The sequence below is a fragment of the Catharus ustulatus genome, chromosome 8, assembly GCF_009819885.2.
Source record: "Catharus ustulatus isolate bCatUst1 chromosome 8, bCatUst1.pri.v2, whole genome shotgun sequence".
NCBI classification, from domain to species: Eukaryota; Metazoa; Chordata; class Aves; order Passeriformes; family Turdidae; genus Catharus; species Catharus ustulatus.
In genome coordinates this window covers 20,749,718-20,964,452 of record NC_046228.1, presented here as the reverse complement: position 1 = coordinate 20,964,452, position 214,735 = coordinate 20,749,718, and the positions used below count along the sequence as shown (strand labels likewise).

At 42.2% G+C, this 214,735-nt stretch overlaps 2 protein-coding genes across 11 annotated transcripts; both read left to right on the top strand.

The window, feature by feature from the left end:
* The first annotated feature begins 31,240 nt into the window (after positions 1 to 31,240).
* On the top strand, positions 31,241 to 79,476 carry CAMK2G (calcium/calmodulin dependent protein kinase II gamma). Of its 2 annotated transcripts, XM_033065618.2 has the most exons (17): positions 31,241 to 31,276; positions 34,476 to 34,578; positions 35,414 to 35,497; positions 36,370 to 36,464; positions 39,028 to 39,150; positions 41,406 to 41,489; positions 42,118 to 42,160; positions 50,954 to 50,994; positions 59,379 to 59,411; positions 64,979 to 65,023; positions 65,660 to 65,708; positions 67,714 to 67,827; positions 69,657 to 69,782; positions 72,242 to 72,317; positions 72,800 to 72,894; positions 73,971 to 74,216; positions 76,767 to 79,476. In XM_033065618.2, the coding sequence occupies exons 5-16, from the start codon at positions 39,085 to 39,087 to the stop codon at positions 74,201 to 74,203; spliced, it is 1,005 nt and encodes a 334-aa protein (XP_032921509.1). In that variant the 5' UTR covers positions 31,241 to 31,276; positions 34,476 to 34,578; positions 35,414 to 35,497; positions 36,370 to 36,464; positions 39,028 to 39,084; the 3' UTR covers positions 74,204 to 74,216; positions 76,767 to 79,476. The 2 variants fall into 2 exon arrangements, with proteins under 2 accessions (XP_032921509.1, XP_032921510.1); XM_033065619.2 differs by lacking the exon at positions 64,979 to 65,023.
* Positions 79,477 to 84,763: 5,287 nt separating this feature from the next.
* NDST2 (N-deacetylase and N-sulfotransferase 2) lies at positions 84,764 to 212,665 on the top strand. 9 transcript variants are annotated; one of them, XM_033066577.2, is made up of 18 exons: positions 84,764 to 84,856; positions 112,024 to 112,100; positions 130,796 to 130,868; positions 160,978 to 161,037; positions 170,780 to 171,044; positions 187,429 to 188,830; positions 195,751 to 195,838; positions 196,001 to 196,155; positions 197,654 to 197,839; positions 198,235 to 198,363; positions 203,279 to 203,461; positions 204,264 to 204,360; positions 205,581 to 205,704; positions 207,167 to 207,341; positions 207,570 to 207,740; positions 209,087 to 209,196; positions 210,641 to 210,743; positions 210,901 to 212,665. In XM_033066577.2, exons 6-18 carry the CDS (start codon positions 187,838 to 187,840, stop codon positions 211,024 to 211,026), a joined length of 2,640 nt encoding a protein of 879 aa, XP_032922468.1. In that variant the 5' UTR covers positions 84,764 to 84,856; positions 112,024 to 112,100; positions 130,796 to 130,868; positions 160,978 to 161,037; positions 170,780 to 171,044; positions 187,429 to 187,837; the 3' UTR covers positions 211,027 to 212,665. The 9 variants fall into 9 exon arrangements, with proteins under 9 accessions (XP_032922468.1, XP_032922469.1, XP_032922464.1 ...); XM_033066578.2 differs by lacking the exon at positions 130,796 to 130,868; XM_033066573.2 differs by lacking the exon at positions 170,780 to 171,044.
* The last annotated feature ends 2,070 nt before the right edge of the window (positions 212,666 to 214,735 follow it).

Sequence of the window (214,735 nt, the reverse complement as noted above, 5' to 3'; positions counted from 1 at the left end):
CTAGGTAAAGATAGCAAAAAAAAAGTCAGCATAAGGACACATTTTTTTACTGTGATGTCTCCTGTGAATGGTGCCTGTTCAGGAGCTTCTTCTGCCAGGGACTGCTGCAGTCTGCAGCCCACCTTTGTGCTCCATGGAGCTCATACTGGACTGTAAAGGCTCCTTAAGCCCTGGCCATAGGCGAGACCATGTTCTGCTGTCCTTTTTGGATTTGAAAGTCAACCTCTTTGTTGAAATAGCATTTGTAGGGCAGAAGTGTTCATTTTAGGTCAAAGCTGAGGCTGCCTGGTGGGTAGTGTGGAGAAGTTTTTTCTACCACATTTTCTTCTCATTTATGTGTTCTGTAGACAAGGGAGGGTTTAGTCTTCAGACATGTTGGCTCGACATCTTAACCGCCACCTCATTAAAACTGAATCTCAGCAGAGAAAGTTCCTTGTAGTGTTAGTGCTTTAATAACTGTTTCACTGCATTTTCTTTCTCCATCTGACACACCACCCTTTCCCCTCTCATTTTTTGCCTTAGGCAGCAATTTACAGAACTATGTGCTCTGAGATGAGGGCTACAGTTTCAATCCTTCATCCTCAGTCTGTCTTTGTGGCAGGGTGGACTTCATCAGTGAGAATGTTCTGGGTGTGCTGTCTGTTAATCAGCAAATTTGACCATCTCTCTTGAGATTCACTAAGTGTCTGTTGACTTGATATGGTGCTGTGCAATTCAATGCCAAAATGTACCACATAATTTAGATCCAAATCACAGCAGAAGACTTGGTGGGGAGGAGCTGTAGATGACCTTATATTAGTATTACAGTAATGCAGCAGCATTAAATGCCTCCAGGCAAACAAGATCTAAACTGATCCAGCCAGGAGCATTAAACATTGATCAAAACAAGAAATTAACTTAGCCAGAGAATAAATCAAAACTGTAGCATAACAGCTGCTTTTTTGGTAAAATGTGCAAGTCAGGTGTCTCATTCCCAGAGAATCTGAAAGCAAGCATGGTAATGGAACAGGGTGACCACTTTAAAGCTGTTGTACGCACCAGACTGTCCAAATCTGGAGCTTTCATGTGAAGGAAGCTATTTTCAGGCTGTGTTCTCGTCAAGTGCAATGCAGTCTTTGTTGGGTGGCAGTTCCCAAAGAGACTAAATGTGGCTTTTTTTTAAAAGAAAAATATTTTTTTCCAATTCTGAACACCAGACCTCATAATAAAAATTCCTTAGGTCGTAGCATGCCATTGAAGTTGGATTTCATGCTTCCCAGAGTGAGACATGATGAGGTATCACAGCAGTACTAATGCTACCCCTATCAATTTTTGCTTTGAGTATTCAAAATCCATTAGATTTGAACTGCATTGTTTCTATCTTCATTTCTCTTTCTGCAGAGGGATGAAAAACAGAGTAGTGAAAGGCTCAGATTCCAAAGATCTGAGTTTGTTTACATACTTGTCACTGACATGTTATCTGATTTCAGTACCTCTACTTTTCTCCAGCTCTTTAAAGGTAGGGAAAGAAACCTTGTGCTTCAAGGGTTTTCAGGCCTTATAGTAAATATTTGCTAGACACCTAGAGATTCTCCAAAAAAAGATACTATGGAAGTAGTTGTTCATTTATGAGCATATTTTGTTTTCTAACATATTTTTTCCAACATTTAATTATCTGTCTTTTAGAAATTTGCCCGAATTAATATTTTCCCAAATCTCTGCTTGTGCGGAATACATCTAGAGGCAATTCAAGAGAGGTCTCCAAAGGGAACCTAAGGAAACGCATTATTGTACAGCTCTGTGTGAGCTCAGAGATGCTGCCATACATGTTATCCTGTCCATCTCATTGCAGAAAGCATATGGGACCTATCTAAAATTTAGGCTGTGTATTTTTTTAAAAAATCACTTTCTCCCTCCCCATGTGTCTGTGAGAGCTCTTTAAGCATGCATCCTACAGCCAGCCTCTTGGATCTGAAACATTCCCCCTCAACTTTCTAACCAAAATATTGTGGTGTGTTTGTGTAAGTTAGCATTGTTACTGCAGCCTCCTGCCAGCATCTCCAAACCCACAACTTATCCCTTGCTCTGTGTGGGAGCCATGGCCTTTGGAGGAGGGATGAGCCCCTTGAATGTATGCCTTCTGCTGGGATGCAAAGCTGGTGTCCCACCTCTTTTTGGACTTGATTCTTAGCTGTAGGCATGTGAGTTGTCAGATTCTCCTGGTTTGCATTTACTCTGCACCTCTGCTGTGAGAGTATCTGGAGGAAGGGGCTTTGCTGAAAGAGGGGTGTGGGTGGAGGATCTGCTCTTGCTCTCAGTGAAGTTTCTGGTAAGCTGAAACAAAAAATACATCAGCTCCCTTCCCCCATACACCGGAGTGTTTCTTGGCTCCGCACCCAAACTAGCAGCTGAGCACGTGATTTACTTGTAAAATGCAGTTTGAAAAAAAATGGTGCCCTTGCAGATGGGAAACTAGGGATGGGAGAGTTGGACTGGGGCTGCCCTGCGTGCAGCTGGGGCTGTGTTGAAGGGAAGGAGGATGTCTCGCTTCTGAGCTGCTGAAACTGGGAGGATGTGGGGCTGCAGAGGGAAGCGCAAACTGCGGAGGCAAAATGGAGAACGTGCTGAACCACAGCCTTAGCGGGAAAAGGAGGTGGGTGCACTGCATGTGGGGCAGGGACAAGCAAAAGGAGGGCTCTGTTGCACGTGGTGTGGGGGGCTGTGCTTTCAGAGTTGGGCTACACAAGTTGTCTGAGCTGAGGGTCTTCTTGCAAGAGACACGGTCTGAAATGACCGTGACAGAGTTGCAGTCATGTTTGCTCTGGTTTGGTGCAAGGGGAAGTTATTTCACCATTCACAGCTGAGGAGCTCAGCATCTTCTCTTTTGAAAACTTCATTCATTTTTCTAGTTGCGTTTGTACTCCACAGTTCTTTTCTCTGGGATGTAGGCTTTCCAAAGCTTTTTAAATTACACTGAGCTAATATGCCCAAGAAGAGCTAAAATAAGCTGTTAGACTCAGCACACACTTAGTGGGAGCCTTCAAGCAAATGCCCCCAGCGTGCCAGGCTGACCAGCAGCGCAATCACACCATTCTTAGGGTGTGTGCAGTTGCACCACATCTCTTCCTGTGTCAGGGCTGTCATGGATGTCTCCTGACCACAGCAGATAAAAGAATTCCTGCCCTTTGCTGTGCTTCTGTTGATCTGACAGCATTTGTGGTTGATCTCCATTGCTTCAGATTAGGAGGAAGGTGGCTGCGTTTTTGTTCTTGTCAGCTGGAGGATGTATTCCTTCAGAGGGGAGCTACAATCTGCTGCTGAAGGAATGGTTGCCAGTACCTCCCACTGCAGCACTGATTTTCCTTGTATTCCATCCTGCTCTGAGCAAGAAGTGGGACAAGAAGTGGCATTCTTTGCAGTAGCCAATGGAACAGGTGCAGTTGGTGAAAAGTGGGTAATTTTAATGGTCAGTCTGTAGAATTCTTAATTATTGCAGTAGGTATCAACTGTAGGTGTTAATCTAGCACACAGCTTTGCAGGCACCCTCTGAGGTGAAACATTTCCTTCCCACCCATTCATCACCAAATCTGGTAGGGTACCTCCTTCTGTGACTAGTCTCCATCATGGTGGCATGAAATAAACTGATGGTTAGCAGGGAAAAAGAGGGGGAACGAAATTCAAGTCAGAAGCTCTTGGAAATTCTTTGTTGGTTTTTAGCAACTAAAGTAAATATTTGATGGGAAAAGCAGATAATAATAAAGCAGAATAAAGCAGAGTTGGCACAGGCCTTGTATATCCCACTTTTGTGGGAAAGATGACTGGGGAGATGGAGAGATGTTTATCTTGCCAGCAAGAGGGACTGATATGCCCTGGGAAATGTGGACCACAAACAGGGTTCACACATGAGATGGCACGTATGTCATGTCAGATTTTAGTGAAGACTCTTAACTGGGGCCTCAGTGGTGCTTCATCCTCTGTTAGCTGTTCTGTAGGCAGGTATCCTCCACTCTGCTAAGGCAGTCGTACTCCTGGCTCTTTGACACCAGGGCCTCCAGCTGAGTCCACTGGGCTCTACCTGGCTGACTGCACTTTGCTGAGTTAGACTTGGAACAGTAAAGCTTTTAAAACAGCCTGAAGAGCAGGGGATGCAGGAGCTTGTGGCTCGTGGGGAGGGGACAGTGTATGTTGTGGAGGGATATCTCATGAAGAGGTTTACAAAATGCTTCTCTGGATGTTGTAGCAAGGTCAGAAGGAGCTCCCTTGTCCAGATGCTGAGTTTATCTCAAGTTTGAAGCCAGGGTCTATGTCTGCAGCAGATGGCTCAGGTGCTTGCTCCTTCCCCTTCCTGAATGCCCATGCAGTTGTATTTCATGTTGGTTTGCAGTGCTGGCTTTGGTCAAACTGTGGGATCTTCCACAGGCAAGAACCTAAGCAAATGGTTACCATTCTCTCTGAGACAGTGAAAACACACCATATGGCTTTATCTGTGCCTTTGTAGGCAAAGAAGGGCATGTTAGGCTTGAGCATGGTCAGTCTGCTCACATCATTAATTGTGACAGAGATCACTCTCACCTATAGCAGCGAGCCTGTGCTGATTCACTCATTTGACCTCCTGTGACTCGAAGTTCCTGGAAAGCTGCTGATGGCTGTGAGAGCCCAAGCTCCCCACTTCCTCTTAACGTGCACATCAATGTGCTGCTGGTTTGCCTTGGAAGGTGTACAGCAGGTAATACTCAGGGTATGTGTATCTGTTGAAAGCAGGTGGATAGGAATTATCTTTCTCTTAGCAGGCCCACCTGCTGGATAATTCAAAGAAAAAATTTGGACAGGTTGTTAGCTGATAAACTGAAAAATATACATGTGAATAGAAAAGGCAGCTTTGAGTGACACGAAGTGTAGAAAGTGCAATGTCAAAGGTGCACACTATGACTTTTTAAAAAAGATTCCTCTCTTCTAGGTATTTTTAATAGCTTTTTTGCTTTTGCTACTGTTGTATACATATTAATATCTGCCTTCAGTTAGATTATCTTTGCAAGGTAAGTACAAGGTAATGAAATGCAGGAAAAGAGAATAAATTGCCTTGGCCCACTCTTCAGGGTGCTCATTTGAGATACAAATAGAATTACTTAAACAGTCTTGACTTCTACTCTGTGGTGTTCAAAGTCTAATTTCTGTGTTACTTGAACAGAAAAGTGGAGACTGTGCTAAGTTTATGTAGGTTATTCCTTTTAATTTGTTTGTTTTGGTTTTCCAGTTCAGTAATACCAAGGGGTTCAGGGACACTAGAGTGTGTAAACAGAGCTTGTGACCAACTGTGTGGACTTTAGGTTGTCTTTAAGATCTGTGTGTATGCGTACTGTTAGGGGTCATATTACACTTTTACACATGGAGTTGTTTGTTTCCTGGAAGTTGTGAGAGCATGGGAAAAGGCTGTTACAAGGTGCTAATGTTAGTGGTTTTGCTGGAGGAAAGGCTTTCAAAAAACATGTTTGCCGGCATTTCTTGAAAGAACTCTTATATTTGTTTATTGTGTCATGTTGGCATTTGAACCTCCTTCTTCTGTCTGTAGCTGAAGGCAAGTGATTAGGATTTTGCCGCTCTGTTGTTTCTCTAGCTTTCACTGGCTGAGAAAAGTGGAACTTGGCTCTTTCATCTTCACGTGCTATCTCCAGACATGTCTTCCCCTTGGTGACTTTGTGAGTTTTGCACAGTTGCTACAGCAGAGATGCTGGAGGTGCTGTTTGGGTGTGAGAGCCCCTCTGCCCTTGCACTTGGGCTGTTGTGGCACTGGGATCATTCTGCACTGAGAGACTGGAAAACAGACTCTGGCTTTCAGAAATGTCACCTGCAATGGCAGTAGTATGCTGCTACAGATTTACTCATTTTAGCTGGTCTTTGAAATGGCAATGAAATGGCATACTGAAATGGAAATGAGGGAGGGAGGGGTCATTATATGCTTATTTTCTTTGCATTTTTCCTTAGGCACCTGCTCTTAGCTCTTGTCCGAAAGGATATACTGAATCAGTGGGGGCCTCTCGTAATTTCTAAGGCCTAGGATGATTTTTTGTGTTTGTTTCTCCTAATTCTGCAGATGGGGAACTGGTGTCAGTCTGAGACTTGCTGGTATCCCTGTTGAAGGTGGTGGTGTGGTATGGCATATTGTCCTCTGCTACCCTGTTGTGGATGCTGAGACATGTCAGTTGTTCTCTAGTACAGTCTTGCTGGAAAAAATAAGAGAATATAGGGAAAAGTCTGTCTTGAAGTGCAGGATGAGAGAACTAACTCTCTTTTGCTGGGAATGTTTCAAAGAGGAAGTTTAAATTTAAACAAGCATGAAGGAACCTGAAGGTTCAGACTAGTCTCGCACTACAAAATGCATTTGATGTAAATTCGATTTCTGTCTTGAAGCAACTCAAATGATATCTTAGCAGCTGGCACCAATTGACTGTCTCCCGGAATTGGCATGATGACAGCAATCAAACTGAATTTATTGCTTAGAGTTTGATTCTTCTTCCGGACTCTTCCCATTCTCAGAAATGTAATCTAGAATGTGTTCCCACAGGAATGATAGTTGCAATCCTCCTTTAACAGCAAGGACAGAGCATGGTCCTAATGCAGGATGAAGACAGGTGATACTGCAGTGTTGGTCAGACAGGTTGTATGTTCCAGTTGAGAATAGGAAGATTATGTGTTTGTAAAGGGAGGAACACTGCTTTTTACTTCATGGCATTCTCATCACAGAGCTGATTCACATCTAAGTGTTAGTTTTCTTGATGCTTCTTTTTACTGCTTTAGGAAAGAATCTGCCTTTTCACTGAAGTGGCTAAAATTTAGGTTGCTAAAAGTTATCTCCCCGCTCCTTTTTCCTTTTTTAAGGCAGGTGTACTAAATAAAGAGGGAACTTTAGGCACAAGACCTCAGTATAACTGCAGTTTGGTAAAGTAAGCCAGTAAATGCTGCAGTAGATGTAGTCCTTTGCACAGGGAACCATTTTGAAACTGTGGTGTTTCCAATGCTTGTTGAACAAAGTGTGTTAGAATTAAGTTTTTACACCTTGCTTTCTGGTAGGTGTGAAATTAATCACTTTTACAGATAAGTCTTTGTTTATGTCAATAATTGTTTTATCCTCTATTTCAATAAGTTTTTTATGCTGTCTTCTATTTCCTCTTGCCAGTAGAGGGAATAACCTGAAATAGGTGTGCTTTTGCTCACATTTGTTCCTAGAGCAATAAATTTAAATGTTCATTGGGCAGATGGAGGGGATGGGATTCACAAAGGGCACTTCTCTTTCAGTCTCCCTGGCCAGTGAGCCTTTGTAGAGCTAGTGACAAAGCTGTGGCTGGAGAGCATGTTCATATGGCAGCTGCCCACAGCTGCTGCAGAGCCCCTCTGTGCATCTCTTGGGAACAGGAGTCACTCAGGGCATCACAGCTCTGTCTGAAGTGCTGTGCTGCCAGTGCAGGGTGGCAGTGTTGGCACCTGACACCCAACCAGCTTCTCCTGCTCTCTGGCTCGGGTTTGGCCCTCACCCTGCCTACTTGGGACTGATCTCCTTTTTGGGTTTGTGGCAGGTGTTGTTCTCCAGGCTCTTCCTCTCACAAGTATAGCTCAGCTCCATGCAGACAGGTCTCCCTGTGCTTCCCTGGCAGACCATTCTCATACAGCTTCCTAACAGGCTGATTAGGCCCAGTGAACTTTTTCTTCATCTTTTTGTTGTTGTTGTTATGTAAATGTTCTCACTTGGCAGCTCTAGACTACTGGGATTTATATATATATATATCTTCTACCCTGTCTGTGTCTGAAAATGTTCTACAGGTCTCAGGTACCCTTGGAGGAGAAAGACCTGGTGGGGATGAACCTCTTGCAAAGCAGCCATGCATTTAGTGGCTAGAGTAGAAAACTGGGAACTATTTCCCTGGGGAAAAATGGAACCCAGAAATTTGTCTCATGTTATTCTTCCATTTCTGCCACTGCATCCTTATTTCAGGATATCAGACAGAACTGGTCAGATAATAAAACTATTTTCCTAGCAAAGAGTAAGAAATGTGCATCAGTATAATACCAGTTATATTCCACACTCTGCTGGGGATTGACAGGTGTTTGTGCTTCTATAATTTTATTTCTGATGGGTACCTGTTTCTTTAGCATCAAGTTATCCTGAGTATCTGCTGAAGTTTGATGCATTGTGGAAAATCAGTACAATCTATGATTGTTTTGGTCTGCTATCTCCTGTACTCAGGCAGGTATGCTGTTCTAACCTTCCCAGTTAGAGTTCCTTACAGCAGTGACTTCACTGATAGTGCACAACCATTCCTATCCATCCATTGAGCGTGAAGAGCCCTGCCTCAGTGAAGGGACTGCATGTTTGTATAAAATGGAGCAGTTTCATTTTTTTAGGTCCTTAACTCTTACAAATTATGCTAAAACAGCCATTCTTGTTTTCTATTTGAGTAAATCCCTAGCCAAATCAAAACCCATCCCAAAGAAATCCCGGTTCTTTTAAAAGGCATTTTCTCATCAGGTATGTTCTAAAGAAACCCAGCAGTAACATCACTAGAGCGACATTGCTATGTTTGCAGAGCAATAAGAATGTTAAAGGTACTTGAGTTAAATGTAGGTTTACAGGCTAAACAGAGATACAGAAATAATATCATATGAAGGGCTGATAAATAGATATTCACAGCTTAGTTTGTGTATTAAACACGAGTAAGTTTTCTCTTGTTTTTAAGCACCATCTTCTTAAGCATTTACATTCTAAGTTTTGCTACAAAAGAGATACATAGGCTACACTTTCCTGTCTGTGTAGATACTCATTGCTTCAGACTGCAGATAGAATAATTTCCCAAATAGCAAGATTCCTTTTTTTTGGCTGGAAAACAGTAAATGAATATTGGATGAGTGTTTGTAATATCCTGTACTTAAGTTTTAAGCATCAGCTATTGTTCAGGGCTAGACAGCTCTGTAACGTAGCAGGAAAAGAGCTTAATGAAATCCAATATTTGGAAGCAGGAGGTAGATGAATTCAGACTTGAACAGCAGGGCCAAATTTTAACAGGAAGGATAGCTAATATTTGGAGTAATTTCTGTGGGTTTATGACTTTATTTATCAGTTGAAGTCTTGAATATGAGCCCTTATGTTTTCTAAAGGATATACAGTAATTTCACGACTATAAGGCGCACCCTTTTGACTAAAATTTTGGCCCGAACCTGGAAGTGCGCTTTATAGTCCGGTGCGCCTTATACATGGACAAAGTTCGGAAATTTGCCTACCCGGAAGTGCGAGCCAGGAGCCGGCAGGGCCGCGGCTGCCAGGTGGAGGCGGGGCCTCGGCCAGCAACTGCGTGGGGGGAGCCGGTGGCGGATCCTCGCTGCAAAAAAAAAAAAGTGCGCCTTATAGTCTGGTGCACCTTATATATCGGCAAAAGTTCGGAAATTTACCGACACCCGGAAGTGCGTCTTATAATCCGGTGCGCCTTATAGTCATGAAATTACTGTACTTTGTTTTAGGCAAATTATCGAAATTACTGGTTAAATTTCACAGGTTTGTGAAAGGTGGGAAACAGACCTAATGTCCCAGCCCTAGAATCCTCTAAGGTAGGTCAGATATGTTGTTGTGCTCCTGTTAGCTATGAGGTATAGTTCCACTGTGCGTTAGGAATAAACACCTCCACTCCCCAAATGACTTGCAGAAATAAGTTTTATCTTTAGCGCAGAGGGAGGAGAAATTATTTCTTTGCAAGCCCTTGGTAAGTAAGGGATCTTTTCATTGTTATTTTAATATCGTTAAGACTACTTTGCATTTAAAAGTTCAGAGAGAAAAGTGTTAAAGCCAACCTATTCACTGCTCTGTTGGACTCAAAAAATTTTTGAATATTTCATCTCCTACTCGGCATAAACCTTTGTTAGACCAGAGTAAGGTAGAAAATTGAGGTTCTGTTTTTATTCCTTATGCATTTAGGTACCGAGTTGTTCCCCTTAAGTACCAAATTTACTCTGGTGCTGATTTGATAAGAGTCAGATGTTTACACTGTGCCAAAGGCCGCTGGGTGATGAAGACCTTTGGGGACGGTGTGGGGGAGCGATTATCAGGTCACTGTTTGGGCTGTGTGCTGGTGCTGCCTGAACAGGACGAGTGATCCTGCAGGAACAGGAGCTGTGATCCTGGAGGCTTCGCGGCAGGAAACCTGCCCAGCCTGACCTTTTGCTGCTCTCGGTTGTGGCGGCTGGCTGCTGCGGGCTGCTGCTCGCGGCGCTGCAGTGTGCTTTTTCTCTGGGAGTTGTGCTTGAGTTGGCCTGTTTTGTTGCCCTGGAGACAGAAGAGTGTGGTATGCTTTCCCCCCGACCAGAAATAGTTTCCTGTACCTTGTGACCGGAGTGCTGTACTCCTCCTCTGGTCTCCAGCCAGGCTGTGTGGTGCTGGAGGGATGGGGTGTGGGGTGGTGACCTCTTGTCACAAGTTCTGGTGTGGCTGCTGCCCATGAACACTAGCTGCCCTGCCAGCTCCCCTCCCTCTGCACGATGGTGTAGGATTTCAGGGGAGCAATTGCTCTTGATTTACATCTCCCATGGCATTTTGATGGTTATGTCATTTTGTTTGAGCCTTGCTCCTGTCAGCTGTCTGTCCTGACTGTCAGGACTTGGTAGCTGAGTAGCACGTGGTGATCTCTTGCCTCTTCTTCCCTCTTTGCTCAGCTGTTTTTGCTGTCTGCTTCTCTGTGTCCTTGTACTTGGGAACAGATTCTCAGCAAGTATAGCTGTGCACGAGGGCAACGTGATCCGGGTGGATGAAGGATCCCCTTCTGTAGGAGTTCCAAGTAGAGCTGGGAGGGAAAGTGGGGAATTTGCAAGGCCAAAGCACGCGAGCAGGCTGGGGACAGTTTATCTTAAATTGTTGTCCTGCTGTGAGAATCTGTCCTGAGTGTGCAGCACTGTCTGGTACTTTGCAACTGTTTTTTGCAAAATTTCATTTGTGAGAGATGCTGCTAAAAGGGAAGCAAAGATACCCCCACCCCTTCCCAACCAAGGCAGGTGAGGAAGTGCTTGCACTGCACCAAGGCCTCAGGAGCATGGAAGCTTTCCTGGCTTTCTTGCTGCCTGATGTTTTATTGGAGAGTGGTTCTGGCTCAGAACTCTAAAATACATGTAACAACAACAACAATAATTTCCAGGACTGAGAAGGAAGGAGAGATGAAAGGAGTAATTTACCTTCCCCCATCCCTGAACAATAGCAAATGAGGATGTAAGCACATCTCGGCTCTATAAAGTATTAATTGGGACATTTTCTATAGTTCAGCAGTGGAAAAGAAGACAGGAATCGTGCAATGCCCTGAGCTTCTATTCCCAGCCTGGGAGAGAAAAGTGTTCTGTGCTGAGATTTGGCTCAGTCTCTATCTTCTGCTCAGAGAACAATTGCCAAAAGCCTCCTTTTCAGACAGAAGGGAAGATGATGCAGAGACCAAGGAGCTGAACAGGCAATTTCCAGGCAGACTAGTGCAGTGCAACTTTGTTGAAGTGGGTCTCCAGTGGGGTTCTTATAAATCAAAGGATGCTGCATTTCTACCAGTGATCTGCTGAGTAGTCCAACCAGCCAAGGGTCCTGCTTACTCCTGTGAAGGTCTGTGTGTCACAGGGATGCAGAGTCACAGCTGTGCTGAAGATCTGCTAGAGAGGAAATGTCAAGAGTGGGCAGGGACTGCTACTTCCATTTGCTATGTTCTTTAGATGGCTGGAATGAGGAGTCCAAGGACTGGATGTTCTTGTCTTGTTCTAGGTATCTACATCCAGAAAAGTCTGGATTTTAGCAGCTGCCAGGGCTGCCTAAAAGATTTTGTCTCCCTCAGTTACTTTCAGTCAATCCATGCTTGTCCAGTGTGAGCATTTCACAGGAGAAGATGGGGTTGTTGTAGTGTAAATTCAGGAGGCGACCACTGCTGTAGTGGAAAGAGTCCATGGCTAAAAAGCCCCCTGCTTCTTGGCAGGGAAAGACAGACTTCTCCTTTCCTTGAACTCACACATGGGAAGAAAAACCATTTTTTACTCTCCTTGATATTTTTCTTTAATCCAGATGAATGTCGTGCTTGAACTGATGTTGCCTTTGGGCTGGAATAAGCATACTTAGCATTTGAGCAGAACTTCTTGCCTGGAGATTTCTAAGTGCGTGATCAGCATTTCACCAGCGAGTTTGTCCATGGGTATTGAAGTATGGTTACCTTTACAGTTCACTGAAGCTGGCAGAGTTCCCTACTTCATGTGATGGCTGAGCACTAGCAGGAGCTGTGTATTTCTCCCTCCTACACTGCCCTTCTTTTGCAGTGTTTCTTTGGAGTGGAAGCAGTTCCTTTCCTGTTTCATGTGTGTTATTTCTTCTGGGACTTTTCCTCCAACTCCCCAGCCTTGGAGAAAGGATACCTCCCAGAAGGGGTCTCACTGGAAGTGGCTTTGCATATTTGAGAAGCTGATGGAAGAGCTGTGCCTTTCATTCTGCAGCTACTCACTTTGAATCAAAGGATGCAATACCAGTTTAGTGCTGGCTCTGTAGTGGGAGCAGCAGTCCTTGTGCAGTCTCAGCCCTCACCTGGAATGAATGCCTGTGAAGTTTTGGGAGACAGACATGTTCCAGCAGTTCCCAGCCTTTGGGATGTCTACTGGGTCACTGTGTTCCTCTCTCTGTTGAACATGAGCAAGAGCTTAATTCAGAGTTGTGATGCCTAACACCTTGTTTTTTATTCTCTTTCAGATCACCAGAAACTGGAACGTGAAGCTCGAATTTGCCGACTTCTAAAGCATCCAAATATTGGTAAACTTCCTTGGGCTCAGAGGGATGGGGGTGAGACAGGAGTAGCAATGTGTCTCAGCTAGCATGCTGTAAGAGAACAGATGTATTCTCAGTGTTCACAACAGCTTATCAAAGTTGCCTGTTGAAACCACCACAATAGTTTATCTCACTGACAAATTCTTCATTCAACCCTGTCCCATTCCTTAGCATCCCAACCCAAAGAGTTCACCAAAGAGTGCCATGTTCCCTCCTGCTCACCCCTGTAGAGCTGTCCCTGCTCTTTGGGTGATGCATGGCTCTTGTCTGCTCATCTGACATTCTGCAATGGGAGTGAGGTGTTGTGTTTGTTTTCCCCACATCCATCTTCTGTTTGTTCTCCTTGGCCTTTAGAGACATGTCAGTTTAAATGCTGTATTCAGAGACGTGCCCAAAGTTAAAGGGGGGTGGGCTAGTTCTTCAGCTCCTCTCATTGCAGTAGCCACTTACTCTGAGAACAAGAGACCAAAACCAAATTGCCCATATTGAAGGGGGGGAAAAAAGACTACCAGAGCAAAGGGAATAGTTTGTCTAAAAATGCAGAGAAAGGAAAAACAAGGCACAACATAAAAAAAAACCTTACTGTATTTACTGAAATGTAGAGAGAGGGGATGGATTTTTATCTCGTTCCAAAGCACCGTGGAAGCTTGAACCATTAATAATCCCCATTTTAGCATTTTAAAATAAATAAAACCTCTGGGATCCTAGCTACAATCTGATTTGAGCTAATTTATTTAAGAAAACATTAAGAAATACCAAACTGCCACTTTTAACCAAACTGCAGTTAAATATCCTTTCCTGGGCAGACTATGATGTATTACTTTGCATTACTTTTGCATAACTCAGTCAGTAGAGATAATACTTTAAGGGCATCTCTTTGGTCTTCTGACTTTCAGCTTTGTAATTATTTGCTCCTGTTCTTTGAAGGCCTGGGAGAAGAAAGGTGCCTTAGATCCCATGGACTGGCATGTGTACTCTATTCCATGTGTGATGAACAAGCAATTTCCACAAAGCTCAGGACCTCACATAAGGCAAAGTTCCTTAGCAGCAGCTTTTGATCAGAAAGAGCTTTCTTCCTCTGGGTGTAGTTGTGGTGTAGGTATGGCTTGGGAGGACCAGAGGCCACCTTCTGCAGTAATTTGCACTGATGAAAATATTAGCCAGTAAATTTATTGCTCAGCAGTATTCAGGCTGACTAAAACTCTAGTTATTGCATTTCATTTGCCCTGTAAGGCTTGCTATACTTAGTTTAGAAGGTGATGTCACTTTATATTTTGACCTTAACTTCATTTCCATCATCTCTTCCTTTTTGTAATTTCTCATATCATTTCTTTCCAAACCTCTCACAGAGTTAATCTCATACACAAAAGGGAAACCACTCTTACAAGTAAACAGCATGCAGAGAGAAATGTATGACATTCCTGGTTCAATTCTACAATTGCAATTCATGGCAGTGCTTGTCTTCTGTTATGCTGTGATTTGGAAAAGACATTTGGGGGAATGTCAGTGGGCCTTGCATTTTCTACAGAGAATTTCTTGTCTTCCTAGAAAGAACAATTTGTCTTTTAAGAAAAGGAGCTAATTTTTGTAAACTCAGTGAGTGCTTACAAATAAAAATAAGGGAATTAATTTTTATGCTTACAACAGGAATCAAAGTGCATTGAATAAGACCTCAAGAAGTTGTATGGTTCTTTCAGGAGTCCTGTGAAAATCTTTTATACCTGGCTGGTTCCAGGCATGTTTGTACTTAAAAACCTTTAATCCTTTCACAGCCCCTGGTGGCAGTCTTTCAAATGTTTCATTTTTCTGTCAGTTAAACATTAAAAACATAATTTGCCTTCCTCTTAGCTTGTTTCTAGTTCTATCTGGAGTGTATGTGGAGAGTAGTTTTTTCCTTTCTTGTAACAATCTTTTACATATTTGAAGACTGTTATCATGTCTCTTTTTAGTCTTTTTCTTCAGACTAAACAAACCCAGTTCTTTCAATCTTTTCTCATATGTCATGTTTTCTAGACCTTCAGTTCTTTTTTTCTCTTTTCCCCCTCCTTCTCTGGACTCTCTCCAGTTGCTTCATATCTCTCTAGAAATGTGATGCCCAAAACTGGGCATGACTGAGGTCATGCCAGTGTTGCCCAGAGCGGAAAGAATTGCTTCACCTGTCTCACCAAAGATGTTTGTTTTGTACATCAACCTTTGAAACTTTTCACTTAAATATATTGTTGATTCGCATTTGTTTTTTGATATGTTATTGGTCCAGGCTATTTTCTGCACAATTTCTGGCAAGCAAATAATTTTTCCATCTTGTATAAATGAGGGTCCCTATTGAACTGTATATTACCCTTGTCTTTATTAAAAGAGACACGAAGAAATCCAGTCTATGGGTTGCCCCCTCCACGTTTGTCAAAACCATTTTGATTTACCTTCTGATAGTGTAAAAGAGTTGAAGCTCCCACAGTAACGTGGTCTTTAATAACAATGCCATATATTGAATTATGTAGATAGTTAATAACAGTTTAATACTGTTGGACTCCAGTCGAACTCTTGAAGATTTCACTTTATACATTGTTCCAGTTTGACAATGATCAATTTTGAGTATTTTTGCAATGAGTTGTATACACAGTTGTCAGCTAGTTTTGAATACACGTTTTTTCTGAATTGCTTGTGGAAAGAGCATGTAAGATGCTGTCAGAAGCCTTACTGAAGTCCAGATGCTACATGCATTGCTGCTTCCATGTTCCTTGGACTTGTTATGTTGTCATAGAAGAGAAACATGTTGTTTTGATATAGTGGGTTTTTTTCCTCGAAATGAGTATTAGCACTTAGTAATCACCTAGTTACTGGCATTCCATATTGTAAACTCTCTTGGGTGAGTATTTGGTTTGTTGCCTCAGTGTGGACTATGTGAGTAACACTGCACAAGCCATGAAGAATTCTGCAGCTTTTGCACTTGCTTTCAATTTTAAGTCTTGTCCCTGTTTTTGTTGCAAACTGTGTGGCAACCCAATTGCCTTCTTCTAGAGGGACCTGAACCTGTAGTGAGTCTGGGGCAGAAGTATGAAAGTTAGAACTCTGTGTGGCAGACTGCTTTTGTCTCTTACCTGTTCACAGAATATAAATCATGTCTGTTGAATTTGTGTTCTTGTGCATTTACTGCAGGACAGTTGATTCTGGACTGCAGTGCACTGACCATAACACTGCTACTCTGATAAAATAAAGATTTCTCTAGATACAAAGTAGTTAGTGATATTTCCATTTCCATTTGCTTTTTCTTTTTTATTCTTTTTAAATTTTTTTTAATGGCTGCTTTCTGAGTTATCCTAACATGCCTTCATCAAATATCAGAATATCAGCTCTAATTACAGGCTTTCTCTGTGTCTGGGTGTTTGGCCTGTCTTTAGATGCACATTATGGCCAAGGTAATAAGAGTGGAGTAATCTTTCTAAAAGCTTGGTGTTGCAATAAGGGTTTTTTTGGTCTGGACAAAATTGAGGCAATTTTTCTCTGGTTTCCAACTTATAGTATGCATGATATGGAATGTGTCATTATAGCTGGTCAGACTTCAGTAGAGGAAAGACTTCTTCCCCTAAATTTCAGTTTGTTCTTTCTCCTGCTGACGACTTCTAGAGAACTTTGCATTCTGGCCCAGAGAGACATTTGCCAGCCGTGGTCATCAAATACTACAGAACTGGACAGACATCAGTGATCTGTTCTTTTCAAAAAAAAGGTATCCATTACTGAGGATATGAGTGTGTAAAAGAGGCAGAAGACAACATCATTAAAATCACACTGTCCATAAAGAGATATAGTGCCTGTGGAAGTTGGCAAGAGTTCTGGTTCTGTGGGACATTCCACTTCTAGAACAACTTAGTGTTCCAGTGATTCACTCATATATAGATCTTGTGACATTAGACATTGATGTATTTGTGAACATGAAGAAGAGAATGATACAGCTGCTTCTCCTTTAATCCCTGTTTTGCTGGAAAGGGACAGATTTCTAGAAGAACATTCATAGCCCTGACCCTTCATTTGCAGATGCTTTGCTGGTTATGCCACTGAAACTTGTGCAATTGCTAAGATCAGAGCTAAACTTCCAATGTCTTGAATATCAACTCCTGATTGCAGGAACAGCTCTTTTGGTCTTCTGCTTAGTTGAAAACTAGTCAGTCTGAAAATCTGAATTTTATTTTTAAGTCCTGTAGTTCATCCACTACAGATACTGTCTTGTGAAAGATTCTTTTTTTTCCTCATGCTTCCTGCTACTCATCAAATGTTTAAAGCAGTGACAGAGCTGAGAACTGTAGAATCTTCCTGCAGGTTTATTCAGTGCAGATATGAAGTTCAGAAAAGTGTTAAACATGACCTTTCCTGTCATAGGACTTCCAAAGCAATAATGATGCAAAATTCAATCAAAATCATCGTTCATATCTTGAAAAGTCTTTTCTAGCATTCTCCTACAAAGATTTGTTCCTCAGTGTACACAGTAGAAGTCTGCTCTGTGTGTGGATTTTGTCCACTGTGTTGTTAGGTTTTGCCCTTCTCCTAATTTTTTTTTGTTATGGCAGTCTAAATATGTGCCTTTTCTCTGGATTTGTCACCTCTTCATCTGTACTCTTTCTTAGGTATTTTTAATCCAACTCTACAATAGTAGTTCTTTAATATCTTTTGTGCATAGCTGGAACTGAGCACTTCTGGTTGGTCATTGTGCCCCAGTTCATGGCAGCCCATTGCAGTGAGTAACTACATGCACTTAGGTCTAGAATAATAAAAACACATATTTTAAGAGAGGTTGGTAGTAGCCCAAGAGCCAGAGCCAAATTCTTTTTCTGATTTCTGCCTTTGTATCCTCTGCTGAACTGCTTCAGAGTTAATTTCTTTGAGGGAATTTATAGCAGTGGTGAAATGCTGTCCTCAGCATCTATCAGAATTATTGCTTTTTCAGGTTTTTCCTACTTCAGACTTCTCCAGAATTTGCTTGCACCTGAATTCTTCTTATTTTAACTTCTATCCATTGGCTTTTCTCAGCATAAAACCACAATTTTGGACATGTCCTTATTTAAAATGGGAGAAAATGGTATAAAAATCTCATGTGAATTAGAAGAATTTCTTTTGATCCAGTTGAGTTTTATTTCCTTTGTCAAGTGGTCTGCCTTCCTAGTACCTCTGAGTTGTGGGAGTGATTCTGATGGATATGTATAAGAAAAGGGCTCCAGTTTGTGTGCCCTTAAATGCTGGTTACAGTTGAAGTGTGAAGTGGGGCAAAGACAGAAGGAAGGATACTGTGCTTCTGTGTACAGCCCAGCTGGAGAATCCCATAATGCTCATAACAAACCTTTGTGGGAAACAGGGTGCATGGATCACATCTGCAGACTTAATACTGGATTTGCTGTCTTGGTGGTATCAGCCACAACTTCAGGTTCACTCACTCCTCATTTTAAGATACTAGTCTTGATAACAAAGCCTTCAGTATTTCCGCACTGCTGCCATTTGGAATGTTTTCTTATCACCTTTTCCTTAACAAGAGATTTGAATTGCTTCCTTAGTGAACAAGAAAAAAATCCGTAGGCTGTGTTTTGCTGTAAACAGCAGATTTCCTTGTTTTCATTTAGCTGCAGGCATCCAGACTGCCTTTGCAGTTGGGACAGAAAGGATGTGATGTACAAAGAATAGTTAAAATACTGGGCATTCTCCAGTGTTTTGGCCGTGATTGCTGCCCTATGGACACTCAGTTGTATCCAAGTGGAATGGTCCCATGCATGGCTGTCGGTTTAAATCTGCTGCCCTGCGATTTCTGTTGCTGAGGGACTACTTCTGATGCAGAAGAGATGGTATGGGGAAGGTAGAGTAGGGGGAAAAGAGACCTTGTAGTAGGAGTTATGCTTTGGGACTTGCTCAGTTACTGAGCAGCTTTTCCTTGGAAGTGTCATGGGGCTGTCTGAGAGGACAGCAAGTTGCTGAGCTTCCTAAGAGGTCAAATAATAATATTCTTGGGCTTAGGCCTTTAACCTGCTCTCCTCCTATGTTGCCAAAAGAAAAAAATGCCACTAACAAACACTCAAAACAGACTATCTGTGAAGTGAATTCCTGCTAGAAAGTTTGAGCCTTTGAGCTGCAAGTTGCCATTTGCTGTTTCCAGTCCCTGCACTGTTAAAAATTTAGGTGAGTGCCCATGCATATTTGCCTGATGGAATGCTCCCCAAAACCCCAGGAAATTCACCTTTTCACTTCTTGTTCTGATTTTCACAGTTAATTCTTTCACTATTATTTACCTCTGCATGTTTTATTCTTTTGCTACCACCCCTTCCTATAGCTTTTCCTGTAGTTTTAAGAAAACCATTTCTCCATAATCCATCTCAATTTGGGAATGGAGTAATAATTGCATTTTTTTCCTTGCCAGGGGATATATTTATTCTGTACATCTCTCTGGTCGGTGCTAGACACATATTTGGATTCCATTATTCATCTATTTAGCTGTGAAATTTATCTGTATGCAAGCAATCCCTTAAAAAAGTAAATAGTGGGATGAGGGCCAGATTCTGCACTGAAAGGTACTGCAAAAACCAGAAGAGGATTCCCCTACTTCCTCCCTTCCCCCCACACTGAAGAGTGGAGGGAGCCTCCTGTGGGTTTGGAGCAAGGGGTGGCTGCACTCTGGTGAAATCCTGCAGGTGACTGCCAGCCTTTGGAGCACAGCCCACGTCTGTGCCAAGGGCTCACGGCTGTTCTGGGCAACACAAGGCATGAGCTGACAACATCAGGGTCACACAGCAAGGTTTGGGGATGGTAGGCAGAGCACCTGCCTGCATGGATTCATCCTTGATGGCAGAAATGCCAAGATGCAGAGCATTGTATCAGAGAGCTAAAATTTGACATGACCACTATCTGTATTTTATTAATTTTAATAAAGTGGGTGTTCTCTCTGTATTTTACTTGAGACAGCAGTGAAGTTGACTTGTTATTATTTTGGGTGTTTTTAGAAAAAGCTCTCATATAATACTAGTGGTTATCAGAAGTACTCTGCTTATCTGCTATGTGGCTAATAGGAAATTATTAATAACAATTCTGGATGGTTGTGATTGCACTGTTATCAGGAGAGCAGGAAATATTCCTGTGAATGCACTCTTTTGGCTCATCTAGTGTTTAAGTAGGGCATTCTAAATGTTATGTATCATGTGCTGAACTTCAGCTTTTCAATACAGACATTATAAAATCAAAGGAAAAATAACATTTACTTGGCACTGAAATGTTTTTTTTTTTTTTTTCTTTTTATTTTTGCTTTTTATGTCTGCAGAAAGACAGGTTTCCTAACAGGAAAGGTACTGTTCTCCCTGCAGCTCCTTTCTAGGCTGTGAATTCCCTACTGGACACTGCCTTAGTCTCATCTTTCGGGGCTGGAGAGTTAAAAAGGTTACAGTGACAGCAGTAGTGAAGGGGACAGGAAACTCACCTCTGTGCTTGTGGGTCTTTTCAAAGCTCCTTATCACTGTTCAGTGCCTTTCTTTGCAGAGTCTGCAGCAGCTTGGTTCTGCCTGAACTGAGCAGACCATCAACTAATCCTCTGTCTCTTCCATTTTCCAAAGCTTTGGAATGCAGTTGGTGTGAAATGCTGTGTGTTTGGGGAGTCTACAGCAAGCTGCTATATGTCCAGCATACCATGACCTCTCTGTGTCAGATTTGGGAGAGGAGGGAAGGAGAGCACGTTTCACTATGTCCTGTTAGCTAACTGTCCTGCTGCTGCTGGTTACTGCTCTGACAAAGCTGGTCATTAGCTGCTGGGACAGATGATTTCTAGAGGATTATTTGCATTACACAATTTAATGCTTTTTAATAGCAAATTTTTAATTAAAAGGCGAGTCCTTTTGGAAGCAGCCTGAGCAGCTGCAGCTGAGTTCTGCGTGTTTAATGTAATTAGAGAAACAGCTGGGGTGGGAGCTGAGCACCCAGCTCACAGGCAGTCACAGGTTGGTGGTGGCTCCTCATGGGACAGACATCCTGAGTGATGTGAAGCGTGCAGGAAGTGTCCTGGCACACTGCCAGGCTGGGAGATAGTGGGACAGTTCCCATCTTGGCTGCCCAGGCTGCTGAGCAGCTGGGGAAGCAGAGACTGTGGGTGGTAGCCATCTGCGTCAGTTCACTTGTCACTGGTGCTGCCATGGACCATAGTGCTCAGTTTGCAGTCTGTCAGGCCATGTGTGTTTGTAATAGTTTCAGCACCTCCTGGCACTTTGCAGAGTATCATTGAAAGAGGACATCAGGTAGGTTTTGCCCTCCAGTTTTATTCTGCTCCTTCTGGTATGCAGAGTCTCTTGAAATGAACCCTTGCAGCATCACTTACTTCCTCATTTCTCCATGATACAGGCAAATGTCTGATGTCTGGTTGAAAGTTTTCTGAAAAGCGAAGTTGTGGTTGTTCCTAATGAGCTGTTTAAAAGATCCCAGAGAACTTTTGAGTTTGCATTACTAAGGCTGCATGGAAGAGTTCCTATGTTGCAATTACCATGACCCAGGAGACAACCATAAACCTCTGCATTGTCTTGTATTGGCTCTGCAACACTGGCAACTTAATTTGTGTAAATATTGCATAAACACAGCACTCAATGTGTGTTGATGCAGAGGTAGTTGGCTGATACTGTCCTTTATGTCCCCATAGTGTCAAAATGCTTGGCACTTAGGAGCACCAGTGAACCTAGATTTAGCAGACAAGATCACCTGTAGCTTGGATGCTTTCCCTAAGGACAGGCATAGACCACTGATATGTAGGAGAAAGCGGATTTCAGCCCATGTTACCTTTTCCTAAGCAGAGATGAGTGATTGCTGCATGAAGATGCTGGGAATTGTCCTGTGAAATTCTGCTCCTGTACTTGCTTTTTCTTGCAACTTTGGAAACTTGTTTGCTTTAAGATATTTATTTGCAGCAGGTTGCCAGAAATCACCCGGTGTTAACAAGAGCCTGCCTGCCCCAGCCATGAGCTAAGCCCCTGTACAGCTCTGCTGTGCTATTTCCTGTGGATATGGGATGCATGGAATGCTCATCCTGGGGCTTATGTGGCAGGCATAAATGCTCCTGACCTGTTGTGCTTGATATAAGAGTAAAAAGATAATAATATTCAGCACACTGGACAGAGTGAAAGGGAGATGTGGGTCGAAGCTAGGCTAGGCATATTCTGTGTTTGTGATCCCAATACCAATTAGCTTTTTAGATATGACCTTTTAAAAATGAGATTCCTGTTGGTTTTCAATGTCTTATGTTCTTGTAGTTCAGGTGGATTTTTATAAAATTTGATAGTTCTTTTCTGACTTCTTCATGATTCACTTCAACTTTTGCATTCACAGAGCCTTGCTTTGCGTGACTCAGCAGCAATTTGCATTTGTTGTTAGGCTGCTCTAGTTTGTTATGAAGGAGATTTTTCCTCTTATGTTCTGTTGGTTTATATCACACTCATGCATCAGAGAGCTGAGGTTGTCTGTACAGGGTCACTTTATTCAGGCATGGAATGCAAGCCATATGGCATTACTGTTACTACATTGCTGTTTTTTGCTAAAATGCCTAATTTTCTCTCGTTAATATAATACCTTATCAGTATTATTTCTTTCTAAAATAAAGAATGTAAATGCACACAGATTTTGAAACACTTTGAAGTAGCAGCTTGAAGTTCTGTTCTTGAGGCAAGATTTCCAGTGAGACTCTGAAGACAGCAGGCAGGGAAAAGTAATGTTCACAGCAGATGTTCTTAGAAAGTGCTTGAACTCCTGGTACACAGCTGCTGTTAGATTCAGTAACCGCAGCACGTCCCCTTGAGCCACTCAGTGTGGTATCAGGCTCTTTGCAAATGCTCTGGATTGTGTTAGAGCCTCGGACCTTACACACACTCCCATACAAGACAGGAAAGACTTGGCCTAACTTGCGTCAGCATGTGCTGAAGATCTGAGTTTTTGGGGAAAGGAAGACATTTGATATCGCTGTTTGTCTGTTGTTAGTTGCTTTTCCAAAAGATCAACGTTGTAGGAGATGCTCCCTGTACAGGTAAAATCACTTTATGTAGGATAAGGCTGGAGAGAAGACAAAGATACTTAAAACAGTTAGCTAGGTTGGGTCTTGTGTGTTTTTATGGCTCACAGCTCTTCAACAGTGCAGTTACATGTGTGCATTTAAAATTGGAGGGACAACTTTGAGTAGCAGACTCTCCGCACCCTTGATGGAGTACCACTGCAGTACCAGATTCAGGAGATACATTAAAAACGAAAATTGGGCTTTCTTTGTGGCTTACTGAAAACATTGTTTCATGAAGATGCTGTATTGAAACCGCTGCTTATTCCTCCCAGAATTTATGTGCTTCTTGGAGATATCATCCAAGTGGTGATACACAGTTTCTGCTGACTGAGCAGCTGATTTTATTGGAAAGGTTTCTACCTACCAGTCTGTAATTGATGCTGCTCCTTTGGACAGCATTTGTTCTGGCAGTGCTTACTAGTACTCAGGGGGTTTTTAGGTATTATTTTGAAAGTTATCTGTGAGTCTTGTCAGTCTTAGAAAATTAGATATGTTTGTGAACTTTACAAAAATCTCTTTTTTTATGTGTGAATGGAACCTTTTTTTTCCTGAATAAAACTTTGGGTGAAGTCTTTCACCATATCCTGTAATTGATTTAGTGCCTTGTTGTCTGATTTGCTTCTGTTTTCTTTCTTACTCCCCTCTCTATTCTTGTGAATCTAAGCATTGTAGTACATCCATCAGAGATCTTTGAATGGGAAGTCACCAGGTGACTCCAGCTGTGAGTGCTGTTGGCAGGGTCTAATTTCCTACATCTGTAAGAATCCCTGTATTAAAAGTGTTTGGCTAGTAAGGAAATACGGTTTGAATTGCTGCTTCTGGTAACAGAATCAGCTAACAGAAATAATCCACCTCATCTTCTGGTGAATAGAGTGAGATGAACTTCCTTGGCAAGCACTGATCTCTTTAGTTTGGTCATATTTTGAAAGACACTGTTAATGTTGTGCAACTTCCCTCTTGCTGCGACTTGAGACTCTTTTTGTGATGTGTGCATTTGTCTAGCCGGCTGTGCTAGACACATGCATCACTGGTCCCCTGACGAGAGAGAAAAAAAACAGTACTGTAGTGTTTTTGAAGAAAATTTTAACTGGATGAATACTTTTGTTTTTATTTCTCTGTTTTTCTTATGGATAATCAGGTTTCAGGAGTACTTTCCCCTCCAGTGTCTCCATATAATTATATTTTTCACTCTCTCGTAACCTCTGTCAACAGATTATACAGATATAAGCAGCTTTTGTGGGCTCTGCTCAACCACTGTGTTAAAGCTGAACTTGTGGTAATAAAGGAGCTGTTAGACAGTGTGCCAGGACCAGCAGCCTGTGGAAGAAATGGGATCCTCTTTTCATGGGAAGATGTTTGAAACAGAGGACAACCCAGTACTTGAGTTTTGCTCTTGGAACTGGCCATTCAGGAACCTGTGTTCTTCCTTCAGGTGGAGGACATTTGCACAGGTTATCTTTAAGCAGAGAAGGCTCTATACTGTCTGGATAGTGAAGGTATCACGTATTTTCTGATGTTTGTGTATCTTCATGGTGAATGTGGTGAATCACACAATGTGGATCATATTTGTGAGCCACCAAAGTGGAGAGGAGGCGCATAAACTTTTTAAATGTTTTTTATCATTCACTTACCTCTGCAAATTTGCCATTTCAGGGACTAGTTGAATAGTTTTGGAAAAGGCAAGTCATATTTTTAAGCTAATCATCTCTTAGTTAGGGATGTTAGCACTGTAGTAGAAAACAGGGTGTTTTAACTTTGCATGTCAGCAAAGTGAACCATGGCCTCGGAGCTGCCCGTTGCAGTCTCTTTGCTAGTCAGGAAAGCTCTTGTGGCTCTGCAGGAGGGTGGAAAGACACTAGGTTTTATTTCTGTTCTGCTACTGGGTATTGCTTTTGTTTCTTTGCATCAGTATTAAGTTAGGGCTGGAATTGAGAGTCACAACAGTTTTGGTATATTCAGACTTTTTTTTTTATCCTTTATGACTCCCTCATTGCTGTCCTCCTCCACACTTAAAGCCCACTATTCTGAGCTGTCACTAAGGTGGTGGTGCCCAGTGTAATTTTTCCTACAGCTTTTCTGGATTTTGCTATTCTACCATTACTCACTGAACTTTGTTACCTCATCAGATGAAATCCCAGGCAGATTTTGTTCCAGCATCATTGTGGGCTGTTGTGAGGAGGCAGCTCCCTTGTTAAGTTAATGACCTGTATCCTGCCTTCAAGGCCTTCTTTTGCCCTAGGGTGGTGCACAACGTCAGTAGTTATGAACTGTCTCTGTCATCCTGTCATGGTTCCTCACCTAAGGATGCACGCAGTGTTTTACTGTCCTTGAAGGCTCTTTCTGCTGCCTCTGCTGGTCTCTGCCAGCTGAGTTGCTGCTTCCTTCCCTTTTAATAAGGTAGCTGACTAAATTGCTTTCCTTGGGACAAAGGAATACACCAATCAGTTCATTTGTGTTTTCTTTTCTGGTGTAATTTTCTGCCCAAATATTTGCATCAAAGTTTATTGTTCCTTGTTTCTCACTTCTGCCTGCTGACATGCTTGCACGTCTTTTTCAAGGCCACTGTTCTCAGCATGCTGGTGGCTGTAATCCTCCATCATGATATGACTCATGCCACTCTCCTCTCTGATTGGTGTTTCTGGCAGTGCTTTGGTGACCATTCAGGTGCCAATCAAAGGATAATGCTTTTTCATGACCACTGAGCATCACCAAACATGGCCTTGTTAGTACATTGAGCTTTCTTTGAAGTTACTCCATCTGTTCATAAGGTCCCTCTGCAGACTTTTGCTTGTGTTCTGGGCTTCAGCTCTTGTTGATGTGTTTTTGTCTTGTTTTTACCTCAAGCAGTCTTCACTGGAGTGAAAACTGCCCTGCTCTGGAAATCCAAGTGTCTTTTTCAACTGCTTTCCATCCTTTTTCCAATCTTCAATGGAAGTTTTCTCTCCTAGGAAACACCTTTCTTCTTATTTGTATTTTTGTAATGCCACCTCTGCTGGTTTCTGCCAAGTGCTCAGGAGGCAAATTTTCTTGTAAACACAAATTTGTGTTCCAATAAAGTTATTACAAACCCAACTAAAGCTGCTTGCTTGGAAGAACTGTTTGCAGCAAGTGACTTACAGGACATAGTTCATCAGAGTGATGTGTCTGTTCTCACACATTAGGAACTGCATATTGCACCTGAATGCTCTACTGGCTTGTTTGCAGCATTTTGCTGGATGGAGTGCTCCTCCCAAACCCCTGCAGTTACATATGCAGTAGAAATGCTAAGGAAAGGAAACTGGCCAAGGGATCAGGTCAGAGAACTTGTAGATAAAGGGAGGAAAAATATGGGACTCAACAGGCAAAAAGAACAAGGAAATAATTAAATCCTCTGAGGGAAGGGTAGTGGCAGTGGTCTCTGCACATCTGTGCTACTCTCTCTTCTGGGTTTGAGTGTGTTTGCATGCATGTGGAAGGGTGCCTTAACAAAGGAGAGTTGCAAGGAGGAGTAGAGAAGAGCACTGACAACATGTGCAAAAGCTGTTCTATATGTACCAAGTGCTAGTTTGAAACGTTCCCGAGACAGTGATGACGTCATGCACTGATACAAGGTGCAAACTGACCTCTTGATACTCACAGAAAGAAAATCATGATGCTGGGAAAATCAAGGCAGATCACCCGCGTTGTATGTGGCAGAGAATGGAAGACAGGCAAGAGAGGCGAAAGTACCATTGAAGTGACAGAGCAGGATAATGAGATTTTTCTTGTGATGATGAGAACGGTCGGCGCTACTTTGGTCAATACTCAATTACAAGGTGTTAAAGTGACTGAGAACCCGTCTCGTCTCAGCTAGTTGCTTTACTTGGGTGAATCAATAGGCAAAAACTATAGATGGTCATGTGAAGAAGACATCTTGTTCTAGTCAGGATGGGAAGGTTTAGGAATTGAGTCAAAGAGAATTGCTAACTTGTGACTGATTGGCAGGGAAAGGAGTGCAGTTCTGCAGCAGAGGAAAAAAAGCAAAAAGTAGGGTTTATATAGCTATACTGTTTCTCCTCTTGGGTTACAATAGTGCCTAGGTATCCAAGAAATGGGTATTTTGGTTCAGACAAGAGGAAATGGCATCGTCCTGAATGCATAGATACAGTAGGTATTGCCTGTGTATAACATGGGGAAAGGAGAACAGAACCTCAGAGATCCCAAAATATCAGGGGATAGTGGCCTGTCATGGGCCTGAGACATGGAATGGTCAAAGATGAGAGTTAATTTAGGTAATAGGAACAAAATAAAGAAGGGATAGCTGAAGGTGGATGAAATTTTGAGGAGCAGAATATGATCAAATATGGCTTTGGAAACAAGCAGGTCAAAAAAATGAGGCAAAAAACTGGTTCTGAATTTTGGGTAAGGATTTGCAGTGTAAGTCAATATGAAGTGGTGAAAAAGAAGTAACAGAAGAGAACATTGTTGAGCCTTACACATAAATGGCAGAAAGGAGACCAATGGTACTGACACGCAGGTAGGGTCAGAAATCAATTTATGAATAGAGGGCTTGTTTTGGGACTCGGAAAAAGGTTTGTTTTAGGAAATAATGCATTGGGAGAGATGCCAAAATATGAGAATGTAGGAAAAAGTTGGCAGATGCAAAAGGAGTGTACTGAAATATTAGGAAGAATGAACAGGAGGTCAAAGATACTCAGAGCTTGTTTTGAGGCTGGCAAGGGGTGAATGTGTGTGCAGGACACCCATCTGTTCCTTTGAGATAACGGAAGGAAATAGTTCACTAAGGGAGCACACAGAGTAAAGGGCAAGGGGAATTAATAGACTGAGTGGGTTGAGGGAGAACTTGGTTGTTTGTGAGTTTGATTTGTGAAGTGTCATATTTGCTGCGTGCTCTGTAAATCTCCAATTCTTGGTTATGTTTTTGCAGTTCGACTCCATGACAGTATTTCAGAAGAAGGTTTCCATTACCTCGTCTTTGATCTGTAAGTGTCTGTCTCTGATGCTTCAGGCACGTTGGTTGTTGACTAAGAGTGGAATAAGAAGTGCCTTTCTCTTTTGAGACCTGTAAATACCTTTGACCTATTTGATAAAAATCCGTTGACTGTGTGGTGGGGACAGACCAGGAAAACTCCTGGCACCAGGTGTAAGTGTGGGATGGCACAGAATGTCTGTCCTACGTATGGAGACTGTTTGATGTTTGACAGAGGAGGACTATCCTTCCCAAGCTCAGCATGCACTAAGCAGAGGTGTGTGGGCAATTTGTGCACAATATGTCAACATGTCCTGTACACAGCTGGTGGAAAGGCAGTCTAAGGGCAGTCATGTGGATATACCAGTGCCATGGTGTGGAGCTCTGCCCTGGCTCCTCTGTAACTCAGTATCCCACACAGGCTGTGGCAAAGGACCCGGGTTGGGAGTGACCATGTGCATCCTGTGCAGCCTTTAACTGCACAGCCATGGGCTCTGTAACATCCTTTGTTCTTTTGCACTCCAGGGTTACTGGTGGGGAGCTCTTTGAGGATATTGTTGCTAGAGAATACTACAGTGAAGCAGATGCCAGGTAAGACTGTTTCCAGACCCTTCCATGCATGTTCCATGTACATGTACGAGTGGAATGAGTTCCCTGGCTGCTGATCTGCATGTGGCTTTGTTCTAACACTCTTGCCCCTTGTCTGGATAAAACAAATCCTCTTTCTGCTATTAGCGTGAACTTACTGTCACCAGACAGTCTGACTCAGTACAGCTCTAGCCCTTGCCCACTTGCAGACATTGCTGTCTCTGCCACTTGCAGATGCTGTGCTCTTTGCTGGGATAGCCACTGCTAACAGCTTTGTCTACGTGGCCTTTTTGGTGGGTGGAAAGGACAATGTGTCCTTACTGAGCAAATACGAAGTAGAGCTGTGACGGTGCTGCCTGCTTTGCCTTCTTCTGGCAAGGGTTTCAGTGATGTGCCGCTGCTGTTGGGCAGATCCATTCAGTTTGCCTTGTCTAGGTAATGGTTTACAGGGGAGTGAGGAGAGGGGGCTTTGGAGGCTGTTTTCCTGTGGAAGCCCTCTCTGACTGTCAGCTGGTCAGTGCAGTGATGGAAGGCACAATATGACAGAGCAACCTTCATATTTTAATGTCAAAAAGATTTGGAGTTATGCCCTTCTGTTCCTGATTATGTCCCCTCTCTCCCACGTGTGAGTTTCCTGAAGCAGCATGTGTTTGTCCCTGTTTATACAGTGTGGGTGTTATGTGCAGCAGTGGCTGAGGGTGTTGTCTGACCCATCCATCTGTGGACATGCAGCATCTGGAATTAAAGCTGGGATTAGGCCACTCCTGTTCTGCTTTTGTATGACTTGGGAGTGGCCCATTGGTGACATTTCACCCTGCTTATACTGCAGTCATTCTCATCCCATACTAACCCTTGCTGAAGCAGAAATCAGGGGAGCCATGGGAAGAGAGGAGCAAGAAGGAAGTAGTGGGTACTGTGGCAGGTTGAGCTTGGTAGTCAGTACTTTAAGGATGATGATACTGAGTGCAGGGAAGGAAAGAGAGTGTAGCCTGGGGTGTTGGTGTAGGTACTGCTAATGGAGTCTGCAGGCACTTATTTCCTTTCCCCAAGGCTCACTTATAGCCTCTCTCTTCTGCAGGCTTTCAAATGAGGCACTGCAGGCTTTCAAATGAGGCACTGCCCTGCATGTTCTGCAGGAGCCATCTGGTGATTGGGAAGGCCAGTGAACTCATCAGCTCTGCTGGAGCTCCTGGCAGAGAGGTCTGAGAGCCCCATAGATGTTTTCAGTGGGGTGTACAGATCTTGTAGGCACAGCATCTCAGATGGATACACAGTCAATTATGCTGCTCTGCCTTGAAGTTGGGAAGTTTTGAGGTTATCAATCATAATCCTTCCCCTGTTCCTCTTGCCAGTGCCTGTTCCCTGAAGTGCTCAAAAGCTGTCAGTGACTGACACTGCTCAGGAAAATTATGGCAGGGTTAGGAGAAAAGGAGGACTGTCTGTTGCTCTGTGAGCCCTCCTTAGGGTGCTCAGCCCTCTGACTGTCAGCTGGTCAGGTCTCCAAATGCCCACAAGATGACAGAGTGAAACTCCTCCCTTTCTCTCCCCATGCTGTGCTGAATTCCAGAGCAGTCTGAGAGAGCGAGGGAGTGAGGTCTGTGCCAATCTGCCGTGTTTGGCTCGCCTGGGACACCTCACACTTTTGCCATTTTTGGCCAGAAAATCTCTCTCGCTCAGACTCAGCTCTGTTCTAATTATACATTTTTGTTTTGGGAGCAGGGAGATTTTCATGGATTCTGACCCTGAGGATCATACTGCCAGCTCCAGAGGGATGGGGGTAGCAAATACACAGTGCTGCACCTTCTCTCCTCTTCCTCTGCTCACCCTCTTACCTTCTTTTCCTGTAGCCTTTTTTCCTTCCCTTGAATACTTCACTCATTTCAAATTTGTTCCTCTGAGAATTGTAGAAGTCAGTGAAGGGTCTGAGAGATGCTACAGTGAGGACATAGACCTCTCTGAAGTTGCCCACATCTGCATGCTTACTGCACAGCCGTGGTTGTCAAAATCCCTATTCCATTCCACATTCACACTTGGGTGTCAAGTAATTATTTAGTGGAAGAGAAGGTTCCAACCTGGAATCTCACCCATGGGTGGCTTGTGCTGTCATTGTGCAACAGGTGTAAATAGCATCTTGGTTTTGTCCCTGTGGTTTACAGCAGTGGGAATGGCAGAGACAGGGTTTTCTGTGAGCTGGGGGAGTGCAGCACACTGCACTTAACGGAATGAGTCTGCTTTTCAGATTACTAACCCCTTAAGTGGGATCTGTACTTAAAAGGCACCCAGCAAGCGGGTGTGTGCGCACATTGTGTATATAAAGTGCTTGAGATGCTGCTCTGAAAGCTTTGCAAACTGGCAGGCACCCAGGCGTTGTCATCCTGAATTTGCTGGGGGAGGCTACTGCTCTCCCAAAGTTTATTCTTTGCTCGGGACTAGCAGTGGAATGTTTCCTGGAGCAATTTGGTCTTGCTTGCACAATTTCAGCTGCTGTTTGAAGATACTCGCGCGCCTTGGTTGTTCTCTGTGGGGTGGGCACTGCTGGCTGAGGGAACAAGTGAGAGGCTTAGTGTGATGGGAAGGGAAGGAAGGAAATTATGGGAGGAAAGAGGCTTTGTGGTCCTGCTACAGAAAGAATGTTTGGCATCCTGTTGCTGTAGGTCTGGGGATGTTCAGCTGTGATGGTGCTGAGCTATAGCATCCAGTGGTCATGAAGACATGAGATCTTGAATGCCCTCTAATACAAATATAATAGTTAGGGAAGTAGTCCTGGGATGGGATGAGATGTTAAATGTGTGTGCGTAACTTTGTGTGTGTCTCCCTTTTATCTTGCAGCCACTGTATTCATCAGATACTGGAGAGTGTGAATCACATTCACCAGCATGATATTGTGCACAGGGACTTGAAGGTAATGTTTCCTCTGTGCTGTAGTCTGAGGAAAGCAGCCAGGGGATCATTGGAAGAGGCAAGACAGGAATATTGTGTTGCCAGCTGGCAGGGATTTTTGTGTGGGTTTTTTGGGGCATTGGTTTTTTGGGGTTTTTTGGGGGGTTTTTTTGGCTGGTTGGTTGGTTTGGGGTTTTTTGTTTGTTTGTTTGTTTTTTTGTTTTGTTTTTTTAACTTGAACAGGGTTCAAGGGCTCCTGAAGCACGAATTTGCTTCTTCAGAATTTTCTAGAGGGCTAGAGGGTGTGCTGAACTCCCAAGGAAGCTTTCAGTCTTTGTGAACCTTGCCAGCTCTCAGCCTCTCTGAGGCAGCTCCAGGATGGAGTAGTTGTGAATCTTGGAGAGAAGTATGCTTCCAGAGAAACTTGGGTAGGATTCATTATAATGAAGGACACTTTCTAGTTTGTGATTGAAGAGATCTCTAGGGACCTGGAGCAATCTTTGTTCAATCTGCCAGGATGAGTTTGTCTGCACAGAGCATGTATATTTTTATTCTGCAGTGTTGCCAAACACATGCCTCTGCGCGAGGGCAGAGATGTTCAACAAGAATTTTTTGTGTTATTTCTTTCTTCTCTCATCAGTAGAAGCACTTTTAATATAAAACCCAAACTGCTGGCCAGTTAAAGACTGCGTGAATCAATCATTTGACGCATTGTAACACATTTATAGCCCCTAAACCTCTGCAGTGGAGTCACCTAAACTCCCCATGCTGGCCAGCTGTGCTGGGAGCTGGGCAGGCTCCAGAATGAAGAGATTTGTGCGGGAAAGTCTGTGTGCCCTGGAGCTTTCTCTGTCTAAAGTAGGAATGGTGATGGTCACCAGCAGTCCAGTTAAATTAATGCAGGATGACACCTGCTACTCGTGTTGATTTGGGCTTGTTAAACAATGTATGGGGGAAAGTAGAAAAATATTTTGCAGAGAACAAGGTAAAAGCACGTTGCAAGCTTGGTGGCAGTTTTCCTCTGGTGTTTTGATCTAGTGGAGAACCCTTTGTGTTCCTGACAAACTCCCATGCGACAATTTTGACCTGATGCACTACATTGTGAAAAAATGCAAGTGGTCTACTGTGGACTGTGGCTGTTTTTGATTAGACCCAGCATCAGCCCCTGAGAAAGCAATATCCAAAAGGCACTGCTGCCCAAAATTAGGGAGTCTATGAAAATCTATGATGTTTTCCAGTACAGAAGAAGTTTTCCTTGTGTTCAAATATAATCTGGGTTCCTTCCAAAAATTTTGTTTGTAGGAAAGCTAGCAACTTGTTCAAAACTTATCAGCTGCTAGAAACTCCCTGCTGTAGTTAATGTTTCTTCTGTTGCTTAGTCTGATTGACTGAAACTATCCAGGCCTGAGGAATAACCATTCCTTTTAGCAATGAAAGTTCCTATGCTTTTTATTTAATATTTAGCTCCTTTCCAAAAGCTTGGTCTTCAGGGTCAGTGTGTAATAACTGCAGAGCCTACTTCAAGTAAAGTTTTGTCTTTTGCACCTTTCATAAGCCTGTGTCTTGGCTGACATGCTATTAAAGAATGTCAAATGTTGAGCTGCCCATAGAGACTATAAAAAATTAGGGAGTGCATTCACATCCTCACCAAAAAGTATGTGAAATCTGAGACAGCCCATATGTTGGCAAACATGCACATGGATAAGCACCATTAGCCTTAAGGTGTTGCTTCTAAAATAGAGCTACAAAGTGCTTAACTAGCACAAGTCTGTCTCAAATGTTCCTCTTTCTTAGCCAAGCTAAGTCAAGGTGTGATCTAGAGTTGGGAGGGATTTTCAGAAGATTTCATTGATCTTCTGCTTTAGGGTCTTGTTTATAGCAGTGAATTTTCATTAGTGTAGCTTGTTCACTGCAATCTTTTCTTCTTGCCATGTAGTGAAGAGCCAGTGGCATCCAAATGTATTGAGACCCCGTTGCCCTTCCTTCCATGCTGTTTGTGGCAAGGACTGTGTTGAGGAAGGCTTTTCTCCTTCCATTCAAGGCACATGCCCAGTACTTTAAGACAAATGAGTGAGCGAAGCATCTTGTGCCTGTCAGGAAGAACATGGGTAAAGAGTTCCTATAGGGTGAAAACAGTGAGCAGGCTGCAAAAAAGACCTTTATCAGATTTGTGAAACTGAGATCAGCTCCTGTTTCTGGATTTCCAGGCTTCCATCCTGATCACTTAAAAAATCAACTTGATGCAAATTGCACAAAATATGAGAAGGGGATAGGATGAGAAACCACGTTTGACCTGCCTATCTTCAATTCCTGCAAAGCCATAATAGCCATCACCTTAAAGGCTTTGGGGGTTCAAGGGGTCCCATGTAACTAGCTGCTCTGGTGCTTCAGAGGAAGCTGCCAAGTCTCAGTCCAGTTTCTGGAGTTTGTGAAGCCTGCTGCTGGAACACAACAGAATTATGGTTTGAGTGAGATTCGTTCGAGGTGGAAATGTGAGGGTCAAAAGTCTGTCTCCCCTTCCTGGCACATGGAAAAAGTTACATGGCTGCTTCTTGTATAGGTGATGGCAGCAGTAGCAAGACAGGATATTTTATGATGCTGTAAATGTGTAGCATGAAAAAATTGCTTACAAGAATACTCACTGCTGTGCTGCTTATGCCAGTTTGAGGCTGAGGCTTTTTGTGTAAGGGATGAAAACTACTGCCAGCCAGATGATGCCTTCCCACATTACAGCAGTGTGTTTGGCAGCCCTTATTAGCATCATATTTACTTTTTCAGTGCCTTGGGGACTATCTGATGTTCAAGGGGAAAAACATCACTGCAGATTGTATCTCCTGCATTGTCCCTCCCTTCTTCCCCCCCTCCCCTTTCCCCTCCCCCCAGTTATCCTCTTTGAGGAGGGTAGAATCGAATTTTGGCTTAAGTGCTGCAGGAACTGTACTGCCAGTGCCCTCTGGTGTCAGCATGTAATGTATGGGCTAGGTTGGAAGAGGCTCTGGCTCCCACAGAGAAGCCAGAGGATTTATTTTAGACTTGACAATTTTTTGCCACTCTAGGTCAAGGCCATTCATTGCTGTTGCTGTGTCTTCACCTGAACGGGTTTAGTACTGCATACTAAATGCAGTCAGCAGGTGCAATTTAGTGATGTGAATACCAGCTGAGAGGTTTTAACAAGGATGTCAGTCTTTCATTCTTACTCTTTTTTTCTTTCCTCTCCTCAGCCTGAGAATTTACTACTAGCGAGTAAATGTAAGGGTGCTGCTGTGAAACTGGCTGACTTCGGATTGGCTATAGAAGTCCAGGGAGAGCAGCAGGCCTGGTTTGGTAAGACTGTTTGAGATTTCCCAGCTTTGCTTCCCTGTTTTCTGGTGGCTGGCTCAGTTGCATGCTCCTGAGTATTTTCTCTCAGCTCTTCCAGCACACTTCTCTGTATTTGGCTGTTTGTTTTTCAGGCAGGACAGCCTTTGGGTCTTAGGCACAAGCCTAGGTGCAATAGAGGAAAAACTGATATGTAAAGACAGAAAAAATGGCTATGTGTTTCTTTATTTTTCTTCTCAGTTTAAGTAGATGCTAGTGTCAGAGATGAATGCAGCTGCTAAGTTTAGACTCTGATCTGAACTTTCCTACTGCTCAGAATCTGGAATTTTGTTTGTCACTTTACAGAAATGCATTTGACCTGGCCTTCCTCAGGCACATTTGGATCTGACCTTATCTTTGTTTAGCTAAAACATAATTAGAAATGAGACCTTTTCAGGCTAAAATTCAGCCCTGAGACTCTGCAATCCTGATCTCCCCATGCCACTTGGCAATTGGATGTGTCCCATCTATGTCTTGTGTTTTCAAACTCTAAGCCATTATGTGTAACAATGATGTAAGGCCTGGCATACAAGTTTGTGCCCAGCTGGTTGACATGGTTGCTCTTACCTTCTGTTTTTCTTGCAATACATAGGCACTGGATCCCATCTGATTTTATGTTTTATTTTGGGGGTTTTTGCCTCTTTTTGTTGGTTTAGAAAGAGACAGCTCAAACAAATATGAGGTGAAGGGTGGGAGAGACAGGTTTTGGAATTTGTTAGTTACCACTAGTGGATTTTGTGATATGGCAAGATCTCTTCTGCTTGGGTACTGTACATACTTCACGTCATCCATTTTCTGGCAGGGTTTGCTGGTACTCCAGGCTACCTCTCCCCTGAAGTCTTAAGAAAAGATCCTTATGGAAAACCAGTGGATATATGGGCATGTGGTAAGATTCTGACAAAATGTTTTACACTTGAATTACGTCATTCCATGTAAAAGAGTGATTCCTTGTAGCCTGTTGCTGGGAGGGTGCTCCTTTCTTACTGGGTGGAAATATGAAGGCATAATTGAGGATAAGCACCTTGATAGAATGAATACTGGAGCCTGAACTCATTTGATTCTGGCTCCTAATCTTTTCCTCAGGCCATCTATCAGATGTTTGAGACTCAAGAGATAGGACCTATCTGTGCTTTGCAGAGTCAGTTTAGATAACTGTAGTAATTTCCTATTACCCTAACTATGTAGAAGATGAAATACTGAAGAGGGATGATTTTTTTAAAAGAAAAGAAGTAAGTGTAAATGTATCTGGGACTGATAAGTTTAAAGATTTATGATATCTGTGTTGCCTGACATGGACTAAATGGTTCTCTGCATGCCAGGAGTGTCAGCTTTGTCAGTGTCATTTTTGTCCCAACGCCATGCACAGTTAGCACCTAAAAACAAAGTCCTTCCTCAAACATCCCTTGCTGCCCCGGAACCCTAGGTGATGTGGCCTCATCAGAGTGATCATGCTCACTCTGAGAGCAGCTGGGAGTTGTGGCTCGCCAGCCATGGTAGCCAGAGGAGGGTAGAAGGACATCGTGCAGCTTGTTCTAGCTCCTGGCACTGGTGTTAAGAGCTGAGCATGAAGTGCCAGGGTGAGATTCAGCAGATGACAGATTTGTACTTGGTTTGCTATCTCAGAAGGCTAAATATGATGGCAAATGAAGATATGGAGCAATCATTGCTTTGGGGACTGTCAAGAGGGAAGGAAGAGGGGCTCAAGGAATAAATGGCATATTAGCCTAACCATAGTGTATCTGTGTCTCTCCCTCCCAGGAGTGATTCTGTACATATTACTAGTGGGGTACCCTCCCTTTTGGGATGAAGATCAGCACAAACTCTATCAGCAGATCAAAGCCGGAGCCTATGACGTAAGGGCACTTTCTTGCTGAGTACCTGCATGGGTGTAGAAGCCATCCAAAACATGGCATTATTTTACCTGGCGTCCAGCAGCAGGCCCCAAGCTTCTGTGCAAAGTGACGTTTGATGTGCTCATACACCTCGTTGTCTTCACTGCCTGGGATACAGTCCTGTCTGGGGCTGCTGAAGGGGTCTGTGGAAAGCATCTCAGTGGGCACTAGAACGTTGACACTTGTTAGGGAAATGCAGAGGGTGGGAAATGGTGTCTTCCAGTAATGCTAATGTTTTCAGTGGAGCAGAGGGAAGATGGGATGAAGGTGCTTGTCTTTGTCAAGGCCGAATAATGTAGATGGGGATGTAGAATAATAGCCTAAATTATGGTCTTTTACTCCTCTGTGCTGTAGTCCATGGAAAGCACGAAGGCCAGTGAGAAGACTGAATGGTGGGGACCATTGGAGGGGTGGCTTTGTGGTGGGGATCAGCATGGTGGATTGTGTTGGAGGCTCTGGTAAAAAGCCAAGCAGATCATGGAACATTTATTTAGAGCATGGCAAAACTAAGGTGTAAAAAGTGCCTGAAAGAGGAATAGCAAGGAAGTTAGTACTGAGGGAAGCAAAGGTGGTATAAAATGTAGTTTGGGTATCACAGCTTTTGTTTGACATAAATTCTTCCATGTAAAGAGAGTCTTGAGAGGAAAGAAGGAACTCCTGGAAATCCTAGCTCAAAGCCTGTGGGCATGAATATCAAGAGCAAGTTGCGGGGGGTGTCATTTTTAGGCTGTCTTGTGGTTTGTATTAAAAATAAAACCCCAAAAAGTTCTGCTGGACTCTTTTTGCCGGTTACCTCCCAGTTTCTGTGTTTGAGACCATGAGAGCAGCTGTACTGGTGAGAACAAAGGTCTGCCTATGTCCTGGCTCAGTGGCTTCCTGAGTGAAAGCAAAGTGATGTCTTTGTATTTGATGGCCTTAAATGGACTTGTGTTCTTCTCTAGTTTTTGTGTTGTTTGTTCTTATTTGAAGTGGTTTTGCACTAAATATATCAATGGGGATTTTCACAGCACTTCAGGGACTAAATACCTCTTTTTGTAAGTCACAAAGAGTGAAGTACCTGATCCCTCCTTATTTATCTATTGTTTTTGTATTCTTACATTTCAGTATATTCTTCCCTCATTCTGCCTGATAGAAAACTGCTGCGTTTTACTGCCCCTGGTGTCCTTACCCATCACCAAGGGGCATGTATGCACAGGACCAGTCTATAGTTTTCCCTTGACCAGAGAGAAAGTAGAAATAGTGAAAACAGTGAATTTTTTTTTTTTTTTTTTTTTTTTTTTACTTCGTGCTGTTGGGTAAGGGTTTTGCAAGACATTACCATGAATACTTCAGAGTTCTGTTCAGGTGTGGGGAAAGTGTCCTTGCTTGAGACTTCAGTATCATGATTTTTGAGTATCCTCTTGCAATGTTTGCAGAACAAATTGTATAATGCCTTAGTGATGCCTGCAAATGCAGAAATGAGATTATATGCAAATCTAATACAGCAGGTATATTGTTATGACCCAACTGAGAAAAGTGATAAAAAAGCATGAGAAAAAAAGATGGAATAAACCTTTTCTAAATTATGTAATACCGTAAGGAAATGTTTTCAGCATGAATCCATTTTTTTTTTCTCCCACTTAAAGACAGGGAATTTTACCCCAACAGCATATTTGTGTTCTGAAGTTCACCTGTATTTGTGCAGTAGATTCATAGGATTTAATCTCAGCATGCTGTCATCCATCCCACATGCAAGCCTCTACAGGATGGTGTAAAATCTCATCTTTATCATTACTGGAATTATAACAGAAAGCAGTTACCCCTCATGGATGATCAGCAGCTGAAATAATTAAAATTCTTTTCTTTGTTTTCATACTTCTGTATTCCCATGCACTGTTACATCTCTCTTGCCCCCCAAGCAATGATCTTGGTGTGGTAGGTGGTTGCTAACATCTTGCTGGTGGGTTGGTACACCTAAGTGACTGGTATTGTTCCAGGATATTGTGTTTTATGGTGGGAAGGGTGTACCTTTGGTGTACCTGATGGCATGTTCTCTGTTAGTGGGTTCTGCTTTCGTGCAGTTTTGCTGTAGTTAACTGTTTGTGATTTTCCATAAGCTGTCAGAGCTTTTAGCATGCTCGAGAAAGAGACAGGTGGGGTGAAAAAAGATAGTGCCTGTGTTTTTCATGTAAGAACTGAGTTTAAAAGATCTTTACTTTTTGGCTTTACTTTTTTGACTGTTGAGTGTAAATGCAATTCAAAGGTCTGTGTCATTCCTAAAAAGCTTTTAGACTCTTAATCTTCTTGCTTATGTCTGGTGAATTGTACAGGTGTGTCCTGCTGTCTGGTACCATTCATTTGCTGGATTCTGGATGATTTTTGTTCAGTATGGGTTTTCACAAAAATTGGTGGACTTTGCAAATGTGTTAGCCCTGGTATCAAAAGAGCAAAGTCTGGAACTTAGCTGTGTAGCAGGGGAGAATCTTTTCTGTTAGTAAAAGATACTTCTATTCAGTTCATTATCTGTTCCTTCTTCCTCTTTTAGTTCCCATCACCTGAGTGGGACACTGTGACTCCTGAAGCCAAGAATTTGATCAACCAGATGCTGACGATAAACCCAGCAAAGCGCATCACAGCTGACCAGGCTCTCAAGCACCCATGGGTTTGTGTAAGTGTTCTCCTTATTACAGCTTGATTTGTGGTTTACCTTGAATGGACATGCCAGGAAGATTTGAAGAACCCAGCATATTTCAAATATTTCAAATTACGGGGTTTTTTTGGATACTGACCTTCAAAACCAACTTTGTCATGCTGTGGTGCTTTTATTGCCACAGTAATAGAAAAAAATCCCTTATTATTTTAGAATTTTGTCAGTGTCCAGAGTTTCTGATTTTTTTCCCATATCTTTTTCAATCCATAGCATCCTAAAATGCCAAATGGAGTTCGGCATCAGACGAAAATTTCAAGACCATTTTGTTCTTCATCTGTGCTTCAGTTTATGGCATAGCATCTTTGCAATATTTGGGACATTTCTGCTATGCTGCAGCTTAACTGGCTGTAAACTTGAAATCAGCAAAAAATCTTTTGCTGTCCTGTGTATGTAGTTTCTGCCTTGCCACACCTCACACATAAGTATTTTTCATCTTTTGCAAAGCTGGCAAGGCAATTCCAGAACACAGCTGGGTGTGGGTGTAAGGGAGGGCAGCAGTGATCACTTTTATCTCTGCAGGATGAAATAGTTTCACCTGAGTCTAACCAGATGCTCTGGTAATACCACAGCATACTTCTGGCATGGGTCTAGTGTGTTCCTTTGCTCATTTGTTCTTGAGAAACTGTGGTGGTGGTGGTGTCCTTATACCACAAATCAACAGATAGCAATTTAAAGTTACTTATGTGAACATCTGTCTAACAGGAGTGTCAGCTGTAAAATGATGCAAGTTTCTTGGAAGTCAAAACTTCACACTAGCTGAGACTGCATACATTTTTCTCTTTTTCTTTCTCCTTGCATGCTTGTTGCAGTTCATGTGCATTAAACTTTTCTCCCAATTGCTGTAGCCAAAGTTGTATTAAGATAGCCCACTCCCTGTGGCAACTTTCCTTCTCTGAGCTAGGGAGAGTCTGATTTCACTTCCCAGCCATGTCAGCTATCACTGAAACTGCCTCCTGTCGAGCCTGTTGTTTCCCTTTCCGTTGCAGGCCTTGCATGCACAACATATGTTTCCTTTCTGGATATGGATGGCTCCTCAAAGTAAATGTTGTAGGAAATCTAAAAAAGTTTAAAAGTTTATCTGAGACACTGAGTGTCTTAGCATCACTGAACTTCTGAAGTTTGTGTCCTGATTCTTGTAAGTGCACGTTGAGCAACTGGACATCACTGTCTCTCCTGAAGAGGCTGGAGGAACAGTGACCACCAGAGTTGTTTGAGGACACTTTGGCTGCATTCTCCCCACGTGCTGCTATGTGTGTTGCAGTAGGTGACCAGCTGTGACAGTAGGATCAAAGCAGAGACTTCCCATGAAACTAGCTGAATATACACACAGTTTACAGTTCTTTTGGGTATTGCAGAATTTTTTCCAGGCAAGAGAAAGTTAGTGGAGACTTTGTTCACACTTATCTGCCAGGTTAGAAATTCACCTGCTATCCTTGTAAAGGGAATTCAGGCTTGTAGTTCTATGCAAGAGCAACAGCTACTTTGGCAGTAGTCACTGGCCTCCTCATGTACTCTAAATGCTTGGCAGTATCAGTCTCTGATTTCCTCTTGTGCTCTTAATGGCTGCAACGCTTCTGGGAAGTTATCTTTTTGCAGCTGATGGGATCCCAGTCTGCTGTGGGTGACATATGCATCACTGGACAGAGATTGTACTCATTTTTTGCATTGGTACAATAGAAATATGTGACCTTTTCTCTTATATGCTGAGAATCTGTTTCTGCAGTACTGATGCAAAGATGCCAAGGTCTCCACTAGTCAACCTCTTACATTCAGAGGGGTTGCCATGTCCAGGAAGGCTGCTGCTCACAAGTATTCCCTTACTGCTTGAAGTTTCCCTTTCAAGCCGTAACTAATGCAGCCCAGGTCTTTTCTGTAGTGCCTCTAACTCAGTTCTCCATGGGTATTCTTGTTCATTTGGCTTTGTCTTCATACTATCTTAAATCTTGTGTGTGCCTGAAAGGCAGGGAGCACTGATTCTCACCTGTACCTCAGTCAAATTTCTTGGATGCAGTCTTGTCATAGCCCACCTTGATTTAATGTGTCTTTATGGAAATTCTCAGGTTATGAACCCATTGCAGTTTTTTGCAGCCAAGCAGTGGTGAGAGGCTTGGCCACGTCAGCCTGAATGTCTTGGTTGTGTGCAAGTGGAGTGAACTTCCCTGGCTGATTTGATATGAGTATGTTCTTGATCTTCTGCTGTTCCTGTTTTTCAGCAACGATCCACTGTCGCATCAATGATGCACAGGCAGGAGACTGTGGAATGCTTGAGAAAGTTCAATGCCAGAAGGAAGCTAAAGGTAAGTACATCTTAATTTGCCTTAAGTTTTTAATTCTCTGAACTTGAGGTTAGTGCCTTCCTATCAACAGTGCTTTTTTTCATGATGAGTACAGTGTTAGAGAAGTACCTTATATGATCCTCCAATACAGGGCACTGAGGTAGTGTACTCAGGAGCTGGGTAGTTTTTTTCTCCAAGCTCTAAGTTTCCCATGCCTCTTCTGCTACATAGTCACCCCTCCCACTTTCTGCCAGTGAATTGAAATAGAGCAGCTAGTTCTGGGACTTGTAGTTGTGAACATTCTGCACCTTCCAGTACTAGTGTTACCATTGCCTGCAACTGGGGCAAAGCCTCTGCCTGTGCACAAAGCAGCTCTCTGCCGTGTGACATCTAGGAAGCAGATATGTGTTTAATTCTTAGTGCCATTCCAGATTTCCTAGGCTATCCTGCCTGGCATGTAGCTGCTGCTCTAGAGAGGCAGCCCTGCAAGTGGTCCCATGTCAGGACCACACGAGGGAATCCTGAATACAGTAGGGTTCTTCAGGGTACCAGTGGTACAGTTCTGCATTGCTAACTGATGCCTTGTGTTCTCTGTGGGTCAGCCCAGCCCGTGGCACTTTCTATGATCCCTGCTTTGTCTTCCCCACAGGGTGCAATCCTCACAACGATGCTTGTGTCTCGAAATTTTTCAGGTAAGTCTTCAGTGTTCCCATCCCTTCCTTGGTTTTGTTTTGTGTGAATGAGCTGGAGAATATTTTAACCATTTTGGGGTCAACTAGGAGAGGAGGAAACATGCTTTCAGCTCATCACGATGTAATGGTGATCACTTTGCCTCAGCTGGTGACCAGTGTGAAATAGGAAATTATTTGTTTGGAGAGGAGCACATGGTATTGTAGTCTGGTACAAAACACAAGTAAAGTCAGCTTCCATAAACATCTCATGGTATTTTGTTAGCAAATTACTTGTGAGAAATTCTAGCTGGTATCATTACCTTTCACATCATAAACCAGGAGTGAAGAGTTCTTATTAGGTAGGAGTGTTTCCTTTAGACCCAAGACAGGAACAGGGAGTTAATGTTGGTGAGAATAGAGACAGGAGCTATTTGGGTATTGTATTACTTTGACTCATCAGAAATGATTCTGAAGTGTCTAGCTATTAGTTTACCTTCTTGGAGTCTCAGAAGTGGTTTTCTTCCTTTTAAATTTAATAGCTGGTAGTCTGGCTCCCACCCAATCGCATTACGTAGTGCATTTACTGAAAATGCAAATCTCAACATGTAAATCCATGCTTTTTGGAAGATTATTATCTTGGCTCAGCACACCTAGGTGACGGAGTATTAACTATGTTCATTTTAATTTGAGTGGAAAACCTCTATTTCTAAGTGCTTTTGGTTTATGGGATCTTTGTTTTCTTTACCCTCTTTGTAATTTTGTCTCTCTTTTAAAAGAGCAATCATAAATGCATGAGTCAGATTTTTATTGCACCTGACTACAGCTGCTTTCAAGTGAAGTCTGCTGTATGGATTATGCGAAGATGGAAGTGTATTAATTTCATCTGGCCATTTACTAATGGTGGATACCAATACTTACATTCTGGATGTTGTTGCAATAACTTGTAATTGGAATGAAAACCTCTGTGAAATTATCATGCCAGCATTCAAAGTGCACATTCATGCATACATTCTTCTGTGAAATCAAGGCAGAGTTTTTAACCTTCTATACAGTGATAGTAAAAAAAAAAAAAAAAGGGAAACCATGCTACAATTAAGGGCCAACCCTCAACAACATCCAAACATTCTTTTCTTGGTTCTTTCAGGTGAACCTGTGCCAATATGTCAGCATTACTTGTGGCTACAGCAATTTCTTTTTACTGTATTTCTCATAGTTTTGTCTTAAAGGGAAACAGTAATTTTATCCATTCATGTGTCCCACAATTGTGCTATTACAGGATTTAAAAATTCTATGCTGTTTTCTGAGATTGATTCTGAAATACAGTAATTTCACGATTATAAGCCGCACCATTTTGACTAAAATTTTGGTCCGAACCCAAAGTGCGGCTTATAATCAGGTGCGGCTTATACATGGACAAAAAACGAAAAGTTGCTGTTTTAGTTTGGAGGACAGGTGTCTGCTGAGAAAGGCAGGAACTTCTCTTTGAAATGGAGAAATGTAAATCCCCTCTCTCCAAATTATTATAATTTGGAAATCAAGGGGCTTTCAGGCAAAAATATGGAAATTAGGAACAACAGTTCTTTTCTAGGGAAATCAAAATAGAAATACAGTGCTACAAAGAAACAAACTCCAAACCCTGACAAAGTCAGAGTACAGCCTGACACCCCGTCAGGCAGGGTGTTGGTAGCAGTCCCATTAAATGGTGGCTGCATCCTCCTGCAGTGACAGATGTGGCTCAGTTGGAGCAGTGCTCCTGTACAAGGTGCAGTTTCCCTCTGGAGGTCCAGTTGTGATGTGGAGAAATCCGGTTTTCCTCTGGAGTCCAGTGGAGAAAGGGGCTACCTTAGTGTCCCAAAGCCTCTCTTTTTATCTTGGTAAGAAATGTTGGGCTCTTCCCCCTGGCTGGAGCAACATTCAATGGGATGCAGTAATTTTATCAGTCCCACAGTGGGACTCAATGGCCATTAGCAGAAAATGACTCTCTGGAGGAAGGATGGGTTGTGAAAAGATAAAGAACAATGCCCCGCCTGGTTTCAATGGATGGCCCATTAGCAGAATATCTGCCACGGAGATAAGGATCACTGCCCCCACCCTCAACAGATGATGATAGAACAGATACCTTTTATCACACTCTGTATTGTAATGTGCAGCTTATAATCAGGTGCGGCTTATGTATGGACAAAAAACCAAAAAGTTGCTGAAACCCAGAAGTGCGGCTTATACTCAGTGCGGCTTATAATCGTGAAATTACTGTAACTTCTTGAGGAGCTATGGCACAATGACAGGACTTCCGCAGGCCTGTACAGAGCTAAACATTTTCTTGGGCTTTCTGCTGGTGTGAACTGGTTTTGTTCTATTTACACAGCTTGTTTTTATTTCACTTAATTGATGATTCTGAAATAGGAGTTTTATTATTTTTTCAATAAACAGAAGTTTTAGATTAATTTTTAGTCTGCAAGTGTTATCACATCTAATGATGCTGCAGAAGTGCTTGGGTAAGAAAACCTCTTACAGCTAAGATTGTGAGTACATGAAATGCCAGAGAGAAGGGTTCTCCTTAATGGTGTGTGACCTATACATCCACTTAATCTCTGAGCTAGTACTGAGGAGAAAAAAGCTTGCTCTACTCACTTTTCTCTGTGTCACGGGCTGAAGCTGCTGGATCCACTTCAGTTAACAGCTGAAGAAAAGGAAATCCTAGGTGGCCCACAGTGAGTGCAGGGTTTGCAGTGTCACTGAGTTCTGCTTTGAATATAAACTGTGACTCCAAGGATAAGACACTCAGAAAAACTGTCCAGAGAGAGATGTTGTGAATTTAGATGCAAAGCCACTGTTGGGAGTAGCAATTCCTTACATTCTTACTTGTTTTTAGAGGGGTAAGATCATCTAATCCTGTTTTCTTTGCAGAACTGTGTGTAATATGAGCTTGACCTTTTTTAATTGTAGTTGTTTTTTACTTGTTGAATTGTAATTATTTTTTACAACTGTTGGCTGCAGTTGAAGTAGATACATCTGCTGGAATTAAAGAATAAATGCATGCTAACTGAAAGTTAAAAAGTGTGTGGGAACGTTGGGTAGAGCTCAGACTTTTCTTACCATGAGAGGCATCTAACTGCCCTTGAAGGGTTCTGAAAGATTTGTTTCTTTCCCTAAAGCCCTTAAGGGGTTTTTATTTTCTCTAATTGGGTGACACTGTTTTGTGGGTTTTTAAAAGTCCCATTCCCAGCAGACAGGGAACTAGATTTATGAAGAGAGAAGCTTCTTCCTGCCTGGGGATGAAATCTCCTAAAAGCTTCTTTCACAGATGTTTTGAACAAAGAGTAAAATGAAGGCTCGTGTGACCACAGTATCAATTAATTAGGCACGATCATACTATCTGCAGGAAATATGAGAAGTCTCCTCAAATCTTGTTGTCATTACTATCTCCTGTGTTGTAATACGGAGTTGCTTCACTGTCTAGGCCTGAGACTAACTGTATTCCTAAAGAATCTGTAGCAGTACTCTCTCTTTTTAGCTCCTCAGAAGTTCTTGCTTTTTACAAAGAAAAAAAAAAAACAAACCACATGTTTCTGTTCTTTTGTAATTTGTTACTTGCTCTGTGCCTTTTGCCCCAGACCTGTTAAGTTATAGGATATCCTGTTCCTTTCCCCAGTTATGATATATTCAGCCATGTAATATTGGCTGTTTGTGGTTTTTTTCAGAAGATTGCATCTCAGGCCAGCAGTAGGCTATTTGCTAAAAGCAGGTACAGTTGCACACCTTTCAGCATAAGTCAGGAAGTTGAATCCTGGTTACAGTAAGGGATTTGTAGCTTCTCTTCACGCTCTGGTAGGTGTTAATTCAGCTGCAAAAGAGAACAATGCAATCTAAGTCTTGCTGTAGGATTGTCAGGGTCACACCAGGGTACACGCAGGATTACTTGGGTGTTCACTTGAGGCTTTGGATGTTCAGATGATCCAAGCAAACACTAATCTGATCTGCATTCACTTACAGAATACAGAAGTGCAGTCGGGTGCATCAACTGATTAGATCATTTGCAAGAAACTCCTAAATCATCTTCTGAGAAGTGAATGTAAATTTATTACTAGAAGAGAGTTGGCAAGGTTTTTAGAGATTGCTGCAATATTTAAGGGTGCCTGGACTCATTTATGTAGATAAAACTCTGTAAATAAGCTTACTATAAATTGAGTGAAGGGATGGAAAAAAACTGCTCTTAGGAGCAGCCATCTTCACAAAATGCTGACAAGTGTCTTTTCTCCATCAGCTAATTTTTACACACAATTTACAAGTGGCCTATGTGAAATTCTTAGTACTGTTTTCCCAAGTGGATTGCAACTGTTAATTTGGGGAACTGTTCAACAAATGTGCGCACTGTGAAATTCACTTCTACCGCATGGTTCAGCACAAGTCCTGTATTCAAAATAGATTCTAAGGCACACATTGCAGGTAATTAAGCCTGATGCCTGAAATCTCTATTTTTAACTGATGCTGAGCTTTTTTCTGGGTTATTGTCACTGCTTGCTCAAGTCAGTTTTGTGAAGGAGCTATTGTGGCAGAGTGTGACAATAACTGGAATTTGTTAAATGTCTCTACAGATCCTTATTAACACTCCAACATGCAGCTTTGGGTTTTTGCTAGATAGATGAGGTTGAGAGAGGCTGGAAACAGATTCAAGGAGCAGAGTTCTTTCTAACTAAGTAAAGAAGGCCCTAATATGCCTGTGCATATTTAGTGTAACCTGTACAGAGACAATTTTTTAGCTGACTGAAGAGCAAGAAGGAGGAAATAATGCAAATACTGAAGTGGTACTGAAATATTTTACTGACTTGTTATACTTCCCTTCCAGAAGCGTGAAACTGAATTTTTGCTATTTTGTGTGTGTATGTGTGTGTGTGTGCATATACATATATATTTATACTCAGGCTGAATTTTAAGTTCTTTAACTGAAATGAGCAATATATGTGAAGTTTCTACGGTATTGTTAGGTAGATATTGATTCAGGACCAGAAATTTGTATCTCCTGGTAGCAATCCAAAGGTATGAAAATATGGAGGGGGGGAAATTATTAAGGTATTTGCAGAGCTTTGACTAAATAAATGTAACATCACTGGAAACCACATTTCCCAAGCAGAAGATGAAGTCACATTTAATGAAAAATTAAGTTGTTTTAAAGTGTTTTCTCTGTATCTACTAAATCTCTTAAGAAACAGTAAGGGTTTTAGTGAATGGTGGTCGGCTGCAACAGTGTGGACCTGCAAAGTAGTGGATTTCACTTAGCACCTTCCTAGAGTGATATGGATTTCACTACTGCATTTAAGCATTTATCACTATAGCTAGAGAGTCTTAATTTGGCATCAAAAGTGCATGTAAATTAATAGAATAATTTTTTCTACTTCTATGTTCCTCTCTCTGAAGTTCAGGAAAACTCTGTGAATACTTTTTATTGTGGTGTTTGTCTTTAATAAATAGATATTACACTGCATTCATGGGCATTGTGTGTGATGGTAGCCAGAAGTGCCTCTTGTGGCTGCACTCTGACTGTTGGGTCCTTTGTGGTGACCCCAGAAGTGACATCGAGTTGAGAAATAGTTAATATGACTTGGAATTGAGAATATGAGAATGACTAGCTGCAACTCTGTGTCATTGGAAAATCTGTGTTGGTATGATACAATTTTTATTTTACCAACTCTGAGTAAAGTCCAGAATTCTTTGGGTATAAATGCTTGTGTTTAGTAACCAGAACTTGTTAGACTAGCATCATAAGGTAATCAGACTTACTAAAAGCAGCCTCAGTGTTCTTTGTACATCCCAAAAAAGAACTCTCTGGAACCTTAAGTGAGAAATGTAACTGAGATTTGGCAGCTGAGGACAGGGCAACCCCAGGGACAGGCTGGATGAAGGGTTGCTCTCTCTGGAAGAGGAGGAGTGGGGCTGGCAGTGGGGAAGGCAGTGCGCCTGTCCTTGGAGTATTTCCTCTTTCCAAGTCCCCCCTTGGGTCTGCTATATCCAGAGTGTCTGTTTACTGCTAATGAGTTCAGCTTCAGGGATTTGTGCTTCTGCCAGGAGCATGGTCCAGAGCCCAGGCTGTTTACTATGGAGGCCAGACCTGAGAAATGTGGGAAGAGGGAGGGTATGTGCAGGAGAGGCCTTTTGTGCTTCTCCTCAGAGATTAATTGAAGAGTGTCTTGTTAGGCCAGGAACACAATTGTGTTTTTAAGTTACTGGGTTAGCAGCATGTGTTTCTTTATTCTAGAAGAACTCTTAACCTCTAGAAGTTAAGAGAAGAGAGATTTAATCCCTTTAACATGTAGAGGAGATGGGAAAGATAGAAAAAAATAATATTAGCATCTCATGCCTGGAAAACCGTGGAGCATTGGTACAAGACCATTTCAGGAACAGTAAAGAATCTGCTGCATGTGTCTTTGGATTTTTCCCCTCCTGTTGCCTCTTTGCTAATCTGCCTGTCTTCTTAAAGGATTATTGTTACAGAAAGTCCTGTCTGTTTCTTGTGCAGAAATTCCTCTTGCATTCCCTTTTATTATTTCTGTCTTGTAACTTGTACAAGTTGATCTATGGGTAGGAGCTGCATGCCTCCCTGGTGTCTGAGGTGTCTTGGGTCATCTTTGTGTGTAAATGCATTTCATGGGCTCTCCAGCTGTCTTTATAAACCACAGTGTTTGTAAACCACATATACCAAATACACCACAGATGAAGGTTCTTTCTACAGTACTGGGATGCTGTCAGGCCTGTGGGAGAGCAGTGTGTGCCATGCAGAGCTACAATCAGGGAAGGAGGCAGGATGGGCAGGCTGCACCAGAGAACATGGATCAACATTACATAGTGCTAGGCTGCATAGAGGGACTCTCAGCTGAATTTGCTTTAAAGTTGTAGAACATGATTTTAGCTGTCTTCTGTCCTTAAAGACAAATGTGAGGTTGTGGGAAAACTGCAAAAAGTGTGAAAAACATTGCTTCCCTGCTTGTCTCTGGGATGTTCCCAGAACATATGGTGGTACTATTTTGTTTCTCTTACGGCAGTTTTGGTATTTTTTTTTCCACTTTGAGGATGTCCCATTTGGCATATTTGTTAAGTTGCAAAATCCTTTACTCTTTCTGAAGTGTTGTAAGTTCATAGCAGTTTCTTGTTTTTGGCAGTTGTTGTGTGAGATGCCTTTATGCATGTGTGGTATAAATGCTGGACCCCTTTTGACCCTACAGTCACATTGTTCTTCTTCTCATTTGCATGTGGAATCAAGCTACCCTTTTCCATGCCTTGAAGGTGGCAAGAACTTACTTGTCTTGCAGTCTTGCAATGCTTTAATGTGTGTACACTCAGAAAAGAGACTGTTGCAGGGCAGATGAGTTGCTTTGCCCACCTTCATGTGTACACATTGGAACACTGTGTTTTGACACATCATATTCAGAAAACCTCTGCCTGAGGTTCTTCCAATGTTCTTGGTTTCTTAGAGCTGTTACGAAATCAAATTTGTAAGCTTTATACTTGCATTAGACAATAGAATTAGGAAACCAATTCAACTATTCTAGTAAGCTTATATGGGGTGCCACCTCTTTGTTGGGAGGAGATACTGTAGTTATTTGCATCAACTCAGCTAATATTGTGTAGTTAATCCATGTTTGTAGGGTCTTGTAGGGAAGGCAGGGTGGAAAATATGGTTGACGTAAAATTGGAATAGTTGCTTAGGTATTACAAAAAACCTCTTTTGCCTAACGCTGCTTCTAGAGAGACTGAGCCCTCTGTGCTAGTTGGTCGGTATGTGTTTGGGAATGGAACCTTCCAACATTTCAACAGTCATGTGAGCGTTGTCTTAGGACTTGCCTTTTCTCTGGCCTCATCTTTGCTGCACCTAAAATCCAGCTGCCCAGACCCATAAGCCTCCCAGCAGCTGCTTAGGAGAGCCACAGCATGTGTGGGTACAGTAGTTGTCTTGCATGCTGTTTACAGAAGTTGATAGAACTGATTAGATTCTTCATAAGTAGACAAGGAATGGTTTATATCTGTTGGAGTTGTAGATGGGGTCTTGCTGTTGACAGTGATTGTTAATGTACCACTTTGCTGCAATAAATGGAGCAGCTCCTCCATCACTCCCAAGTGTGCCTTCTGCCAGGCATTTGTTGTGGGCTCTCTGTGCTTACCATTCTCGTCCTTTCATTAGTAATGCCACTAGTTCAAGTTGAGCACAGCACAGCATCTTCATCTTTCAACAAAAAAATTCAGCCTAGTTCCCTGTCTCTTTTGCCATTCTTCCTTTTTTTAACAGTTTTCAGATGCTACCTTTTGCACTTTTTCGGTCTCTTAGCTCTCCAGCTATCCCCAGAGAAACTGTAAATAACAGTAATTAGAAGGCTTTTGTGTTATCAGCATCCCCTTTATAAACAACATAAATGGCTGCACTTACAGTTGCAGCCTTTATCCTGTTGCAAAAATCGGACAGGTTTCTTAAGTTTTCTCCCTGTAAATGCTGACACTCCTGGATGGGGTTGCAGTGTGTGAGTGGAGGATTGACAGAGAAGCTCTAAATTACTATTTGGGGCTTGGTCTTCTTGAGGTGGTGAAGGTGGTAGTATTTTGCCTGAATAGGTGAACAATAGATAGGATAGATGACCCTCTGCTATCAGGATGAATTTGATGAGTGACTTGTCTTGTTTTCCAGGTCTCTTGCTGCTAGAGAGGAATTAGCAGGATGGTTGTCCTTCTGAAGTTTTGTGAATTTTTGAGGGAAGTGGGGGGGAGAGGGAGTGAGAGAGAAGTTAGTCTTGAAACCAAAATCTGACCCCCTTCTGCTTCTCTCCACAGCTGCCAAAAGCCTGCTGAACAAGAAGTCAGATGGAGTGAAGGTAAGTTGTTGCTTTGCCATTTCACTGTCTCTCCCACCATCTCAACAGAAGGCAGCCACTCTCTCTGGTGCCTGTCCCCTTCCAGGGTAAAACCACAGCCCTGTCCTGTGGCTGGGATTGCTATAATCAGTGTCCTGTTATGGAACCCTGGGTGGGATCTTAGTGCTCCTTACATGCATAACTAGCTAAGTGCACTGTTGTAGCAACAGGAATTCCTTTCCCCCTTTGTGATGTACGGAGAACTGGTCAACACTGAATTAGAAAGACCAAGGACTTGCTTAGTTGTAACACATGCCTCTAATTAGTCTGTTCAGTGCTTCTGACTGTGAAAATTGCACAGAGCAATTGTGAGTGATGATATACCCAGCAGACCCAAGTTTCTTGATCTGCTCAATTGGACAGATGCTGAAGGCTGAGCTGGAAAGAAGGGTGGGGAAGGAGGAGCTTCCAAATGTCCATGTTTGGACAGAATGAAAACTGAGGATTGTGTAAAAGTTCAGTTCATGTGCCTGAAGTTGAGGCACTCTGCTGTTCCCTTTGGAAGGGAATTATTTTTTCCTCACTTCAATGTCACTCTTCGTGTTGCATGGTCTTCATTTACTACTGGAGGTCACACAGTCCCTTGCCAAGGCTCTGTTGTTGCAGGCAGCAGCCCTTTACCATCTGATACTGGAGAGAGACAATTACAGGCTAGAGCATGGTCTCCCCTAAGTGTTCTGAAGGATAATTGTCGTTCACATGGAAAAGAAGAGTTGGGTTTATTTGCTTGCATTTTCCTTTGAAGTCCAAACCTTTCTCCACAACTCTGAGGTGAAATAGTTAATCTCCTGGTTTAGCACTGTGGGCAGTCTTCATTCTCCCATGCTGGGGGGCTGACATTCACACTGTAGGACCAGCATACTTGTTCTCTCTTGCTCTCTGAGCCCTTTTCCATTTTAATGAGTCTTTGTTCCCAGAGGGCTCACAGTACAAGCAGGCTGCTGGAAAAAGAGGTGTTTTCAGAATAGTTGTGTTTGTTTTGGGGACTGGTCTAATAAAATATGCATTCTCACAGTTTTGCAGTATTCTGCCCTATTGACATTCAGTTTTTGGAGTTTATTTTTTTGACCAAAACACTCTGTGAAAATGCTGTTCCTGCCCTAGGATTCTTGTCTTTGAAATGTGCCTGCAAGGGAGTGAGCTTTTGGCTATTGCACTAGCCTACTTCTTATATAGAAATGCATTGAACATATGAAGACTACTACAGCAAGTGTTTTAAAGTTGTTGCATCTGTTGATATTTAAAACATTACAGTGGAATTCCATTGGAATAAGAATGGATTATTCCAAATGTTGTGAAATGAAAACCAACAGGTGATTGCTTCAAAATCCCAATGAGGCAGAGGAGAAGTAATTGGAAAAACAGCAGGTATCAACATGTCCACATAGTTTTGTTACCTATCTAGAGAAAAAAATGGCTTTCTTCTTGGGATTCTTGATTTCTAACAAGCCTTCTGGAGTGTCACATCTTGGGTTAAAATATTTTAAAAATGGACGAAGGAGGTACACATAAATCTTGATGCACAGCTTCCTGGTAACGTAGTTACCTGGAGACCCCGTATGTTAGAACCTTCCAGCTCTATAGAAAGCTTGTGGTATTTGGTTCATGGAGTACACAATGTCTTCCTCTGCGAGAAGGATAATTCTGGATTTACTTTTCTTCAGCCCTTTGCCATATATGTTGTTTCTGGTATGTGTACTTGAATACTTTGATAAAGTGGAAGATACATTAGGGAGCATGGCATTCTTGTTCGTGGTGAATGAGATTGTCCTCTGGAAACCACTGCTTCTGCAGGACACTGGAGACCTGCAGTCAAGAGTCTGCATGCAACTTCCCTCCTCCAAAGTGTTACAGCAGTCTGGCTTTGCAGTGTGAATCCCAGTGTTGTCCATCAGGTGCATTGTTCATGTTCATGGGCTGAGGGCCCCCAGAAGAGGTATTTAAGTTTCCCAATTTCCCTAAATGATGTCTACCTTCAGGTATGAATTTTGAGTCCTCATTTCTGTAACTGTTAAAACTCAGAAATAAATCATGTATTTCTTATTAAAGCTCCTGTTTTGAGTTACTCTTCTACTCAGTAATACAGACTTTTAAAAGTAAAAGTTGTTTTCCCCTATTGCTAAGCTTGGGCAAGACAGAGTGTGTGTTTGTAGGACATCCTTAACACTTCTGTTGTAGGATTGCTGTGTCTACATGCTTATCTCTTTCTTTGCCCTACTGTAAAGGGTGCTGCATTCCATGAGAAGTGTAGACTTTTACCATGTCTATTTGCTTGTTTGTGCAGTACTGGCCCAGTGGCTGCTGGGACAGTTGTTGTGCTGGTCACTGTCTGGTTGGTGGCTTCACCATTGTGACCAGCACACTTGTCATGCATTGTTCCTTATGCAGGAAACTTGTAATTTTAGCTCCACTCGCTTTGTCACCCTGTACAGCTCTGACAAACAACTTGTGCCAGTGTCTAGTTGAGGTAAGAGCTTCTGGTCTTACTTGTGGCAAACGATGATTTTCTGCCCATTGTGCAGTAGTGCAGAGCACGAATACCGTGGCTTGAACACCAGCCAATTTTCAGCTTTGTGGTATCCTTTTCACTCCCACTTCCTATTTAAATTATTCTACATCAGATGCAGGTTTAGAATAAGCACTGCATGCTGTAGTTTTAACTGTAGTCTGCTGCTGACCACATGCAATCTGGTTAGGCTGTTTCTCATGTTTCCTCCAGATAAGAAGACTGGTTTGTTTGATTGTTGAGTTTTCTGTTTGTCTCCTATAATCTTCTTGGAAATCAGCTCTTTATGGAGGTTTGAGAGAAAATGCTTCAGTATCTTCATTGGTTTTATCTGGTCTGGGTGACTATGCACCATAAGACTGTTTCACAGATATCCTCAAAGTAGATAAGAATGGAAAGTGTATTTCTTCCACAAATAGATTATTACACTAGTGTAAAACTTCATGGCTTTAAAGACATTGAGAAAAAAGCAACACCAGTTTGAGTTATTTTACTTTCTGTTCAAGGTAAATTCCCCCTTTTTTTGGCTGGTATTCAGAGCTGTCTGTGCTAGAATTCCACATTCTTTGACAAAGATAGTAGGAATTTCTATTACAAGCTTGAGTGAGACATATGCATCTTTCTCATGCATTATTCCCAATAACCCCATGAAAATGTGAATTTCTGGTGCAAGGTACAGTATGTACTTGCTGACTTAGCATAAATGAGAGAGGAATGATTTAATAGTCATACGTGCTGATATGAGCATCTAGTGTGAGTTGTGTTGAGCTAATACATTTAAAAAAAGACACAATTTTTGTTTCTCTAGCAGTAGGGTCAAATCCTTTGGTGAAGAAAGTTTAGCACTAAGGCAATGGGGATACATTTATTTTACTTGTATCAGACCATTTTGGAATGCAGGGGAGAAGTTTAAATCAGGAGGGGAGGACCGGAAAGAAACTTTTTTTTTTAATTGCAATACTAGTTCATCCACACTGGGGTGGTTTTGATAGATTTCCATGGATGTGACCTTCCCCTCTAGCAAATTCCTTTCAAAATTTTATTTGAAGCATTCCTGGTTTTAATTTTGCAGTGTTGCTTCTATTTCAAGTACTAATTCTGCTAATTGGTAGATATTTCATCAGCTTGGCACTTGAGAACTTTTCCATTATCTTAAATAATGAATGATTTAAACTGCCTTGAATCTTAAATTCTGCCTGCTCACCAAACAGTAGTGCTGCACTCATTTTCTTCAAGCAGAATTTGGATCCAAGCTGTTGGAGTAGCAGCAGGAAGGCCCAAGTTTTATCCCCAAGGAATATGGTTTTCTGCTTTCAAATCCAGGAAGTGAGGCTAGAAGATACTGAGTGAGGAGTTGCAGAGCCCCTGTAACATACCACATATCTTGTGGTCATCACTGTAGGTCCCAGGTATTTTTTTGAGATTTTAAATTTATGAGCAACATTGTGCATCTACCATTTAAAATTTTATTTTAGATAGTTTCAAATCAAATTTATTTGCTTTCTTGTTCCCTTTTCTGACTGTAATCTGGAGTTGCCATCTACTGCAAGGTGAGAGAGGGGTTAAAGAGTGGGCTGGGGCAAACACCTGGATGAAGATTATTGACACTTTATGCTGAGTGTCCTTCTTCTAAGCTTGTCAGGGTCTGGGCTCCCTGTAGTTATTGTTACAGTCCTACTGCTGATTATTTTTGTCTCTGGGTAGCACTTCAAAGAGTCATGTTCCCTTTTTTCCAAAGGGTATTTCACTTCCTGCTGGTGTGAGAGAGTGTGTGTTTCCAGTTCTAGCAGGGCCTGTAAGACTCATTTCTATAATCAGAACTTTTTAATGCACAAAGTCTTATTTCCAGTTAAGCATGTAATTGTAGTTATTTTTAAATTGGTCCTTCTCTAAACTCTTTGCCAGTTTCTTTTTCTCTTTCTTTTTTACTTCTGACCACTTGGATTTGTGACTGGGATGTACAAAAATATATCAATAATGTTCCTCGGGCCCACTGTAACATTCTAAGTAGGTAGTAAATTGTGGAGTATGTTGTGGGATGCAGCATTCACTTGCAATACTCTGCCAAGTCTGTTGATTTTCTGCCTTGCCGTTCTGTCACGTGAACTCTGTTTTCTTCCCCTGTAAAACCTGAATAGTACAGCTGAAAGGGGAACTCAACTGAAAGAAGAAAAATCCATTTATTTGGTTTAACAAAGTTAATGTTCTAAAATCTGCCCTATGTATTACATAGCTGCAAAGAGGTACCAACTACCAATTGTTCTGCTGTTTGTAAGGAATATTGCAGTAAGTGGGCATTTTATGCCTGATATGTACCAGCTTTCCATGCCCTTTACCCACAAAAGAGTATGTGGGGAAGGAAGGATGCTCTGTAAACTGGCATGGCTACTGGGAAGCAGTTGGTGAAAGTAGAAGGCACAGTAGCGAGGTGAAGCAACCTATAAAATCTGCAAGGGTCAAGTAACATTCGCACAGTGACCAACAGGAGTTAATGCTCCTATGTCTGTATCTGGACTTGTTATAATCTTAAAGCCATATTATTTAAAGATTATTTATGGTGAAGCTAAACAGAGAGAACCCAAGTTCATCTGAGCAGCAGAGTTTTGTGCTGAACTGTGTTATGCTAGACACCTGGAGAGTGCTTCAGATCTGTTAAGTGATGACATCCAGTAGCACATTATATCCACCTTTGATGCATTCAGTTTTTTCACTGCATTGTTGTAATGCCTAGAAACACCAACAGAGATCAAGGGTCCAGTGTGCTTAGCTAGTGATGGCTAAGCAGAAAATCCATGCCTCTTAGCTTACAATTTAAATAGACAAGCTGACAAAAGGGCAAGAGAGGAGGTGGATTGACAAAGATTAATTTATTTGCTCAGCATCACACAAAAGGGCTAAAGCAGAAGTAGAAATAGGAACTCAAATTTGCTGGTTCAAGATGACTCTCACTATGATAATCTGCTTTTAGTTCAACATTTTTTTCCTACCTTTAATTCTGAAATTACTATACTCTCCATAGGAATATGAGTTGCTGCAAGCATGATATTTTAACATAAATACTGTCAGTATCAGTCTGGGGAAGAGCTGCATGTACAAGGTGGAAACACAGAAAGCTGTCATTAAAAAAAAATAGCCATGTGAAGTTCCCAGGACTGTGAATGGGACTTGCTTGGAAACACTCTAGTACTAATACTATGTTTTGGTATGTGCTGTGGAATGATACTAGAAATGCTCACTAGTATTGCTGCCATGCTGAAGAGAAAGTGATTCTTCAGATTATCTTCTGTCACCTGCTGATTTCTGTTGATTGTTACCTAAAGTAAGACTCATCCTCAAGTTTCACTGTAGAGAATCTTCTCCTCTTTTGAGATAAGCACCTAAAATTCACACACATAATAAAAATAGAACTGTGTCTGCCTTTAACTATTTTTTTTATTCCCTGGGACATCTCTGCCTTGCCTAGTAGTTCTTAGAGATGTGTCTGTGTTAAGGAAGGGAAAGAGAACTCCATAATTAAACCTCTGTTCTCTTATTTACTTTGCTGAGTTAGTCACATTACAAGAAGAACAAAAAGCTTTGCTCACTCAGCTAGTCACCTTGGGAAGGTAACAGTAGATGGTTCTGATGTAGCTGTTAAGATGTATTGGGAGATTGATCTGGTTTCAGTAACTTCCTTGTATATTATTTGACTTAATAAATTTTGATGCTTTAGCACTTACTGCCAGTGCCTCATGTTGGCATTATCTAACCTGTCTTGGGTTTTAGTAGTACTTTCATGCTCTGGTTATAATACAGACCTCACTCCCTTCCCTTTTCATACTGCCAACCTAGCTTTTCTTCCCTGTGTTATTTTAGTAGCCAGTAAAAATGTACTTTCTGGGATTTCTGTACTACATCATGCCCTGTAATAGACTAACACTGTTTTAAATTTAGTTTGTACTCTAATTAAGTTCTGATCTGCAGAGGATTCCGTGTCCTCCTGTGTCAGTGTTACTTGTGCCTCTGTGTAGGCAGGTGTTTGTTTTCTGCGTGGCTTGGTTGATTCTTTTCATATTGAACCTTTTGTTTGTATCTTAACATTTTCTGTCTCTATTTTCTTTTATAACTTACTGGAAGTCTGTATGAATTTCAAATGAGAGTGTCTTTCTTAGAGACAGGTTTACCTCAGTATCCATATAGTCTCTTTTTGTCTGCTGCAACTTACAGGATATGTTAAAAGTAAAAAATGAAGTTTTTCATTGGTATGAATTCCTGTTTTCCCCAGTTTAAAATTCCCTGTTGTGATGGGGCACAAGGATTTCTCTGTTGATGGCAGTCTAAGCATTATATTCATGCACTGGTAGTACATGCTGTTTTAGTTATAGCTTGAGGAAAAGCCTGTGGAGAAACTAAATTGCCCTGAAAGAAATGAGAGGAAACACAAAGTTGTAAACCATATAATGGCAAACCCTGTGTTGTGCCTCCATGAAGTGGAAGATTAGTGAGCCAAATGCTGAACAGATCAGTGTCTGTACTGGAATTAAAGATCAGATGAGGCAGAAGTTGTGCTAGTTTGAGTCTGTTCATGCAGTAGCTATGTAATGTGGACTCTATGGAATGTGCTTCTGGGCATGAGATGAACCTGGGCACTTCTGCTTTCAAAGACATGCCAGTCTGTGTGTGCTTGGGCTGTGATGTGATAGCAGGGATGAAGGCAATATTCAAGGTAAGAGCTTTGAAGGCTCAGTAAGTGTATGAAGTGGGGAGCTACAATTCCCTGGCCTATTGTGTGTTCTCAGGCTGCTCCAGGAGTTGCTGTGGTAGTGTGCAGAAGTTCAGAGCTGCAGGACTGAGCCCACACCATGGGTTTGGACTGATGTGAGGTGTGCTGTTCTATGACCACTCTGTGGGCTAGAGTGCAGTAAACAGCAGAGAAATAGCCTAGATAGTACTGAATGAGAAGGGCAGATGGAAAATGCAAGTGGAAACAGCAAGGTGAAGGTGCAGTACTGTAGTGCTGAAAGACCTGCTAGGCTCAGCTTGAAGTGGATGACGCTAAGAGTTTAATGAAAGACTAGGGAAGTGCATGCTGAGCCTTGTTTACTGGAGTGTGCAGTTTGGTGTGAAAGTGTCTTTGAAGATGACTGAAGATGCTATTGAACAAGTGTAGAGTCCAAGAAGTCTGAGTAATGTTTGTTCTTCTCCCAATATCTGAGAGTGCAAAGTGTTCTGGCATTTGAGTGCCTCTGTCGTTCTTGTTTGAGCATTAGTGCTCCTTACCTCTCCAATCAGCCCCAAATTCTGTGTGAGGGAGCCTTTCTCCTCCCCATGCTATGTACACAAGTTCCCTCTTCTTTAGCCCCTGTGTGTGCCTTTCCATTGTGGCCTCCTCCCTATCCTCTAATTTGAGTTGCAAACACACCTCTGCATCCTCCAGATGTGAACACACAGGGGGTTTCTGCCTACCTCTTCAGTTTGGCTGGGGAAACTGCCCCATTTTCTGAGGTGGGAGAGCACAGAGAGACACCCCCTTGAATCCCTTGTATCTTGTGCATATATACTGCTCTCTCTTCTTTCCTTATATCAGTGTGTGGGGCACCTATTCTCCCTCAGTGCTGAGGGGAGGGGGGTGTTCAGCCCTGCCCGTGCCCCTGGTGTGTAGTTGTGTGCTTTAATGGTGATTTCTCTCTCTGTTCCTTTTTTCTGTGTCTGTGCATTCCTGCTGCTGCTTATACCTGCCTCAGGGGAGCATTATTGGCAGGGGGGCCCTTGCTGGCACACTAATGTGTGAATAGTTTCTGTGCTTTTCTTCTCATCTCCTCTCTTCCCTTCTCTTTCCCTCTCTCAATGATGTGTCCAGAAAAGGAAGTCGAGCTCCAGTGTGCATTTGATGGTGAGCACCTCCCGTAAGCTGCCTGCGATTCGTGCCTCCGCCATTTCCATGCCATGCACGCTCGGCTTGTGCTCATCACCCTACATAGCATGTCCGTGCAGGGGGGTGGCAGGGGGGATCAGTGTGCACTCAAGGGTCCATGTCCTCACAGAAAGGGCTCTGTGATCCTCTGACCACATACAGCTCCCATTTTGTGCAGAAAATCCAACTGCTGGCAACGCAGTTTGACTTTGCCTGCTCTGAGTGTGAAACAAAAAAAGGCAATGGTTCTCCTGGGTTCAGCGGAGCAGGTGTGTGCCTTGCCTGGACACAAGGCTTTGTCATTCTGTTGCAGAGGTGCCAAAAACAGGAACAGGTGCTTTGCCTGGTGTTGGTGCTGTCATCCTTGATAGGAGCCTTGCAGTGTAGAACAAACTGGGAGTCACTCCAAATGTGGCAGAGACTGATGGGGCTCCACTGTTCTGATGAAATGTGTGGGCACAGCACCACTGGGCAGCTCGGAGCTGCCAGTCACTTCTTTTTTTAGCATACTTACTGAAAAGGTTTGTCAGAGCCTTTATAATGCAAAACTTCCTTTTGTCCTGATGTTGTTTATGTATCCCAGCATTACCAGATGCCCACTGACTGCCTCCTGTCCTGTTCATTTCCTTTTTCATCCATCAAGGTGTTTGACATTTACAGAATTTGTCAAAAAGTTGTCAAATCCACTCTCAAGGGTCCAAAGAGGAAATTGGCCAGTGTCATATTGTCAGAAGTCATACACAGCCCAGTGGCACATTTTGACACCAAGACATAAACAGTAACTAAAGTACAAAAATTAATTATTATATTATCTCCTATGCACAGAAGAATGACAGAAAATGTTTCTCCCCTGTTTCAGATAGAAGTGGGAATGTTACAGTACGAAGAAAGCAGAATAATTGTTTTTGCATTACTATCTGGAGGATACGTCTCCTCTTCCTCCTTCAATGGCACCTTAAAACTGTGTAAAAAGCCCCACAAGAAAAGTAATCCCAAAGTACTGCATTGAAAAACCTGGAGTGACTGACTAACTTTTCACAGCCCTGCCTTTATGCAGGGCAGAAAGTTCACTGTGCCTTTCTTGCCCTTCTTTTTTGCCCACTGCCAGCAGTATTTAAATTCCCTTTGCCTATTGTTTTAAAGCAGCTGGGATATGTAAACCATGTAAGCATCAGCCACTGAAAACGTGAAAGTGGCTGAATAACCAGAGACAGCCCATGTGTTGGTAGTTACTTTCTTTAGGGCTACGTGTGTGTGTCCCTACAATACGAGCACTGGCCTGTTTTCTTTCTCTTGCACCCTCTGTGTTGTTCGTGCCTGTCTGTCTGCCTCTTGTCGAGCTCAGGAAATGTTGCCAACTTCTGTGCCAAAACTAATCGTGTTACAGACGTTAAGAAGGGCCTAGTACCTTTTTTAGGTAAATTGGCCTCTTTTAACATGAGTTGTACAGAATTACCAAGGATTGTACCCTAGCCAGTGACTGATGTTGGCTGGCAGCAGAGGGGAAAGGAGGGTAAGAGTTGGCTGTGCTGGCTGCACTTCTGGGAGGGGAAGGCTAGTTTTTTCCAGGGAAGTGCAGTTGGTTAGGTGGCCACAGGATGTAAGTGTGTGCCGGAAGCTCAATATGTCAGATGCCTTCCTTCACCTGAGAAAGAGCTGTGAAATATGTGTAGACTAAGCTGCCTCTAATTTCATTGGGACACTATCCTGTTATAAAATGCTGTCCAACTCTGGACTAGCAAACATGATGCTTGATCTTCTTCAGCCCACTGGCTGGGGAAGAATACCATGGGTGAGCTGGGTGTTCAGTGCAGACTGGAGGGCAGGCTGTGTGCTTTGGCTGTGTGGGGGTTTGCACTTTAGAAGGCAACATAACACTCCTAACAGGCTGTTGTCAACATTTTTTTGGAACAGTGGCTGCCTGGATGTTTGTTTAGATTTTGGTTGGTTTTGATTTGTGGGGTTTTTTTGTTGGTGTTGTTGGGTTTTTTGGGGGATTTTTTTTTTGGGGGGATTTTTTTTTGGTTGTTTTGTTGTGGTTTGGTTTTGGGGATTTATTCCCCTCATTTGGCCTTAGCTATAAAGACTTCGAAAACACTGGAATTATTTTTGTATAGCTTCTTTCATGCTAATTTTATCTTCTTATCCCAGTGGACTAAGAAAAATGGGTTACATTTGTCTCACTGGAAGAGGTTTGGAAGATAGATCTCTGCATTAGGATCGCTCTTTCTGAAAAAGTACAAGAGCCTCAGTGCAGTGTGGAGGGTGGACCATTGTCAGGAGTTTGGTTGTGTTTGTGCCACAAAATAGCTTGGGATTAATTTTTTCAGGTTGATCTGCTCCTTTTTGACATCCACAGTGACCTGTCATCTCTTCTGCCATCAGGCTGGAAATACATGCATAAAACAAAACTCTTAGAAGGCCAGAGTCTTAGGACAATGCAGGGATTTATAGAAAGAGACAGCAAACCGTAATTTCTGTGGTATTTATCCTTTCTTAGGTTGAAATTTGAGTGTATGTGTTCTTTATTTCCCCATGGACTTCTAGAGAGTTCATTCCTGCCTCTCTCTTCTGCTTCCTTTCCCCTCCACCTGACCCATCTTCCTCTTTTGTTTCTCCTCTCTCCCTCTCCAAAAGGGATATTAAGCCAAGACATGTTGCTTGTGAAGAAAAAACAAATTGTTACCAGGTGTTTAAGACACTGGTTGACATAATTATACCTCTGGCAGATGTTTTCCAGCTTAGCATTTGACTTCACCATTCTTTGTGGTGTTTGTGGTGTGGTGATGAGGGCCTGATGTTTTGCAGTATGTGCAGTCCCTGAGTGGGATAGAGAGGCACTGCAACGGGGGCACACTATGGTGAGCTCCCATCAGGTGCCCTGATCTGTAAGCTACAGAGTGTGAGCAAGGCTCCTGCAGTGCCAATTTTGACCTTGCTGCTGGCATCTAGCAGCAAGAGACATAGCCTCATGTGGGGGTTACACATGGGCTGGATTTGTGGGCTAGGAACTCCATACTTATGGACACTGGTTTGGCTTCCTGCAAACACAGACTTGGCTCATTCCTCGTGTACACGACTCAGTGGGATGATTCTTTTCAGCAAGCTGGTGATGGCCTCACTGTTGTGCTGTATGAATGCAGGAAACAGAGATTTTATTCTTCTACCACAGCTACAGGAGAGTCTGAAGAGGGGAAAAATGAAAAGCTCTGGGCACCATCCAGAGAACTTCCTACTTATGGAACTATATGGCCTTTTCCTTATGTCCCAATCCCATTCCTTTCAATATTTTGGTCCTGAAGTCTCTTTGTTCAGATCACAGCAAGGAAACAACATATCATACATTACCTTTGCTCTACCTTTTCTAGGGCTGACCACACTTCTACTTGCATCAATAGATTCCCTGGAACTCTCAGCATTGTCACATACCTAGAACTGTTTCCGTATACTTTGGGACACCTCGGACTTGAATCCCATTTGTGCTCTGTTTGAGACCATGACTATTGTGTGTCTCTCACTTTTGTAGTCTCTTTTTCTCTGGACAGAAGACATCTTTAATTTTCCTTCACCAGATATTTTTGTTAGTGCTCATTGCAGGATTCTCCCCACCCCTTTGGGCTACTGCCTTTTTGCCTTCTGTTTTCCTTCCTTATAGCTCCAGCAGTCTATTCACATTTGGACTTTGGTACATCCCTTACAACTTTTGTTGCCTCTGGGGGAAGGATGATGTCCAGCAACCCAACTCCTCCTTCCTCCCTCTTCTTGGTGACTGAGCCTGTGGGGAGGGTCGGGTCTGAGGAGATGGTTGGGGTTGAAGCAATGCTGTAATTTTCTTGCTGCCTCTGCTGTCCAGCAGGGGAACTAAAACCATGTTTTTCTGTCTCAGCCACAGAGCAACAACAAAACCAGTATAGTAAGCACTGCAAAAGAAACACCCCCAGTGCAGACGTCCATGGTATCTTCCCCAACCACTATTTTTTTTTACTGTTTGGTTTAATTTTGATTTTGTCCTCTCCCCTTCTCCTAAGTCCCTTCCTGAGTGCTGCTTGTGCCACTCTGTTTCAGCTTATGTTTTGGCTTCGTTCTGTCTGTGTCCCTGTGCTGCTGTGGGGCCTGATCACAGCCTCGCAGGCTTTGGGATGGGGGTGCTGAGCAGAGCTGTGGTTGGATGTGGGGATCGCAGCTTGCCTGGACTTCCCCGTGTGCCACCCCTGTATAGTTCTGTGTGTCCCGTTCGACTGTTCCTGCTGGCTTTGGGGAGGATGGTTTTGAAGAAGAGAGTGTTAAGCTCCATCCACTCTCCAACACTCAGGAAATGGAGGATGGACTTCAGGACAACAGAGAAGAAAGGGCCGACAAAGGGTTTTTAGAAGAATCCTTTGCTGGCCTATTTGGCCTGCTCAGTTGAGTGGCCGATCTCCTGCCGCTCACTGGCTGAGCTGGCATTTTCTGTTTGGCCTGTGTACAAGCTCTACAGTGCCAGTACAGTGCCTGTGCCAAGTACATTGAACAGCACAGCTTGGGTGTGTGGCCTGCCTCAGTGTCCCTGGAGGATCAGGCAGCAGTGCAGGAGGTGGCAGAGGCAGAGGGGTGAAGTGTACAGCTCTGCCCAGCACTGTCCCCAGTGCCCTTGCTGAGCCACCCAGCACGAACAGCAGTGGGAGGAGATGATGCAGGATCCCGAAGTCTTGTCCTGGTAATGAAGGGATGAGTGCAGGAGCTAGTTAGCACCCCTAGGCCTGGTAGCTGCTCTTTGTTGTCTGTCTCTAGAGAGTTGGATTTGGCATTTTTGGGGCATGGGAGGGTGGGATTTGCTGCTGGTTTTTTTTGTTGTAGGATAAAGGATTCTTGGGACACTTCATAATTTTCCGCTTTTCTTTCACTAGCTTTGTTCATAATGTTTTTTATATTGAGAGAGTGTTTCTAAATTATTAAATATGGTTATTATTGAAATTGGAGCTCATTTCAGAGGCTTCTAGAAAAATGTTCCTTTTTTTGCAGTTCCTTAGCATTGCCTCTCTGAGAGGCATTGAGGTGGTCTGGCTCATCCTTTTTTTTACTATGGAAATTATGAATGTCCCTTTTTTAGGGTAAAATACCCAGCAACCTTTCCAAAAAACTGGGAGACAAAGGCCCCAGCCCAGTATTATCCTTTCTTCCCCCTCTCCTCTTCTGAAGCATTTTCCAGTGAGGATGCTGCTGAGGGGTCATTACTTCATGCAGAGGGTGCAGACTGGCTGCTTGGTTGCTCCCTGGTGTCTGTGCCAGCCTGGTTCTCTGAGAGCGAATTGGGAATTACAGGCAGTTGCAGGGAAGCTGGGGGCTTTGTCTCCTTGTGGCTGTAGCTTTTAGTGCAGCCTCTCTCTTAATGAAACCTGTGCAGGAAGTGTGTGCGCACGCACTCAGGCACACGTGTGCTGTTTGGAGTTTGTGATTTGATTTGATTTTTTTAATGTCAGTCACCTTTTCTCCACTTGCTGGGGAGTGAAAGTAAATGAGAGAATGCTTTGGAGATAGAGTTTAATGATTCTTCCATCCTTTCCTAGGAGCCTCAAACAACTGTTGTCCATAATGCTACAGATGGCATAAAGGTAAGGGATGGGAGTGTTGCCAGAGAAACCTCTGCTTCTCTCTTGTTCTTGTCTTCGTGTGTCTTAATTCAGTTTCTACCTTTCCAATGTCTGGTTTGTAGCATGCTCCTGAATACTGCTGAGAATAGACTAGGAGGGTTGTGTTATATGGCAGTGGATCTCTGAAAGAGGCCAAGTAAAGACAACTGTTCAGATATTAACACATCTTTCCTATCGTGGTGTAGAACCACCACTCTGTTTCACATGTGGGAAGAGGAACAGGAGATACAGGCACTTTTTTCTTCCGCAAATGGGCACTTCCTCTGAGAAAACTTAGGAGCCCTTCTTTAGCTTCTTGTGGCAATTCTTCCAAGCAGAAGCAACTCTCATTAGATTTCATTTGACAGAGTTTGGTAACTTCCACACTTGTAAAAGCTCTGGGTCAACGGCTCGAACATGCAAAAGCTGAGCAGAGATGCTGTTATGTTATGCTTTGTATTTGGCCTGCTTACATCCAAATCTTCCTTGTATCATCCTCTCCCTTCCATCCCTGCCAACGATTTTGTGCTTTTCCCCATCTTTCTTCACAAAGAAATCAAACTATTTGCTCATGCTCCCGACTACTGATGCCTGGTAATGCTCTGTTCTACCATGCAGGGTTCCACAGAGAGCTGTAACACCACAACTGAAGATGAGGATCTGAAAGGTAGGTATTTTCACTGTAACTTCTAATACAGTTAAGTGTAGGCAAGGAATTCTAGAGATTGTCATTGCCCTGAACTAGCTTCCCAGGTTTCTGTATCTGGCTGAGTTCATAAATTCGCCATGATGCTGTCATTCCTGTCACAGTGGGACCGTGCATTGGGGAACCGTCTGACTCGGCCTCTGTGGTGTATGAACACTCAACTAATTTGTTTTTGTCTCAGAGTTGGAATTACTTTCTTGCATATACCATAATCTGTTCATCTCCAGTCCATTTCTAGGTGTGGAAAATCCCTACCGGTCCCTTGAGATTTTGACTCTGCTTGTGCTTTTGTGCTTCCCTATAGATTATAGGGAGCTGAAACCTCTCTGTTACTACTCAGTCTCCCTTTTCACCCCTTTCTGGGAATGTCTTTTGTAATATGCAAAGACTTCCCTTGTTATTTTTTTTCTCTTTGGGTCTATTTTTTTTCTAAGACGAAGATCATTCTCAGCCTGTTGTCCTTGACTGAGATATCAGCAGAGGGAGAGGCTGAGAAGAAATTTCATGCCTTTCAGTGACCATATCATAAATATTCTGTGCTTGTAAAACTCCTTAAATTAAGGAGCTCTAAGTTCCATATCTGCTCATGTTGTTTCAGCAGCTATCTTTTTTCTAAACTCCCTAACAAAGGACGAGCAGAAATTTTCCTGAATAAGCAAGTTTGGGATGGGTGAAGGTAGTTTGCATTCTGAGATAAAAGTGTTAACAACTTGCATTTTGAGGCAGAGGTATTCTCATTCTTCTTGTAGTTCATCATATCCAGGGAAAAATCAGTGCAGACCCTGTGATGTAGCAGCAATGTCGCCTGTGTCAGTGGGGTAGTTCCTAATGCTTTTCCCATGGCTTGTCACAACTGAGGAATCACAGGGAGCAGAAACACTTGCCAGTGAGTGAATAAGCTCTGCAACACAGATTGTTTCAGATAAGACCTGGCCTCATTACAGGACGGTGTTTTAGCTGCCACCTTTTTGCCAAAGAGTAATCCATGGTTTAAGAACCTAGCTTTGAGGGATGGGAACTGGATGGGTTTTATAGTGTGGTAATGAATTTGATTTATCATCTCTACTGGATAGCCACCCAGAACAGGTATTTGTCCAGAACCTTGTCTCCTGTGGCACTTTTTATTATAGAGAGGTCCCATGGTTGAGCTAGCTGAGCCAATGGGTGTTTTAAGTCAGGAATACAAATGCTATGAGGAAAGGAAGTCTAGGACTGGAACAGAAGGTGGGGAGGAAGGAAAGCAGCTGGTCAGTGTATAGAGTTGTATAGGGATATATTGCTACAGATCAAAACTATGTTTTGGGTTTTTTGGCAGAGGTTAGAAAATTTTGTTATGATTTTAATAGAAGGGAGCATTTGAATGGTGATTGGGAGGGAAAGAGTTTGCATAGTAGTGGTTTGTGCTGTGGCCAGCTCTGGTAGTTTTAGTCCTCCAGTTTTAAGTGTAGCTGTGTTTACCAGTGTTCCTTTTTCATTCCTGCCCTTCCACATTTTACGATAAGCAAGCATTTGAGCAAAACAAAGTAGACCAAAAGGTTTGGGAGTTTTGGAGTGCTCACTGTTCTGCATAGCTCTTGAAAAAGGGAAGTGCTGGTGCAGTTCCTCTGCTAACTTCTTGTTTTAAATTGACACCAGGATGCACAGATCAGCTCTGCTGTGTTGTAGGAGACATTGTCTTTATCCATCAGTGACAGTGCCTCAGGGATATGTTGTTTCCACTGTGGTGGGGCTAAAGGCAGTGTTTGTCGTTGTTCTTCCTCCACCCCCTTGCCCTTGTGTCATTCTAAATTGCACAGTAGGTTCATGTTGTAGAGCTGTCTACTTGGCTTGCCCTGGAGGATACTCCTGCATGTTTTGTGCCCAGCATTGTGGTTTTTTTAATGTTCTCCTATTTCCTTTCTCTTTTTTTATTTACTGAACTTGCGTGTTTTGTTTGTGTTTGTGTTTTAATTCCCTGCCATGCTAGCTCCCCCTCTCTCCACCGGGGACGGCAGCTCAGTGCTTGAAGGACGGAGGCACAGTGAGAGCAAAACACAGACTGAGTCCATGCAGTCCCAGCTTTCTCTCTGTTTCTCAGCCAGTAAGTCCAGGGGTGCAGTGCTTCACAGCATCTTTTTCCCACCCCTTCCTTCACCCTTCCCATTTCTCCTTACCTGAGATTTTTCCTTTCCTCAACTTCCTTCCAAAATGTTGATTTTTCATTTCCAGTACTCCAGAATAAAAAGAAATCATCTCCCTTCCTGCAAAATACCCTCCTTTGCACACTGAAATTTTCCAAACATTTCCTTCCCTTTCTGAAAAAAAACAGAACCTCATCCTAGCTAATTTCGTTCCCTTGTTTTCATCTGGGTGAGATGTGGAGCTCTCTGCAGAGACACTGCCTTTTGGGTTTCCTCGGGCAAGTCACTGCATCTCTTAGTTTTCCTTGTGGTAAATGGGGTCAGTGGTGCAGGTCTGTTTGTGGAAGGGATGCATGAGACTGAGTTCAGTCTCACTTGTCAGAACTCCTGAGGACCTCAGACAAGGATGGTACTCAGAAATACCAAATGAACAAAACCACTTTTTCCAGACTGCTTTAAGGTGTTTTGAAAGGGAGGCTGTGGCTTCTGAAAGACCCCAAAGCATTTTTTAATCCATTATCAGGTGCTTTGAGTGCAAATCCTGGGATAATGTTGGCTTTGAAGAGCATTTGTCTGTCCTGAGCTTTACCTTGTGTGTTTGTCTTGCTAGCTCAGTTAGCTGCTACCATGGTTAGTAGGGTTTTGTAGTGCAGTAATGAATTTGGTTTATCATCTCTGCTGGATAGCCATCCAGAACAGGTATTTGTCCAGAACCTTGTCTCCTGTGGCACTTTTTATTCTGGAGAGGTCCCATGGTTGAGCTAGCTGAGTGTTGTAAGTCAGGAATACAAATGCTGTGAGGGAAAGAAGTCTAGGACTGGAACTATGAGTTATGGTCTATGACTTATGGTAAGTTCTGCCTGATATCTCCTGAACTCCTGCTAAACTCTGTAGAGGAGCCTGTGACTGAAAAACTCTAAAAATGCATATAAAAAGAGTATTAGGTTGGAGAAAATCTAGGTGAAATTCACAGCATTTTCTCCTACACAGACATATTTAACTAGCTGCTAGACTATTTAAAGTGACAGTAGAAGGATCCTTAGTGTGAGCTGGGAACATCTGGACTATTTGATTCTGTTCAAGTCAGTCTAGGAAGGAAGAACCAGGTGTGCCCTCTTCCATCTCTTCCTGTCATGTTTCCCTGGTTTTCTACACATAGCACCAGTATGTCATACAATGCAGCAGTTGGAGCATCTCTGTTACTTGCTTTTGAAGTAGCTCAAAGGTTGTCAGACTGCTGGTTTGTAGGGTGCAATGGGAAAGGTGTTTTGCCTAGCCAGAATGGAAGGGAAATGATCTCTTCTCAAGTCCTTTTTGCTGTGAGCTGTCCATCACTGCTCTTGTTAATTCCTTCCTCTTGCTCATAGCAAGGCCCTGCTTGGTACACTGAGGAGTGCGGAATCACTTCTCTGCCAAGTGGGCCAATGTTCTCCCACTTTGCTTCCCTGCAAGTTGAGATTTGCAGTGATTTGGATATCCCTACTTTATTTAACCCCATCTTGTATTTGCCCTCTTGCTGTTCTGTCACTACTCCGACCATTGTTTTAGGTCGCCCTCAAACTTCCACCAGCACTAGTGTAATTCCTGCTGTGCTTTTTGCACCAGTGCCCAGGTGGCCCCTGCCAAGCAGTGTCTGGCCCAAGGGATGTGACAGAGGCAGGAGAGCAGGTAGAAGTTACTGGGGTGTGCTGTGGGCTGGGGCTGTGTGTGTCTGTACTTCTTTGTTGTTTTTATTTTACTTTCTAATTTTTGTTTGTTTATCATTTTAATGCTTACATTTGTTTTGCAGCTACACAGTCTTGTGAAGAGAAGCTCCATGCCTGGGACAGCCCAGGGCAGACATTGGAGTTAGAGCGTGCTCGGTCGGAGCCGTTGCTAACTCCGGTAGTTCCCTTTGTACTTAACCGAGCACCGTGTAAGTTAGCAGCTGGGTAGCAGTAGTGGAGTAGTGAACTCGTGCTAGTTTCCCTAGATGTAAAGCTCCCTCCTCTCTCCTCCCCTGCCCCTCACCCCGTCCGTGCGAGCCGGGCCGGGGCCGAGCGCTCCGGGCTGGCGCCGTGGGTCCCGGCGGGGGCGCGGCCGCAGGGGCCGGCTGCGGGGAGCGGCGGGGCCGCCGGGGGGCGCCACGCGCAGGGGCGGGGAGCGGGGCCGCCCTCAGCCCGTCCCGCCCTCAGCCCGTCCCGCCCGCGGCCGCCGCCGCTCGCCGCCCCGTCCTGTGGGGGAGACAGAGCCCGCTCTAAACTCTGCCCCGGCCTGGAACGGTCTCCGGCCCGCTCCACGGCCGGCGGCGTAGCTGCTGCGGCGGGGCTGCCTCCTGGGCTCGCACAAAGCCGGGTGTAGCCGCCGCTGGCCATGCTCGGTGTCCGTGCTGGTGCACGTCGCCTCCCGCTTGTGCCTCTACCGTGCCGGTTTGGAGGCCCCGCGGATTCATCGGGAGCGGCAGGCGCGAATGCCGTCCCCTGACACCTTCCCGTGTGCCGGCTGTAGCTCGGGATATGTAGCGAAAGGCAGAAGAGAGTCTGGTGGGATGGACTAGTGTTGAAGGACAGACCTGATGCCACTGCATTAAGGGACCTTGGAACAGGATGAAAATTTCCTTAGGATGAGCCCGCACACTTTGACTGTGGTCTGCAGACTCCCTCACTCATCCCAAATGCAGCCTTTCCAATGGACTCTGTCGTGTGGACATTGGTGATGCATGGTTTGGAGGTCCAACAAGTATCCCTTCTTTGTATGAAAGTAATCCCAGACAGCTTGCTTCTAAGGACGTTTTTCACAACAGACACAGCCCACTGTGTCGTTTTGACCCATTCCCTGTCTACATCTTTTCACATGTGGAAGTGTATACAGCCTGCATGGCAAAGCCAGCCACCTTCTTGTTATGAGCCAAATGTCTCCTATTTGAGGGGTTTCTGAGTCTGGCTCAGTAATAAAATTCTCTGAATGGATTTCCAGAGCGGTACAGACATCTTTCATAGCCAGTGAGATTATGATCTTGTTGCTCTTTGGCTGCACTTCCCAGTGGTGGGATGAGATGCACATGTGGATGAAAGCTTACGGGTGAGGGGGGAAGCAGAGTAGCATCTTCTGGCATTTAGAATGGAATTCAGTGTCCCTGACTTGAACATGTGAAGATGGTAGGTTGGATTTAAACACCATCCCCCTAATAATAGGCATCTAAGATGCCACGTGAGACTTCCAGAAGCTGCAATTTCTTTCAGGGCCCAAAGGGGACTGGTTCCATTTCAGACATCTGTATTTTACATGCTGAAGGGCACAAGAATGACACTTCCAGTGGTAGGAATTGTATATTATCTGGTAACATTGAAAAGAATGCTGGAGAACCTCTTAAATGCCTGTATAATGCGCAGAAGAGTCTACCTACAGGTGTGGGGAAGACTGAAGTGATGTGAGGTTGTACATATAGGCTTAGGCATAGGTATGGTGCACATAGTAGTCACAGAATGGAATTGCATTGTTTAGCAGACCTGATTTCAACTTTGTAAATGTTATGAACTCTTAAGACCAGCATGGATGATGGAACACTGCAGAGGGGATGGGGCCTGGGAAAATCTGCTGTGGAGAGCCAAGAGGGGAGAGTACAGAGGTGCTGGCCAGATGGGGGCCGAACAACAGTAAACAGACAGCCCCTGTCTTCATTCATCTTGAAGTCTAGCGTGCTGGGCTGGGTTAATGGCAACATTGTCAGCGTGCTGTAAAGAATTGTGCCATAGGGATTGGCAGAAGCTAACTGCCTGAGGAGCAGTGTGCACACTCAGACATAGCTAGGACCTGCTCACCCAGCCCATCCATCCTGCTGCAGCTGTCTTTCTAGCTTGCAGAAGCCATCCCTACATGTCTCAGTTGCTTGTTTGCAGCATTCACAGTAGCTGAGGTATTGATGGTGATAAGCAAGTTGCTGGGAGACCCTTTCCAATTGGCTTGATCTGTGTGGTGGCCATTTGTATATGGCTACTGTGGTGAAGGTTTTCCACATCTTAAGCTGCCAGACAAGTACTTCACATGGGCAGAGTCACTGGCATTCATTGGTCAGACTCCCCAGAAGCAGCTCAGGCTGTCATTCAGGAGATACGTCTAGTGCCTTAGACCTTTCTAGAAGAAAAAAATTGAATATGGTCTCTTGATTTCCTTTCTCCCTGCATTATGGGATCACCATTTCATTTTCATACCACTGCCCCCCTACTCTCATGTGGATGACTGTCTTTACTGCTTATCTCCAGAATGCAGGGAGCAGCATTCTATGAGATCTAGACTAATGGTGCTCTACAAATTGCTTGTAGGAAGCACCCACTAGCCTCATATTTCTACTGAACTCTTCAGCACAGCTAAATTGCTCTTTCTTCTTGTTCACAGTGCGTAAGCAAGAGATCATTAAGATAACAGAGCAGCTGATAGAAGCCATCAACAATGGAGATTTTGAGGCATATACGTAAGTAGGGATGCTTTCTGACAGGTTGTTTGTCAGTTTGTGTGCAAGTGATGCTCTGGCTCCTGGGTATGAGGAGCTGTCACACAGTCGGGGATGGTAAAAGGTTTTATCCTTCTTAGCCTACATCAATTAGGAGTAAGAGATAGAGTAGGAGAGCTCTAAAGGAATATCAAGTCAGGTATCAAACAGCAACAGTAGGAAAATGTCCTGGGTTTGTAAGAAAAGTACAGGGGAGGGGAACAAGAAGAGCAGTAAGAGAATAAAAGGAAAGTCAGAAACCTAAAGGTTTATTTCATGTGAAATGCCATCTAGTTGGCTCCTTGAGTCACAGTAGGGTTGAGTCTTCAGGAGCTTACTTCTTGGAGTAGGGAGATGTAGTTAGGTGGACACAGTATGAGTCAAATGGTATACCAGCATTTCACTGTGTGAATAGCTCTTGGGCTCAAATGCAAACTGTAAGCCTGTGCTGCTTTTCTTTGCAGAAAAATCTGTGATCCTGGCTTGACCTCATTTGAACCTGAAGCACTGGGGAATCTGGTTGAAGGAATGGATTTCCATAAGTTTTATTTCGAAAACTGTGAGTGGGTAGATTTGGTAACTCCAACACCTTTCTCTCTACTCTTCCTTTATGTCACATTTGGGAGGGAAAGTTGGCTTTGTTTTTACTGGTTATCAGAATAAGCAGGAACTTGACTGTGCTTGGGTTATGATGCATTCATAAAAGCCAGCAGCCTGTCTGTCAAAGAGCCTGTTCAGCAACAATTTCAATTCTAACCCCCACATCCCTTCACTCTAGTCATACAATCTGCCAGGTGGAAATGTTTTGTACCTGGCATGGACTGCAGGAGCTTTAAAAGTTTGAGGCACTGGACTTCTTCCTGATATGAAAATGGGAAAAAAGGATCCGATTTTGGTGAAATCAGCATGTATCTTTGGGGTAGACATACTGAATGGTCAGGCATAAAGATGCTTTCACTTTGAGTTTTTCCTGGACGGTTTCAGATCTCTAACGAACCTTTTACATAGATATAAGGGTCACCTTGTCAGTCTGGGGCAGGAAAGAGTTGGGAGAAATGCTATCATTTATACTATGGGATTTGTCTCCCTTCCTGGATGTCTCCACAGGGTGAGATAATTGAAATTTAAATCCTGAGCTATTCAATCTGTTTTATTTTGGTGGTTAGGTCAAGGTCCTTAGTATGGGCAATATATAGTTCTCTAAGTATGCAGAGACTTTGTCTCTCTCAACAGCCTATTATGGAGTGATTTTAACACTTCTCTGAAGTTTGTTCATATTTAATGCTGTCCTAGCTTAAAGATCTCCTGATTACTGACTCCTTTGCAATTACATTTTGTAAGTGAACTGAAGACACAGCAGCACTGATGTTGAAAAAGTGGCGAGTATACTTTGCAGAGGAAGTGGGAGCAAAGGGCCAGGGGATTCCTGGTAGTAAGTGTGCGGTTCCTAAGGAAAACAACAGGTGATAGGGGAAAGAATTGCTTGGCTTTTGCCTGAAAAATTGCAGGAGCAATTTTTGTGGCATTACAAAATCCAGTGGAAGGTGAGTCGAATATATAAGAGGTTAGAGAATGTGGGACGCTGTTCCTTCTTTAGTCATCAAATGAATCTGATGGTTTTGCATGTCCTGCCAGTACTGTCGAAGAACAGCAAGCCAATCCACACGACCATCCTGAACCCCCACGTCCACGTCATCGGGGAGGACGCCGCGTGCATCGCGTACATCCGCCTGACGCAGTACATCGACGGCCAGGGCCGGCCCCGCACCACGCAGTCGGAGGAGACCCGTGTCTGGCACCGCCGAGATGGCAAGTGGCTCAATGTCCACTACCACTGCTCTGGAGCTCCTGCAGCACCTCTCCAGTGAGGATCACATACGGGTATGGACACTCAGGGGAGGAGTACATCACACACACAGCCGTACGTAGGGATTCAGCAATCAATGTTTAGCTGGCTGTGAGAGAACCTGATTTAGTTGTCTATAGGCTGAAAACTTCAGCTTGTAGATGGTGTTTCTTTAAGTCCTGTCCTTTTGACTCAGTTGAGTTATCTGCCACTCCTGGCAAATGAGAGTCATGTGCCAGACAGGTGTTCCTGGGCATAGGCAGGTACCCTTGTAGCAGATGTGCTTCCACCCAGGTGCTCAGGTCTGTGCTTGGGCAAACTGCTAATCTGGAGCAGAGAGGAAGGGTATCTCATGCTGTGTACAGGTTGGCCCTTTCACATCTATCTCTCCATGCTGGGGGTCATTTTGATAATTATGTCAACTTCTAGAAAGGATATTGTAGAATCCATACAGAACAATTTCTATGCCATAAGGGGTAAGGGTTTCATATTAATTCATATAAATTTTATCACTGATTTTCTGATAAGCAAAAGCTATTTAATGTACCATGTTGAAAAAAAATGAGAGAGGCAAAGAATCTAAACTAATAATACCAGAGGATTTAAAATATCTCCCAAGTAACTTGCCACAATTCAGCATTGGAAGAAACTTTGACTCAAAAATATGTAATGAAGAAATAATTGTTGCTTGCTCCTGAAGGACATCTGTTTACTTCTTCAGCATTAAGGCATACTGGTTTATTGCCTTAATGGTTTCTTTTAATTAGATGTACAAAGCCTTTCTGCATCCTTTTGTTTTCTACTGAAATATACGTCACGTTCATTTTATAGCCCAAAGTTTCCTAATCTTAGGACCTTTTTACTAAATATTTTCTATTTAAGGGCAAACACAACAAATATCTACAGCTGAGAGGCAATCTTTTTTCAGTGTGGTCATTTAAGGATGAACCACTCAAGTGTAGTTGCTACTTGAGTCCTAGTTCTGTGAACAACTTGGGACTAAGCCAAGAGCAGTTTGTATTCATGTGTTGTGAGGTATTCAACCCTACTGAAGGCAGTGGGAAGGAATGTGAACTATCACAAGCAAGTTGCAGAGGTCACAGATGGAATTTGAAAAGCAAAAGCCAATTGGGGGCACTAAAAGCAGGGAAGCTTTCAAGAGGACTGGAAAATCAGCTGAATTTCCAGGAAGTAAGGAAGTGAGAAGGATAAAGCCTTTGCAAAAAAACAAAACCTGCATCAGATTTCATCACAGAAATAGTGAGGGAGATGTTTGTCCTGGATTTGGATATCTGTCCAAAAAAAGATGCAGAAGATATTATTAAATTAAAGATCACTGTGGCTCAGTGGCTATGCTTAGGAGTTCTGAGGAAATTTAGGAATGGAAAGTGTGCTGCAAAAGAGGTATGTTTCTTGGCTGTGGAAATGATGAAGCTCTCCAAAAGTATGTGCTGGAGGGTTTCTGAAAACGGCAGAGCAGAAGCTATTTCCAAACCACAAAATGTTGGTTAAAACAATATTTAAAAATACCCTGTAAACTAATAGAAGTTGAAGTATTTGCATGCATTTCTGGGTTATGAGGGAGGTGTACCCACAAGCAATTACAAATAGGGTCAGTGTGGGCAGCCCCCATCTGAATGCACTGAATCATTTTGGAGCAGTGTTATCCCATGTGCAGTGAAAGCTAAGGATGAAGAATGAATGAGGTGAGTAAGAATGCTTAAATAGAAATTAGTGGTTTCTTCTCACCTGGAAGGCAGAGTTCAGTTCTGGGTAAATCATCTCAAAAGGAAACTGCAGCCAGAAAAGAAGTTTGATGTTAATCAGGGGATTTCTGTGTGAGGAGAGAGTGGGAACCACGAAGGGAGAAGAGTAATAGGGGAGATTCTACAAAAATTTGCAAACTAGGAAATGGTAGAAAGAAGTGTTTGGCTGTACTTTCATGACAGCATAATGCTAAACAGACATGAAAAAAAACCCCAAACTTAAAACTGATCAAAATAAATCAAGTAATTTGGCACATGAAGGTTAACTAGGAAGCGCCTTTGCTAAAAGCGGTCACTAGGGCTGTAATTTCACAAAACTGCAGAAAAACTCATGCATTGGTTTAAATATTAATAAAGTTCAGAGACAAAATTACTGAAGATTTGAAAAATAAAAACCCTAAGAAAAATAAAATTACCTTTCAGTTCAAGGCAAAAGCCAATGGAAAGTGAGGCAGAAAATGTTCCTTAGGAACATTTGAGCACCCCTTAGGAAACTTCTTCAGCTTCTGGGTCATGGCTATGAGGGAGTGGGGCCAGGGCTGCTCCAAAGCTGCACGTAATACATTTTAGCAATTAGTTAATGTTCATTGGCGCACTCAGCCACCTGGAAGGGGAAGTGAATGCCTCTTATCTTTAGAGCTCTACTCGTGAGCCCCAGTTTGTCTTGTGTTAGGGGTTTCTGCCTACACCAAGTAATTAGTCTGTAGAAAACTTATTTTTTAAATTGTGTACAGCTAATGTGTGGCTTTATTTCCTTCCATTTTCCATCCTGTTCTCCCCTCTCCTTTCTGGGTGGACATTACCTCTTCCTGACTGCAGCAACTTGTGGAGATACTCAGCTGGAGGGCAATATCTTCTTAGCAAGCAGCTCTGGAGTGCCTGAGTGACAGCAACGGTCATGTCTGTTTTGACGTTAAAAAAATAAATACAAATTACAAACAGGCAGCAGCCAAATGCACGAAACCCTGCATGCATCTGATGCTCCGGGCACTGCCTTTCTGTTGTTTTCCATGGATCCATCGTGTCTGTTTCTGCTGTACGAAGGTGTTTTTAAATCTAAAAAAAAAAGACATGTTGTTTGTATAAAATAAAGAAAAACAGGAATAATGCTAAATAAATGACAGATTATCCAACATGCCCCCTCCCCCAGGGCTAAGAAAGTGGCAGCAGCTGGAACATCTTTCAGAAATGAAGTAAGGGGGAAAGCAAAAGTGAAGGAGAGAGAGAGAGCAAGAAAGGAGGCGGCTTGAACAGCGGATGGCTGAACTGTGCTCCGCAAAGCGATGGTGGAAGTTAATACCACATTCGGGCTGTGCTGCAGCTGCAGTCGGTAAGAGGTGGCAAGGAGACCCCAGAGGAGCCAGTGTGAAGACTGGGGTTGGAGAGAGGAGGTGCTTCTCTTCCTGTTGCCCAGCAGTCTGACTTCAGCCTGTTTCTTCTTCGATTTCTGCACAGCAAGAATGCTATGGAAGCCTGGTTGCTCGGCTGCTGGATCCCAAAACAGACTTTATTTTTTTTCTTTGTTTTTTCTTTTTTTTTTAAGAACTAAAGCAAAATGGAATGTTGATTTAAAACTAAAGATGGAAGTAGGGATTTAAAAATGGGTTTAAGTGAATATAACTTGAATAGAAGCTCACTCTTTAGTTTTAGAAACAGCCACTACCTGGACGAACATGGAGTTTTGAAGCCAGTGTATTTAATTTAATAAAACAAAAAAGCATTTCATTAAGAGCAGAGATTTTAGAGGAAGAGGGTATGGGATCGTTTGTATGGGATTTTCTATTTTTTTTTTCCTTTTTAGTAGCTTAGTTTGGGATCCACAGTGCTGCAGAATACGTGTTCCTTAGGAAGCAGACAAAAAACTTAGTGTTATGTTCTTCATGAAAACTTGCACATACACTCCTATATGAGGCATAAATAGTGTGTGTTTTTTATACTGAAATATATGCACCCGTAGAATTAAAGGGGTTACCTGGCCTCCTGTTTGATTTGTTGGTCTCCAGTAAAATAGCAGTGGGAGCCAGCAGCCCCAGCCAGGTGCTTCTCCCCATCACTAACCCATCTGATGTTTGTAAGTGTCATGTTTCCTAGTGTTTATTTGGGTAATTTTTCTATTTTTTACAGTGATGTTGTAACACAGAAAACTATCAGATCAGAACCTCAAAAGCTGTAGCTGAAGGAATCCAGGCCACCCCCACCCCGTGTTGCCTCTGGGTGTTACAGGATACCTCATGAAGCAGAGGGGAAAGGGAATGAGCACATGATCTGATATTCATCCTTTGGGCCAATTCATCTTCCTTTCTTTTCTTTGCTGCAAAAGGAGTTCAGTTCCTTTATTCATTGGGTGGGGCATGTGGAAGTGTTTTGTTGACCTTACCGAGGAGGGAGCCTAGCCCCAAGAAGAAAATGGCCTTTCGGGCAGATCTGATGGGATTTGTCTTGACCAAGGGAAGGCATCACTTGCAGAAGTTGGAGTGGGCTTTAACCTAAATATATCTACCCCTAACCATTTTTTGGATCTCTAGAGGGAGTTAAAAGGATTGCCTTGACAGCATACTAAGTGTGTGGCAATCTTTTAGCAGACTGTAGAAGACAAGAAAGACCATTTGGAATTTTAATCCTTATTCAATAAAATGCAGAAAATAAAAGCGTTTGCACAAAGTGGAGCTGTCACTTTGCAGCAGATAGCGCTCTGCTCCCTTTGTTGGAGAGGTGCTATCCCACACCAGGATTAGATCAGCTAACCACTGATGAGGGAAAAGACCATCCACACTTCCCAGGTTTGTTTGAGCAAACACCTTTTTCTTCCTCCCTCTGCTATCCCAGGGGAGGAGTGAGGAGGGGATTGAACCCATGGTGGGGGGGGGGCAAACACTAGATTTTATTATTTCAAAACATTTTTAAGACAGCACTAAGCCAGTGAGTGAAGTGGAAAAGCAAAAGCCTTGATATTTCATTCAGAAATTTTTTAAGCCACAAAGAGAGCAAACAGATTACTATTATGCCATTTAAAAAAGATTAATACAAAACATTATGCATGCCTTCTTTCGGTCTGATCTTCCTTGTCTCTTTACCTGATGATTATTAATAGTTAAAAAAGAGAACCCTCTGTATTAAGTATATGCATCTTTCAGAGAAAATTTTAAAAGAACAGAACTGTTGGGTTTTTTGTTTTTGCACAGTCTTGGAGACAAACTCCTTTGGATTTTTTTGTTTGTTTTGTTTCCTTTTAAGTTAATGAGAACCTTAGCTTGGTATGGCCATTATCAAACACAGCTGTACACCTTTAGCATTCTTAATGTTCTCTTATGGGGCTAATGTAAGCATCTATATAATATATATTATAAATATCACATTTTAAACAGGAAATGGAAGGCATTTGATGCAGAATTTTTGCATGATATAGAAATAATTAAAGTTAGCTAGTGTTTGTTTGTTTGGTCTGAATGTTGGTAGAACCTTCATAGCTTTGTTACAATGAAACCTTGAACTGAAGATATTTAATAAAATAACATTTAAACAGTGTAAAGTTTGAAGTGTCACATTATTTTCCTAAGCCATGGAACAAGATGAAGTTGCTTTTTCTTGGATAAGAATAAATTGACAGAGAAGGTTTTTTTCCTGTGTTATTTAAAAATGTTTAAAAAGTTATCATACCTGCAAGGGGGGAGGGGAGACTACTGGCATTAAAAACAAAAGGATGACAGAGTCTTTTAAAATTACCTTTATGGCATTTCCCTGACAGACAGGGATAATAAGGAAATTCTGCTTTTTTTTTTTTTCCCCCCCCAATAGCCTGATCCTTAACAAATCTATGCTGTTACTTCCTTTCCTGGTCTTTGCTTTCCTCATCAATATTTGATTCCTTGTGGGAGGAGCTATCTTGCTATTTGGTTTGTCTGACTGAGTTAACGGTCAGTAGGGTATTTGTGTCCTTGCTGGGATGCTCCTGCAGAGGCACTGTACTTGTCAGGTCCAGCAGTGTAATCAGCATTTCCTAAGAAGTTAAAAGTCAGTTGGATTTAACTTGTTTTTATACTTCCTCTTGTTAGCATGTCGTGTCTTGGTATGAGCATTTCATGTATGCCCCGTTAAGTAGGCTTTGTCCCGCTCAGGCCTTTGCTGCTTTGCCATTTCTGCGTTAGGTCCCCCCTTGCAGATGGCGCCTGCTCTCGGGGCAGGTGGCTGAGCCGTGAGGCTGCAGCAGGTGCTGCCCGCGCCCTCTGCCGAGCCCTGCCCAGCGCGGCTGTGCGGGACAGAGATGCGCAGGGGCTTCTCCGCGTCCGTGCTCCCCAGCGGCCTCGTGTCTGGCACAGCTACTGCTGGCATTGCACGGGGGACACTCGTCTCATTTTGGCACTGGCTGCAGCGAAGGCTAAGGGGCTCTAGCCAGCGTGTGACCCCCGCATTTGGCAGGCCTGGCTGGCCAACGCGCCCCTGAGTTCTTCCCAGGCGTGTCTGGGAAGCGCAGCAAAAGAGGAGGGGGTGGCTTTGCCTTATCACTGAAAGGAAGTTCATTGTGCTTAATCCCCTTTAACTGCAGCAATTACCCAGTAAATAGGTGTCAGCTGTTGCTGCTTAAAGAGATGATTACTTTTGCTGCCTGATGAAACAGGAGGAAAATATTGTCCTTACTGTTTAAAGGGAGAAGGTAAGAGTTTTACAGTCCGTTTTACTGGGACTGACGGCAATCTGTTTGTGCCTAGAAGAAATGGCTCCTGCTATTTCCGGAGCAAGGAGACGTTCTGCTCTCATTTCTGACATATGAGGCAGGAGCATTCATCAGCTAAGGTTTCTCCTGAAGCAGTTAATCCTGTCTTAATGATCTTTGAAGAAATGTTGCAGTATGAGCTGATAAGCACTAGGAAGGTACTCATAAAATTTGTGATGATCTCCCATGTTTTTAGTAGCTCTTTTAACCAGCATAAGAATAATTTAAACACTTAGTGAAAACAAAATAGTCAGACTAACACTCAGGTCAGGAATATCTATTGTAGCATATATATGGGGCCTGTTTTATGTCTTACGTTTTAGCTGACAGCTGGGATTGGGAATAGTACTTTCCTGCATTGTAATAGCTCCAGTATTGAGCTATCAAACAGGGATACTCCTAGAACCCTACTTCCCAGTGTGCTGGTTAAATTCTGTTCATCCTATTAGATGTTTTGACATCTTCTTACCAAAGACGAGTGTCTGAGCATGGTTTTTTAAGTTCTCTCCCAATTTATGCGCGTGCATGATTGTATACATAGGTGGATTACTCTATGGGAGACCTGTAATTGATGGTAGATTTTATTTATACCCAAGTAGATTTCCTTTTTAAGTAGGATTGCTCTGCTCTCACTTGCTGGGCTAGTGGCACACAGGCCTGGCAGAATGTTCTTATGCTTATAGGATCTATGAGATGTGGGGAGAAGCATGAGCAGAAGTGGACCCTGAATGTCAATATCTTTTCCATTTATTATGAAAATTGTTACTTCTTACTTATGTGTAATTGATAGAGCATTTGACTAATGATTGGATTTGTGATCTGGTTTTGTCTTGCTGTGGCTTTGCAGGGTGACTGCAAATAAGCCAGCTGTGTGCTCTGTGCTTTGTGCTTCAGCTTTCCCATTTGTCCACGCAGGTGATAAACCTGACCTCTGTAGAAACCACTGTAAGACTGATGAACAGTGCTGCAGAGCAGCTAGGTGGTATTGCTGCTATATATCACAGATGATTTTTTTTTCCTGAGAATTTGAAAGGTTTGAGACTGCAGATTAATGCACCTGGGATGCTTGTTTATTTGGGTTTGGTATACATTTATTTAAGATACAGAAATGTGATCCTTCGGGGGCACTTCAAGTGGCTTGAGTGGAGGATTATGAATTTTTTCCTTGAGATCCTTAGTGTCTGAGAACTCCTCACCTGCCAGAATGTCCTCTTTGCCTGCTGGTAAGGAATAGGAATTTACTGGTTGGCATGTGGTATTCTGAAGAATTTTAAGCCAATTTCTTATGTGCTTAACAAGTATTAGGAAACAAAAATGCATAGGTTCGTGGTTTTTAAGGCAGACTGGCTACAAGGGAAGGATGGATATGATAAAGTTAATAAAATCACATTCTGAAGGTGTTTTGTGCTACAGGAATATCCTCTACAGCACACTGGTGGATGGGGGAGAGAAAAGGTGGTTATGCCTAATCTGTGGCAATTTATATACTTTTATCATAATTAACCATTAATGGATAGGTAGGTGACATTTATTCACAGAAAACCATTTTGTTAATGCATCATATGACTGCATGTTGGCAGACTTGGGATTTGGCCAGTATTTGCAATGAAATACTGTCTCATCATGGTTTATTTCTCCTTCATGCTTCTGTGGGAAAGAGTAGTGCTCATACCAACAGAAGCCAGCCTGGAAAAATGGCACCAGGGCTCTGCTTCAGAGGCTTGTTTACATTGGAACATGCTATAGGTTACATCAGAAGTCAGAGCAGTGCTACTGCCGTATGGTAGTTCCTGTTCCAGAAAGTGATTGTTTGTTTGTTTCTTACTACTTGTCTAGGAGTTCAAAATAAACTGAAAAAATTACTTCTACAAAAAAGATATGTTCTGCTAAAGTAACATTTGAAATTCATTGCTTTAGATTTAGCATATTTTTCTTGGATAAAAAAGGCCCAAACTTGGCATAGATAGTCTTAAATGTTTTTAAGACTTGTAAACAGATTTCAGGCTTGTACATTCCAAAACAGTATTAATGCTGAAATAGTTTTATCTATGGTAAGTTAGCAAGTTTTAACATCTTCTAATATTTTACAATATCAGTTAAAATCTTCCATACCTATTACAAAGAATATATTGAGCCTCAACAGAAACAGCAAAACATTTAGTCTCCTACTTTGACTTTCCTTTTAGGAAGAAACAGGCCTGAGCCATTAAATGGAATATCCAGGGAAAGATGGTTTATGTAACCTTCAGCAAGAGAAATTGCTTCAGCGAAGTGCAATGTTACCAGGGATAGCACATGCTAAGTGAGGTAGGCACAGAGCAGTACGATAACCTGGAACATGGGAGTCATAAAGCCAAGCACTCAGAGTGGTTTGGAGTGTGGGGAAGAGGGGGAGATGCAAGATGGAGTTGAAGGTATCTTGCAAGTGAGTCGAGGAAGGTATATATGAGGTAGCTAGAAAGGCAGTGAGATGGAGAGTTGTTTTGTGGTGAAATGAGAAGGAAAGCAGGTGAATTCTGTGCTGGTTTGAGGAGCAGTTTGGAGAGATGGGCCTATTTTGGGGTAATTTTTTCCATGGCATGTTTAAATGGAGTTTTAAGCTGATACCCTTGCACCTGTATGGCAAACTATAATGTACAACATACCCTGCTGTCACTGATTTCCCTCCCTCACTGTAACTGAGATAGGTTGGACTGAGGAAGAGATGGGAATGACCAAAAAATACTTTTTTTTTTACCAGAATATCAAATTGTACTTTGAAATAGTGAATCCTATTTCACAGAATGTAGTACTGGATGATAAATGCTACAAGCACATGACACGAAGTGCTGAGCTGCCATATAGTCCCTCTGTTGGCTCAGATTTGATCAGCTGTTTTGGAAAGTGCAATGTCTGTGGTAGACTGGGCATCACCTGTTGCTGCCACGCTAGCTTTGGGATGGCTGCAGGCAGGGGGACGATATTAATCTGATGTGAGCACTATGGCATGTGTTTGGATTAACTCAACAGAAATGCAATCACGTGTTAAAATATGTGCTGCTGGGTATTTTGGCAGCACGGACCTGTGCAATGCGACTGCAGGTGCTGGGAGCAGCTGCCTCATCAGCCTCTGCTGAGGGGGGGATGCTGTCAGCCAGAGGCAGAACAGGGCTTTTGAAGCACACTAAGATATGATTGCTCATAGCTTTGTCTGCTTTTCTTCAGTTATTTGATTCACCTGCTAACATGAGCTTAACAGGCTTGCAGAAGCCTGGTCAGTGCTTCAGGTGCAAATTGATTAGTTGAAGATTAAAGGCCCTATAAATGTGTCCGTAAACCATAACATTTTAGCTTTTTAAAGTTTTCGACAGGGGAGCAGGTTCCTGTACAGCACATCTAAATATTGCATTGCTTTTTTGAGGGTTTTCTGAGAATTACTCACAAGGTGCCAGCAATCCTCTGACGGCAGGATGGGAGGCAGTACATTGCCAACATGAGGCCTCATTCCCTGAACACCTGCTTTCCCTTTGCTTGCTCCTGTCGCTTTTGACTGCTCCGGATCTCAGTCGTGCTAACCTGACCCAAATGTTTGCAGTCTGCAGCACGGTGGGTTCCTTCTCCACAGCAGATCCGAAAGCAGGACCGTGTAATAGCATTCACAGGCTACTGTCCACTCCTCCAGCCTCCCCTGAGAATGTTTCTGTGATGTGGCTTCACATCCCATTCTGGCTTCCTACTACAATTTTCTCTACCTCTTTAACGTAGTAAATTGCACCGTGCGTGTTTGTGTTTCTCGGGCGGCTGCTGCCGGCGATGTCACAGCAGTGTCAATCCCTACCGACTCCTTTCCTGGGCATCCCACGCCTTCCGCGCTGCCGGGAGCGCGGCGGCTTGGCCGTGCCGGGAGCACGGGGGCCGCGGGGAAGCCCCCGGCCCGTGTTTGGGAGCGGGGCGCGGCCGGGCTGCGGGTCCCCGGGCCGAGCCCTCCCCGGCGGGCGGGGCCCCGCGCCCCTCCCTCGCCCGTCCCGCCCTCCCCGCGGAAGATGGCGGCCGGGCGGCGCGGCGGACGCGGCTCCCCCAGCGGCCGGACGGACGCGCAGCGCCCCGGAGCCGGCGGGCCGCGACCGGCCTGAGCGCTGCTGGCGGCGCCGGGGGACGCCCGTCCGCTCTCCCTCCGGGACCCATGCCCTGCCCGCTCGGCGGGGCCTCCTTGCGGCAGGTGAGGTGGAGGAGGAGGGCAGTGCGGTGGTAGCGGCCCGGCCCGGCCCGGTCCGGCTCGGAGGGCGGCGGGGCAGAGCGAGCGGCACTGGTGGGGCCGGGGGGAAGTTGTGCCGGCCGGGGGCGATGGTCACGGGTGGGGGCGGTCTGTGAGGGGCCGGGGCGGGGGCGGAGGCGGGGGGGTCGGGCCGGGGCGGGCGGTGCGGAGGGCGCTGCCCCCCGCCCGGAGCCACCTGTGCGGCCGGGGGTCCTCGCCGGGAGCCCGCTCGGGGGGCCCGTGCCCCTGCACGGTGCTCCGTGCCGGCCGTACCCGGGGCCGAAGGTTTCGCAGCCCTGCCCGGCTGCTTTTGTCGGACGCCGGGCCCCCGACACGCGGCTGAGAGCGGCAGCCCCTGCCCCACCGCGGCTGCCGCCCCTCGGAGCCCCCTGAGCTCCGGCCGCGGCGGGGAGCGGGGTCCTCGGCCGGAGCTGCGCTCCCGGCCCCGCTCCAGCTTTGTTTACCCCACGGCGCCGTGTTCCGGGCGGCGAGGTTGCTGAGCACGGCGGGACTGGCGCCGGAGTAGTCGGCGAGCACCGGGGCAGGGGATGCTCCTGTCCCCGTGGCGAGGCTGCGGCTGCACCGCCCGTGCTACACACGCCGCTGCCTGGGGGCTGCACTTAGAGCAGGCCAACCGTCGGTACAGCTGTGCTACTATAAAGACAACAAAAATTGCGTAGAGAAAGCTGATGGAATGTGAGGAATAATTCCTGTAGTATTTCCCATCTTATTTTAGTTGTTAAAACATTTTTTTGCAGAAGTAAAGTGATAAATGAAAACATGAGACATCCCTGTTTGCTTATACAAGAGTGAGTAAACTGTGTTGCCTGAATTAGAAGTGAGCAAATGTCACACATCTGAATTCAGCCACAAGTTATGCTACTCCACACTAAGATCCTTTGTGACCAATTTTGCCAATGAGGTATTCAGAGTTGTTAGTTGTATGTGCATTTCTCATTAGGAAATGTAACTTTGTCCTTTGTGGCAGAGGTAAACTAGAAACTTCTGACGAATTGTTCAGGTTATGTGCAATTATCTGTGATAATGGGGCTGGGAAATTTTGGATCATGGCAGTAAGGAGGGACATGTCATGGACAGGAATACCCGGAGAACCAGGAAGAGTTAGAAGCTTAGCATCAGCCCCAAAAGTTTCTTGGCCTGGGTGCCCACACGTGCTTGATGCCCATGTGAGCTGGCTCTGCACCCTACAGCGATCCCAAAGCCCAGCCCTGCAGAGCTGCTGCACAGACACCTGAGGCGCTCTGTCCACAGTGGCTTTGTGCAGTGTTCTTGCATTGGACTTCTCAATGCAGCTGTTTTCATGGCACCGAGGTCGCTGGTCTGCTGACAGAATGGACACAGAAAGGCATTTTAGTTTGTTCTTCACCCGGCACAAAAGTGCTTGTGGTGTGTTGAGATTGTTGGTTCCAGAAACAGCCTGAATCCAGTAGACCAGTTTTGAGCCAGTGGAAAATCTCTGGCAATCAGCATAGAATGGTCTAAAAACTTTCTGTTCTCAGCAGCTGTGAACAAGTACATGTCTGTTACAGTTATTATCTTGTCCAGTTGCTGCTTTCTTCTTAAATTTTTCTTCTTTATCCCAAATTGCTCTTTTTGTTTGTTCTTCCCTTTTAGTTTCTGTTCTCCCCTAAGCACATGGTACTGTTTTCCTTGTTGCTTCTTGATCGTGGTTTCCTAAAGGTTCTTCTCTTCCTTTGTTTCAGTATTTCTTCAGTCTTTGTAAAACGACTTTTTTGCATGTAGATATGAGCTATGAAGAACTGGAATTTTCAAAAAAAAGTGCAGCTCAGAATGAACTGAGAGCAAGGACACACAGCAGGAGTAGTGGTATATCTGTCCATGTCAAATTTTTTACTCCAGTTGCAGAAATGACTTTTACTTGTGGGTATGGGTTCTTAGACTGGGTGTCAGAATGGGGGCCAATCTGGCGGCAAAATGAGATTGTGATATGGAAAAACTGAGAGCAGTGTTTTAGGGTATGGTATAATGTGTGATTGTTTATCAGGAAACGAGCTTGTGCCCGAGCAAGCTGTGTCTCCCAGCAGCATCTAGTGGTGCGGTGATGGTGGGATCTGCTGCGTGAATTTTGCATAAAGCATGTTTCACTGTTGTGCCTAACCTTCAGTCTGATCTGCATCAGAATTCTTGTAGGGACCTGGTAAAAATAGCTTGAGCCTACTTTCATATTTACATTTATAATTCCATGTTTGTTTGGGTTTTTTTAAATGGGGGAAGGGAAAATAACCAAATGGAGCTGAGATTTCAATGTGTCCTGAACCACAGCCTATCTCCCCATCACTGAGCCTTGTTTCAGAGGATTGAATGGCTGTCTCAGATCCCTCTGTGGTATATCTGGAATATATGATGATTCTCTGAGCAGAGCTGCACAGATAAGATAATCCATTTCGTTTTAATTGGCGGAGTTGTTTACACATGATCTCTTGCTCATTTTCCTCTTTTAAAGGAATGCATATCTATCCCTGATTACAGCTCAGGTCAAAATCCCTCAGCACTTGTAGCAAATCTCCTTTAATTGGTCTCATTTAGCTCTCATAAGGTTGTGCTTTAATTCTCGCTCTTCCGAATCCTTTTCCCCAATCTGTAATGTAATTTATTACAGGATATTTTATAGACAAGGGAGCAGCCTCTGGCTGTCAGCAACCTTTGCAGTGTATCAAATTTCCAGCTCAACAGGCAGCTGCAGAGGAGTCTGTGGGTGTAAGGCAGTGATGCTGCAGCAGCAACACGCAGGCAGTCAGCGGTGGCGGCACTGGGCATGAGTGAAGGGTTTGTCCTGGATTCTGGAGATAATTGGGGTGAATACTCCTGTTTGCACTCTCTGCTTCTCTAGCCTTATTCTCGGTTTGCTGATGCAGGGGTCTTTGAGTTCAATTTTTTTCCTGTCTAGCTGTCTTTCCAATCCCTTTGTTTCAAGGCAGAGATACACCCAAGTTGCTGCTGTTGTCTGATGACAGGCTTTGAGCAGCACAGGAGTGGTGGAAGGCAAGTCCTGGGAGCACATTTCTAGAAGGCCCAAAGCAGCATTAGCTGTCTTGAGAAAATTCCCTGTGACTTTGGTGGACACGTTGCTTTGGTTAATTGAACATAATGCAAAGAGGTGAAACGCTGCATTTCATTATGCCTGTGCTGAGGCACTTCACCTCTGGCCTGTAACAGCAGTCTGCAGGCACCATGGGCCAGTGCAGCTCCTGCCTGATCTCTGGGTGTTCTGACATCAGCTCTGAAAGTCTCCAAGTCTGGGTTTTGTTTTTCTTTTTTTCATGCTTTGCCCTCTGCCTTTACACTGGCAATTTTCCCACTACAGTAAAATCAGAAGGGACCATGTGCCTCTGCTTCAGCTGCTGGAGATGGCAGGCTGTGTGGTGAAGCAGTGAAGGTAAAGACAGACCTTTTGCTTTGCTGATCCTGCTCTGGAAACAGGAATCTCCAGTAGAGCTATGGAGCACAGTTGTGTCTTAAATCACCACTGAAAGGTTTAGTCGAGTATACAGATGACAGCCCTACCTGCTCTTCCTGCATGGTGTTGTATGAAGGTCTTTGTCCTCTGGCAGTTACTGTTTGGGGTCTGGTTTTCAATATAGACCCATATCTTGAAAGGAAATTATATAGATCTCTAGACTCAATCCATATGTGCTCTGTTAAAAGTGCAGAACTCTCTAGACATGAGTGATGAATTAATCTTCTGCACCAGGAAGATAGTCTCCATCACGTTCTTGCCTGCTCTAGAATTTTTTAGTAAGCTAACTGATTTAGTAGTGAATGTGAGGGTTTTGGTTTGTAAGTGCAGTTTGGACCTTCTCAAAATACTTGTGGCTAATGCTAGGCAGTATAACAAGATATGTTTTCACAGAAGTGGGATTTGCTGTTTGCTTGTTTTTTAAAGCTGCCCAGACTCTTCAAACAAGGAGAGGGATGGGCACATGCTCTCTCTCTGTAGACTCAGCCTACTTTTAAATTTGTCAAGTAAAATGAATAGTGCAAAATAAGAAGGGACAGCTTCATGCAACACTTGCTTATGTACTAGCAACATCAAGAAGGTGTTTGGAAATACCTGTCTCTTCCAAATGTTTTTGTAGCTGTGTGTAACTGCAGCTGTTCTTCTTGATGGGGTTGCAGATGTGGAATATCAACAGTACTTGCAACTCCTCTCAGACTGAAATGTTACCACCTTAACTTAGTCTATGATTATGCCATTTTTCCATTAAGTGAATTTTATATTTGTCATTAAATACAAATTATGAAGTTATGCATTAAAAGTAACAGTAATCAGATACCAGTGTTCATATTTTTCTCTCCAAAATCAATGGAGCTTGAAGAAGAAGAGATGTATTTTGTCCTTTGCTCATGTACAGGGCTTGTACAGGTCCTAGTGCTGGTGGTCCCTGTGCTTTGGGTGTCTCACACTGCACTTAACATCTGCAACATTTTGTCACATGTTTTGAGTGTGGAATGGAAGCTAGGGAGTGTGGGATACTGTTGTACTGCACTATACTGGTCTGTTTTTTCTCAACACTGCAGTGCATTATTCTGAATAATTTTTTTCCCCTTTAAAAACATCTCCATTAGTAAAAAGATTGTCCAGGGCATTCTCTGTAAAGCAAGAGACTGCAGAGTCTGTCCCCTCCACTCCTACTTTTCCATCCCAGTACAGTAGCTCACAAGAGGAGGATGCCTCCTCAGGGAGGGTTTCCACAGTGGGGGAGAGTCAGTCATAAAGCTGCATGTGTTAGATGGCACACCAACAAGTCATAGCCCTCTCCAGAGTCAGGGGTCGCTGCTGATTTTATTTACTGATGTATGTTTTTTGTTTGTATTCAGTTGTTGGATTGGGAGCTGGGTTGGCACAACTGATGCAAGAGGGAAGGAGGAAAAAGGGACAGCAAAATGACAATTTTATCCCTTCTTAATCTCTTTTTGCAGTTCTGGTCTGCCATCTGGTCAGTCTCTTTGAAAGCATACAACCCCAACACCCTGTCCTTATTCTTCTCTTTGTTTCTCCAGTCTCCTACATCCTTCAGTTCTGTGTTAAGAACTCTCCAAGAATATTACACTCCCCTGAGTGGTTTGTTTTGGGAGGCTCCTGTGTCAGGACCATTAGATTAGGCGATGGAGCAACTTGTTTTCCTTTGATTGTGTTTAATATTACAGTTTCAGATGATTCCATTAACCTAATATTTTATTGGTCTTTAAGCTTGTCTCTAATTAATGCTAATTTGCTTGGCAGTACTTCTGAAGTAAAATCAGAGCTTGCACGTGGGTTTTTAGAGCTCTTCAACAGATCTTAACTCTTACATTTTCAATCACTTTGGTATTAATTCCTCAAAGGAAACAGTGGAATGATAGACCTTAGCTGTGCTACATTGTGAGTAATAGAGCTCAATTTAGAAAAGCAGAGAAACTTGAGATTTACTTCAGAAAGGTTAGAAGAACCACAGAACATTTACAAATGTCTATTTTTGTTTTAAGAACCTCTTATTGAATGACTTTGCATTAGCTCTCTAGCCCTTACTGCTGCTTTAGAGTGAATGGAAAATTTTGTGTCACAAAAGGCTTTTAAAACAGTCAGATCTGGCTTCTCTGGGATGATGAGAGTTGGGCTCATCTGAGTGCATGTGACTATGTAATATGCAAATACAGCTCAAGTGTCCACATCTGAGCTGAGCAATTTAAATTCCTTTATGCTAAGGGTATGTTAGGTCACTGTTCATTTCTAAACCTACCCTAAAGTAAATGTCCAAATTTGTTGAGGTGAATCACTTGCTGGAAGTTCTTTTTTGTTTTTCCGCTAAATATATTAAAAACTGAGAACGTCACTCCAGATGTAGAGGATGTCAGCAGGATAAGTATCTGAGCAGAAACTGCATTGAACACCTTCCAGAGTGACAGCTAACTTGCTCCTAATCCCGGACTGCTTTTCAGTGTAGCATTTTTAGTATCTTCACTATTATTATATAATTTTGTTTCTTCTGATCTTAGCTACCTTTCCAGTATTTAGGATGCTTTTTCTGTACATTTTTCTTTTTAAGCTAATGCTGATGTGGGGATTCTGTGCCACTCACACTTTATTCTGAAAGCTTTTGCAAGTGCTGACTGTTACGGTGTGTTCTGCAGCTGTTGATTGTCTTTGCCCTTCCCTCTGTGGTTGAGTTGTTCAACAACCAGGGTTCCACTGTAAGTACTAACCAGGACCTTACTGTACTGGATGGCCATGCCTGTCCCAGAGAAGTCAGACCAAATCATGGGTAGATCTTTGATTCAAAATCTAGCTGCAGAGATTGTAGTTGACTCTAAGCAGGGAGAATGTCAAAATGTCAAGTACTGGCCTATGATTTCTTTCTGTAGAGAGACTGGTTTCTTTCCTGCACAATCTCTGGGTTTTGCACTGCTGGAAGCTTAACTTTGAACAAGTGGTGAGGTCAGGTTTGGAGTGGCCCAACACAGTGGCACATTGCATGACTGAGATGAATAGTGTAATTTCACAGCAAGTTGAATACCTCTTAATATTTAATGGCTCAAGATGAACAAGGAGCACAGCAAAACTGGGAACTCTTGTGCAATCTAATAAAAGGCAGAAATTTCAGTGGAGAAAAGTTTGGTGTTTTGTCTGACCCCTTAAAATGTCATCCTTTTGAATCTGTCATCACCCATGTTTTGTTTGTGTTTCTTTTCTGGACATCACCTGTGTTTAGGTCATTTTCAAGTATAGAGATATCTTTGAAGTGGCATCCTTTGTCTCAGCAGTGGAGCTACAGAACTGAAATCAGCATCACCTAACTGTTGGGAAACTGCTTGTCCTACAGTTACTGACGGCTGCAGAGGTATTAAAAAGAGCAGACAGAAACCAGTATAGACATTACATTGATCAACACAAAGTGTCTGTGTGTGAGGACTACTGCAGCTCCCTGTTTCATCAGCTGTGTGAATCCACTTTCAGGAGAATGATATGAGCTACTGCAGTGTTAAACCTACTTTTTCAGTGGGATAAAGTGAATTCCAGGCCCAGACCAGCAGTTGTGAAGAGGCAGATTCATTTCAACACTGAAGCCTGACATAAATTGCTAGTCTCCATGTCTGATCTATTGTCCAGAACAACTCTGAAACATTCAGCTTTTCCCTGCCCCCCATTTTGGTTACAAGTAATGTATTTCATTTGTTACTTGTATTTTCATTGTTTTTATTTTTAATTAAATGCTTTGGAGTCAGTCAGTGATACTGAAGCTCAAAATGCCTGTGCTTTACGTATGGCTGAGTCATAATCATCTTCCTCGTAAGCAGAGATCTGTCACTGTCGCCTGATTTAGTTTTGTCTGGAGACTTCCATCCATATCCTTCCTTTATGTTCCTTTTTCTCATCTGGTCACTTGTATCAAAGCATGATGTGAATAAGGCTACTTTCCTGAGTCAAGGCTACCATGAAAACGTGCTGTTATCATGTGCTCGCATCTATAATTCAGTATCCTGTAACTGTGGATGGAACAGGGTGTGTTTCCATGGCCCACGTCCACATAAGCGTATAAACACAAAGCTTTCTGCAGGAAAACTTGCTTTGCCTCGAACAAAATATTGATGTTTGGCTTTCCCAGCATTATTTGTAAATACAAATTCCTCGCTAACCACACGTGATACTGCAGTGCCTGTGGCAGCAGGCAGAGCTTGAAAGTTCTTTCTGGTCTTGTGTTATGTATGTGGGCAGGTTAAGAGCAAACTGGTGTTCAGGGATTGTCATAATTGCAGTTGGTGTTGAACATAATGTTTCTCTGAGGTTGTTAACTTGTAGTAGAGCTATGGTATAATTATTTTTAGTTAGTCCTAGCATTTTCCTTTTGCTAAATGCATACAGGGTGAAGATGCCCTTTGAACATACTCCTCTTGGTTTGTATTTAAACTGATACTCTTGCTGAGGAAAGCAATCTGTAGTGTCCTATAGTGTTGCTTCTCTGTATTGGTGCAAGGACTCAGCAAGGAGGATCAGGAAATTCATGTGGAAATTAAAATAACAGGACCAAACAAATATCCTTGCTTGCTCTTTTACCCTTTTCCAGAAGGGAAAATGTTACTTCTCAGTAAGAAACCCAGTCAGGCTCAGATGCTTTTGTAGTGGCACACCACAGAGTACCTTGAGGATAAGATGAACTGCTGGCATGCCAGGGCAGCTGTCTTTGGAGGAGAGGAGTGACCACATAAAGACATGCCAGATGGTCACTCAGTACAGTTTCACATGGTGTAAGCTGAAGAGGAGTCTTGTGCTACTTCTGTCTGCATCAGTCCTGCAAAGTTTTTAAATCTAGGTTAGCCTCAACTAGCAGTGATCATGAGAAACTCTGAAACAAGCAGCGTAAGAGCCAAGCTGCATGTCCAGCAGACTGAGAGCCAGTAACTGCAGTCCTTCATTGCTGCCTATTCTTTTCCACTTCTAACTGGACACCGGATTAATTTTTATATTGCTGATTTCTTGTAAGGGATAAGATTGAAGAAGTAATAGCAATAGTAGTTTCTGAAGAAAATGGGTCCTGGGGAAGAGCAAAGTAGTCATTTTGGTGAAGGTGCAGACCAGTCCTGAGTTTACGGGTTCTGCACTTCTTTTTTTTTTTTTTTTTTTTTTTTTTTGCATCTACTCCAGGACTTCCCAGCTTCTCTGACGAGAAATGCTGCATTATCTTCATGGTCCTGTGCAATTTACCAGAAAGCCATGGCATGTTAGGTCAGAAAACTAGTTATATTTCTATGGAATTGTTCTTAGGCTTGGTTTTTTCCATATTTTGTTAAAAAAAACACCTCAAAAATCCAAAATTAAACCCCAACCAAACAAAAGCAGTATTTCTGTGTTTTCCTCCACGATTTTTCCTAGCAGTCTTGCACAAAGAGTCTATCCCATGATACTGTTCTGGACAGTCTGGACAGATCTTTGAGAACTGAAATGGTTGGGAGTGCTCAGGCCCCTTCCCCTTCCTGCAATTATATCTTCCTGAAATGCATCCTGTGCAAGGGTGAAGATCAGCTCCAGGCAGGGCTGGGAGACAGGGCAGTGGAAATTGATGCAGTGTCTGGACTCGAAGCAGGGCTGTTCTTGAAGGGTTATGTCTGAAAATGCTTTGACCTTAAACTATACTGAGTACTTATTAAAATGAACCAGCTTAAGGAAGAGTGAAAATACAGCCAAGCACATCTTCATACAGCTCTAGGGTGTAAGCCACAAATGCAAGATTCTGGTTTTCCCTGTAATTAGGCTTTATCTGGAGAGAGCGTTTGGTGGGGATACAGATGTTGTTTGGTCTTCATGGGTTAGTGATTTAGAAACCTCATGCTTGACCTGCTGGGGTAAGATGCTAACACCAAGTTTGAAAATGAATGTTGAGAGCTCTGCTCATTCTGTCTTGCAGCTCTTTGACACTGGTGTTACGCAGTCTCTGCTAGCTGCTCTCTGTTGGGATACTGTAACTTTTCCTGGAGCTCTATGGAGTTCCATCCTCATTTGCAGTCATGATCTTTTAGCAGGGGTGTCTTCCGGTGTAGCTATGAGACTGGCAGAGCTGGGAAGTGGTTGCAGAGCTTGTGAGCACAAATGCCAGGACTTTCATGATAGCCAAAATAATGTGAGGAGGCTCTCAGTCAAATGAAATAGGAATGACCTTGCATACACAGACATTAGGATGTAACACTCAAGTCTTAAAATTTAAATTCCCTAAAATTAATTATCCTTAGGTAATACTTTTTAGAGTCTTACCTAGCTTGATTTCTTCTGTCTTGGAGGAACAGAAAGGAGATGCAGGAAGAAATGTGGATTGGGGTTGTTTTTTCATGTGAAGTTATGGGAGCAAGCTGGCTACTGCAGTGAAATTCATCGTGTGAATGTGAGGAGACTTCTTATGCCTTTTTTCTGCTTGTAAGGCTGTCTTCACTGAAACTGCAGGAATCAGTATGGAATACAAGAAAAAAGTAGAAATTAGTTTTGACTAATACTGGTCATAATTTTGGTGCAGAAGATTCTTCGTCCTATCACTGTCACCCAAGATCATCTTAAACAGTGATGAGAAAGTGTTGCACAAAAATTCCTAGAAATGTTGGTTAATTATTATTGGGTTTGGAAGTGACAAATTCTAGGAATTTGTACTTGGGAGAAGTGAGTGCAATACTTTTTCCCGTGTTACAGTTGCTCAGATGTATTGTCTCTCTGCTGAGGAGCAAGTCATACAATGCATTTTTTTGGCTTGGCAAGCTTCTTGCACGAGGTCAGCATTGCCATTACACTGCTAGCACAGCATAGTCATACTTTAAATGTACTAGCTGCAGAGGTGGTACACGACTACTGACTTTTTTACCTGGTACAATATTAAGTGTTCAGCTTGAGGCCTTCTATTAAAGTGGACTTATTGGCAGAGCCAAATGCTGTAAAAATTCTGTGCCTATTTAATGTAGTTGATATTTGGCATAACTAATCACTGCTAGGGTTTAAAACCTTTGGTGTATAATGCATCTGGGAGCACATAGCTATAAGACTCGGCAGAGGAATCCCCTTTCTTTTCCTTCAGTAAAAGCTCTTTCTTAATATCAAGGTCCAGTTGCTGCTATTTCTTGTGTAGCATGCAAAGCACAGCAGTATGTGGGCAGCAAACTAATGTGAAGTGTTCTCCTGTCTAGTGTTTCATTGTTCTTTCTGCCTGAGGCTTTGCAACCTTGGTCTTTTTTAGTTAAAATCTTTAAACAATGGATTATCTGTTTTCTCAGGCTTTAGAGGATTTGAAATAGCAGTCACCCTTAGGCATTTGGCTCGAGATTACAGCAATAAATACGTTCATCAGAGAGCCCCCTGGCCCTTCCAGGAGCCAGGCAGTCATAAGATTACCTCTACCATATTAGTCTGCTTCTAACTCCAGTGAAGTGTGTCGCCCTGTTAAGAATTTGAGGTAAGCCCTGTTCTTCCTGAGCATTTGCACTCAGATGGTTTGTAAGGAAAGGGAGGGCTGTGTGTGGTGGGGTTGAGAGCACCTGCCATAGGCAGTCTTCATTCTTGCTGTGATGTTGGCTTTTGTAGCATTACCGACTTGTATTTTCCAGGAGATCAGAAACCTTTTTGGAAAGCCAGCTTTGCTTCTTTTCCCCCAAGGTCCAGCAGTCTGAAAATTTCATATCGCTTTAAAATTTTGACAATCAATATTGACATTTCTGATCTTTGTGTGCCAGCTGCTATTTTTCTGAATGGTTCTGGGACTTGGAGGGCCCTGTGCCAGAGATTACAAACTAGTTACCACCCAGATGTGATACCTGACGTGGCAATTTCTGTAGGAGTGCTTCCTGATTGCACTGTTTAAAGAGTCGGGTATAATGTTTTTCTTCTGTTACTCTGAGATCTAAGGTAGTTTACAGATATTGGACATTCTGCTGTGTTGCTTTGGAGAAAAATGTCAGCTCTCAGAAGGAGATCCAAAAATCATTTTCAGTAAAAAGCTACACTTTCTAAAGGAGTTTATTTCTGGGTAGAAGAGCTGTTTGTTGTGTGACTTTGCAGGGGCAGTGCTTTGCACAGTGGGACTTACCTCTTCTAAAGAGAAGCTTTATCTCAAGCAAGTTCATTGCATAGCAAGATCTGTGATGTCTGTATATCTGAAGATTCTGCTCTTAACAGCTTCTATTGATTTTCACCAAGTGCAATTTCCCAGCCTTCTGAGCTGTTATCACACCACATCACGTTGCTCATCACAATTAAATAATTTGGGCTGGTTGGCCACTGGCTTTTTCAAAAGACTCTCCCAACTCAGGTATGCAAATTGGAAAAAGAGAAAATGAGATTCTCTTTGGCTTCTGTACTTTGCTTTGTCTCATTTCTTCTTCCCAGCAGCAAGTGATGATAAACATTTATTAAACTACACTGTGTGTTTTCAAAGTATATAACACACATTACCTTTGCCTTGGAAAACTCCGAGCTTACTTTTCAGCAAAAGGTAACAGTATTTAAGGTGTTTGTAAATAGAGCAAGTCAGCTTCAGCACTTTGTCACATAAATTTTTATCAGAAGATGGTAGAAGCATGGGGTGTTTTTTGGGGGCTAGTACTAGCAATGTTTGCAGCATTTCTTTACTGTAGTTTTAGTCATTGCCACCATTCCTTAATTCTCTTTCCAGGGAAAAAGTAGTCTCACTTTTTTTTTTTACTAGGTGGATAAGAATTGGTAACTTAACTGAGCAGTGTAGCAGGTTTGTCATTGCTGTAGAGACTCTTGGTATGGAGGGTGGGGTCTTTTTTTAATATAGATAGTGAATATAAACTATAGTGAACATGAATATCTGTCACTATGGTTTTGACTATCAGAAAGAATAGAAATATATATACAAAGTAGATGGAGTGTGTGGTTATTTTAGGTGTCATGGGCATTACACCTAGAATAGTCTTTTGTGTTCCCCTGAGAATTAACCTAGACATGCAATGTCAAGAGAATAGCTGTATCTCTAGCACGCTTAAGACTTTGTGGGGCTGGTTAGAAATGCTGAAGATGCCAGCACCACTGGGCTGTGTGAGCCTGGGTCTGATGTCTGCCCTGGATTGCTGGTCCATGCCTGTTGGATATGGTCAGCACTGGAGCTGTGCCAGGATGAGAAACTGTCCTGTAGCCTGGACTCTGCAGTTTCTTTGGAGAGGGGAGAGGAGGGAGCTCCTGTACTGGGACATTGCAGAGTTGTGAGCTGGAACAGGCCAGCCTATACACTGAGGGTTAAAGGAGATGGAAGCTGAAGCTTCTAGGTTATGGGAACTATGGCTGTTGAAAAAGGGTCACAGAACCACAAAATACTGAGTTGGAAGGGACCCACAAGGATCATTGCATCCAACTCTAAAGTGAATGGCCTGTACTGGGGTCACAGCCTTGTTGTTATTAGAGTGTCATGCTCCAACCAACTGAGCTAATCTCAGTTGGAGTTGAGGATATTAATAGGGTTCATGGAAATGGCAGATGTACTGAGGTGCTGCTAGGTTTTTGGGTGCTAATGAAATGGAAAGTACTGTGTCAGGAGGGTATTGCATCTGTCAGCTTGTGTTGCCAGAAGAGAAATGTTAGCCAGGGAATCGACAGATGACCAGCAAGGACAGCAAGTGTGGCATGAGGAATGTGAGAAGGTTGGATGGAAAAGATGGGATTTGGAGGAGAAAGGAAGATGAAATGGCTAAGATACAAATAGCAGAAGTAGATACAAAGCTTTGTAACATCTTCCTGTGCCTTGGATGGAATGTAGGTCTCTGAATCTGAAGACCTGACTGTCAGAGAATACCTAAAACCTTTCAGCAATGCTGCTTCAGTTCTGTAGTTCTTCCACCCTGAGAACAACCACCTGTGGTTGCTGTAACTTATACTTAGCTCAGGGTGCCCCTGTGGCTTATCAGCCCATGTGATCCCAATGGGATGTTTGTGTAGTGGAATTTGTCATTCAGGATTTTGCTTTAACGTGGGAGTTGTAGGCAGGAGGAGGGACACACATGGAGCCATGTGTATGGATATACACTACCACATTCAGAAGATGATGAGGACAAACACTCATAAGATAGAACATATCAGAATTAATTTAGTTTTAGCAACTTTGATATGTCCCTCTTAAACAAAACAAGTTCTAATTTGCACAAATCATAAAAATACAGTGGAAAAATCTAATTTTTCAAAACTTTTTCATTTAATTCTACCATCTATATGTGCTTTATTGTAACTGCTGTAAAGAAGAAAGCATACTGCAGATTGAGGATTCTTTTCTATCTCCTGGTATTAATTGACCTTTTGGAACCCAACAGTGTGAGTAGGCATTGTTTATATATTACTTCTTGCTGGTGTTTAAGAGTGTGTGTGCAGCTTTGAATACTCAGTCTTGGGAGCTGAGCTTGCTGAGGCTTTTTTCTCTGTCTTTGGGGAATAATGAGTTGGGTGAAAAATTGTACCTTGAATTACTTCCTATATTTTTTCCTTTGGTCTTCTCTTCTGTGACAACAGCATTAGTGTTTTGGCCTAAATGATAGTGAGGCTTTTCTAGGATATGGGGAGAAAATAAAGTAAGAATTTTTAGGGAAAAAGGAAGTGGAGTGGTTGAGGGTGGATGATTCTGTGAAGCACTTAATATAGAGCTATGAGTCAGCAATTTCCTTTTGCAGTCATCTTGTCCAGATGGGATATTTCCTTTTACCTTATCAAGCCAGCCTCTTTTTCTATCCTGTTTCTTTAGGGAAAAAAGCCTGCAAGAATAACATACAGTGGCACTGGTGGTTCCTTTAGGCCATGGAACTCAGAGCCAGGTGACAGGCAAGAATTCACTGTGGGAGACCAGATCACACAGGTGATAGGATAAGTGATGGTTGGATCCCTCTCCTGATCTGTCTCCATTTCCTAACAGCCCAAATCTCTGAGCATCTTGCATTTGTGTTACCTGTGAAGAAGTGTGAAGCTCCAAAATATATTCTAACATAATAACTAACATGCAAAGTCTTTAGACAAAACAAGTTATTGTGAGTGAATGAGAAGAAATCCTTTTAGATCCAAGACTGAAGCAGTTGCTCAGAGAGATACGTATGGCTCCCTTTTCATCCTAGTGCCATTTCCTGGTTACACTGTTTAAAGTTTCCTTTAGAGGGGAAAAAAACTGTCACTTTATTATTGTTTTCTACATCAAGAATTCAACGTTATTTTCCAGGGGAATTGCTTCATTTGTAATTTATGTCTGTCGATATTTAAATCTGGGTGCTCTTAGAGGAGTTACTGTGTTTTCTGTAGACTTGAGTATCTGCTTACATTAGTCCCATTTGTTTTGCACTTTATGTAGCTGAGCAATCCTATGTGCTGGTACTTCAGTCTTAAGCAGTTCTGAACAAAAGAAGCTGTGTGATCAGTGGTTCTAGGTACTATAACTAAAGCAGACCCATTTTTCCATATTACCTAGTTAAAATCCACATCTTCACGTTGAAGAGACTAAAGAAGTTTGTTTATTTGGTGTAGTCAGCCTACAGATTGAACAAGAAGTATTGGATGCAGCAAACACTGGTGTTACTGCCTACTTACCTGTGGTTGGTGTGGTTTTCATTTCTAAGGGCTTTGCAGGGCTGGTTGTGAGCCCCCTGCCCTTAGGGATGGAAGGAGGGCTGGTAGTGGAGTGGACATTAAATCTCCCAGAGCAGAAAGTTGGGGCAGGAGACAATCACAGACTTTGCTGATGGATTTAAAATTGAGCAATAAGTCAGTCACCTTCCTCTACCTCTTCAGCAGCACTCAAAGTGAAAAAAGTTGCTGCCTACATTTTTCTGTGCTAGACAAAGTCCCTGTGCAAGGTGTTGAGGATTGGAAGAGAAACTTAGACCAAAGAGGGAAAATAATTGCAGAAAAGTACTTTAAAAAGTTTTTTAAATGACATCTTGATTTGAGATTTACTTTTTCATTTTGCACTCAGTGTTGAATTCAGATGTTTTGAAGTTCTAGTAATAATAGTTTGTCTGTGCTAGAAATAATTATTTGGGATCAAGTGACAAGTGGCATTTGCTCAAGGACTTTTTGTGTAGTGCTCTTGCCTTTTACTTCATCTGCATAACATACATTTGTGAAAGGTGCCTGTGTCTATTACCCTGCTCCTTGACTCCTTAATTTGCAAGGAAGTATTTTTATTTATTTGTCAGTACTATTTCAAGGAAAGGTATTAACAGGTGATTTCTCTGAAAATAGTTAAACTGGGTTTCCTGTGATAGAAGGAGAGGAACAGTAGAGTGGTAGCTTATCTGCACAAGAGATATTTGTCCATTCAGTATTTGTGGGTAGATTGTTATTGCTGTTTGCTTTTCCACAAGACTTGCTAAGATGATGGTTCCCCAAGTAAGTGTGTCTGGATTGTGTCACAGATTCACTGGAGGCATGTGTGCACTTAGAAGAGTAGCATAGATGCAGCGTCTGTGTCTGCTGCATCAGAGAGGGAATAGTCAAACATCTTTACTTACAGCCTGTGTTGACAAGGAGGAACTCAGTGAATATCTATCAGATTTAGCTTCTGAGCATTAGATAAACATGCCAAAAATGCTGTTTCAGTGACATTTTGTTGTATGAACATTTTGAATGTCTCTGGCTCATCCAGACCGAACACTCTTTGTCATAACCTCTCTCTAAAGTGCCAAGAGACCTTCTTTTGTATATCTAAAAAGCATAATGTCATTTCTACTTGGTTATTGCCAGCATCAAATGACCTGAAACCATTGCATAAGCTTTTGTCATTTCAGAATTAGTGGTGATCTCATCATTAGGACTATCAAAGACATCCTTTAATATTTTGAAAACTGTTGAATCATCTGGAATTGTTCTTCTAATAAATGGAGAGATTATTTGACCCAAGTAAAGCCCTGATGACTAACATCAGGGAGATAATACTAGATCTCTTTAGCAGTACTTAGATATCCATCCATGTTTTCTAATTCTCAATAAAAGAAAAGCTGAAATCAAGTAAGACTACCTTTGAAGATGGATAGCAAGGTATTTAAGCTATTTCAGGGACACCATTAATTGCAAGAGATGAATTAATGGCTGTGTGAGGCTTTTTAACAGGGGGAAAGGTCACATAGTTCCTGTCCAGGTTTTCAGATGATGGGGAGGAAACCAGTCAGCACACTGATAAGGTTTGGCTTTTGCTGCTCTAAGTAGTTCTGGCCAGATCAGGACAGAATATCCAGTTCATGACAGTGAAAAGTATAAGAAAATGCTTTACTCAGCTGTTCTAACTGTTTGTGGTGGATGAAGAGATGGAATTACTGTATTGGCATTTCAAGTGGGTTGTTCATTGTATTTCTTTCTTTCTGTCAATTAGTTGAGTAATCTCAATTTTTATGTATTGTTTGGCTGATTTTTGTATGTGCTACTTCCAATTTCTGTAAAATGGCAGCATGAGGACGCCAGCTGCTTCAAACTTGACATTCTGCAGGTAGGAATCATATATAAATGCAAGTTGAAAAGAACAGCACTCCAGTGAATGGCTAATTCATACAGTTGTTCCAACCATCAAGGGAGGCATGAATCTTTCTTGGTATACCACTGCTGTGCTGTCGTGCTGAGAAAGCTTTGTATTCATCATGATTCCTTGTGATAATGGTATTGCTGTCCTGTTGTTCCTAGGCCTGGGTGTTGAGCTGTGAGGAAGGTGCTCTGAGCTCTGCCCTTCGAGCCTTAGTGCAGGGGCACATAAAGGGTAATTCTGCTGCTGAGAACAGGCAGAGAATGTGCAGTGCATGCATTGTCAGTGTCTTTCATACTGATTGCAGCATCTTTATGAATTACTGTGATTGCAGAGACATTTCTATTTGTGAAATTGTTTCTCTATAAAAAAGATCTTGTAAAGGGGATTTTGAGGATTTTTTTGTTTGAAGTAGGGCTTAGTTAGAGATACCTTGCTGTCATCAGGAAGGGAAACTGTCAATGATACTGGAAAGTAACAAATTCAGTTCTGGCCAAAGGAAATATATTTCACTCAGTACACACATTAGTGTGGAATGTATTGCTACAGTACATCACTGAGGTTAAAAATGTGTAGGGTCAAAAGTAATCTGATATTTATGTATCAGTTATATAGACAAACCCTGCAAATAAAAACAAAGTTTTAAGGTCTTCTGGACAGCTTCCTTGACTCAAGGTATCCATCAGTGTAAACAGTAATAAGATGGACTATTTTTCCTTATTCCTGTTTTGCAAATTTGCCTTCAAGGCTTTCTTCTGCTAGTCTTTGAAATATCTGGAGCTGGGCAGTACAGATTATAGGAAATGATGTGAATGAGTTTTAGGCCAAATTCAGAATGAGTTTCTTATGTCCTGTACTTTTGAAGTGTTTTAAATAGCTATGATTCTTGTCAGGTCACAAAGCAATTGCAAATATCCCATTAAAAACAAGGTGTTACATTCACGTCATTATACTTGTGATAAAATATTTGGTAGAAATACATTCTGCATTGCAGATTAACAGTAAAAATAAATGCAGAGTTTTGATAGGATTGAGGAAAAATGTGGTTCAAGGTGGAACAGTTTCCCCCCTTTTTTTGTGATATGCTCAAGAACTGTAACAGGGAGTAGACCTAGTTGTTATTTGGATGGATCAGGCAATAGCACATCTTCATCTTGTTCTCCCACCATGTTCAATTTGAACCAAATCCAGTGTTTGCTCATTTTGGACAGAACTGTGTGTGCTGTTGTGTTTGTCTAAACCTTTGTCCTTGTTGAGAAACTGAGGAGGTTACAGGCCTGTGCCAGTGCTCAACCCTTGCTCCACAGGAGTGTGACTTGTGAGTGAGCAGTTTCTGTGCTGGTCACAAACACAAAAGGGTTTCCAAAGCAGTTGCTACCTCTTCTAAATGTTTAGGCTTCTCTTTGGTTTGGTTTTGTTTTGGTTTGGTTTTTTGTTTGGTTGGTTTTTTGTTGTTTTTTTGGGGGGTGTGAAAAGGTAATATTCAGATCCTTACTGTTTTATTAGTCACAGTTTTTAAAAAATTCATTTGCTTCATGTATTTGGAAACTGCAGTTTATGAAGAGAAGGTCACAAATGTAGTTGAAGGTCAAATTACTGATACTGTATATGGGAGTTGTTTGCTATCCATTCAGCCATCAAGTGCCAGTAAATTAATGACACCAGAGTACCACTGCTATAGCATGTTATCTTTTGGCTATGTGAAAACAGGAAGACTTGTCAGCAATAGAAAATCTGAAAAGTTGTTTAAAACAATACAGGCATTATAATTTGGGGCATATTTTTGCATTTTTATGTCTGGCTTATGCTTTTCCACCTATATGCTGGTGTTTCTTGCCTTGAGCTCTGTGCCCTTTTTTATTGTGGTATCAGATACTGGACTCAGACAGGCATGAGTGACCTGATGTGCTATCACAGTTTATAAATAGCCCTAGAAAATTAGGGTGTACTTCCAGTTAGGGCTGAGCTCTGTATGTTGGAATTGCAGTGGTGGATCAGGAGTGGCAAGGGAAGGGGTGCTCCCAGAACCTGAGCTGTGTTGGGAGGGCATCATGGTCTCAGGGTTGGAATAGTAGATAAGGGAAGGGGAAGGTATAAAGTGGGATGAGTGCATTTAAACTGGTTTTTAATGTATAACAAGATTTTTGTATACAGAATGCAGGAAGTACAAAGTGCAGAGAGGGAAAAGAAAAGACTTTTCATAGAAGGGTCCAAACAGAATACATTTAGATGCCAAAGGCACCTTTGTGTAATAGCTGTTACTTAAGAATGACGTTTTTTATTATAATCCAGTGAAGAGAAACTAATGCTATTGAAAAATTACTATTTTGTATAGATATGTGATATTTTTATGTCTCTCCTCTTTTAGCATATGGTCATTCTGCACAGTGCTTTATTGCCATCTGTATGTCTTCTTCTCCCACTATTTTCCTTCATATCCTGTTTTTCCTTCTCAGTGCTGAAATCAAAACGTATACTTTTTTTTTGTATCTTGGAGAATAAATTTGTGGTTGGAATTGTTTTCACCAAAGCTGAAATTCTTTCTGCTTTCCTGCAATTTCTTGGATACTAAAGTTGAAAGGGTGTTGGCCATGTATTAGTGCATATGTGGCTGGAAAGGATATGTGGAAGTGAAAGTCAAAAGCTGGTATTTTCTTTCCTTCTGTTTTTTAAGACAGAAACTAAATACAGTGAATGTTAAACAGATGGCTATGTTGTCGCATAATAAATATTTGAAGAAAATTAAATTATGTCCTGACTGTTCACTGACAGTTCCAGCCCCCATAGTAACAGCAGTAATAATAATAATAATAGGAGGATTTACAGTGTATTTATTTTTTAATTCTCAAAGTGAACTACCTAACCAGGTCATTTAAGGAGATATTTTGTAATGTGGGAAAGATAAGTGATACACTTGAGGTCATCCAGCATGTCAGAGTCTCTTGAAAGAGCATGCAGGGTCCCCTTGACTTCCAGACAGTATGTTTCCATTTCAAACCATGCTGACTTGCAAATACTTACTCCAGTACTTCCTACAGAATTTTGGGCTTTGATGTGGTTTATTTTCCTTAATTCCAACATAATTTTTCATAAATGTTAAGTTGCATAAAAACCCCTGCACTGCAGGTCGTCCTGTGAAGAGATGGTGGTGGATGCCAGAGACATGATGAAGACTTAGCTGAAATGAGGGGTTTTATTTATACAGCTGAGTTTCATCTTGTGATATTAATAGCATACAGGCATTTCTTTTGGAGAGAGGGGATGGATACTGTATTTAGCAGAGGTTGGTGTGCTACTCTTTCTGCCATGAACCAGAAAATCCCATTGCCTTTAACTGTTTGCATGCATTACCAATCTTTACTGGGAGGGGTCTTCTGTAAATCATTCTGATGTTGCAAGTCTGAAAGCTCTGTAAGATGAGGACAAGAACTGTAATATTTTACTTAAAGGTGAGAAGGCTGCACAGCAGATCAGGTTCATAGCAGCAACAAAGTTCATCTGGCTCATGATTCTACTCCTTTTCTCAGGATTCAGCAGATGTGCTGAAGAGCAGGCTGAGGAGTTTATGAATTGTCTCAATTACCCATTTCCTGCTAACTTTTCTTGATACTTTTCCATCCTCTGCATGTAATTATATCACATAATAGGAGTGGAACTGGTGCTTATTGCATAATAATTTGCATGATAGGAGTAGTTTGCTGCTATATTGCAACAGAGCATATAATCTGGGGGTGAGTGGGATGGGTTTTGGGTTTGGGAGCAGGTTTTTTCCAGTTGGTGGGGAAACAAGGCCTGGAATTCTTCACTGCCTCTGTAAAAAATTTGTCATCTGCCCCAGCTTAAAGATATATTAATAGTATCGTGATCTCTTACATGCATGGTTGGTCCTGTTGCCTGGATACAAACATAAAGTGATTAGAAAGATATCATTAATATGAAGTGAACAAAATAGGTCATAAAAGTACCCAGTTATGTTTTTCCTATGTGCCCTCCATGGATATTGCTGCTTGACTCTTGCTTGCTGCAGATTGTGCTTTGCTGTAATGCTGCATTAAGCTTTTCACGAAGCTGTAAGTGTAACCTGTGATATTTTCTGCCAGCTCTTTCTCTGTGGTTTCTTCCCTGTTCTTTGAAATATACCCTTATCAGTTTTTCTCACATCATTTGTACCCTTCTGTGGTCTGTTACTTTTGTGTGTCTGATCAAATGCTGTTGTGTCTCCTGAACTTTTTTCAGTATATAATTGTATTTTTAGTTTCTGCATACTGCATTACTCTTCTTCGTAAATATATGCACTGTGCCACATAAAGGAGTGTTAAAAATGCTACAAAAGACTCTTGTTTTTTAACATCTCCCGAGGGTCTTGTGATGGATTTGTTAGGGCTCTGGGGAGATGTCCCTTTCTAACCTAGCTTCTGGTTTAGCTCTTTGCTTTTCCATCGTTTCCTGCAGCATTTCCGATTTTCTTTGTAAAAACATGCACTCACTTCTGATACCACTCTTAGCTGTTTTTGTGTGCTTTTTCTCAAGTGTAGATGAAAATTTCTGTGGCTAGCTTGTTTTTTTTTTTTTTTTTTCAGTTACTCCTTTAAATCTTGAAGTCTGTACTTAAGGTGTGATTTTTTTATCTTTCCATCTGTTCTAGTGTAGCACTACATCACACTGTAGTTTTAAGAGTGAAGAAACTAAAGCAATTTTTTTAGTTCTTCTGATTTAACAACAAGCTGCTGGAGGTGGGCTGCAGTGACAGAGTTCCTAGTTTCCTTCGGTTGTGAAATGAGCTGTTTGTGTGGGCATTTGGTATGAACTGGCATGAACTTAGGAGAAGAAGAATCAAAATAGTGATATTGGCTTCCTAAATGCAGGATGGTAAAGAAAGAAAATATTTCCTGCTTTCTTTTGGAGAATTGTTGCATGTTGTTCAAGCACCACCGTTGCTGTGAGTGAGCATTAGGTGCAGGCATCATACGTGCGTATTTGGTGATAAGGGAAAGGACAAAAGGATTGGTTTGTGGTTAATGAGCTGTAACTGCTGTTAGAAAATTGGATCTAGGCCTCCTGTTCTGCTTTTCATGTGAACTTTTGTAGCTCGCTTCCTTGCTGTCTCAGTTCTGTTTGTGTAAAATTTGGATAATACTTCTGTTCTACTTGTTTGCTGTATCCATTTCTTTTGAAAAGGATGTGCTACAACATCTGTCTTTTGTTAGGCATGAGAAATCTGATTACATATAGATACTGTTAGACTCCTAGAATGGTTTTGGTTGGAATAGATCTTATCTAGTTACAAACTCTCCTGCTGTGACCAGGGACACTTTTCCCCCAGCCCAGGTTCCTCAATGCCAATCCAACCTGGCTCGAACACTTCAGGATAGGGCATCTGCAGCTTCTCTGGATGATGTGTTACTCTACCCCACCAACCTCAGAGCAAAGAATTTCTTTCTAAATGAAACCTGCCCTCTTTGAGTTTAAAGCCATTTCTCCAAGTCCTATTATTACATGCCCTTGTAAAAAGGGCAGCTCTGTGTTTGGGTAGATACATACTATGCAACAATCCTAACCTTGGCTGAAGCCTTTTGGTGTGTGCTGTAATGGAAATAGAAGTGAGAATACAGTGGAAACAAATGATACGATGTTTTCTCAATAATTTAGTCACAAAATACTGTTTCCTGTTTTTTACAGTAGATGACATTTTTAAGTGTGATTTTAAGTGATGGCTTTCAGATGGCATATATCCATGCACAAATACATTAAAGAAAGATAGCTGTCATTTCATTACTTTGTTTGTTTGATACCATTATTTTTTTTATTTTAACAGCCAGTCTCCTTTCTGGCTTACTTTGAGACATAGAATACACTGATGAGAAATAGAAAAGAAGAAGAGAATGCTGTATCCAATCATAGAAGTGACATGTGTAAAACAGAGTGCTGTTCTTAGTATCTAATCAGCTGTTTGGAGGAAGTGACAGAATCTTTATATTTTGTATTATGGAAAATTGATCAATGGAAGAAACCGACCTGGATTGCTCCAGTCTGAACTCAGATCATGTAGGACTGTTGTAGTCTTTCTCTCTACTGTGTTCTGAACAATGGACTGCTGCAGATATTTTTGCACATTGTATTTGAGGAAAGATGAGGACCAACTGAAAGTAGCTCAGGAGAAAGTAATAGCAAAGGAAACATTACCTACCAGGAGAGAATGGAACTGTCAAGATTATTCAGGCTGGAGAAGATACAATAATTTAAAAATTTTTAAGTGTGCTGCAAAGAGGGAAAAAAAATTCTCTTCTGTGTTCACACAGCCCAGTGTAAATTGTATAATTAGAATTCAGGAAAAGCTGTCCAACAGTGCAAGCAGTTGAGCAGTAGACTGGATTGCCTAGAAACCAGGCATACTCTGTCCTGGAGGATACTAGCAGAGGTAACAGGCTAATATGTTGGAAATGCTTTAAGGGTCACTGATTCCCAAGCCTGTTGCCTATGTTTTCAAGAGTACTGAAATTGTTTCTGTATAGTTTCCTTTCAATTTTAGGTGTATTCTTTGACCTGATAATTTTCATTGAATTTTCTTGAGGATTTTTCTTTCTGCTAAATATTGCTTCAATCAAGCTGGACTTAAATACCTTAAAGGTGAAGGTATAGGTTTAGAAAGTGTATGCTAGAAAATGCTAATATATATAATGGTTTTGATTTTTTCCTAAACATCTTGTTTACTTTTTTTACAGTGCTGATCACATGACTGTTTTCACTGACCAACAACATAAATTCTTACAGAGTAATGACAGGAAATTCGTAGCTCATAACTCAAGACCTCTCTTTCTGGTTTTTATTTCTTCCTCATTTTGTGTGTTTCTATGGTCCCAGGCTGCCCAAGAGTTCTCTCTGTTAGAGTTTCCTTAAATAATACCCATTATTCTGTGTATTTAACCACCTCACTCAAACTTGTGTCCAGATGAAATTTTTATTTCGGTTTTTGCTTTCTTTTGCAATTATGTAATAACAACCTGAAAAAAATAGGTGCTGGTCTTTGAGAACTCTACAAGTGCCCTTCTTCCACGCTCAAAACTGATCAGTGATTCTTGCTTCATTTCTTTTTGCCAGTTTCCCCCTTGTGACAGTACTTTGTTCTTCTTGCCTGCACAGTGACTTGAGTAGCCCTTTGTGAAGGACTCAACCAAATCTTTTGAGAAAGTTCCAATAAACAATGTGTTCTTGTATTCCTTTACTCCATCAAGTTTTTTTCTAATCCTTGAAAGAATTCAGCTCCTTAACAGATCTACCTTGTGTTCAATTCATCTTGTCCCCTCAGCTATGCAGAAATCTTCAGTGTTTGTTAACATGACCTTAAGGATTCTCCTTCTGTTTGTCTGTGACAAGTCTTTGGGTTTTTGCAGACTTTCCAGTTACAGGATTTCAAGCTTACTTTCTGATTCTAAGGTGATGCTTACAAGTGGGAATTCAGTACAGGACCCGACTGGTGTTTGCCGTGGTGTAAGTTCTCGCACATCCCACTCTTCTGTCCCTGCACAATCTGTGCACAGTGCCATTACAAGTATTTGTGCAGATGCACCGTGCACTGAATCTAAAATAGAAAAATAGCCTGGCTCAGTGCAGGGCAGTGATGGCACGACAAAGGCAATAATTTAGCTGGTTAATGTGTGGAGAAGGGAAGAGAAGGGATACAGCTGCTGCCCTCTAACAGCACCACTGCCCTAAGTGTGTGCTTAAGAGCACACACACGACTGCTGAAGAGACATCAGATTGTGTGTTTTGGTCTTTTGCATTAGATAATTCAGACTGAGAGTAGGAAATTCTCAACAGGAAGTCATTGAAATGTTAACGTATTAGTGATGAAAAATACTCTATTTAGCCATGTGGAGTCTTTGTATTGTTGTATTTCACAAAAAAATGTGTGGTTTTACACCTTTATTAGAGGCTGGGGTCTTTCTAAACTTGTAAGATGTTGAATGTTGGAAGTGAATTAACTGTAAAGACTATCAGAAGAACTAGAGATAATAGAGCTAATGAGAGAATATCAAAATTAAATACTTCCCACTTGTGGGGAGGCACTGGGGAGAATTCAGTTAAAAAGGTTTAACCAGAAATGTATCTCTGTGTGCTCCAGAGGAGTGAAACTGGAAAAAACACTAGTGTTTTCCAGCACCAGAAACATTGGGAGGGAATAGCAGCACAGCAGATAAATCAGTTTACAGCTGTGTCCTGGCAGCAAGAGGTAAATTAATATGGTTTTGAGTTATAAAGAGAAGTCCCTTCTTGAACAACTGTTAGAATTAACTTGCAAGTTGTACTAGGCCCAAACTTCTTGGTTATATATGTATAAATGAACTGAAGAGATTGGAGGGACCAGTGGCAAAGGAGTACAGACCAAGGGACCCACAAGCACACATGCCTTCTTGGGCTATGTGATAACCAGAAGTGTAGCTGAGAGATGTGATAAGAGTCTACAAATATTTGAAAGGCTCATACTTGAAAGATAGAAACTAATTAAATAGTACAGTGAGAAGGGGCATAACTAGAAACAAGGGAATGAGGTTATAAAATATATTAAAGTATGGAATAGTCTGCCCAAAGGAAAGACTGGAAGAACAAATATATAAAAAACAAATATATAATACAGAAGACTAGTAGAAATACTCAGGAAATAGTTTCACATCAAAGAGTCAGTTTTCTAATGAAAATAGATTAAATAATTTGGAAATCTCTGTACCCGTTTAATTTATGTTTGCTTTTGAGGTATTAGGGAAAGTTGGCAGCCTCTCTTAACTCTTTAATATTGCCTCCCTAATGCTTCCTGCTGATTCAAATCTACATTATTGCATACCAATCTTAGATACTGCCTTTCTTCAGAAAAAAAGTGTTTTAAAAAGGAACAGTTGGGCTAACAGTATGAAAAGGTATGAGGGGAGAAGAAAGGTGAGTAAGTTTCAGGAAAGATTTTTCAAGAATGGTATATGGCTACATTCTGCTTAAAAGCTGTAGCTGCAGATAAGTGGAAGCAAACTCATACCAGATATAGAGGTCTAGTTGCACTGGTTTGTTCCTGTTTGCATCTAGTGGGGAAGGTTCAGGGAGCTCCCAAACTGTGGATTACTACTTGTGGTACATGTGTGGCTAGCCTGCACATGATGGGATGTTGTGAACAAGATTGAAACCTGTGTTCAGGTTCACTACTCCCCTCAGTAACTTCTGCGGAGAGGTGCCAGGTGCCTACTGGGCTCTGGTGTGGTGGAGATGGACAATGAGGAGTCATCACATGGAGCCTCTGCCCCAGACCCCAACTTGGAGCAGAAAGGACTTGCCTGTGCTTGGCATTTCCTTTGTGATTCCTGTAGGCTGGAAGGCAGCCCTGGAACTAATTTGAGGAGATGATTTAAAGAATTTTGAAAGTGTCTGGGAGATATCTCTTTGCAAAACAAAATCCCCTGAATCTTCATTTTCAAGCACAACTATGAGACAGCAATTTATATTGCTGCATTTAATTTCTATACATGGTCTCTACCTATCCCAAAGATCAGCTGTTGGTCAGAGCATGGTGCTGATAATACCAAGGCTGAGGTTTTGATCCCTATACAGACCATTCACTTAAGAGTTGGACTCGACCATCCTTGTGGGTCTCTTCCAACTCACAATATTCTGGGATTCTGCTGTTACGCAGTCTGCACAAGAATTTCAGTTGCTGTTGGAGCTCTGGCCTTGAGGACTTCCTATGGGGGCATGTTTTGACTTCCTCATTACAAAGAAATGTGTTTATGTGAAATTTAAAGCCAAGTTCTCTGGCAGTTATACTCAGGAAAGTTAGAACTCTCTTGCCTGGTGGACTGTCAACTCTTAAAACAAACCAAGGGGTTTTTAGCATATTCTTTCTCCTTCTGCTTTTTCTTCTATTTACTTGGGGATTGGTTTCAGTGATTGAGAAATACTGCATTTGCTTTGATTTGACATCTTTTTGGGAGATACAATAGTGTGTGCACTGTGTTGTTGAATATTTTCTGTTTGGAACAAACCAGTTGGTTGCACAACCTGTGTTCAGCACTCCTCATTATGTGTATAAAATAAAGTACTCTTTGATCTTTCTTTCCTGTGTATCTCTAATCTAGACGCATTCTGGTTTTTTTTCCCCAGCTGGAGGGCGTGCTCGGGAGCCAGGGATTGTTGACTTTGCTCTGTGTTGGCTTCTGAACAAAGGCACTGCTGAAAAGGTGAGTGCTTAACTTCCATCCTCTTTGATGCAGGTTTATGTTCAGAGGAACTGATAAATTCAGGCTTGCCAAACCTGTCACCTTAAACTATATCTAGGTTTGCAATGAAGAAAGTCTAAATCTACCAGCTCATAGAATTGTAAGCGTCAGTCATCAAAATGCTGAGAGTGTAAATTGGTTTAGTGTAAATTGCGTGGCATTCTGCAGTGCTGGAGACCAGAGAAGCTGAACGGTAGCAATGTTTCATCTCTTGAACAGATCTGAACTTGGAGCTAGAGAAATCTCTGAGACCCTGAAAATGAATGATAAAAATACAATACCCAGCCTGTAATCTACCCAGGAAGGGATGGCTGAGGGCCATGCATGACTGCATGTTTCCTACATAGTTGTGTGCATTTCTCATAAAATTCTGTTTGCCACATCAACTGTTTTCTGAAGGTAGCTGAGGTACCTGAGCATTAACTGAATGGGCTTTTGTCAAATCTACAAGACCGTTCATAAGATGGGGAATAAATGTAATGGCATTGCTCTGCTGTGAGTACTTAGCAGGAGTTTTTCAAAACCTTCCCCTTCAGTCAGTGAAGTAACTGAGTGTACCACTGTAAAAGTGCAGTGACTAAGGGGAATGTCAAACTTAGTGTATAGGAAATAAACAAAACTTGGTTTATAGAAAGTTATTAGTACTCTAAAGAAGGGTAGATGAAAGTAAATATGTGGTATTATAATGCCAAAGTCGTCTGTTTTCCATGGAGATTGCTTTAATCATCAACCTGCTAGATTTCAGGCTGTATCTTTGAAACTGTGAAAGGCAAGGCAAGATTCTCCTCCTCATTTTGTGCATAGATAAATTTGTCTGATCTTGTTCTGTGATGCTTTTGCTCTGATTTCAATGAGAAGAACTTGTCTGACCAAGGGCTATTACAGTCTTTTAACTGAAGGACACTCAAGTCAGTAGTCTACTGCATACAGCTCCAGAAGTAGTTCTGTGTGTCAGAAATGTGTCCCTGGCTGACATTAGACACAACAGTATCCATTGAATTTAAAATTCCGTTTGGTTTGGCATGTTTCCTCTATCAGGAAATGATGAGGTGCAGTCATGAGGAATACAATATAAAGAAGGATTAGCAAGCAAGCAAGTAATAAGTTTAATTTAAGAGGTGGCAGGTAGATGTAAGGATCCATCCTGGAAGAAGTTACGGTTATGAAATTGTAATTTTATTAAATAATCATAAAGAATAATTCTCTGTACCTGGGGGGTTTTACAGAATAATCGTTTCTAATAAGGTTGAGTTCAGCAATTACCATGGTACTCTTGAGACTAAGCATTTTTGGTCTTTCTACCATTAGTGGCTAAGTCATGTGAGACTTAGTGATACAACTGAGCTGAGTTGGAAATAACATTGTGGATTTTTTCTTCTAAAGCTTGCTGTTGAAGACAAGGCCCTAAAAGCAAGTAAATCTTATATATTAAAAACTGTAAGGGTAGTTACTGACAAGCCATGTGTTTATGTGCCTGTCCTCTAGAAAACATGTATTCCTTAAAAAGAGGCAAACCTCCCCCCATCCCAGACCTATTTCCCAATGTGATGCTTTTATAAAATATGTAGTCTAAGGTCTGTTCTAAGTCTGCATCAAGTTACTTTTTTCCCTCTTGTCATTTCTCTCGCTCTTCTAAACGAGTTACACTTTGCCCTCTGCCATATCCATGTAACTGGCTGAACTGTAGATGTGCAGTGACCTTGTGCAGCTACAAAAGCAGTATGTAATGCACAAGCCAGGTTTTTTAATCAAACAGCCTGATGAGACCAGAGATACAAGCGTTGCTGGATTCAGCAATGTAGTTTTGGATATCGAAAGAAGCTGATTGCTCATCCCTCCTGTGCAGAGGTATCTGTTTCTTTGTGCTTTGATTCGTGATGCAGGAAGGCTTGAATATCTCTTTTGAACACATAGAATCTGTAGAGGGATCGTTGGAGTCCTTAATTAGCATACTGCATTTTCACTTCCTTTTCCATACCAAGAGAACTGATGATTTGGAAGTGATTTAAGTGCATAGGTTTACTGCAGGAAAACTTTCTAAGATCCCTTCTGAGATGCACCTGAAATTCAGATGCAGGACAAAGTTTTGGACCTCTGTGTTGGAAACACCAGATTGGAACATGGAGTTCTGTTCTGCTGGGAGTTTTGGGCATGTAGGATTGTATTATCAGCAACTGTCTGAAGCAGACCCTTCCTGCTGAGGAAATTTTTTTTAACCAAACATCTCCCTCTCCAGTAAGCAGTAGTATCCTTGTGATTCCTTTCAGATGTGCTGGCTGTTGTGGACTCGAGTGTATGAGGGTGTATATTGCACTGAATTTGGTGTCTCTCCCAAGTTGGCAGGATTGTTCCCAGCTGTCAGTGACTCACAGTAGCCGAGTTGCTGTCTCAGAGTTCAAGTTAATGGAATCTGCAGTTCAGTTTCCCTTGATTTGTTTGGCAGAGATGAAATTTCCCATGAAACTAGCAGGAGGGAGATTCCACAAAGTAGTTGCTTTGAATATGTATTGGGTCTGAAAAATTGCTAAGTGCTGTCCTTACTTCCTCAGCTCTTCCTTGAGAATAACTCCTTGCCAACAGTCATGCTTTCAGGTGTTTCCTTTTGTTTTGTCTAGCTTCTTACACTGTACTGATTGCCAACAATTACCAGTTTCCAGAACTGCATTAAACATCTGATAAATGTATGCCACATGATTGTCATCCTATTCTTTCTCTGAATGATAGCAAACTTCATTTGGATTTAGAGGGCCTGTTTTCTCAGCAGGGCAACTACTTTATTTATGCCAAAAAAAGGGCACAAATATCATCAATGCAATTAATTCACAGAATTATTTTATTTACAGAATGAAAAGTTACATTTTTATCCTTTTTTTGCCACTCTTATGGTAATATGGAAGGATATTTGAAATAACTGGGGTATACCACATGCAACGGGACCTGGTTTTACATGTTGGTTTTGACAATTGTTGTGGTACTGTGTGATTCCTTTAGAGGGGCTGCTGGACTCTGATAGAGCTGTGTTTGCTTATAGGCAGTATTAAGTACTGACTCCTGAACAGCACTGATTCTTCCAGAATCCATAGGAACCTTTGAATTTTGTTTATTTTCTTTGAAGACAGGTGTTAACTGACAGTGATTCTCGGTCACCTTCAAAATAAATAGGTCTTCTGAAGCTTATTTTCCTTCTTACGGGTCTGTTACAGAGTATCGGAATATTGGAAGCAAGTTCAGTCTGAGCACTTGTAGTTGGATTGTACTGCATGTGAACCTTGGGCATGTGTATGAGGTGTATTTTCTAGTTCAGGATGCTGTTAGAAAATGCATGAAAGTCCAAGAAAACAACAGATGTTTGCTGTTCAGTGTTGTAGCTTTTCTATTGTCATTAATGTACTAGAAAGAAGCTCAAAGAACCCAGAGCAACATGATGATATTCAGTTCACTAATCAATAAGCAAAGAAGGGAAGACGTAATAGATACAGTTTTATTTTCTGGTTATACTAAGCAAGAACAGCCCAAGAAGATTGTGTGTATGTATTTCAGACTTCAGGTACATTTTTTAATTAAGCAAGATTGCCTTTTTTCCAGCTCTGTATTTGCTTCCTTTGTCTGCATTTCATAAGCAATAATCCTGTTTTATTCAATGGAATCACAGATAGTGAAACTCCTCTGTTTCTATGAAGTAGAGGTTTGCCATATCAAGTTTATAGGGCATGGTATTTGTAATGAGGTTAAGGACCCTTTTGGGGTACTTTACACCATTAATACAAAGTATTTGTGTTACTGTCTGGTAAAAACAGTTTTTATTTTGGTTACATCCATCATCAGAGGGAAATATTTTTGCTGCCCCAGATTTTTTTTCAGGGCATGTGGAGGGCAAGAGTTTCACATGTTGATTGTTGAAGACTTGTTTGCATGAATGCATGGAGAAAAGGTAAAATCAACTTTTTACAGCTAGGAATCAGTATGTAGTAAACTCAAGTACCAATCATGGTGTAGACTTCTTATTCAGAAAAAAGTTTACCTGAGTTTGCTGTGTCTTTAGCTGTCTGAATACCTGAGGAGTAAAAGCTCCTTCTGTGCATGGCAAGGGCTTTAGTAATGATCTCTCCTGCTGATCTCAGTGGCATATTCAATTCTTCAGCACTCATACAGTACATACAAAAGTTCTTTATGTTTATCACTTGGATTTTTTCACATTGGTGTTGTGGCACTGACTGGTGATTGTTCAGAGTCCTAAGAGCAGTCTTTGCTAAAGCACTTGTTGTTATAATTAATATCAGACTGATTGGAATAACCTATTTATGGTCTTAGAAATGCACTAGAAATTGTGCTTAGAAAGGTGCAATAGATGATAATACTGAAAATATTGTGTAGATACTGTTTGTTGCCTGGACTTCATTATGCAGCATTTTCTAGTCATTTTAAAGCCTAGGAAAGGATGCAAGGGAAGCAGGGGCAGAGAATTACATACACAAATGAGAAGTACCACAATACCCGATGGATATTATTCTAACTTTTTTAAAGTATTGAGTGCCTTAGCACAGGGTATTTAGAGCCCATCAGGCATGAACAACTGATGGAAAAGAGGAAGAAAAGAGCTAGATAGAAAACAGATACAAACTTGCACAATTGTCCAATATTTGAGCAACATAAACTCCAGCTCTGAATTGTCCTCTGTACTATCATAGAGTTTCCAGATTTTGTCAACTAATATAATTAACTGCAGGGAAACTGCATAAAAATTCACTGTTTCTAGAAGAACCTTTTTGTGGAAGGGAATCTCCCACAAAAGACTTACTAAATTTATCTTACTTTATCCTCTGCTGTACCTTTTCACGCAGTTATGTTATAACTTTTATTCTTCCTTCCCTTCTTGATAGTTCAGAATTACAAATCCTTCAGTAATTCCCTCCTTGCAGCTGCTCTCTGAATTTATTCCATCTGACTTGTGCAGTCTAATAGAGGAAGTCTTAGACAAAGCATGTAATCTCATGTTTTGGAAATTAGAACTCAAAAGCATATGTTTCAGATGAGGAAGGGACTATCTCTGTCTCAGCATACCTGAACTACCCTAAGTGGCTTGTCCTGTGTCAAAAAGTAACAAATCTAAAAAATTTCCAACTTGTCATCGAGATAGCCAGTCAAAGCTAGAGCTTTTAAGACAGGAATACTGTAGACTGCTGCATTTACCGAGCCACTTGAGGGGCTCTGAATGTAAGGGACTTCGCTGTATGTGCGTGTAGCATCAAAGGCAGCAAATGTGCAGAAGTCCTTCAGGCAAATCCTAAAGACATCGAGCAGTCTCAGGGTCAGCTGTGCAGCACTAAGTAGTTGGCAAATTGTCTTCCCAACGTGAAATGGCACCTGGAGCTTACTGTTTGCCGTATCATTATTAAGAAAAGCACACATTTATTCTTTTGGCTCCATGACATTTTAAGAACGGTTTACGCCTTTGTGTCTGTTCTGTCTTCTCTTAGTGCTCTATGACTTTTGCATTTGAGCTGTTTTCTTTCTCTTTTTTCTTGAGCTGAAATATTTTATCTTGTCATAGAAAGAGTTCCCTCTTGCTTTTGTTGTCTGTATTGTAACTTAAGTAGCTGAATTTGAGGTAAGGCAGTTGCTTACTTTCTAAGACAGTAGAGGTGAGAAAAGCAGCAATGTGAAGTGGGTAGGTGCATCAGTGTAACATGTGAGAGAATAGTGTGATGATGAAAGGCAATGAGCTTCTAAATAAGCCCAGGGAGAATGTGTGTGTGGTAGAGGGAGATGTCTCAAAAAGCTGTGTTTGTTCTCTTGAGGCTCCCGAGTGCTATAATTGAGTCAGCATGTCAAAGTGAAGTATGTGCTGAGCTTTGGGAGCAGGAAAAAGCTGCGTCTTCTGCACGTACGGGTTTGGATGAGCCCCATTTTACAGCAATAATAAGCACTCTGCTTTTGCACTGCTGAAACTACAACTTAACAGAACAGCTGCCCAGCCAAGCTCTATAACTGATGTTTCTCAAAGAACTGCTTTAAATCTTTGGTTGGGAAGCTGTGAGTAATTGACTTCGCCTTGCTTCTGATACAGATGTGAACAAAGGTGATAAACAGAGGGGAATATGACTGAATGCACTATTGAGATACAGGCAAAACAAACTGAAAGGGTCTTCCTTAATTTATTTCTCAGAGAAACAAAAATCTGTATGTCTTGCCATATTTCTTATGTTGGTGTGATGTTTTGGGGGTATACTGACTTTACTGTCGGATTTTTGTGTTTTAAATGGATGGAAAAGGGTTGATTACAGCCCTTTGTCCTGGTGGTTTGTTGCAGCCTTTGGCTGTGTGACTTCATGCATGATGCTGCACTGGCAGCTCTTTCCTTGGCTGTAGCTCACTGCAGCATTGCTCTAGGAAATCATATGAAATTGAAAGTTCTTTAAAGCCAGTGTTTCCTTGCTAACACACTAATTTTTTCTTGATTGGGTTTTATGTTGAATAATCTACCTTTGGTGCTCTCATATTTTATAAATCATGCATACTGACATATCTGATGTTCTGATTGTTTCCATAGTGACAGCAATGGCAGAAACCTGAAAAAGGAAGGTGACAGCACTGTATTTTTAAGATTAACTGTTTTACAGAGTAATGGTTTGAGGGGGTAGGAATACAGTAGAGTTTTTTCAAGCAGTAACAGGATATATTTTTTCAAGCAGTAGTACTTACTTGGAGGTCAGAGAGATAAAGATTTGATTTGATATTTTGGCGTTCATTTGTGTGGGGAGGCAGTGAGCACAAGGTTAATCTAGAAAATATGAGATGTTTCCAGCAATGTCTCCTTTCTTGCTGCTCCAAAAGATGATAAAATCTTGAAATGCAGAAAACTGAAATGTGCAGATTATCTTCACAGGAAAGATAGAAGTCAATATACCTGTGAGAGAATGTGTTACATATTTTTGTTTCATAATTTCTCCCTTTCAAATTCACAAACTAAGTGCCAGAAGCTTTTAGCATTAAAAATCAGATTCAAAGCCATTAGTGAGAGCTTGAACCTTCTTTTCTCCTCTGGTAAAATCAGTCAATTGTCTTATTTTATTTTCATGTAACAAAGCATTATTCCCTTTCATTACACATCATATTATTTGCATTTGAAAGTAAGATACCTTTAGAGAATATGGGCAATATAGTTTAGAGTCCATGCTGCAACAAAGAGGGGTTTTTTAAAAGCATTTTATAGGAGGCACAAGCTTCCCTAACATTCCCTTTTGTCGTTGGTGTTGATGCTTCTTCCTGTGGTCTGACCATATGAAGCAGTTGCCTGAGATATAAGAGCAGCAGGCATACATTATATCAGCAGAGACAAGTGAGAGGAGATAATATGAGAGATGCTTGTAAATGATGTCCAATATTTTCATTCAGGGGCTAACTTCTTTTTTTGTGAAACATTGGTAAACATTCTGGTTGAGTCACTGTACCTGGAGGTATTTAAGCAGTGTGTAGCTAGGGCACTTAGGGACTGCCAAATTTACTTGATTTGATTTAGGTGTACTAACAGTGCCAGGTTGATGGTTGGACTGCATCTTAAAGGTCTTTTTCCACCAAATGGTTCTGTGGTTCAAAGCATGCTTCTCCTGCCCACCCTATTGCAGTGCCTAGGATCTGTGGTCAGGCTGTGGACCTTGTGCCCAGGCAGTTCTAGAAAGAGCTTAGAATAAGTCAGGCTGTGCTGCTCATCTCCAGGTGGCAGACACATCCTCCAGCCCTGGGGAAATCAAGCAACCTGGTAGTAAGACACAGGTGCTACACTCCAATTTAACACATTGTTAAATTCATATCTTTTATGCCTTCCAGCCAAAATATGGCATCATACTGTAAACTGAATATGTGTTACATCTTATTACACTGGGGAAGAGAAGCCAGCAGCTGGGAGTTTGTGTTGCTTTTTAAGTTGCACAGGTTAGTTGGTTGTCTGTGCCTGAGGCCTCTTAGGTCACATCTGCATTAGTACCTCAGCTGGTTCTTCTATCATTTTGGTGTCTTGGGAGTGGGGTGCATAAAAATGTGTAATTAATGGTTCTTCTTTATATTTATCTGCAGTGTTCTGGTCAGCTTATTGAAAAGTGTTTGATTCTGGTTCTTCATTAACCTGAAGGAAGAAAAAAACTGGGATCACTGTGTATAACAGTGAAGTTATTTAGAAGTCATGGGAGCAGTTAGTTATAGCAGAAAGGCTGAAGAAAATAGTGTCATTATTCTAAATAATGTCCTCTTATTTGCCGAATGACGCAAATTTACATCATTTTTTTCTTAAGAGAAAGGTTCATTTATAGATACTTGAGTTGTTGAAATGCTGATTTAGTGGAAAAAAAGATTGGTTAGTTGGTGTTATCTCTACACCCCCGCTGCTCCCCACCCAAAAAAATCCCCAACCCATTGTTTTTGTATTATTTATGCTGACGGAGTTTTAAGGCGTTGCTTAGTGCTTTGTCTTAAGTAGTGTCCTGTATCCCAAGCATATGTTGGGCATCACTTGTATTTCAGGAGCATTATGAAATGTAGTCAGAAGTAGACATTTAGACATGCCTCTGTCATGTGAAACATATTTAGTTTCTTCTGTAAAACTTAGATGGTTTTAAATTTGCAGCTTCTTCTTGTCCCCATTGGAATGAAGGGGCAGTGTTTTTCTTTTTTGCACTGCTAGTGATAGCAGTTAGTACTGATTCATTGGTGGTGACCCCTCTGCTGCTTGTTAAAAGATAGCTTTATTTGCAGAGGTATCACGGTGAGCGTAATTTGGCTTACTGCATCTTTGCAGCTGTTTTAATCTCACATGAAATAGATGAAATCCAAAAGGAAATTGGGAATGAAAAGAAAAAAAAACCCAAACCAAAACTTACTATTCACATGTAAATGTACCTGTTAAAGCCATAGACCATGTAGATTTAGATTGTATTATATTAATTTCTTGAAGTAGAACTTTCCCTTAAATCATGGGGAAACATCTGCATGGAAGAAGGCATCTCTTATGCTTCTTTTGCTCCTGGTTCCAATTACAGGCAGCTGTCTGATTTATACTCAGTGAAAACTGCTAATTGTGCCCTTGTAAACTCTTTTAATTTAGAGGAAAATGTATTTATTTGCATGAAAATGTTTGCATGTGAAAAACTGGAAGCCGTTCTTGCAGATAGAAAATTTTACAATTCAAAACATATGAGCCTCTAATGCTTTCCTAAAAGCTGTTCCTTCACTGGCTGATAGCTTTTACCTTGCCATGTGTCATTAACATTTACTGCTAGTGCAAGTTCTTGGGTAACAGACTGAGGTGACTTTGTGTGCTGGTTTAGATGGCATTTGCCAAACAAATTGTTAGGAATCTTGCAGTGATTTGCTCTTTGTTTCTTATGAAACATGAAACTCTTGTGATGCAAAGGATTTTGCATTTATTCTTTTTATTTCTGAAGCAGTGGAGAGTTTCTATTTTATGAAAAGTTTTTAAAACGCTGACTAGTAAAAAAAATTAAGCTCAACTTGGTTAACATTTCAATCTTCATCTCTGTTGAATAATGCTGATTCTTTGAAGAGCTTTTTATTAAAGTCTTATTTATTTTATGTTACACTCGAAAATAAGAAACTATTGAGTTAGTATAATTTTACTTATTAGAGAAATACATTTTGATAAAATTGCATGCATGAAGTCCACCTATCTTGTTTGGGGATGGTGTGTCTGCAGTGGGAAATGCCTGGTAATTCAGTGGCACTGTGTGTTCTTTTACTGATGATGCACACACACAGTGTCATCAGGTCAGCTCTGTACACTCTGTCCATACTCATTCCTACCTTGAAATCACTTGTATTGAGAATAGCTCAGAGATATTTCAGCCATGGTTGTCAATTTTAAACCAAGATGTTTTGGCTTTCCCAAGTACTGCTCTCAGAATTTTTGAGGTCTAGATTATTTTTGTGTGCCTCCCACTCATGTTTTTTAGCCTTTTTTTAAATGCCCAGAAACCATTTGAATATATATTTTGGAAAATTCATGTGTAGTATTTTTTATTGTTTTGTCATCTGAATTTTTATCACTGAGTATCTGTCTTTATCTGATTGACTGAGCTTCCCTCAGGGTTAGAAGTGGGAACAGGTAAGAATTTGGTCTCCACCATTTTCTCATGTTAGGTGAGTCAGTCTGGGGCTGGAGTATTTCTCTGGTGTTTTAAAACACCTTTAAAGTCATCTTCTCTGGGAATTGTAAATTGGCTCTGGCTCTGGGAATTTTGAAGTCTTAGCTATGTGGGTCAGTGGATGAATACTTAACTCAAAGTGTGACACATTTGCTAGGGTTTAATGCATCTATTTTCTTTCTTAATGTAGAACAGACTTGCTCATTTCCCTGTTTTAATGTGGTACTTCAGGGAATAGCTGTAGAAAGCATTCTACTGCTAAGCCATAGCACCTGGGGTGCCTTGGGAAGAGAATTGCCAGCAGGTTGGGGGAGGTGATCCTGCCCCTCTTCTCAGCCCTAGTGAAGCCACATCTGGACTGCTGTGCCCATTTCTGGGCTCCCCAGGACACAGGAGACATGGAGCTCCTGGAGCAGGCCCAGCAGAGGGTGAGTGACAAGGAGGATAAGGGGACTGGAGCATCTCTCTTGTGAGGAAATGCTGAGGGAGCTGAGCCTTATTCAGCCTCAAGAGGAGATCAGTGAGAGGATTTACAGATCTGTGTGTGTAAATATCTGAAAGGATGGATCCAGGCTTTTCTAGTAATGCAAGTTAATTGATGTGAAGCAGTGAGCAGAAATGCGCAGGAAATTCCACCTGAACATGAGGAAGAATTTCTTTACTGTGCAGGTTATTACACACTGGAACAGATTGCTCAGAGAGGCTGTGGAGTGTCCCTCAGTGATGTTCCAGAACCATCTGGAATGCAATCCTGTGCAATGTGTTCTAGAATGACCCTGCTTGTGCAGGTAAATAGGACCAGGTGACCTACTGTTGTTCCTTCCCAACTTTACCCATTCTCTGTTACAGTGAAGTCCCATCACACGTTAATTTCGTGGTAGGCATGGCAAAGTTTTCAGAGCAGGCATCTACTTGAAGAAGGTGACCTTATTTGTGGGCTCAGAGCTGTGGCAGCAGCAGATCTGTTTGTAACCTGGGCGGGTGCAGTTCAGGATGCTGTGATGTGCCACTGCCAATGCTGTCCCACTGAGGCTCACCACTGGTTCACTTCTCTGTAAGGTTGCTGTCAGTTGAGATGGCAGCTTTTGTAATGCAGGAGTTGTGTGGAGACCACCAAACTTGATCAGAACTCGTCAGTTTTGTTCTCAGCCAGCCTGAAGCTATTGATGCATTTCAGCTTTTTATTATTGCCTGGCAGGCACACATGGTGGGCAGTCCTTTGAATCTTGGCTGTACTGTACTGTTTATTATTCTGTTTTGGAAGTTGGATAAGGCCTTGATTCTGTGTGGGCATGCTTCACCCTTCACTTCAGTACTTCTTGGTAGGGTGCCTTTTGAGATACTAGTTTTAGCCAATTCATAGTAGATTTTGTTTCCAAAATGTGTATCTCTGTGTATGCCATTGGTGAGACACATTAACATTTCCCTTCTGGTGGCTGAAAGGGAACACACAGTGGGCACTGTGGTTGGTATGACTCTATGCTCTTGGACTGGTTTTTGTCACATTTCTGAATATTGGTAACAATGTCAGTGTCTCCTTTCTTGCCTGAAGCATGCTGCTAGAACAGATTTGGGAAAGCTCTTCATTTCTAAGGGTATAGTTTTTGAATAATAGGAAGACAAGTGGATAATGATAATAGATGGCAACTCTTTGAAGTACATTAGAATCAACTTCAGAGAGAAAAAAAATCCCTTCCCTGAGCTCCAGATAAACAACAATGCTTTCAAACCTTCAAGAGGATCAAGGTGAAATGCAGTGAACAGCAAGTGCAGGGATGATGATTCCGCTTTTATGGCAATTGGCAAAAATACTTTATTTCCTTTTTGTGCTCCTGTAACAAAGCAAAATAACAAAGTACTCAGAGACTGTTCTATGAAAAGAACACAAAAAGCTTTCTGTGTTAAATACCCTCATCTTAACAGATGTGGGTAGAATATATTTTAAATGGGCTGGAAATATCTCCTTGGAATTCTGAAATATCTTAAAAATTAGCTGAAAAGAACTGAATTCATCTGATCATGGAGGTGCATTTAACAGCATTTATTTGCTTATGTAGAGTTGTAGGAGGCTGACATCTTCCAACTGAGGTGTGTGTCACTCCCACTTTAGTTGGCTTAAGCTGGGAAAGAGAGAACAGAGCAGTCTCATTTCTCATTTTCTTGTTGAAGTCTTCAGGAAAAAATGGAAAATAGTCCAAGGCATGGACCTCTGAAGTACTATTCAAAAGATGAATATATCCTCCTTTGCCTAAGGAAAAGACTACCTCACTAAGGTAAGTTGGAGAACAAGTAGAAGGTGACTGTTCCTGTTGAGGTTCTGTTTTCAGTTTTTCCAAGAGTTGGTCTTGGAAGACAAAGGAGAAAATGAAACAATTTTTTTCAGAGAAGTAAAGTGATTTTCAAAAGTGAGAATGTATTCATGTGGCTTTGATATGATTGGTGTGAATGAAGGCTGAACTTCAGCAGGCAGGCATGCTTTATGGGTTGGCAGTGTCATGAATGGTAAAGACCTACATATGAAATTAAAAGCTACCTATCCAAAATTCAAATGAGTATGATGAAGAAAAATTCATAGTTTTAAAAAAAACCTATGATCTTAAACATATTTGTTTATACATAAGGACTACTGGAAGAACTCAAAACAACTCTGCAGGTCACCTTTAGCAAACGGCTTCTGTATAGATAATAATATAAGTTATAAAAAAAGTATGACACCAACAGCATGTCCCATATGCAATACAAAAGTGTAAACAAACTCCAAATTGAGAGGTGGTAGGTTTGGATGGGGGAGGGAGATTTAAATGTGTTCTTCAGGAAAGAATCAGTGTAAAGAACTGCGAAAAAATAAGATGGCAACAGCCAGGATTTGCAGAGCTTTTCAGCCCTTTGTTGGGTTATCTTGCATAAGTGCTTTAGCCAGAGACTCTTTTCAGTAGCTGCATGGGGCCAGCTTGGAACACAAACGTGCATGAATCCAAATGTAATTTCCCTGTTGTGCACATTCTGGCTGTGACAGCTCAAGTTATGAATGTAAAATAGCAGGAAAAAAAGTTCAGAAGATGGCCAGGCCTGAAATGTTAATAAGAGCTGACTTACCATGAGATCCCTTGAGGCTGGCAAAGGTGCTGCCCGAATTTTAAGTTTGTCTGCTTCCATGCTTCATTTTGGTGTGCCTTGGAAAAGAGTAAATAAATGCCTTGGTTTTATCTATGCATCTAAGTGGTTCGGCATAACAGAAGTAACAAACGTTTTCTTCCATGTGAGATGCAAAGCAGACAAAGAGAGCGATGTTAATCCTCCGCTCCGGCTTGTGGTCAGTGCTGGCACACAGACTGAATCGGCATCAGCAGCTTTCATCTGCAGACAAGAAGTACTGTACAGGGAATGACAGTATCTGTTCCCTTTCAGAACTTTTTTTTTCTGGGAGGCAATAATCTGCAGTTTTCCTGTGTTCAGAAGGCATTTGTCTTTCTTCTGGGTAGGATTGGTGCAGGATAAGGGATTTTCTCCCCCCACATCAATACATAACTCGCAGAAAGGACACCTCATCATGGCCACAGGACAGCTTGTCTCAGCCTGTGCAGGCAAGCAAAGGGCTTTTCTCCCTCCTGTGTGCTACTTGCACAGCAAAGAGAAATTGCAAAGTTTGCAAGTCTCCCTGCGTCTTCAACATCGGATTTTCCTGGGTCTGTACTCTCTCTCTTTTTTTTTCTCTCAACCTCCTTCCATCTCTTGTTACCATGGAGAATGAAATGCCTGTTCCATTCAAGTTGTCGGCTGAATAGGTTGTGAGGTTGATGGATGGTGAGAATCTCTTATCCCTCCTTCTCCAAACACCGCCCCTGCCTGGTTCTTGACATTTCACTTGCCAGAGACTGGCAATCAGTGAGTGGGAGCTGAAAGGGAGGCTGGCAGTGTCCTGCTGAGATGCTCTTTCAGTTCGTGGATGAAATCAGCAGCCGTGAGAAGGTCTTAAGGGCTCCAGTGCAGAGCCCTGTCCTCAAGCTGACTGAAGCATGAATGCTCACTTGAGTGCACGTTCTTGCTTCCCCAGAGCACCCAGGGGAAAAAGAATTCATATGTGAGACCTGTTGCTGCTTATGACTGTGTCAAGGGGTAACCTCTGCAATGTACAGGGAAAGGTAAGGAATGAATGAATACGATAAATGCTCTGACATAATCTGTTCCTCTCATATATACTTCTTTATCTGAGTCCACATCACACCATAAGTGGAATTTCTTTGCTGCAGTCTGACAGGGTGGTTTCCTGGCTGTGATGCTGAAGTTAGCAGGAGACTGTGTTTAGTGGGATTCCAGCAGTCCCTGTATGTACTGACTGTGTATGTGTGGCATCAGTAGTGCAGTGTCAAAACAGATTTCTGAATAAGGTACCTTTTAATAACAAATGTGTGGAATTGTGGATATTGATGGACCCAGGGTTGAAATATGAGTTTGGGGATAGTGTTAATGTTCAAAGAAATGGAGCTGCAAAGCAGAAATATTAAAATGATAGCTCTGTAAACTTATACAGGAAATATTTGTTTTGTTGTTATTTACTACTTTTCATACAAGATAACTATAGTATTAGAGAGTATCAGAAAAATTTTTAGCCTATGCTGAAAGGCTGAAGCCTGTCCTTTTTAGAGGAGGGATTGTTTTTACTGTTGACCGCTTCGTAGTGATGGTTTGGGAGAAGTGAATACCTGGCGTTGTTTAATAGATGTGTGGATTTTGCATCTGAAAGTAAATATTATGACTTTAAATTCTGACATTGTTTCCAAGTAGAAGCATTCCACAAACATATCATTGTTGAAGGAAGATATTTCTGTGATTTTTCTGCTAAAACCTGCTGTGTTAGGACTGTACCAGCATACTGATGGTATACCTTAGTGGGTGGCATTTCAATGTTGTTGAGATCATATGTGAACATTTGTCCTGGGTGGTTTTGAACAGCTGTGTTTGATAAGTGACTGTGAACTTTCTTTCAATACATCTTTTCAACACCTTGCACTGATAAATATTTCCACGCCTTCTATGTATTGCTCAAGTTGCTAACCAATACATCTCTCCACACTACCACCAACAGCTTTTGCATCTGTCTTAACTCCTCAAGAGTTCACTTTCTGTTTGATGCTTTATGTCCTGTTTGTTGTTGGATTGTTGTCTCCCTGCTGGAGTTTTCCTACTGTGCAATTGCTTATCCTGTTGTGCAAGCTGCTTCCAAAATGCTACTATGTTAGTTGTTTGGCCACTGGTGTGTTAGAAGGGAATTTTAAATTCCTGTATCAGAACGGCATGTATGTCAATACATACAAAATAAACATATGAAATACATACGACTATACCTCCTTAAGAGGTTTATTGTAGGGATTGTAGTAGTATTTTTGTTCACAGAGCTTGGGATTTCCTAGAGGGATGTGTACATGGAGGATTTGACTGCCTGTGACCTTCAGTCATACAAGATAATATATGATAATATGCAGGGCTTTGGTTTCCCTGTTGGCTGGGCTACTGCAGAAAAAAATAGATTTTCAAAAATACACCACTGAAGCAGCTATTTTCTACCATAAATGCATCATATTTTGGGTGGAGTTGAGATAAAGTGTTACAGAGAGGAAAAAAGGGGGAAGTGCATTGGGACAGAGAATATAGTTTGGGATTAGCTTCCTGATAGTAACTCAGCTCCATGTTACCATTTGTAAGGCACGGGGAAAGAGTGAGCATCTGTTTTAACATGGTGATTTTGAGTGAGCAGCAACAGCATCAGCATCAAAGCTTATATTTATTTCCATTTATTCTGTTAACCTGCTGGAGTTTTTCGATTCACTATTATCTTCTTCATGAAAAAAATATACTCCTAGCAGCTTATGGGTTTGCATGAGATAAATTCCCAAATCTTTCTCTCACACTCTGTGGGGGTTGCTATGCTAATAATTTCAGAGATTGTAAAAATTTTTTCTGAGTATTACTGACAGGATTCAGTCTCTGAAAAAAGATCTTTCAGTCTTCAACACAAATGTATTTAAATTCACTTTGCCTTCTAAAATTTCTCCACTTCCCATCACCAAGATTGACCTTTACTTGATTGGGGTCTTTTGATTTTTATATTTTCTCTGAGGAGAATTTGACTGACTTAATAAACTTGTAGTTAGGACATATTGCTGCTTCATTCCATCTGGTCTTTGGTTAAATTACTCTTGGAAAAAATCTCATGTCCCATTTTTTTAGATTCAGAGTTGTTTGATTCCTTTTTCCTGTCCTCCTTTTTTTGTCTGAATGGTAGCCAGAGCTTGTAATTTTTTATCTTGTCCTTGCTATTTTGATGTGGGCAGCTGGAGAACAATCCATCTCTAAACCTCTTTCTGCTTGTTAGATGTTTTATTTCACCTTTTCCTTAGTGATCAGTGCCTGGGTTTCCCTCCAGAGCTTTCCCAGGCAGTGCAATGTAGAACTGACCTCATTTGCTTCAGCTGCACTCCTGTCCCTGCTGCCTGGTGCCCCAGTCAGTGAGGATGGGCAAAGCTTTGTTCAGGGCAGCTGGGGAAACAAAGTGGTTGAGCAGCAGACTGAAACTGTCTGCCCATTGCTTTACAAAGATAGGTCTTTGCTGATTAGTACTGTGCAAGTTACCATTGTAACCGTAAAATCTGATAAATTAATTTTAGTTTAGCTTTTGCCGAGGCTCCCTACCTGTTCTGTTTGAGTGAATTTTTAAGCCCTTTATAACAGGCTGGTACATATGCAAAGAATGAGCATCATGCTTTCCAGTATCTCCTTCTCTTATCTCAAGTATCATTTTCTGGAATCTCTTTACCTTTTGCCTCCTGTAAAACGTAAAGTGAAATACAGGCATATAATTAAATCAGCATATTAAGTGTGTGAGGAATGAGAGGCACTGGGAATTTTGATGGCTATATCCACAGTAAGAACATTAAAATCTAAATCAGGTATCTAAACTATTTTCTAGTGTATTGACAACACTGGTTGTAAAAGAGCCATTTCCAGGTGGATGAAATGTGTTTCTGTACTAGGTCAGCACAACAGGCTATTGTTGCTCCTCACCTGGCAGAGAAGCTGCTTCATAAACCATGTGGCTGTTAAAATACTCAAATGTGCAGTATTAGTGCTCATCAGGGAAGGGGACATTAGAATAATTACTAACTAGTTGTGAGGTTTTGGCTGGGAAGTGACACTTTCAGGTACTGATGTATTTGCTTTTGCCTGTAATCCACGTCCAAGTCACTTTGCTGTATGTGGCGTACTTCAGTCTTAAAACTACCGTGGTCAGTGTCTGGCACTGATTTCTGCCTCATTCTTTTGTGCCTAAGCATCAGGCACATAATGTTGATGCTGGCATTATCTAAAGATATGTAAGAGCATTTGCTTCTCAGAGATGAGACTTCTAAATTTATTTTATTTACTTTATATTATGCATACCAATTCAGTTTCCTGATGTCTTGCCATAACCCAAATTTGAAACACAAAATCAAAATGAAAAACTGAAAAGCAAAGTAAAACACAGAAGGCATGACAAGAAGTGGGGTTGACCTCTTTAATGTACATACTGATTTCTCTAACTCTGGATTTCTGATTAAATGTTGATGTCTGTTTACTGTGAAGATCAGGAATAGTAAACTGTTGGGAAATGGAGTCAAATTTGGGTTCAACATGAGAGATGCCCCTTGTACTTTAGTGGATTTGTGTTGTGTGTGCCTCACAACCAGTTGCTGGCTCTTTCAGATTTGCCCATGTGACATCCTCTCTTTTAGTCTTGTTCCAGTGCTGTAACATTCAATTCCAATACATCCCTCTCCAGTCTGGTTATCTTCTGTTGGCTCCACAGTGCTCTTCCCTGGCTGTGATACTGGATTGTTATTCTATCAGTAGAACAAAAGGATAGGAAAGAAGCAGGGGAAGGGATATCTGAAACTAGTATTGTTTCTGTTTAAAATGGAAGTTAACATTTTTCACAGCAGAGTGATACTGTAGGAGAAACAGGAGGGCACGATAGGGAGAGGTCTTGAAAATGCTGTTTGTGTTTCAGTCTTGTTCAGGGTTTTGACTCCTAGAACACATTCAAAATTTGCTGCCAGTTTAGAATTTAGAAGTCTACATGGAAATAACCAGTGTTTCAGTTCCATAGTGATTCTTGAGATGCAGGACAAGACACACACATGAAAAATGATTGTCTACTGGACTAGGAAATTCTTTAACTAGCCCTTTTATCTCCTGCCTTCCTCTTTGGTTTGTGAAAGGTGATCTCAGACTGTGCTTCTCCTGGAAAGCTCAGTGTTGTTCTCATCTGCCACAGTTACAACATTCCTGTCTTCAGCTCCTGCAATCAAGAATCTGTAGGGTGCATTTGATAAGCTCATAAGTCTGACTGATTGACAATAAATTTTTGGTGGATTAATTATTTGGATCAGCATGCTGCAAATAGCCGGGGATGTGGATCCACCTCTTTCGCTGGCAGCCACTAACATTGCTTTATGCTCCTTGCAGAGCTGTGCCCTGAAGCTCTTAACCCTCCACTTTTGGATAACCAAGTACAACCTAACCCAGTGTTATGTTGCAGGTGAGTACAGACAAGCTGCAGCATATAAGCAGTATCTTGATGTAATATGATAACTGTGTGCATTGAGTTGTGGTTTGAGTTTTCAGACTCAGTTGGGCTGCATGTCATCTGCAGGAGTCAGGTCAACCCTGGGCCGAGCTGGCACAACCATAGGTGGAAGCACACTTTTGTTCCATCCACTACTGTCTTCTCTCATTATTTGCTCTCTCTTAGGCTTTGCCCCACAGGACAGACTATCTCTTCCTATTTTGTGAAATCTCAAACTTGAGTTTCCATCTGTGTTTTGCAACCTCACAAATCAGGCATTGCTTGAGGTTAATCACAAAGACTGAACCCATGCTCCCCTGTGACATCTTGTGATGCCTCTGTTCCTGTACAACAGTGAGCAGCCTGTACACAAACCAGATGTTAGTGACCTCAACCAGAAAACATTAACTGCATTGGCAGGGGTGCTGGCCCCATGTTCAGATGAGAACCAACAAGATGTCATCAGGAGTTGCTCTCGTGCCCTAACTTGGAAATTGTTGTTGAGACACTGCTTTGGCAGTTGATCTTCACAGACACTATGGATCTTTTCTTACCTTCACTCAAATGTGGGGTTTTTTTTCTTGATTTATGGTGAATAAGTGGTTTTATACAGTAAAGGAGGTTGCTTCTAGCCCCATCTTCCAGTTTCCATATTTAAACTACGTAGGTTTGTTACTCTGGATCATGGGTATAAATAAATGCCAGAAACATGAGGCCTTATCAGCTGTGAGCAGCTGTACTTGGCTTTTCATTTTAAATCTAGACACCTAAAGTGCAGATAAACAACAAAACTCGTTTTTCTGGAAGGTAAAACTTTAAAATTTGTTGGAGTTTCTTGAAGGCTGTTGCATCTCTACTTAAAGTAAACTAACATTAGCATTTTTGGGGAAGGCTCTGACCTCCTTGTTAGACCTCGGAGTTACAGTTCAGGGTAGTGAGTATTAATGTCTGTAGTTGTTTGGTTTTGAAATGCTGACTATGTATGGACAGTCGTGCTTAACCTGGCATATTGCTTGCATATACTGGACAGCCTAGAGGATTAAGTCTGATTTCCTTGAGAGTATCATCTTCATGTAGTCATTGTGGCTCCTGGGGAATGCCTGAGGATGCAGACAAGTGAAGAGGAATATACTCAGGCAAAGTTTTTTTTTTTTTAAACACTGTATGGGAGATGTTGCAAATAACCTTTGTTAACTTGATAGGTTAGTTTTTGACCTCAGCATTACTTTGTAGACACTGGAATTTGCTTTCCTTCTATTTAATTTTTGCAGCTCTTGTTGTATTTTCCATGGATACATTACTCAGGTAACAAGTTATCCACACTGAAATCCTGGGCTCAGACCTGGAAGCAGTACATAGCTTTATGTGTGACTCAGTCCCTGAGCTAGTTCGCCTGCTGAGCCCTTGCCAACTCTGCTCAGAGCTATTGCTGATGTCTCTGTTTTGTGCTTCTGAAACACGAGATGCTGGGAAACTGGCTTTGAAGGTGCTGAAGGAGCATTCAGGAGCTAGCTGGGCTCTACACCTCACAGATTTGGACTATAGCTCTGGCTCTGCAAGACTTAGAGCCATGGAGCAGCAGTTTCAGGAGGGATAACTGGTGAAAGAGTACCATGATCCTGTGTACGATGTACTAGTACAATGTCCTATCCTATGTTCTGTGATCCCTTCTGCTTTGAGAGATTTGTCAGATGGGCTTTCTTGAGGGGCTGCCTTTGTACCTCAGCTGAATTGTCCCAGAGCCTGGAGTGCTGCAAAACACAGTGCAAGGGCACAGGGCTTTGACTTCTGTGCAACAGGGTTTGTGTGTTTGGGTTTTCCAGTTATCTGACTGTTCTGATCCCCCAGTATTCTTGGACAGTGGAAAACCAAGTTAGTATGCTAGTGCTGATTGAAGGCTCTATCAAGTGGTGTCTGACCAAGGTAAGAAAGAAGTGCTTAGTTATAATTTGATCTTTAAGTTTTCTTTATTGTGTTACTGTTGAAATGTTGTAAAGTACAAGTATTCAAACTGTGTAGTGACTCTTTAGGTGTTCAGGGCTGTATACTCTTAGAAATTACCTTTTTTCCCTGTTGGTATCGGCACAGAGTTATAAAAGTGTTCGAGTTTTTGCTGGGTATCTAGCCTATGTACTGTATAATAGTACTATAGTGAAGTACATCAGCATTTACATACATCAGCATATCTATATACATAAATACATTCAGATGAAAATACTGAGATACAGATTGCAAATGAAGAGTTTAGTTGTCTGGCTCTTGGGCAGAATCTCCTGGGTAGGAAAGGATATAATGTCCTCATCCTCATGTAGGCTGTAGCTATTAGTATATTACATCTAAGGGTTTTTTTTTCTAGTTTTTCTATTTTGTCCAGTATGCTCTTCAAAGATCAAGCTTTTGTAGTACGATTATTGAAGGTGTACCTGAGTATGGTGATATTCAGGGGATACAAAGATGAAGCAGTAACCTTCTCCAGAGTGCACCTGTGGTTATTTTTGGCACTAGTTTGCTGTACTTTCAAAAGCAGAAATGTTCATTTTACTTCAAGTGACTTTATCCTCCAGAGTTCAGTGGGATGATAGAGAGCTGTCACAAGTTCCAGCCTATGGGTTGCTTTGATTTGGGAGCTAGAGCAAAAACTCTACCATTTCAGAACAATATATTTATTTACTCATCATCAGCTTCTGGGAACAGTGGTAATGAGAGATTATGACTTCTTGTCTCCCAAGTATTCCCTCAAACGTATCCCTGCTCACTCTTTCTGAGCTGCTCTGCAGGGCTCTCTCTGGCCCCAAAAAACACACATCTTCCAGCCCTTTGAAAAGTGCTCATTTCATGCTTCCCTCTGTCTCTCCAGTTAATAAGGTTGTTTTGAAAGGGGGGATTTAGAAAGGAAGAGTGCTCACACTTTCTGGGTCTGATTTCTTTGTGTTTAATGTGACTACCTGTTTCTGGGCTGGGGCTGGCCACTGGAAAAGTGCTCCTTGTAACAGAGGAGTGTTGCATCACCTTGGACAGGTATCACAGTGCCCACTGTGATTCTGCTGACGCAGTTTTATGCAGGACAAGTGTATCTATGTTAAATTGCAGAGTTTTGTGTTAAACTTTGTTACTTTTCTTTTTTTGATGTTACTTTTCAGCAGAGAAAGACCCTTTAATCTTCTTGTTACCATGCCCCAGGGGAGTTGCAGAGACAGTAACATCTGTGCTTGCTGTATAAGGCTGACAGCTGTTTCAGGAGTCACTTGGATCTTTTATCCAGTGTCTCTGAATAGCACAGGGAATGTGGGCCTGCACCTTCCTGCCGGAGGCTTTAGGGTGGCAGTAAGTACTGGCATTGTAACATGCTCAACCATGGAGCTCCATCACTTGCCTTTGACTTTTGAATACTTCTGAGCACTCCAGAAAAGTTAGGAGGCATGTTGGTGGCAAGTGACAAACCCTGAGCTTGGTAGGTGACCATAGATGACAGAAGAGATTGGGTCAGGGCTTTAGTGACTGAATATGGAATGGATAATCTGCTTCAGAGACTATCTTGAAGATCCCCCAACTCAAACTTTCTACAGATTAACATGTTGAGAGTAAGGGAGTGTGATTTCCCCTGACTCTCTCTCTTTGCTTCTGTACTACTTCCTTTTTACTTATATTTATTATTTAAAGAAATAATATAAAAACCCCTTGCAATTTTCATAATTAAGAAACTCTCCCAACAACAACAACAAATCTGTGTAAAAGGGAGGTGGATAGGGGCCTCATTCATCACCTTTTGTTCACCAGACTTGATTTGACATCTGAGACTACAGAGAAACTTTGGCAAGTGCAATGATTTCCCGTGTGGGGGTAATAAGAGGGAAAAAACCTGTCAGTTGAAAACAGCAGGAGCTGCATTAGCAAATATAAATTAAACAGATGGCTAAGATACTGCAGCTGTCACATAGAAGCTCCAGGAAGATTTTTAGCTGAGAGCTGCAGGAGGCTATTTTGAAAGGAAAGATGAAAACAACAACAAAGCAAACTTTAGTGTGACGAAAGAGACAGTAGAACCATTCAGGTTATATATGACATTTATCCAGGATTGTGGTGTTGGTTTGTTGTTTGGGGTTTTTTTATGTTTTCAAGTCTTAGGATCTAAAATTAAGTTAGGATCAGCTATTATTAGATCATGTTCAGATTTTGGTATCGTGGGTTTGCTTGTTTAGAAATACTCCTCTCTATGAGACACTGCCTCTGACATCCTCTGGAAAGCTGGGAGATGTGTACCACACATCATGCCATTTTGATCTTCAAATGTTTGTTTTAAGCTGTTTCAAGAAAAACTTCTTATGAAGGAATTCATAAACAAAAGGTTTTGGAAAAGCGGTATGGAAAGTGTTAACATTTTGGTGGAGGAAGCACCTGCATTTTAGTGTCTTGCATGTTCAATCTTAAGATTACTTTTTTCAGACTCATTTTTAGCTGAAAAGTGACTATTCCTTTGTGAAAGAAGTGCTAGAACAGACCCGAGTTTGTTATGTTAAAGTACAGATATATGATAAAATGAGGACAAGTTGGAAATTCCATGCTGTTTCTTGGACACCAAAAGACAATTAATTTTCTAAATGTTGTGTCTTAAAGTGTTTTTGTCTACTGGGACTCATGGTTTGTCATTATTATTCATGCACAAGCAGAGATTGTTATGCTGCCTTTATAGTTAAAGGGTGATGAGAACTATGAAGTAAGTTCAGCTGCATTTGAAGCCTGTGGTTTACATTCAAAGAAATGGTGTGCACAAATGGATTCCTAGGCAGGCTGATTGACTACTCAGAGTTCTGTTTTTTGTTTGCTTTCTTTACTGCAAAAGAGTAATGAAAACATTTCTTTATGTATTTGTGGTTGACTTTTTTAATCATACTTACTTTGCAAGAACTTCTGCATTTTGATTGTACTTCAACCCTTTGTGCAAAATTAGTATGTCTTCAGTTCTGCCCATTGTTCTCCAGCTTGTGTATTTCTTTACAATAACTATATTTAGGTACTGTTATATCTAATTCTAAACTTCTTCTATATAGATAATTTGCGGGCTACAAAATCTATATATCAAAAAATTAAATCTTTTTTCCCTCTGTAGTTATCCTTCCTGCCATCATCCCCGTAAAGTTTGAGTTCAGAAACCTCAACATGCTCTGAAAGCTGCTGAACTCCATTCTATTAGAAGTAGGAAGTTAATCACTGAGATATTCATGCTCTTTACTAGCTAGATTTTTAACCTGTCCTAGATCTTTTCCCATTCTTAGTGGTTCAGGACACAAATCCTGAAGGACATTAAAGGTCAAAAGCAACAGCTTGGCTTGTTTGCATGAGATTGATGAAAATGTATGCCCTCAGTCTTCCTATACTGTTCAGGGTGTCTCAGTAGAAGCGAGTGATGAGTGAGCTCCTCATCATTTAACTGCATCTCTTCTGTGGTTGTGGCTTGCATTTCATGTGTGAGTGCAGGAAAGAACAGAGGATCATGCTGACTAACTGTTATTTCTACCCTTCAGATTTAATTTCTACCCCTGCAGAAACTTTGCAGCACTTACAAAGTCCAGAAAACTAGGAGGTGAAAAGCCTCAGCCTGAGTGTATTTCTTCCATTTTTGCTTAAGAGAAATGAAGCTGGCCTTGAAGTGTACTTGAACTTGAGAATTATATGTGGAGTATCTTTGTCAAGTGACCTTTCAGTGGGAAACCTGGTCTCAGCCTCTATCTATTTGCTCCTAGGCTTTAGCTCCCAATGCTTTAGCTGAACTTCTCTGCCAGCATGTACACAGCAAGGGAGCAGCTGTGCAGGCAGGACCCCAGGCATACAGGAAGATTACACACTGAAACCTCCAAGTTCCCCTGACTTCTCCTCCTGGGAAGAAACGCAGGGATGAGTGTGATCAGGGGCTCAAGAGAGCTGATTGTAAAGAATGGATGGGAAAGAGCTAAAAGAGAAGTGATTTGGGTGGGAAGAAACAGAGGGGCAAGATAGCCCTGTCCTGAAAGATGGTTAACCTTAAATTTTCCTGCTGAGTATTCCAAAGGCAAGAATGAACTTTTCCAGCTGGAAGTGTAATTACTGTCTAATGGCCATCTACAATCTTCTTCATCTTCATGCAAGCCTTCTAAAACATGTAGGGCTGCATGGTTGTTTTGCTATAGGTGCACCAAATTGAGTGCTGTCTGGCCTAAGGCACAGAACTGATGAGGAAAATGTCTTCATAGTTTTTGAAACAAGTCTGTGACAAAAATTTTTATGTCATGTGAGGTGTTAATATCAAACTCTCACTGATTAGGATCAGCTGCTTACATGCAAAATGTATGATAATGGAAAAAGAAAACATGATCCAGGTGTTTTTTAATGCTCTCATGACAAGAAAGTGCATCTTAATTGGAAGCAAGTGAGCCTAGGCTTTTGGTGCTGTAGCTTTGGTGTATAGCCAAATCTGCAAATCTCAGCCAATGTGCAAAAAGATTGAACTTTGACCTTTTTAACCCTAGTCCAGAGTTGCCAAGTCTGTTTTTTTAGGTCAGTGTTGTTCTTACGCTTTATAGGCAGCTGCATCAGTGACTGAAAAACATGTAGCATTTATAAAATGCTGCTCGTTTTTATGCTTATTATTTCAGAGATCACATAAATGAATCCTAGATGGAATAAAACAGCACATCAGGTAGTCCTGGTATGTGGGCTGTGTTTTCTACAGTGCTATGTCAGTAAATAATGGGTTACTGATTAATTTATAGTAGTTAGTATTTTTTAATCTGTCTCAATAGCAGAAGATTGTTAGTTTTGCTTTAGAGTAGTTTTAGCTTTACTTTTCAGTGGGAAGCAGCTGAATACACCTGCTTAAATTTTATAATGAAACCATCTTTCATATGCAAAATAAATATTGTCAAATATGGCAATTTCTGTCTTTGGATTTCCATCTCCATGCTGGATTCGAACATGTCTGATCCAGATTAGTCTGAGGAATAATGCTTGGCTAGTTTGTAACTCGTCACAGTTTTGAAATATGACTCTGACAAAGTCTTACACTTTAGTGCATTACTTTGGTCTGTTGGATGCTGGCAAATGATATGTTACTGCACGTGGATAAGGAATGCTACCTTTCTAAAATAAGTACAGATATTACCAGAGAAGAGCCTTCCAGAGATGTGAAGCTGATGAGTTTCCCTGTGCTAGCAAGCCCTTAGGAGATAAGATCTGCTACAGGCTTCTAGCAAGAAGAGGAAATGTGGAAAGGCAAAATACAGATGCACTACTGCTGGTAGCTGCGGGCTGCCAACCTAGGCAGCTCAGAATAAGGCCAAGCATGTCTGGAAAAATGACAAGGAGTCATTTGGGAACCTGGCATAATGGTGCCTCTTTACCTTTGTTAGGAGACAAATAAAAGTTGGAAATTTAGTGTTTTAAACTTGAGTGAGAAAACTGGGGGTCTGAATGGAAAATAATAATAACAGCACAGTTCAAAAGGAGTATTACATGAATTAGTTTCTTATACCACATTCTTTGTTTTTTGCAGTTGTGTAGATAGTTTCTAGGCATTCATTCTAGTGCTGTTAATAGGCTGTTCTTTCCTGTTTGGCAGAATATATCTGATCAAGGCTTTGTCTCTATTCCTTCAATTATTTTGTGTAATACAGTAAAGTCATATGCATTTGCTACTAACAGGATCTGTTTACTTTTAGCTTGTTCACATGAATAAATGAACTCAAATGCTTGGTAGTGTGAAAGTAGTAAATAAAAACCCTTCATTTGCACTCTCCAAAATATGTTGGTCAGAACTACCCCTCAGGATTTTTTAGCGTAACTGTTTTGTTATGATTGTGCAGAAATCACCCTTAGTTGATGTTCAGTATTCTGTGCTAAATTCAGTTAGCATAGAAGAGTTAGTTAACTGTGCTTCTGCCAGTTTAACATGTTTTTTTCAGGAAACTGGTATTAGCTGTTCTGTCAAAATAACTTCTTTGCCTGTGTAAACCACATCTTGACTAGGGAGAACTGGCTAGTATAGCTATTTTAGCAAAGCCCTTCTACTGTAGGAAAGACCTTATTGATAATACTGTGAGGTTCCCACAGTAGATGAAAGGCACAATACAAAGGGCTTTACAAACACGAGTTAAGCTTCACAACACCCTTGTGAAATAAATCATTATTCTAGCTTGCCAATGGTCTAGTTTCTTTTAATATGAGATGTTTTGCAGGGATGAAAAGGGAAGGTAGAAGATGCGGTTGGGGGATTAATGTCGGGTAGCATTGCAGTGTTTATAAACAAATTTCTAACCTGTTCCAATCCCCTGCTCTCTTTGTCTGGTGTTTAAAATGTCCTTGCAAAATCAATGGTTTAGACTATCAAACTGCTTCTGATTGCTGGTTTCACTGATCTTTGGTAATACCAGGAGTTTGGATAATGACACCTGACAATTTCTCACTCCTTGAAAATCTAGAGGGCTTTTGTGTATATGATGTTCTCATTAACACTGTTTTTAACTACATTACTCTCTCTGATTTGCATTAGACTCTTGCAGTTTCTGTTCATGTAGTAGTTCAATTAAGGGACCTCAAAGGGAATGGAGAGAGAAGTAAAAATATCGTTTTATACACTTAAAATTCAAGTCACTCAGATTAGAGTAGTCTGATAGCGTGTTCACTCACGTGGTCTTAGTTTAGACATTTTTGTATGTTAATTGTAATCTTTAATTCCACTATCACATTCTATTTATTCTCTTTCATTTCTTAAGGAACAAAGAACAGAAGAATTCTGCTGAGGTGTAGGTTTATTTTCTTCTCTGCTCTTTATCAGCATTGCTTTTGAATGCAGCCTGTAAATCTTTGGGTCAGGTCCCCGCATTTCTGCAGTCCTCTGTTAAACACCGTATTCTGTATTAATACATCTCTCAAGGATTTAAGTGGGCTGAGCAATTTATTCACTTCCCAGTTTAGGGCCTTCAGATGATGGTAATTGTTTTCCCTAAGTATAGCAAGGAACTCACACTTGAAATGCTATTCCAGATCTGAGATCTGGGTGATGGTAGAGACATCCAACCTGACTGGCTTGCCTGTCCTAACCCTTCACACATGCTGGGGGAAGTTCCAGTAACTGTTCAGTGGTGTACCTGGTCCTCCAAGAGGTGCTTGATCTAATAGGAGTATTTCTGTGCTCTCATATTGTTTCCACAGCAACAGCACACTTTCCTTTTTTTCCCTCTCAAGGTGACTGTTGCCTTGAGCATTAGACACATGCAAAAGCTTGGCCCTCTTGTTCTCTGCTGAGATTTTGGTTTGCACAGGTGAAGAGTGGAAGGAGTAGGAGGGGGAGAGTGTGACTCTTGGCAGAGACAGTGTAATTATGAAGTGACAGTGGAAGTAGTGAGTCTTACTTAACTGTGGCTTTAGTGTGGATGATATGATTGTTTTGAGAGTCACAGCTTTCTAAGCTCTGCAGATGAAAGGTCTGGGTCATTAGTGACTGTCATCATAGCCCTTTGCGTGTGCTCTTGTAATCGTTTAGAACCCACATCCACTTCATGCACGTGTTCATTCTCCTGTCCCCCTGCCCATGGATACTTCGTGTGTGTTTAACATTTAAACACATTTTAAATGCTGTTCTTCTGTCACAGTGTTTGTCCTAGCACTGTGGGGAAGAGATCTATTTGCTCCACTGAAGTAGGATGTCGATGTTATGCCTTGGGTAAGGTACTTGCTGTGGGTATTGAGAAACTTCATTTCAAACAAGTATGCATGCCTGTCTCAACATCTGTTGCAGTGTGGAGGATTAAGAAGCTTTCAATTTTTGGAGGAGTTCCATAGATCAGCCCCTTTTCTTGCCATTTAAAGATGGATGAGAAGAGAAGCATGTGCCTCGATACCAGTCTCTTGCTGGGGTTGGCTTTTTTTCACCAGTTAAGAAAGCAGTCCCCTCTTATATGGGTGCCTAACACAATTCTAAAACCAATTGTTTGATTTTTCTCAACTGTTTTATTTTGCCTCTTTACCAGTATCCTAATCCTAAAAAATAAGCTGTCATCTTTTCCTACAGAACATGCAGTTTGTGGTATTGAGCTATTCCCTGTGATTTATTTTTTTTTTCTTCCTTTACTCCTCTTCCCTTTCTTAGGAGCTGCATATTCTAAGGAACCCTGGTCTAAGTGCTGTTTTGTTTTGTAACACACTCTCTAACCTACTATATAATGGAATAATTTAAAATTCAGAAAAGTCAATTATATTCATAATGTTTGATTTGGGAATCTCCATTCCTTTAAGAGTGAATGTCTTAAGCAATATCTGTCACTATGTTACGGCTTTTGCAGTAGAGACTTCTGCTTGATATGTGGTGGTTCTTTACTATCAGTATTTTAGTGCCTAACAGTTTTGAGTCAGGATGTCAGAAGTTTTTGTTATTTTTCTCTGACAAACAGTATGTGAATGTGTTGACTGGGAAAACAAACAGCTAATGTATGCAACCTCATGATCTGGGGTTATCTTGGAAAGACACATTGTTTACAGCTATCTTTACAGTTCTAAGACCAGAAATGCACTTATATGGATATATAATGCTTACCCATCTAAAATGTTAAAAACTGTTCAGGATTAAGTGTCCAAATCAGAAATGTTATATACATATAAAAGCCAGAAATTAATAAAAATACCTTTTATTACTTTTTCATTATAAGCACATCTGGATGTACTTTTCCTGTTAAAAATCTTACATTTAGTTCAAAGATGAAGAGCATTCCAGTACTGAACCCTTTTAAAATTGAAAATAAGTTTATGATTGCAGGTTTTGCATTGCTTTGCTTCAATTCTTTTTGGTTTCATCTAGCTCTTTTTGACTGCACATTGAAGAAAGTGTAGATTTTAGTTTACTCAAGAATTTGCTTATTAAAAGACCAGAGTAAAAAATTCCATGTCTGTTTAACATTCAGTAATTTGCTATTAAGCTACTTGACACAAGTTAAATTTTATGTTAATACTGTCTTGATTAAACAGCACTCATTATCACACACTCTGATTTGGCTAAATTGGTTTCCTAGCAGATGTCTCAATAAAGGAACTCACTCTTACATGAGCTCACTCTTGACATGAGATGCTGGAGCATGTCCAAATTAAGTTAGTGTATTGCAGTAATGTTTGGCATTTGCATAGCATCTTTCATTTCAAAGCATTTCACACAGTCATGGATGATATTGGGGAAATGTGTTTGATAATACAATGGCCAAAGGAAATTAATAGATTTTAAAGAGCTAGAGGACATTTTATAATCCCAGCAGATGTCTGGTATTACGATTTTCGGTGTTAAGCACAAAGAGTTGTCTAATGGTTTCTAACACAAAACTCAGTTTCCATAGCTTGCAGAAGAAGGTTTGAGTTAACCCTCTGGAGGTCTCTCTCAAATCACAGCTTCAAACTACTTTTTAAGTAATGCTTTTCATCCAGTCTTAGAATCATCAGTACTCTTCAATCTTCTTTTGTTTAATTTTCTTTTAAAATTATAACCACAGAAAATACTTGTGATTTCTCACCTTACCTTCAGTTATTCTTTGTTGACTACTTGCAGCATCACTTAAATCTCTTGTCCTGTAGGCTTAAGCAAACACTGAAGTCCAGAGGACATTTTTTTCTGTGTGCAGTGTTATTTCATAGCTGGGAGTTAAGACACTCCTCCTTTAGTCCTCACAGTTTGTTTTTATGTATTTTGTTACTTCAGTTTATGTGTGCAGGAAAAGCTAATACAAATCATAATTGTGGATGTGCAAATCTAGGCATTTTTCTGCATTCAAATTGTTTGCCTATAATATGCTTTTCCAACTCCCATTTTCGAGCCTTTTCAGTATTTGGAAATTGGATTATAGTTGCAGTGTGGTGCAAAGCAGATATCTGACACATGAGACCTAACAAGGACCTGCCTAATTTTTTCTGCTTAAGAATTACGACTTACTATGTTATGCATTTCCTTAATGGTTATGTTTATCAATTGTATTTTACGGATAGCTTAACTGAGTGCAGACACTGAAAGCAATTTGCCTAAGATTCCCAGTATTTCCTGTAATTCTGGTTCTGTTTTCCTGATTTGATTTGGAATGATTCAATTATGAACTATATGTAATTTCATAGATGTGTGATGTATCAAGTTTGTGGCTCATCAGAATACATTCAGACTCGCCTTTCCCCCCTGCATGCACCTGTCTGGGTTTTTTTGTAACCACAACTCATTTTATTGTCAAGCTTTCCCAAGTTTAATGTTGCATGGGCCATCTTGTAGGGCTGATGTCCATGTTGGGTTACAAGGTGAACACTTCATCCTCGAAAGCAAAGAGTACATTTTCCAAATATGAAAATGATTTCTTACAATCATTGGATTTCTCTACAACTCAAAGGTAGATAAAGTGGTTTTGCTTAAAGGAAGGATTAATATTCCAGTGCTGAAGGCAAAAGTTAAACCTGAGGAGCAGTTAACAAAAGGCTGAGAGGGTGGAGGAGCTGGGTGGCAATAGCCAGGAGGCTGCAGGGACCAGCCCTCCTGGCGCCCTTTGAGCCTCCGGAATCTGCTGCCTGCCTTGCTGGTGCTAAAGGCTGGAGTTCCAGGTTTGATTTAACGCTGATGCTGGAGCATTTAGAGGAAGTGAAGGATATGGCAAGTGAGAACTGAGCTGTGAGACCTATGAAGGTTTCTGAGGCATTAGGGGTCCTCCCAGTGGAGTTCTCTTATATTATTCATGGCCTTTAAGCTTTTAGCCAAGCTGAGCACTCTGCACTCAAGTGGAGTAGTACAAGGTAAAAGGAACTTAACCCTGTAGTGATACACTGTAAATTTTTTGCCTAGGCAATAATTTTTACAGTGTGTTGAGGGGATAGAAGCATGTCTGAGAGAAGGAAAAACTGATTTCAGCTCTGAACTGATCTCAGAAAGAGCTCAAGCAGGAGTACTCTGCAATAAACCAGTAGGAAGACCACTTGAACTATATGCAAGGCCTGGGGTCCCTTCTCCTTAGCCTTCCTCATCAAAGTACCTCTTCCGAGTTTCAAAAGAAGGTATAACTTCAAGCTGCAAGATAAACTAGTACTCAAACATTTCCAATGATGTTATGGAAAGATTTGCTGTAGCAGGCTTCTGTGTGTTAAGGCTGACAGAAGTAGCCAGGACTTCTCAATGATTCTATGGTCAGGTACCAGAAACCTGTATCTGAATTGTGGCTCGACTCACTAGATTTTGCTGTGCTTGTGATTGTTCATTTAAACACATTTACCTTTTCTTAGGTAAACTCCTTATATTTAGGATTTTTTTCCTCTTTCTTTTCTTCCTACCATTTTTTATCCCATAATTATGTACATTAGGACTGCGTGCTCAAGGGGGCTTTTAGAGAGGGTTCAGAAACAGGAGATTTTTTTAATGCAGTGGATCTATACTGGTAATTGATCTGGGGTATTAGTGCTGGAGTGGTCTCTCATACCCAGCTTTTACTCCCTGTCTATTCCCTAGCTCTTCTGAAGTTTCACAGCAAGCATCCAGAATGTAGAACAGATTGTTGTAGACTAGTGGAGAGTGACCTCACTCTGAGACTGAGTTACGCTGGGGATAGAGTGGGGAAGTGACAGTGTTCAGAAGTCCTTTGCTGATGTATAAACTTCAAGATGTGTAATTCAGTCTGCTGTATGTACCTTTTGTTGATAGAGTAAAATATATTACTTTGGAGGCAGGGAAGATAATACATGGAAAAATGCAATACTTGTGCCAAGCACTGGTTAACTTACGAGCACAGAATACCTATTTCCCCATGTGCTGACATGGTCTTTAAATCTAGATTACTTCTTTTTCTTTCATCCTTAAAGAAAACTGTGTTCAAGGGTAATATTTTTGAAAGCAGATTATTACTTAGAAGCACAAGGTCTGAGGCTTTTAGTTAAAAGTCAGTTCTGAAAATTTTACCTTGGAATGTATGTGTCTTCTAGGCTGGAGAGAGTAGTTCTGATTTTGTTGAAGCCAAGAATTTAATACATTTACCTCTTGACATAAATCTTAAAAATAATTTGATTAGAAGACTATGTGTTGGAGTCCAGCAGTCTGGAATGCACTGTTCACAGAGACCTTTTATTTCTCTATGCTCTGGTTCTCAGGAGAAACTAAAAATGCTTGAGCCACAGCGCTAAGAGCCAAGGGGGGAAATGTCACAGGGTACACAACAACTAGTCCTAGTTTGAGTATCATAACTGCACCCAGGATCCTTAAAAAACAGGAAGAAGAAGAGTTTAAAAAAATAAAACAACATTCTTGTGAAGATTGCTGCTCTGGGATTGTGCTCTTGATTTTGCAGCCTCATAGCTGCATCTGAAATGAGCTGTTGTGATTTTACCCCTTGGACAATTTTCAGGCTACTAAACATTTCTTTTGCCAGCAGATAGCAGCAGAATGTTCTAGAGATCCAAATGTTGCTAATAGCAGCCTTCAAGTGACAATTGAGAAACTCTGTTGAAAGTTATGCTCAAAGTATGTTAAGCATTTGATAGTTAAGCAGCTAAACTCTTTTTGACATGGGTTCAACTATGGCATTTCCATATAATCACTGCTGATGCCAGATAATTTTCTTGATGTGGGGTTTCTGCTCCAGTATCCTTCAAGACATAGAATCACTAACAATTGCAGTGGAAAAGATACTGGAAGTTCAGAAATTCTGTGTTGAATATCTTTGGCAGACCAGGCTTTCCTACTGCTTGGCTATCATCTTATGAGGCACAAGCTTCTACAAGTGCCCTGGTCTTGGTTAATTTTGTGAATGATTGCAAAAATTCTAGTGTTGTTTTGTTCTTCTGTAGGTAATACTTTCAGATTCCTTATAAGTTTCTTATTTAAGAAATCTCTGTAGTGTTACAGCCTCTGTAATGGCACAGGTGGAGTCCCTGGGGCCATTCCTGCTCAGTCAGTCATAGCAGAGACCTCTGTACACCTGCCAGGTGTACAGCAGGAGAGCCACACTGGAATTTCAGTGCAGCCTTTGGTTCCTGCCCATCCACAACTGAAAGGGCATCTCCAGAGCCACTGGGGCAAGGGTGCAAACCTCTCACATGAAACAAAGAAGTTCTGTGTTAGCCTCCACCGCAGTTAGCAAAAAGGGAATCTATTGGGTTTTCATGGCATGGTTCTAGAGGGCTACAGGGCTGGTTTCTGTGATAAGGTATTACAAGCTTTCCCTGTGTCTGATGGTCCTTAATACCAGCTGGTACTAAGATGGACCTGCTGCTGGCCAAGGCTGAGCCCATCAGAGATGGTGGTAACACCTCTGGAATAAAGTAGTTAAGAAGAGGGAAAAGCTCTTCTGTGCAGCAGCAGTTGCAACCAGTGAGAGGAGTGAAGAGATGTGAGAGGAACAGCTCTGCAGACATCAGGGCCCATGCACAAGGAGGGGCAGGAGGTGTTCCAGCTACTGGGCAAAGGTTCCCCTGCAGCCCCAGGTGAAGACCAGGCCAGAGACAGTTTCCCCCCACAGCCCATGGAGGTCCATGGTGGAGCGGGCATCCACCTGCAGTCTGTGGAGAACCCCAGAGTAGAGCAGGTGGATGTGTCCAAGGGAGGCTGTGGCCCCAAGAAAAGCCTGTGCTGGAGCAGGCTCCTGGCCTGTGGACCCCTGGGGAGGAGCCCATGGTGGAGCAGCTTTGCTGGACCCCATAAGGACCCCATAGGGACCCCTCTTCCTGAAGGGCTGCGCTCTCTGGAAGGGAACCATGCTGGAGAAGTTCATGACCTGCAGCCTGTGGGAAGGATTCCCACTGGAGAAGTTTGTAGAGGACTGTCTCAAGTGAGGAAACCCCACACTGGAGCAGGGGAGGAGTGTGAGGAATCTTCCCCATGAGGAGGAAGGAAAAGCAGAGATGATGTGTGATGCATTGACTGCAACCCCCATTCCTGTTTCCTTGTGCTGCTGGGAGGATGTAGTGAAAATCAGGAATAAAGTGAAACCTGGAAAGAAGGAAGGTGGTTTTTTTAAGATAAGGTTTTATTTCTCATTATCCAACTCTGATTTGATTGGTAATAAATGAAACTCATTTTTTCCCCAAGTCAAGTCTGGTTTGCCTATGACAGTAACTGGTGAGTGATTTCCCTTTCCTTATCTCCACCCTCAGACCTTTCATTATATTTCCTCTCCCAGTTCAGCTGAGGAGGGGAGTGATAGCGCAGTTTTGGTGGGCACCTGGCATCCAGCCAGGGTCAGCCCATGACAGGGCAATAAAAAGCAGTAATCCAAGGGTGATAGAGCAGTGCAACACCACTGCTCTCAGTCCAAAATGTAACAGGAAAGTTCTGCTCTGGAGAACAGGTAAGCTTAGCCTGGGAAATAAGGGGGAGGAACTGCAAAAACTGGATTTCACATGCAGCATACTGGCTCCATTTGAGTATGCAGCATGTCTGCTATGCTTAAAGTTGTTGGTATTTAAATAGTTTTAAGCAGGCTTTGAAGTTTGAGCCATATTGAGTTAAGGTAGAGGTCAGTGTGTTGTAACTGTTGGCTGAACATTGCTAACAACTTTGTGTACTTTTACATTTTTAAGCTACTTGACCAAAAAAAATAGGTGTATGATTTTTAATCGTAAGTTGAATGTTTGCAGTTTTATGTGACAAACCCCAACAAACCACAGAGGGCTGTTATTTTCTGCATCCACAGTACCTTTCTTTATGGCCTAACTGCATGTGTGAAATTATATCCTTGGGCCCAGATTTTTCCTCCAACATGCAGAGAAGCGTGTATTTATGGTTTTAAATTCTAAACCGTGCTTGTCAAGTTTTTTTTTTAAAGCAAGGAAATTCCAGGAAGGAGAGGAATGGGTATCTCACTGAGGCATAATAATGGCTGTGCCTGGGAAACTGGTACGGAGCGGCGCTTCCCTGCGGGCACTGGCAGCACTGAAACAGGGAATTCTAAAGAGTATCGATGTAGACAAGCCCAGCGCTGCTCATGTGGAAGGAATTAGTCCACAAGATTTTATCTTCTCTTTAGGTTTTCTGTTCTCTGCTCATGTCATACCTCCTTACTCTTCTCTTTCTGACTTCCAGGAGTGCCTTCCCTTGCAGGCGAGGCTCCCCTTCCATAAGCAGTGTTGGAAGAGGGTGTGGAAGACATTAGCAGAGCCTTGAAGAAGGGTGTGCAGCTGTATTGCCTGTATTGTCAAGAGCGTCTAGAACATTTGGGATGGTGATTGCTGGAGGCAAAATGCTGCTTCAGAATAGTTGAGTGGAGACTGCACTGATATAAAGAGGGCAATATGGGTTGAACGAGCAATTACAGGAGAGCACTCCAGTGCAGGTGAAGTGGGAAAGAAGTATTTCCCAACTCCCCACACCTCCTGTCCTCCACCCTCTTTGGTGAGAATATGTTTACATTATTTGTAAGAAAATTGCTCTCAAATATCTGTGATTTTATATATATTCCCAGGAGTAAAAACAGCTCTCAGGGATCTATTATTTTGTGTATATTCCCATGGGGACAGTAGAATGTGAGATATAAACCACCCTTGATCTTTGGCACATCCTCTGTCTCTTCCTTCAGATAGGCTCAGTCCTTTCTTGCACTCAGAGGTTGTAGAAAGCAACTAAGCATCAGCCCTGAAGGCATAATGAAAAACTTCATTCTGGCCCTCTGCCTGTGCCCTTGTTCCTCAGGAGCTCAGGGACTGCCCTCATCTCAAATCTCAGCCCTCAGTCCTAGCCTGGGACATGGTAGGTGCGCCTGTCTCCTCTTGTCTCCAACCTTGTTTCCTGGATGGACCCCGTGGTCTTGTTGAGTCCTTGACTCCATTTGTCTCCTTTTGCTATGAACTGAATGCCTGGGTGACCTTTAGACCTGTTCTGTCCCTCTCCTGGCTTGGGATTGTCATGGACCCTGTCACCAATACACTGTTCTGCCCACCATGTTGGGATATGGGGGGAGTGTGGCCCTTAAGCGCCCTGGGCTCTCCACTCTTTCTCTGTTGGTGCAGCCAGCCCCTGAGGTACCCTGAGACCATAAGACATGGTGCCAACTTAATCATTTTAGGTGAGAAAAGTACCCACAACAAACTGATGGAACAAACTACCTGCAAGATGCCTTTGTGAAGCTGAAATAGTTGCAAAGATGAAAACGGGAGAATAGAGGGTTAGAATGTTTCTTTTCTTGCCGATGGTATTTCAGTGGCTTTTAAAATTATTTTTTTTTGACCTGTTCCTGCCTGACACCAGCCACCCACATTACTGGTAAACAGCATGTGGCATGCAACAAAAATTCTGTTTTCTCTCTCCTCATATTTGCTGCAGGACCAACTATGGTCTGTCCCTCATATTTAAGGGTCTGGATCCTTAAACCATATTTAAAAGATCTCCATAAATGCTCAAAATGCCTACAAAACCCCCTTGATTTTAAGAAGATTGGCCCAGTCTTGGTGATTATCTTACCTTTTGTTACAGCTTTGACTGTATGTCCTTCTGTTGTGTCTCTTCTTAACCTTAAGCCAGAAACTCTTTGTTCTGCCTTTCTGTGACACGTTTCATAAGACTTTTTATCACTCTGGCTACAGTGATATATTTTATGTTTTTTTCTGCACATGAAGCTGCTGCTGGTATGTATTTTTCTTAGTGGATCAGAACATCTGTCCGTGAAGATTCCAAGTCTTTCCTTTGTCAACAATAGCTCTGTTAAAGAAAAAACTTCTGTAGAAAATGATTATATTATATTACATTTCTCCTAGATGTTTACTGTTATGTTTTTCCTTGAAATTGAAGTGTTTCTGTTTTTTCTGATTGATGTTTATTGTTCTAATTCAAATATTCTACTTATTAATGTTTTATAATTTTATTAACATCAGTGTAATGCCACAGTAAGCACTACAGGATAATTGTGTATTATGTGTAACTATATAACTTCAAATTACCCACATTTCTGCCCCTGAGTTGCATTATGTATTCCCTTGTTCTTTTATTAGTAAACCAAATTAATAGCTCTTAATCTGTCCAGCCTCTCCTCTTGACTGTTGAGGATTTTTTTCATGTGCTTCTTAAACGTCTTGTTGGATTTTAGAAAACAAAACAAACAAAAACCTAACAGACTAGATGGTTTTCTTTGTTTTTGTCAATTAGCAATTTCAATCCATTACTTCAATGTTCTTATGTTGTTTTAGGATCAACTGGTGAGATCTGAACAGTGTTTTACAGTGAAATGCACATGTTAGTTCTTTTACTACTCATCTCTTAGTTTCTTATGCATCTTAATACAACTTAATGTATTTTTATTGTCACTTTTTATCGAGCACGCAGTGGGCTTCATTAAGGTGTCTAGTTTTCCCTCTCTTTTTGAGTTAGTAATTTATGTCCCTGTTCAACAAGAACTATGAGTGGTTATAATTTTCACTGTTTAGTACTTTGCTTAAATATAATATGTCCTCATGTTTCCTCTATATAATTCAGCTCTTCTGAGAGGAATAAGTGTATATATGAAATTACTGTGTGGATTACAGTTTGAGGTCAGGTGTTAGCTGTTTTGGATGCTTCATGAATACAGCACAAAAACCCAGATCCTTCATTTGAAATAATTTGTGACTTCAAATCTTTGAAATATTTTTCCACTGTTACATTTGATTAGTTCTTAGTCTGGCTTTGTCAGACAGCTTGTTTTACATCAGTGTTACATGCCATTCTTTCTGAATTTCTGTTCTGTATTTTGTACCATGATTTGTATGATATGAAAGCTACTTCCATATGAATTGGATTCTGTTTTTCTCCTAATAGAAAATGTTTTTATTGGACTCTCTGTAATCCTCTGCATGTGACAAATCTTTTCCTACCTCATTAGTGTGATGTATTCTGGTTTGTAGCCCACTGTGATTGCAGCCTGTTGGCTTCTGTCATTCTACTGCATTTCAGTTCTGCGTGTTAGGTTGTTCTCTTCTTACATGGCAGAGTAATGTTCTCTCTCTTTTATATCATTCTACATCCTACATCAGCCAGATGTTACTGGTCTAAAAATTTAACCCTGAACTCATAAGACCCCAAACACTCACTTTTACCATTTTTGCAGTCTACTATGTATGAGTGCATCTTATGTCTCTCACAGGGAGAACATTTTGAAAGGGGCCAGGGCTGTTCCACAGACTGTGATTTCCATGTCCCTCAACTGTAAGGGATACCTGGAGTAACGATGGGCTGTGCAGATAAACCAGTTATGAAGATTCTCCAGCTGTGTTTCCCCCACCCTCTTCCTTTGCCCCGCTCCTTGAGGATACTATTCAGTGCTGTTCTGTCCATAGGCAGCCTGTACTAGTAGCTATCTGCTACATACTCAGGGCTTATCATCCACTTGTCACCAATTGCACGTTATTTCATACCACACCTTCAAAATGTGTCCTTGTGCTCAGAACTCCAGACCTTGCTTTCTCACCTTGCCTTGCTTGTAGAGCTGCCTTGTGCTACAGAGGCTGCTGGTCAATGGGGGAAAGGAGGAGCTGCTGGCAGAAGATGCTTGAGAGTAAAATACTGCCCAGAGTCCTTCCCTAGAGAGTGTGAAGTCTGCATTTCTATTTCTACCAGCATTCCAAGTAGTCAAAATTTATGTGCTGTGTGCTGGGGCATTTTCTGATGTTTCCTGTAGCAGGAAGATGTAGGATGGCTCCTGTGCTTGCAACAGCAAGGTGAGTGATGACATATGTGGAGACCTGATTGTGCTGGCATTGGGTGCCCATTGGCCTCATTTGTCAGCATGAACTGTCCTCTTCAGTTGTTCTGGCTCAGGGAGCTGTTCCCTGCATCCCTGAGCTTGCTGGGGTCAGGGGAAGTCTGGGCGATGAGACTTTTATTTTTTATTTGTGAGGGGGATGGGGAAAGGTCTGCCTGTTCTGTAAGAACACTGTGATGGATTAACTTTCCCCTTGAATGACTGGGCATGGCACATCCAGGAGAGGCTGCAGAGGGCCCAGCAGCCCGAGCACAGCAATGAAAGGCTCTGTGTGAGCTGTGCTCTCCTGGCACAGCTCCTCCAAGGTGTCAGGGTGTCAGGGCTCCCTGTGCCCAGGGGGACAGCCCTTCCCTCCCTCCTCCCACAGCTCCACTAGGTCCCTAGTGGACTTCAGTGGGAAAAGACAAAATTCTGTTCGTGAATAGCTTTACAGTCCCCTTTCTCCCGCCTACCCTGCTCTCTGTGCTGGGAATGTGCTACCCACACACTGACCAGAGAGGAATTTGGAGACATTTGCAAGATAATGCTATATCAAATGTTCCATTCTCACACTTTGTTCTTGAATTTTTCAAAACTGTTTACTACTGGTTTCCTTTCAGTTTTCATGAATGAGCACATTTCTCCCAGACTAAAACTGGGCAAATGCATTTCCAAATGTGTGAAGCCATGTAACTGTAATGAATTGCATTAATTACGTATGGTGTGGTTAGTTTCGGTTACTTTCTGGAAGCCTGTTGTGCATTTCTGCCTGCACCAAGTAGCTTTTCCTGTTTGCTTGCTGCTGTTTATCAGACTGGCTGTCCTCCCAAAGTAATTCTTGTCCAAATTCTTCACTTAACAAATGCTCACCAAGTGCCTTTTTGATCTTCAGATGCTCAGTGTCACCTTGGATGTTCTGACAGACAGCAGAAGGTAGAGTCTAGATTTCCTCCTTAGGAATTTGGTGTCTTACGATGTTCTTAAGACATACGTTTTTCATCTGGTTTGTGATGCTTTTAGAAAGATATAAAGTTACAACTCAAGGGAGAGTGAATACAGTTTCAGACATCTAGTAAACACAGAGGTCATTAATATCATCTTCCTCAGCTCCTGTGGTCACAGCTCCTGGGAACTTGAGCAGTGCTCCTGCTTTTCTGTAGTTACTGTTTTTCCTGGTAAGTGTCGAATTCTTTCCTTTTTTTCCTTTCCTTTAGTGTTTGGGAAGATTGAATAAATGTGCTAACAAAGTGTTTTGGCTTCCTTATTTTTTGAATGACGATAGATAGAGGAGCATAATTATCTTATTTTTACTCCTGGCTAACAAATTTTTTTTTCCATGTCCAACTACTGCCTGCGTTTGACCTATTTGTTTTTGTTTCACTTGAAAATGGACAAACTTTCTAACTCACCTTTTGTAAGGTAGATAGTTTTGGAGTTACTAAGCTGAAGTTATTCCCTGTGACAATCAGTGACTTAAGGTGTTAGAAGGTATGAGAAAAGGTCTTACTTTGAAGATTTTCAACTTGAAGTTGAAAAGGAGGTAGCAAAGATTAAAGGGAAGCTTTCCTACTTTCTGTTGGGGTTCTTTCCTATCTGCAGTGTGGAAAAGCTATTCAGTACTATTGGGATTAAATGCAGAGACGAACTGACAGTAAAAATTTTCTCTTTCTCTGTAAAGAAATGATTTCTCAGAAGATTTGGAGTCAATTTTGAGAGCTAAAACAACCCTTCACATTATGGTGACCTATCTGTGCCCATCATATCCCTTGTCTTCTCTGAGGAGCTCCAGCAGAGCTAGCCACAATGATCTTAAGTGTCTGAAAATATCCTTTGTGCAGCCCTTCCCACAGCTGAGAAACTGATAGCATTCATTTATTCCTCTGTGTGTAGCAATCTGTGTGTGCAAAAGGGAGATATTTGCTCTTCCTTTCTGAAGCTTTCTCTGTAGAAGTTGCTCTGCTCTCAGGATACAATGACCATACTAATGAATTCATCAATCACAATAATCTGATTAAATTGATGGGGGAGAGGGAACCAGCAGATGAAACAAACAGATAATTTTAAGATATATGAGATATCCAATTAGTAACTGACTCAGCATTTAAGTGAAAGTGTTGCTCAAGAGATTTCCTGGTAACCAGTGTAATAAATTACACTTTATGGCTTTTCATCTTTGAGAAAGGCTTGTGCACTGTTATTAGGAACCTGTAAGTAAAGCAGTAACAAAATATGGCACATAAAAAATATCAGCTATATATTACTTTAAAAAAAAAAAGTATGGATTTTTGTATGTGCATTTCACTTAGAAATGGGCTAGGCTGTGAGCAGTATCATGGACAGATTAATATGGATTTTAAGCCCTGTACAGGTACTTGAACCGTGACCTGCTGACTGTGTATTCAGGCATATAGGAAACTGAGATGAGTAGGAAGGGAGTTGCTTTGTGTCACTGAGGTTTTGGGGCCAGTCCCCTGGAGTACAGAGATAATGGGAGGGAAGCTCTCTGTCAGGGAGCATATGTTTTTGTAGCAATTACACTGTGTATAGATTAGGACTTCTGGGAGGGAGGGAATGGAAAGATGTGCTTGGAACACAGGACCATCTGCCAGTACCTTGGCATAGTCATTTCATTAATGGGAAGCTTATTAGCTTGAGTCCTGCAGAGATAGACAAGAAAGGCAGCAAAAGAGACAGAAAACTGCCATCCAGCTGCCATTGAAAATGGGAAAAGATGGCTCTGATAACCTCGAAATTCTGATTTTATTAGAACTACTTATGCTTATCTAGGTAAGAAGGTATCGATCTTCTTGTTGCATACAAAAATTTTCTGAATTTTGTGATGCAGTGTGGTATTTATTAAAATATTAAAACGGAGGGTGCCCTGGAATAGGAGAGGAGGTGCTAGGAAAAAGAAGGAAAGAACTGTGATTTTTAGTGGGAAGTTTTTTGGGTTTTTTTCATCAAAATCTACCTTTTCTCTTTGGTAAACATTTGAGGTGAGCTATATTGAATGTTGGATATTTAATGTTTGTGGTGATACAGGATGACACCTGGAAGATACAACCCTGAGAGCATCACAGTGCCAGCCCTGGCCTGTGCCAGGAACCTCAGAGAGCATGGCCTGTGTTCTATGTGAGGCAGAAAATTAGGGGAATGCTCTGGTTGGACACAAAATAGTCTTCCAGAGGCAAAAAGGCAATGGTTAGAGCCTGTGAACTCTGTTCCTGTGTCCTCATGTACTCAGTTCTGCTACTGACATGGTAAATGTCCAAGCTTGTGTTCTCTTCCTCAGTTTTGCTGTCCTGTAGATCATAAAAACTATACTTAGCCTGTTTTAGGGAGTGCTCTGCTGTTCTGTTGGCAGAAGGGTTAAATGCTGTTGTATTTGAACAGCTCTGGGGTTTTTTTGACAGTTGAGTCAGACTTGAGTCTGGGTGAGGGTGAGATGGCAGAGCCTTTGCCTGGTGGAAATGGTGGTTTGAGTGTTGGCATTGGGGAAATTATTTTCCTTTGATTTCTACAATTCAGGTTAGACTGGTAGTTAAGATGAAGGGAAGGAATGAGAAAAAAACTGTTTCCCATGAAAAGCCTTGTAATCTGCAGCTGCTGAGTTCATGGGAGCATGGATGTGTTCAGGACAGTGTGAGGGTGATGCAGGTCACCAGCAAGATGGTCTATTAAGTAAGGCTGGACCTGTTGTTTGCACTGCTAAGATGAAAAAGGCAATTTCCCCTGACGTTTTTACTGGTTTATGAGTTAACTCAAATGGAGCATTGTCTCTGACTTTGTCTACTGTAAATCTAGGGGAACAAAAGGAACATGCATTTTCAAAAAATGAGTAGAAAAATATAGCTTAGGAGTGTCAAAACACCTAAGTAGAGTGATGCTTAACTGAGAGGGGGTTGGTTAGTCATCCACTTTGCAAATTTTCTTTTTTGTATTGAGGATGGAAGAAGATTAGTGAGATGGAAATCTATGTTATTACAGAGATAAGAATGGGTTATGGCTGGGTCCCAAAGGAGAAATAATTTTTAATATTATTTTAAAAAAACAGCCCTTTGCTGTGAGTCACGTGTAATGCTTAGACAATTACATGCACAAAAATTATGATGTAGTGTACCAGCATAGTGCTTGTATCTGTAAATGTATGTACAAATACTGACATAACATAAATTTAAATCTTGACCCTTTGCTTGTTCAATTCAGTGGAAATATTTCTGATGGTTCTGACAAGCATTTGATCAGATTCTCACACTGACTTGAATGTGTTCTGAAACTCAAACCAAATAATCTACTTTTGAATATTTTTTTCTAACTACCTTAAAATGGAACAGAGTTGATTTCAAGTCTTAAAAAATATTTACCCTGCATGTGGGACCTTTCTGTGTTTTATTTACTGAAACACTGATACTATTGTACAGTGATAATACTCACTCAACATGTCACACGATTTTTGCATAGAATCATAGAACCATAAAATAGCAGAATATGCTGACTTGGAGGGGACCCATCAGGATCAATGAGTCCAACTCCTGTCTCTGTGCAGGACACCCCAAGAGTCCCACCATGTGCCTGAGTGCGTTGTCAAACTCACAGTTCATGTACTTTCTCTCTCGAGAAGTGGAAGAATGTTGTTGGCCCCACAAGGGCATGGTAGGTCAAGGTTTTGGCTCAGTCTGCAAGTCTAAAAGGCTTTTCACTTAGTGAAGCCATAAAGAAACCTCCAGCTGGCTGGATGCCTCTCTTAAAAACACAAGTATGCCCTTATTCCGAAATGATGCTCAGGGAAAGTTGTGCATGCCTCAATGTCTTGGGATGAGAGCAGTGGGAGGGGGGCCTTTGCTGAGATTCCCATGAAGCCAGGAAAAGTCAGATATTTGCATGAAAACACAGGGAATTTAATCTGATTGACTCAGAATTACTGTGGAAGGATAGAATAAGATAGGGGAAGAGAAAGAGGGATGGCAGCAGAGAGCTTTCAGCTTGAGATATGCAAGGAAATTAAGAAGGTGAGCAACACAAAAGCTCCTTTAGCTGTTTATGTGAACTATGAAATTGTGGAGCTTCATGCAGTGTTTCCCTTCCAGCAGAAGAGCACAGAGCTGAGTGCTGCCTGCATTGGGAGTGTTATGTACAGCTTTACTTTAGTGTCTTTCTGGGTCAGTGGTTCTCAAACAATGCCACACAGAGCTGCTTTAGTCATGTTTCCATGAGTCAATCTGTAAGTACTGACACTTCTCCCTGATCATAACCCAGTGTCCTAGAGAATCTACAGGCTTTTCTAACTGCTAATCTCAAAGCATTTAAGGTGTTCCTTGAACTCAGGTTGGTTGATCATGTGTACGTTTTTTTCAGATGCCATTCTTCCTTACAATTCAGCCATAGTCAGATTGTTGATTCAAAAGATCAAGTAAAAGTATGCAGCTAAGTTCTTGCACCTTTGGCATTGAAAGAATTGACACTGCTCTCCCCACATAGCTCTGGCACTGCTCTCTTAGTAGCCATAATCTGTATTATTGTCTCATGCAAATAAAGAGAAAGAAAATTACTGATTTATGCAAAGATTTTTTTCCCCCTGAGCATAATGTACAATAGGATCAAGCAACTGCATGATTTGTAGTCTTTCCTAATAGGTTTGTGCAGCAGATTGTTTTACCTCTGTGTGCCAAAAAACCGTAAGGATAGAGTAAAAGAGTACATTTAAATATACTTCCAAACAAACATATATGGTAGTGGAGACTCCTCTGAGTGGATCAGGTACCTATTTCCATTTGTGGGAAGGTTTGGTGATGGTTTGAGCATTTATATAGTCAACTTCAGTGACAACTGGGGAGGCCTGCGGGAGGAGGGAACAGTCTGTTCAACATTTTTGTATTCCTCATCAACTGACTGCACCTGCAATCTTTATCCTCAGCAATCAGGTATTTGGGCATTTTGGAAAGTAGCAGTGGGGAGCAGAGCTTGTGTAGACTGTGGAAAGAGAAGGAAGGCTATCATACATGAAATGTGAGGAAAATCCTGAAGATATGTCTGTTTCTGAGCATTGGCTAAGCTGAATTTGGTGCCGAGTATTAAGCAAGCATGTAAAAAATAATTGGGTAGGAAGTTTTCATTTCTTCTTTCCCTTCACTCCCCTAAAAGTAAGATTTTTTTTTTTTTTTTTTTTAACCTGTTTTCCCTGTTCTATGTATGGAAATAAAACAGGTGCAGATACAGGCAATCTGCAACAAATCTTGCCCAATTTGGCTTCAAGATACATTTATTCTTCCAGATTTGGATTTCATTCAGCTCTGTGTTTGTATCCAGGAAAACTACCTGTAATTTTTTTACTTAATTTTTTGGATCGAGTATCTCTTTTCATTATATATTCTTTTCTGTACAACCAGCTGTGGTATGGCCACTTTTTGGACATCTTGGAGGTTACTACTATGAATTTCATAGTGCGTATGAAGAAAGTTGCTTAAACAGCAGATTTAGATTTAATTATGGGCAAAATTCCATTTTCTTTATTGCAGCATGTCTTTACCATTATATCAAATGTGTTTTATATATTATATTTTTGTATAGATTTTTGCTTCATTGATTTCCTCCTTTATAAAAACGAACAATGTTAATTCTAGTTTTAATTAATTCCTTAGTTGGGGGTATGTCGTAATTTAAAATTGCAGATTCACATCATTATCGGCCCATAACTGAGGTTAAATGAGGAGCTGTTTATACCTTTTTCCCAACAGCATCTGAGATATTGGAGGAATCTGCTCTGCAATATAGAGTGCGTGTCATTTATGTTAAAAGACAGAGATACGGGAACACAAATGTCACTGCTTATTGTGTCTCTGTACAGTGCACACCCTGACTAACAGGAGCTCCTGCAGGAGCCTGCCTGGCTGGGACACAAGCTCCTGAGCTTTCCCACTCCACTCTCATGGCTGGTAAATTTGCAAGTAAATACAAACATGGGAAAAGATATGCTTCTAGAGTTAATGACATCCTTCCAAAATCACTTAATTGTGTGCTAGGCAGAGTTTCATTTCCATTAGTAAATGCTTTGATGCCTAAAGATGAAATGTGTGGTTGCCTCTTCTGTTGAGCATTTGGGAGCTGGTGTTAAGCAGCTGTTGATAATGGTGGTAATACACTTTGTGCTGAGGGCTTTGCAAACATACAAATCTGTTTGCTTCTCAGGGATAACATAGGCACAAGAGTATGTATGGAGGAGGAAAATGGGAAATTGTTAGGTGAATTTTTTGCCACCTGGCTTGGCTTTCTGTGGAAATGACAACAGTGTCATCCCCTTTATGTTGTTTTAAACCACTCTTTGAATTTGGAGTTCTGTTTACAAATTAATCGTGTAGTGAAATCAGATTTGGCCAGTTCTGGTCTCATTCTACTGATGGACTTTTCTATCTGGTTGATAATATTGCTCTGTTCTTTGTGTTTAATCACTGCAAACTTATCAATTATTGCATTCAGTTTAAATTCCCTGTTACCCCATTCAGCTGGCATTAAATTCTGCCCCTTTCTTACCAGCCTCCGTTGCATTTTATCTTGTTACATCTGTTTTGACCTGCCTTAGTGGTACACTGTGGCACTACAAAGAGCTGTTTCTTTACCTCAGTGGTATAGCAGTTTTCTGAGTTTCTGTAAGAAGGAGTAAATTACATTTTTAAAAGCTGAAGACAAAATTATTTCAAACTTGTGTTCCTCTCTGTCTCCCTGCATTTGCTGTCTGTTAATCCTTTTGGGTTTTTTCAAATTTTTTGTATTCTGGAAAGTAAAACCAACTAGATCAAAGTGATATCCTATCTTGTTCCAATTCAGCACTTTGGTAATAGTTTACATCACAGAGTGGAAGAAATTTTTGCAGTGAAAAGTGCAAGATATTTTCCTTATGGGAAACCTCTATTAAATGCTAGTAGTTGGATGTTGGTGTATCTCCTTGTGTGGGTCTTACTGATTACCATGAGGGTAGAATTCTATACATTCTGCTAATAATTAACTTCCTAATTTGACTGTTTTTCTCAGTGACACTAACTGGATTGTTCTGTGAAAAAAACCAAACATTTCTTTAGTTGTCTATTCTTTTTACAATGAAATCGAACATTCACATCTTGTGTAGTTTAGTTGCTTTGTGGTTGCATCTGGCTGTTGTGATGTTTACCCTGGTGTTTTGGGTTCTGCAGAGGCCAGGCATGCAGGGCTTCTTAATCTGCCTTCTCAAACTATTAAGTAAGGAAGGTAAGAATTATGGATCAAAAGAAAAGAGGAAAATTGTGTCCTGCAGAAGGATTGGTGCTTTTTTTACTAAATTGCCCTTTATCTAACCAGGAAAAAGGAGAAGGTTTTGCTCTTGTAATCATGTGAGGAAGGCAGAAAGCTGGATGTGCTTAATTATATTTACAGGCAGAGCAAGTGTGGTTCCTGTTTAGTAATTGGCTGTAGAGGTATTAAAGATTATTGGAAACTCAAAGGTCAGAATTTTTGCTGAATCAGGGTCTGTGTGAACTGGAAGCTGCAGAGGTATTTGCGTATCTGTGGCACAACTGAGGCCACAGAAGAGTTGACTTCAGAGGCTGTTCAACAGGTATAGTAAAATTACAGCAGTCTAGTCTGTGCCCTCCCTCCCTCGGGGTGTTGGTGACTCTCGAGACGCCCTCCCAGGGAGCTGCTCTGTGTGCCTGTCCCACTGTGTGTACACACACATTTCCTGGGCTCCAGTTGGCTTCACAGAGCACTTCCATCCTTGTGATCGCCAGCCAGGCAGGGGCGCGGAGGAGGGTGTGTCTCCCTCCTTGGGGGTGGTTTGTTTTTGTTTCACAGTAAACTTAGTTGTAAAGGCTATGGGAATAGACTACACAAACTTTGTCACACCGTTGAAGTTTTACTGAAGTGATTAAGCTGTGGCCAAGACAAAAGAAGGTAATGTCTTATAGTTTGCTTTGTTGGTTGTTTCAAAGACAGCAGTGATTAATGAACAGGTGTGAGAAATCCCATTCGGATTGTGCTGGCGTTTCCAGTTCTCTCAGCTCATACTGAATTTGCTTGTTCTGTGAACTTTGTTTTTCCTCTGTGTGGATTTAGAAATCCAGGTTCCTTTGGTTGTTGTTTGGGGGGGATTTTTCTCCCCTGCATTTGCCATTTCTCATCTTGCCCTGCTCTTTCTCACTCTTGCGCAGTTGAGCTGGGTGCCACGCAGCCCTGTCTAGTCATTGCCACCAGGGCTGTTGTCATGGCCTCAGTCTGTCCTCATGCCCTGTGCAGGGCAGTGTAATCATTACCTTGGCTGTGCAAAGCGAAGGTGCTCCTGTTAAGTAAATGTTTACCAACACTGCTGAAGGCTAACGTTAGGGAAGAGAGGGAAACATTCTTTTAAGTCTTGTTTTGTCTCTTCTTTATTTATTTTAAAACAGAACCTTGTTCCTGAGTGAAACAACTGATGAATATTTTCCTTCACCAGACTGTGATCAAAGGTAGGTGCACGATCTTTTGCATTTTTATGGGCTGACATCTCTAGATTTGGTGAGGGGAAGACCTCAAGTCCTTCAGAGCAGTCTCATATCAGAAAAGAGGCACAGTGTTAGATGAAGGAGGAGGAAGCTAGACTCTTTGCTGCAGTATGAAGTTGCATTCCTCCTTCATCCCTCTATAAAGAGTTGCAGAGGAAACAATTTCATGTCTCTGGTCTTCACTTGTAGGGTTGTCAGCATAATGTGGCACGTGAATTAAATTTAGATCAGGAAGGAACTCCTGATACCTTTCTGGGACTGCAATACTGTGAAAGGACTGGGTGGCTGCTTACTGCTAAATATTAGTTTATTTAGGTGGAGTTACTACTTCTGTACCTTCTGGGCAAAATTTAGGGCAATGTTGTTCATTATCCATTAACTCTGCCTTTGAAAAGAAATGGGAAGGATGTGGGCTAAAAAGCTTTTAAAGTTTCAGATTTTGCGTTTCACAGAATCTCTGTTACAGCTGTAACATCCCTTTGGGAATAACTATTTACGTTGCTCCCAGCATACTGGAACTGCATTCATGACTTAAACCCACAGGAAATATCACAAATGTAATTAAATATTAAAAATAAAAATACTGGATTGGTCAAAATTCTGTGCTGAAGGAAAGGAGTCCTACTTTTTTCCCCCCTCATTTCTGTCTGATTGAATAGTGAGGGAAGGTTATTCTTGTGGAGTTTATTTAGTATATATGTTTGAATACTGCACTCTAATATAGCAAAAAAAAACCTCCAAAAACCACTGTTCTGCCAAGATGTATGACAGAAAACTTGCAGAGATTCAGCCTCCTGTGATATTTATAATTTTCAGGTGCTAATATACTTACAAAAGTGTTAATCCTGTCTTAGGAGTGGAAGTTCGTACAATCATTGCAGAAAGGGGGATGAGGTGGTCCAGTGAAAGGTTCTTAGGTTTTTTTTCCTTGGAAAGAACAGAGATTATTTAGTTCTGTATGTGTGCTGAAAAATCTGGTTGAAATACTTTTTCACGCCTTAAAGAGTGTTGTATGGATTTCTCAGTTTGCTTTGTATGAGTAGACCACTACAGCTTCAAGTGTGCAGAAAATCGGGGGCAGAGAAGGGAGCATGGAGCAGCTCATGACTTGGGCAAATAGCCTGGGTTTATAGAAAGGAGATGCAGGAGCTGGTGCTTAGTGCTGGGTTCCCGTGTACAGTAGCTGAGATGGTGAGGAAGGGTGGATATGCTGAAACAAGGACTTTGGGCTCTTTGAGCCCTACACATGCTGCAATTCTAAATTCCTTTGTTTGTCAACCAGAAGCTGAACTTTACCCTAATTTTCCTGCAACGGCAATGATACTATTGCCCAAATGAGATTTCTTCTAGGGCAGATTTCCACCCAGCTCACACTTTCTTTTGGCAGCCACTGATGCTTCAGCTTTGTGCTTCAGCTTTGTGCTTTTTCACAACCCTAACCCTGAGTTTTCTAGAGACACGTAGACAAGAGTCCTTAGGCCTTGGTTAGATAAAAGGATTTGGGAAGAGCGGTATGACCTATGAAGCTGATGTAGCTCTGTTATCATAGCTTATTCCAGCGTGATTGGAATACTAAATCTTTTCTCCTGTCAACTTTTTATCAGGTGACATTTGCAGAGAGACTAGTAAAGGAACAAAAAGAACTTGAAATTTGTGATACATGTTTTTATACTTGCAGTGCATTCTTGTGAAGAGTAAAATGGTAGAAGAAGCTGCTGCAAACACAAGATTTTAAAAAGAATAAGTTACACAAAAATTTGAGATGGAATAGATGAGTGTAGTGACCACATAAGCATTCTATTCAGCTTGAATAGTTATGTACTTCCAGAAAAGTGTCATTTTCACATATGAAATTGATAAATATCTATAATAAGTGAAAGAGTCAAAATATTAATGGAACGCTTCATGTATTCTACTACTGTCAATGTGACAACATGGCTAGAAGAGCAAAGGGAGAGCAGTGTTTGGCTTCGGGTACAGCCACAGTGAATTGCTACTGCACCACTGATTTCATTGACACAAAGGGTAGAAAATGGGGAAAGACAGCAAAAATGTACAAATTAGAGGCTATGGAAAGGGGACCATGTAGTTAGAAGATACAACCAGATAGTCCATGCAGAATCCATTTCACTCTGCATGAAAGCAGAGTTATTGGAAAATTTAAGTTGTTATTAATTTAACGGTGGAATTTAGACTTTCCTAGTGCTAATATGTGATTAGTTCATCCTTAGCAATACTTACTTATTGCTTAAAACTAATGTCTTAATGTTTCCTGCCTATGCCAGCGATATCCCACAGTTAAATTACAGAAAGTGAGTCCCAAAATGCCTGTAGCTTACTTTTCAAAAAGTCTTTATTTTCCCAAAAGTCTTTCTTTTCCTTTGAGATATCTCAACTGTTCAGTTGTAGCAGAAATAGAGGGGCAAATAACTTATTTTCTCTTCCGTTATATTTTAACTTTTTCAGGTTCCTAACTGTGTCCGTTTTGTTAGTTGGTTCTAATAAGGATTTGTCTGCCAGGTATTCCTTTGCAGTCACCAGTTCTTCATCTCCATTTCTGGAGCAGGTTACAGTAAACCAATTCCTCTAAAACTTGGGGAATTGATCTAATATTATCAAATGGTGTGTCTACATTATGTTGTGCCACATTTATACAATGGGGATGAATTTTAGTGCTTGGACAGGATTTGGTTTTAAACATTTTAATTAGCTTATTGGTCTGAAGTTTGAGAACTGGCACATACATGGTGGATTTTTGCCAGTTACAATTTACATCATTTTAAGGATTGACTCTTGCTGAAAATGAGCCTGTTGAGTATTAAAGATGAATACAAAAATGAATTAGCTATCTGAAATTGTAAGCACTATGAAGTGTAAAGACTGTGTAAGACCAGCAACCTGCATAGCAACACCCACTATCCTCAGTGTCTTTTCCTCTGTATAAGCATACTCTGTCCCCAAGTGGGCTTTGGAGATCTGTGAGATAAGAAATGTGTGCACAGATGAACAGAGACAAAAAAATTAATTACAAAGCAGAGGGGCATGACTTAGGGTGCTTTGTTGGGGGCATGTTTCTCCCTTCTGGATGTATCATCTGTTTGTCAATTGAATGGCTTTAATCTGACCCTTTTCACCCCATTCAACATGCATTTTAAATGAATACCGTGGTTGGGGAATGCTGTGTTCAATATGTGAAGAGCTTTCCCCCTCCCTTAACATGGAAGATGAAAAGCAGCACATTATGGTTAGGTTTTCCTCTATAAATGCACATGCATAGTCTTCCTTTCTTTCACCTTGTTCCACAAAATGATTCATGTGCTTAATATATTACAAAACTCTGCTAGTCTCTCAGATGGTATTTCCTGTATCTGGTATTAAAGTTGTTGATCCAAGGCCCACACCAAACTGCCAAGGTCTGTCTGAAGGCCATGTTTGAAGGCTTCAGAAATCAACTTAGGTTTTGATTATGGACAACTTGGAGGGTTTCCCAGAAAAGACGTGTACAATTGACAGTTACAAGAGATGAATATTGTTTCCATTGATTTTTAAATCTGTTCCTGTAGCCACTAAGCACCAGCCTCTTGTGAGGTACAACAAGGGCAGGGAGCAGAGGCAAGTCCAAGGCAAGGTGGCCCCAGTGCAGCAGTGCCAGCACTGATGGGCACAGTTCACAGGGTCCGAGCATGGCAGGCAGAGCTGGGTCCTGGTGACAGGGTTTGTTGACACTTCCAGGCAGCATGGAGGAAGGAGGTTCCATCCAGGAGTTTAAGACAGGGCTGGAGACAAAGCAGCAGGATGGTCCAAAGGCCATCCAGGAGACAGGGCCAAAGAACTGGGTACAAACTACACCATACACGAGAGGCCTTTCCAGAAGAGCTTCCTACACCCTAAGTCAATCCACGAGATGAAGGCAGGAGCAGGGCTGCAGACAGATAAAGCTGCAACCAAGTTCAGGCAGAGAGCAGGGGGCCAGCCCAGCCTTGAATCAGGGTGCAGGGGGAGTGCATGGAGGGTTTACTTGAGAGCAGTCTGTGTCACCAGGGGCTGATGGTGCCCTCAGGTGCTGACACCTTCAGTTCCTTTATGGATGGAAGGCTTCTTGCTGTACTGCCATCTCACATGAATTTTAATGATACAGCTGGTACCAATAACAAAGCCTCAGTTTCACTGAAGAGAAAGAAAATCATTTTCACTCATGTGTTTATTCTGGCTTCAGAAATTGTTGATAGGCACTTCATTCCAAATAGAGTGCTTAGTCGTTGACTTGTCTACTGCTGTTAGAGACAGAGATGTGTTTTTAGGATACAAACCTTTTACTGTTTGTTTGTTTGTTTTGCTTTGCTTTGTTTCCCCTCTTAATTCCAACATCAACTACAACCAGAGTAGCAGGAAGGACCTTTTCAAGAACCACTCTTGTTTTCTATTTCAGTACCAGGACAAAAAAAAAAGGATATGACATAGCTGTCTTTGATTGAATTTCAGGTGGGGTAGATTTCACTAGTGACGACATGAACATTCAAGCCAGCTAGAAATTTACCAAAATATGTGCAAATAAAATGAGTTGATTGAAGCTGAAGAGATTCTGCCTACCCAAGGTTGCAGAGTTGATCTCCTTTCTCAGCCCAATCCCAGCCTGCATTCTGGCAATGTTCACATGGCTTGTTAAGGCAATAAGCTTTTGTTGGGTTTAATTATAGTCATGGTGCTTTGGGGTAGATCTCTGGTATGCTTAGTTAAAAAGGGAATTCAAGAGAGGAAACTGTTCTTCTGTTAACAAGAAGATACTGGCTGGGTTAAATGCATCCTTGGATCTTCTATCCCTTCCACAGTTGCTAAAGTGCATGAGAAGTTTTACCTTCTCCCTTGGTGATCCCTACAAAATCTGAGTTGTGCCCAAGTATCTTTTTTAAAAAAGCTAAGGTGATAAATATATCCTGTATCAATATTTGGGTGAGGGAGGATGGAGGAACTCAAAAGAAATAAACTTTTTTTTCAGCTAGTAAGTGCAGTATTTAAGTACCTCAATATCAATCTATATTTGCTGGTATTTTTTCAAGGAAATTTGCGCACAAATATGTTTGGTCTTCACTGCCTTTGGTGAGAATTCCAAGATTTATGGGGCTGCCACATGATATACTGTCTGTTGTTTCCAGCTGTAAATATGGTAAATTGAGTTAGTGAGAGGGTGGACAGAGCCCTGGGGAACAAGATCTGTGGACAGGGTAGACTGGGGATGGGAAAGGTGTGTGTGTGAGTCTGAAGAACTTGGGTGAGTTAATTCTGTTTTGGCACATTACCATAAACCATTCTGGATTTGTTATGTGTTTCTGTTTTGAGGTTAAGAATTGTTCCTAGATACACTATCACTATTGTGCCATGATGACTTACAAATAAGGCTTGATCACAAAAATAATTTCAAATGTAAACTAAACAAGGACATGTCTTCCTGTGTCTTGGTAGCCAGAACCATTTAGGCCTTGACTGTTTCTCAAATGTAATCAGTGTAAAAAACATCATAAACCTGAGATATTTTGAAAAACATGTAACAGAAAAACATGTCTTTTGATCATGGCAGGGCATTAAAAATGTGTTTTGTCCAGTTTTTAGTCTCTTCATGAACGTTCAAGTAAACATTGTAATATAGCTCAGTAAATGAGAGATGTCAGAGAGGATTATCAAGGATCTTGCTTTATGAAGCTGGGATTTCAGTATATGTCTGTTAGCAGATTTGCTTGGACAGTGGGATTTTGCTATTTTTTAATTTAATGTTTAAAGATCGGGTTATTTACAAGTGAAGGCCACTTAGCTGAAACACATTTACCATGTTATCATGTACTCTTTTAAGGTACTGATACAAAACACAGCAAGAGGTTTGGGTCTTAGCAACATCTTAGAAATCATGCCATTACACAGTATGGCCATAGTGAGGAGGAGATACTGCACATACTGTTAATGTTTTTGTAAAAAACATGGTTCTTTCTTAAAGTGTAGTGGCTCTAAAAGACGCCTTTTTTTTCTCTGAGTTGTTGGTTCTGATTTTTAGATGAGTTTTCCAGATTATTTGTGTTAGAAGTAGAGGAAAGATACAGACTACTCCAGAAATACTGCAGCAGGCACAACTTCAGCCAGTGACAGAAGAGAGACTTTTGTCTGAATCTTGACTAGATATTTTGAGTTTGTTTTCATTCTTCTGGGCATTACCCTCACAAAAATTACTTCTAAAATCTGTTTTAGTTCACAGATCTAAAAAAAATTACCTAATAAAGATACTGACACCTTTACAGTGTCAAAACTTCAATCAAAACTTCTGAGATTGGCTTGGTTTTCTTGGTAACCTTTTCTTGGACCCCTCAGAAGTAGTCTGCTGATTCTGGTGGAGACCCTCTGCACTGGTGTGCCTCTGCTGTCACTATGTGATTAAAATCCATTGAACAGCAAATATAAAGATCATGCAGTAGTTTCAGATAGGCTTTGTTGTACATCACAGCCAGCACAGGGCCTGTTATTGAAAGACCTAAGGGGTTCTCCCAATGACTGGGAAGCTGCCTGGGGAGACTGTCCTTAAATTGAGCAGAAATAGAGACTGTTTGTTAACTGGTAGCAATATCCATCATTTCCCCCTTTATTTCCAGGGCTCTTTGAAAACAATCACAACAAACTCTGCACTCTGCAGAGCTGCATTATTGTGTTATGGCAGGGTAATTAGGACTGAACTGTTCAGAAAAATACCACTGAAATCTCACCATAACTACCTGCTAGCATGAGGACATAGTTCATGTACTTGCCCCTAAATGGTGCTTAACATCAGTTGGACTAAATTATTCCTCTGCTTGCCTTTGATCTGGAGGACACTGTGGAATAGTTGTGGTGGGGCATGGGAAAGGGCAGGGGGTTTGGTTAAGGAGAATGAAGAAGAGGAAATCTAGCCTTTGAGAGAAATACTGAAGTTTTGACTTTAGGCAGTGAGCAAAAGTTAATTGTCTTCATACATATGGAACAGTAGTAATTCTTCTTTCTAGTATTTTCTAAATGAATAGATTTGAAAAGATTACCAGCAAGCGTCCAGTAAACCTGAATGTCTATAAAACACTGGAGACTGAAGCAAGATGTATTAAATGTATGGTGGAAAGCCATCATGAAAATCGTGGTTATTCTAAAAATTGGTTCTTTGTTGTGAGGAGTTAGAATTTTCTGTCATCTTTCTGATTAGTGGAGTATCAAGAGATTTCCAACATCTGCTGTTTGCATACTGCAGCTTGAATGGAAAGGGTTTGTTTACTGGCATAGATGGGAGCTGGAAGCTAAAAAATTTAATGGTTTTGGGTTACGATTCTATGAACATTTTTGTCAGCAACATCCATCTGCACTTCACGAAGAGGCTTGCAGATTTGCAGTGTTGCACTGTAGCATGGCATGTATGTGAGAAGGTTTTTTTTTTTAATGAGGCAAAATAGAGAATTGTCTCCTCTCTTAGATGTGGAAACATTTTTCAAAGGTGCTCAACTTCGATTTAACTTTCACTGATTGATTAGGACAGCAGCTCTGGTTTTATGTGTGTAATCCTTATCCCTCAGCACCTTCGTCTTTTATTCACCATTTAGCAATAAATATCTTTGTGTCTGTGTGCTTTTCTTTCTGAAAGACTTCCGTACTCTTTTCAGTTTTCATATTAAATAAATGAATGAAGAATTTGTGCTCTTTTTGTAATATAAGGTAATGTAATGTTTTTGTAATATATCTTCTAGAATTAAATAACACTGAGCAAATCATTGTGCCAATATAGGACAGAAATAATACATAATTGTGTGCCTATTCAGAATGAGTTTTATTGTTAATTCAAAGGGAAAGTAATTTACTCATAATAAACATTTTAGAGCATTTTCTATCATAGCTTACAGGGATTTCTTTCTGTCCTGTCAAAGCAATGAGACAGTAGGAAATATCTTTGAGGCAGACCTTAAAGCTGGGCAGTCTACAAAAGCAGGTTAAATCATAGTAGGTAAACCCAAGAGCCTGGTACTTGACCCTTGTTTCTGATTTTAGGTTTTAGTTTGGTATTGTCAGGATAAAATTTTAAGGAGGTGCTTTTTTCACTTTATAACAGGGATGGCACCTGATGAATCAGTGAGATTCAGGCCTCTCCCAGAGTCTCTCTAATACCCTGTAACATTCCAGCCTATTAAGCTCTCCCTGCTTGCCACAGAAGTGTTTGCTGTGCACTGTCAACTCCGGTTAAAAGAACTTCTCTAGAGATGTGTGCTACTGTGTCATCCTGTCTGAAAACCCTCTATTCCCAAACCCTGACTGGGAAAGGATACAACTTTGAGCATACCTGGGGCATTGCATCTTTGAAGAGCAGGGTATACTGCTGTGGTCAGAAGGGCTTCCTTTCCTGCCTGTCTCTGCTTCTCTACGACACTGTTTTCTGTTAGGTTTTGAAGTAGAGAGCCCCTCTTCTGACAGGTTTTCAGGAGCTTAGCTCCTGCCCCACCCCCAACCACTGCTACCAAAAATGCTTACACAGGGAGAGAGCAGAATCTGTGATTTATGTATTTGTTCTTTTAACATGTTAATTTTTTATTAGTAGCTCACAAGAAGGTGATTTTTCTTTGTCCCTCTGTAGATTTATTCCAGTCTCCAGATTCCAATAATAGTGTCTGAATATACATAGTTGATTTGCTCCCTGCACCGCCCCAAATGAGATCAGCTCCCTGAGTGAAGCTGCAAACCACATTAGGGAAAGAGAAGCAATTTACTGCTGCTGAATACATTTTCTGAGTGTAGTTTCCCTCATCTTGTCAGCTTGTCAGTCTAGAGGCATCCATAAACCTGTGACAGCTTCAGAAGATGAACTGTGGCAGCAGGCTGTCAGGGTGCCAGGCACTGCTGCCATGGGCTCCCTTTTTTCCTCTCCCCCTTTGCCTGCCTGCTTGCTCTCCCTTTGCCTGCCACCCTCTCTCTTCTCTGTCTCCCTCTCCCTCCTCTTTCCCCACTCGCTCCCCACCTCTCTCTACCTTATTGACATGGTGCTTCTGTTCTTGGTGGTGGTACCTTTTTGGTTTCCTCTGTGATCCTCATGCCCCTGGAACAAAAGGAGAGCTGGCTGCCCTTGGTGCAGCACCTGTCTTTGCAGCCTGAGTGTGCAAGGGAGGAAAGTGGGGCGCTCTGCATCCTCAGCTGCCTGCGCCAGCACTGAGCTTGTTCAGTCACTTCGCTATAAATGCCTTTGAACTGCTGCCAGATCCCATTGTCTGCCGTGCAAATGGAGTTCAGCGCCCTGCCCTACCGTGATTAGATGCACAGTGTGTAAGAGGAGGGAGGAATGGAGCTGTTCCCACCCTGACGGAGCATCCCGAACCTGCCGTGTGCCATGATAAGCTGAGCACTGGACCATGCCTTCCTTTGCACTGGACCATGCCTTCCTTTGCACACCATCTTCCTTACTTTCCTCTCATTGTTCCTGAGATTTCAGGGTGTGACATGGAAGCTTTTCAGAGAAGAGCTGCAAGGCAAGATAGTTTCTGGGGAAAGGGAGCTGTGCTTTTGGACTGTTTGTGTGGGACTGTGCTTTGCCCACTACCTACCTGTAGTTGTAGTATGGTATAGCAGCTACTCTTTAATGGTGCTTATGCTCTGCACTAATGTGCTCTTTTTAATAGAATGAATTTATTTACATTTTTGCATTTGCCTGTGCTTAAAATTACAGCATCCTTAGGGTCACAAAATGATGTGAAGAGCTTTTGGCAACACTGAAGGGAAGGCAGCCACTGCTACTAATGGTTTACCCATCTACCAACTGTGCAGCCCAGCTGCCCGCCCTTCTCCAGGAAGGCCAGTTCACTGTATGGTTTTTGTGAAGACCACCTCTCAGGCTTTCTTGCTTTCCATTTGGCTCCATGTCTTTCCTTGGGCTGCTGACTGTCTGACCCCTTTGGATAGAGTAACTGCGTGTAAGGATTTCACTTTTAAAGGTAGGAATTTAAATCTTTGTGCCTATCTTCGCTATTCCTTGTCTAAGTGCTACCTAGGTTGTTACAAGAAAACACTGTTTTCTTCCGTGCCTTGCTGTTTGACTGCTTGTTAACCAGTCATTATCTGCAAGGACAGTGCCCTGAGAGGAGGAGCTGCTATTCAGTGACTGTATTAGGCGGTGCACTAAGTGGAGTTGGCAGGGCTTGTATCTCATACTGATATGCCTGCTATAGTTCCTTGCTCATTAAGCTCTTTGTTAGTTCCTTCTCTCTGCCTCCTCCTGCTCTCCTTTTCCCTCCCCACAGAATGTCTCTGCATCTAACCTTGCTGCTGGGTTAAATTCAGGTTCTGAAGTGTGCTGGAGGAGGATGAAATCTGGCCTGTGATGAACTGGTGGCTCATTAATGCACTTGAGTAGCACAGGGGAGGTGATTATAGCTGCACACGCCTTTGCCTAGGCTCTGCTTGTGATACACCATGAATACTCCATAGATACTCCTTTGAACCTTCATTGTCATTTCATGTCTCGGGTAGCAGACTGGTAGATGAAGAGGTATCAGCAATATTGGTAATTATTGAAATTACTGTGAAGATCAGAGGCATTGCAGAGAACATTTTAAAAAACAGATAATGCCTTATATGTTTCCTGAGGACTAAACCACAATTGCTAGTGTTTTGTCACACAGCAATCTGAATTCTTGTTTGCATCTCAAGAGCAAAGCTAGTTCTGCTTAGTTAATATTTAGCAAGATGAAAGCTTAGAAATGCAAATTTTTATAGATACTATTTTTCCTTTCACCACAGACTAGTAAATTATGATCCTTTGGTTACCAATGTGTTTGATTTCTATTTTTTTAACTTCTTGGGAAAAACTATTCACTCAGAACATTGAGGGTTTTTCTGGTCATTAAGAAACTTCTTGATCCTCGAGCTGACCCGTAGATGCCATTCTCCTGGTCAAGGCACATTAAACAGAATTTGGGTCTTTGAAAATATTCTCTTATTAACCAGTCACGTTCATGTCGCTAATACAGATGTTTCTGAAATTTGGCCAGATACTGCAGAGGTAGAAAGCAAGAGCATGGACTGGAGCATAGACTTGAGACTTTTTTCAAGGCTTCTTTTCTTAATGGCCTTTGGTTTTTCGTCTTAAAGTAACAAATATGTTAGGTAGTTAGCCTGCATTGTAAGCAACAGTGTAGATGTAGCTCTTGCTGTCTAAAACCTGCCCTCTGAAATGTGGCTATATGGAAGAGGAGACACAGTTTTCAATTACCTTCTCTACCCTTCCATCTCACTCCCCAAATTCAGCTCATAAAGGATGAGGAAGGGTGATGGGCTCTGTTTAAGTGATGTCATATGTTTCAGGTTAGCTAAAATAGCAGTGATTTTTTTCTATATTATTTTAGGATGTGGCCTTTCTATAAGCCATCCAGTTCAAGAATCCCAAAGATATAAAGAAAAGGTATACAGTAATTTCATGATTACAAGCCGCACCCTTTTGACTAAAATTTTGCTCCCACCCCGGAAATGCGGCTAACACTCAGGAGCGGCTAATATGTGAATAATTTTCTGACATTTCCAACCCCGGAAGTGCAAACCAAAATGCCGAGTCGAGCACCTGCCAGGGTGAAGTGTCACTGGTAGAGCAGAGCTGGACAGGAGCAGGTATTAGAGTAGTTACCACTCTGGGGCGCCTGCTTTCTGATGCTTCATGATGGAGTCACCTGGTGCCGTAAAAGCATTCAGTTGTGTGTGAAAGCTGGGAACTTTGTCTTATTCTCTGCAACACTCTAAGGAAGGTGGTGGTTTCAATAACCTTGTTTCAAAAGAAACAATTGATAGTGCTCATCTGTAAAAAATGTTGTTGGGTTGCTGGAAAATAGGAGGGGGAAGATGTAAAAAAAGGAAGGTCTGCAGACTAAGCCAGCTTGCACGCATTATGATGAGCCCAGGCATGAAGTGAAAGGAAAACTGTGAGCTCTTCAGTATCTAATGCTCCCTTAGGGCAATAACAAACTCTCTATAGAGTCAGCAAGCCCGGCCCAGGGGCTTGTGGAGAGGCAGCACACATTGTTCTTGGAATATGGCTGGTGCTGGAATATTTCATTGCAAGTATTAAGCCATTTTTAATGCAAAATATTCCTCAGAGGAATTTGGTTCTGTAGCTTGCTATTTGAAAAGCTGCTTTCAGTCAGTGTGATGCCTTCTTCCAAACAAAAGACTCTGATGTTAGGTATCATATGAGCATAGTGTAGTCTTGTTTTTTCATACCCCTCATATGAGCTGAGATAATGCAGAAACCCTCCTTTTTGGAACTGAAAAAACCCAAATGGAGATGTATACCTCTCTCTGCTTTAGTATGTCTGCTTTAGTAGCTTTTCAGCTTTTTTCTAGTGCTTAGTGACCACTCTGTATTGTGTGCTTCATTTCAGATTAAGTAAATCATTTTTATACTAAAAATTCAAATGCATGATATATTTGTGTAAAGGCCAAAGGATCTTCCTGGAGCGAGGGGTGGCGAATGTGGGAGAGCACATAACACAAACTTCCAGTGTCTCCCACTGATAGATTGTTTGGGTTTTATTTCTATAAGGAGCAGGGAGTAGAAGATAAGGTGTTACTTCTGAGGTGGAAGCATTAGTGTCATTGATTCTGCCTGCAGATGTTACATCAGTTCCTGGACTACTCTGTTTAGCATTGTGGAGGGCAGTGGAACTCTCCCATAAAAATAGAGGACTAATATATCTCCTCTTTATTTGCATTCTTAGCATTTGCAGAGTCCAAGGTGATTCTTCATATAAGCAGTTTGACCTAAAATAAACCCTCTGTCTTTCCCCTTTTCAATAAATTAAATGTCACTGCCAGTAGTTTAACCTCCAAGGTGGCTCTTGTTGAATGAGTGTGATTCCCGTTTTTGATGCAAATAGCAGCAGTGAAGGAAAAGAAATATATGGGAGCCTGGAAAATGCAGTGGAGGGGAAGAGAAATTTAACCCCTTCCATGGAGCAGCCTTTATGTTGTCAGCAAACCAAGCTGATTTACAGTCCTTCTGCTAATTGAGGACTGATGGAGAACTTCTGACTTCCTGTCTGTCTCAGATCTGGTTCTCTGGAGTGTTTGCAGTAGAGCAGCAAGTGGTGGCAATTCCACCCTTATCACTGTTTTGCAGTTTGTGTTTTACCCAGGTAACACCAGGATATCAATTCATTCTGATACAGTCACAAAGTGCTGTAGAGGCATTGATGCTTGGCATCTTTGTGTAATGTGATTCCCGTTTTCCGGATGGAGTTCCGGAAATGTGTAACCACATCAAGGTAAAAGTGGAGTAAAGGACAGAAGTCGGTCTTACCCTTGAATTCTGTAGCTTTTAGGATGATGTCTGGCTCCCTCCCAGAGAGTACATGAAGAGCTCTGTCTCAAAGATTCTTTGAACCCATTTCTGCTGCTTGTGGACCAGTGCACAAAGAAGAAATTTAAGATTTTAATGTCCCACCCTGTCTCATCTCCTGTGGTAATGCTGCTTGTCCTTTTGTTCTTCTAACCCTGCAAGAACAGAAAGATGGAAACCAAGCAGGGCACTGAACAGCTCCTGAACACAGAATCCCCGCCTAGCTCAGCTATGGAGTCATCCTCTCTGAATGCTTTGGGAAGTTGGCATTTGGGTGAGAGGACAGAACTGAGTCCTCAGTTTATGTGTGCAAGAATTACTTAGGAAACACTCACCCTGTCTTAACTCTGGAGGAGCTGAGTGAGGGCAGTAGAAAACTTGATAACCCTTACACACACCCATGACACTGCTGCCTGACTGAGCACAGGGACACCAGGGCTGGAAACCAAGGACTGTGTCTCTGGGTTTCCTGAGGCTGAAATGACCAATGTATCTGTCAAGCTACCACCTTTTGTGGCTGAGGAAGAGAATGGTGGTGATACTGCTGAGTTTGCACACTTGTCCATACCCCTCTTAGCTGAGAGGGAGGTCAGGCAGCAGAGACAGCACCTAGCAAGCAGAGGAGGCTGGGTTGCATCCAGTGGCAGGCAGCTGCCTCATGATGCTGCCTGGTCATGTCAACTAAATTGGTTGGAAAAATACAGGCAAGCAGTGGGGAATAGAGGCAAAAATAAACATGGAGTCACTGGGGCAGGATTCTTGCTATAGGTACCAGCAGGTCCTTTGAATGTGCTTTCTGTTAACACTTGCAGTGACAGATATTCTGCAAGTCACTTAGCACTTCACAGGAGAGTGGGGACAAAGTCAAAGCATTTCAAATTACTGCAGAAACACTAACCCAGATTCATAATGAAGATTGAATTTTACAGGATTCATTTCTCTGTTGTATAAGAAAACAGCATGTCTTCCCAAAAATCTGTAATCATTATATTTCAGCTACCAAATTAGTTATGTGAGAGTCAAGTAGATCAAATCATTAGAGTTAAAATTAGATTCTGTATTTAACTTCTAAAATTAATGTCTAAAATTTTAAAATATGTTTATCATTAGATATTTTTAGGAACACAGCTCTTCAAAGTTGCTGTCTAGCTAAAAATTACTTAATTTTTGTGTTTTGCCTGGAATGAAGAAGGTAGGACACTTCAGAGTTGGAATCCAGTCTGCCTTTGCTCTCTCATTTGCAGCACTGTAGAAACAGGAGGAAAACATTGTATCTAGAAGTATAGTGTTAATGTAATCTGAGGCCATGAGAAAGCATTAATTATTTAGTTACAGTGTTGCTGCAAAGTCGAGTTTTAATCACTTAAATGCTAAATGCAGTTGTTTCTCTCCCATCACATCCATGCACCAGATATAGTATTAAGTGATCTGAAAACTATAAAGTATCTGTTACTTCAGTAACATCAGTTAGCACATTTCAACTTTCAACATTAATGATGAAATTTGAGCATTTATAATGTTTCTTGGGATTATTCTTTGATATTCTTTGATTCTAGCTAATCTAAACTTTCAGCTAGCTAATACCGCTTCTGTCTCTGTGTGGGACACAGTTCACAATGGAAAGGGCAGAAAGCACTGTAGGAATGTAGTTGAGGCAACTTTATTGCCTTAATGTAGCTCTTGCTTTCCATTGCTCCAGAACACTTTGCTCTGGACAAAGGAAAGGGATGAATGCAGTGAATTCAGCAAGCACTGTTTGATTTTTACAACCAAACCAGTAGTGCGTTTAGTCAGGATATGGATGCAATCATGTTGCAGTGTGTCTGGAATATTGCGTGACATTGTGCATTTCAGACTGTTTGAGCCCTCCTCTGTCAGCATTAAATACATAAGCTGTAAGCATGCTGGCCTGTTCCTGGTGGAATTCATCTTTGAAGAGGAGTTGCTAAGCCTTTCAGACCATGCTTTTTTTGGTTATTAGAGAACCTATGTTTTTTAAACGTAGGCAAGCTAGACCTAACGTCTTAGGAAAATTCTGTCTTTAGGCACTACGCTTCTACCTTCTTAAGCAATGTGAGCTGTCATTTTCTCTTACTCCCCTCTGACTCGCTGTGTACTCCTCCATTTATCTCTTCCTCCTACTCTCTGCTTTGCATTTTGTTTCATGCTGCCTCCTATTCCTGGAACAGTCTCCCAGTCTCTGCTGCCAAATCCTCCCTCCCTTTCTCTGCTCTTGTGAGCCCATTTCATCCAGCAATCATTCCCAAGTTGTTTACTTGACTAATTGTCTCTCTCTTGTAGCCTTCCTTTCTTATATCTGCTGTTCTGGGTCATGTTTCTTAATGTGAGATAGTACATATGGCAAGATAAAGGAGTGTGTTTGCCACTATTTTGTTGAGCACTGTGTGCATTAGATCTTCATATAATGATTAGTAATAAATTCCCTTCTCATTTGGAGTACAGAATTTTTCACATAGTTCACTATTTTCTGTATGCTGTTAAAGAGCAGCCACATTTTATCTTAAAGTAGTTGCTAGATTGTGGAAAATTAGTGTCTGTATTACAGCGAGTGCCATCAGCTAGCCTGTCTGTCCAGGCAAAGTTCAGCTGTGCTGGTCAGCCTGCGTGAATGAAAGTAGAGAGCGCAGGGCTGTGGCAGATCTGGGGTGCTCAGCAGCACTCCTGTCATTGCTCACTATGGGGTAATTGTGCTGCCATGGCTGTTGTTCCCTAGCATGCACAAACTCACAGGGCAGGCACTTCATGGGTCTGATTACTGGTTCTAAACCATTTTGTGTCTCTTTCTTTGTGGAATGAGTCTTTCCACAAAAACATGCACAAGGCCCACCATATTAGTAGAGATATGTGTTGGTAAGTGATTATGTTGTTGTATGCAAGTGGGGAATCAAGTTACTGCATTTTTTGCAATGCATTTTACAGACTGAATACTCTGTACCAGCCTAGACCAAAAGAAAGGTGCTCCCTGTCCTATTGAAGACCTCACCAGACAGGCAGATTAACATTTCTACTTGGAGAGAATTTTGCACTTCTGGCAATTCTCTTCTTTCTATTCCAACTGAGATAAGGCAATTGGATCACTGATTTTTCAAAAATTATTGGGATTTCCTGTTTTCAATTCACTTATTTGAACTAAGCTGAACATTTAATAAGAAAGCCAAAGAAAACATTAATGTTTTGTTAGACTAAGTTTTGTGATCAACAGTGTTCTGAATACTTCTTTTTTCTGAAGTCCCATTTCTGATACCATTTGTCCTTGCCTCTTACTGCTACATGTGAAAAAGAAATAATTTCGTAATTGTTTTATCCTGTAAATACCTATAAATGCTTGCAAAATGGCACAAACTGACTCAATTTTTTTGACTTGAAGGTTAAGCATGTTTTTTCATTATCAGAAGCTATAAGTGAACTTAATACTAAATTTCTTCATGGAAAAAAAAACTGTGCTTCAACCCACAGTTTTGATGTTAATAATAAAAATTAATCCTGTTTTCAGTAATTGATTTCATTTCATTGGGCATTTTGCTACTAACCTGTAGATTTGGAGGAAGAATGCCCAAGTCTCTAAAACCTGTAATTGGGCACCTTGCAGTTTGCAATACCCAGATCAATTTTACTTCAGCTGCAATCCAAAATAGAGATCTATATTTTGCTCAAAACTCTTGAGCTTTCCTGACAAAACTTCAGTTTTATTAGAGTAGATTTGATTGCAAATATGGCAGCTTTTTTCCTGAGTTGTCTTGGGTACTCTTAATTAGGATGTTAATGAGGTCCTGGGCTTAATTCTGCATGAATGAATATTTTAAAGGTGCAGTGCTTTATAGCAGAAAAAAATCCTACTTGTAAACAGTTGACTAATTAAAAATCTAAGAATATAGCATTCACTCTAGTAATTAAGTCTAGAAAATGGGAGAAAGACTAAAAACTAGTGATATGTAATTACAGTACAGTTTAAAATTAATATATTTGAGATGCATGTCTTTTCAAAAGAGTTTTGTTTCTGTGAGTTGATTATCTAAAAACAAGGTAGAAACAAGGGGAAACAGAAGGTACAGGGTTGAAATTATTGTTGTTTATGTAGCAAGCATGGCATAGTGTAAGATGTGGAAATAAATGCACATTGCCTGGGATTTTGTAACAATTGCAAACACAGATGGTTTGAGAGAAAATTAAGTAATTCCACCCACATGAAGACAGGGAAGTCTAACAATAGTCACAACTTTTTATCACCCTGTTTCTCTAGCAGTCTCTGTCCTCCTGTCACTTACACATCCTTTGTCTATGGAAAAGTAACAGTGTGTGGAGCTGCTGTGGGGTCCATCAAGGCCATGAGGACCACACCAGGCTGGAGCTGCCTCACACCAGGCTGGAGCTGCCTCACCCCCACTGTGCAGGGAGGGGGTCTCCATCCACCCTCTGGCACAGGCAGCATCAGCAACAGCACCCAAAGAGCACAACCACAGAGGCAGGCAGTGATGGGTACCAGGCTCAGCCTGGAGTACAGTCACCAGGTGAATGCACAATGGTCAGTCAGGTCAGCAAGGCAGAACATACTTGGAGCATGGTTTGGGTCTGGCCTGAGCTCATTTGCAACTCACAGCTCAGGAGGTGGGAGCTGCTCAGGGCATTCAGAGGCTGTTGGTGGGTGCAGTGCCCCCACTGAGATCTATTTCTGCCATGCTTGTGAAAAAGCAGATGATGACTTTTCATTGCACAGATGGCCATGAAGGCTTGGAAAGGGCAGTTAGAGCACTTTGGATTTGCTCCTGTCTTGTAAAAACCAGGCCTCCAAACCATTCTCACCCAACCTGTGTATATCTCCAAATACCTGAATTTGTGCCTTTTCCACTCATTTTACTTTTCTTCTCATTGCTTGTTTTTACTCTTTTTGCCTGGCTGGATGTATAGCCTGCTTATATCACTTTTGCCCTCCTCTCTCTCTCCTTGTTTTGTTGTATTAAAAGCTGTCTTACAATAGTCAAGCAGCCAGCAAAAACGTGAATATTTTGTTTTCTGAGTCCAGGAGACTTCCTTATTTCAATCACACCAAGATAATAGAGACTGGATAATTAGGCACTGCAAAGGCTAGTAGATAAGCCATGAATGTTACACTGGGTGAGTAGACTGTCTCAGTTGAAGGCAGGTAGGAGAGAGCTGCTGTACACAGCTGGGGAGCATGTTCTTTTACAAGCCTAACAGATTCTGACCTTAAATTTTAGTGCAGAGATATACCAGAAAGGTGAGCTCAAGAGCTTTGTTGAGCTTTCAGGATTTGGTAGAGCATACTTACAGTTTTATTCTGGTGTCAGTTTGGACAAACTTTCAGTGTAATGGTATTAAACCTATTCCCTACTGTCATATGTTCCTAGATAAAACTGATTGTAAAAGATTACCTCCTGTGTGTTATGTGAAAGGAAGAAGCAACTGAATATAGAAGATCAGCCTCTTGTTAATTAAGGTGAAATTTTCTAAGTTCTCATAGGAAGAATGGTTGGGATGCTTTCATAACAATTAACAGATAAACTTTCATAACATACATTCCATATTAAGACACTTCAACTCTGACTGACACTGAATTTTCTTGGTTTTGCCACAGTTTGACTGTATTTCCCCACTTGATTAAGTTACTTAGGAGAAATCACCAGAGAAAACGTTTTTCTTTCTTCAGCAGCATAGTTGATCTGAACTGTGATAAGCAGGGAGCATGAGAGACTGGAAATGAGATTCTTGTCCGTATCTAATGCGGAAGGAACTGCATCTATTTCCTGTTCCTAGAGCTGAGTTGGAGATGTTCTGCCTCGATACAGCGTGCGTGTTGATTCCTGGGGAAAGGAGGAGGCTGAAGATGGCATTCCCTCCCTTTGGGGTGACTGAAGAGCTCACTTTCCATTGTAGAACAGCTTGGACTTCCTTTGTGTTGCAGTCTGCTCTGTCTCTGGCTCTCTGTCCCACAGCTCTGCATGTCTGGGTGCAGAGAGAAGCTGCTGCCTCATTATCCCTGGTGTGGGGAAAGGGTTAGGGGCAGACAGCACACAGCACAGGAAACAGAAGGAGAGGTATGGCCAGAATGAAACTGCTATTCTTGTGCTGGCCTGATCCCTACATTTTAAAAGCTCAGTACCACATGAAATGAAGCAATGGAAATGTCCCTCAGTTATCTCTGAAAAAAGTGTCTCCTTTCTCTCCTGTGAGCAATTGCATTACAGAGACCTGTGCATCCTCAGAATAGTTACCTCCCCTTAGCTGCTGGAAAGCTCTGACTTGTGTGAGCACTTCCACTGCTACAATACCTGTAGTCTTTCCTTTTCATTTCAGCAGAGGTGTGCAGCTGCAAAGCTACATGTGATTTTTATCAAGCAGCATCAGTGACTGCTGAAGGCTGAAATTTTATTTGTTTTTTTAACAATTCTTCAGGTTCCTTATTTGCAGATCCACTCTTTAAGCAGACTGAAAATACAAGACAACAAACTATCTTCTCTTCCCAAATTTGTCCTATGCTGAGGCTATGGAACTTGTTGAGACTTGTGGTTCTGACATTTACTTGAGGGGATACCTCAGTGTAAAAGTCTGAAATTCCCTTGCTTTAGAAAATGAGTCAGGTCAGTTGTAATGACCCTAAGCAGCGAGTGTATTGTGATGGGGAGAAGGCAGGGGCTGAAAACCAGATTTCCTGGAAGCTGTTATGAGGAGGACCATTTTCTTTTCAGGGGAAAGGACTGGTTTATGTTGCTAACAGGCAATGCTGGGCCAAACCTCTGTCACTGGCATGAGAAGAAGTAAACCTATTGTTTATTTTTTTTGTAATATAAAAGAGCAAGAGAACGAAGGTCTACAGCAAACAAAGGTATCCATCACGTACCCAAATACCAAGAGCCTTGCAGGAGTCGTGGGATCTCTGTGCAGCCCTCTGCAAAGCCTTTCCAAAATCTGTCTTCATGTTTTCTTCAGACTTCACTGCACTGGCACAAGGGTAAATTCATGGCTGCAGTTGGGTTTCCAGCAGGCTGGGATGGGAGGAGTGCATGCAGATCTGTTCAGCATGGACAGGACTTTGTTGCTCTTGCAGAAGGTGTGAAGTTACATACCTGTCTAGGGGTGATGGTGAAAGAATTAAAATAATTATTACTTCATCGCACAGGTCTTCTCCTCTTACATCAGACTGGCACATTTCAAGCCTGCTGGCCAGCTGGCAACTTTCTGGCTCAGCACAGGTCTATACTTGGGAGGCTTTTCCCTGCACAGGGGCTTGCCCAAGCAAAACACAGAGCTGGCTGGAGGCTGCAGCCCTGTCTGTCAGAGCAGCATGGGCACCATTAGTGTTTCTGCGTCTTTGATCTGAATTTTGTATTCCTTAGGCAGTCTCTTATGGCAGGATTCGACTGGCAGTGGATGTTAGCTGAAACACATGGCCAGAGCCCAGAAATGAGCATGGCAATTTCATTGCAATGTGACTGTAATTTCCACAATGTTTTTTACCCCCAATATGTGAAATACAAGCAGCGTTCATTCTCCTGAGCTTTCTACTAATTCTTTTGCTGTGTGGCTTGCTATGTTTTGTTGACACTACTTACCAAGTTCCCTGTCTTTGTGAGAGAGGGACTGTACCTGGAGGCCTGGCATACAGATGCCACCACAGACAAAGAGAGGGGCTGTGGTGTCTCAGAATGGAGCAGACTAATGAGGAATTTTGTGTCTTGATGACAGCATTAAAGTGGAATGGGTTGGAAAATCAATCAGATTCCTTCTCTGATTACTGTGTAACTCAATTACTGCAGTCCCCCTGGGGCCCAAGGCAACAACCATCTCACAGGAAGTGCAGAAGAAAGGCCTCTGAAATAGAGCTATTGTGGACAAAGGCAAGATCTTGCTGCTGTGCATTCCAGATGGAGAGATTATATTATGAATAATGAAAAGGGCTGGGGAAATGTACTGGTCACATTGGGGTTTGGATGGTAAGACCTTCTGTGGCTCAGCTGGGAATGCACTGACAGTTCTTGATAAAGGTGTCAGATGATACCCAGTATCTTCCATGTGCCTTGGAATGAATGTACCAGAAACCCCAAATACTTATATTCTCATCAAAACCACTTACCAAAGTGGTTTTGGATAAGTGCTGGTCCTGAACGCTTGTTCTGATCTCCCACAGTCATTTCCAAGCACTGGAAATATCTGGAGATCAGATGTTAAAACCACAGGGTTAGGATTGTTATCTTGCTTTGCTATCACATCAGTTGCCATGTGGCTTAGCAGCTGATAATTCACAAAGCAGTGTATGTTTCACATTAACACTGTATATCATTAGGAAACAGAACACCTCAGTTTGATGGAGCCTTTGTCTTAATGCTGGTGATGTGTGGGATCGCTGCCCTTACAGCTAATGCTCTCTGATCTAGAGATGCTTTTCTGGCCGGATGGTGCCTGCTGAGCCTGGACATCTGAACACTTCATTCTTGCTGTGCATTCTGACAGACACCTCCCACAATTTGCACTGAGGCAGTTCTGGGGTTCAGAGTGGACTTCAATTTATCTAGAGACCTGCTGGGATTTTTTTGGTGGTGTTAGATTCTGAGGAGCTTGATTTCTAAAGAGGATGCAGGTATTTTACTTTAAGAGGGAATAATTTTCACTGTAATTCTTTTTTTTAATTTCCTCTCTCTAGTATAGATATTTCTCAGCTTTTCATGTATGACTGGTTTCTGACAGTTCTCTCGCCTTTTAATATAAATTTTGTTCAGTGTACTTGTTTGTTGCTTTTTTCCTCTTTTCGTTTGAACCTAAACCAGCTGATGCAGTCCCCAAAGAAAGAAATGCATCCCGTGCCAGCTGGCATGCCCTCTGGCTGTGAAGCCTTGTTAAAGAGATCAGAGCTGACAGATTCTTGAGCAGCAATCTGATACAGGCCTTTTTTTTTTTTTTTAATTTGTTTTTTTGAGCTCACCCATGTAACAAATGGGGGCTTGTTTGGGAGCTTCGCTAGAGGCTTGAATGGAATCATTGTTATCAAAACACTGCTGTGATTCAGAAGTGCCCAGCAAAAGGGGTTCTTCTCCCTGGTGCCCCTCAGCTGGGCACTGCAGGTGTGGCAGCCTAGCTTAAACTCTGGTTTCATTCTTATTCTACAGAATAATCCAGTTGTCCTGTGGTTTTCATCTTTAAACTGATAACTGGGAAATTGAAGATACAGTTCTTTATAGAACAGAGTCAGTTCAAAAGTGAAAATTAAGTTGGAGAGATGAATTAGTCCAGCCAGGGAAGAGAAGTGTTTTCCATGTTGATGCTTTGGGGGTAAAGAGTTGTAAAAGTAGAACCTTTCCAGGCTTTTGCATAAATCAACATCTTCTTGATTTTCTTATCCTTACCCTGGTGTTTATATTACAAATTCTACCCCAGAAACAACACATTGCTTGGAAATTCATAGAAGTAACACTTGGGCTCCTGAGGTTTCTCTTTACATTATTTTCTTCTGCAAAAACAACTTTGTGTCTAATACATGTTAAGATAGTGAATCTTTAAATCTAAAATAGTTTTTATGTTTCTATTTTATTCATTGGGATTGAAAAGCAAATGGAAGTGAGTTATTTGGGAAGGAAATAACTTGGAATTCTCATGTTTCTCCATCAAAATTGGCTATTATTGGAATCTGAGTGAAGTGTTCAGCATTAATTTGTTGCACAGGGGTAGAATGAGGATCAATTCTCATATATGCAGCATTGTGATATGCATGGAGCCGTGTATTACTCTGTCTTACAAAGAATTCACCTTGTAAAAAAGACACAGCATTTTTTGTATGTTTCTATTTTACCTCTCTCTGCCCTGAATTCTGCCTCTGCCAGAAGCTGCCTCTCTGCAGCTTTGGAGCTGTAATGCCAAGCAGGAAGGTGGTAATTGGGGTCTTCATTGCACAGTCAGTGAGATGGGAAGAGCTTGTTGTGGAGGTGGAAAGGCTATTTTCCTGGTTGCTTTTGGAAGGTGGCACATGGTTTTGGGTACTATGCTGATGCACTGAAATTCCTGGTGTATTACAGGAACTGAATTTGACTTGAGAAATCATGTCCTGTGCTCTGCCCAGGGAACCATTCAAAATCAGCAACAAGAAAAAGAAGAAACTATACAAGTTCTGTTTTTCACATCTTCACGTAGTTACTTCTCACCTTCTCTGCCCTGTCCTTTTTCCAGTACAAAGTTAACAGTATGTAGTGACAAAACTGAAAGATGATCAGTTGTCCGTGATGAAGAAAACACAGCTTATTGCTGCTGTCTGAGCTGGATTTCCAAAGCCAGCTTTGTCATTATGGAGGGGCCATTTGAGAATGGAGACCCCAGTCCATTTGCAGTCTTGGGAACAGGGGTAATTCTACCAAAACTCCTGATCCATCTGCTGTGTTGCAGTGCAACCTTCAGTAAGTTTTGCTGTGTCTCAGTTTTTCCAGTGGAAAATGGTTTGTGTGATATACCTTGCATTGACAGTCTACAGCTATTCTGAAAACCTCATCAGGGCTAAGGTTTCATTGGGCGCTGCACAAACCAGTCCCTGCTCTGCTGAGCTTATAGCAGGGGAGTTGAGATAATACTTAATGATCATCATAAGGCTTGTCTAAAGAGCACTCTGTCTTCCATCTGCTGCCATAAAGTTAGCAGCATTATATCTCTTCATATAAAATCTGTTTGTGGTTTTTGTCTCTGCTTCAAGCTGCACCAACAGTTTGGAAAACAGCCTGGTGGGAGTCTTTAGAGTGGGACTTTTGGCCTCATCTATATTTTCCCTGACTCAAAAGGATTTTTTTCTGTCTAGTAATACACATTACAAAATAAGCATCTGTCTCACAAGTAAATTCTGGTGTAGCAAAATAAGCTTCTGTCTCACAAGTACAGTAATTTCATGACTATAAGGCGCACCCTTTTGACTAAATTTTTCCCCCGAACCCAGAAGTGCGCCGTATAGTCCGGTGCGCCTTATCTGATGGATGAAGTTGCGAAATTTGCCAAACCAGAAGCGTGAGCCGCAATGGGGGGGCGGTGCTGCGGGAGCGCCGAGTTGCGAGGGGGGGCGGGAGCGGGCAGCCACGGCCGGCAGGAGCCGCAAGGCAAGGGAGCTGCCACTGGCCCCGGCCCGGGCGAAACAAGAAGCCGGGTGATGCCGGCCCCAGTCCGGGCAAAACAAGAAGCCGGGCGTCCCGGGCGCGGGGGGAACGAGAAGTGCAAGCCCGCAACAGCCCCGAGCAGAGCCCGCCCAGTGGCGGCATCGGAGCAGCGGCGCGCAGCCTGGGCAGCTGGGGGAAAGCACCGCGGCGATGCGGCTGCGGCAAAGTGGCGACAAGTGGTGCAGCCGCAGAAAAGCGGGGAGAAGCGGCATGGCTGCCGCCGGCCGGGGGGAAGCCGGGATGCAGCGCAGCCGTGCGGTGGGAGCCGGGATCCGTGAGCTGTGGCAGCCGGCGCCGGGGGCGGGCGGAAGTACCGGGGCCCACTGCACGGGGAGGGTGCCTGGGGCTGCGTTTAAAGGCTACACCGATCTTTGAAAAATGTTTGCAAATTGAGCACCTGCCAGTAATTCGTTACTTTGTTGCACGCCGTGTGGCTCCTCGCTGCAAAAAAATGTACATCTTATAGTCCGGTGTGCCTTATGGTTGTGAAATTACTGTAGTTCCTTTTCTGGTGGAGCTAGTTGTTAGAAACCCCTGGCTTTACTATATAAGAAACTTATGTACGCCTTAAACTCATAGACAAACTAGTCTTCTCATATTCTTTGTTTTATCAGAATGGTAGTAACAAAAGCTCAAAAATGGGAGGAATGCAGAAAGGGTGAAGCGCTCTTTTGGCAATATTAGTTGCTATTGCTTCCTTCTGCCTCCAGGTGTTGCAAGCTGTGCCAGTTGAGCAGGTGGTTAGAGGGCCTGTATGTGGTGGAGCATGTCTGCAGGAGTTGGAGGGTGATTGAAAAAGCTTTGTAAAGAAAAAAGGCGGTTTAATATTTACAGAGAGGTCAGCATGAGCATGACTGACTTGGTGAGCAATGTCTGGCATTGAGGGTGTTCTTGCATTGTTCTGGGGGAGGCAGCAGGTGTGCCCCAAAAACGTGCTCGTATCCTAGGAAAGGCACCAGGGTAATGCTGTGGGTAAGTCACACTGCTGGTAAGGGTAAGGAGACTCTACTATGAGTTTTACTTTATTTTTAAACCAAGGAGAGATTTAGTTAGTTTCTCTGGTGTTTGTTTTGGATTATTTGGTATTTGTTGGCTTTGTTGGGCCTTTTTTTCCTGGGAAAATAACAGCATATGGTGAAATAGTCTGCTGCCATGAACACAAAGCAGGAGGTGAGAGAGCTTTGTAACAAGAGGCTTTCATGTATTTGAGACCAACCCAAATTTATGTCATGCTGTTGGTGATTTAAAACTGCCTTCATGTTCTTCAGTGGCACATGAGAAAGGCGATGAAGGTTTCAGGCAGGAGATGTTGCCACTGAATCAGTTGGCAACCATTAAGTGTGCAGAGTGTGGGAGCCTGTGCCCCGTGCCCTCTCTGCCGTCTGAGGTATGATGCCTCTCCAGAGCTGTATTGTGAAACCTCTGGAAGAAAGTGAGTTCCCAGGACAAATGGGCAACCTTGCAGAGAGTGCTGTCTCCTCTTGTTAGCTTTGAAATGTAGGCTAAAATAAAAGGGTTTCGTGTTTTCTGTTGAGTGGCGTGCAGAGGGCTGAGGGAAGGCCAGGTACTTGGCTGTGTTTGCTGTAGTGTATGAGAATCTCACCCAAGGTGAATGTGGAGTTGCTGTGCTCTGTTGGGACCTTTCTTCCAAAGGTCGTTGTGGTTGTTCTGTCAAGCTCCCACACAAATGGGGTGTGACGCTTCCCAGGGAACAGACCTGCTGTTGGGCAAGTGATGCTGCCCACCTATCACCTGCTAGTCCTGCCATTTCATCTCAAGCCTGCTAAATGCTGAAGCCATACTGAGAATTGACTCTTTGTTTTTAAATTGCAGGATGCACAGAGAAGGTGCCATCATGTGAATGTGAAACAGCTAAATGAGAAACAGGACACCTGGGAAGGCTGAGCTGAAACTGCTCGTGCACAGAATGACAGACTGATTTGCTATTGGAGACGAGATTCTGGAATCCTTGCTCCTCCAAAGACTTCTGACTGAGAGGAAAGGAGCCCGAGGAAGCACACAAAAGAGCAATGGGAATTGAGGGCCATGGTTACCTGAGATAAATGGCAGATCTCTGGGAGTTTAGCCTTGTAGCTGTTTGCTTTAGCTTTTTCTCTCTCTGCAGCTGCACTTTCTTTTTTGCGAGCTGCTGCTGGGCACTGCCACGGCGGCACTGGAGATCCCAAGCGCGCATCCAGCGTGGGCACAGAGCGTGAGGAGGGGCTGAGCCGCCCGCCTCACCATGATTCAGCTGTGGAAAGTGGTGCGGCACGTGCGACAGCTGGAGCTGCACAGATTGATCCTGCTGCTCATTGCCTTCAGCCTCATCTCCATGTGCATCCTGGCTTATTACGTCACTAACAGCCCCAAAATCAAGGAGCCGCCACCCCTGCCCTTCAGTGACTGCAGCAACCAGCACCGCATCTTGATCCCACCGCAAGCCAGCTGGAGGCTCACAAAGTCTGTGGACACCTCGCGCACGGATCCCGTGGTGCTCGTCTTTGTGGAAAGCATTTACTCCCAGCTGGGGCAGGAAATAGTGGCCATCCTGGAATCCAGCCGGTTTAAATACAGGACAGAGATCGCCCCTGGCAAAGGGGATATGCCCACCCTGACAGACAAAGACAGAGGACGTTACGCTCTAATTATCTACGAGAACATCCTTAAATACGTGAATCTAGATGCTTGGAACCGAGAGCTGCTAGACAAATACTGTGTAGAGTATGGAGTGGGGATTATAGGCTTTTTCAAAGCTAATGAGAACAGCCTCCTCAGTGCACAGCTCAAGGGTTTCCCCCTTTTCCTACATTCCAACTTGGGGCTGCGGGACTATCACATCAATCCTAGTGCTCCCCTGCTCTATGTCACCCGGGCTAACGAGGTGGAGCAGGGTCCTCTGCCTGGTGATGACTGGACTGTGTTTCAGTCAAACCACAGCACCTATGAGCCAGTGCTGTTGGCCAGCACGAAATCCTCAGAGTCCATTCCTCACCTGGCCACTCACAAAGCGTTGCATGCCACAGTGATGCAGGACCTGGGTCTGCATGATGGGATCCAGCGGGTTCTCTTCGGCAATAACCTCAATTTTTGGCTGCACAAACTCATTTTCGTGGATGCCATTGCCTACTTGACTGGCAAACGCCTCTGTCTCACGCTTGATCGCTATATCCTTGTTGACATCGATGATATATTTGTGGGAAAAGAGGGCACTCGCATGAAAGTGTCTGATGTAGAGGTAAAATCCTAGAGTAGATACCTCCAGGGTTTCTAGGGTGTGTGGTATATGGCATTTAATCTGAGGGAAAGCGCTGATTCATACAGAGAATTAGCCTGCAAAGATGCTGAGGCACCATGTGTGATGCTCTCAACAGTATTGCAGGTTTAAATGGAGCACTTTAGGAGCTGGCCTCTCTCAGTTTAAGAGGAAGATGCTTGTGGTAGTCTATCCTGTCTCCTCCTTAATGTAAGGAACAAGTATATGCTGGTTTCCTGAACCAACATAATTGTAGCTGTAAACTCTGCTGTTCATAAGGAAAAGGCAAGTTGTGTTAGAATAGAACAGAAAAATGTACTTATTATTTGTGATGTGTATAAGCTGTATGTATTATATTGCAAAACTGCAGGCCAATCCATGCAGTGTAAACTGATACAGTCTATGTTTTAGCCATCTAGTTTTTCAACACACAACTAAATTAGGAAAGGAAGGGTTTTCTCTTGCCTTTTGCTCCCTCCTCATCCTTGAGCAGGGAATATCAACAAATTCACCAGAGAGACATGGTCAGACCAAGCCTGACCATTTCTGTGGCCTCACAGTTGAGAAAGAGAGATGCCAGCTTTGTGGTTTGCTTTCCTTGGCAGTTCCTGGAATGATACAGTGACCTATTTAGGAAAGGTTATGAGTAAGAGACAGATTTTGTGGAGGAGAGGGAACTGAGACAGGCAAAAATAAAAAAAGGTAACAAAGTTAAGTGCTCCTTCTGATTGTCCATGTCATTGAAAGTACACGATAAAGCATTCTGTTGAGTACGTGATCCATGTGCATGTGATGCTTCATACAGCCAAGGACTTCCCTTTGTATCTTCTCCATCAATTGTGGTTTGTAGCCATTGAGGCAGGTGCCCTGCCTGTTTCTCAGGTGTGCTGGGGTTGTTCACAGGTGCATTCTGGATTCCCATTCAGCACTTGCCCTCAGGTGAGTCCCGAATGGTACCAGCCATGATGATGGTAAGCCTGTGGCACCAACTGCTTTAGCATGTTTCCAAAACAACTTCAGGTTGAAGTACCCTTTAAACCTAAATTCAAGGCACAAAATATTTGAGGCAAAGGTGTAGGAAGAATACTGTTGAACAGGTTTGACCCCTTACCTGAACCTTGTCTGTTGCATGTTCCCAAGAGTCCTCTTCCACCTCCCTAGGAGTCTTACACCCTTTCTACATGTTTTATGCATTCATGCAGGATATGTCTTAGTTCATCTCCAAGGTTTTAGGACTTCAAGATTTTATGTTTTGTATGTAGTATTTATTTAAGGAAAATGCTAAAATTTTCTTCATTTCGCTGTAGTGTCTCTGTGTTTTGAAGTGCTGAAATGTTCTGAAAGAGAATTGTTTCTTTTGTGAAGGATCACAATCTTATCTTGGTCCTAAGCAGGCTCTACACCCACTTGTCCAAACCAGCAGAGATTTTCACCACTGTAGTGTTTGTGCAAGTTACAGATCCATGTGGGAAGGCAGGATAGAGCTTCCCAAAGCTCTTGGAAACAAAGGCTGCTCTAGTGATGTTAAAAACAAACCCAGACAAGATTATTCCAAAAGATGCTTTGTTTGGGTTTTAACAGGGTGAAATGGAGGAATAATCTGTGATCAGTAAGCAGAGAATCTCAGGCAAAGCAGATAAAACCCAGATTTATCCATTTAAAAGAAGCTCTGATTGCAAAGCCACGTGAGGTTAATGAATTTTTATTTTTTAAAAGCGAGAAATAACTACATGGATTTGTTGATAGTCTCTCACCGTGGGGAGAGAAGGGGATATAATAGTAACAGAACAGCTGGCATTTTCTTTGGCCTTTTATATGAAAGCTCTGTTTCAGGGCTGATATCTCAACACACAGCTCCTTATCTCAAAGCTTAGATTACAGTGCTCAGGGTAGTGGTTTGAAGACTGGATGTTGTGTGAAGGTATAAAATTGACTCTGCTGTCTCAGGGAGCCTCTTTACCATATGCAGGTCCGTATTCAGAGACCTTCCCAGACAAAATGACTATTAAAGGAAAGCACTGAATATCATTTGATCGAATTCATCCCCATAGTATGTCTTACCTGAGAGAAATGTTTTTATTTGTGATGCTTAAAGGAAAACTGAATAGCTTTATTCTTTAATAAGAAAAAAAAAAAAAAAAGGAACTGTGCTTGCTTTTGCTTTTAAGATGATAACCCTTGAATTCCCATTTCTGCTGAAGGGCTGCAGCAGGAGCTGGAACGGTTGGAAGTTGCACAAAGGAAATGTTTTTCCTTTGTAGAGTTTACCAGAGATTTGAGCTGCACATAATTAACAAAACAAAATCTCAGAGAATCCCTTCTCTTCTCAATTTATTCCACATTCTGTCTCTTCTAAAATCATAATCCTTGGAATTTATCAAACCTCCATGGAACTGACCAACAAAGACAAGCCATTTCTAATGCAAAAGGATCTGGTTTTTGTGATCCTTTCTGGTCATCTTTAGGTATCAGGAAAGAAGATTAAGTAGATGAGTTTTTGCCTCTTTTGCTGGTAATCTCTGCAAGGGCATAAATAGTGAGCAATCATTGCAAGTGAGTCTGAGAGCAAACTAAGTGAAAATCAAGGACGGTAATTTAATTTTGGATTATGAATGATGAGGGTGCGGAAGAAAGAATCTAGTGAGGGGGACTGTCAGCCAGCTCTTGCCTTTCTGAATTGTAGAGAGATGATCTTACCTGCACTTAAAGTACTCAGCAATTTTAAACTGCCTGATTTTAAGACTGCAGGGGAGGTAGACATACCAGTACCATGAGAGCTTTCTTTTTTGCCAGTGTTGTTTTGAGTTCTGCCAGTGCTGGGTGGTAAGAAAACTGCAGGAACTCCTCAAGAACACACTGCCTGGAGCAGTATCTGCCAAGACCATGTTTCTGCCACATGTTCCTAGAATGCTTTGCAGGAGCATTGAGAAGAGGCTGCGAAAGCACTCGGCTTTCTTCCTCCATTTTTTATCATCTCTTCATTTGTCCATATACTGTTTTCTTAGAGTCATTTTTTTTTCCTCTTTTCCCAGCATCTGAATGATTTCCCCCTTTTCTTTTGCCTCTTGTTAGAGGAAGCTGAGATAGATAACATTTGAGGTTTGTGTGGAGCAGCTAAATTCTCTACAAACACTTCTGGAAGTTAAAAATTTTGTAGCTTAAAAAGCAGAGTTGTGTTAAAATTTAACCCTGTATTACTCCATTGCCAAGGACACCCTGTTACTTTAGCAAAGGGTTAGGTCCTAAAGAAGCTCCCGATATAGTCAGGGTGCTGTGACCTTCCCTGGTTTCCTCCTCACTCCTAGAATGAAGAGAGTTTTTATTTTTCCCTGGATGACATCAAGGGCTTGTAGTGACTGTTGAAGAAATCTTTGCAGATCTGTCAGTGAGATACAGATTTTTAATGTACTACAACAAAAGGCACAATTTTAAACGGTTTTCCCCTAGCATTTGCTTAGAAGTAAATATTTATTGTAATTTGATATTATTAAAAAACCTTTTTTAAAATGATGGGCATTGAACATCAGAGTGAAACTTAGACATTTTTACCATTGTGTCCAGGAATGTGCTTTGGAATGTAGTTTTCTGTCACTTGGGCCTGCAGCATGGCTGCCACAGTTAAGTACTAAAGGCTTCCCAAAATAGGTTGTGCATGGCACTGAATGCTCTGATAGACTGTGACAAGCGTGAAGCAGGTCTGGCCTTGACAGGGCTTAAGAATTCCTGTGGCCAGTGCTGGGAATCTCTTTGGAGACCCCATTAGTGCCTTGCTGGGGTGAGCCTTTCAGAGCTTCTAGCAGGGAACATAGCTGGGGCAGGGGCCTTTCTGGCTGGTTAGTGGGCAGGCTTGTGTCTTGGAAGGCTTTCTGAAATAAAATATAGCAATAAAATATAAAAACAGAAAAAAAAAATAAAAATAGATACTTGGATGGATTGAAGAGCAGTTTTCTTGGGGAATAAAGTCTGCCTTTTAGAGGTGAGGGATAGCTAAAATGCTAGAGCTCTCTCTTGTACCATGTGAGCAACTGAACTTCTTAAATATGAAAATGAAGATCTGTTCACATCTGGCTGGCTGTTTTCTCTCTTAAGGGGTAGCCTGCTCCACGTTTCTTGATTGCCTTTTGTTTAAGAGTCTCAGAGTGCATTATGGTTACAAATGAAATGCCACTTGAATCACCTGTTAGATATGATTAGTACTATCATATTCATCTTACTTTGTGAAAGAGTGTGCAGAGAGAAGTACCATCTTCCAGCCTGTTCCCACACCTGCATTACTGCACCTTCCTACAGCTTACAGACCTCTTGGAACCAGTGTGACACCAGGGAACATGGAATGCATGAAACCAATGTCCAGATATAGGCACCTTAGTCTCCTTTATCCTGTTCAGGGGAAATACATTTCTTGAAACCTGTGCTGTGCCACCTTACAGCTGTGACAGTGACAAGGAGCCAGCATCAGCAGAAGGATGGCACATGATTCACAATAAACCTGCCAGGAAAGCAGGACTCCATAGGACTCCATAGTCTCTGAATTTCTGGTCCCTCCCCAGTCACAAAGGATCGCAACCTGCTGGAGCAGGGCTTTTTGGGATTTATTATCAGACAGATGTGTTGTCATGGTAACCTCAGCCAGCTTTAAATCTCTTTCTGTGCAGAGGAATGTTAAGCTTCTTAACTGCTGTCTTTCCTCCCACCACTTCCTACCCAAGCTTGGGGAACTGGGTGTGCCTTTCAGGGCAGCAGAGGGAAATGCTGTGGCTTGGGACAGCTCTGGAGAAAGAAAAGAAAGTGGCATTTTCCTGTCTAAGTTACTGGGTGATGTGTTCAAGGTGCTGGTCCCAAATTTGAAGTGATCTTGTAAACCATCATCTGGACAGGCAGATTCTTCTCCCAAGAGATATGCACAGCTCTTAGTCTGTGCTCCCTGATGTGTGGGGTGAGTCCCAATGTCTTACTGGGCTGCATAAGGGGAACTTGACCTCCCATTGCCTGTTCTGGATCTTGTACTGCAAAGGAGACTTCAGCCATCAGTGTTGCTGGCATATCACTTTTTAAAAGTAGTGCCTGTATTTGTGATCGGTTGTGGAGATGTCACAGGTCTTGTATTTATCAAATTATTGTTCCTGGGTGGGGACTGAGGTAAAGATGTGGTAGGCAAGTGGCCGTGGTAAAGCTGAAATCTTTGACATTTGTCCCAGGCAGCATTTGGTGTCACTGTTGTGTGGATGTGGGAATGAGGAACAGGCAGTGAAGTGTGTCTGTAGTGAAAAGCTTGGTTCCCTCACAGAGAGCATTGAGAGTGTTTTGTAGCACTGCACATGTAATGTCTTCCCACCTTGCCATGGTCATGGACTGCCTGCCTTGAGTGTAAAACCACTCAGCATATGTTTGAGGTGAATGGATGATTGCAGTGAATTATAGAAGCCATTTTTAAATTAATGTGATGACCAGTGTTTGGTTAACACTGGTTTGATACATCAGTGACAGCAGTGATTTGTGAGGTTAATCCATAAGAGGTTGGTGTCAAGGCATCTCCATGGAATGAGTCTGCCTTTGTGAGTGCATGTTCACCACTGGGGGAGTGGTGTGCCCAGACAGTGCCCATGGAGTGTGAGCTATGTGAGAGCACCTTGCAGTGCTGTTCTGTGCTCCTTGGGGCTGGGGAAGGGCTGCTGATGCAGGAAGATCTGTCCGTTTTCCTTACACAGTTTGATAGGTCTATGTGCTTTCCCCAGAGTTATATTCCATGTTTCCTGTGCAATTACATCCAGCCAAAGTCTGCTGTTGAGAGGTCATCATCCTCACCTTGGTGCAGTCACGGATCCATTGCTTTCTGAGAAAAGCTATTAAAATCTAAATAACCCAGACAAGGACTGTGTCTGTCACCTGCCAACAACCCTCCTCCCTGTTTGATTGAGAATTCTCCCACAGGGAGATGCACCAGTGACATTTCCCCAAAGCACACAGGTAGCAGCAGACTGTTTGTCTCATGGTTTCTCTCTTCTTATCGTTTTCCAGCAGAAGAAATTTGACTAGCATTAGTTCATGTCCTACTTGTCTGTGACACACTGAGCCTCTGGGGTTTGTTTTTTGGTTTGGTTTTTTCTATCAAGGCTGTGTGCTGTCTTAATCTGTACACTGCTGGACCCTGAGGTTTGTGGCACGAGGCACCTTCCCTTTGATTAAAGCAATTAATTTGGACATTTAAAGTAATCGCAAGTGAGCACAAGAGAAATGTAGGAGATGTGAGGATTGTGAATGTTGGCTTTCCCAGATTTTCTTCCCAGAATCCAGGAAACTTTTTCTGCTACAAAATTCTGGCACTTTTAAGGGAACACAGTCAGGGATACCTCTCTGCTGTGGCAGAACTCATTGCATGTGTAGTTCTGAGAATCCACCTGTCCTCTCCAAATAAAAGCCCCCTCCCTTTGGATCACTTGGTTACTGTTCATGACATTATTGACTTCTTTTCCTTCATCTGTGTACCATAAGCTGCCCCATCCTCCCTTTCATTAGCACATAGACTGAGAAGGGGCAGAGTTTCATTAGCAAAGTCTCAGCCAACATGAGTAAGTGAACACTGAGGCTGAACCTGTGAAATGTAAAGAATCTCTTGCTTTCAAATAAGATTTATTGTCCTTTTGCCTTAGCACAGACACTCTGAGTCCCTCACATTGAAGTGGAGGGCATGATCTGACTGGTTTTAGAGGCATCATTTAGTACAGCAGAACCACTGCAAGACTGTGTATGAGGAGCACTTATTTGCTCTCCATGGGAAAAAGTGCCTAAGCTCCATCTCCTGTGATAGCTCTTCAGACTCAACTGGGCACCAGTAGAAACAGAGACATGTTACAGAGGAAAAAATGTGAATATGAACATTTATTTTTTTTTTTTTCCAACAGGCTTTACTGAGCACCCAGAATAAGCTGAGAACTTTAGTCCCAAATTTCACTTTCAACCTGGGCTTCTCAGGGAAATTCTACCACACAGGTAAGCCCCTGACACTCCTTTGTCCCAGCCCCCACCGTGGGGTGTTTGTCATGTGTAATGCAACAGCACGTGACTCTGTTGGAAGGGGGTTAGCCACTGCTTTTAAACATTGAGCCCCTCTTCTGCCTTTTGATTTTGCACTTCCTTTTCTGCTTCCTGTAGGTACAGATGAGGAAGATGAAGGGGATGACATGCTGCTCAAGCACAGGAAGGAGTTCTGGTGGTTCCCTCACATGTGGAGTCACATGCAGCCTCATCTTTTCCACAATGTCACTGTGTTGGCTGAGCAGATGAAGCTCAACAAGCAGTTTGCTGTGGTAGGGAGCACTGCAGTTTATTTACTTTACAGTGTTAATCCTTATACATTTTTCTCCTGGAACAGCTGTTTGGACCCTATTGAACCCGAATACTAGTCTAGTAATTCAGCTGCGTTTAAGCAAGGCAGTTTTGGAAGTTCAAATTGATGTGTGGCTCCTTCTGTCTTGAGGCAAGAAACACCATTCACATGCTTGCCTGTGCTATGGGAAATGTTTCCTAGCACCTGCATGGCCCCAGGCAGCTCTGCTACATTCCAGGGTGCAAATCCCAAGACTCTTGTTTCCTGAGGTGTGAACTTGTAGCATTACCATCCAAATGCAATTAATTTACAAACTGGCAGTGAGAAATCATTTCCTTTTCCATCCTTATTCAGTGTGGTTCTGTAAGGAAGTCACCTGGTTGGTAGTATAAAATGCTCTGTCTGTTAACAGCCCTTCTTTTGGCCTTCCAGACAATGTGGAAGGAAGTTACTTATCTAAGAAGCACAGAGGAAAATTCCCTGGGTTTTGGCAGAGGAGGGGGAAGCCTTGAACATCCTGCATTAATGGAACAATGTGTGTTTGGTTCTTACAGCTCAGAGTTGAATATAGCATCCATGTTTCACTGAAAAGAAATGTCCTCTTCACCTCTAGTTTGGTTCTTTTGATGGTAATCCCCTTGGGAATAACAGACTGGTGTCTTGTGTTCCTGTGAAACACATAGATTAGGAATGATCTTGAATGCAGAGCACAGTCACAGCATTATAGAAGCAATTTGGGCTCCTCCTTTTCCTGGTTAAATAACAATGCAGTCCTTTTTCAAAGAGAGACAAAGCACAGAACACAATTACACATATTTAACGTAAAACAGGCTAGCAGTCAGAGAAGGTTATTGCTTCATTTAGGGGCTCTGGTTTTATCATGCACCGCCAGGGCAGAGCTGTCATCATTGATATTGGTACCAGAACCACACAGTGGAATTAAAACCCAAGAAATTCAGAAATTTCCTGTCATTTTTATGTAGCTCCAGGCCCTATATCTTCACCTGCAATAGTCTCTTACTCCATGTCTGTGTTTCTTTGATTTGCTAGAGACAGTACAGATCCCAATCATCTTCCTTTCCTCTAGATCAGTTAAGGACATTTTGTTTTCCTTCTCTAGTGACTCACATCTAGGCATTATGGGAGTGAGATGTGTCACTTAACAGCATTGATGAGATTGTTGTAACCAGGGAGCCTGACCTGAGGGTTTTGAATCAATCTGATCTGTCACAGCTGCAAGATACAAGACCATTCTTACAGCAGCTGTTACCAGTGCTGAATGTCCTTGTTGGTACAGAATTGCCCTTATATTTCTACAGATGCATAAAACAAGAAGTACAACCAGTATTTCAGTTCCCAGTCCAGAGTTTCATGTTCCTCTGTCATCTTGCTCCAATTTGGATGCTGTTGTTAAATATGATCCTTATTAAGGCTATTAGTTAAATATCAAATTATCAAGCTGTGTATTCTGCTTCCAGGAGCATGGGATTCCCACAGACTTGGGCTATGCTGTAGCCCCCCATCATTCTGGGGTTTATCCTGTCCACACACAACTCTATGAGGCATGGAAATCTGTTTGGAGCATCCAAGTAACGAGCACAGAGGAATACCCACACCTCCGGCCTGCCCGATACCGGCGTGGATTCATCCATAATGGAATCATGGTGAGCACAGCAGGGCCCACTTGCCTGCCCAGGGAACAGTCTTCTCAGATCTGTATCAGAGACAATAATCTTAATATCACCAGTATTTCCAAAATCATTAAGTGAGGAAAAGAAAAAAAATTATGCTAAAGCTAGTTCTGTGTTTCTCAGAACAATTCAGGGGTCAGTACTCAATGGAGAGCAAAACCAAGCCCATCAAGTCTGAATTGAAATCCCAGTGGCGTTCAGTGTGATGAGTTAAGTGGTTGAGAGGAATAGCAAGAATCCTCTACACCTATGTCACTTACACCCCTTACTCTTTGTATTGATCCATGAAGTGCTGCTTTGATTCATTCTCACACAGATGCTGCTGCATCTCCCTCTTGTCTAACTTTGTCTTTTTCTGATATTGCCAGGTTCTGCCTCGACAGACCTGTGGTCTTTTTACTCACACTATCTTCTATAATGAATATCCTGGTGGCTCAAAGGAGTTGGACAAGAGTATTCGTGGTGGTGAACTCTTCCTGACGGTGCTTCTGAACCCAGTAAGTTCATCTGAAAGGGGAATTTGTGCACAGCTGTTCCAGCCACCCCCATCACAGAGTGGGTATCTCCAGTGTTTTGCTAAGGAGATGGGAAATGGAGGGCCAAGAAACAACTTGCTGGTTAATGGTGCTTTGCTTTACACGCTGCCAAAGGACCATCAGTATTGAGTGCATCAAGAGGTGCAACACTGAGCAGGCAGAAACCAGCCACAGTGACACCCTGACCATGGCCACAGCACAGGGGGTGTTACCTGGGCTGATCTGTCTTCATAAATCACAAGTGAGATGTGTCTTGGCTCTTTCTGTCCCACATATATCTGCTGCCTGCTGGCTTCTCCCCTGGCTTACTAATGAGTTTTGTTCACAATAATTGCTTTTGCTGGGCTTTCATTATGAAGTGTTCTCCCCTTTCTTTCAATATGTAGACACTTGAAATGATTTCTGTGTTCTGTTTTTGTGATGTAACTGTTACACCAAGGCTTTTTTGTGAGATACAGATGTAACAGAGGTGTTTCCTTTTCTTTCAATATTGACAGTTCTCTTAAACCACTAAATGAATGTAGTATCTTCAACACCCTGCAGTCCCTTCTTAGAGCCATGGACAGCAAATCATATGAGTTTCTCACTTCCCACTGAGTCTGGGATGGTGTACTAGTAGGCAAGAGACACAAAAAACCCTGAATGGGTAGAATCAAGAGATGAAGTTTTGTAGCCCTTTCCAATCACAGATCACACTTCCTCCTCTTTCTGCTTGTTGGCTACAGCAGGAAGACATGCTACTCTTTTTGTTTGTACTTTCTCAGTTCCCCACCTGAATTTCTTTCTTACTAAAGCTGATTTGACCCACAGGTGCTTGTCCCCATTTCTCTGAATAGACCACGCAAGGTTTATACAATAATTTTAGAATGTGTGTCTCTGTAGTTACTCCTGAATATAATAATGCTTAATCTTTTATTTTCTCATGACTTCCACATTTCTACCACCTTCCTTCTCCTTTATACATCTTTTCCACCAGTGGCTGAGTATTGACAAGGATCCATGCAGTGAGGTCTGAAAGAAAGTACATTGGTTCTGCCTGGTTTCCTAGGGGGGAATCCTGGAGTACTGTGCCACTCCTTGAGTACTTGTCTGTGGGATTTTTTCATGTAACACCAGTGGTGTTGTTCACTACGATGTTTTCTTTCATTCCCTCTTTCTTTTGCACCTTGATTGCAGGGTTGAATGAGTAGCTTTAGCCACTTCTGGTTGGGGCTGTAGAAGACCAGCAAATCAGAAAATCAACCTCTTTTCCATCAGTGACCTTAATTTTTCCTTTATCTGTTGCTTTTTCTAGTGTTTAGCAGAACTGATAGTGAAAAGACCCTCACAGTGTGCTCTGGGTGCACCAGACAGACAAGGCTGTAGTTCACAAATAGGCCTGGTGTTCCTGAAGGTTAGCCTGTGACCAGCTCTGGCTTGTGTAGGATCTGCAGAAGCTGTGGGTCTGTGACAGCCCAACTAAAAACGCTGTAGGAGTTGATACTTTCAGATCTGGCAGGCAGCCTTCTGTCCCTATTGCCTGAGACAGAATTGTTCTCTTTACACACCACAACCAAACCTTCCTGCTTGGTAAAGGTCTGGAATAAGGAGGAGGTTGTTCTTTGTATGAGGTATGGAGTGATCAGTCAGATGGAAAGAAACTGCTTTTTTCTCTTGACAATTTCTTTTCTGGGCTTGTGTTCCCAGATGCTGGCTGAATTTCACCTCGCCCCACTCTGTAATTGTCAAATCTTGAAGCATGCATAAACAACCTCTGTGAAAGCAAAGGCTATAGGTCTCTCCTGGAAAACTAGTTGCTAGGCTGTAATCCAGAGATCTTTACTGATCTAGGAGGCCATGCCAAAGAATTAATAGAAATATAGTATCTAGAACTAGCCATTAAAATTTACTGATAAGATGTGATGGTCAAAGCAGCTGGCAGTAATCTGTGATCCAAAAACATTTTGGGAAAATTATCTTCTGGTACAGGAAGCTTATTTGCCATATTTATTGTTGGCTCTTCATGGTGACTTAAAGCTCTTTTAGGCAACTTCGGATGCTTCCCATGTTTACACTTCTGCTTCCTTTCGGCAGCATAGCATTTCTCTGTCAGGGCAGAGTGCTGTGCTCTAAGCTCCTCTCGTGTTTGCGCAGTGACTCAGACCTTGCATTCCTCCCCTTGCTGATAGAGCCATCTCAGGGGCCTGATAGAAAGCTGGCCAGCTCTGCAGCCCCAGCAGTGATCCGTAGCAGACTTGGACCCGGCTCTTTCAGTCTTTTCTGGTGCTTCCAGCTCCCGTTAAGTGTCGTGGAGGAGTCTCCAAGCCTGTATGTGTATAATTAACTCCACAGTGCAAACAGAAGATGTTTGATCTTCTGACTAGTGAACAAGGTCTGATGTCAATAGCTGTTGATCCTGAGCACAGGCTGATTGCTTCTCACAAACACTTCTGGTCACGCTGCACGGGCCAGTAACTGCTGTGCCCACAGCTGCTGTTATTGCAAGGGTGCTCAATCCCTTCTGTTTCTGTATGCTAGGCTCTTCGCTCTCATCTTTCCTCAGTGTGAAAAGGGAAACCACAGCACACTAACAGTAGAAGGGAGGGGAGAGGAGGGAGGTGGTATTTCCAAGTCACTCTGCAGAGTCAGTGGGTGTGGATGGGAGGGAGGGAGATGGCCCTTGAGTGTAGCTTATGTCAGAAGTCGTGCTTAGAGCTGTTCTGGCAGCAGTAGCTGTGATGGGACAGAGCAGGCTGCCAGGCCTTGTTAAACAGCACATGTTACAGGCCATGAATGCACACTCACAAGTCCAGGGAAATGGCTGGGTTTGTCTTTACTTCTTCCAAATCCAGTTGCTTGGGACTGTTTGCAGGTGGCAGCATTACCTGTGTGAGCCATTTTACCAAATGTAGTTGATCTTGAGACAGAGTTGCTAACTTGGAGCACCTACAGGCTGTTTTTTTTATTTTGGCAATCTTGAAGGGGTCCCAGGTGGTCTGTTTTGTCCTCCCTGCTGCAGTATTTGATTTGTGAGCCATACTCTTCGTGCAGCAAATTTTTCCTGTACTTATTTCACCAGCAAGTCAAAGGCATGAGGCACATTTTGCTGTCACAGAACCTTCCTGATGTCTCCCAGAAAAGGGCAAAATACAACATGAGATGCATCCCTTTGCCACCATGCCTTGCAGTTACAGAGATCTTTCTGTCCTCTGCTCTGTGTTGTATTTAGCACATCCTTCTTATATAACAGCACCAAGCACATGCTGCTCTTTGAAGTGTAGGTGCCAGAGACTGTCTGGCAGAGCCTCTCTGTCAGCTCAGTAGGGAACCAGAAGTGAAAAACTCAACAGGCAGATAAACATGATAAATCTTCATCTCCACTTACTTTCCATGTGTCCCAGAGTTCTACCAGTGTTTTCTGTTGCCTGCCCAAAGGTACTAGGTTGTGAGCACCTTACAGACAGAATTAAATTTCTTTCATACTGTCTTGGGGATGGCCCAGGCACTATCTATCAGTGCCTCTTCTCTTGCTGAGACCAACCCATGGTGACACTGGGCAGAAAACTGAATTCAGACTTCCTCAGTGCCAGCAAATGTCTTCATTCCAAGACCATCTGTCTCCTGCTTCCCCATTTTGCTCTTTTCCTACTGTGAATGGGAAAACCATTCCTGCCCCCTGCCAGGGAAGCCTGTCATTGCCTCCTCACCTTACCTCGTGTCACCAGAATTGAACTTAGGACTCTACTGCAATGGGTACCCCTGCTGTGACTGAGGTCATTTTCCCTCCCTGCACTTGCAGACTCTGGACAAGGAGTGCTAAATCAGCCATTCCTCCACTGGCCTCAGTATTCTGCATTTGTTTTTCTAACTTCTAGCCATGGTGTGGTTTATGTCTGGCAAAGTGCCGTTGTGTTATGGGCACTGGGATGCTGAATTCCATGGGACATTTCAAAACTACACACTAGAGTCAAGCTGACAAGAGTCCTTCACACTCTTTTCCAAAAGTTAAACTAGTGAAAAAATGACAGGAGGAAAATGTATTTGCTTGAGGGAAGAGATGGCTTGGCAAGACAAAGATAGTGCACAACCTCCTGAGCACTGCAGTGCTGAGACAGCTGCCATGGCTGTTGAGTGCCACTTTGCCCATGGATGTTAAAGCTTGGCAGTACATTTTTCAGGGGCTGCGTGTGCAGAAGGTTCTTGCAGGCTAAAACTTAGCAGCTGGTGTCTGTTTCTAGACAATATCCTAGTGCAGTGTCTCATTGCAGGGCCTGTTCAGATCCCCAGATACACATTTTATATTTTAAAGTGGGAGTTGCCAGTTGTTCCTTTACATTTGAGATGTCAGCTCCAAAGAGAATGAAAGCTGAGGGGCTGTGGGCCCAGGAAGAACTCCTGTGACTCCTGTGAACCGTCCCTGTGCTGTGTGGCCTGGCCTGCAGCGTGGTGCCCCCTCCCTGGCCTGCTGCCCTGCTGTAGCAGATTCTGCAGCTCAAAAGGCTGCCCTGGTGGTGCCTTGGGGAGAGGAAGGCAAGCTCCTGTTTTCCTGTGAAAGAGGCTTTGCAAGGTTTTTGATTAGTAGGGAGCTACTGACTAAGCCTTGTTCACCTAAATGTCCTAGAGCCAATTGAATGGGATTTTGAAACTGTTCTGGACTCACATCTGGGTTCAGTTGTCATACCCTTGCACCATTCCCAGGGATTACTGCGAGGTCTGTGACCTCTCTCCCTCTCTCTTCTTGTCTTGCAAGCACTGTTTCCTGGCAGATGGACATTTTTCAACCAAGACAATCATGGCAGTCTGAATTGTGAACAGCCTCTTGCTGACCATGAATCAAGCTGGGCAGAAACAGTTCTGTTACCTGATTTACCAGTATCCCATGTCTTTTTCATTTCAGATCAGCATCTTCATGACCCACCTGTCCAACTATGGGAATGACCGTTTGGGACTGTACACTTTTGAGAGCCTGGTCAAGTTTGTGCAGTGCTGGACCAACCTTCGCCTGCAGACGTTGCCTCCAGTCCAACTTGCAAAAAAGTACTTTGAAATCTTCCCACAGGAGAAAAATCCCTTGTGGCAGGTGAGAAGGCAGCTTTTACCACTCCTAGTGATTTTCTGAGAGGTGTATCCTATATTTCAAGTGCAGCAAAACTGCTGATCTAGAGTGCAGAGGGGTAAAGCATAAAGCTTTTAGATTTAACTTTTGTGGTGTCAGGCTGTCTGTGGCAAATGGCAAGGTGGAAGGGATGGGAAGTAGGAGCAGTAGGACACAGTCACACTGTGAGCTTAGGGACAGGGATGACTGTCATACATGACCAAGGGCCATCTTGAAGGCATTTGGATCATTAAAGGGCTTGTATTAGAGCAAGCTGCTGTGAAATGTAAAGTGTGCAAGCAAGAGCCTGTTTGGTGCTGGAGGAGCTTGCAGGCATGTTAATGTGATTAATCTCAAAGTAATTTCACACTGCAGAATTCATGTTCATTAAATAAAAACACGCTTATTCCATTTTATCCCAGTGCAGCAGCTCTCTGCATGGTAATGAGCAGATGAAATTAACTGAAGGTGATAGAGTTGTCTGTCTGCCAGAAGTTCACAGATGCTGAGCTGTGCTGTTACAGTGGCCCAGCCCAGTATGACTACATAGGGCAAGGCCTGTGGTTAACACTCTCAGAGGGACTTTGGATCCCGTGTCACTGGAGCTTTTGAAAATAGTCCCCAGTGTTTTTACTTAACACTTCTTGATGCCTGGTGGAGCAGTGTGGCTCTGAAGAGTTCTTCATATGCTAATAGCATTTTCCCCGAGAGGACTGGCTCTTCCAGCTTTTCCTCCCCTTGCCATTACCTTCTGTGGTAATGCTTAATCTCATCACTTGTGCTACAGAATCCCTGTGATGATAAAAGGCACAAGGATATCTGGTCCAAAGAGAAAACATGTGATCGACTCCCCAAGTTCCTCATCGTGGGACCTCAGAAAACTGGTAATGTGAATACTGTTGTATAGATTGCAGCTTCCATCTCACTCTTGCAGAGAGCTGGAAAGCTCCGTGCTGTAGATGTCTGCCTGCCCTTTGTGCAAGCTGCCAAATGGCCACAGAGGACATTTCAGACAATATCAGTTATGTTCTAACCTAAATCTGGCAAGTCTGTCAGTACTTTTCCCCCCTGGCACTGTGCTTGGCTTGCCCTACATGTTTTGGCTTTCCATGTAAGCCCAGAAAACCTGTGACCTTAGTGTGTCATAAACATAGGCTGTCAGCACGACTAAGCACATACACTTAGCAGAGGTTACAATGAATGTCCCCTAGTGCTTTTATTGCTGCAGATCTGTGTACCCACTGCATGCTCCATGTCACTGTCCTTGGGAGGGAGAGAAACTCCTTTGTCTGGGCTCTGTCACCATCTCTTAACTGCTGTGGCGTTGTGGTTGGCAGTGACATAGCTGTATATACTGTAGTGATGAGTTCCCTTCTAGGCTGAAGAGAGCAAAATCTCTTCAGCTAAGACCAAGTCTTCAAGCCTTGGTTTTCTGTGTAGTGCAGTGCAACAGCACTAGTATAGCACAGTACCAACTATGCACAGCAAATGGTGATCCTGGACTTGGAACAAAGCTTGTCCAGGCAAGCTGCTGTCCTCTGGCTGTGTCCCTGGAAAGCTCTGACTGTGTGTGTGCAGCATGAGCCCTCCTATAGCATGACCCAGGCTGGTTGCAGGTGGCTCAGTAAGAAAACCCTTCCCTTGGCTGGTTCTCTGTCCTGCTGGAGGCTCACAGCCATATGCTGTGTGGGGTAAAGGGAAAATATCTACAGCAAAGGCAGGCCAAGGCGTCTCTGGCAGAGGTCTCACCCCAGGACACTAATGGTGTTGCTAGCATACCTCCTGCCCAGGCCACCTCTCATGTGGCAGGTTTGGGTTCTGCCATGTGCCAGTGCCACTGGCACTGGAGTAGCTGACATGGGTGGCAGCTGTCTTGCAAAGGAGGCAGTTCAAATCAGCTGCATAAGTTCAAATGTGGATTGAACTTGACTGAGCAGTGCTTGGTGTCACTGCTGTTGTAACCTGCATGAGTTATGGGGTTGGTTAGCTGCACAGGAGAGGAGTGTGCCCATCTGGGCACTGTTTATTGCAGTGTAGGTAAAGCCTTTCATTGAGCCAAAGCATTATGTGTGACCCAGGTTCCGTTAACTGGTTCCTGTTGCAGGCACAACAGCCGTGCATTTCTTCTTGACCATGCATCCAGCTGTCACCAGTAACTTCCCAAGTCCTTCCACCTTTGAGGAGATCCAGTTTTTTAATGGCCCCAACTATCACAAAGGAATTGATTGGTAAGAAACCTGACACATATTCTTCTGTGATATGGTGCACCCATGTTGCCTTCTCCCAAGTCTCTCTGTATGTCCTCCTCAACCCCCTTAGCAGCTTCTCTGTTTCTCAGCAGCTGTTTTCCTTGCTATTGCTCAGTGCATGCTTTCTGTTTTCCTGGTAACCCAGCTGTGTAGTCCCAGGAGCAGCACAGGTAGTTTCTCATTTTACTGATTCTTCACCAGGAGAGTTCTAGGCAAGATATAGCTTTAAAAATTCAGCAAGGTTTTGTTGAATGCATTGCTGTCATGAAGTTACTTTTACTTTGACATGCAAAATAGACAGCAGTGTTCTCATTACAAAGTTCTTCATGGTTTCAGGCTTAAAACACATAATACTGGAGGAGACAACCTCCCTGCTATTGTTCTTGGGCCTTGAAACTTAGAGCCACCACTGTGTTCCATGTGCTGGTTCCGTGTCCATGTGCATACCTTGGTGTTCACCTGTGGAAGTTTCCACGTGGCAGAGAAGTTCTAGTGTCACCATGGCACTATTATGCCACTCTGTTTCCAGAGAAAAAGTTTAAAGGTGTTTCAGACTCAAAGCAGTAGCTTTGGGTGACAGCGGCATTGCTCTGAGGGATGGCTGTGGCAGTAAGGCATTCTGCTGAGGGATTTATTAACCCATGAGTTATGGGAGATTGACTTCTCTAATAATTTATAGGACTTTAAAAAAGATACTGGAAGATGGTTAATTCTTGAGCAGAGCTCCCAAGAGTCAAGCACTACAGATCAGTTGCACTAGCTGAGAGGTTAAAGGCTTTTATGTGCATCCCCTGGAAAAGTCCTCCAGATTGATCTGAGTGTAGGATCACATACAAGGGGAAAATCTTAGTATTTAACATGGAATTTGCATTTGTTGCACAGCTTAGATTTGAGCACAAATCAGCCTTCCAGTGCTTCAGAGTCCCCTGTCCCCCTTACCCTATTATTCAAATATCTAACAGTTTCCATGTTCCTAATTTGTCAAGCTCCTGTGAGGCAAGGCAGAGCTCTTTGTACCGCAGTCCATAGCTGAGTGCAGGGTAAAGAGACAAATACTTCAGACAGGTTTAAGCAAGTGGTTGGTGACAAGGCAGACAGACAATTCTGACTTTACTCTTGGACGAAATGTCTTTCCTGCTAAAGCTTGCAACTGGGACCTTACCCTCAGGTTTTTTCTTCCACTCCCCAGGGACTCAGGAAACACACTTTCAGCAAAACACTTTCTTACCTTTGTATAATTTCTCTACTTTCTTTGTCATGTGCTACCACTCCTTTTTGAGTCACACCTCTGCCATATCTGCACTCCTTTGCCCATTCCCTGCATTACTGGGGAGGTGCAGTTGTGCTGCAGCTGTGTCTGTTGAAGAGGAGTGAGGGCATCATGGCCTGTGCCTTTACTTATTGGGCCATGCTGCTCACCAGCATCTCATCTGTTTGGCAGGTACATGGAATTCTTTCCCATTCCCTCCAATGCCAGCACAGACTTCATGTTTGAGAAGAGTGCCAATTACTTTGACACAGAGGTGGTACCAAAACGTGGAGCAGCCCTGCTGCCTCGAGCCAAAATCATTACTGTTCTTATCAACCCTGCTGACCGAGCCTATTCATGGTATCAGGTAACTTCCCTGCACTGTGCTGGGGATAAGGGCCACAGAGATATTTCAGTGGGGGGAGGTAGAAACCCATGGATGTGCTTCCCTAGAGCAGACAGGTTCCTTGCAGGATGCAGACAGATTCAGGTATAGAGGCACTGGTGGGTGGCTGTGCTGAGTCATGGGGGTCTGCACTGAGAAGTGTAAGGTGGAATCATGTTCCTGCTCCTGAATTCAGCTTGTGCTTTTCAGCACCAGCGTGCTCACAATGACCCTGTGGCCCTCAATTACACCTTCTACCAAGTGATCTCTGCGAAGTCGCAGGCCCCTCAGGAGCTGCGCAACCTGCAGAGCCGATGCCTGTTCCCTGGCTGGTATTCCACTCACCTGGAGCGCTGGCTGACCTACTATCCCTCGGGCCAGGTAGGACATCAGTCACTGGAGGTTCTTGTGGAGCCCCTCACAGGTTTAGTGTGGAGGACAGGGGAACAAACTAACAAACTGGTTCACGTGTGTGTGCTCTCCCCATAATTGTAATTTCACCTTCTTTTTATTTTGGAACAAAAGCCACTGCTTCCTTTGTCCTGATATGAGCGGGTAAGAAATCTGGCTTGAATACTCCAATTTTGCACTTTATTGTATTTGTAAAAGGAAATGAGTGCAGGAGGATACTGTGATCTCCTAGAAATCTCCACAGTACTGGGAATTTCAGCAAGAACAGCAGTGTTAGCACTCCTTTCCTTTAACCGTGGCAATCTGCAGTCCAGGGAGCCTCTTCAGGCCCAGAAGGTCTTAACCACTTAATGTGGTTTTGTTGCTTTACAGAGAGGCTCATGGACTCTGCCTCTTGTTAGTTCCCATGGTCACTGCATGGGAACAGGGAAAGTGCACTGCAGAGATGTGAGGATTTGGTGTTTCATATATAAATTTGCAAAAAGGCGCATTAATAGATAGTGTAGACTGTTTTGGTCTCTAAATTCCCAAGAAGTTTCTAAACTGTCTAAGATAGATAGATATCTGTTTATATATATATATGTGATTCCTGTGAGTCAGGATATGTTTTTTCAAGTTCTTTCTGCTGCTGAGGTTATTCTTAAGGCAGTCTGTAATCCAGCAGAGGTTTATAATGTCCATTTGGTCTCTTATTCTTTGCCAAAGCAGCAGAGCCTGAACTGTACATGACAGATCTGCCAAGACTGAAAGAGAGATGGTAAAGCATTCTTAGGCTAGTATCTCATTGTCTTACTATTCCTGGAGGTTATTGCTGTGAGGAATGATGGAACCAAACACACACCTCCTTGTACTTACTGCAGGTCAGTCTTCAGTTCATGTGACTATTGCTCCATTCTGTTCTTTGGAGTAGGTAATTTATTAGCACAAATGTTGTCCATTGTCTGTGAGACATGTAACAAGAGAATTACAGTTGCAGAGGAATACCTAGCACAATGGCTGCTGACATCCAAAAAAAAAAAGGTTTCCAGAGACAATCTGTACATGATGCTGCTGGGCCTTAGTGCTTTGTTACAGGGTATTTGGCCAAAGACAACTTTATTAAGTAAAGCTTGTCACAATTTACTGTTTTATGGTACTTGTAGCCCATATCATAACGTCTGTATCTGTGGTGACAATGGGCCACATCCCCCCACTGTGTTGTTCTAGAACAGACAGATTTTGGCTGCCTGTACTCACAGGCCAGGGCAATTGGAAGATGTTCACAGGTATCAGTCAGCACAAGCTGGCAGAGGCTAAGGCAGCTGTTCTCTTTTCAGCTTCTCATCGTGGATGGTCAGGAGCTGAGACACAACCCTGCCTCTGTAATGGACAACATCCAGAAGTTCTTGGGAGTTACGCCGCTCTTCAACTACACCCAGGCCCTCAGGTAGGGAAATAACTCAGTTTTGGGAGGATGCTTTCTCAGCCAGGAAGCCCTTGATTGAAAGAATACTTCTTTGATCACAAGACTTGCCTAACCCTAAAATTACATTCAGATAGCATGAGATGCTGTGTGGAGAGACAAATCACAGCTTGGTGTTTCCTGAAACTATAGGGGAAGGACAAGGTTTTGCCACTGTCATGGAGAAGTATGAAGTTGTTCACAGCAGTAACTATGATGGGTTTTTTCTGTTTGGTCTTTGCATTTCAGAAAAGGTGCTGGAATTATTAGGACTCCTTATGCTTTGTGTTATACCTGTATCTGACAAAAAGTAGAGGAGGTATGATAACAAATGTGTGACAGTCTGCTCATACCTTCACCCAGATGGAGATTAGGGCCACACTGCAGCTTTGAGGTAAAGAGCCTGTTATTAGAGATGACGTGGATGTGACAGGTGCCCAGAGCTGCGAGGGAGCGTTAGCAGAGGCACCACCTCACTGCTGCAGTTAAAGGATGTTACTGAGCCATGACTGTGATCTTGCCCACACTGCATGTATAGTTAGTCTGAATAGATTGTGCTGCTGAAGGTGTACTGTGGCCATACCAATGTTCAGTGGAAACTCTGCAAGCCTACTGAAGATGTTGAATGTTGTTCTTAGCAGCTGAAAAGTGTTTTCACATCTTCTCTGTTGTCACACCTATGTCAGCTGAGGATGGGGGGAGAGGATGCATCCATGTAGGCACAGAACAATTGCCCTTTCCTTTCACAGTAAAGAGAGGACAACTCATTCAGTTCTCCCGCTACAGCTGTTTCCAAATGGTGGCACATGGCTCCCCAGGGGCAAACACATTTAGAGAAATGCCAGGTTACTTGAAGCTTTACTTGCTGTAGCACATGTGCTGATGATGAAGGGAGTATCTACAGCAGTGGTACTGGCTGGTATCCCTCAGCCAGAGTTAGAAGAGAGAGGGGATTGGTCAGCTTGCCTCAAATTTATTTGGGGGACTTGCTCAAACCTCAAGCTTATCTTTGGCCAGCTGAAGGGACAGACCAGGCCTGATCCAGACATGGTTCCTATCACTGCCTCGTGTGTATTTTAACAAGAAAAAAACCACTTGACTCTTCCTAAACAGTCAGAGGATTCCCTGATACTCAACTCTAGCAAGATTTAAAAGACTTTATCTACCCTAAAATACTGATTATTATCTTTCCCCCAACTGAACAAATTGTGTAACCATGTTACCCCTGAAATTTGCATAAAGCTGAAACAGTCATGTTTGTAATGGATTTCTTGTCAAAGTAGTCCAGTGCTAAAAAGACTCAAGGAACCTATATCACAAAATAAATAGGTAGAGCACTGAAGTAGGAAATAACTATGGACTGACTTAATTTCTGCTGCTGCTAATTTGGTATGTGGCTGTATCTTTCAAAGATAAATGTCTTTTTCAGATTTGATGAAGCAAAAGGATTTTGGTGCCAGCTGCTAGATGGAGGAAAGACTAAATGCCTAGGAAAGAGTAAAGGAAGGAAATACCCTGATATGGATTCCTTGGTGAGTAGCTGGCTCAAATCTCTTGGCAACAAGAGATGTAGAAACATCCCAGCAAATCCATATGGATTTTCCTACCATCTGTCCTAGATGACCTGTGGAGCATGTGTTGAGGGTAACATCTTCTTTCATGTTCATGTGCTCTGTTTTTTCCACACAGTCACGGCTCTTTCTAAGAGACTTCTACAGGGAGCACAACATTGAATTATCCAAACTGATGAACAGACTTGGGCAGCCCCTTCCAACCTGGCTCCGAGAGGAACTGCAAAACTCCAGCTGGAGCTGAGAGCGACTCCCTTGCCCCCAGTGCCACTGGGATGTGTGGTGCTCCAATCGTGCTATGATGCCATCTCTTGTCAAGCCAAAACAACTGGACGCAGGAGCAGAGAATGTGCATGTGGAGTCTTGCCCCACCCTTGGAAAGGGCTGCTGCCCCTGACACTGCCTTGGGGCAGAGAGTGCAAGTCACATTCTTGAGTATTAATGGTGTGCTACTACAATTCGACTTTTACTTACAGGAAGGATTTGGAGAATGCCTGCCCTACTTTGAGCAGGGGAGAGAGCAGAAATACACTTCGTGTATTTTTAAATACTTTTCTCAGTCTATGAAACAGGCACAAACAGGAGTTAATGTTACTCCTCTGAGCCCAGAAGTAAAGGCTGAAGAGGGGAAACAATTGAGCCCACTGCTGAGAAAAGAGAAGCAGCCTAATAAAAGGGGAATTTAGTGCAGTGAAGCCCAGCTTTTCTCCGTAGTCTGTTTGACACAGGGAGGCCCAAGAAGGCTTTGTTCCTGCCCATTGCTTACAGTGCCGCTGCCTGGGGATGGTGGGGACTGCACCTGCGGGGACAGGCAGAGAGGTAACTGTGTCTCTCCTTCTCTGCAGTGCTTTGGGTGTGATACAGTGTCTGGTGACTCTGGGCAAAATGAATTGCTTTGTTATCTTAGAGAAAAGGTTTGCCCCATGTGGCAATGGGGCAAGTATTTTTCTGCAGGGACTTCACACGTTTCAAAAGATAAGCAAAGAGCAGCAGTGTCCCTGCAGAGCACTTGGGAGGCATGTGTAAGTGCAGCACAGCAGCGGGGAGAGGCAAAGCTCAGGTATTCTAAAATAAGGTTGATGATAGAGCTGAAAGCAGGCAATTCAGTTCCCCATATCTGATCAGCTTAAAAAAAAAAAAATCCCTTTCCAACAGCTCCAGTGCCCCTACCATAGAGTCCAGTTGCTAGTACTGTTTTAACCTTGCACTCCACCTATCCAAGGAGAAAAGCAAAAAAAGACAGTTAAAAGTAAGTCAGAGAAAAAGGGAAGGCTTTGCACCAAAAGAGATTTCCTATGCTCAAGAGGGGCTTCTGCATCTGGTAAAGTAAGTACAGTAAGGTACTTTGCCTCCTCTTGCAGTTGCTGGATAATTACTCTCAGAGGAAATCCTCCATCGTGGTTGTACATATTTTATTTGAGCTTCCCAGGCACAGGTGGTCCTTGGAGAGTGCTGCAAAGGGGCAGGATCCACAGGAACAGGTTATTGAACCTTCCACAGCTGTCACAAGCCACTTCTCCCATCCAGTGAGAAGTTGCTTTAACTAAGCTTTTCCATTGAGCCTTAGGTATTGTGTATTTCTGAATGAATGGTGCATTTACCGTTGTATGTAAATGTATATAGTATGCAATATAGTATTTTATTTCATGTGCCCTTGGAAAGGGTTATTTTGTGCAGCCAAAAAAACAGATGGAAAGACTAGAAAACCCCTCTCTCATTCCTGTTAGAGAGACAAGCCCAACTTCCTGCACTTGATTCATGTATAGCATCATTCACATTGAATGACAATGAAGAAATTCTTGGCTCTCGAAGCTGAGCACGTGTCTGAATAAAGGCTAGAAGTAGTAGTAAGTGGAGATTCAATAAATGTACTACTTATTTTTCTTCTTTGTGATGATTTGGAGTGGTGTCATGGAGCGTAAGCTGGTACAAGGGTAAGACAAACTGAAAATCCTCCTCAAGGCCATAGAGCTGGTATTTGGAAGGGCAACTGTGGTGTTTAACTTACATTTGAAACATCATCAAAGCAGTGTGCTGCTAAAGCTTGCAGCCAGCCTGGAGTTTGAGACTCATTCTTACTGGTTTGTAATAGTGGTGACTTTGGGGCCATTCCTGGTGACTAGCAGTGGTTTCCAGCTGCTGTGCCTGCCATAGCAGAGCTTGGCTCTGTCCCTCCTGTCCAGGTGTGCCTGGCACAGCAGCCCTTACAGTAAAAACTGGAAGGAAAACATAGTTGAATAGTCACAGTTGTGGGAGCATTGTAAAACAGTCCTACAGCTCTCCCTCCACTAGACACTTCACAAATAACCCTGGCAGCAGCAAGGCAGAGCTATTTTCACATGCTGCCATAGGAGGTGGAGGATCCCAGGACCAATGATTGTGCTGCTCCCTTAAATATTTTCCTGCTCTTAATTCATTACACAATTACTTCATGCTTTACCTCAGACCATGGCACATCTTTCAGGAGATGCCCAGTAAAAATAAACGTGGGATGAGGAATTAATGTTGGAAGAGGCTCAGTAAGTATTAGTATTACTTTACTGGTAATAGTCTGTCACTCAAGGCAGTGAAGGGCAACTGTGGAATCTCAGTATCTATTCCTCTGCTCACCTAGTTGCTTAATTTCTGTACAGCACTAGTTCCTACTGCTGATGCTAATGACAAAAAACACCTGCTGTGGTCAGTTCCAAATATAGGATATCCTCACCTGATGAAGAGCTGTTTTCAAATCTGCTACCTCTCTGACACCACATGGATGCAGAAGCTACCCACTTTTCAGATGCCTCTTCAAAGCTGTGGAATCAAACACTGTCTCCTAAGGCAAGCTCATGTAATAACACAGAAGCTGTGTGATAGCAAAAAGCCAACAAATTCCATCTTTTCTAGTGAGAGAGACTGAGTACTAGATAGTGACCCATTCAGCACTAAAACATTTCAGACAGATCCCCACACTTCCACAGTGGAAAGAAACCTCACCTTCCTCCTCCCTGGTTCGTAGCAGAAACTCATGGTAACCAGTTCACTTCTAAGACAAGGAAAATAATAAGCACGAAACAGGATCTTAAGGTCCTGTTTAATACATTACCAAAAATACTTCTTTTTGGTAATGTATTAAAAAATATTTCTTTAGTTTGATGACACTGACCTATTTAAAAAGGAGTAATTTGACCCAGGGACCAGAAGGTCATGTGATTTTAATAGCCAGGTGCATGAAAGGTGAGAACTGGCAAAACAATAGGAAACTCTGGAATACCACCTCAGGAATTCAGTCAGGAAGATACAAGGTATCTGGTGCCTCTCTCTAGTTAGTACAACATTCAGAAAACACTGGTATGAATCTCAGTTATAGGGTGAAGATCTTCTAAGGGAACTGGAGAGTTTCTGTATAGGTAGCAGCATGTATCAATTCTACACAAAAAGCTGATCACTGAAAATTGCAGTTTTCATTTGATGACAGCACTACAAAGACAAATATTCCTGACAGAAGTCTGCACCTGCTGAAAGTCATCATGGCACATGGGAATCTAACAAGCCACTATATCAACCTCAGCCTGTTGTTTTTCAGCCATTACATGCAGTTGGAAAGAAAATCCTTCGATTCCTTGCTGATCATTTTGCTGTATCAGTAGTTACATGGCCAGAAAAGTAATGACAAACAGGTTTGAACAAATGAATCAAATCTGCTCAGCCCCTTTGCTGAATCCTGAGGGACTCCTGGCTGACACTGTGCAACTGCACACAAGACACCACTACAGTAGCAGCCAACACATACAATTGTTTTTCAGGCTGCCTCAAGCCAGGAATCCCATCCCCCATCACACAGCAGAACGTGGATGGAGCACTGGTACCTCCTCTCCATTTATCTGTTTGTTTTTTCTTAAAGGCTTGTGGGGGTTAAAAAAAACAAGCCAAGTAATATTCACTTCAGAAATACTTAGGCTGGTTTTACTACA

What these genes read in the sequence shown, in the direction of transcription:
- CAMK2G (XM_033065618.2), top strand. Translation starts at nt 39,085, where the DNA reads ATGCTGACGATAAACCCAGCAAAGCGCATCACAGCTGACCAGGCTCTC. An exon ending in TCAAGCACCCATGGGTTTGT is followed by an intron (nt 39,151 to 41,405) that starts GTAAGTGTTCTC and finishes CCTGTTTTTCAG; the next exon opens with CAACGATCCACTGTCGCATC. An exon ending in TGTACTTAACCGAGCACCGT is followed by an intron (nt 69,783 to 72,241) that starts GTAAGTTAGCAG and finishes TCTTGTTCACAG; the next exon opens with TGCGTAAGCAAGAGATCATT.
- NDST2 (XM_033066580.2), top strand. Translation starts at nt 187,838, where the DNA reads ATGATTCAGCTGTGGAAAGTGGTGCGGCACGTGCGACAGCTGGAGCTG. An exon ending in AGAAAAATCCCTTGTGGCAG is followed by an intron (nt 203,462 to 204,263) that starts GTGAGAAGGCAG and finishes CTTGTGCTACAG; the next exon opens with AATCCCTGTGATGATAAAAG. An exon ending in GAGCCTATTCATGGTATCAG is followed by an intron (nt 207,342 to 207,569) that starts GTAACTTCCCTG and finishes TGTGCTTTTCAG; the next exon opens with CACCAGCGTGCTCACAATGA.